The 257,573-nt window shown below is 40.0% G+C and overlaps 13 protein-coding genes and 1 long non-coding RNA gene across 24 annotated transcripts; 7 read left to right on the top strand and 7 right to left on the bottom strand.

Annotated features, from left to right (window-relative positions):
• Positions 1-16,106: 16,106 nt before the first annotated feature.
• On the bottom strand, positions 16,107-66,447 carry rerg (RAS-like, estrogen-regulated, growth inhibitor). Of its 2 annotated transcripts, none has more exons than XM_044343919.1 (5): positions 65,875-66,447; positions 52,781-52,934; positions 28,188-28,244; positions 20,142-20,215; positions 16,107-17,652 (listed from the first exon to the last, which is right to left on the bottom strand). In XM_044343919.1, exons 2-5 carry the CDS (start codon positions 52,839-52,841, stop codon positions 17,242-17,244), a joined length of 603 nt encoding a protein of 200 aa, XP_044199854.1. In that variant the 5' UTR covers positions 52,842-52,934; positions 65,875-66,447; the 3' UTR covers positions 16,107-17,241. The 2 variants fall into 2 exon arrangements, with proteins under 2 accessions (XP_044199854.1, XP_044199853.1); XM_044343918.1 differs by having other exon boundaries at positions 65,906-66,445.
• Positions 56,902-58,361, top strand: LOC122975466. The gene is made up of 3 exons (XM_044343917.1): positions 56,902-56,925; positions 57,383-58,032; positions 58,136-58,361. Exons 1-3 carry the CDS (start codon positions 56,923-56,925, stop codon positions 58,281-58,283), a joined length of 801 nt encoding a protein of 266 aa, XP_044199852.1. The 5' UTR covers positions 56,902-56,922; the 3' UTR covers positions 58,284-58,361.
• A 1,321-nt stretch (positions 66,448-67,768) lies between the features above and the next one.
• LOC122975462 (plexin-C1-like) lies at positions 67,769-78,319 on the top strand. 2 transcript variants are annotated; one of them, XM_044343911.1, is made up of 16 exons: positions 67,769-68,893; positions 69,531-69,653; positions 70,999-71,133; positions 71,224-71,321; positions 71,395-71,500; positions 71,589-71,754; positions 72,237-72,339; positions 72,640-72,715; positions 73,656-73,697; positions 73,802-73,935; positions 74,567-74,746; positions 76,328-76,457; positions 76,796-76,978; positions 77,062-77,229; positions 77,522-77,621; positions 77,984-78,319. In XM_044343911.1, exons 1-16 carry the CDS (start codon positions 67,880-67,882, stop codon positions 78,028-78,030), a joined length of 2,805 nt encoding a protein of 934 aa, XP_044199846.1. In that variant the 5' UTR covers positions 67,769-67,879; the 3' UTR covers positions 78,031-78,319. The 2 variants fall into 2 exon arrangements, with proteins under 2 accessions (XP_044199846.1, XP_044199847.1); XM_044343912.1 differs by having other exon boundaries at positions 76,328-76,436.
• A 749-nt stretch (positions 78,320-79,068) lies between these two features.
• On the top strand, positions 79,069-121,531 carry plxnc1 (plexin C1). 4 transcript variants are annotated; one of them, XM_044343909.1, is made up of 33 exons: positions 79,069-79,190; positions 81,227-81,608; positions 81,972-82,094; positions 84,789-84,923; positions 85,014-85,111; positions 85,185-85,290; positions 85,379-85,544; positions 86,133-86,235; positions 86,536-86,611; positions 87,483-87,524; positions 87,629-87,762; positions 88,425-88,604; positions 88,798-88,906; positions 89,207-89,346; positions 103,049-103,088; positions 103,173-103,340; positions 103,490-103,601; positions 103,754-103,855; positions 105,523-105,626; positions 105,709-105,750; positions 105,839-105,963; positions 107,387-107,585; positions 111,187-111,333; positions 115,118-115,286; positions 115,758-115,858; positions 117,477-117,552; positions 117,904-117,938; positions 118,072-118,167; positions 118,377-118,540; positions 118,687-118,834; positions 119,100-119,240; positions 119,330-119,404; positions 120,943-121,531. In XM_044343909.1, exons 1-33 carry the CDS (start codon positions 79,171-79,173, stop codon positions 121,045-121,047), a joined length of 3,963 nt encoding a protein of 1,320 aa, XP_044199844.1. In that variant the 5' UTR covers positions 79,069-79,170; the 3' UTR covers positions 121,048-121,531. The 4 variants fall into 4 exon arrangements, with proteins under 4 accessions (XP_044199844.1, XP_044199845.1, XP_044199842.1 ...); XM_044343910.1 differs by lacking the exon at positions 81,227-81,608 and having other exon boundaries at positions 79,078-79,190; XM_044343907.1 differs by lacking the exon at positions 79,069-79,190 and having other exon boundaries at positions 80,513-81,608.
• Positions 90,759-91,509, bottom strand: LOC122975469. The gene is made up of 3 exons (XR_006400678.1): positions 91,421-91,509; positions 91,038-91,170; positions 90,759-90,883 (listed from the first exon to the last, which is right to left on the bottom strand). It is a non-coding gene; the product is annotated as an uncharacterized LOC122975469 (long non-coding RNA).
• A 93-nt stretch (positions 121,532-121,624) lies between the features above and the next one.
• On the bottom strand, positions 121,625-128,960 carry cep83 (centrosomal protein 83). 2 transcript variants are annotated; one of them, XM_044343916.1, is made up of 16 exons: positions 128,854-128,960; positions 127,474-127,680; positions 127,221-127,371; positions 126,945-127,037; positions 126,459-126,590; positions 126,098-126,349; positions 125,798-125,929; positions 125,302-125,416; positions 124,709-124,853; positions 124,351-124,500; positions 123,965-124,040; positions 123,694-123,851; positions 123,422-123,551; positions 123,061-123,164; positions 122,626-122,815; positions 121,625-122,105 (listed from the first exon to the last, which is right to left on the bottom strand). In XM_044343916.1, exons 2-16 carry the CDS (start codon positions 127,671-127,673, stop codon positions 121,968-121,970), a joined length of 2,166 nt encoding a protein of 721 aa, XP_044199851.1. In that variant the 5' UTR covers positions 127,674-127,680; positions 128,854-128,960; the 3' UTR covers positions 121,625-121,967. The 2 variants fall into 2 exon arrangements, with proteins under 2 accessions (XP_044199851.1, XP_044199850.1); XM_044343915.1 differs by lacking the exon at positions 128,854-128,960 and adding an exon at positions 128,519-128,544.
• A 1,227-nt stretch (positions 128,961-130,187) lies between these two features.
• hcfc2 (host cell factor C2) lies at positions 130,188-136,904 on the bottom strand. 2 transcript variants are annotated; one of them, XM_044343913.1, is made up of 17 exons: positions 136,661-136,904; positions 135,484-135,632; positions 135,243-135,403; positions 134,806-135,008; positions 134,504-134,588; positions 134,281-134,384; positions 133,729-133,959; positions 133,409-133,618; positions 133,203-133,267; positions 132,672-132,792; positions 132,283-132,339; positions 132,134-132,189; positions 131,917-132,054; positions 131,545-131,742; positions 131,065-131,362; positions 130,894-130,960; positions 130,188-130,804 (listed from the first exon to the last, which is right to left on the bottom strand). In XM_044343913.1, exons 1-17 carry the CDS (start codon positions 136,824-136,826, stop codon positions 130,795-130,797), a joined length of 2,319 nt encoding a protein of 772 aa, XP_044199848.1. In that variant the 5' UTR covers positions 136,827-136,904; the 3' UTR covers positions 130,188-130,794. The 2 variants fall into 2 exon arrangements, with proteins under 2 accessions (XP_044199848.1, XP_044199849.1); XM_044343914.1 differs by having other exon boundaries at positions 131,917-132,051; positions 136,661-136,903.
• Positions 136,905-141,881: 4,977 nt separating this feature from the next.
• On the top strand, positions 141,882-153,101 carry elk3 (ETS transcription factor ELK3). The gene is made up of 5 exons (XM_044343047.1): positions 141,882-142,124; positions 145,526-145,761; positions 145,872-146,597; positions 148,005-148,127; positions 150,371-153,101. The coding sequence occupies exons 2-5, from the start codon at positions 145,555-145,557 to the stop codon at positions 150,458-150,460; spliced, it is 1,146 nt and encodes a 381-aa protein (XP_044198982.1). The 5' UTR covers positions 141,882-142,124; positions 145,526-145,554; the 3' UTR covers positions 150,461-153,101.
• Positions 153,102-154,699: 1,598 nt separating this feature from the next.
• cdk17 (cyclin-dependent kinase 17) lies at positions 154,700-194,697 on the bottom strand. 3 transcript variants are annotated; one of them, XM_044343049.1, is made up of 17 exons: positions 194,419-194,697; positions 174,743-174,887; positions 170,235-170,399; positions 164,933-165,066; positions 161,276-161,401; positions 160,857-160,913; positions 160,626-160,740; positions 160,243-160,337; positions 159,737-159,799; positions 159,393-159,516; positions 159,122-159,242; positions 158,112-158,209; positions 157,895-158,000; positions 157,534-157,576; positions 156,155-156,245; positions 155,930-156,007; positions 154,700-155,767 (listed from the first exon to the last, which is right to left on the bottom strand). In XM_044343049.1, the coding sequence occupies exons 2-17, from the start codon at positions 174,867-174,869 to the stop codon at positions 155,727-155,729; spliced, it is 1,584 nt and encodes a 527-aa protein (XP_044198984.1). In that variant the 5' UTR covers positions 174,870-174,887; positions 194,419-194,697; the 3' UTR covers positions 154,700-155,726. The 3 variants fall into 3 exon arrangements, with proteins under 3 accessions (XP_044198984.1, XP_044198985.1, XP_044198986.1); XM_044343050.1 differs by lacking the exon at positions 194,419-194,697 and adding an exon at positions 176,232-176,438; XM_044343051.1 differs by lacking the exon at positions 170,235-170,399.
• A 2,066-nt stretch (positions 194,698-196,763) lies between these two features.
• phyh (phytanoyl-CoA 2-hydroxylase) lies at positions 196,764-203,629 on the top strand. The gene is made up of 9 exons (XM_044343893.1): positions 196,764-196,913; positions 198,410-198,465; positions 198,985-199,095; positions 199,368-199,536; positions 199,753-199,834; positions 199,972-200,153; positions 200,256-200,405; positions 200,661-200,795; positions 202,728-203,629. Exons 1-9 carry the CDS (start codon positions 196,848-196,850, stop codon positions 202,779-202,781), a joined length of 1,005 nt encoding a protein of 334 aa, XP_044199828.1. The 5' UTR covers positions 196,764-196,847; the 3' UTR covers positions 202,782-203,629.
• A 4,917-nt stretch (positions 203,630-208,546) lies between these two features.
• ucmaa (upper zone of growth plate and cartilage matrix associated a) lies at positions 208,547-215,359 on the top strand. Its single transcript, XM_044343456.1, has 5 exons — positions 208,547-208,757; positions 210,201-210,260; positions 210,355-210,450; positions 212,925-213,023; positions 214,887-215,359. Exons 1-5 carry the CDS (start codon positions 208,700-208,702, stop codon positions 214,973-214,975), a joined length of 402 nt encoding a protein of 133 aa, XP_044199391.1. The 5' UTR covers positions 208,547-208,699; the 3' UTR covers positions 214,976-215,359.
• A 2,349-nt stretch (positions 215,360-217,708) lies between these two features.
• Positions 217,709-226,144, bottom strand: mcm10 (minichromosome maintenance 10 replication initiation factor). The gene is made up of 18 exons (XM_044344104.1): positions 225,726-226,144; positions 224,352-224,403; positions 223,969-224,265; positions 223,637-223,852; positions 223,340-223,477; positions 223,006-223,213; positions 222,728-222,893; positions 222,461-222,628; positions 221,150-221,266; positions 220,874-221,073; positions 220,524-220,618; positions 220,082-220,195; positions 219,324-219,809; positions 218,978-219,108; positions 218,696-218,809; positions 218,402-218,547; positions 218,096-218,138; positions 217,709-217,978 (listed from the first exon to the last, which is right to left on the bottom strand). Exons 2-18 carry the CDS (start codon positions 224,356-224,358, stop codon positions 217,898-217,900), a joined length of 2,727 nt encoding a protein of 908 aa, XP_044200039.1. The 5' UTR covers positions 224,359-224,403; positions 225,726-226,144; the 3' UTR covers positions 217,709-217,897.
• Positions 226,145-227,626: 1,482 nt separating this feature from the next.
• On the bottom strand, positions 227,627-235,654 carry optn (optineurin). Its single transcript, XM_044343804.1, has 13 exons — positions 235,519-235,654; positions 232,799-232,923; positions 232,342-232,541; positions 232,027-232,188; positions 231,722-231,906; positions 231,424-231,511; positions 231,068-231,183; positions 230,689-230,838; positions 230,479-230,563; positions 230,230-230,388; positions 229,956-230,098; positions 228,797-228,873; positions 227,627-228,663 (listed from the first exon to the last, which is right to left on the bottom strand). The coding sequence occupies exons 2-13, from the start codon at positions 232,917-232,919 to the stop codon at positions 228,551-228,553; spliced, it is 1,599 nt and encodes a 532-aa protein (XP_044199739.1). The 5' UTR covers positions 232,920-232,923; positions 235,519-235,654; the 3' UTR covers positions 227,627-228,550.
• Positions 235,655-238,497: 2,843 nt separating this feature from the next.
• On the top strand, positions 238,498-249,231 carry ccdc3a (coiled-coil domain containing 3a). Of its 2 annotated transcripts, XM_044344003.1 has the most exons (4): positions 238,498-238,706; positions 238,880-239,490; positions 239,887-240,064; positions 247,169-249,231. In XM_044344003.1, exons 2-4 carry the CDS (start codon positions 239,084-239,086, stop codon positions 247,472-247,474), a joined length of 891 nt encoding a protein of 296 aa, XP_044199938.1. In that variant the 5' UTR covers positions 238,498-238,706; positions 238,880-239,083; the 3' UTR covers positions 247,475-249,231. The 2 variants fall into 2 exon arrangements, with proteins under 2 accessions (XP_044199938.1, XP_044199937.1); XM_044344002.1 differs by having other exon boundaries at positions 238,498-239,490.
• Positions 249,232-257,573: the final 8,342 nt, after the last annotated feature.

The following is a 257,573-nucleotide window of genomic DNA, read 5'->3' on the forward strand; positions in this document are numbered from 1 at the left end:
TCACAGCTTCAGCTCCACTCAGACTTCCTCCCTGAATTTAATCAACTCCTAGATTTCCAAAGCCGCCAGCTGACGTCACAGACACTACAAGTTGTGCTCATTTCACAAAATTTGAGATTGAATTTCATCACTTCACCCCCATCTTTTTTTTATGAAATGATTTCTGTCAAATCTGATGTATTATTTTGAGAAAAGGCAATACTCTGCTATGTTTAACATTGTGATTATCTTTTGATTGTGACACAGTTGAGTCATTAGGCTCAACTGTGGGTGTGTTGAGCTAGAAAACTGAATTCAATATGCAGCCACAGAGACTTGCCATTTAAATACAGCTACTACTGCAAGGAAATCTAGTCCACTTTAAATGTGGCGTTTGTAAATGAGAGAAATACTGTCATTGCACGGGTTTAGTCGCCGATCTTTCAGTCCAGTGTGTCCCTTTCTCTCTGCTGAATGGTGGATGGTATTGTGTGGTACTTTAAGTGTATTAACGTTACTCTTCTGTATATTGGTGTAAATGTGGCATGAAAACCAACCCCTCTTGTGTGCCTCAGGTGTGTAAATTTGGTCGTCATGTGATCTTAATGTCTGGCTGCTTATTTGTGAGAAGTGTGATGCATCTCATGTGTTTCTGTAATTTATTAGTATCAATATTTTTTTGTTTTCTGTACATTTGTTCTTTTGTCTGAAAAATCAAGATTTCTGTTATTAAAGGTAACAACTTTTATTATACCTGGCTGTGCATTCCACTTTCATAAGTCATCCAATGAGCTCCACATGGCCAGATTTGAATGCTTTTCTCCATTTATGGTCACTGCAAGAGAGGTCCTGGCTATTACTCTACTTTTTAAAAGTCCTGTTTGAAATACGCAACTTTCAGAGTATGTAGTGATAATCTCAAAATCCCTTCATCTTGGATTACTACTGTATTTTATACCTCTTGGCATGAAGCTCAGGGTGCTAAAAGCTGACTGGCAACACAAGGCCACAGAGAAGAAAACCTGCTGGACTCCAGCGCCTCCTTTCATCCGCTTCCCACTTTACGTCAAGCTTTGAAATGAATTGTGTTAAGCACTAATGCTACAGAGGTAATATGAAACACATTCAGTCATGAATATGTCACTGCACACACGCTCACACTTTATTACTCTTCAAACAATAGCATCATCACTCAGATATTTCTTAGACTACTTCTCAGTCTGAATGTGCCTGTCAAACTGAAATGTTCACAGTTATTTCCAAAATGGCAAAAAATGACTTGTTTGGAACTGATGTGCTGTTCATGGAGATGATAGATATTCTTTTTTGCCATTAGTCAATTTTTTAAACATATTTTAACGCTGCATTAACTGATTTTTGGGTACTTGAGTGCAACACATCAAGCTGTAAGCGATAAACACAACGCTGACATTCAGTAATATTACCTTTTAAAGTTGATATGGTGAATGTGTTAGCAAACAGTTGCTTATTTACACATTCAGCAGATATAAAATTAGCATTCATTTAGAGATGTGTTAATGACCACCTGGTGATTATAATCCCATATTAACTCACCTTTCAGCTCTTCTGGTCTCCACTGACTCCTGAGAGATATATGTGGCTCTTTAGCTGTTTAATGCTCCAATATATTCACCAACTAGTTGCTAAGTTTGTCTGTCAGCCATTTGGGGCTTTGCAGGTGGGTTTATCAGAGTGTTTTTCATTGAAAACAGCTGCCTGCTGTTGCTGGAAAAGAGGTTGATGATAGAAGTAAGAGTGAAACAAAACAGTAAGGTTGTGGGCCATAAAATCAAAACAATGAGCTAAAAGATGGTAAAACGCTCTATAAAGCTGAGAGGAACTGCAGAGTTGGGTCATGATTCTCTATGGGTTTGTCAATGCGAGCATCCCCTTTCACATTACACATAGTAATTTTATCCATTGTTAATACGAAAATATTGATTAGTGCAGCTTTAAATGTGCAGTTTTTCTAGTATAAAAGAAAGTAAGTGGTGTTGGAATATTGCGAAAACAACAGCATCAGCCAGATAAATCAGGAAATCAGTAAAAAGGTCTAAGATATATAACCAAACCAAGTATTTTTAAAAGTTGGTCCCGATACCCTACATCCCTTTTCTAGAAGTGGTTGAACAGTCCATTGGAGGGGTTGCATGATGAACTAAAGAGCCAAAAAGACAATGCAAGTTTGATGCTGAAGGAGGATTTTCCACAACTTGGCAACCCAAAAGTCATTTTTATTAATGGCTTATAAATGATATATAAAGCCATGGCTAATAAAGCTGTTAATTAAAGCTAATAAACCCTTTATAAAGGCCAGCAAGTGGCACTTTTATAACAGATAAACTATTCTAATACAGATTACATACAATATACTTATAGTTTAAAGCTTAGTTAATAGTAAAATATGAAAAGCTCATTTATAAGAATCTGCTGTAAACATACTTAACCTGGAAAAAAAAAACAGGTCAGTGAATTAAAGCTCCACCAGTTCCTCATGTTTGCTTCCCCTCTGATTTATTCTTCTTCCAGTTGGTCTCTAAGAAATCACCCTAAGAACATAATGTGATGACAAGTAAAAATAAAAATACTGTTTTGTTAAGACTGAAAACATCACAGCATGTGCGGTACAGTATGTACTGCAGACCACCCTGACTACCTTCAACAGCAGTTGATTTACCCCCTGATGCAGAGTTAAAATACAACATTACATAACATTACATTATGCCTCCCCAGGAAATGGTCTTATCTTTAACTTCAATCAGTTTAATACAATTTCCTAGCACACATTCACCTCGTATATGTAAATTTAATCCCTGAAAGAGATTTAACACTCTTTCTGTATGGCATTAGAACTGAATATAAATATGCAGAAAAGGAATCTGGCCATATTGTCTTTCAAAACCTCAGATCAGTTGACCTCTGACCCTCTACGACACACTAAACCTTATAAACTTCCTCACAGTTTTTCCTGCAGTTCACATTTGTTTCCCAAACTGAGACATATGTTGCATACCAGACCCCTGGCTGCCTGATGGTAATCTGCTGCCAGTGTGATTTCTTGCATTCTCAAGGTGGAATGTCAAATCTCTCATCTGCCGCAGGTCTCTGCCTGCCTGCAGCTATGCGATAGTACATCTCTACAACACAGTGCTTTATAAATGTGTTCTGAAAAAAAGGAAAGTCATCAACACCCTTTTCCTGGTGGGGCTGTTCTGGATAGAAATCACAAGTGTGGAAGACTCCTTGAGTAAGGTAAAGGAATTAAACCAGTAGGGGGCATTGTGCTCCCAAACAAAACCCATCCTTCTTCATAGCCTTCCTCACATGGACAAGATATTTAATCTGTGTTCATTGTACACGTTTAGATTAAATGGAGAGGAAGTCATTACTGCTATAGTTCATCTGTAACACCAGTATGTCTGTTGTTTTGCCTGGAAACTAGAGAATGATTTACCCGCAGAAGCAAAGGTGGATGAATTCAACAAACAAGGCGGCACAAACAAATTTCACATGACTTAATTCCTTTTTTTCTTTTCTTTTTTTTTTTTTTTACCTCCATCATATCAGAGTTGTACTATTAATTACATTGACACCAAAAAGTGGGATTTTTACTTTGTTACAGTATTATAGTACTCAAAAACACACTGTGGTCCTGCCATTTCTTTCTCTTGCTGTTAATTTTGTGTTAAAAACAGCAGCACATAGGTAAATAAGACAGTTTTTGAGACATTTTGAGTGATTTGTGAACTGTAGTGATCTAAGTATGGTGCATGTTGCATGTTATTCTAATCAAATTGCAGATTTTCTTAGTAGCATTTTGACACATTAAAACTGCATTATGAAATTATATTATCTAAATTTATTTATTTATTTATCTTTTCTATTTAGTATGCTGGTCTGTTACACTGGCTGACTGTACTGACAATACTGTAGTTTCACAAACATTTCTCAATAAGATAGACTTTATTGTCCTGAAGGAAATTTGTCTTAAATACGTGAAGTATCTGCTGTTAAAAATAAAAATAACATAGTGCATACATATGGTACATATACAGACTGTCACCCATACAAATGCACACACACAGTCCCTACAGGACATGCACAGACTGCCATCAACCAACAAATTGCACACTGCCCATCATACCTGTAGTCATCATAATGGTGTACATAATATGTACAGTAAGAGCAAAGCAGCCTCATCAACATAGAGTCATCATAAAGTATACATGTGAGCAGCATTACAGGTGTTAGCCTCTGGCTAGCTTGGCATTTAGGGATTTGATGGACAGGGGGACAAAGGAGTTCTTAAAGTGGTTGAGCCTGTACTGGGGGACTCTGAAGCGTCTGCCTGAGGGAAGAAGCTGGTACTCAGGGTGGACAACATTGGTGGGGTCTTAAATAATTTTTTGGGCCTGCCTGATGATTGTTTCATCAAAGACAGTCTGGAGTGTAGGATGCTGCCTGATTCCCATGATTTTCATGGCTCTCTGTGTTAACAGTGTAATTTCGGCTTTCACACAGCACTGAGGTTGCCAAAGCAGGCTGAGATGTCATATTGCAGGATGCTCTCAGCTACAGCATGGTAGAAGAAGAGCAACACTATCTGGTTGACACCAAAGACCCTCAGCCTATGAAGGAAGTGTAGCTGCTGTTGGACCCTTGTGCAGACATTTTCTACCTATACACTCCATGTCAGTTTGATGTCGATGTGTATGCCCGGGTATCTGTAAGAGTCAACCTGGGCTATGTTCTGGTCATGGATAACCACTGTTGAGTGGTCTCCAATGGATTTAGGGTCAAACAGCATCTCCTCTGTTCTCTTGATGTTGAGGGTGAGGAAAAGTTCTCACACCACTGGACAAAGTTCTGCTTATATTTGTATACAACCGTATATAGTGTGTTGGACATGAGACCCAGGATAGCTATGTCATCAGAAAACTTTATAATTGTTAGCAGTGCTGCATGTGCATTCATTGGTGTACAGGGTGAACAGGACTGGGGAACTAACACACCCCTGGGGGGTGCCGGTGCTGATGGTCAGGGGCTTCAGACAGACTCCTGTTCACCCTGACCTGCTGGGTGCAGTTGGTCAGAAATGAGCGATACCATTTAATAGTGAAAGGTTTGGCATTTATCTGCTGCAATCTTTTCAGGAGGACATGCGGTTGCAGGACATTAAAGGCTGAGCTGAAGTCTATAAACAACAATCTAGCACAGGCTCTAGGATTGTCAAGGTGTTTAGTCACTGAGTGCACTATACTTTTGGTTGCATCATCAGTGCCTGGTGTTTGCAAACGGGTAGGGATCTAGCTGTGGGTCCACATACATCCAGCTGTAGTTTGCTCACCATGAGCTTCTCCATACACTTAATCACAACAGCGATTAGAGCAATAGGTCTAAAATCATTATTCTCCTGTGGACAGGTGTGATGATTGCCTTTTTCTTTTGTATTGTTACAGTGTGAGAATCTAGGGAAATCTCTGGAAAATGGGACACCAGGCGGGTGTCAATTGATCTGCACATGTTCTTAATAGAAAAGCAGAGATACCATCTGGACCTGTGGCCTTGTTGACAGTGATTTGCTTAAAGACCTTGTTGACAGGTCAATCTCTAGCCTGTCAACATCATCAATAGCAATATCATCTAGCACCATGTCGCACTCAGAAGAGAAATTGTAATTGTCAAACTGCTAATAAAAACTGTTTAGCTGATTAGCTTTATTCAGTTCATCTGTAACATGCAAAGATTTCTTTGTGGGTTTCATGTTGGTGGCTGTTTTCATCCAGTTCCAGTTTTTTTAGAGTTCATACTCTGGAGGTTTTCCTCTATGGTCCCCCTATGGCATTCCCTGGCTTCTTTGAGCCTCTGGTTCAACTCCTTTTGTACAGTTTTTAGTTGTAGGTGGTCACTGGTCTTAAATGCCTGTTTTTTCTGTTATAGTCCTTCACCTCCTTTGCGATGTAAGGTTAGTTGCTGGGGTTGACTTTTATTGTCTGTTTTGAGATCAGCGTCAACACAGAATTTTATATAATCTGTGGTAACTTCTGTGGCATTGGGCGGGTTCAACTCTCCAGAGAAGGTATCCCAGTCTGTGCATAAAAAGCGACCTTTCAGTGTTTCTATACTGCCATCTTTCCATGCATTGATAGATTTAACTAGGGGTTTATACTCTTTAAAGCTGTCTTGTATGTTGGGATCAGGTGAACAGTGTAATGGACAGAATTAGTCAGGTAACTATGGCTGTGTATGCATGTTTCATATCACCATAGCACTTGTCTAGAGTCCTATTGTTCCTTAAATTACATTTAATATGCTGTTCAAAACCTGGCAATGCAGTGTTTAAGCTGCTTCATCATGGACAAGGTCCCCCATGATGAAGATAAAGATTGATGACAAAGAACCAGGTTTTTAGATAAACTTGACCAGAAAAAGAATAATTAGAAATGTAACAACATTGACACTCTGAAGAACCCAATTTTCAGCAGCATCCAGGTGCTGAAAAAATCTCTTTGAACATTGTTTGCTTAGCACCAATCTGCAGTCAAAGTTAGTGACTAGCTGGTAAAGAAGACTGGACATCCAACAAGCCCAAGGCACAGATATTTTCCTTAGGAGTTGGTGGACACCAAACCAAATTATCAACCTTAAATTTGACAGGTGACCAGAAGCACAACTCTAAATCAATGCTAATGTTGCTCTGTGTCTGCTGCATGTTTAAACAGGCAACTTTTAGCTAACATATGCTCATCATACTAACAGGACAGTGTAGTGTCCTAACTAGAAAAAAGATTCATAAGACTTTGTCTTGATGTTGGTGGAACTTTAAGAACATTGAAATGACAATAATGCTGCAATATTCTGGACATCTTCTTTGTAACTTCCTACGACTAGCATGGCGCTTAACTTCAGGTGTGTTCTGACAGAAAGTGAAGCATATTTTCACCAATTTGAGCACTTGGCTATCTGTACAGTCTGTGATGATTTGCCCCTAACAGCCAATGTACCAACTGTACAGATGTTAGCTGTAAGCTAGCTAAAAATGGTTACACTAACAGTGTGTTTTTGTGTGGCAGCTCAGCTTCTGACAGATCTCAGAACTCTGCAGAACTCTCTCTTCTTTTTGCTCTCGTCTCTGCACATTTATGAAACAGATTCATACAGCCCTGCAATAAGCGCAAATTTGTCACTCTAATTGAAACATTTTCAACTTGTCAACACGTCCTCTCCTTAATTATTGTTAGCTGGATAATCTTGCTCAGGGAAATGTATAGGTACAATTACTGGATGCAGGAGGTATTCAGATGGATGTTGCTTAGCAACATTTTTTTTTCTAAGAGGATGGAACTAAATTCCTAAAATAAAATCAATTGAATTAAACTTTTTGTTGTTGAAACACAATAAAACACTCAAGGTTGTACTTTATTATTGTGACGCAGCTGCAGGTACAAGATCTGGCTGAAGGTCGTAGGCCATCAAGATAACAATTGGATTGTACAGTAGGATTGTGGGTAGTGTACTTTGGGAGTTTCAGAAGAACAGAGTTGTTCAGGCTCACTTTTAGATGCTATGAAAGCTTTTGTCGTTTTTTTCTCTGTGGTGTATTTCCCTCTGGAGACTAGGAATCATATTTTCTTGTGAAAGCTGATGTTTGAGACCACATTTCTCCCATTTTAGCTTCGCTACATTGGCTTCCTGTAAAATCTAGAATAGAATTTAAAATCCTTCTCCTAACTTACAAAGCCCTTAATGGTCAGGCACCATCATATCTTGAAGAGCTCATAATACCGTATTATCCCACTAGAACACTGCGCTCCCAGTATGCAGGCTTACTGGTGGTCCCTACAGTCTTTAAAAGTAGAATGGGAGGCAGAGCCTTCAGCTATCAGGCTCCTCTTCTATGGAACCATCTACCGGATTCAGTCCGGGGTGCAGACACCCTCTCTATGTTTAAGAGTAGGCTTAAAACTTTCCTTTTTGATAAAGCTTATAGTTAGGGCCGACCAGGCTCGCCTTGGATCAGCCCTTAGTTATGCTGCTATAGGCCTAGACTGCTTGGGGATTTCCCATGATGCACTGAGCTCCTCTCTCCTCCTCCTCCTCTCCATCTGTATGCATTCATGTAACATCAATGCATGTCACTAACTTTGCTTCTTCCCCAGAGTTTTTTGTGCTTTCTCATCTCACAGGAAAACCTGACCCCCGGGCCGAACCTTCGCGGTCCTTCACAGTCCTGATGACATCCTTCCCTGGCTGTTGCTGCTTGTGCTTGTTGGTGTTGTTGTTGTTGTTGTTGTTGTTGTGATTGTTTTTCTTCTGTCCCCCCTCCCCCTTTCCCTCTCTCTTTCTCTCTCTCAACCCAACCGGTCAAAGCAGATGGCCGCCTACCAAGAGCCGGGGTCTGCTTGAGGTTTCTACCCGTTAAAGGGGTCTATGTGAAAAGTGCCTTAAGATGACTTCTGTTGTGATATGGCGCTATATAAATAAAGATTGATTGATTGATTGATTGATTGATACTGCAGGTAAAAGTGTGTGACTATACAGCCCTCAGGAAAGGGAAGATTGATTTTAAAGAGTGTATTGGCACCTCTAAAGTTAACCTTCACTCTGTTTTATTCTGCTCAATTTATATGTCAGACCTTGAAGGTCTCAGCATGCATCAGAGTGTGTGTGTGTGTGTGTGTGTGTGTGTGTGTGTGTGTGTGTGTGTGTGTGTGCACAAATGTGTGGGTGGGTGCCTGTCAGTGTACTGTATCAGCACACTTGTGAGTGTGTGTGAGTGTGTGTGTGTGGTTTCCCCTCTCAGACCTGCCTACTGTACAACAACACCTTGGTCGCCATAGTGAGTATCTGTAAAACAAGGAAAGGGCTTGGTTGTCATGGAAACTGCAATGCTTCATAGAGCACAGAAGGATAGTACGAGATGGAGAGATGGAAATCCTTTACTTTGATTTCCACAGTTCATTTTCTTGTTTTTACAATGCATGTGATGTGTCCATGTTTATGGTCACTTCAATCAAGATTCAATCTTAGTGAAATTACATGTTCCACCTTTAATGTGATGTGTTACCTGTTTCAACGGGATGTCAGGGCAGGATATAATCAAGAGGGTGGTCACTCAAAAGTATAGAGCAATGGGCTTTCAGAGAGGGATAAAAGGATGAGGAGTGGGATTGTTTAAAGGGTCAGGTCACCCATCTCACAAAAAACACCCCCCCACCCCCAATATATCCAGCCATGAAGATAGCTTTGGTTTTATCTGCAGAGGTTCTGGCTGTTTTGCACACAGTGAATGGCATTGAAATTTTGTTTGTGGTGTTGAAGGTGCTGAAGATTTACTTTTGTCCTCAGGATAATCCACAGACCTCGGTTTTAACAGTTTTCATAGCCTATTTATATTCGAGGGAAAGTAGTTGAATGAAATGAATGAAAACTCTGCAGATGAATTCCATTCACCTCCATTTTATTGGCTTGGCAGCAGAAATCTCAGAGATGGATATCTCAAAATGTCAACACAAAAAAACCAAAACTATCTGCATGGCTAGGTGCAGCCATGGGTTAACAAGATAAATGTGTTGTTTTTTACAGTACTGCAGATGTGGATTTAAAAGGAGATTCTCCACAGCTCATGTTGTGTTTATCATGTGAAATACCTTATGCATATATTTAGGCAGCCACTTCTCTAACTATAAATATGAAAGGCTTGTGTACTGTTGTATTTGACATTTTAAACCTTAAATGGGTTGCAGTGAACTGCACACTACTTTATTGTTATTCCATAGCACTGTATATCAATTTTGGGGGGAAAATCCATGTAAAACAACATTCAGTGAGGTTTTGGTCATGGGGTTTTATCCGCTTGGTAGCAGGAATGTGTTCATAAAAATTTAATTTCAGCCTGTCTGAGTTTGAGACATACAGTATTGTGTGCAAAGTTGAGGGTGGCATCAAACGAAAGGACACGGAGTCTAAAAGAAGAAATGGTTCATCCTCTGGTGAGCATGAATGAGCTCAGTGAACTTAAATGGAAGTCTTCTGATTATAGTTTGCTATTTCCTATGTATAAGTAAACAGTTTGACCTCATGGTGGCACTACAGGAAATGTCAGGGGGTTAACAAAATCTTAAGAAATCATCTGTCTCAAATTTCCAATTTATTTTCTTATGATTTCCAAGAGGCTTCCGAGATAAAAAAAAAAGACGTAATGTGTTATTAAATTTAGGGAAAACAGGGACAGTGTCCAGTACACTTCCTATTAATTAATTAATAACAGTTAATTGTTAGGATGACAAGTCAGTGCACAGCATGTCAGCTGAACACACAAGAATGTGAAAATATGTCTACAGAAAAGTATAAAATTCAATATATATCAATAAACAAGTTTCAACTTAGGTGAAGGTTAGGTTAATGAAGCTTTTCTTTCAAGGAAATTCCTATTTTTCCCATAATAAGTCACAAAATCTCTTTGTTCTTTTTAGGAAACTTCTTTGGAAAACTTCAGATTCATAAAAAAAAAAGCGTTGCTAAATCATCCTTTGGGGACCATGAATAATCACAACAAATTTCATGTCACATTGATCACGATTGGTGAGCTCTCAGGACCAAATTGTTAGGCCTTGCTACTAACAATGCAAAAAAAATTTTGTTGAAAAATATTTCGACAAAATAGATGCTCTTTCAATTCATTAGTTTGTGTGTAAAAGCTTACAGAGTGATATGATATGATCTACTAATCATATCATATCTACTAACATCAGCTGAAGTTGATGACATGCTACATCTTCACAGACTGGATACTTCATAACATTTAAAAGGCACTGAATGATGGACTTGAGCAGATGATGTCTTTCTCCTTTCAAAACGGATGTACCGTGCAACGCTTTGGAAATAAACTCTTCAAGTTCAACTTAAACAGCTTGTCAGTGTATCACCAACCTGCTCAGGGAAGAAGTATGTGTTGTTTGTAAGGGATTGGACTGAAGAGGAGAGAAGAGCTGTGGAGAGTCGGGCTGTTTACAGAGGGAACGTTATCCCTCTCTGCAGGGCTTTCATTTCCTCTGCTATGAAACTCCAGTGCAGTGTTGTTTTTCCTCCTCTGCTTCATAATGGAACGTTTCATTAAGAGGATCTGAAGAAAGCATCAGATACCAAATAAGTTCATATATGAACATCAAAAATCACTTTTATTGACTTTCTGCAATTACTTTACCTGTATTTGTCTGCACAATCAATTATCCTCTACTGTGTTTTCATCTCTGTCATTCTCCCTGTCAGTCATAATGCTCTTGTGGTTATTTACATGAGTGTGCTGATATCACTGTGCAACTAATTTTCCCCATGATTGCATTTCTAAACAGGATGTATGGGTATATCAGCCTTTGCAAGGATACAGGAGTTATTTTCGCTCTAGAGACGTTGGTTTTCCTCTTGAGATATTAGAAGCATCAACAGAGAAATAGTTACGTGCTTTCAGAGAGTGCTGATTTTCCTCTGGTTGAGCCCAATGCAGCAGCATTGCAACAGCTACTAAATAGAACTTGAGGTGAGATTGTTGTTGTTTCCAAGGGCAAGAGTGAACTTTAAAACTTGACTGTTTTGACACAAAATCACAGCTTTGGATATTTTCTATTCTTTTATTTACTAGAAATAAAAACAGAACAAACAAGAACAGGCAGGAAAGAGCAGAGGTGGGAAAAGGTGAGAGGTAGAAAAAGTAGCACTCTCAGGTTTTGAAAAAAGACAAGACCTTTTGAAATTTGCCAAATTAGCCCTAAGTGTCTGCTTGATGCAAATGTTGTCTGCCTTAGCCCCAGGTGTACCCTCAGCACTTTGTATGTTACTGCGATATTTGGTCACATACTGTTCCCTATGCAAACCTTGAGGAGAAAATCAAAATGTTATTTTTAACCTGTCATCCGGCAGTGAGCTGCAGCTTCAAAAATAAATCTGTGATCGAGAATGATAAAATGCAAACATTTCAGGCAGACAGTAGATATCTGTGAGATCACTGAAATACATTTGAAAATGCTGCTGGATAACAGTAAGCATTAAAACAATTTGCATCTGACTCTGACTGAAACATCTGACCAGTTTTTTTTTTTCAGCCCCCCAAAAAATATGACTGCACATTATTGTCAACAGACCCACATGCCATCAGCTCTCCGAGTCTATTTAGAGCAAGAGGCTTCAGGGGATTTGATTGGATTTAACTGATTTTGACACCTACAAAATTTCTGGCCTTGCCGCCGTGATTTAGTTTCACCCAGTGTGGCATTCACACCCTCCTCTAGTCTGGAAGTGCCTTTTCCTCCTCCTGTTTCCACTCTCACTCTCCACCATTACTGTCTGACTGCCCTCTCCTTGTCTCTACACTGTACTGATGTAAAAGATGACAACCACAAGTTGAAGTCACACATTTTCATGTTCAGCGATGCCTGCGTCACAATGAGAACTGTGTGGGATCAATCCTCTGTGCTTCTTTCATTCATTCCCCTTCAAAGATTTCCTCAGACAGAACCCCCTCGCCCTTACCCTCACCCCCCACTGCCTTAATGGAGCACCTTTTGGTTTCTGTGCTTCCCCATTACAGCTGGCCTTTCCAACAAAGGTGCCATGTGTGTGCGTGTTTCTTCTGAGCGATATCGACAAGTGGGCCGACAGTGCCCTAAACTCCCAACCTCACTGGGAATCAACTTTCAGAGCATCGCAGCATGACAGGAAATTGAGGAGAGGATACAAACACCAGCTCAGCCATCAGCCCCCTCCCTTCTGGGGCATCTGAAACACTACTCTCTCCAATCACAGCAACACAGTGTGACTATTGAAGGCCATGCACATATTAGAGTTATATCCATCATCTATTTGTTCATGTGATCATTTAATAGAAAAACTTGATATTAAAGTTAGAATCCTTAAGATTTTTATGAAATCAACCCCCCCTTTTTGCAATTCAATGTATTCATATTCAGTAATTATCTCTCTATATAGTATAGAGGTGTTGCCTGGCCTGGGTTTTTGGGGCCGTAGCCCTGAAAATGTTTTCTTTAGCCAAGAATAATTCTCCACTTTGAGCTGGTTTGTCACTAAAGAAGACGGCACTGTTGTAATTTTGTATCTTCAGTGAACAGAATGGAGGCGAGACCAAATGGTTTACTGGAAAATACATGAAAATACTTGTCTTATTGGCTTACAGGTCTCTGTCAATTCTTCAATTGATGGGGTTACTATGCCAAATGCTAGCTCACACAGTCACTCAGTGTGAGGAAAAAATGGATATGGATATAAATGGAAGATTTTTTTTACCAGTAAACAGGTTGAAGCTGAAGCAGTGGCACAAACATCCTCTCATGCTGAGCCAGGAAAACAAGGTGTGTAAATGTCTGTATGAGTTCCAAGTTATGTGAACATGATATTAGCAGAGCATAAGGTATATAAAGCTAACATATTTTGCATTGCCCTGTAGCAAGCTTAACCATTAGCAATGATAGCTTAGCTGTGCCTCCCCTTGGCTTATGAAACAAAACAGGCCTAGTCTCATGTTGGTTAGCCAAAAAATTTGATACTTTATCGGCCTGGTAGTCCTTCAAACAGTGATAACACCAGAGGCAAGTTTTATGACCAATCCAACTTTTTTTCTGATCATGTCATACATTCACAGCTTAGTTACTAACGTTAGCTGAGCTGATAATGTTAGTCAGTTGTTGACTCACTCATGAGAGATGTCAGATTAAACAAATAAACACTGAATCTAAGTGATTTAGATGTGTCATACACACATCACTGTAGGTCAGTGTCAGGTCTCAGTGATAGAGGTCATGAAGACAACACAGTGATTTGTTTCTTTGCTTGTAATTGCAAATAAATTCACTCATTTCATTTAACCTTATGATTGTTTCCCTTCTTATATTGATTTGATTTTCTTGATTTTGCAACCAAATTATTAAAGTTTACTCAGTCACTTTGAGTAGTTAGCAGTTTTCAACTCTCATTCATGAAATTGCCATTGTATTGTGGATTTGGAGGATTTTTCATCATGTAGGCCTAGTAATAATGGTAGTACGTATCTGATATGACACTCGTTTTGGTTTGAGACATTCAAGTAGCTGGAATATTATTGTGCAGATTATATGGTTTCCAATCCAAACCCTTCCTTCCTTCTCCAATTTTCACATTTTTAAGCAATGTGTAGCCCTCGCCTTCAAGAAAAAAAAAGGAAACAGTCTATTTAGAACTATGTTTTCAAAGTTTTTTTGATGGAGAAGAATCTGGGCTCAGCTCCTGATGGTTAACAGTCCAGCCAACGCCCCTGAGTCCACCATTCCTGCACCGAATTTAGCCTACTTAAGCATGAGAGATTCACAGGAAATCAATGCAGCGTGTAGTCCAGTTCAATTTCATCAAATTAATAACAGCCTCACTGTTTACTGTTCAATCTCTTTACACTGTATCAGAGCTGTATTAAGTTATTGCTATTGCAAATCAACCACGATTAAAATCTTAAAGATTACAACTTTAAAGCTGCACTAATCAGTATTTTGTTCTAACAATGGGTAAATTGACTATGCGCAGGGTGAATGGTGTTGTTTGTAGTGACAAACTCACAGAAAATTATCACCCAACTCTGCAGTTCCCTTTAGCTCTATGGAGCATTTTAGCATCTTCCAGCTCATTGTTTTGGTTTAACGACCCACAACTTTACTGTCTTTGTTTTGTCTAACCATTCTCATTAACATTTTTTTCCAGCTACAACTGCTCTGAGCAAAAAAAGCTCTGATAAACCCACTGTACACTGCCTACTCAGCACAAAACAGCTGACATTGTTAGTAACTATGTGTTGACATTAGTGGAGTTATTTAAAAGCTAAACAACCAGACATTTTTCTCAGGGGTTGGTGGAGACCAAATCAGAGATACAAGGTAAATACTGAACTTATATTCATCAGGTGACTCCAAATGAATGCTAACAGTGGAATGAAGTGGAGGGACGACGGGAAATGAGGGAGACAGTCTTAGCAGTTGTATTAACCTGTAAGTCATAGATGAATGTTGTGTTTTCAGTTTTTTCCGCTGCTTGCGAGTGGCCATAAAAATCAACCAATGCTGCATTAATCATGACAAACTGATGAAATTGAGGAGGAATGTAGTCATCATATTTTTTGTGTCCACAGAGAGCTGCATTTCAGAGCTGCATTTCAATATTTTTAAGTCTGGATATTTCTGCTAATGCTGTTGAGAAAAGTGTGTGCTCTGAGTCATGTGGCTACACAACACATGCCTGGGTTGTTTGAAGGTGTATATAAATAATAATTATAATAATAAATAAAGGTTAGTTAGGAATTGTAGTTGACTAAAACTGAATCAAAAACATGTTTAAACACTGAGAATTCATCCTGAAGCATTGAAGAAACCTGGAATTGTCCTTTGCAGTCTCCAACTGGTTAGGACGAGGAGGAGCACTGTGGCTCTTTTCCATGGTTATTATGGGATTTTCGCCTCTAGTAATTATCTGCCAGATAGTATGGGCCACTCCTCTCTGCTTCACCCAAACTAAAGAAAGCAGTTTATGTTTTTGTGTCCTTTCCCCGAGTCAGCAATCTATTTGAAGTACCAGGGTGTATTTAGTTGGAGGTTTCCTTTTTTTAATACAGTGCGTTGTCAGAAGTGGGTAACCCTAGTTGAAGATGTAGTTTCCTTGGCTACTAAATGGGGAAGTAAGAAAAAGTTTGATTCAACATGTTTTAATTTCAGGCAATAGAAATGAAAAACTAAAAGGTGGCCAGAAGATAGTTGACTGCTGAAATAGTGAGCTGCAGGAGTACTCACCATTGAATCCATGCACTATTGTTGGTGACTGTAACATAATAGGGGAACTTTCCTGTATATGTATCAACTAAAGAAAACGGAATCATATGCAACGCTGCAAATACATTTCAGGAGTTGAATATGAAGTGGATGTTAAACAGCCACTGATCTTCCCATCTGGAGACTGTCACTATGTAAATGTGACATTTGATGGTCTGGCTGAAGGTGTCCAACTTTGCTAAGTGCTTTTGTTGATTTGATTTACAGTGATGTCGACCAAACATATACGCTCACCAAGAGAGAAACTGGTGGGATATATCAGTTTAATTACAAGTGCACAGCTGATTGTTTCGCTCAAAAGACAGGTCACATACATGAAGAAAAAACTGATATTACATTTCAGCAATTACAATGTCTTCCACTGTAGATGCTTTTGGGGTCTGTACATACCTAAGACACACCAGTGCTTAAGGGAATATACTATATTATACATACTATAGTTTACAGTTGACAGTATTAAAATTACAGCCAGGAATAACATCCCTGGAATGTGACATGTTAGGATGGACGGCAACTGCTTCCCTTCGTAGGTTTAGAGAAAACAGCCAGAAGGTTCTCCCATGAGCCTTGACATGGTGGACTTCCTGAACCTGTGCTTTGAATCTTGAGGAAAAGATCTTGAGCAAACATATCCTGGACAAACACAGGGAGTTACAGTCCACTGCAGCACATTTAATGTCAACATAACATAGCGGCCTTCATCACGAGGTTGGATCAACACTTTGAAGAACAGGCACTGACAGCTTCAGGGACTTCTCTAGGGTTGACATACTGCGGGAGAAGGACAGTGGATCTACTTTTATCTCATAGTGGTTCTCATGGTGATTCTCTTATTTTTCATTGACCACTGCTGAAAGAACAGTAACACATGTGGGCCAAAGAACATCACAATATCCCCCTACAGACAAGATACAGAGAGGAAACTACGGATCTTCGTCAATAAATGCTTATATTCTGTGCATGCTAAATGAGACAGCTTGCATGCATCATTTTCAGACTGCCCACTGGCTTATTTAATGACTTTAATAAAGTTTGATGAAAGGCTAAAAGAAAAAAACCTGACTGTATTACTGATTCAACATGAAAGACCTCATATCTTCTCAGTCTCTGTCCGGGATTATTTTGAACCTAATGAGCTCAAATGATTGGCTGAGAGGTCATCCGCTGAAGTGACAACTTCATTAACCTCTTCCAGAGGGAATATATTGCACTTGGGACCTTTTTAATGGAAAATGATCTGCAAAAAAGTAAATAATACATTCCACATCAAATCAGTCACATTTCGTCCCTTTCGGAGCCAATAATTGTTGGAAACATTTACATGAGAAACAGTTACACTTTTTATTTTTGTTCTTGTGTCATCAGACAGTAGCGTAGCTCTTTCCTAGCTACTGATCTTGGTCAGCATCTTGTTGATGGCCTGTTTGACATGTGTGGTGGAGCTGCGGCGTCGAGCTTTGCCCTGCATGGCTTTACGGCGCCTCACCTCACGGCAGAGCTCATGGAAGGCCTCGGCCACAGCCCCTCCCTCATCAGCACATGCTGAACACTCATAGAAGGCGCAAGCCATTTCAGCTGCAAGCCGCTCGCCCTCCTCTGTGCCAACCTGCCGGACATGGTCCAGATCGGACTTGTTGCCTACAAGGACCAGAGGGACATTCTTTGGCTTCTTTACTTCCTCTAAGAGACTCCGGAGTGGTGCCACCTCCTCAAAGCTTCCGCGATCAGTGATGTCATACACAATGATGAATCCGTCACCCCAACGCATATGACCCTCCTTCTGCGGGATGTCCTCCTGAGAAGAAGACAAAACATATGGTGATGAAACCACTAAGTCCAATTGTAACTCAAAGTTGAAGATTCCTAAAGGAATAGTTCATTATTTTAGGAAATCTGCTTATTCACTTTCCTGCCCAGAGTTAAATGAGTGATTGACACCACTCTCATAATTGTCTATTAAATAATAAACTACAGATAGCAGCTATTTAGCATAGCTTAACTTAGCATAAAGACTGGAAGCAGAGGAAAACTAGACTGACTCTGTCCAAAGATTTTTTTAAAATCAGCGCTTGTAAAGCTCATTAATTAACATGTTAAATGTTTCTTGAATTAGACCAAAAACTACATTGTAAAAACCACAAGTTTGTTGTTTTGCAGGGAGTAAAACATTTCTTGGCTGGATGTAGTGACTTCCTGGAATTACAAAGTTCTTTTTTTACAGATTACAAAAACAAGATATAACATTTAGTTATACAATTAGTGAGCTTTAGAGGTGCTGGTTGGCAGATTTTTTACCCTCGGACATAGCAAGACCAGCTGTTTCCCCTTGTTTCCAGTTTTTGTGTTAAACTAACCAACTGCTGACTGTAGCTTCATATTTACCGTACAAGTATGAAAGTGGTTTCAGTCTTCCAATGTTACTTTTTGGCAAGAAGGCAAATGATCCAAAATATCAAACTTTTTTTTAAATTTATTTTTTGACTCAAACCTTTTCAAACCAGATCATCTAAAAAAAATAATCCAACTGTTAAACTATAAACAAGGATTTTTCTTAGCTCTTTAATAGGTGACAGTTTGTTTTTTTGTGCATTTTTTGCATTTGAACATCAAAAATGTGTTTAGTCTTGGCTTATGTTCCCATATTTAACACATTACTTCATGGAGCAGCAGCACTTGAGTTCAACTGTTGCCTCAGAAAAGAAAACTTTTTCTCTCTGCTCTCTCCCACACCTGCTTAAGTCAGAAATGTAATTCTGCAGCCATCTGAGGAATATGAACAGTCAGGCATGTGCTCCTAATTTGATCATGTTGAAGCAGAAACAGCCGTCCAGTTGTAACAGCACTTAACTGGTCGTGTGGCAGCCTTTAAATCGTAACCTGACTGGAGGGAGGCATACAGATTCTGATCTCATAGTTATTGGTAGAGGAAGCTTCAAGAACATACTGCATTCCTCTGGAGGACAGATGAGGGAGTCTGACGGTTTGTATACCTGACCGACTTTTGAACCAGGAATTTATGAGCCATCATCAAGACACCACCTCCACAAATCATGAAAGAGTTAGCACAGTGCGTTTATGCAATCAGCGTTGTTTCCATCAATAGTAAGGAGAGGTCTAGGATACAGTGTAGCCATGTCTGGAAACATTAAAAACACATCGTAATGCCAGCTGAAAATAGACTACAATGTAATGAGAGAGAGATGACTTGGCTGAAGTGTCACAGGGGAAATCAGCCGCCAGCAGAACACCTACGCAGCACTGCAGCATATTTATCAGCCAGAGAACTTATACAAGCTCTCCCTCATGCCGAGGACCCTGCAATACTTTTGCCAGACTACAGGAAATGACCATCTTTAATTCGGTCTCATGCCCTTTCCTACACATTTTACAAACAAGTGTCCCAGAGTCAACATCTCAGAGAAAGTCAACAAGAGCAAGATGATACCTAAGCATTCTGAAGACACTGCATTAGAAAATAGTGAAACAGCTTTTTTATAAGAAGAATAAGAAGAATAAGAGTTTAAATCTCAATCTTCAATAATACTGAATGATTTAATGTAATTTAGTCTCATGTGTGTTCATTTCTAATTTTTTATTTTTCATCTCACCATCCCAGTGGTGTAAGAAAAATGACTGGGGGATCATGCAATACTTTATTAGTAAGATAAAAACAGACACAGATTTTTTTTTTGTTTTTTTTTTGAATGATGCACAAAGACAGAGAAGAGTTGGATATTTAAATACAAAACATTTAGGTTAGCCAGTTAATAAGTTCACCACATGATTTGATCAGATGAATAAATTTACCACTCTGTCAAAAATATTTTTTAAAATTCAGTAACTTCAGTAAATGCTGCTGGGAATTTGAGAGAACACGAAGATTTCTGTAATGCATTACGTTTGGTAATTTTCTTGCATATTTTGTGATATCACTAATGTCACTAATTACTTAAAGGGGAATACTGCCGATTTTACACGCTCAGTTTATTTGTCATGGTCAGTACTACTCAGCATATGAACACAGTTGTATACAGCCTTCTGTGGCTCTGGAGGAGCTTTTAAAGTCTCATCAAACAACCTTGATGAGTTCATCAGAGTTATCTCAGCTTGAGCTAAGACACTACATTTTTTAACACAAGTCTGTGTTACAATCTGGGGGGTATGGAGTTTAAAAGATGTTATTGTTTACCAGTCAGGGAGGGTTTAATAAAAGGTGCTATTAAGTTGCTATTGAGAATCTTTGACAGACAGATGAGTAGGAGAACATAGGGATAATTATCTCACCTGCCCTGCAGTGTCCAAAATCTCCATGGTGACTGCCTCATCGTCAATATTGGCTTGATGGCGATATGTGGATTCTATGAGACACAAAAGGCAACAAAACAGAGTTCATTTTAAAAAATTATGTTTAAAATGATTCATCATTTAAATATAGTGAGACATGACTCATAGCAGGGCAGTGAAATTCATTACAATGCATTTTTTTTATTTTAGTAAATTAGATGTCAGTATGAAGGCAGATGTTGTGGAAATGTGTGGACAATAGTCATCATTATTGAGTTGGTGAATTTAATTCCGCCCACTATCCTTGAGTGATTCAGAGCATTGGTTTGTACAGGAAGTAGGTGTCAGAGAAGTACAGAAGAGCATTTTCTAACAAACAAAACAGATAGCTGACTGTAGCTTGGCAAGAGTTTTGCTTTGAGTTTTGAGTCTGGAATTACTTGTTGTATAAATAATTTAACAGTTTTATTAGGGACATTTTACATAATCTATAATCCATAGTTTGACCTTAAATAAATAGGTACATTTTCCTCGAATACAATAACTTTAGCAAAACCTACTGGACTTTCACTTGTAATTTAGTATTTTTCAGATATACATATGCTTGACACTTACATAGGTTGTGAGAGATCTGAAAACTTCCCATCACCAATTATCAAAATGTACATGGAATGCTCTTTCCATGGAGCCATAAAAATACTTCTTTTTTAATTTATTCAGTCTTTCCCTCCTTTTGCACCTGGATCACATTTTGGTGTTAAGATTTATCTTTGCACTTTCAATATTGCTAGAATTGCTAAATGCTTGTCACATCTGCACAATGCTGCTGATGCTGCTCATGAGACCTGCATGAATGATGCATAGGCTTTCAGTGCAAGATTGACAGGCCTGAGAGCAAGCCACAGAAATGAAAAAATACCAAAATATTTAGCCTCTTAAATGTGATGATTTAATGCTTTTCTTTGTCAGACATGACAAAAAACTGAATATCTTTGTTTTTGGACTGTTGGACAGACAAAACAAGACATTTAAAGACATCAACTTGGAGTCATTTGACTGTTTTCTGACATTTTACTGACCAAGTCATTAATTGATTAATTGAGAAGATAATTGGCAAATTAACTGATAATGAAAATAATCATTAGTTGCAGCCCTACATGTCACTGTTTGTTGTTGATTGAGTCATGTGTATCCTTTGAAGTTCTGAATGTTCATATGTAACTGATGTCATATTTACATTGTTTTGTTCAACTATCAATACATTTGTGGCAGTTTTAAGCCAAAACCTCTGCTTTCCGTGTCTAATATATAAAATAACCATATTTTAGTTTGAGTAAATAATCCAACCGTTATATATATATATATAACCGTTAAAAGATAACGTAAAAAAATTGGTACTGGGTAACCTGGCTAAAATTTTGCCCAATTTAGTTGTTCAAAGTTAGGCAGAGTACCCCTGTCTGCAGCCAGACTGAATACACTTGGTCATTTCAGAAACCTATGAGTGGTGAAGACACCACTGATGTCCATGTTTTTATAGTCACTTGTTTAAGCATTTTCATGCCCAAAGCTCTCCTACAGATCAAAACAAGGACATACTCTGGCTTCTGCCTGGTTCAGACAGACACTATCTTTTGAGAAGAACATCATGTTTCCATTTCCCTTGGTTTCTTTTTAATGAAATTGTTATCTTGTACTTTGGAGCAAAATGCTTCAGTTTTCCAGCAGCTTGATGGACCTTTCTGTTTGCTCCTTCAATGACCTGAAATGACCTGAGCTTCACCTCTTGCTGATTTGAAAAGCAGGATAAGAGCTTCTTATTCCTGGCACAGGAACACAGGTGTGAACTATGACCGTGACCTCTCATTGCACCTCGGACAGCACAGGAGTTATCTGCCTAAATTGCCCCCTTGTAAAAAGCCCATCTGTGTAAACACCTCGTAGAGAGCTCTGAAGCCTTTGAAACCCTCCATATAAAGAGAGATTCTGCTGGACTTTGCAATTGCTTTCAGCTCATGACTCATGTTCTGCCTGCTCTGCTGACATTTCCTGATGCATGCTTCTTTTGTGAAGGGATCATATCAGAAAGCTTTGTTCTGTTCATAAGTATAGTAAGTCAAGAAATCAATATTACAAAAAAAATCACAAGACTTTACCCAAATGCACCTTGGGAGTCTTATCTTGTGTTTTTATGTTCACAGGCTTGTACCTTTGATTTTTGAAGAACTAAACAATGTATAACCCAGAATTTCATGCAGCCATGGAGGCGCTCCAACTGCTTGTCACCTAACATTGTCTATGTAGGAAATTAGTGGGACTTTAACTGCTGGAACCATAGATGTATTAAGGAGAACTGGATACTGTGTTCAAAGATGGTGCCCATTCATTCTTATGAAAGCTGCTTAGTGGCGCATGAAGCCAAAAAAGGCAGCTGTTCTTCCACCATGTTTCTGCGGGCTTCCTCACACTTCAGCATTTCCCGGCCCATGGAGCATGTGTGCTAGAGTCCTTCTCTCGCTCAGTCTGACTTCTCCTTGTTCACTTGAATGGGGATAAAATAATTAAATCATGCAGCTCTTTTAGACTTTCCAAATGTTATCAGACCAAATGGATCAAATTCTGATAATAAAATAAGTCATTTCGTGGGGGTTGTGACACTCAGAAAAATGTATCACCATTTTACAACCACTCCTTTTGCAATGATTGTATGTGGAGAAAAATGCTTTTTGGGTCAGTGTACATCACGTGTCAGACCCAGATGTTGTATTAAACAGTTTGGCTGGATTCTGAAGTGATGTAATCCTCACCCTTGTGGTGGCCATTTTGGAGGCCATTAGCTCTATGAACAGCTATCCATCTCAAGAAAACCTAAACCGACAATAACAATTTTTTGGCCACGTGGAGACAGCAGATCAAGCTATATACACAACATTATCACCTTTTAAACTGATACAGCAAACTTGTTAGCAGCCTATTTACGCAGCCAGGGCCTGAAGTAACATTAGCATTCCTTTGGAGGCATGTCTCTAATGAGAGTCCAATATTCACTCTCCTTTCAGCTCTTCTCTTGGTCTTCATTTACTCTGAAGAGAAACATCTGGCTCTTTACCAATTCAGTGCTCCACTATGTTCATTAGCTAGTTGCTAACTTTGTCTGTCTGCCATTTGGTGCTGAGCAAGCAGCAACCTCCAGGGCTGGAAAATGAAGCCAATGCAGAAGTGCCAAAAACTGCAGCTCCTTGAATGGCCACTTGAGGCTGGCTCCAAAAGCAAATCAGTCCCCATAGACCGCCACATTAAAATGCCCGACTTTACATAAGAAATACATGTTTACAGCCTGGTACAAAAAACGTTTTGGTCTCTATAGCTATAGCTATAGCTAATTTCCCCTTTCATGACAACTGTACGGGGAGTGAATTATTTTATAATTCACCCGTTTAAATGTTATTAAGCCGTAAAGTTATGCATAATTAAGGACGTGGCTGCTTTGAGCGGCAGGTGGCTTGTTTCTGCAACTAGGCTTCATTCAGCCTGCCTCAGCTCCACCTCTTTGCCCATTTTGGATTAGCCAGGAGTTAAGTGGAGTCAGGCACTGCCAAGATGGCGACGGTCAGAGACCAATCTTCAGAAACCAATGGGTGACGTCATGGTGGCTTCATCCATATTTTTTACAGCCTATGGTGCTGAGCAGCTGATGTTTTGTCAGTTTTTAGAGCTTTTTCTCTGGAAACAGCTGCCTGCTCTATGGAGAGCAGTGAAAGTGAATCAAACAATAAATCTAGGTGATAATTCTTTGTGGTCTTGTGTATCAACTTATTAAGTAGCTAGGAGCTAGCCTCTAGTAAGGAGACCATTCCTGTCTTGTTGCTGACTCATACAGCAACCTGTTAACTGCCAGGCACCCTTAGTTAAATGTAACACATACACTGTGAGAATGAAATTTAATTTTGATTTCTCCTTCTAAGTTTGTACTAAATACATGGAAGCCACATCAATCATGCCAATGTTAGCATAAATTTATTAGCTAAATGAAAATGCTGCATAACAGTTTATTCATGTTGACTGAGCCAACTTTTCCCAAGCAACAATAATACAGTATTTTGAAGTACAGGCATAGGGCAGCACATTATAAATAAAACTACTATAAACCTTTATTTTATTTTATTTTATTTGAAAAATCCTTAAATTTAATGGTCCAAATCGAACTCTCTAGTATTAACTCAGAGAAAATGGTAAACCTTTTTCCTCTCATGACTAAATTGCTAGACTGGAGATGTGGTACAGTGCAAGCTGTAGTCACAAATAGTTAAGTGATATGTTCACAAACTTAAATCCACAAACAATGATACTAAGGACCTGTCAAAAAGATGTTCTGATTCTCAGTGAAATGAGAGTTTAAAATAGCAGATCTGGAGCCTGCTGTTGCTCCAGTCCCTGCACGTCTACCCCGCTGTGTCCCAGGTGCGTTCACCTCTCCAGGGGAATAAACTGCATCCTGTGACGTAAATGAATGTCACAGAGAGCCAGAGGCGGAAGTAGTGTGGAGATTTATAGCTGTTTGGCTGGAGGCACGAGCAGCATCTCTGACGAGGAGAACCAGAGTCTCACATAGTGACCCGTGGGACAGCCTATTTCAGGAGCCATCACTCTATTGGTTGCAAACACCATCCAAACTGTCCATGTACACCCCTCTGTGTATTTGTTGTTAAATGCACTAACAGGGGTCAGGGCTGGGTTGATTTAACAAGCTACACCATTGTATCTAAAGATCTTGGCGAGAGACAAAAGCAGTAATTTTCCTGGCAGCAAGCAATTAATCCCTCATAACTCAAACCCCTCACTGCCTGAAGGCTGTTTTGGCAGAGGGCCGAAAGAGAAAGTGTCACGTTTGACTCCAAGTGTCAAAACTGGAAACAGAAGCCAGTTTGTGAATAGTTCACTAATGCTCCCTACTCTAAACCCCTCCAACATTCTGAAAAAAATGTTTCCTTTTACACTTTCTTTACAGTAAATTTACTTCCAAAGTATTCATACCAGAAATTCCCCCTGCATTATGCGATACACTGTTAATCACAGTTGCTATTGTGATGCCAAACCACAGTAGTAGTAGCTCAGAGTTAATTCTGTGAGCCAAAGGAGATTAGATCCTTTGTCTGGCTGGTGTGCAGGGACATAAATAACTATTGCAATATTACAGCCATCTGCATTCTGCACAGCTCCCATTTCCTATATAGTTACAGGGAATGAGATCCAACTGGTCATCTGGTGTTGTCTGGGGAATTTGTGCATATTTGCAGTGTCTGCTAACACCAGCCCAAAACATAGACATACAAAGACAGCAGATTATTTAGTAGAAATGACAAGCCTGTTATCCGCATTTCATGTCTTTATTGCATCATTTATGAGGAGGATTTTCAAAGTTAGCATAAAGCAGCCATTAGTCATGCTGCACTTTAGTGTTTCCACAATGTCTTCAGCTTTTGCCAGTGCCAAGGTTGTTACGAACACACACTCTCCAGATAGACCAGACATGCACAACATCAGATGGTGTCTATTCCACCTGTCAAGTAGTAGGACTCCAACAATGTGTGCATTCCAGTTTCTTTTTCATTCAACTTTTATCTGATGATGCTCTCATCCAGACTGATCTGGTTCAAGGACACTGCAGCAGTTTGCCTTCAATTTCTCAGCTTCTGCTTCTGCTTCCTCATGCTTTTTTCCCCCCAAAATTGTGTACTCGATTGAAAACTGTATAAATGTTTTCCAGGTGGCAGAGAGGCATCTATGTTTTTAGTTTGTTTTTTTCTGATAAGGAGCTCAGCAGTCTAGGGGGACCCTGTATAAGACCCAACTGCTGAGGCAGACCCAGGACATGCCAGAGCAAGGAATGGCGCTAACTGCAGCAGTTGACTTCATACATTCGTACCGCCTCTCTTTTTGAAGGTGTGCTAATCAGCTACATCAGCTGGCATGAGTCTTATGTTGGAATGAAATTCTACATAAACAAAACTCTCCATAGCACATGATTGTCTAGCCCTGCGCTTAAAGGACTTCATCTCCCAGCAGGCCTGAGAACGCCAGGTGTTCCTTATTGTAGAAAAGAAGATCTGAACTTGTTTGTGACCCTAATCCAGATAAATAGGTAGATAATGAATGGAGATAAATGGAGAGTTGTGCATTAGACACTGGAAGGCATATGGAGATGCTGTAATGATGTAATTGAAGTACCGACCTCGTTCTGGCAGTAATCCTGCGTTTCTAAGACCAGCACTCGGCACGCACACCCCCTACCTGTGTGATGTGCCCATAATAGGGTTTTAATAACGTGTCGACCACTTCATGGGTAATTTCAGTCGAGCAGTCTGATTGGTCACAGACACCCTCCAACAGTGCTGTTATTCCCATTATGCACCTCAAGCTGTGCTTTCTTGGTTGTGACGCCAACCCTTGTGGTAACCAAGGAAGCAGTTATCGTTCTTTTCTTGCTTTTTTCTTCTTTTTTTGTGCTGAGCCATTCACACTTCTTGGAGTTGTATAAAGCTGTTAAACACAGTAACAATACACCTCATAGCAAAAAAGGCGTCTAGGATATTACTGTTGTTCTGTATTTAAAGGGCAGTAAACAAAATAACTGAGAAGAAACAGTATGTTCTGTTCTAAAAATCATTCAATACCTCTAAATAAACGTGTTCTTGTTTTATCGCCCTAGAATCTAAAATATCCCAGCAACTTTGCGGCCGTATTGTGATGTGACACAAAGGGTATAATGGCTACAAGATTGCAATCATCATGTCGTTACATGAAGAGGTGATTGATTTTTACAAAAGGGAATATACACCCGAATGCATCTGTTTATGCTGGTAATAGGACTCTGCTGAGATGCTGCACCTGAAAACAGATGTGCTATTGTAGAGAGCACTGTGCGAGCGATCCAGACAGGCAGAGAAGCTGACATGTGAAGCCAGGAAATGAAAAGCACCTCACAGAGATGCGGCTCCTTTGTGCCTCATAATTACAGTGTTCGTGATTTTGCTCAAACTGCATCAGTTCATAAAAATAAATCTACTTTATGCACTGATGAGTGCAGAAAAAAAACCTCCTCTGCATTTAACATTGTTGCATCACTTTAAATTGTGCTTTTGAAATAACCAAAACTACATCATCTAATGAAATGCATAATTCATTACTTAATTTCTTAATAAAATTACTTTTGAGATTCCTTTTATTAGACCTTTTTTGATGCAATATTTACTGTACCTATTTTCCACACCTGCGTTCTTTCTTATTTATTTGCTGTCATTTTTTAAAAAATCTTGATACTGTGCCTTGTTTTTACATCTTTTATTATAGCCATTTTTTAAAAACTCTTGGAATGGGTATTTGTCTCTAAATCCTTAAAGGAAATATGCTTACTGACTTTCTTACCAAGTTACTGTAGATAAGAAACCTGATGTCTATAAACTAAATATGAACCTGCAGCCAGGAGAGGGAAACGGCTGGTCTGCCTCTGTTTGAAAGTTTTTAAAAAATCACCAACACCTCTAAAGCTCACTTATTAACTTGTTATATCTCATTTGTTTAAGTGTGAACATTTTGATTTGTGGTTTTATGGGTAGTTGTGTGCCCAGTTGTGTGGAACAATATAATCTACGTTGGCCCGGAGAAGAAACAGTTACAGCACAAACTGACATTTTTACACTTCGTTTTTTAAAAGGATTAAACAAACCAGATATAACATGTTAATTAGAGAGTGCAGAAGTGCCAGTAGGAAATTGGCCATGCAAGATGTGAATTATTCCTTTAACTGTGACTGGTATAGCAAAATAAAATAAAAAAATAAAAAAATTAACACATAAGTGGTAAGAGAAGGAAGTTTGGCACTAGAAGCCGTAGTGGTTTCGGCAGCAGTAGTGGTAAATACAGTTGTACTGGTAGTACTGTAGTTGTCATAGGATAGCAGCAGTAGTAATGGTGGTACCAGTGTAAGAGTAGTAATAACAGTCATAGTAGCAATAGAAACATGTGTTTTGCATAGAGATTTCTTACCAAGTGTTGGGTCGTATTCCCAGATGAAGCGTCTAGTCAGAAATCTCACCACCAAAGCTGCAGAGAGCAACAGAGAGGAATGTGTTCAGGGTATGAAAACAGAAAATTTATTATTCTTCATATTGTGTCTCAAGTGTGTATTTCCCTGCATGAAAAATAAAGTCGAAGTGCTTGACCATTGGTTCATAATAGTGCTGATTGTATCAGGCTCTAGTCCTAACATGTCTACTTAAATAGTTTATCAGCTGTGAGTAACCCACCAAGAGGCCAAAAGACACAAAAGTTAATACACTTCTCATCTAAATGCTAATAGCTATTTGAACAGCCTTCAGGATGAAACATGAGCTCTCCAAGTTCATCACCAGCTTCTTCTCTTCATGGGATAGTTAGCCTGCCCTTAACAGCACCAGCCTTCATCACAAATTAAAAAAACAACAACATCCCCATCAGGCCAGTGACTCACTCTCTTAATGGTTTACCATCAACAAGTAATCTGCTGCACGGAAATGTTGATCTCCTTCATCCAGACAGAATTAGGAGGCCATTACCTGTGTCTCACACAGAGCCACAAACCAAACCAGTGTGTGTACTGCCTGTCGGAGCAGTAGTCCCTGTAAACACTCATTTGAAATGTAGACTCCTGGACTGTGATGAAAGGGCTTTTGAAGGGATTCTGAAAGCTGAATAAAATCATTCTCCAATCAATATTTGACAATAACACTCCCTCTGTACCTTCTCCATGCCTGCTTATTAAAAAATGATCAGCCCCCGGTACTTCACAACTGAGCCCTTAATGTAATCCAATTAAAACAATAAGCGTCATACTCCCCCGCTTCACCCTCCAGGAAGTCCCTGCAGGAGGTGTGTGCCTGTGTTCTGCCTCTTCTGCAAGGAATTTGTGGCCATTTATCTGAACGCTTCAGTGTTTCTTTCAGTTAATAGATAGACATGATGCCACCGAGGCACCACTGAGAATCTCAGTCCTCTGGGTGAATGTATTCTCAAGTAGGAATAGAAAACACCCGAATATCTAAGGCTGCCTAATGTACATAAGCAAAACACATGCAGCTATTTCTTCATTTGTTAAATAATAAATGAATAAATAAAAAATACATATAAAGTAAATGTTAAAGAAATTGGCATTTTGGGAAATAGCTTGTTGCTTTCTTGCTATGAGACAGTTAAAAAGATTGATACCACTCTCATGTCTGTTTGTTTACTATGGAGCTACGTAGAGCTAGGAGGGGTTAGCTTAGCTTAGCATAAAGACTGGAAGCAGGGGGAAACAGCTAGCATGGCTCTGACCAAAGTTCAAAACTACGCCTACCAGCACATATAAAGCTCACTACTTAATATGTTGAATTTGTTTGTCTGTTATGCTTAGATAAGATCACAATTTCAGTTTGAATCATATATCTCACTTTAACTTCCCAAAAGGCAAATGGGACATAGTGCCATCTGCGAACACAACAACACTGTAGAAAAAAGTCCTTCCAGATCTTTACAGGAACCCTTTTTTTTGCTTTTTAAAAATTATTTGCTAACACCCAACCGATAAGCAAGTGTTCAGACTTTCATTCTGCTTCTCTGCAGGAGCCGTCATGTGCCTGAGTGACTTCCAATGGTCCTGAGTGGTCCACTTGAGTCTAGACGGGTATCTGTGTCTGCATGTCAACGTATTGTGCTGCTGCTTGTACAAGGGAGGCAATGGGGGAACAGCTTTGCTTTTGAACTGGAAAAAACATCCATCTTGGCCAGGCTTGTTTTCTGCTCATAATTAGCCGCGACAAGGAAGGGTTAAAAAAAAAAAAAAAGCTATTATGTCAACCAGAGTGTCTCTGCCACGTTTCATTATGCTCCTAAAGCACTCAAGTCCAGCCTTTGAGCTCAGGGCAGTGTTTGATGAAGACTGAAAGTCTGGTGCTCAAATGTTTCAATTAGTTATTTTGCAGACATGGAGTAGCTGTACGAGGCTGGATACGAGTCCTGTTTTGCTATTCAAAGCATTTCTTTAACTTCACAATGTTACATCAGTTTGTTCATTAGCATGAGCCTGGTGAACAGATTCAATGCGGCATGGAGGGACAGGCAGGTCTTTTGAAGCTCTTTTCATGTTACATTTACAGGTAGGGTACAAAATAGCTTTTGTTTTTCTTTGAAGTGGCCTGCTATAACCCTGTTTTGTTGGTCCTGTTCCTCCATAATGTACAGTCCCTTTCTTTTTAACACACTTAATGTGTTTTCAAGCAAAGGAAGAGTGTGTCATGCAACTTTCAATTATTCCCTGGAAGCACTGACAGCAGAACAGCAGCAGATAATTTGTCATGCTGTCGAGCTGGCAGACTGACATGCATGTTTCTTCTCCAAAGGCATTTACTTCTCTTGTTTAGCCCTGGATTTCCCACTGAGGGTATTTCGGAGTGTGTCTGCTACAGTGGCCTGGATTCCAGGTAGACAGAACAACCAATGGGGTGTGAAGTCCTTTTCCTCATTAGAGGTAACTATATCTCCTGCTTTTCACTGCCACTGGAAGAAATGTACACATGGAAGAGAGGAGCCTTTGTTAATGTGCGTCAATATGGACATTGTGGCCCAGATTCACTAAAGGTTTGCAGAGGGAATAATGTGCAGTGTATCACCGAACTGACCAGATCACAAAGGCAGGTGATTCACTAACTGTGTGCAATGAGAGAAAAGCTGATAATAGTACTGGTTTAAAAAATGAAGCGTCTTTGCACCTGTCATGGCCATGGGTATGACCGCTTTGTAAAAACATCCTAACTCACCACATTTGCTGATACTTTTGCAACTGCCCTGAATTAATGCAGCAGCAGCAGCATATCAACTCCTTTGAAATGTTGCATCAAGGCAAACAGGTTTTCCATTCTGTGAATTTAAGATCAGATTAGAGTGCTCCAGTAATAGACAGGCTTTGGAGTTCAAGGGAACCAAAACTGGAAAGTTTCAGATGAGGAAAAAAACACTGAGGTAGTGTACAGTGGGTTTATTAGCTTTTTTTTCTGAAAACATCTGGCATGGCCAAAACTACATAGAAGTGTGTAAAAAACAAGTACAAACTGTTTAAAAATGACCAAAATAAATACCTCATTGTACCAGAGGCAATATGACGCAGCAGTGCAACCTGGTGTTTTTTTTACATTGCATATTAAAATAAATCAATCAAATCAATGTGCATCCATGATCCTGTTTATTAAACTGACTGCATTATCACTTGACAAAACTCAATATGCATGCAGTGACCGAGACAGAGTTGGTGTATCAGGTAGACGTGTCGTGTCCATGCCTGGTCTATTTCAGCTGTTACAGTCTGACAGACTCTTAAAGGTCTTGAATGATCCCAGATTTGGATATGGCTTGACATTCCTGCATGTTTGTTGATAGAGTTTACTGTTTAGGTAGCTGAGGAGACTTTGACAAGCATGCTGCACTGACAGGCCTACTGGCACTAGCACCATGCACACAAGATACATTTCACCACCTGAAAACTGACAGAAAATATATTTTTTACACACTCTCATTTTGTCATCATACCCATTGGAGGAAGGATGTCACAGTCTCAAGCTGCAAGATGATTTACCACAACTTGATGCTTCCCACCAAATACTGCAGCTCAAGTCTGAGAGGAAAAACTGCTCTGATTTTATCAAATTCTCCTGCTCAGACTTCACAGGGCCGATTGAAAGAAGGGCGCTGAGTTTTCAGATTTACATCAAACACATCAGCGACGGGAGGTGTTTGCCAAAAGCTGCTTTTATCCAAAGTGACCTAATCATATTAGCAGCAGAATGTTGGACTAATTGCAAACAAAGCAAGAGCAATTAGCGGCGTCCGTGGCCCTGGTCTGAGCTGCTGCTGTGTTACTTATTGAACAGACTCTATTGATTTACACACAGCCGTCAAACGGACACCTGTGGCTCTTTGGTTCCCTTTGGCCGCAAAAACACCTCTTTACTGACTGACATAGAGCTCTCCCAGCACAGTGCAGCTGCAGTCAAGTTCTGTACCTATTGTGTCCATGTCACATCAGCTCATGTCATACAGGCCAACTGTGCCCATAAGAGTAGAGGAGAAATGGTTAGACTGGGTCTGACTGGAAATTCAGGCAGCAGAAGCAAAAAGGTTTTGAATGCTACATATGGTCAAAATTGAGTTTTCAGTCATATTTTTGATATCTGGTTTACTATATAAATGATTATGCCATGTAATTGCTATGAAAACATCCTTTTAAATTTGCTTTAACTCCAAAACTGAACTACCAGGCTGGTCTTATGAGGAACAACATCAAATTCTGTTATAGCTATGTATTTCTATATGGATATGATTGGAATGATAGTTAAATAATCTTGAACTTGTATTAACTACACTGTGGTTTAGTCATCTGCACTCTGTCACAGAGAAACACCAAACAGAACATCTAAAGCAAAGGAGCTATATCGTGAAAAAAACTAGCTGGTGAGATAGCCACGGTTAAAGCTAAATGTACTTATTAATTGTGCTCTAGCAGTTATCTGTAATTATATAACCCATCATTTATGAACTGACACCCTGGTGATTCAGTAGTTATTCTGCATTACTAAATGAGGCAGAAGCTAAATCCAGTGGTGACGAAGAAAAAATCTCCTGCTAAAGCTAATTAGCTTACCAGAGTGTCAGTAGCTGTCAACTTTTAACTCTAGAGGAATTCATGTGATTTGGTATGGTTAAGTTAGAATCAAATCATACTTTTATAGATAATAAATCAAAAATATATTCAGTTTATTGATGTCAATATCAATACTAATAGTAGTTGGACACCTAGCAAAACAAAGATACATCTAATTACTATAACATATAAACATTTTTTGGTAGATATTGCATTTTCCCCCCACATACATGAAGTTTATCCAAGGGCAGAGTGTGCAGTTTTTGCTTTTTTTAGGTGTGCAGCTTTTATGGCAATAAGCAAGCCATAAAAAGCCCTAAAAAGGCCTAAAATTAGAGTTAAATGAAGGCATTGCAACCTTGATCTATGTCACGCAGTTTGCCAGCCAGCCTGAAAACGTTACACCTCACTGCTTGTGTATTAACTGCTCTCTGACTTTGTAGGGCAGTGCTGATGGAAAGCACACTGTGTTTATTTCTGCACACATACATTTGATGCTTGACCAATATTTATACTGTACATGGACTGAATGTTCTGAGTGAGTTCATGAAGACCTTCATGTTTATTTCTATTCAGCTCTGGAGAGCTCAGAACAATTAAGAATGCAAGACCTGTAAATAATCAATCAGTGATAAGGTCTTTAGCAAAACGTAATAATATAAAAAATAATCAAGAAGAATGCAATTTAATAGTACACAGAATTCAATCTAATTTGGACTGATTATGGCTCTCAGCTGTGCTGACTAATGTCATCAGACCTGATGTAAATTTGCTTCTCTGCTGGCAGGAAACTGTTTTTCTCGTGTTTTTTTACGTGAATAGAAGAGAGGTGAATCATCAACCAGACGAGCTGTTTCTGGGGTTTTATTGCATTTCTGTCAGAAGAAATGCAGACGATCGCTGTTCTGCTGTTGTATTGGCAGACAAGGAGCTACAGTTTACACACAATGTGGCCCGAAAGGCTTGTAAAAGACATCAGAATAAGATGTTTAGAGGAATCCTCTATGATTAAATCCATGCAGTGAATATGTCCTGGAGCTTATTCTGTACACTGCAAAATTGTGCACCGTAAAAAGTCATTTAGCTTCCAAATTTAATGTTGTTAATACAACTGTTCCATTAAGTCGTTTCATATTTTGAGCCTATTTACCAGCTTAAATAACTGAAATGATTTTTTTTTGTTGTTGTAGGCTTAATCTTTAACCAATATCCTCACCACTTATTACTAGAGATGTTGAGAACAAACAGGCTTACAGATTGCACCACTTTGTGCTGTGGTAATGGATTTATGATTTCCAGCAAATCCTCTCAGCAGTTAGAAGAAAACGGAGAAAATTAGGACAATATTTTAGTCCTGCCAGCTTTACGGCTTTGCAGAGCCAGTTTTGTCGAAGCTCAAGCATTAATCTTGAACATCTATAGAGCATTTACACAAGGTGCTACTGGACCACATCACTTGTTTTTGTACGTGCTAGAGTGCAGCAATTTACAAGGAATGATTAATGTGTTTGCTGCCTCCAGAGTTCACATTTATTCAGTGACATTATTAATCTGTTGGAGCTCTCACATTCAGTACATTCTAATTTTTCATGATTTTATTTTCACATTTTCCCTTTGTATATAAATGATATCCAAGCTCAGTCAGCATAGAATTGAATGTAAATGTTAGTAATGTACTTTTGCTTCTGTGAAAGTGTACTCTGCATTATGTTGTGTGCACACATACACACACACACAGAGAGAGAGAGAGAGAGAGAGAGAGAGAGAGAGAGAGAGAGAGAGAGAGTAATGACGATGCTGATGCTCGAAACAGGCAGATAAATCAGCTACAAAAGCACCCAAACCACTTCCTGAACAGGAGGTCAGGCCACTGTTCCTAATCTCAGAGTTTTCCCAGAGTTCCTCTCACCACCCACCTCTCCCTGGGGCATGTCTGCCTCCCCAACCACTACTACACCAAGCATCTTAGGAACTCCTGTATAGACTTAAACCCTATTTCTCACTATAAGGAAATATATGTATGTCTATGGAACAGGGAGTGCTGGGAGTCCCTATGGTATCAGGGGAAATATTCAATCTGCCTCCACTGCCAAATATAAATGAGATCGAGTTAGACATCTCATCATCGTGTCCCTTTCCAGATCAGATTACAGCTTGCCAATTAGGCTCCATTCATTTTTATTCAAGGATTAACAAATGCCCTATAAGAAGGGATGTGGGAAGTCTAAAGTAAGCAGAGTAAGAATAACACACAAGGCAACAGTAAACATACCAATTCCCACAAGTGATGGCGTCACTGTCTGGGACAATTAGGAACAAATATTTTACCTTTTGTGAGCTGATGTTCAGAGATTGAGATCAACACTTGTGCTGAATAGTGAGGCGCAGCAGACGAAGCACAAAGTTCTTACAAAAACAAACTTTTTAGCACCATTTTAGGCTAAGAAAAATAGTAGAATGAGCAATGAAAAGAACATTTTGGTAGCAATGCATTTTGACTGAAGTGACGGTTTGTTAAAGCTCTCTCCAAAACAGCTATTTTCCAATCATAACTAAGCTACCATAGTCATGGCAGACCATGGTCAAGCTTTGGATGTCTCTGCATGCATTTTTAAAAAGCAATGTATCAAAGAGTGTTTATCCACTCAAACAATGTGAGCTGCAATCATTAGGATGCCCAGCTAACTAGTTTTCTACCTACAGTTGTGACAGAGTGTTATTTCCAAGGCAGTGGAGGATATCACTAACTAGTCTACATTAGCAGTTAGTTTGTGGGGCTACAGGTTACATTAATTAAAGCCAACTAGTTCACAATATACACTGTAGTATTTCCTCACTGTGTGGAAGCCGGTCCTGGATGCTACCAGAGTTTAGGTCCAACCTGGGGCCAGATGCATAAAACTCTGTGTTAGATTCATAACTAAAACTATGCACAAAGCCAGAAATATGCTACACATTCTTTTCAGATTTATAAGGCTGGGCGTACACATGGTTCTGTTTTATAAATCTCAATCACTGAGGAACTGGGTGCACGTGCACAAGGTGTATTTCCACTCCCACAATTAGCCATAAATGGATGAAGATACACCCTGAACCAGCTGTTTTCATATCAGTTCGCCACCTGCTCCACCAGTTTGTACACCTCTCAGTGAAACAAATAGGAAAGAAGAAGTGCTGTTTCACAGATTGTGTTGCACTAGTGAGGTTAACCAACACCCAGAACAGTTGTTATTATGTGTGTCCATTACACAAAGCTGTGCAGCTCTTTATAGCGTCCATATCATTAATGCATCACATGGATCTTTAACCATCATAAGCAGTGGTATCTCAGAAATGTAATCAATAATTAGTATGTAGCTCTTATATCTCTAAACTGCCTTTACAAGGTGTGTCACAACTAAGGATAAAATAAAAAGAATATTAACAGCTGTGTAAATTAAAAGATTGATTAAATTAATCACACAAAAGTAATTAATCTGTCTGAAATCCATTTTCCTCAAACATTAATTAATGTCAGTGGTAAATCTACTACTGTTATCCTTGTAAACTGCTGTACATCTATGTTTGAGAATGGAAAGCTCAGCAGGCTTAGCAGCAGTAACTAAGGGGGCTTAAAGAACAGCCAGCCATCAGCTTTCTGCTTTACTTTCTTTTGTTGTGAGTCATTGCCCTCCATGCTGCTTAGCTACACCCCGAGATATGATTATCATTTTGTGTATTTAAGAAACGCAACTCCATGAAGCTTTTTGACATCCACGCTGATCAGAGGATAACAGATGTGCGTAACATGTGTCCTTGGGGAACAATATCTATTCCCAAAATACACAACCAAGAAATCTCATTTTCTCTCTTGTGCTCCTGATCAGATTACAGCTGACCAATTAACAGCACAGGACTTATCACTTTTCGTCTTCTGTCAACTCATTAATGACCAAGGTTTGCAAATTCCTGGTTATTATACACCATTTAAATTAATGAGATGTGGGGCATAATAAGCGCAACTGCTCTTCTGAGAATAATAGGCCAGCTTTCCATTTTCTGCCATGGTTAATTAGTCACTGGCTATGGGATAATTAATAATTAGGCCTATTTTTTGTAAACAATTACATTACATATTTCCAGTGAGCAACCCTTGAGCTGTGAGGGTTTTGTATGGATGTATAATCCCCCAATTACCAGTTTCCATCAAATATTCCATCCCAGTATAAATAGACCAAATAAATGACCACTTGAGCTGAAGCATGATGTCGACATATATTAGAAAAGCAAATAGCTTTCTAAAACTTCAAAGAGTCATACAACACTATGCGTTGCCCTGGAGAAAACCAGCAGTGAAAATTAATACATCCCTCAGTGTGAGCAGTCTCCAGTCTGGTGCTGGCAGACAGCCTACCATTTAAATTTGCTGTGCAGTAAACACCCTTCCTGCGTCACATGATGGCATTTTGGCAGCTAGATTGGTTTTGCTGCCTCAAGCCAAGCCCTCATAATAAATCAAACTGCAATTAAACCATCAGACTTCGCAGTGTTTTAGTCTCTTGAGCTATTAAATTGTTTGCTCTATAAAAATCTAAAACTCTAATGAGGGATTTGCTGCAATCATGAGCATCATTATTTGATTCGCTAGTAATGTTGGTGAGACAGAAAGATCATCTTTGCATTTTGTTGACACATTGGTAGACAATTAAAAGAGCCCTATTACAGGAATTCAGATTGCCTTCTACATGAAGTATGATAAAATATGTGACAATAAATATTTTAATATTAACAATAGACAAAATTAATGTGAATGTGTAATGTGAAAAGTGTCACTCGCATTGATGTACCCACAGAAAATGATCACCCGACTCCCCTTATTTAAGCATCTTTCATCTCATTGATTTGGTATTATAGCCCAAAACTTTGCTGTTTTGGTTTACACTCACCACATTTTCTTCCCGTAGCAGGCAGCTGTTTTCAGCAAAAAAGATAAACCCATTGTACACAACCATCCCAGCACCAAATGACATAGTTAGCAACTAGCTAGTGAACATAGTGGAGCATTTAGCAGATAAGGAGCCAGATATTTCCCTCATGAATTGTTGGAGACCAAAATAGAGCTAAATGGAGAGTGAATGTTGGACCTACATTTGTCAAGGGGCCAAAAACCCACCTCCAAATGAGTGTTAATGTTGTATCTGTTTGCTAACACATTATCTGCCTGTCATGACAACTGTAACCAGCAAGTTTAGTCAACTATAGTGCTAGCAAATGTTAAAGTTGTTCTTCACTCAAAGATGAGTTTTTTTGTTCTTGTTACTTCACTTGGATGTTTGAGCTTCCCTGTGAAGAATGATGTATGTGCAGAGTTTGACACTAGATGACTGTTTTCATGTTCATCTAATGAAGAAGGAAAGTTTCTCTGTGCTCACTGAAAATCTGATTTTCAGGAGCGGGCTTACAAGCATAATTTGTAACATCACAACTAGTTTGGAAGCCAATCCTGGTCCAATATTCAATTTACACAAGTGTGATTGTGTTAATTTTTAATCAGCCTGTGACCCTGCCCTTTGTTTAGGAGATTGTTGGTCATTTGAATCCCTCAGGTTCTCCAGATGAAACTGTCCCTCCCCGACTTTTTAAGGAGGCTTTCCAGACTGTTGGACCATCTTTTCTCACAGTTATTAATAGCAGTCTGTCCTCTGGAGTGGTTCGTGTTCATTTTAAACATGCCGTTGTGCAACCTTTGTTAAAAAAACCTGGGCTGGATCCTACTGTTTTGGCAAATTTCAGGCCTATCTCTAAATTGCCTTTCCTTTCTAAAATCTTAGAAAAGGTTGTCTATTCTCAGCTCATGGACTTTTTAAATGAACAAAATATTCTATAGATTTTCCAATCCCGTTTTAAAACATTGCAAAGCACTGAATCAGCACTTTTAAGAGTTTTTAATGACATCTTTTTAGCTACTGACTCTGGTCACTGTGTTGTCCTTGTACTTTTAGATTTGACTGCAGCTTTTGATACAGTGGACCATGATATCCTGATTGCTCGTTTGGAGCAGTGGGTGGGCATCAGCGGCACAGCACTTGAATGGTCCAGGTCCTACCTGTCACATCGAACCTTCTGTGTTAGCCTTGATGACTCTGTGTCCTCCACTGCTCCCCTCTCATGTGGGGTACCACAGGGCTCTGTGCTTGGCCCTCTTTTATTTTCCCTCTCTCGACTCCCACTTGGTTCAATTCTCAGAAAACATGGCATTTCTTTTCATTGCTATGCGGATGACAGTCAGATCTATGTCCCCCTAAAAAAGTCAGACTCCTACAGTGTTAAGCCATTGCATGAGTGTTTACATGACATTAAAACCTGGATGTCTCTAAACTTCCTAAATTTTAATGAAAAAAACACAGAAGTCATGGTCTTTGGTGGCACTTCTATGACCCCCTGGTTGATCTGGGTTCTTTGGCACACTATCACAAGCCAACTGTGTACAATTTGGGGGTAAAAGTGGACACAGACCATAAATTTGACAGCCAGATTAAAGCTGTGGTGAAGTCAAGCTTTTTCCAGTTGAGGCAGCTGGTAAAAATTAAACCAGTCGTTCAGAGACAGCACTTTGAGACAGTAATCCACGCCTTTGTGAGCACTCGGCTGGATTACTGCAATGCACTTTATATGGGGGTTAGTGCGTCCACCATTGCTCGTCTTCAACTAGTGCAAAATGCTGCTGTACGTCTTTTAACTGGCACAAGCAAGTATGAGCACATTTCACCTATTTTAGCTTCACTCCACTGGCTGCCCATCCATTTTAGGATTCATTTTAAAATTATTTTATTTGCTTTTAAAGCCTTGAATGGCCTAGCCCCACCTTACCTCTCTGAGCTGCTGCACCCCTACACTCCCAGTTTCTCTCAGGTCAGCTGACCAGCTGCTCCTGACAGTGCCTAAAGCTAGGCTGAAGCTCAGAGGTGAACGAGCATTTACTGTTGCAGCTCCAAAACTGTGGAATGGATTGCTGCTGCACATTAGACAGGCCTCCTCACTGTCTCATTTTAAATCTCTTCTTAAAACCCACCTCTTCTCTCTGGCTTTTGACACCATGTAGTGTGTTGCACCTTGTGTGAGCAGTGCACTTTATTTATTTTATTTTATTTATTTTATTTGTTTTTATCCTATTTTATGTGATTTTATCTTATTTGATTTTATTTGTTTTTATCTTATTTGATTTGATTTTATCTTATTTTATTTTGTTTGTTTTTATCTTATTTTATTACTTTTATCCTTTTCTGTCCTTCATCGTTTTATTGTGTTCTGTTGTGCTATTTATTGTTTTTTTTTTCTTTTTTTCTTTTTATCTTCCTGTGCAGCACTTTGGAAACCTTGTGTTTGTTAAAATCGTGCTATATAAATAAAGTGGATTGGATTGGATTGAATGAGGGAGAAAAAGTAGATGCCATTTTAAGGAGTATTTTATATGTCTTAACACATGTCTTCAATTCTCTGAGAGTCTGTTGTGTCTTTACAAAAAGCAGCAGCACTCTGGACCATATAAATGTTTGAACAGACAGAGTAGACTGTGTCTTTGCTATAGACCGTATATAAAGATGGATGACGTGTCTCCACTTCCTGCCACTATGCAAAAACAAAGCAAAAATATCTTGTTTCCAGGAGTTGCCATCTTGCTTGTGTGACCAGAGCCATCCCGCCACCTGATGGAGATTTAAGAGCGGCTGTCATAGCTGTCAATCATGATGTCACACACTCATTTTATATTGTGAAATAACTAATTAAAAACAAACTTATCAGAAGAATGAGTACTTGAACATACCTCAGTGTGATAAGAATTACCTAAAGTGACAGAAAGAAACTTTGGGAAAAATGTATTTGACGTGTACTTTGATTTTTTAGTTTGACTCATGTATCATCCGCTAACATGGAGTGGGCGGGACATATAACCTGTACTGCAACCAGCTACCAGGGGGTGATCAAGATGTTTTGGCTTCCCTTTTGGGAAGCTGTCATGCCATCTATCTTTATATACAATGTCAATGTGTGGTAAGTCTTTCTCTAAATAAATGAAGGAGCTAATAGCATCATGTAATTTTCGGACAGGCCTTTTTTTCCTTTCTTTTTTGTTGGTGAAGGTTATAATATGTCAGTATTGTCTTTAAAGCTTGTTATGGTCGGACCAAAAATTCAGTTAATGCAGGTTTAATGAACACAATGTAAGAATTTGGTTTTGTTTGATATGGCTTTTCTAAAAAAAAGAAAAAAAAAAAGGCTCATTCTTTTTCAGTTTCAACACAAGGAACTACATCATATCTGTCCTTGATGCTGACTGGCACCCTCACAAAAGAAATTACTCTAATTTTTTCAAACAAATTAACTTCCAATATTTGAGGTTCCACTTCTTTGAATTAACTGACCAATGATAGTCCAGTATGAGAGGTCTTACATTCATTCATTAACTGCCCTGTGGTCCACTGAGAGTTTAACTAAACTAATGAAATTATTTCTGTCTTCAGAACAGCGCCTCTGGGAAATGACTATGTGACTATAGGGCAGACAAAATAATTTAACACCTCATGGAAAAAGACTTAATTCACACTTAATTTAACTAGTGTTACAAATGCTGCGACAAAGGTTGGATTCTAATTAGATCTGTCAGCTGTAAAAGGAGTTTGGCCAATAGCACTTTGACATGTGAGTTTTCAAACCAATATGAAACAGCTAGCAGAGCCTCAAAGAGACCATTTGCTAATTGATTAAGTCACTTCAAAGTTTTTTGTCCACCCTCTGTGTCACATCAGTCTGCCTTATATAATGCTTCAACTTTACAATACACCTTTGGTTGAATACACTTTGCCTTCGCACTATGAAGATGGATGTCTCTTTGTTTGAATACAACAAGTCCCTGTACGTGTCAAGTTCACTTTGAATGACAGTAAAGGTCAGACGAACTTCTCTTCACTCCACTTTGGACGAGCTCCATGAACACACAATGGCAAAGAGGGAGGCGGTTATTCCCCTCGGGGCCCTGCGGCTGAGTAAAATGGGACACCAGAGAGGCTTTGATTTCATGTCTCTGAAGATGCAAAGGACAGAAGCTCACATATGGGGGTTGAGGATGGGAAGGGAATTCATCCCTTTAATTTAATCTCTAACAATAGCACCGCAGCCCTATTCATCAAGAGCCATGTGTAAGGCAGATGAGGGCTGAGATGTTGTGGAAGCCACGCCTTAGAGTGTGATTACTAGTAGTATAGTATTACTGTGATTACACACATAAAGGTGAAGGAGCAGCTGAGAGAAAAGTACCCATTTTCACCACCTGGGTATTACAGCTTTAAATACAATGGCCTTGTCCATACTGCAGCTGATGTTAACAGTGTAGAGCTTTAAATGAAGCTTTCACGTGATTTCATCATTGTAAATCTTGAATGTTTTGTTGTAACCATAGCAACTAAACATCCTACTGTTCAGCCTTCCTACAATAACTAGTGGTCACAGTTAGGTTTAATCAAAAGGTCAAACTTTTTTTTCAGAAAATGTTGTAAAGTTGTGTAACAATCCAAACATTTTTAACCCAATGTCACAATGGAACAAACCTGAAAAACCAAGCCAAGGCTGAAAGTAAGTCTAGTTGAGGGCTGATAACGGTACAAAATCTTACTTTGTATCACTTTATCATCAAAAAAATAAAGAAATGTCATTGCCTGTGATTAATCTGAGGCAATAATCCTCCAAACTAAACAGAAAATAGGTAGTACATCATTGCTTCCCAAAACCTCACATATTTTAGTTGTAACACAAGTTGTAACTGCCTTCCAAACCTCATAGAACCATTTTAGAAATGATTAATATGATTGTTTTCTGGTCTGACACTGCTATGCTTAAAGTTCAGTAAATTGTGGGGACAAAATGAATTGGATAAGATAAAGGAAAGTTCAGTCTTTGGGTTAAAAAAAGGTCAAGAAAAGCTTTTGGTAATGGTTTAAAGAAACTAATGTTGACTGTTAGTAGGAAACAGGTAACTAACAGCGGCCTTTTGAGCCACCCCAAGATCTTCCCTAAAGCTGGGTTTATACTCGACACTAGGAGTTAATGGTGTAGGACTTGATCTACAGTTCAGCATTTGATTTTGTTTGGTGACAACAACACCACAACACCACAGCTAGATGCATGTATTGTATGTGATCAGGATATTTGTGCTTCAATTTTTTTTCCTACAGTAACTTTACTACAGTTTATACTTCTATCTTACTTTGTGATAGAGCAACAGCCGGCTACACACCTACTCATAGAACTGGAGTTACATCCACAGACAGTATGTCTATAGGTTGTTTTAGGCGTTTGAGCAGTGCTGTTGTTGTTTCTTCTGAGGACAGTCTCGATTGATCCTGATACATCAGTACAGTTTGTTGTAACTGAGTTTTCTTAACTGTGATAATCTGCCTTCTGTCACAAATATCAAAGAGGTTGTGTAAAGAAAATCAGAGGTCTAATAAATTGTTAACTCTTAACCTTATAATGTCTTCCAGAAGACACAAATGAATGTTTATAGAGAAATTCAAATTTGAAGATTTATTATTAAAAGGAAAGCAGAAAGTATTAAATAAACTGTTTCTTAAGGGTTTAATATAGGAAGATACAGTATTCAATAAATCAAATATCAGTGAAAGTGGCCTTGAATATACAACAATAACCTGAACCTGGGCTGATAATGCACCTTTAGAGGCAAAAAAGAAAATACTTAATGGATCCATCATGAAATTTTAAAAGTGCTGCTAATCTCTGGAGAGTGAGGTTGTTAAAAGCCGGGAGGGAAATAACCAGCGATGACTCACACGCTGGCCGAGGACAACGGCAGCAGTCAGAATATACTGAGTGGAGAATGGACAATATGTGGAGGCTGAGGAGAGTCGGAGGTGCGCTCTAAAAATAATTCAGCAGAAGAAATAAGCACGACCACTTGAGAAGCCCACCTTCCTGTGACACAATCATTTCCCTTTATGGGTCCGGTGCATCTTTGAGTGTGTGTAGGGAAGACGGACTAATTTGCAGATATTTATTCTGACAGGAGAAACAGAACATTGGTTACTAAGAACTTCGCTCCAGAAATATATCCCTTCTGGCAAAACCCAACATCAGTTAAACCAGTGTGAGTGTGTTTGTGGAGCGAAGGAGTGCCAGGTGAATAGAAACACAGCGGGGAGGTTTGGACTCTGAAGCAGGCAGATGGCCTTTAGAGAGCTCAAACAGATAAGTTGAACGGCAGAGACACCCTGTTCCTTTCTGAGGACAAAAGGAAGGTCCGGGCAGCAGATAATGCCTTCAGGAGAGGAAGAAGGAGAAAGAAAGACAAGCAGCGTGCAGGCACACCAAGGGACTTTAGGCTCTCTGACAATTTAACGAAGCCTTAGAGCTGCTCAGCTGCATTAACAGAGGGCCTGATTGTGTCTGATAATTTAAGTATTTGTTCACAGCTTGTTTTTGATAGCTTCCACAGGTACACTTTCCTACTGTATGAATACAAAGCAGGGTAGAACAAATTTAAATCTAATTCTAAATGAACAAAACACTGACATATTGGATATTGTGAACGTGTTAGCAAACAGTTGCCTGCTTACACATCCATCAGATACAGAGCAACATTAGCATTCATTTGGAATCGTGTTTCTGGTTACCTGACAGAGACAGTCTAAAATTCAGTCTCCTGTTACATCTATTTAAGTCTCCACACACTCCTGAATGAAATATCTGCCTCTTTAGTTGCTAACTTTGTCTGGAAGTAAGATTAATAAGAGTGGTGAGACTGAACCAAAATAGTAACATTTTGAGATGTGAAACCAAAACAATGAGCTGAAAGACGCTAAAACGCTCAGTAGTACTGAGTGGAAAAGCAGAGTCAGGTGATAATTCTGTGTGGGTTCATCTACTTTTTACATTACACATAGTAATTTGACCCATTCTAGATATGGATTATCACAGTTTGAATAAAATAAACCATTGATAATAATGAATCCAATGACAAGTGAAACAAATAGTGTTACAATCCTGTTAATGTCTTATTTCTGTGACACAGCTCACTATCTTCAATTAATGTATTGTGTGTTATATATTGTGTTAATGTCACATGTTCTGAGTTACCATACACTCACACACACACACACACACACACACACACACACATACACACACACATACAGCTGCAAGGGATTAGACAGAGGAGAAATGACTAGAACATTTTCATATGAACAGGAAACAAAGGCAGATCCATGCGGCGCAATTGTGGCTTTTACATGCAGACACAGTTGTGTTTCCATCACTTCAGAGGACATTACATTACACCTGCCTAACCCATACTTAAACCTTAACCTTAAAGTCTTCACCCTAAAACGTTATAAGGTCTTGCTCATTGTCCCCAGAAGAGAGAATTCCCAAAATGTGACTGTGTAAACAGAATTATGCCCCCACAACATGAGTAATACCTGGTACACACGCACATAGTAAGATACATGTAAAGGCTCAAAAATGGATGTCTTTGACATTTCTTTTTCTGCACCAGTTTACTAAATTATTCTTAGCTCAGGTGAAACCCATTGAACACTTGTGTGAAGAATACAGATCTTCTTTTTGTAAAACTCTTAAATAACTAACGATTTGTGTGTCTCACTTCAGCGGGTCCCTGTCTTGCCTAATCCCAACAAATTTCTTTCCCATCCCATCCTGAAAATATTTAACCAAAGCATTTTCCTCACTCTGTCCCAAAATCCAAAGCTTCCCTACAGCAACTCAAAATAACCCTGAAACTTTTAGCTCATTTCAATTCTGCTCCATTCCAACCCCAATGCACAGCAGCATAATTCATCTCCCACAGGAATCCTGCTCAATTTTGAAAATATAGTGTTCTTCATTTGTGCACCTGGCCCTGCTTGTGCTGCTACTGGGGCTTTCTTGACTTTTCACCCACATAGCAACAATGCCATGAGCTCTTAACACAAATTGTACAAATAAGCACAACTTAAAAGAATAAAGCCTTTACGTTTAGTCTTATGTAACACATTAAAGCACATAAAAGTCACTTAATGTTCTATACAGCAGCCACTCCCCTCACCTGAACATTCACATCACTCCAGCCGCTCTGAATGCCACTCGTGAACCTTTTCAGATCTCTTATCTAAAAGAGTAAAATCTACCTCCGACACACTGATTAGAGCACTTGTGCCTCAGCATAATGCATTTGATGAGTCATACCTCACCAGGTCCGGCATGCAGAATGTAATCAGGGAAGTCAAACAGCCAGCCAACTTCACAGGTGTGCGCTCTCTTGGATGTCAAAGGCCAAAGATGTACCTGGAAACCCGTGCAGCAGGATGAGCAACTGTCATTGTGCCTCTGAATCCTGTTAATTGCTTGGTGGCGCAGAGCAAGGAGCTGCGCACTGAAAACCCAATGGATGTCAAATCCCATCAATTATATAATTAATTGATAGTCCAGGCCTTTGATTTCCTTCAGCGGGCATCACAGGAAGTTGATTTTGGGAGCAGCATGATCACTGCAGCGGTGATTTAACTGTAAATGGTTGGTTGTGCCATCTTTCAGCAGGAAGCCTCCTTCAAAGTCATTATTATGAGCTCACAATGTAATATTGTCAAAACCATTTAGAGACATGCTGTCATCCTATACATTTCCTAGATAACAGTTATTTCCATGCAATTGTGTAACACTGGAAAGAATTAGACATTCATAATAAGTAAGTAATATTGTAAGCTCCTCAGCTAGAAAGAATGTAAGATTGTTTAATAATCGGAAACATTTTCATATTAATAAATTGCTTGCTCCTTTCTAACTGTCATGACACACCAGTGATTCATCAACAGTAAAAAATGCAAATAAAGAGCTACAAATGAAAAGTGAATGTAATGTGTTTTACAGCTGCAAGGGATTAGACAGAGGAGAAATGACTAGAACATTTTCATATGAACAGGAAACAAAGGCAGATCCAAGCGGCGCAACTGTGGCTTTCAGGGTGAAGGAACAGAATCTTGACTATTTTTGTCCACCAAGAACATGTTGTTTTGTTCTTTCGACAACACGTGTTGTCTGTGTTATAGTCCAACACAGTGACAGTCAGTATTTCGGCTGTCTGTCCAGTGTTGTATTTGTCTCTGTGGCTTCATCTCTCTTGCCTGTCCCCTGAATGACTGTTTACATCACGCTCCAGACTGACATGTACATTAGACTGATTCATGACCCTGTTTTGGGCGTTGGATGTGGTAAAGAGTAGTTTTTCTAAGGCCGACACATGTTGGCCCACTCCTTTGTTATTGTTCTGCTTTCTGGCCGTCAGATGCCCTGAGCAAAAGGGGGGGAGGGGGAAGCGAGATGTTCGAAGAGCGACGAGACAAGATGTTTTATGAGCTGGCGCGTCGCACCCTATAAAGTTAATTTCCCAAATGAACATCCAGCCATCTTTAAAAACACACCTCACTGCACTGTGTGAATGTGTGTGCACTGAGCGGGAAGCTCTGGGTCTGAAAAATGAGGCCAATGTGGAAGTGACTAAAATCTGCATTCTCTGGCTAGCAGGACTACAAAAATAAGTCAGATTGTATGGAAGTCTATGAGAAAATGGGTGAACTTCTCACTTGATTTATTACCCCAGTAAACAGTTTCCTAAAGAGTTTATGGTCTCCATCACTAGTTTCAGTTTATGAGTTAATTGTAATATTTTGGTCGCCTAAAAAAGTCATGTTTGAGGTTCAGTTGTAGCACGTTAAGCATGTTTTCGCTAGCCAAAATTAGCATTAGCATTAGCAATATCACAGTTAACCATAGACTGTAAATGCACTGTGCTAACCAAGCTAGCAGCTAGCAGCTAGTGTTAGGGTAAGCTCCACCCTCTTGTCCAAATATGGTCACTTCTGGCTCCAAAAAAACAAGATGGTGACAGTCAAAATGCCGAACTTGAAGCTTCAAAATGGGAGTCCACAAACCAATGGGCGACGTCATGGTGGCTATGTACTTTTTTTTTTTTTTAATGGTTTTTATGGTGTGCGTGTTCATGCTTTCACAGCAGTCAACAGCCAGATTTTATTCGCATTGTTTGATGAAATTTGATCAGGTAGAAATACCATTTGCTGCAATGTGAGTTTTTATTGGTAATTATTAGTTTGTATTTTTATGAAATTATAAGTGAAAATAGAAAATAGAAAAAATGATTCACAACAACATTTTGGAAAAAGTTTAGCTTTTCAGAAATTAAGTTTTAAGCTTAATTGGCTTTTTGTTCACTTGGAGGAGCGCAACATGGTGTGAACACAAAACATCTGATCACCTTAATGTATTACCAATGTTTTAGCAAACAGTTGGCTATTTATATGATACATCCAGCAGACAGACAACAGGAATCAGGTGTTTCTGGACACAGGATGTTCTACTGTGTTCACCAGCTAGTTGCTAACTTTGTCTGTCTGCCATTTGGTGCTGAACAGGTAGCGTACAGTGGGTTTTTAGAGCATTTTTGTGAAAACAGCTACAGTGGGAGCAAGCCAAAACTGAAAAGATGCAGGCCATGAAATCAAAACAACAAACATAAAGATGCTAAAATGCTCCATTGAGCTGAGGAGAATTGAAGAGTCACCTGATAATTCCTTGTAGGTAACTTAACATCAGCATTAACAAAATAGATTATTCTGTATGAACAATGTCAGAAAGTCTCAAATTAAGTTTTGATTAAACTGTCACTGTAAACAGCCAGAAGCTTACTTTGAAATACTCAAAGATGCTGAAAACAATAGGGGGAAAGTGACTCCAAGCTCAGATATTGATCTAATATCATGTTTTTCATCATATTTCTGTCAATAGTAGAGTCATATTAAATTATTTCACATGTCATCATGGGACAGAGTATTTGCTCATCTAACTCACTGACAACACTAAAAAACCCTGCCTGTATGTACTCAGCTTTATGGGATGAGGGGCTAAGTTGGAGGTACAGTAATTGGACGAATTTATCTTATTTCTCAACCCCGCTTTCCCTCCACTGAGTCAATAAACCAAAAAGCTGCAAAGTGCCAGAACAGCCACACTTGAGTTAATACACTCTGCTTTTTATTAGTGCTGGTTGGCTCTGCAGGAGTCCAGGTCAGACCATCACGAAGGGCTCTGCGACCCCCCCCCCCCACCTCACCCCCCCCCCCCCCCCCCCCCCCCCCCCCAACAATGCCAAGACCCCCAGCAGCTCTGCTCCCATTTTCTCCACAAAACAGCCTCTAGATTGACATGATTACTACAACAGCACAACTACACTGAAGTCCAACTAAAACAAGAGCCATTAGCATCAGACAAACACACACTTACACAGGCACTGCTATCATAAGTCAAGATGGAAATATCAGTGAATGGAAAACATCCATTTTGCCCCCAGTGCATTACAGTCTTGGTAACAGATGTGTTGTCGTTATCTACGAGACACTAAAAGAACATGGAGCTGCCTTTTAAATACACACCACAGTCCAACTGCAGCGAAAGTTAGGCTTGTGGTGATAAAGGACATAGGTCCTGCTCTGGAACAATCTATTGACAATCTATTGACTAAAGTTTGTTTTCAATTGCTTGTTTTGTCTGACCAGCAGTCCAAAACAGGGAGATATTGAATTTACAGTGATATAAAACAGAAAAATAAGCAAATCGTCCCAGCTGGATGCAGTGGATGTTTGACATTTTTTGTCCAATAAATAACTTAAACAATTCAATTAAATATCAAAATCATTGTCAATTAACTTTCTGTCAATTGCCTTATTGATTATTCCGAGACTGTATTGAAGATACAGTCTCGGAAGATCTCTGTATTAAGCTACAGAACAGACAGGCAGAATTTAGGGTGCCATTATTGCATTAATGCAATATTGTAAATTAGGCACAATACCCACTGAGTCAGAAATAACAGCACCATTTGCAGCTTTATTTGATTTGATTTGATTTGATTTGATTTTTTTTTTTTCATGGTAGAAATAAATCAACAGCAACCTTTTCATTAGCCTTATTTTCCATTGAAGTGAATCTTGGCTCACTCTGGAAAAATGTGTAGATTTTATTTTGAGCATTTATTTTTGTTTTTGATATTCCTTCAAATCCCTTCTTAAAGTCATAAACATTCCTGTTAGCATCAGCTGTACTTTCTGTTTCGGGATAATTAGCCAATGGTAGCATGCTAACACGCTAAACTAAAATTGCGTGACAGCCAAATAGAAAGAACCCTAGTGTCTTGCTCGACGGCACTTCAGTTGGGTGGCCTGGTTGAACTGTTTCAAACACAGTCTCTCTAAGTATTAAAACACTAGGCGTATAATCTCTTTAGCTGAGATGGAAGTACAGTTAATACAGATTTATGAACCACAAAAGAGTGCTCACTCCAACACGCCAGGTTCAAAACAACATCTCAAATCTGTTTAACATTAGTGTACATTTTTTCTCCTCTGTCATACTGTGCATGAAGTGGGAGGATAATTTACGGCCACAGTCCAGATGTTTGCCGATTGAGGAGAAGGCTGATTCATTAGCATCTGTGGGCTGCCACTAAAGGGCTATGTTTAGATGAGAGCTGTCCATTGTTGAAGGGATCACCGGGGCTACATGTAGCTTCAGATGTGACAACAATGACTACTGTCCTGCTGTGTGTCTGTTTCTGGGCATAAAAAAGAGCAAAGGGAGGCATGCGGGTTGACAGATGAGGTTCAGGCCACTGCAGAGCTACATGAATTAAATGTACATGTGAAAATAAAGTGTCCAAATGAAAAGGGAAGCAGGTTATTCAAGAGAGTTTTTTTCAGTGAGCAAATAATGAGTTTAGACCAGAACTAGGTTGAATAGAGGATGATAGATCAATTTTTAGCCACTAGCCACTAGCGTCGTGGCTCTAGGAATGGCAATATTGGTCTGTCTGTCAGTTGGTACCACACTTTGGTCCAGACTAAATCTTAACAGTTACACTCAGGATGAGCTGTAATACCTTTGGTGTTCCCTTAACTTTTCCTCTACTGCCCGTCACAAAGTTAAATTCTTTGATTTATGACCAATACTGCAAAACAAATTCATTCACATCAGCCTCAGCTGTACTTTGTGTTTAGGGCTAACGGTAAAAAAGTGAACATGATAAAGATTATACCTACTCATTGTAAACATGTTAACATGTTCATTGTGAGCATGCTATAGCAAACTGATGTTAGCATTTAACTTAAAGCTGAGGTGCTTTAATACAGCCTCACCAAGCCTTAGCATGGTTGTAGACTCTTATCTATTAAGATAAGACTTTAATGATCCCCAGAAGAAAAATTTGCACTTCACTATTACCACGTTGCATCCTCTCGTTAGGTATTTTTGTGATCCACATATGTCTATCATCTTCCCAGAATGATAAAATGCTTTACCCTGGTGACATCAATGTGTAAATCCAATGTTTCCACAGCTATGCTCTGCTCTACTTCTTCACTGGACATACATTGAGTCCCCCTGCGCTAGCTGTGGCAGTCTGTGGAAATGTTGGATTTTAACATTAGCTTTAATTCAGTTGATTTAAACATTTTAAAGTAGACTTAAGGACTGTGAGATCACAAAAACACTTTTGAAGGTAACCAATAAAAAAATTCACATTTTCACTTTTCCCCTGAGCTTTGAATAGGGAACACTATTTAACCGAATCATGGAATAACTTATGAAGCGCTGAGGTCACAAAGGGGGCTACACAACCGGCCATCCGCTTCTATATTTTGCAAGAAATCATCAGCAGTGTTTTTCAGTCTTGTTCCTGCTGCTGTGAAACTGAATGGGAGGTGAGCATGTTCTTGCAAGTTTTCAAATTCAATAATGATCACATAGAGGCCATTTTTAAAAGAAAATCAGCGGCTGACATAATGCCTGAAGCCTGAACAATAACCTAATCAACTATTTCCAGAATTTCAAATGAGAATATGAGGCTGGCAGCCACAGAGCAGGAAGTCACTGTAAAAACAGAGGAAAATAGAAGAGAGAAAAAAAGAAAGATGTGAAGGCTAGGGGCAGATGACAGCTTGTCTGATATAACTGACGGGTTTTTAGGGGACAAACTTGACTCAGAGTGGAGGTGATGGGCAGGGCTATGAATATGCTTCTCAGTTTAGGGAAAGAAGTTGCAGATTGGAGCTTCAAAGTCTGCAGTTCTCAAACAAGGTTTCAGACCTACATGTCAGACATCGTCAGCCGCACTGCCATGTTTTACATACTTTTCAGCACAGTACTTGCGTTGACCTCCACAGGCATCTTAACGGCCTTCTTTAACATGGAAGCGTGTTTTTGAACAGCTGATTGCTGTGCAGAAGCAATCTGTCTTGATTTGCAGCTGGCAGGAAACATATGGTCTATGTTATTGCGTTAGCTACTGGAGAAAACATACAGGGCGCCAGCTGAGCCCGAGCCCCTGCAGCTTATGGAAGAATGCTGAAATGAAATGATAATGACTCAACTGACTTATCTGTGGGAGTAAAAGTATTTAAGCCTGACTCAAAACAACCTCCTACTGTAATGTTAACTATGCAAACAAACTGAGTATGAGGAGAAATTATGGTGACCATAAAAATACTGATAGGAAGATGGAGGAAAAACATTAAACAGCAGAGTTCACGGTGAGACGTACAGTGGCAACATAAATGAGGCAGAGAGAGATAAAATACACACACCCTAAAACCTGCAGACACTCAGCCAGTCTTTTAAATGTCACCTGGAAATGTGTTTAAGATTAATCTAAGCTCCAAAACAAAGAGTAAAAAGCTGTTAAATAAGCCTGTTTCCAACCAAACACAACTTTCTTAAACTTCCTAGAACAAAAAATGAATGAAATAAGAAAAAGAGAACTTGAGAAAAACCTTTGTAAGAATCTGCATGTACACTGACAAACAGACACCGAGCAGCCTACCTGATTTGCCCACCCCCGCTCTGCCAAAGACGGCCAGCTTCACCTCCGGGCTTTTGGCCATGATTGCAGCTGCGGCCAGCAAAGCTCAGCGAGCCAGTCAGTGAGCTCTGAGGTCAACCATCCATCCTCTCATTCACACAGGAGGAAGCAGCGTCTGAGGAAACAAGGAGGGACAAGTTCATAAGCTACAAAGTACATTTCATCACTAACAACATGATTTATGTACTTTCATAAGATTTTTAATGCAGGATTTTGACTTTTACTAGACTAATATTCCTTTAGGATATTTGTGCTTTCAGCTCAGTAAATGTTTTTCTTTGTCCACCACAGTTTGTGAGTCATACAGTAATATCTTAGTGTCCTCCAGCAAGGCATTGTACTTTTTCAGTCCAGTCAGTCATAGCCTGACACTTCTGCTAATATAGTGCTATAGTACTAGTGCTTCTTTGTTTTACTGCACAGATATCATAAGGAGGTGGTCTGGGTGGGATGGGGTGGGGAGGACGGTGGGTGTTAAAGCTCCAGGTTCTGTTCAAATTTAACTCAAATTTTTAAAAAATTTACTGAACACTGGCAGAAGGAGGTGTGAATGTATGCTTGTTCCTATCCACTACTGTTGTGTGTTTGCATGTTATCAAATTAAACAGTTGGTGGCGCTAATTCTCAGTCTGGTCCTGTTAAACCATTGCAGAAGAAAAGCAACAAGATGACATAATTAAGAGCGCTAGTCAAACCTCAAATGATGGAAAGCCATGTGGGAAACCTGATGTAAACATGACACTTATGTTTGTTTCATGTAGTAATTTGAGGCATGTTACAGTCCCCTCATTGGTCTACACAGATCTGATGTTTTTGTCTTTTGAGTGGAAGCTTCAGTGACGTTTAAGTCACATGCGTCATTTATGACATCATTTATTTGGTAAAGTTTGTTTCCACATTTTCTTTTTATTGATACACCAGGTATTCCACCTCAGTAAAGGGTAAATTTCTTTTGCAATATTTAAACTTTTTTTAAAAAAATTTCTGCTAGTTCCACTATTTATAAGCGAAAAGATTAAAAAAAGATCAAAACTCATGGATGGAAATGCACTTCCCCTAACATAAAGCAAGTGCTGTGAGTGCCAAAAACTGACCCCAGAGAAGATTAATCATGCTTTAATTTCTATGAGAGAATGTTTTACAAGAGCAGAGATTGTAGGGAAAACAAATGCAATTTCGTCAGTGAACATTTTGCAGATACATACAGCATCAAAATGCTGCAACTTGGCAGATATATTTTCTTGAGATGGTAATAAAAAACATAATTCATGTAGCATTATATATCTAATTAAACATAGCTATGGTTGCAAATCTGTAATACATGTAATTTCTAGGAAGCAGGGTTGGATAGAGTGTGTGAGAGGTTGGTGAACAATTCAAAACAAATAAATAAATAACACAGCAATAGTTGGTGTTCCTGGCTAAGAGATGATGAGATTGTTCTACTCATGGAGCTGGATACACATGTGGGGAGCATGCACAAGTTGGTGTGTGGAACCAATTTTAGCAATTTTGGTAATGAAAGGCAGTAGCGCAATCCTGGCACAGCATGTCACAATCTAGAGAAAAGGATGGAACACAATGAGTACATTGTTCATGTGTTGAGACAGAATCAGTAAGAGGGCTTTTTTAGTAATAGACAAATAAATTCCTTTTTATCTCTGGGAGGTGCAGTCCCATAAATATAGACCTACATCACCTCAAATTAAACATATCTGTTGCAAATTTACATATGATGCAGAACTCACAAGGCTTTCAAGGGCAAATTATACCCATTTACTTTTGATTCTCAACTGAGAAAATTAAATTTCAGTCACTTTAGACGTAAATAGTATCTATAAAATTATTAATTAATAATAAAAGATTAATTATATAGACTGTTATTGATTTCAAGCGAATTGTAATTAAAAACTAACAAAAGTTTTTGTTTTATATATTGGAGATTTATCATAAAATGCATAAAAGCGGAACACTCATCATTGCACTGAACATCAGTTTGATAATTTTGTGACTTTTTTACATTTGTCATATTGTGATATATTGTATATCTTACATCTGTGCATCTGATATCAAAAAAATATTATTGCTAATATTTTGATACTGATATAAGTCCTAAAGTAATATGACATGTAATGAAGTCCAGCATGTTTTTTTTTTTTTCTATGGTCAAAATTCTTGTGTCTAAAGTGATTAATAAAGTCAGATTTCATTACATTTACATGTGCCAGTAATGTGGAGTATGGTGTGCATAAAAACACAAAAGAAAGTCCACTCATTTTGCTTTAACACAGTTTGAGTTGTGTGCAATGGTGCAGCGCTTTGAAATGCACAGCATGTTCCTCAAATTAAACTGTGCAGATGACACACACACATACACACACACAGACATTGTGTCATTATTCCTGCTGCTGTCTGTTGGAAACAGAGGTTTAATCAGCAGAAGGTGATGACCCTCTGACACCTTTGACTGTCCATCCATGGGAGAGAGGAAACAAAAGCACTGCATATCAATACATCTCAATTTTAAACACCACTAAGCAGTGTTTAGTGCAGAGACAGCAGTGTTAGCCCATGCATGCAGAGAGCTGAAATTGTCCATTCAAAAAGAAAACAGGGCTGCGGCCCTAAAACTTAAACAGCCAAGCACAGGTCCGTTTAATAAGAAAACAACCCACTGTGAAGTTATCTCAGAAGGTAATTGATTCTAAACTCCCACTGCAAAACACACTTTGTTTTTCTCCTGGCTGCTGCTCCAAACTTTAACCAAAAACAAGCAGACAACGATTAGAATCTAATTGAAATCTATAACTTAATGACTACAGAGGAATCCGGAGATACACTGACTTGAGGATGGTGTATTTCCAATTATCAGCAATGCTGACTGAGACAATACAACAACAAACACACAAGGCCGAGGCTTGGTGCAGCTGAAAAGTGAAAACCACAAGTGAAAGCATCACTTGTCTAATGAAACAATCCAGAATGTTGGGTTTTTTCATTTAAGTGAAATTTAGCGATGGTTGAATGCTTTGATTTGCAGTGTGTGTGATGCATTTCAGCTGCAAATGTATTCATGTATGGTTTTTATTACATTGTGCTGATCAGTGTCATTTTAATGCTGGAATTCAGCAGCAAAATGTATTATTTCTCTGCAGTTTTGGTTCTCTGCAGTTTTGGTTCATCTATTTCTTAAAGTCATCAAGACAATCTTGAAGAACTGATCGTCTGCTAACATTGTTATTGTCTGCATACAAATTGTGGGAAATGCTGTGCTGGTAATGTGACCCAAGGATAATATATACTGTACATAGATATAGAAAAGGACCTAGGATGGATCCTTGAGGAGCCCCAAAAGACACTGGGTGGACAAAAGATGTAGTTATAACACTTCCATACCCTTCTGTAACAGCTTCAGATTCAGTCTGTGAACATACAGTATACTGTACTTAATCATGAAAAACCTTGACATCTACTGCAGTTATAACATTTTAAACAGTCTTGCTGAGAGGCCGATTCATTTAATTAATTCAGTTTGACTCAGATGTACAACAATGGATCATCAGCATAAAAATATAAAAAGATGCTATGATGACAAATGTAAATACATGTAATGGACTGATTTTGCAAAAATGTACATGTTTGTGTTACTATCCATTTCCAATGAGGAACATCCTGGTTTAAACACTATAAAAAATGTTTTTGTGGTATTAAGTGCAATCATGTTCAACAAAGACAAAGGGCTTGTGTCTTTGAAGGTTGTATGAAGATGTGTGTTTGTGTTGGTGGTTTTCTTCCAACTGAATATCAGGAATCAGACAAGTTTGCAAAGTTGTAATAATTATAAATGTAAATACACATGTAATTGTTATTTTAGTGGTTGTAAAGCTGAAGTCAGCCAGTTGTTTGGAAGGTTCCATCAACCTTAATGACATCATGACGGTTCTAGAATCAAACACAACAGAAGCCTTAAGGATATTTGAGCCGCTTCATTTCTACATCTTCACCCTTCGAGTACAAACACAGAGAGAGTATCCAGTGTTTGAATATTTTGCAAGTTTTCAACAACAATGTTTGCCACAAGCTTCAACAGCTTTCAGACGGGCATGGTAAGTTGATTAAATGTCTTCATTTATCTGTATTCTAACACAAACAAATACTAAGTCTCATCTTTGAGGCAAGTAAATGACTGGTTACAATGTAAATATAAAGCACATTTTAATGCTTACTTTCATCATTTAAAAGGTTGAGTTCAGTTCTAACTAATAGTAAATGCCGAGCCCACTGACCTGTTGACCTTAGCAGGGAAATACACAGACATACACAGAACTATACAGAACTATAACTAGTCAGTAAGGAACATGGCACTTTTAAAATTAGTGGGAGTAAAGTGTATATAAATGACAATTATTATCAGGGTTATTAATTTTACACACAAGTACTTTGATTATTACATAGAAATAATATTTCTATATTTATTGCAAATGTTAAGCTTTAAGCTTTCTGGTAGTTTTTAAGGTTAAAATAACAGATGATCTAAACATGCATCCAAATATTCTCTCTTAGTATTGTAAAGGCAAGGATCCCCTCATGAAAGAGGTCACAGATGCCATGGCCAGACTCACAGTTACTGAGAACACACGTCCTCTTCCCACAGAGGATAGTGGTGTGGTGGCTATCACAGCAGCCATGGCACGGCTCATGATAAGTCCACTTCCCTCAAAAGTCCTGAAAGAGGGGAAATTTCACTTCCCATCGAGGCCCACCGAAAGCCCAATAGAGATGGTCATTGATGGTGAGCCCACTAGAGTCAGGAGAACTCTGGTTAAAGATGCTAGACTCTGGTGGGACAATGCACTGCAGTCTGCATCTGTAGGAAAGACACTGGAGGCCAAAGAGAAGGAGGCTCCTTGTATGGAGAGCCTTGCAACCACTTGCTCTATGGTTATTGAGGGAGAATCTGTCAGAATCCAGCAGATTCTGAGGATTGCACCGGAGACCCAAGTGAAGGAGACCTGCAGCCAGAAATCTACATGTATTCCCACCCAAAGCCCCAGCAGTGTTCAGCCACAGTCCACCAGAGTGAACCAGACTCTGACTGAAGATGCCAGAGTCTGGTGGAACACAGCCATGCTGCACCGGAAAAAGCCGGAGTTCCAAAAAAGGCCTTCGCATAAAAGGAAACGGGAGGCTGATGATCCAGCTGAAGGCAGAAGGTAGATGTTATATTATTTTCCTGTTCTGATTATTCTTTGTAAATGTTAAGATTCTAGAGATACAATTTTAAATTTCAACTTCAATTTCATCTTTATGCAAAAGTGCAGACAGACCTGCTAAGCAAAGGACCAGGAGAAAGGCTGACGGAAGTGGTGACCACACAAACAAAGATGATGCATCTTTGGTTTCCACGCCACAGCAGAGGAGTGGAGCACAAAGAAGAGACAGTTTTCAAATAATTCTTAGATGAATGAGTAAATGTAACCTTGTTGATGTTTCCTCAATGTGTATTCTTATCTCACTATTAAATATTTGTCTTTCTCTATCAGTTACACTTTCCAATGTGTCCACCTTTTAATGACACTTCTATTTAATAAATATGCCTCTTTTCAATTTAAAGATATGCAGAAAATGAACCACACTAAAATGAAACCAACTCACATAGTAACAGGAGCTCTTACTGGCCAGGGACAGAGGGGCCTTTCAGCCCTTATACAACATAACCTTGTTGCTGAAATGTACTGAAAAGAATCACTTTAATATAAGAAATTATCAGTTTGAAAGACCAATAATCAACATACATAGGCAGAGTTTGCTTTTATGAATAAATGTGTCCTTCATACAGGCCACACTTCCTTTACATACAGTATAACCCCATTTTTTTTTAGTATAACTGTATATTTTGCTGTGTCTTAATGATTATATCGGCTGTGACAAATTTAGTAAATACTTATGGTCAGGAGAATCTAAGCTCAAACGTCCACTTACTAGTTTTTTTTAACTGCTCCCAGAGATCAAGAATGAACATTAATGCTCAGATATTATTTGACTATTTTTCCTTTCCATGCAGTTCTTAATATGTGTCATAATATAAATACTTTGTTGCATCCTGAAACATTTGTACATGCCATGGATACTACTTTTTTGTTCCATTTTTGGAATTGCTTTTCCACTTTTGGAATGTCAGCTCTGTAGATCTGTTTCTGCCCTGTTTTGGCATGATACCGATTGTGTTGTTAGGCAATATAATAAAACACCAAATAAGTGATCGAGGGTGATAGAAAACTGGCTTCCACTAAAAACATTTCTGGCAGTCGTGAGAATCCTTCTATATCTTGCTTAAGTACATCTGCCCGGTCAGTGTATCTGTTTTGTAAATTCAATCGCACAAGAAAGTCTCTTCACTCATCCCTCTGTTAGTCTCTGTTGGGTGAAAGGAGACACAGCAAAGAAAGTTGGAAGGAGACTCAAAACAGATCACAAGTTCAGCAAACCTTGCCTGGTTAAATAAAGGCTGAAAAATGTGTGTCTGTCTGCATGTGTCAGTGCCAGAAACATGTTAGCCAACTTCACACTAGCTGAAGTTATAAAGTGGAAAATTTCCAATGCTTTCCTTCTTCATCTACTGCAGACACTCTCTCTCTCTTTCTCTTTCTCTCTCTCTCTCTCTCTCTCTCTCTCTCTCACAGACACACACACACACACACACACACACACACAGTCCGGGTTTAAGCTAACCTTTTCCCTTTTGTGCTGGCACACACGTCCATATATGGTGTGGCTGTGTGCCGTGTGGTGTGGCTCAAGTGGAGGTCGATCATCTGTCTCTCTGTCTCTCTCAGCTGGGGTCTTTATGACAGCCGTCAGCATGATTAAAGACTGTTGGGTTTTTTTTTCCATTATTAATGTGCCCTCCACACTTCCTTCCACCAACCAGAAAGCACAGTCAAAACAGTGCATTATGTAGTAATGGTGTGATGCTAATAACAGTTCCTTCTTTCCAGTTTAGTAAAGCAGTCCTCTAAGTTATGGTAAGAGTAGGGAAGGTCTGTGGTGTTAGGGTTAGGGTTAGAGGTATTTGTATGGAAGGTTTGAAGGGTTATGGCCTTTACGCACCGGGGGGGGGGTGTTTTTCTTGTGATTAATTTGCACGTCAACATATTTTTTTGAACTGTGTTTTTGTCATAAGTACTTTCACACAGAAGGAAAATATTACTCAGCGAAAAAGCGACATAAATTTTTATGGAACGAGGTTGGTTTTTCTGAGCTTTCACACCGCAAATAAAGGCATCAACCAATCATGTTGTGTGGAATGGACGTCATGTCACAACTCCCAATGACAATGGAGGATCTGTTGATTGTTTGTGTTTCCCATCACCCTGTATGGTATGACAAGGAACCCGAAGAGACTCCCTGGGTATTTTTTACACTCCAAGTCTCTGGACAGAGATGCTGAGTGCAGGACAGAGATCATTATCACTGGATGATGTTGAATCCATCATTTTACTGAAGAATGAGCTGTTGCAAATTATTTCGCAAATTTGCATTTGTGTTGCAAATTCGTATCGCTGCCAATATGAATAGTTTTGATGCAAAATAGTTCGCAGGTGAGTATTTCACATTTTCGTGTCATTTATTTGTCACATCTCTGGTGTGTAAAGGCCTTTAGGGTTAGAGATTACTAGGAAAGGTTTGAAGGGTTAGGGGTAGAGTCATTAATAGGAAGGTGTGAAGGGTTAGGGTTAGAGATATCGTAGGAAACATTTGAGGTGTTAAGATTAGGGTTGGGGGGTTAGAGATGTTTGTGGTGTGCCATTACATCCTCCAACCAGTGTTGATGAGACAGTGACACAGTCGTTTTCCATCTGAGAAGAATCAATCATCAAGCAAGCAGCATAGAGAAAGCCTAACCCTAACTTGGTGAGCTGTGCTATCTTTAAGTCCTCCAGAACCACCCTGAATATGGCCATCAAAGGGTTAGGATTATTAACTGCCACATATAGTAAATTTGAGAGGGTATTAAAAATCCCTGCCCAGAAATCTTCCAGCTGTGGACAGGACCAAAAGATATAGCTGTTGGTGCCTGGATATCACCTGCAACTTAAGCAATTCTCTTCTACTCCTGCAAAAGGTTTTGCCAATTTGCTGCTGGTCACATGAAGCCTATGAAGTACTCAAATTACTGAATATAGTATTTCATGCTTCATGCATACTGATGAGGAAAACTGCTACCTGCCAAGACATTTATGATATTCGTGAGCTCTGTTTTTTGTCCAACTGGATCTTAATGTGGTCTAAGGAAGGAGATGCAACTACGTAGATTGTCTTGTATAAAAGTAGATACTACCCTATGTTGCGGTGTGTCAATGTTCAAGGTATATAGATAAATACTTTATTTATCCCAAAGGGAGATTAATATGCCACAGCAGCCACCCGACATAAATCAAATCAAAATACAAAAACAGAGACAAAAAGGCAAAAGAAATAAATGCAATTAAAGGCTAAATTATATACACTCAAATGTAAAATATGAAAAAATGATGAATACAACAGATGTAAGTAGTAGTTCAAGTATTCTACTGTCCAGCATGGCCAATGTAATATATTCTGATATTAAGATGATTGAGACAGCACTCATGGCATTTTTTAGGCAACCTCATGTTAACAATTTTACACCCTGAGGATCATGTAATGTGAAAATAAAGGTCATTTTAAACATTTAAAAGCCTCAATAGAACTATGACTCTGAGCTTTGTGACACATACAGTATAACAACTGCTTGAAAACACAGCTTCACAACACAAGAAGAAAGAAAAATAGCTAGATCTGCTTGAAACTACAGTATTTTCATGCTTAGAAGTAAAAGGAGAAAATCCATGCTAGTGTTTTTGCAACATTTGCACAAAGCCAGCCATTATTGGTCAGACATCCATTATTTGGTCTCTTTGTGTATCACGCTGTAAACAGGAATATAAATGGAATAGTAGCAGCCCACATACACAGCTTGTTTATCTCTGTTCTGTTACAACATGTTTTTTTGAGATGTCTTACTGCCTTGATCCTTGCTTTTACGTTCTTTCTTTCTCTCTATCTGTTTAACTTTTCACACATATTACTACCAGCAGACATACACCACTGCTGTGTTCCCTCACTCTCCCACACAGCTACAGCAGCAGGAGCAGGGAAACACCAATGAGAGAGGAGGAAGAGGAACACACAGCAGTGTCTCCCTACACCGACATGGTCATTCTTGTGTTTTGCCATTTATGGCCTCCACCTACTCCACCCATCATCCTGACTTTCTCTCTCTCTCTCTGTCTCTCTCTCTCTCTCTCTCACACACACACACACACACACACACACACACTTCATTTAACAAAGTTACAGGATTAACAGTTCCAGTTAAGCTGCTCTTAAACTCAACTTTCTGCTTTGGAGTAGAGAACAACTGACTACTATACTAAAGCACTGACTAAATATTCAAGGCAAAACTAACTTACACCAGTGCTACTGTATCAAGAAAAAGAACTAACTACATTGTTATGGTAAATCACAAAGCTTCTGACTGCAGAAAAACGGTATAGCTACATCAGAGATCCAAGACAAACAACACTACTGCACACCAGTAGCAGGCCATGCATTTAAAGGTGCAGTCAAACATTTTGAAAAATACTGGCATGCATGTTTGCCACCTCTGCAAAGTCAAACAAGATGATCACTATCAACTTCATCTCTGTCCACCCAGTATAGAGGTAAACACGCCATGATGGGTTTAGCTGACCTTAGCACAAAGACTGGAATCAGGGGGAGGTTGCTTTATCAAAAGTGAGAAAAACACCTAGTATGTATATACATGTTGTATCTAGTCAGCTAGAAGGTTGATCAGTCTCCTGTTCAGTTGTGGGGTTTTGTCAGTAGAATCAACAGCAAACATGTAGTCACTGAGACCTGCGGTTGTTGGACAAGAAATACTTCCAACCCGTAACTGCTCCTAAAACTGCAATGCAGTAAATATTAATCTTCTCAGCTGACTCAGATTGCTGGGATGGCCCAGATGTGTATTTTCCAAAATGCTGGACTATAAACTAAGAAGTAGCCCTTCAATGAGGTCCCCCGTAAAGAACTAAGAGTGACGCATCCTTGTTCTGTAGTAGTTGTCTCTCTCGATCTCCCTCCCTACATTAAATGAATACTTCAACATTTATTCACTGTCTTGCAAAGAGTAAAATGAGAAGATCGATTCAACTCACATGTCTGAGAGTGGTATCAATCTTCTCATCAAACTCTCAGCAAAACAGTGAATAATCTTCCCAAGATGTATAACTACTTTGTAAAAAAAAACAACAACAAAAGAGTCAGACTATTTTAAACTTTCAAAGCAGCAGGTCTGGTCTGCAAAAAGAATGGAAAGTAAATGCACACCTACACATATGCTTCAGAATACCACACTCAAGACAAAAAGTACAAACTACATTGCTGCAATAACCCCAAATTACTAGTAGTAACAAAAGTGTTATGAAAGAGGCACAAGAAGCCAGGGCAAAAATTAGTAGCTACAGACTGAAAACAATAAGAAACAACAGCTCTAAGTTATAGTGTAAAGTACTGGTCCTGCTTTTCAGGCTGATGCCAAAAGGTACTAATGTGATTTCAGGATCTTTTCTGCTGTATCTTCAGATTTTGATTAATCACGATAAACTATTTTACATATGTCTAAATAGGTGAAGTGTCTCTGTGACTAAAACTTGTCTGTTACTGTTGGGAAAGAAAAAAAACTGACCTTTCATCCTGAAATACATGAGATTGACAGTCATATCACCAAAGTTTGAACCAATAATGGACCTGATCCCTTCTGTTTAGGATCCACAGCTTTGCTTTTTCTACTCATGAGCCTCTGCCCTATAGGGCCTCCATCCAAATTGTCAAACTGGGCACATGTATATTTTTTCCACTGTGTGCCCAGTTGGGTTTTGTGTCATTTTTACCCTGAGTAATGAATCTGGGTGGTGGTGCTGTGGTTGAGGAGGATTACAGACCTCTGAGCTCCAAACCATGGGAGGAGACCTGCTGCACCACAGGCTATACAAAGACACCAAACCACAGGCTTGTCATCAAAATACATATATTGAAATGGTGCACTGCCTCTGGAGGAAAACCAGTAAAACCAGTGGTGGAGAAAAGTAACAATGTCCTATTCAAACACAACTACTGACATTTCATTCAAGAGGAGTTAAGTATTTCAGTAGAATTACAGACTAATCCTCAAAAAATACACAACTAACTTTTACTAATTTTTTGTTACTTCCACCATTCATATCTGTAAAAATGATCTGGTTGGAAATAGGGTTTTTACTTTTAAAAAGAAATACTCTCCTTTCCTCTCAGTTCCTTTTGTAGCTGCTGCAAACACTGCTGGTGTTCAGTGGTGACAGTCTCTCTCAGACAGTCCTAATGCTGTTATACTGTTTGATCAAATATTTTCATCACAAGGACTCCTGTCTGAGAGGATTTTGTCTTTCTCTTCTGTTGTAGGGAAGAAAACTGAGAAACCTCTAATAAGAACAGCTATGTGAGTCATCAGTGGTGGAGGAAATCAAATCCTTTACTTAAGTAAAAGTTGAAATACCATAACGTAGAAAATATACAGGTACAGTACAAGTAGAAGTCCTCTGTTCAAAAAAGTAGAGAAGTATTAGCAGTAAAATGTACTTAAAGGTGCCTTGTGGAGTTCTAGTAAACAAACAAAAGTTATGTTTACATTCAGTGTTTCTTACCATAATAAAAACAATTCAGGGGCCCACTCTTAAAAACATTGATCCATAAAACTACTAGTGGTGAAAAACTCCACAGGGTACCTTTAAAGCAGCAAAAGTGAAAGTATTGATTATATGCATTGATGTGTAAACAGCATTTTAATGTTGTCACTGGTCAAAGAGGAGATCATTTTAACTAGTTATTGTTGTGTAGTTAGTCCATAAAAATGTAATAATAATCATATTTTTAAACTGATTGTGTATTTGTATGTAAAATCTTAAGCTGCAAAGTAACTAGTGCTGTCAGATAAATTGGTGGAATGAAAAATACAGTATTTCCTTCTGAAATGTAGTGCAGATGAAGTATAATGTAAGTAGCATAAAATGGAAAAATGCAAGGACAAATACCTCAGAATTACAGTATTGTGCTTAAATACAGTTCTTGAGTACACTGAGTCATCAACATTGCACATCACTGGAATACTTTATACGTCCTTGACTTTATCTTGATATGTCATCTAAGGGTTGCTGTAACTTGTTGTTTTTGAGGATATTCATTCAGTCGTCATTTCCTCCTCTTGCCAATTTCAAGTTAATGCAATAACACTGATTTAAAAAAAATCTTAACTTTTGCTGACATCCAACCCACAACCTTTTTCAGGATCCCTGAGAGTCCCAAAGACCCCAGTTTGGCAAGCACGTGTGTAGGATGTGCTGACCGACCCTAAACTCCATTGAGATGTGGGCTATTATGCAACATACAGAGCAGCTCATGAATGCCAATTGTGTCCTCAAACCCAAGAGGGGAAGGTGGAGGGAGATCAGGCAGCAAAGTAAGATGAAACTGCATATTCATGAAGACTGAAGTGGAGATACACTCCTGTGACTGCATTACAGAAAACTGTAGTATTTTGACACTGTGTGTTTTATCTTCAATTTGTTCCTATTTGATAATCTGGAATGTCTGGCTAGACAGATTTGTCCAACTTTTAAATGTTATAGTTATCTTACAAAAAGAGAAAATATGTTAGTGAGACACCATGATGTGACATAATTGAACATCAACCAAAATAAGCTCAATTTAAAATAACATGAATGCCAAAGACCAACCTGAGTAGAACTAGAAATAACCCATTATTTTATGTCATGAGACAGCTTTCTCTCAGAGGAATGTCTCTGAGTGTCAGCATGACCTTCCTTAAAGGTCTGACTCTACTGGTGAAATATCAAACCTCTTAGCCTGTCTGACCACAGATTTGATCATTTCCACACCTCAGTGTTGCAGTACTGTCTCCTGAAGGGACGCACCTCACATGAAAACACCGGCAGGAAGACTCACCAGCGACTGCTGAATGCAGTAATAATCTCCCAGTGATAAAACGCTGTTCAAGATGAGGGAAATAAAAACAAAGTTGGCAGGTCCGCTGATCAAAAATGATGCGTCTGACCTTCCCAGATGTAGATGTGGACGCCGCGCACCGCTGGATGGAGGTAGAGATAGAAAGCTGGATGGACGGATGGAAGGATGGATGGGTGGATGGATAGATGGAGGGATCCCGTCCGGACAGACCGAGCAGCAGCTCTGACTGGGATGAATGAATCCTTCAAGCGGAGGGTCAGAGGAAATATACGGAGCGGAGCTGCTGGAGTTCCCGACACTCTGCTGCCTCTGACCGGGCTGCTGCATGCCGTTGCATCTCCATACTGAGGGAAGACAGCGACCTCTAGAGGGTAAACGTGATAGTGCAGGCGCCGAGTTTATAAAGGGAAAATCCACACATTTAAACATCATTTTGCGTCTAATTATAATGGCCTAACTATGGCCAAAACAAAGCTACTCATGTAAACAGGTTACATTTTGGTAAATGGTGTTGAAGGGGCACTCCAGCGGTTTAGTCTTGTACTTCCATAAGGTCGAGAGACAGATTTAAAAAAGAATGGTCAAAATTGAAGAAGCAGACGCTGAGATATCCTGACTTATAATCAAGCTCCTAAGACACTGGATCCTACATTTTCCACGAATCACTGAAGTGCCCCTTTAATATGATTCTTTTTAGATTTTAAATCAAAAGCCTTTTAGGGTTGTTGTGTGAGTTCTTGCCCCAAAATGTGGTTTAAATTCTCGTCAAATAATTTGTTAATTCTTGCTATTAATGCTTGCTCCTTAACACCTTGCTATATATTTACTTCAGGCTGTTCCAGCTCTTCTTTGAGCTGTCATATGCCATTATGATGTCCGACTTATTAAAATATTATATTAAAATAAAAAAACTAACCAGGCACAGTAGTGCATATGTATTCTGTTGAATTCAAGTACTAAACATGACTTTAGAAAATGCTCCTGTGTATCGTTCTGCAGTGCATGGTCACACGACGTATTTGGTCGTTTACTTATTAAGACTTTTACGATTTCAACAAACAATACACTTGCATTCACCCATTTCGTCAACGACACGTTTGCTTCATGCCAGCTTCTAGCAGGCCAGAAGAAAGAAATTCACAAAGCGGACACTAGATGTCACTCAGATATCAACAGATATCTGTAGTAGTTTAGTTCCAACCTGCAGAAGGGTCGAGATGATGGGGTCTCAAAATAAGGAGTCAGCGGACAGACCTGTTGACCATGAGATAGAAAAAAAAAAGTTTTTGGGGCATTATACAGTTTAGTCCTTTATGTCAGGATTCTCTTTCTAAAATCAGCTGTACGCAACGTTTTACACTACACAATATGTCCAAAGTCCCATCTATTGACGGACGTGGGGAAAGGACATCCTTCATTGTTTTTTCTCTGAGTTTTGTGTAATTGAAATAGAATCGCTGTCCAAAAGAGGAGGTTTTCACTGGCTGGATGGGCATCATATAGGCTATGACATGTAAACCATTTTCAGATACCCAGGGATCGTTCTCATATGTGGATTGACCATAGAGCAGCACAATCCGAACTGCCTGCTGCCTTATTGAGAATCAATATTTATTCATGTAGTAGATGAATTTGTCCGGGAGCGCACACATAGCCCATCACTGCATGTAGAGGCTCCTGTATAGGCTTTGTTTGAAAACGTACAACAAGGAGGACAAATGCAGCCAAGTGAAAGCAGCAATGCTTCAAAATCATTATATCTATCTAATCTATCTAATTAAAATGTCTGATAGTTTTCGGTTTCGCTGGGCGCTCCCTCCCACTTTGAGCACTTCTCTCCTCAACATGCGCGCACTGCGCTTTTACGCACGACTCCAGTGACACTGTGGCGGAGTGCAGAGCGACTTGCAGACCGTCAAAGTATGAGCGTTTTGCTGCCACTGCTGCAAGAAGATGATCCTGCTGTCTGGTCTGATTATTATTCTCTTGGAAAAACCAGGTCGGTGCCTGGAGGAGGATGGAGATTTTATTTTTGATGGAGATGTCCGCCACTTCGCCGTGGCCAAAAACACCGTTTACGTCGCCACTGACGAGAAGCTGTACCAGCTGAACCACGACCTGACTCTGGTCCAGAGTCTGACCCAGAGAGGAATCTTGAAGGGAGATAAAGGGGCGGATGATCAGCACTTTTACCGGGTTTCTGAGAGGGATGAGTGGAACGCAACTTTTAGTGTCAACGTATTATTGCCGTTTGATGACAATGGCACTCTGATCACCTGCGGTGTGACCGACAACGGATGCGGCTACTGCGAGCTGCTGGACCTGTCAGACATCTCTAAGGTGCTGTACAGTGAACACGTCCTTGTGGGATCCGTGAAGCGCAGCAGCGCGTCCGTCACATTCCTGGTGGATGTGAAGAGATCAAGTCCTGAGACTTATATTCTGTCCGCCTTACAGCAAGACAAATCCACAACGATCAGCTGCTCCCTTCGTTCAGAGGCAGTGTATCTTCATAATACAAATAACAAGCAGACAGGAGGCATATTTTCCTATAATTCCGACTCCTCTACCCCTCTGTTCAGAACTAAAAGTTTCACTGAGTTTGTGGACGGATTTCAGATCAGTTCAATCATCTATCTTTTCTCCAACGTGCCTCAAGACGCAGAAGGCAGCAAAGTTCGTCTCATTTGGCTCGAAGTTAAAACGAACAAGGTCCAGACGGTGAAGTCACTGCGGGGTGCATCTCTCCATATCTCTGATAGTGGAGATAAAGGCAGCAGACTTCTGGCCTCCTCGGTGGTCCCGGGCGGGCTACCGGTGCTCTGGAGCGGCGTGTTCAGTGTGGACGGAGGACAAACCAACACCGAGCTGGTCATGTTTGACATCAGTCCGGATCTCACCCTGAGAACCGATGAGGATCCAGATTTCTACAGTGTTAATAAACTTGGCAACGACAGAAACGTTAAGGTTGGTCGCTGTATTGCAAAAAAAGTTTTCACCTGTTTGCATTGAACCTCTAAGACATACGTTAAGCATTAGAGGACAGACATTATAAACTTGGCAACAACAGAAACGTTAAAGTTGGTCGCTGTTTTGGAGGAAAAAAAGTTGTTTCACCTGTTTCAATTGAATCTCTAAGACATCAGTTAAACATTAGAGGAAGACACGAGTCCAATAGGATAGTCTGTAGACCAGTGTCAACATAATGAAAAAAGTTAATCTGGAATTTGACACACGTTAATATATTAGTAAAATAATCCATTTAATACAATAAAATAATTAAACAGTCACAGGAATCATTCTCCTGAATAACACGTATTTTACTTAAGTATGATTTTGAAGAAGCCTTTTACAGAATTTTGTTTCATTATGATATTTCTATTTTTACTTAAGTAAAGGATCTGAATAAGATTTAGCCTATAACACTATCAAAGCGCACACAGTAATTCTCATTGGTTTTATGTCTGAAAACAGTTGATGGGTCAAGTAATTTAAAGCTTTAAAAGTACTGACACTTGTTGTTTGCAACGTGAAAGCTCAACAGATCAGACATCTACAAATACCTGTTGGATTCATAACTGATACCAGTGTTTGTGTTTCTCAGCCAAAGACCCTGAAGCCAAAGAAGGTGCTCCTCAGACAGAACTACATGACCTCTGTGCTGGCAGTGAGACACAAGAGCTGGATGGTTTTCTTCGTTGGGACGGGAGATGGGCAGCTCATTAAGGTGTGTATTAACAGTGATATGCAGTCTATCCATTATTGAAACACTTTTACTATTGAGAGAAATGACTAATGATCAACAATTCAACAACACAGATGATGATCCTATTTTGTTCTACATACTGGTGTCAGAATAGGGGGGGCAACGAGACTTTTTGTCCTCACTTTTTCGTCTCCCAGAACTCAAATTTTTCATGAGACCCAAATCCTCTTCCGTATAATCAGAACACAGAGGACCGCGGCTGCCAGTTCAGACAAGTTTAAATAATTTGATCACCAAATGCAACATCAGCAAGCAGCACACGGACAGTTTGGTATTTTCCTGACCTTGAAATTTGCTTTGTGGTGCCAAGTGCTGCATAAACGGCGAACTGCCGGGATGAGACGCGCAAAGAAGCAGCGCAAAGCGATTTGTTGATGGTTTTATGGAAACTGGGTCTCAGACATCAGAACCACGTCTGTTTCTGGAGCAAAGTCACTCCGCTGTCACTTTGGTGATTTTATCAACAAGTGAAAACTAAATACTTGCTGTTAATGTGCTACAATAACGGATTAATGCTTGAAATATACATAATACTTTTCAATTAAACACCCAGAAAACAGAAAATAACGTGTAATGTGTTTAAAGCATCGGCATTGATCTATAAATGAATGAGGGTTCTTCTTCTTCTTACAGCATCTGCTGTCCACAGCTGCTTTATACTGAATGAAAAGCTTCTCCTTCAGTTCATTAAGTCCCTGCAGCAACTGAAGGCAGCAGGACTGATATGTTGTTAAATTCGCAGCCGCTGAGAAGTGCCGCGCCAGAGCGCAGTGCCGTTACGCACGGCCTGAACTGTGTTTACCTTCATTAAATCGGCCGAAAACGACACCAGGCTTAATCATACACTCCTCTACACACACCAAAAAAACTTGATATTCCGCGTCTTCAGACGTCGGGTTAGCAGGGCTAACCCGCTAACCCGCAGGATGGAATACATTCAGCATACACATGGACAGCAGAGTTGTGAATTATGATATAATAGTGGTGTGAGAAGAAGCTTTTATGTTTTTTTATATCGCTGTTCAACGCTGCAGGGGATGTGTGTTTGATTATCAAAATAAAAATTGTAGATTTAGAGTATCACTTAAATGCTGGTTGTCATAGTTTGTGGTTTGACCTCTACGAGTTGCCAAACCATATATGTTCCAAGATATGCAACACTACATCTATGGAGTCACCACCTGATTTTAGGTGAGGCAGGAAATGTTGCATCATCCACACTTCCTGTACAGATCTTGTTAGATGTACATTCTGTTTGTAGCTCAGTCTCTCAGAAACATAACCAAAGCTACATTCTTGCTGTCAGCTTGCTGTGGACAACAACTATCACACCACCTGTCCCAGGGTGCTCTACAGGTCCAATGATGACCGCAAAGTGTTTCCCAAAATACATCTGGATAAAGTGGATCATAAACATGTTTATATGGCATTTCAAAACCAGGTAGGTTTACTGTACATGTGTACTGTGGTGTAATGCCTTATGTTAAGCCATATTGTCACAATGTTGCTGAATGTTTGTGTTTTGTTGTAGATGAAGCGTGTACCTGTGTCAAAGTGCAGCACATACAAAACTCTGCAGGAATGTTGGTCTGCACAGGATCCACACTGTGTCTGGTGTGGCTCTAACAGGTCAGACACACATCTGCAGATGACATCTTCAAATAGTTATGAACTCTGTAATAATTTAATTTTCTCTTCCTAGTTGCACATTTGAAGATGAATGCCCAGATTCAGACTGGTTATCCATTCCTGATGATTACCAGCAGAGAATGGTTTCCTACAATGTTGTAAAGGACGGCACTGAGCAGGTACAGATCATGTTCAAGCTTTTATTTATAATAAGTTCATATTGTCATTTGTTTCTCTTTTAAACAATCACATCCTGACCTTTCTCAGATCACACTAAACATCCAGACACACGTGACTGTGGGTCAGAAGGCGACGTCTAATTTCGCCTGTCAAATCTCTGCAAGTTCCAATGAGTTTTGTAGCAGGGGAGGCCCTCCCCCACAGTTCCCACAATGCACCTGCATCCTCTCAAATAGTGTGCTTCCTGCTGAAGGTCAGTGACTTTTAAGTATAATATAAACAAAATAATACATGTAATATAATATGTCCATTTAATTCTGTAGCTGGAAGAAGTGGATAATATCAATAAAATCTCCTATTGTAATATATACATTATATTATAGTGATATAAAAACTGTGATAGTTTTTTTTTTAATAGTTATTGAGAGAGAGTATTTAACTTGATAAAATCTGTGTTTTGACTAATCCAGAATGAAAAACCTGACAACCATAAATTCAATAAATTAATTCAATGGTGCAAAAAAAGCAGCCCCACTCATTGATTTGCATCATAACCCAAAAAAGCACAAGACAGCTATAGATATTAAATTTAGAGCTGACTTGAAGAGAGGAAAAATCTCTGCTAGTTCACAAATTTGTGTTGTTTCACAATATGGTTTTACACATATAAACTTTGCTGAAAACTATTGCTGAAAACTACGACTAGTTTTTTGTTGTAATGTTTTGAAATAACAGGCCTGGCTGTCACAGTAAAGATTAGACTTGGGACGAATCAGTGGTCAGAACAACTGAAGCTAATGAAGTGCTCTGACATCAGAGGACCACCTACCTCTGTCTTGTAAGTTCACAAACATTTTCAAGAAATCAAAGACATTTAATGTGGACAAATAATACCTAATAATATAACTAACAGAAGATAGAGCTGAAAAAACTTATACTAATATGTGTTTGTACATACACACAACACATAATCATAATCATTAGACAAAAGCCATTTTTCCTGGTTGTGTTTCATCATCAGGAAGAGTATATTACTATCTCATGGTCTTGTGTTGTATCAAGTCATCATGGTTCATACTAGAGTGTTACATTGGTGTTGATCTCAATGGAGGTGGTAACATTTGTTTTCTCTATTCAGGTGTCAGCAGTGTATCGATGTCGGATGTGTCTGGAGCCAAAATGGCTGTTCCTGGGCAACTGCAGGAGTAAAGAATGTAAGAATACATGTATTCATCCTCTATACAAAGGCTTTTCCAGACATTATATATGTTCTACATGTATGTTACATTTCCATGTGCTACATTTGAGCATCAGTATATCACCACATTCATCTTGAGACATCTGTAAATTTGAAGATTATGAGTGATACTGATTAGATACCACTTCCTTAATATGCAGATATTTGTTTTTATTACCAGACAGAGAGATTGGCAGATGCCACATCATTTTACTTAATCCACTGTCCGCAATGTTTGAGTACATATTCATTATTCATCCACTGAATATATTGTTCAACAGACTGTCAGCTCGACTGTAATTCATGTTAGCTTCCTGTATACTGGAAACAAACAGAAACCATCACCAATAAGTTTATAGACAGAAGATTAGTTAGTTCAGTTATCATTTTCATAGTCAACCAACATTGTATTCTTAAAATATCAAATATTTATATGTTACATTATATGCTGCCCATGGCTTTGCTAATGCAAAGATTTACTTATTCTGTATAGATATCGTTGTTTAGCCTAGCCTAACATAGCCTAATGGCCTAGCGTAGAACAAAGGGGTAACAGGATGGCAACTTCACTTTGAGGATGTCTCATTTTAGCTACTTCTACATGTGTTAATCATACACATAAAACATGTGAATAAGACAGAATAGGAGTTTGACAAAGGTAGAAGAGCTGTTTCCCTCATTTCAAGTGTTTGCATCAAACTAACATGAGCTTAAACATACTACACATACATACTACACTCAGAGATTCAACTGATATCTCATCTCTTGGTACGACAGCAAATTAGTAAATTCCCCAAGATGTCCTTAATTCAACATTTTGGAAATAAATAGTTACATTTCTAAAGTTCAAATAGTACCTGAACCAGTACAGTGAATGTTAAACCTGCTGAATTTCTTCCTCTTACTTCCTTCTGCAGTACAGTGTTTGCCAAATGGTGGAGTCAGGAATGAACTTTTCTGTGAGTCTGAACTCTCTGAACATCACCCTCATTAACATTTTCTGAGGTTAAAGACATGACAAGGAGATAACACATTACAAACATTGTGCTTGTTTTACCACCAGAAGCCAGAGATCTCCTCCATCACTCCCAGTGTTGTGTCTTTCTACGGCAGAAACCACGCAGTGTTGTCAGGTCATAACCTCAGTGACGTGACCAGAGTGAGGATCCAGGCAGACATGGACTGCACTCCACGAGAGTGAGTCAGTTTAGAGGTTGAATTTATTTAGGTGTCTAAAATTAACGTTACTTGATAAATCACAGTTCAAAATGGCAGTTTCACCCACATTAATCATTAATATATTGTGCCTGAGTGACTGTCTAGGCAGTATTTATGAATGTGCAGGAGCTGGATTTGTGTTGTAAAACATGGTTCTGCTCCACACACAATGTACACAAAACCACATCCACTTATATTGTGATGTATACATGTTAATAACTCACAACTATAACTTCAGTTTGGTTATTAATTGTCAATAGAGCATATACTGATTTCGTCAGTCCGCAGTTTTTATCTTTAGCACAGTGTCACAGTCAAATTTGTGGCATTTCCCTATAAGGTAAAAACAGCCCTTTTACTTTTCAGCATCGTTGTTCAGACACATCCTCTGTCAACTCAAAACTAAAGCACAGTGTGCTTCTGCTTTAGAAGTTTTGGATCAATTTTGCATGTTTCCAATTATTATAGAACAATTAAAAGACTTCATAGACCTGCTTTTAAGCTGATTTTGCCATCTTTCTATCCTGACTGTATGTTAATGTTTTGTTGTTTGCTATATTAATGACATTCTCCATTTCTTTCTGTCTGTCATCCTGTGTTCTCTGGTCAGATCTCCTGTATGGAACAACACAGGTGTGAGTCTGACGTTCCACATTCCCAGTACTGATAGTAAAGGCGTGGTCAAAGTATGTGTTCTCCTCCCAGATGGCAGTTGCCATGGCAACTCTAAAATCACCTACAAGTCATTACCAGCCTGCACTGCCATTACACCAAACAGCAGCTGGATCAGGTATGAAAGGATTTATTAGTATTTTTATTATTATATTCCCAACACAAACATACAGACTTGATGGAAGAAGCTTTTCTGAGGATAAGACGAGACAGGTCAGATACAGTATTTCCTGCAGCTACGGCGCTGCAGAATACATTTCAAAACTATGATTAATATCAGATTTTCCTCCAAATTAAAGCTCAAAGTATAAACAGAACATCACAAACTGCTGATATAATTTATATTAGTGAAAGAGGATATGAGGAAGAATACTTTCTATGAATTTAGCATTTTGGCAATGTAATTAGCATGAACCTCTCTTCAGGTGATGTCTTTCCCACATTATTTTAAATGTGAAGTGTTTTGTGGGTTTTGTGCGTTTGGCACTCAGGTGTCATGTGCTGTCAGCTTAAAAATATTGAAACTATTAGAAAAGAAGTACTGAGCTGAATTGGAGGTTTTCAGTTCTCACACTGGAAAAAGAATGACTTCTCATGACGTCATTCAGACAAATTTAAAATGCCACATATAGCATGCTAATCTAATGAGTAGAATAGTGATTTTGAACAAACAAGACCAGACCATCATCACTGAGATCAGCTTCTGCAGCCCATTTCAAAGTGAAAGAGTCATTAGGTAAATGCTGGTTGATAGGATATGTCTAAATCATTGAAAAACACAATTATCTCCATATTATATATTTACTGTGATGATACCAAGTTATCATAACTAATTTGACACTTTTATTAGATATATTGAAATTACAAATGCTTCAGACAGCATTTCCAACACTAAAAACCTTCAAAGAGGTCAGTAAAACTTCCGTAGGCTATTTTGGGACGTATCCTTGGCGCTTTGTGACTGACTTCAATAGAAGTTGCTGAAACTGATTGAAGGAAACAATGTTAGTAACTGAGGAACAGTTACAAGTTGAGGGTCATCTGATGAGGAAAGAAAGCCACTTCCCAAAAGCAACGTCCTCCACCACAAGACTACTTCCCTCTTTAGTTGCAACAACTGAAAGTTCCATTTCTGCCTGTTGTTTCTGCCAAGCCACACCATTTTAAGACATTATACTCAAGCTACTTGGGAGCTTTATAACAATTCATGTACATATACGTAAAAATATGAATCATCCAAAAGTCATTGATTTCTCACCATTATATAATAATACAGAGGAAAAAGAATTTCCAATTTTATTCCTCTTAAGTTAATATTGTGGTTATTTTATGGTCTTCTTAGGCATTTACTCCAGTAAGAATCATTTTACAGTCTCCAACACAGTGACCAGAATGTCATTTCACTGCAAAACCCTGCATCACTGTATAACCCTGTATGTGACAAATAAAACCTTTGAACGGTGGTTTATCATCAATCATGGTTGTGATACCAATTCTGGCGGGAACTAGTGGAGATTAGACTTATACTCTTGGTTCCTTTTTATTTCAGTTAAAAATAATCAGGTCATATATAGGCAACCCGTATAAGATTTCTCAAGTTGCATCATATTAGGTTATCATGTTAAAAACAACTTTCTGTGGTATCATATGTGTATTAAAATGCCTTCCCTCCGCTTGGCTGCTACTCTCTGTCCTGTAGTGGACATAGGAAGATCCAAGTCACGGGATCCCTGCTAGAGTTTGTGGAAGGGGTCATACACAGCCACGCCCCGCAGGAAGTCAGGCTTCCTCAAAACAGAAACTCTCAGGTGGGTCCACAAGCATGCACAGTAAGTCATGCATTGCTGCATTACAGCACAATGTCACGTTATATCACAACATGCACCAAATTATAGTACATTTTGGACTGTATCATGTCAAATTATCCCGTCATGTTCTGTCATGTGTATGTATACTGTATGTAATGCTGCTTTATGTCATATAATAACATATTAATGTCATGTCATCTCTCTTGACATCACCTTCATGTCTTATATTTGTTACCATATGTTGTTGACATTGACTTATGTCACATTATGTCAATGTCACATTGATTGTATAATGTTACATAATGCTGACTCATTAGTTTACATAATGTCATATATATATTGCATTTTTTTTACTGCAGAATCTAACTTATGACACACCTGCAGCTGAAAATACTCAGGAGGTTTTTACCAGCGACGTATTTATGAAAGTTGCCAATGAAACTGTTACCTGCTCCACAAGCATCACCTACTATCCAGACCCCGAGTTTACTAGCTTCACATCCACAAGGACTGGGAACAATGAGCACATGATCAACATAGAGGTACAACATATTTCCAGCACACATGCACAAACATATGACGTCACTTCATAAAAGGCTAGCATTTGCCTCTGTTGTGCTTTTAGAAAACGGCAGACAAACTGAAGATGACTACGGCAGAGTTGTCAGTATGGGGCGTCCAGGAAGGAAAGCATTACTTCTGCAACATGAAAACCAAAGAAAACCATAACGAGATTGACGTTTTTATCTGTGAAATTCAAAGCACATCCAACACCAAGTTTCAACACTTGTTGGTAAGTCTTTCAAACAAACTGCAACAAGCTAAATATTACAATAAAGAATACAACCCAGACTTTATTGTGATTATAATTACTGAGGGTGGTTGGTCAAGGTAGCAGGAAATTAACGTATATCACAGCAAAGTCCTTAGAAGTATATTGATTTCAACATAATGGCTTTCAGATTGTGATGTTTCCTTTAAAATATTAATCATACATAGAGGAAACATTTTTTGACCCACTGCTCTGATGAGACTTCCTGCTGTAAAATTCATTTTTTAAATGCAGTGCCATCACTGTTTTCCAGATAAAGTATGGAGACAAGACAGTAAGACTAGGACCTCCGTCTTCTTCACATCAGGTGCTTCTGACGCTGTGTCTCCTGCTGATACCCTGTATTATTGTTGGTAAGTACACTACAGAGGGTTGACTGAAAGGGTTGAATGATTTTGGTCCAGTCAGTGACATTAATCTCTGATAGATATGATGACGTCTGTTTGATAGCATTTATTGCTTCATTGCTATCATGAAATTTGGTACAGATATTCATACGTCCATCAGGATGAATAGTAATAACTTTGATGATCCATTATTATCTTTTCCTCTAGCGCCATCATCAGGTCACAGTAAAAAAAAATCAATCCTAAATCACTCTGCCTTCAAAAACCCAGTAAGGTCAAACAGACCTTCTTCATTTCATCACTGTTTTATGAATGAAATTCTATTTGTCTTTCTGCTTGTTTTGATTCAGCTTGTGTTTGTCTTTCAGTGTTGGTGATTATCTGCTGGTGGAAAAAGAAGCGTAGTGCAAGATGAACAAGCTCTGATCATCCAACATTTTGCAACTCCAACATCAACATGGACATATAATACGCCATGTTTATTCTTAGTCTTCATTGATACTCATTTCTCCACCACACTCTTTAGTCTCAAAATGTGTATGTAGAGGGAAGCAACATTAACTATGCAGTAAGTGTGGTATAGTATTGGGCTTTTACAGTATCCTGCAACCACTTTCTATGTTTTAATATTTAACTCAGGTATAGTTTCTATCTCAGAGGCCACTTGAAGAATTAAAATGTATTTGTTTTATTATGTTCAGAGACTTTTCTGTACATTTTGCCTTTATTGAGTAGAGCATATCAGAGAGCTTTCTGGCAATCATATGATCAACGTCTGAAGCCATGTTAATAATATTTTTGCTTGGAGTCTCCTTCCTGGAGTCTCTGCTGTTTGCTTGGTAACCTCCTGGTAGTTGCTGCAATTGGCCAATAAATAGTCCAACAAATAATAAAACCACAACTTATCTATTGTGCATCATCAACAAGTTTGTGTAGCTGTCATACTGGAGGTGACAAACCTCTGTGGTGTCCTGTTCTGCTATTGCTACCCTCAGTGAGATTTACACTCACCTGTAGAAGGTGTTGAGTTGAGTCCAACAGCTTCATCCAGCAGCAGACCAATCTTGCCGAAAACACTGTGGTGCAGAACTTCTGCCCCAGTTGAGCCATAAACATTGATGTGAGACACGTTGTTTCTGCAAAACAAATTATACATCTGTTAATTACAGACTCCATTCTCCAACACCGGCAAATATGATTTAGGCCTATAAAACATAAAACACACTCAAGTTCGCTTTGCAATTAAACTGGAAAAAAGTTTATGAACACACGAATTTGGAATAATAATAATGAACAATATAGAAATTTCCACAAAAAAACACTAAACCTAAGAAGAATTAAAAAAAAAAAATTGACGACAGAAACATACGTGAAATAACAAGTGAAGAAATAAAAACTACGTCATAGATCAGAGAAATGTCGACCGCTCGAGGCTAGTAAACACCTTCCTCTCGTTAGCTAAACTAATTAACAAAAATGGAAAACGGAACATCAAACTACGACAAGAAAACAACAAGACTTCGCCTACATTAACTAGGAAATACATACTTTAACCATGAGAACTCACAAAATGGAGTAAGTAGAACATTAGCTGGATTTTTCCCATTGAAGAAAATAAGTCACAATGTTACTAATTGTTTTACAGTTAGCCTTTTTGTTTAAAAAAGTATAGACATAGAAATACATTTAGCTAACGTGCACACAGTAGCCTAAATGTTTCAATGCATAATCATTTATATTGTGACGATGTAATATTATTTTTCTTTCAATTATTTTCCTTTTTGTACTTTTTCTCTTCTCTATAATCAGTCAGGACTTTCTCTTCACACTCGGTTTGACCGTTTTTTCTTCACTACTCCTTTTGTCAGGTTTACAATGAAAATAGCTGAAACACCTAGAAGCCATATATCACACCTACACATGAAAAATTAATGTTACTGTTTATGAAGAAGTTGCTTTCTGCAATCATTCATTTGTCTCTTATCATTAATATAAAGGTGATATAAGGCAGTCTCATTCATATGAGTCAGTACAACTATTCTGAACTGGAGATGGGAAACGCTGCTGCTTTCATTTATTTTAAGACATATTTAATCACATTAAAATACCAAGTTATCTGTTAAAATACCAAATGGACTCCATGCGCCGATCGTCACTGTCAGTACAGTAGCCTACATGATTTCAACAAATAATACATTTGCATCCACCTGTTTCGTTAACAACGTATTTGCTGCATTCCAGCATCAACTAGAAGAAAGAAATTCACAAAGCGGACACTAGATGTCACTCAGATATCAACAGATATCTGTAGTAGTTTAGTTCCAACCTGCAGAAGGGTCGAGATGATGGGGACTCAAAATAAGGTGTCAGCGGACAGACCTGTTGGCCATGAGATAGAAAAAAAGTTTTAGGGCATTATACAGTTTAGTCCTTCATGTCAGGATTCCGTCTCTAAAATCAGCTGGACGAGACATTTTACACCAGACAATGTGTCCAAAGTCCCATCTGTTGAGGGACGTGGGGAAAGGGCCTTCACTGTTTTCCCCTGTTTTGTGTAATTGTAACAGAATCGCTGTTCAAAACGAGGCGTTTTCAAGGACTAGCTGGAGGGCATCATATAGGCTATGACATGCAAACCATTGTCAGATACTCAGGGATCGTTCTCATATGTGGATTGGTCATAGAGCAGCACAATCCGAACTGCCTGCTGCCTTACTGAGAATCAATATTTATTCACGATGTATAGACTTTGTTTGAAAACGTACAACAAGAAGGACAAATGCTGCAAAATCATTATATCTCAGAATGAAAATGTCTGATAGTTTTCGGTTTCGCTGGGCGCTCCCTCCCACTTTGAGCACTTCTCTCTTCAACAGGCGCGCACTGCGCTTTTACGCACGGCTCTAGTGACACTGTGGCGGAGTGCAGAGCGACTTGCAGACCGTCAAAGTATGAGCGTTTTGCTGCCACTGCTGCAAGAAGATGATCCTGCTGCCTGGTCTGATTTTTATTCTCTTGGGAAAACCAGGTCGGTGCCTGAAGGAGGATGGAGATTTTATTTTTGATGGAGATGTCCGCCACTTCGCCGTGTCCACCAACACCGTTTACGTCGCCACTGACGAGAAGCTGTACCAGCTGAACCACGACCTGACTCTGGTCCAGAGTCTGACCCAGAGAGGAATCTTGAAGGGAGGTAAAAGGGCGGATGATCAGCGCTTTTACCGGGTTTCCGAGAGGGATGAGTGGAACGCAACTTTTAGTGTCAACGTATTATTGCCGTTTGATGACAATGGCACTCTGATCACCTGCGGTGTGACCGACAACGGGTGCGGCTACTGCGAGCTGCTGGACCTGTCAGACATCTCTAAGGTGCTGTACAGTGAACACGTCCTTGTGGGACCCGTGAAGCGCAGCAGCGCGTCCGTCACATTCCTGGTGGATGTGAAGAGATCAAGTCCTGAGACTTATATTCTGTCCGCCTTACAGCAAGACAAATCCACAACGACCGGCTTCTCCCTTCATTCAGAGGCAGTGTATCTTTATAATACCAATAACAAGCAGACAGGAGGCATATTTACCTATATTTCCGACTTCTCTACCCCTCTGTTCAGAACTAAAGGTGTCGCGGAGTTTGTGGACGGATTTCAGATCAGTTCAATCATCTATCTTTTCTCCAACGTGCCTCAAGACGCAGGAGGCAGCAAAGTTCGTCTCATTTGGCTCGAAGTTAAAACGAACAAGGTCCAGACGATGAGGTCACTGCGGGGTGCGTCTCTCCATATCTCTGATAGTGGAGATAAAGACAGCAGACTTCTGGCCTCCTCGGTGGTCCCGGGCGGGCTACCGGTGCTCTGGAGCGGCGTGTTCAGTGTGGACGGAGGACAAACCAACACCGAGCTGGTCATGTTTGACATCAGTCCGGATCTCACCCTGAGAACCGATGAGGATCCAGATTTCTGCAACGCTGTTAATTGTGACAACAGAAACTTTAAGGTTGGTCGCTGTATTGCAAAAAAGTTTCACCTGCTTGCATTGAACCTCTAAGACGTACTTTAAGCATTAGAGGACAGACATTACCACATGTAAACTAACATAAATTAATAATAAAACATGGAGACAAACAGTAATTTCAAGGTGCAGCCATATCAGCCGCTGAAATCTTATCCGAGGAACTAAACCTTGCTGACTGAGGCTTAACCTATTACACAATCAAAGTCCGAAAACAATTGACAGGTGGAGTAATTTGATGCTTTAATTGTTTTGATGTTTGTTGTTTCCAGCCTGAAAGCTCAACAGATCAGACATCCACAAATACCTGTTGGATTCATAACTGATACCAGTGTTTGTGTTTCTCAGCCAAAGAACCTGAAGCCAAAGAAGGTGCTCCTCAGACAGAACTACATGACCTCTGTGCTGGCAGTGAGACACAAGAGCTGGATGGTTTTCTTCGTTGGGACGGGAGATGGGCAGCTCATTAAGGTGTGTATTAACAGTGATATGCAGTCTATCCATTATTGAAACACTTTTATTATTGAGAGAAATGACTAATGATCAACAATTCAACAACACAGATGATGATCCTATTTTGTTCTACATACTGGTGTCAGAATAGGGGGGCAACGAGACTTTTTGTCCTCACTTTTTCGTCTCCCAGAACTCAAATTTTTCATGAGACCCAAATCCTCTTCCGTATAATCAGAACACAGAGGACCGCGGCTGCCAGTTCAGACAAGTTTAAATAATTTGATCACCAAATGCAACATCAGCAAGCAGCACACGGACAGTTTGGTATTTTCCTGACCTTGAAATTTGCTTTGTGGTGCCAAGTGCTGCATAAACGGCGAACTGCCGGGAGGAGACGCGCAAAGAAGCAGCGCAAAGCGATTTGTTGATGTTTTTATGGAAACTGGGTCTCAGACATCAGAACCACGTCTGTTTCTGGAGCAAAGTCACTCCGCTGCCACTTTGGTGATTTTATCAGCAAGTGAAAACTAAATACTTGCTGTTAATGTGCTACAATAACGGATTAATGCTTGAAATATACATAATACTTTTCAAATAAAACACACAGAAAACAGAAAATACCGTTTAATGTGTTTAAAGCATCGGCATTGATCTATAAATGAATGAGGGTTCTTCTCCTTCTTACAGCATCTGCTGTCCACAGCTGCTTTACACTGAATGAAAAGCTTCCCCTTCAGTTCATTAAGTTCCTGCAGCAACTGAAGGCAGCAGGACTGATATGTTGTTAAATCCGCATGAACACCATTCTTCAAAAAGATATTCCCTCATTTTGATGTTTGTGGCGGAGAGCGCTGTTTAACATGTCAGTCCTGAATCTCCCATAGGTGTTCAGTCGGTCGCTCTGCTTATGTCCGCAGCCGCTGAGAAGTGCCGCGTCAGAGCGCAGTGCCGTTACGCACGGCCTGAACTGTGTTTACCTTCATTAAATCGGCCGAAAACGACACAAGGCTTCTGAGGAATAATCATACACACCTCTACACACACCAAAATAACTCGATATTCTGCGTCTTTAAACGTCGGGTTAGCAGGGCTCATCATAGCCTCTTTTACAACTTTCTTTTTAGCAAAAGTGGCGTCTCATGTTTTATTCTTGAAACACGCTATTATGTGACATTAATTACTAAATTATGTGACCATTACGAAGTGAGATACATTAGAGTTATGGCTGAAATAGCGTCGATCAGATCATAACTAAACTCATTCCGGCGCCGCTGGTTCTACGTATTAACCTGTAAAAATCTTAAATAAAGTAACTTTAAGTCACAGTGAGGAGAAAAGGTGATGTTTTCACCAGCTAACGACTCTTGTTACATTATGCACGTGATGTAAGATGCTGAAATGCTTCTGGTACATAATGTAATTTTGACCTCAAGCCAATCACTACTTTATAAGTGCAGGAGACGTTTTCAGTTTGAATTTTCAGTTTGAAAGTCAAACTCAAATCTTCAAATATAATTGCATCACTCCTTTCTTTATTTTCTCTGTAACTTCGACATCACATCATCGATCTGCCTTCTTTCCATCACCTTGATGAAATCATTAATATTCTGCAGAGCTTCTTTATACACGCTCACTCGCATGATTAAAGAGTTGAACATAAATGTGGAAAAGCGCCCAGTTTACTTTCACAAGTGTTAATAAAATCTCCATTTTTTGTGAAATTACATATATAATTGAGCAGGATATGGTAGGAAAAAAATTGCAAAAAACAATTCTAGAGGATCAGTCCATGTAGCTTTTTGTTGTTAAAGATCATGAACCAGATGGAAAACTGTTGGCTGTTCAGTGAAATAAAAGACTTACTGTGTCTACTAGTTAAACTTTTAAAATAAGCCATATTTGCATGTTCATTGACTCTTCAATGAGGGAGAAGGCAGAGATGTAATTTTAAGAAAGGAATTCAACACAAACTGAACCTTGTGTGTAAAAACCATATCAGACACATATTATAATTCAAAGCAACGTATTTTTACATATAACATATATTTTTTGATTTATTTATTTAACTTAATTTTATCAGACAAGACATTAAGAACAGTTTCTTATTTACAATGACAGCCTGTATATGTCTCTATATGTCTCAAGGGAGTCTTTAAATATTTGTTTTATCATCCAGTTTGAAGTTTACACATTCCAATTAAAGTAGGGTGTTCAGCCACATTTTGTTGAAGCAATTGCTGATGGAATACACTCAGCATACAAATGGACAGTAGAGAAGTGAAATATGATATAGTAGTGGTGTGAGATGAAGCTTTTATGTTTAGTTTCCAAATGTGAAAGTGTGTCACCTTTACTTGTCACCATATACAGCCTGGCCTGAACTGCTTTCCTCATGATGAAGAAAATTGAAATTTTATATCGCTGTTCAGGCCTGCAGGGGATGTGTGTTTGATTATCAAAATAAAGATTGTAGATTTAGAGTATCACTTAAATGCTGCTTGTCATAGTTAGTGGTTTGACCTCTAAGAGTTGCCAAATCATAGATGTTCCAAGATATGCAACACTACATTTATGGAGTCACCACAGGGTTTTAGGTGATGCAGGAAATGTTGCATCATCCACACTTCCTGTACAGATCTTGTTAGATGTACATTCTGTTTGTAGCTCAGTCTCTCAGAAACATAACCAAAGCTACATTCTTGTTGTCAGCTTGCTGTGGACAACAACTATCACACCACCTGTCCCAGGGTGCTCTACAGGTCCAATGATGACCGCAAAGTGTTTCCCAAAATACATCTGGATAAAGTGGATCATAAACATGTTTATATGGCATTTCAAAACCAGGTAGGTTTACTGTACATGTGTACTGTGGTGTAATGCCTTATGTTAAGTCATATTGTCACAATGTTGCTGAATGTTTGTGTTTTGTTGTAGATGAAGCGTGTACCTGTGTCAAAGTGCAGCACATACAAAACTCTGCAGGAATGTTGGTCTGCACAGGATCCACACTGTGTCTGGTGTGGCTCTAACAGGTCAGACACACATCTGCAGATGACATCTTCAAACAGTTATGAACTCTGTAATAATATTATTTTCTCTTCCTAGTTGCACATTTGAAGATGAATGCCCAGATTCAGACTGGTTATCCGTTCCTGATGATTACCAGCAGAAAATGGTTTCCTATAATGTTGTAAAGGACGGCACTGAGCAGGTACAGATCATGTTCAAGCTTTTATTTATAATAAGTTCTTATTGTCATTTGTTTCTCTTTTAAACAATCACATCCTGACCTTTCTCAGATCACACTAAACATCCAGACACACGTGACTGTGGGTCAGAAGGCGACGTCTAATTTCGCCTGTCAAATCTCTGCAAGTTCCAATGAGTTTTGTAGCAGGGGAGGCCCTCTCCCACAGTTCCCACAATGCACCTGCATCCTCTCAAATAGTGCGCTTCCTGCTGAAGGTCAGTGACTTTTAAGTATAATATAAACAGAATAATATATATAATATAATATGTCCATTTAATTGTGTGGCTTGCACCTTTACTACAAAGAGCACTGGGCTTTACTGCCTTAACTAAATTGATATTTGATTCTAGCTTCTTTTAATAAGAATATCTAGTGTAAATTAAAACAAACAAACTGATGAAGTGGATAATATAAAAAAAAAAATCTCCTATTGTAATATATACATGATATTATAGTGATATAAAAACTGTGATAGTTTTTTTTAAACTGTTATTGAGAGAGAGTATTTAACTTGATAAAATCTGTGTTTTGGCTAATCCAGGATGAAAAACCTGACAACCATAAATTCAATAAATTAATTCAATGGTGCAAAAAAAGCATCCCCACTCATTGATTTGCATCATTAGTCAAAAAAAAAGCACAAGACAGCTATAGATATTAAATTTAGAGCTGACTTGAAGAGATGAAAAAATCTCTGCTAGTTCACAAATTTGTGTTGTTTCACAATATGGTTTTATGCATATAAACACATGAATTGCTGAAAACTACGACTATTTTTTTGTTGTAATGTTTTGAAATAACAGGCCTGGCTGTCACAGTAAAGATTAGACTTGGGACGAATCAGTGGTCGGAACAACTGAAGCTAATGAAGTGCTCTGACATCAGAGGACCACCTACCTCTGTCTTGTAAGTTCACAAACATTTTCAAGAAATCAAAGATACTTAATGTGGACAAATAATACCTAATAATATAACTAACAGAAGATAGAGCTGAAAAAACATATACTAATATGTGTTTGTACATACACACAACACATAATCATAATCATTAGACAAAAGCCATTTTTCCTGGTTGTGTTTCATCATCAGGAAGAGTATATTACTATCTCATGGTCTTGTGTTGTATCAAGTCATCATGGTTCATACTAGAGTGTTACATTGGTGTTGATCTCAATGGAGGTGGTAACATTTGTTTTCTCTATTCAGGTGTCAGCAGTGTATCGATGTCGGATGTGTCTGGAGCCAAAATGGCTGTTCCTGGGCAACTGCAGGAGTAAAGAATGTAAGAATACATATATTCATCCTCTATACAAAGGCTTTTCCAGACATTATATATGTTCTACATGTATGTTACATTTCCATGTGCTGTAAATTTGAAGATTGTGAGTGATACTGATCAGATACCACTTCCTTAATATGCAGATATTTGTTTTTATTACCAGACAGAGAGATTGGCAGATGCCACGTCATTTTACTTAATCCACTGTCCACAATGTTTGAGTACATATTCATTTTTCATCCACTGAATATATTGTTCAACAGACTGTCAGCTCGACATCTGCCAGCAGCAAAGGCTCAACAAGCAGTTAGTAATTCATGTTAGCTTCCTGTATACTGGAAACAAACAGTAAATATTACCAATAAGTTGATTAACTTTTCCTGTATAGATATTTAGCCTAACATAGCCTTTGGCCTAGCGTAGAACAAAGGGGTAACAGGATGGCAACTTCACTTTGAGAATAGTCTGAGTTGCTGCATGGACCTCGCTGGGCCCAGCTGTTGTTAATCAGTAATTAGCAGAGCTAACTGCTCATTTATCCAAAATGTCTCATTTTAGCTACTTCTACATGTGTTAATCATACAACATGTAAATAAGACAGCATAGGAGTTTGACAAAGGTAGAAGAGCTGTTTCCCCTGTTTCAAGTGTTTGCATCAAACTAATGTAAGCTGAAACATATTCTGAATCTACATACTACACTCAGAGATCCAACTGATATCTCATCTCTTGGTACGACAGCAAATTAGTAAATTCCCCAAAATGTTCTTAATTCAACATTTGGGAAACAAATTGTTACATTTCTAAAGTTCAAATAGTACCTTAACAGTGAATGTTGAACCTACTGAATTTCTTCCTCTTACTTCCTTCTGCAGTACAGTGTTTGCCAAATGGTGGAGTCAGGAATGAACCCTTCTGTGAGTCTGAACTCTCTGAACATCACCCTCATTAACATTTTCTGAGGTTAAAGACATGACAAGGAGATAACACATTACAAACATTGTGCTTGTTTTACCATCAGAAGCCAGAGATCTCCTCCATCACTCCCAGTGTTGTGTCTTTCTACGGCAGAAACCACGCAGTGTTGTCAGGTCATAACCTCCGTGACGTGACCAGAGTGAGGATCCAGGCAGACATGGACTGCACTCCACGAGAGTGAGTCAGTTTAGTGGCTGTTTACGTTAACAAAACAATCCCATAACAGTAATTAAATTCATAATTCTAAAAAGACAATTCATTGAAGTAATGAAGCCAGAAACTGGACTTGAGATATGAACGAAAATGAACAATGAAAAAATGTACATAGATACATAGCAAATAACAGGTCATGCTGAAATTCGCTATTGTGCTTTTCATAAAAATAGTGTAATGAATACAAGTGCTAGGTAAAAGTCTGTATTTTCAATGTACAAACCCTACTAAAAATCATGTCCCCTGATAGAGACCTGATACTTAATGATAAATAATGTTGTATTTGCACCTTTACTACAAAGAGCACTGGACTTTACTGCCTTAACTAAATTGATATTTGATTCTAGCTTCTTTTAATAAGAATATCTAGTGTACATTTAAAAAAAAAACAACTGATGAAATGTTTTCTTTTTTAAAGGGGACATGTTATGCTTTTTGTGGTTTTCTTTTATTTAAATATTGTTTATATACTATATATGATGTCAGATATATATATTAAACATGGTCAGACTGCTCCTCTGCTTAGTTCTTATGTTGGTTTCTAGACCAGTTCCCTCTTAAAAAATGAGTCAAGATTTCAGTGAGACGAACTGGTTTCTCTCTCTCTCTCTCTCTCTCTCTCTCAGATCTCCTGTATTGAACAACACAGGTGTAAATCTGACGTTCCACATTCCCAGTACTGATAAAAAAGGTGCAGTCAAAGTATGTGTTGTCCTCCCAGATGGTAGTTGCCATGCCAATGCTGAAATCACCTACCGTTCCTTACCTTCCTGCACCGCCGTTACACCAAGCAGCAGCTGGATCAGGTATGAATGGATTTGTTTGTATTTTTATTATTATATGTAAAGATGAGTTCCAAACAACAACACCGTGATATGTGATCTCATCTAGATCGACCAACAAACTAAAACTACAAGCAGTAGCTACAAACTTACAAGTACTTGTGCAACTGAAGTATGTGTCAGAATGAAAATTCCTTTGCTGCTCTGTGTTGCTTAGTGGAAAGAGGAAGATCACACTCATGGGTTCCTACCTGGAATTTGTGGAAGGGGTCGTACATAGCCACGCCCTGCAGGAAGTCATTCTTCCCAGAAACAGCAACTCTCAGGTGGGTCTTTACACACACACACACACACACACACACACACACACACACAAATGCACAGTGAGTTATCATTAACCCATGTCAGTCATCTTGTATTGTTATGTAAAGTCCCATTATGTTACATTACATTGAGTCGTCATGTTAAATCATGCCATGTCGTCATTTATATTTTTGTTGAATACAAATAGTATCAGAAACAGGGTTTGATTTCATGAAAGTCTTATAATGTCATATAATGTGAAGTCACATTACATTGCTGTAGTTTACAATATACCGTGTCACCATGACTTTAATTTATTGCAGAATCTAACTTATGACACACCTGCAGCTGAAAATACTCAGGAGGTTTTTACCAGCAACGTATTTATGAAAGTTGCCAATGAAACTGTTAGCTGCTCCACAAGCATCACCTACTATCCAGACCCCGAGTTTACTAGCTTCACATCCACAAGGACTGGGAACAATGAGCACATGATCAACATAGAGGTACAACATATTTCCAGCACACATGCACAAACATATGACGTCACTTCATAAAAGGCTAGCATTTGCCTCTGTTGTGCTTTTAGAAAACGGCAGACAAACTGAAGATGACTACGGCAGAGTTGTCAGTATGGGGCGTCCAGGAAGGAAAGCCTTACTTCTGCAACATGAAAACCAAAGAAAACCATGACGAGATTGACGTTTTTATCTGTGAAATTCAAAGCACATCCAACACCAAGTTTCAGCACTTATTGGTAAGTCTTTCAAACAAACTGCAACAAGCTAAATATTACAATAAAGAATACAACACAGACTTTAGTGTGATTATATTTACTGTAGGTGGTTGGTCAAGGTAGCAGGAAATTAACGTATATCACAGCAAAGTCCTTAGAAGTATATTGATTTCAATATAATGGCCTTCAGATTGTGATGTTTCCTTTAAAGTATTAATCATACATAGAGGAAACATATTTTGACCCACTGCTCTGATGAGACTTCCTGCTGTAAAATTCATTTTTTAAATGCAGTGCCATCACTGTTTTCCAGATAAAGTATGGAGACAAGACAGTAAGACTAGGACCTCCGTCTTCTTCACATCAGGTGCTTCTGATGCTGTGTCTCCTGCTGATACCCTGTATTATTGTTGGTAAGTACACTACAGAGGGTTGACTGAAAGGGTTGAATGATTTTGGTCCAGTCAGTGACATTAATCTCTGATAGATATGATGACGTCTGTTTGATAGCATTTATTGCTTCATTGCTATCATGAAATTTGGTACAGATATTCATACGTCCATCAGGATGAATAGTAACAACTTTGATGATCCATTATTATCTTTTCCTCTAGTGCCATCATCAGGTCACAGTAAAAAAAAATCAGTCCTAAATCACTCTGCCTTCAAAAACCCAGTAAGGTCAAACAGACCTTCTTCATTTCATCACTGTTTTATGAATGAAATTCTATTTGTCTTTCTGCTTGGTTTGATTCAGCTTGTGTTTGTCTTTCAGTGTTGGTGATTATCTGCTGGTGGAAAAAGAAGCGTAGTGCAAGATGAACAAGCTCTGATCATCCAACATTTTGCAACTCCAACATCAAGATGGACATATAATATGCCATGTTTATTCTTAGTCTTCATTGATACTCATTTCTCCACCACACTCTGTAGTCTCAAAATGTATATATAGAGGGAAGCAACATTAACTATGCAGTAAGTGTGGTATAGTATTGGGCTTTTACAGTATCCTGCAACCACTTTCTATGTTTTAATATTTAACTCAGGTATAGTTTCTATCTCAGAGGCCACTTGAAGAATTAAAATGTATTTGTTTTATTATGTTCAGAGACTTTTGTGTACATTTTGCCTTTATTGAGTAGAGCATATCAGAGAGCTTTCTGGCAATCATATGATCAACGTCTGAAGCCATGTTAATAATATTTTTGCTTGGAGTCTCCTTCCTGGAGTCTCTGCTGTTTGCTTGGTAACCTCCTGGTAGTTGCTGCAATTGGTCAATAAATAGTCCAGCAAATAATAAAACCACAACTTATCTATTGTGCATCATCAACAAGTTTGTGTAGCTGTCATACTGGAGGTGACAAACCTCTGTGGTGTCCTGTTCTGCTATTGCTACCCTCAGTGAGATTTACACTCACCTGTAGAAGATGTTGAGTTGAGTCCAACAGCTTCATCCAGCAGCAGACCAATCTTGCCGAAAACACTGTGGTGCAGAACTTCTGCCCCAGTTGAGCCATAAACATTGAAGTGAGACACGTTAGACATGACTTTCTGCAAAACAAATTATAGATCTGTTAATTACAGACTCCATTCTCCAACACCGGCAAATATGATTTAGGCCCATAAAACATTATGGAAATTATCTGCGACTCAAGTTCACTTTGCAGTTAAACTGGAAAAAAGTTTATGAACACACGAATTTGGAATAATAATAATGAAAAATATAGAAATTTCCACAAAAAAACACTAAACCTAAGAAGAATTAAAAAAAAAAAAAAAAAAACTGACGACAGAAACATACGTGAAATAACAAGTGAAGAAATAAAAACTACGTCATAGATCAGAGAAATGTCGACTGCTCGAGGCTAGTAAACACCTGCCTCTCGTTAGCTAAACTAATTAACAAAAATGGAAAACGGAACATCAAACTACGACAAGAAAACAACAAGACTTCGCCTACATTAACTAGGAAATACATACTTGAACCATGAGAACTCACAAAATGGAGTAAGTAGAACATTAACCGGATTTTTCCCATTGAAGAAAATAAGTCACAATGTTACTAATTGTTTTACAGTTAGCCTTTTTGTTTAGAAAAAGTATAGACATAGAAATACATTTAGCTAACATGCACACAGTAGCCTGAATGTTTCAATGCATAATCATTTATATTGTGACGATGTAATATTATTTTTCTTTCAATTATTTTCCTTTTTGTACATTTTCTCTTCTCTATAATCAGTCAGAACTTTCTCTTCACACTCGGTTGGACCGTTTTTTCTTCACTACTCCTTTTGTCAGGTTTACAATGAAAACAGCTGAAACACCTAGAAGCCATATATCACACCTACACATGAAAAATTAATGTTAAAAAATGTATTAAATATTAAATCCAAAAATAGCTTACATTTAAGTTAAGGTTACTGTTAATGAAGAAGTTGCTTTCTGCAATCATGCATTTGTCTCTTATCATTAATATAAAGGTGATATAAGGCAGTCTCATTCATATGAGTCAGTACAACTATTCTGAACTGGAGATGGGAAACGCTGCTGCTTTCATTTATTTTAAGACATATTTAATCACTTTAAAATACCAAGTTATCTGTTAAAATACCAAACGGACTACATGCGCCGATCGTCACCGTCAGTACAGTAGCCTATATGATTTCAACAAATAATACATTTGCATCCACCTGTTTCGTTAACAATGTATTCGCTGCATTCCAGCATCAACTAGAAGAAAGAAATTCACAAAGCGGACACTAGATGTCACTCAGATATCAACAGATATCTGTAGTAGTTTAGTTCCAACCTGCAGAAGGGTCGAGATGATGGGGTCTCAAAATAAGATGTCAGCGGACAGAACTGTTGGCCATGAGATAGAAAAAAAGTTTTAGGGCATTATACAGTTTAGTCCTTCATGTCAGGATTCCGTCTCTAAAGTCAGCTGGACGAGACATTTTACACCAGACAATGTGTCCAAAGTCCCATCTGTTGAGGGACGTGAGGAAAGGGCCTTCACTGTTTTTTTTCCCTGTTTTGTGTAATTGTAACAGAATCGCTGTTCAAAACGGGGCACTTTCAAGGACTAGCTGGAGGGCATCATATAGGCTATGACATGCAAACCATTGTCAGATACTCAGGGACCGTTCTCATATGTGGATTGGTCATAGAGCAGCACAATCCGCACTGCCTGCTGCCTTACTGAGAATCAACATTTATTCACGATGTATAGACTTTGTTTGAAAACGTACAACAAGAAGGACAAATGCTGCAAAATCATTATATCTCAGAATGAAAATGTCTGATAGTTTTCGGTTTCGCTGGGCGCTCCCTCCCACTTTGAGCACTTCTCTCTTCAACAGGCGCGCACTGCGCTTTTACGCACGACTCCAGTGACACTGTGGCGGAGTGCAGAGCGACTTGCAGGCCGTCAAAGTATGAGCGTTTTGCTGCCACTGCTGCGAGAAGATGATCCTGCTGTTTGGTCTGATTTTTATTCTCTTGGGAAAACCAGGTCGGTGCCTGAAGGAGGATGGAGATTTTATTTTTGATGGAGATGTCCGCCACTTCGCCGTGTCCACCAACACCGTTTACGTCGCCACTGACGAGAAGCTGTACCAGCTGAACCACGACCTGACTCTGGTCCAGAGTCTGACCCAGAGAGGAATCTTGAAGGGAGATAAAGGGGCGGATGATCAGCACTTTTACCGGGTTTCTGAGAGGGATGAGTGGAACGCAACTTTTAGTGTCAACGTATTATTGCCGTTTGATGACAATGGCACTCTGATCACCTGCGGTGTGATTGACAACGGATGCGGCTACTGCGAGCTGCTGGACCTGTCAAACATCTCTAAGGTGCTGTACAGTGAACACGTCCTTGTGGGATCCGTGAAGCGCAGCAGCGCGTCCGTCACATTCCTGGTGGATGTGAAGAGATCAAGTCATGAGACTTATATTCTGTCCGCCTTACAGCAAAACAAATCCACAACGACCAGCTGCTCCTCTCGTTCAGGGGTAGTGTCTCTTTATAATACAAATAACAAGCAGACAGGAGACATATTTTCCTTTAATGCCGAAACCTCTACCCATGTGTTCAGTACTAAAAGTTTCGCGGAGTTTGTGGACGGATTTCAGATCAGTTCAATCATCTATCTTTTCTCCAACGTGCCTCAAGACGCAGGAGGCAGCAAAGTTCGTCTTATTTGGCTCGAAGGTAAAACGAACAAGGTCGAGACGATGAAGTCACTGCGGGGTGCGTCTCTCCATATCTCTGATAGTGGAGATAAAGACAGCAGACTTCTGGCCTCCTCGGTGGTCCCGGGCGGGCTACCGGTGCTCTGGAGCGGCGTGTTCAGTGTGGACGGAGGACAAACCAACACCGAGCTGGTCATGTTTGACATCAGTCCGGATCTCACCCTGAAAACCGATGAGGATCCAGACTTCTGCAACGCTGTTAATTGTGACAACAGAAACTTTAAGGTTGGTCGCTGTATTGCAAGAAAGTTTCACCTGCTTGCATTGAACCTCTAAGACGTACTTTAAGCATTAGAGGACAGACGATACCACTTGTAAATTAACATAAATGAATAATAAATCATGGAGACAAACAGTAATTTCAAGGTGCAGCCATATCAGCCGCTGGAAGCTTACTCGAGGAACTAAGCCTTGCTGACTGAGGCTTAACCTATTACATAATCAAAGTCCGAAAACAATTGACAGGTGGAGTAATTTGATGCTTTAATTGTTTTGATGTTTGTTGTTTCCAGCCTGAAAGCTCAACAGATCAGACATCCACAAATACCTGTTGGATTCATAACTGATACCAGTGTTTGTGTTTCTCAGCCAAAGACCCTGAAGCCAAAGAAGGTGCTCCTCAGACAGAACTACATGACCTCTGTGCTGGCAGTGAGACACAAGAGCTGGATGGTTTTCTTTGTTGGGACGGGAGATGGACAGCTCATTAAGGTGTGTAATAAAAAGTGTTACACATCTATTGCTAAAAACCTGTATAAAGGGCTCTCTCTTTCGTTCTATGCATTAACCCGTAGTCTCTCTATAAATTAACATTGTACTTCTTTCTTGGACAACATTGTATTTGATGAAAAAAGAAAGATTCTCAGTTGGAAATAACAGGCTCTGAAATGCTACCATAACTATGTGCAGAAGGCATTGGCAGGTTGACATTTCAATTTGTAACTCATAATCTTCAAAATCTTCCTAATTGGACCTGAAAAATAATGTCCAATTTATTGCATTACTCTTGATTGAACTGACCAACTTCCTGTCACCTCCCTCTTTATTTCCTCTATCACTTCTACATCACATCGTTCTTCCTTCCATCTCTTTGATAAAACAATTGACATTCTGTTGATATGCTTTATTCACCCTCATTCACATGATTAAAGAATCGAACATAAGTCGAGGAACACTCCACAGTAACCCTCTGCTAGACACAATAGGCTCTTTCATGCAGAGTTTATTTTCACAAGTGTTATTAAAACCCGTAAGTGTATTTCTTCCAGCTCTGCAGCTGAGGCCAAACAGAGACGAATGGCTTTTCTATTGATTCACTGGATATTTCATAGGAAAAAAAAATGTTACAAGAAGGGCCAACCAACCGATTGCATTTTGTTGTTAAAAATGAAAGCAAGATGCTGTTGGCTGTGGACAAGTTGAGGCCTATAATTAACTGGATCATACATACAAGCCAATGATCTATTTGTTGCTGTATTTTGCTGTGTGTAGTCATCATTAGACATAACCAAACCTAAATGATTTTATTTTCATTTTCTTAAATGGTGCACCAGTATAATCCACGGTCAAGTTAATCATGTAACTGTTACTTTAGCACACTAGCTTACAGTATGTGATGTTCTTATAGCTACAGTGTTTGGATGTGAAAGACAGGTTAACTAAACTGAAACGATATTGAATGAGGTGTATGCTCACATAAATAATAACAGCTAACAGTATGTCATAGTTCTGTGTAACATAATGCCAGGGATTCCCTGGTGCACCTCACATTAAAAGACAACACAAAATGGAAAAAAAAATTGAACAGATGGAAGGTTTTTGCTACAGACATGATCACACTGTGTGTAATATTACTTCTCAACACCTGCCTGTTACATCAAGGACCTGTTCTTCTCATGAAATCAAATCTGATGTGAAACCTCATGAGGTGGGAGGGACACCACTTGAGTTAATTTATCAGAATTCACACAGATCCCTCTGGAGCCACAAAAGGCTTTATACAACTTTTATCACATATGCAGTAGTACTCCGCAAGACATGTAAACACACTTTAATGTGTAAAACTAGCTTAGTTCCCCTTTTAAAATTATAGTCAATCAACAGTGGTGGGCATAACAGGCAAACAGATCCAGGTAAGAAGCAAGTCAAAAATGGCTACAATGCTACAGGCTGCCAAAAGTATTTATTGAGACTGATGAGGAAAAGAGGTTCAGCTGTGGAGACACGTGAGTGTTCAGGTGATCTCCACAGGAGGGGAACTCACTAAGGAGGTAAAATGAAGCATGACAGGACCTGAAAGAAATCCAGGACATAATCTAGTGAGCCTGACACTGAAGTGGGAGACAGAGCAGGCATCATGACATGTCTACTTAAATGTTCACCCTAATGCATGACAACTGCATCATATTTTGTGTATTTGTAAGTGGTACAGTGAGCCAACAAAGTGGTAGTGACATAATGTGGACATAGAAACAGAAACAGAAATACCAGCATGAAGTGTTCAACACACTTTTTCAATTCTCTCTGTGCTGGTGTGAGAGCAGGAACAGATTGTTCCCATTTAGACTAAAATGCATCAGTGGAATAAAGGTTTTCCTCAAGAACCCATCCTAATGGTTATGGTCATTAGCTTGTGGCTTGACCTCAAAGAGATGCCTCAACCACAGACATACTAGGAAATGCAACTCTACTTCTACTAGAATTACCACAGCTAACGATTACAGCAGGAAATAATGTTCCCTTTATTTTGTTTGGACAGGTGTTGTCTGATATAATCATTCATTATACTCTGATTTTAAGGAGTTTGTAAAGACACTTGCATGTGCAAATGTTTTTGGGAGACTGGACTTCTAGCTGCCAGAAGCAGTGATAATGTTATTTAGGGAAGAAATTATTTTATGGTTGAGCTAAATCTTAATTGAAAGAGCCATTTTTTTTTTCTGGCTAAATAATAGCAAGTGACGCTCACTGAAAGAAAGACGAGACAGGAACAATAAAGCTAATATTATGAAGCCTAGTAAAACCAACCTTTTAAGTTCAAACTAGTCATACAAGCTAACAGCTGGTTAGCCTGCTGCCCTTCCAACATAAATGCTACAGTCTTAAATGGATGAAAATAGATGAAAAACAATTTGTTGCCATTAACATCTGCAATATTTTGATCAGAGTAATTCTGTGGCTAACTTCCACACAAATAATATTTATTATCCACCCATTAAACCTCAACCTGTGATATCAACCATCAGAGCAGCTCAGTCTCTCAGAAACATAACCAAAGCTACATTCTTGTTGTCAGCTTGCTGTGGACAACAACTATCACATCACCTGTCCCAGGGTGCTCTACAGGGCCAGCGATGACCGCAAAGTGTTTCCCAAAATACATTTGGATGAAGTGGATCATAAACATGTTTATGTGGCATTTCAAAACCAGGTAGGTGCATTGCTTATGTATAGTTTGGAAGGCTGTGGTGAATACATTAAATCACAGTCATCACAGCTTTTTTTCTATGCCTTATGTTAAGTCATACTGTCACAATGTTGCTGAATGTTTGTGTTTTGTTGTAGATGAAGCGTGTACCTGTGTCAAAGTGCAGCACATACAAAACTCTGCAGGAATGTTGGTCTGCACAGGATCCACACTGTGTCTGGTGTGGCTCTAACAGGTCAGACACACATCTGCAGATGACATCTTCAAACAGTTATGAACCCTGTAATAATATTATTTTCTCTTCCTAGTTGCACATTTGAAGATGAATGCCCAGATTCAGACTGGTTATCCATTCCTGACAATTACCAGCAGAAAATGGTTTCCTACAATGTTGTAAAGGACGGCACTGAGCAGGTACAGATCATGTTCAAGCTTTTATTTATAATAAGTTCTTATTGTCATTTGTTTCTCTTTTAAACAATCACATCCTGACCTTTCTCAGATCACACTAAACATCCAGACACACGTGACTGTGGGTCAGAACGCAACGTCTAATTTCACCTGTCAAATCTCTACAAGTTCCAATGAGTTTTGTAGCTCACAGTTCCCACAATGCACCTGCATCCTCTCAAATAGTGCGCTTCCTGCTGAAGGTCAGTGACTTTTAAGTATAATATAAACAGAGTAATATATATAATATAATATGTCCATTTAATTCTGTAGCTGGAAGAAGTGGATAATATCAATAAAATCTCCTACTGTAATATATACATTATATTATAGTGATATAAAAACTGTGATAGTTTTTTTTTTAATTGTTATTGAGAGAGAGTATTTAACTTGATAAAATCTGTGTTTTGGCTAATCCAGAATGAAATACCTGACAACCATAAATTCAATAAATTAATTCAATGGTGCAAAAAAAGCAGCCCCACTCACTGATTTGCATCATTAGTCAAAAAAGCACAAGTATTAAAGTATTAGTATTAAATTTAGAGCTGACTTGAAGAGACAAAAAATCTCTGCTAGTTCACAAATTTGTGTTGTTTCACAATATTGTTTTATGCATATAAACATATGAATTGCTGAAAACTACGACTAGTTTTTTGTTGTAATGTTTTGAAATAACAGGCCTGGCTGTCACAGTAACGATTAGACTTGGGACGAATCAGTGGTCAGAACAACTGAAGCTAATGAAGTGCTCTGACATCAGAGGACCACCTACCTCTGTCTTGTAAGTTCACAAACATTTTCAAGAAATCAAAGACACTTAATGTGGACAAATAATACCTAATAATATAACTAACAGAAGATAGAGCTGAAAAAACTTATACTAATATGTGTTTGTACGTACACACAACACATAATCATAATCATTAGACAAAAGCCATTTTTCCTGGTTGTGTTTCATCATCAGGAAGAGTATATTACTATCTCATGGTCTTGTGTTGTATCAAGTCATCATGGTTCATACTAGAGTGTTACATCGGTGTTGATCTCAATGGAGGTGGTAACATTTGTTTTCTCTATTCAGGTGTCAGCAGTGTATTGATGTCGGATGTGTCTGGAGCCAAAATGGCTGTTCCTGGGCAACTGCAGGAGTAAAGAATGTAAGAATACATATATTCATCCTCTATACAAAGGCTTTTCCAGACATTATATATGTTCTACATGTATGTTACATTTCCATGTGCTACATTTGAGCATCAGTATATCACCACATTCATCTTGAGACATCTGTAAATTTGAAGATTGTGAGTGATACTGATTAGATACCACTTCCTTAATATGCAGATATTTGTTTTTATTACCAGACAGAGAGATTGGCAGATGCCACGTCATTTTACTTAATCCACTGTCCACAATGTTTGAGTACATATTCATTTTTCATCCACTGAATATATTGTTCAACAGACTGTCAGCTCGACATCTGCCAGCAGCAAAGGCTCAACAAGCAGTTAGTAATTCATGTTAGCTTCCTGTATACTGGAAACAAACAGTAAATATTACCAATAAGTTTATAGACAGAAGATTAGTTAGTTCAGTTATAATTTTCATAGTCAAACAACATTGTATTCTTAAAATATCAAATATTTATATGTTACATTATATGCTGCCCATGGCTTTGCTAATGCAAAGATTTACTTATTCTGTATAGATATCGTTGTTTAGCCTAGCCTAACATAGCCTAATGGCCTAGCGTAGAACAAAGGGGTAACAGGATGGCAACTTCACTTTGAGGATGTCTCATTTTAGCTACTTCTACATGTGTTAATCATACACATAAAACATGTGAATAAGACAGCATAGGAGTTTGACAAAGGTAGATGAGCTGTTTCCCTCATTTCAAGTGTTTGCATCAAACTAACATGAGCTTAAACATACTACACATACATACTACACTCAGAGATCCAACTGATATCTCATCTCTTGGTACAACGGCAAATTAGTAAATTCCCCAAAATGTCCTTAATTCAACATTTCGGAAATAAATAGTTACATTTCTAAAGTTCAAATAGTACCTGAACCAGTACAGTGAATGTTAAACCTACTGAATTTCTTCCTCTTACTTCCTTCTGCAGTACAGTGTTTGCCAAATGGTGGAGTCAGGGATGAACTTTTCTGTGAGTCTGAACTCTCTGAACATCACCCTCATTAACATTTTCTGAGGTTAAAGACATGACAAGGAGATAACACATTACAAACATTGTGCTTGTTTTACCACCAGAAGCCAGAGATCTCCTCCATCACTCCCAGCAACGTGTCTTTCTACGGCAGAAACCACGCAGTGTTGTCAGGTCATAACCTCAGTGACGTGACCAGAGTGAGGATCCAGGCAGACATGGACTGCACTCCACGAGAGTGAGTCAGTTTAGAGGTTGAATTTATTTAGGTGTCTAAAGTTAACGTTACTTGATAAATCACAGTTCAAAATGGCAGTTTCACCCACATTAATCATTAATATATTGTGCCTGAGTGACTGTCTAGGCAGTATTTATGAATGTGCAGGAGCTGGATTTGTGTTGTAAAACATGGTTCTGCTCCACACACAATGTACACAAAACCACATCCACTTATATTGTGATTTATACATGTTAATAACTCACAACTATAACTTCAGTTTGGTTATTAATTGTCAATAGAGCATATATTGATTTCGTCAGTCCGCAGTTTTTATCTTTAGCACAGTGTCACAGTCAAATTTGTGGCATTTCCCTATAAGGTAAAAACAGCCCTTTTACTTTTCAGCATCGTTGCTCAGACACATCCTCTGTCAACTCAAAACTAAAGCACAGTGTGCTTCTGCTTTAGGAGTTTTGGATCAATTTTGGATGTTTCCAATTATTATAGAACAATTAAAAGACTTCATAGACCTGCTTTTAAGCTGATTTTGCCATCTTTCTATCCTGACTGTATGTTAATGTTTTGTTGTTTGCTATATTAATGACATTCTCCATTTCTTTCTGTCTGTCATCCTGTGTTCTCTGGTCAGATCTCCTGTATGGAACAACACAGGTGTGAGTCTGACGTTCCACATTCCCAGTACTGATAGTAAAGGCGTGGTCAAAGTATGTGTTCTCCTCCCAGATGGTAGTTGCCATGGCAACTCTAAAATCACCTACAGGTCATTACCAGCCTGCACTGCCATTACACCAAACAGCAGCTGGATCAGGTATGAAAGGATTTATTAGTATTTTTATTATTATATTCCCAACACAAACATACAGACTTGATGGAAGAAGCTTTTCTGAGGATAAGACGAGACAGGTCAGATACAGTATTTCCTGCAGCTACGGCGCTGCAGAACACATTTCAAAACTATGATTAATATCAGATTTTCCTCCAAATTAAAGCTCAAAGTATAAACAGAACATCACAAACTGCTGATATAATTTATATTAGTGAAAGAGGATATGAGGAAGAATACTTTCTATGAATTTAGCATTTTGGCAATGTAATTAGCATGAACCTCTCTTTAGGTGATGTGAGGTTTTCAGTTCTCACACTGGAAAAAGAATGACTTCATGAAGAATGACGTCATTCAGACAAATTTAAAGTGCCACACATAGCATGCTAATCTAATGAGTAGAATAGTGATTTTGAACAAACAAGACCAGACCATCATCACTGAGATCAGCTTCTGCAGCCCATTTCAAAGTGAAAGAGTCATTAGGTAAATGCTGGTTGATAGGATATGTCTAAATCATTGAAAAGCACAATTATCTCCATATTATATATTTACTGTGATTATACCAAGTTATCATAACTAATTTGACACTTTTATTAGATATATTGAAAATACAAATGCTTCAGACAGCATTTCCAACACTAAAAACCTTCAAAGAGGTCAGTAAAACTTCCGTAGGCTATTTTGGGACGTATCCTTGGCGCTTTGTGACTGACTTCAGTAAAACTTGCTGAAACTGATTGAAGGAAACAATGTTAGTAGCTGAGGAGCAGTTACAAGTTGAGGGTCATCTGATGAGGAAAGAAAGCCAGTTCCCAAAAGCAACGTCTTTCACCACAAGACTACTTCCCTCTTAAGTTGCAACAACTGAAAGTTCCATTTCTGCCTGTTGTTTCTGCCAAGCCACACCATTTTAAGACATTATACTCAAGCTACTTGGGAGCTTTATAACAATTCATGTACATATACGTAAAAATATGAATCATCCAAAAATCATTGATTTCTCACCATTATATAATAATACAGAGGAAAAAGAATTTCCAATTTTATTCCTCTTAAGTTAATATTGTGGTTATTTTATGGTCTTCTTGGGCATTTACTCCAGTAAGAATCATTTTACAGTCTCCAACACAGTGACCAGAATGTCATTTCACTGCAAAACCCTGCATCACTGTATAACCCTGTATGTGACAAATAAAACCTTTGAACGGTGGTTTATCATCAATCATGGTTGTGATACCAATTCTGGCGGGAACTAGTGGAGATTAGACTTATACTCTTGGTTCCTTTTTATTTCAGTTAAAAATAATCAGGTCATATATAGGCAACCCGTATAAGATTTCTCAAGTTGCATCATATTAGGTTATCATGTTAAAAACAACTTTCTGTGGTATCATATGTGTATTAAAATGCCTTCCCTCCGCTTGGCTGCTACTCTCTGTCCTGTAGTGGACATAGGAAGATCCAAGTCACGGGATCCCTGCTAGAGTTTGTGGAAGGGGTCATACACAGCCACGCCCCGCAGAAAGTCAGGCTTCCTCAAAACAGAAACTCTCAGGTGGGTCCACAAGCATGCACAGTAAGTCATGCATTGCTGCATTACAGCACAATGTCACATTATATCACAACATGCACCAAATTATAGTACATTTTGGACTGTATCATGTCAAATTGTCCCGTCATGTTCTGTCATGTGTATGTATACTGTACGTAATGCTGCTTTATGTCATATAATAACATATTAATGTCATGTCATCGCTCCTGACATCACCTTCATGTCTTATATTTGTTACCATATGTTGTTGACATTGACTTATGTCACATTATGTTAATGTCACATTGATTGTATAATGTTACATAATGCTGACTCATTAGTTTACATAATGTCATATATATATTGCATTTTTTTTACTGCAGATTCTAACTTATGACACACCTGCAGCTGGAAAAAATCAGGAGGTTTTTAACAGCAACGTATTTATGAAAGTTGCCAATGAAACTGTTACCTGCTCCACAAGCATCACCTACTATCCAGACCCCGTGTTTACTAGCTTCACATCAACGAAAGTAGGGGGAACCGTCCGCATCACCATACAGGTAATTCATATTTTTCAGCTCACATGCACACACAGAGGACATGGGTGCATAAAAGGTCAGCATTTGCCTCTGTTGTCATTTCAGAAAAAGGCAGACAAACTGGAGCTGAGCAAAGCAGAGTTGTCAGTACGCGGCATCCAGGAGGAAAAATCTCACAAATGCTTTGTGGAATCCAAAAGCAAAAGTAACGAGACTGACTCCTTCATCTGTGTTATTAATAGCACATTAGACAACAATTTTCAGAAGTTGGAGGTAAATCTTTCAATCATACTACACCAAGCTTGACAATACTATAGAAAATTTTATAATGAAAATAGGTACAACAGTACAGTGTAAGTATTTGCAACCCACTGCTCTGTAACTTTAAATGCACTGTGGTTAATGTTTTGTTTTTTTTACAGATTACATATGGAGACAAAACAGTACCACTGACTCCAGTAGTGACTAACTCTACATTACGTATGTTCCTGCCGATGTTGATTGTACTACTGCTGATACCCTGCATTATTGTTGGTAAGGACATTGAGTAGGGTTGACTGATTTGACTCATTTTGGTCCACTACAAGGATTCAAAAGCACATACTGGTCAACACCTAACAGTAATGCCCATTTTCTCTTTTTTGTGTAAAACTGTATCGGTATGTCTGCTTGGTTTTGTCTTTCAGCTGTGGTGATCATTTACCGAAGCCAGCAGAAGAAGCTAACTATTAAGATGAACAGGCGCATGGAAAACCTGGAGATGGACATCAGGAATGACATCAGACAAGGTCAGTCACACATTTTCGTGATATATCCGTAGTATGATGCTAAGGAAAATCCTCACATTAAAGCGATCTTCCAGCACAGTGTGGAGCACTCCTCTGTAGACTTAAAATGTGGCTGGAAAAAGTTTTGGGGTTTTTTTGGGGGTTTTTTTATCATAACTTCCATAGAAGATTCTCAAACCACTCCTATTCAAAACATTTCCAACAATATCCAGCCCTTATGAAAGCCATTTTAATCCCCATTAAGAAGTAGTCAGGTTTTGAGGTCCTATTGATCATAATGATGGTTGGCCCACCACTTAAGTCCAGACTTAACTGTCTTGACAGTGATTAGATTGATAGCCATGAAAGTTTGTACAGACATTCATGGTCCCCAGAGAATGAAGCCTACCCATTTGGGTGATCCCCTGACTTTTCATCTAGCACTACCATGAGATTGACATTTTTGTTTTTTAGTTAAATGTAGCAACAATTATGTTTATTGTGTGGGGCTGAACATGGAATCCAAGTGCAGACTCAGACAGACTGGTGTGTTGGTTAACAAAGGGTTTTATTAACCAACACAAGGGTGTAAGTGGGAGGAAGAGCTGGCTGGAGGTTTGGGCTGAGGGCTTGCAGGTTTGTAGAGCTGAGCAATCGAAAATGGAGGTCAGACAGGCAGACAGGATAGACAAACTAGACACATAGAGACACAGAATTACTGGCAGGTCAGTTACTGGCAATAAGGTAAGCACAGCAAACAGGTAGAGTGTACTAGGCAAATATGGCTAGAAGCATGCCAACAGGACAAACTGAGACTAGGAACTTGTTTGGCAACGATCCGGCAAGGACAAGTAGACTGAGCAGGGTTTTTGTAGCAGGTAGTAATGACTAGATGCATGGCGGCTGTGCAGGTCTGCGACGAGCAGCATGTGTGGAGGGCGAGAGACACAGAGAACAGACACACCCACACCACACACACACAGACACACATAAACTGGGAGGAAGAGGGAAAACACCAGGACGACACAAGGGCTAGGCTGGGATCATGACAATGTTGCCATGAAATTTGGTACAAACATTTGTGTTCCTCAAAGGATGAACTGTACTAACCTTTCCCTTAACAAATGTTAGAATTCTAATACACTAAACTAACATAACATGGTGAAGATTTCCCACATTGAAGCCTGCTATAATCCACTGAACATCAAAACGACTCCTCAGTTGTACACATTCTACTTAATAAACTATTCAAACTTATCACACTAGCCCCTTTGTTTAACCACTTGACTGTCTATAGTTAGCTAAACCTCAACACATGCAGTTCCTGTTTTTGGCATGAAATGTGCCAAACTTGTTCCTTTTTCTGATGTCAAACTTGTCACACAAATACAGTAGATATTAAAGAAATAAATGTGATAAACACATACACATGCACAGCCTCACTTGTAATAATCAGCTCTGTGCCCATGGAGATGTAAGAAGATTTAGTGTTGCAGAGTCAGTACATATGTATTCACTTCTCTTTTTGGCAGCACACATTTATCCTACAGATGCATCGGTTTTTCACTACCTCTTTTCATTTGTGACCTGCAAACTCCAAACAGTTTTGCTGTTAATTATGTTTTCTTCAGCCATGACAGATGAGGTTTAGTGACACACAAACACCCTCAATCAACTGTCCCCCACAGGTTTTGTGGATCTGCAGACAGAGAAAGCTGACCTGATGGAAAACGTCGGGACGATTCCTTTCCTTGACTACAAGCACTTTGCCTCCAGAATATTTTTTCCTGAGGTAAAGTGAACCTACAAAGAAATACTGATATCTGACATCATAATCATTGCCAGATTAACAGTGGTCCCTTTTTGTTTCCCAGAGTGAAGCTTTGCTGACATCATGTATCAAAGACATTGGTCAGGTAATGTTTGACACCAGCTGCTGATGTTGTTTGTGTTGTGTTTGTAACTCTGTAAGTGACGATGTTGTTGTATCTTACCTGGGTCCAGGACACTGTGAAGGTTCAGCTTGACGAGTGCTGCCAGGCTTTGTCCAGGCTGATCCAGGACCAGGTCTTCCTAACATCCATGGTGCACGCCCTGGAGGAGCAGAAGACTTTCACCATCAAAGACAAGTCAGTCTGTGTTGCTTTACTGTTCAAAGTCTGTCTGCGTGACTGCATACAATGTGATTCAACAGATGTCAGAAGCGTGTGGTAAAATGCAGGCGTGACTCTGTTCTATTATGTGTCTGCTCTTCCCTCTCCCCTATTTGTTTTGTTCTGCTCTTCAACTTTGCAATTGTATTCCAGTGACGTAGGCAGGAATGCTTTTTTGGATGGACCAATACAAAAGTGGGTGGGCCATCTATTCCCAGAAAAACGGATTTATAAAAAGTTAGAAAAAGAAAAAAAAACAAAACTGAAAAATCCGCAATCATTTTATTTTGCAACGTTCTGCATCACAAAGGCAATAACACCAAACACTGCCTTTCCAACATGCTCAACCAACAGAGCATTAGTCTATAAGCTTGTACACAACAGTATGGACACAAAGCAGTCTTTTATAGCCTATCCACCCTAAAATACAGTATATTTACATAGGCAAGACTGGCTGCGCATTGGCTCTACAGCGCACAGCACTGTTATTAACAATTTTATGGCACAAAGTGGCAACTAAACATAAATCCAAACAGCAGAGAAGGTGTGAACTTAGACATAAATCACACATGTAACATATCCCTTTGTGCATTCATTATATCCTACAGCCATTGTTGCTTCATTATGGCGGTCAGTTCATGAATAACCAAGTCTGCACATTTTACAGAAAACTGCGTCCCACACTCTATCCCAGCCAAGAGAACTATCCATCCCACTTTGATGAGAAGCACCTTTATTTTCCATTCTTGACTGTGCAGGGAAATAGCTACAAATTTAGCAGTGAAAGTGGTTCGACAACTGCACATTAATCGGCAGTTGAACTCGCATCAGGCTGATCGAGAGAAAGCACCATACCACCAGGGAGCAAGCAGCCGGGCTAACCTCGTTGAGTCTGGCGGACTAAGGACTCGATGGAGGCTGTGGCGTTTCTTTTTCCTCTACTTTTTTTAAAATAACACTTTGTTTAGGCATTGGTGTAGCGTTAACATTACATCACCTGAAAAGCCAGCTAGCTAGTTGGCTGAAGGCAGCTCAGGAGGGTCTGCATGTCAGAACCAGTGCAAGCTGTTACATTCCAGAGACTTCCGACATCTTGTTTCAGTTATGTTTTAATGAGAAGACAAATTCAACACACATAAGAAGTCAACAATAAGTGAAGTTTATATTTATTTATTTCCTTAAATATTTTTTTTATATTTATTGTTAAAAGATTGATTTTGATCAAATTTGGCTAGGTCGGCCAGTGTTGTCCAGGCCCATTACTGTCTTCACGCCTGCTGCATTCAACTCTATTGTTATCTGCTGTTTTTTACTGTGGTCTATTATTTCTTTTTTTTATTGTCTGCCCCCATTCACTCTGTTACCTTCAGTTCAGGTGAATTCTCCTTTTCTGCTGCAGGTGTGCACTGGCATCTCTACTGACCATAGCTCTCCACAGCAACTTGTCGTACCTGACAGAGGTGATGGAGGATCTGCTGAAGGCTTTGATGCAGCAGAGGAGCAATGCTCAGCCCAAATTGCTGCTGCGACGCACCGAGTCCACAGTGGAGAAGCTGCTGACCAACTGGATGTCCATCTGCCTCTACGGCTTCCTCCGGGTGTGCTTCTTTTATGTCTTTTTTAGTCTTTGCATGGTAACTTGCAATATGCAATATGCAATATGTAAAAAATTTAGTTTAAAACATTCAAATATTGAAGAAAATTATCAACAGAATGTGAAGAAATACTAATAATAATTAATATAATAATAATAATAATAATGAGACCTTTCCCGACTTTCTCGGTTGCCTATAACAGCCTATGGACTGATTTCTATGTAAGGGACTTGGGACAGTTTTGCTGGGAAATTCCAAATGATGTGACATTTATGCACGTTCCCCAGTGCCTTGTCTCTCTCCCATCCCCTTACAGCAAAAACAGGGTGCAACACTAGCTACCATTAGCTTAGAAATAGAGTCTGCTAACGTCCGACCCAGAGCTGGCTTTCTTTCTATCGGACAGATAAGCTGAAATTTACTGCAACGCATGTATGATATATTGTGATATTGTGGTTTTAGCTGGCTAATGTTAGCACTAATGCTCACTCGCACTGACGGAGTGCAAGCGTGCGCGCGAGTAACAGGATGCTAACTGCGGCTCACTTAATGACCACCAGTGTCATGAATGAGAAGGAATTTCTGATTCTTACATATTGCACCTTTAAAGGAAAAGTTCAATCAGTTATTTTAGCCATGCAGCGTAGATCTATGGATGACATAGTCTGGTCCACACTGAAATATCTACTGGCTATTTGACTATTTGGATCAATTGTCATGAAATTATGTACAGACACTCATGGTCTCCAGATGATCATGTTCTGAATTTTGTGATCCCTTGACTTTTTTAGTTACAGGTGAAATGTTTAACAACTTTCTGATGGTTTGTCATGAAATTTGGCACAGACATCCATGTTCCCCTCAGGATAAATTATAATAATTTTGGTGATCCCATGACACTTTCTGTAGTGCCACCATCAGGTCAAATGTTTAATTTCCCCAAAACTTTGGTTTATATTAGCAATTTTTAGCATGCTAACATGCTAAACTAAGATAGTGAACATGGTAAACATACTTGCTAAACACCAGCATGTTAGCACAATTATGAGCATGTTAGTATGATGTTCTTAAGTGAAGCCTCACAGAGTTGCAAGCATGACTAGATTCTTAGTCTTGTTACTTTTGAGTCAGCTTTGCATTTGTTGAAATATTGGGTGTGTGTCAACACCGAGTGTGTGAAATTAACAGGAACATGTTCTGTGAGGCCAAGAAAAAATACAGTCGTTATGCATCAGAATCCAAGTGTTGAAACCAAAGTTTTCCCCAGTTTACATGATAAATAACTCCAGGGGCCATACGCATAAAACTCTATAGATTCATGATTAAAACTGCGTGTATGCACAAAGCCAGAAACATGCATATGCATTCTTTTCATCAGATTTATAAGGCTGTGCATACACATGGTTCTGTGTTCATCTCAGTCATTATGAAGCTGGGTCCACGGGCACAAGCCTCATTTCCACTATCACAATAATCCATAAATGGATGAAGACACGCCCTTAACCAGCTGTTTTCATATTACTGTCTGCTCCACCAGGCTCTACCCCTGTCAATGAAATAAATGGGAAAGAAGACGTGCAGTTTCATAGATTGCATTGAACTGGTGAGGTTCACCAACAGCTAGAACAGTCATTATAGCGTCCATATCATTAATTCATCACATGGATCTGTAATCGATTGTTGGCAGTGATATTTCAGGAATGTAATCAATAATTAGTTTGTAGCTCTCATATCTAAATAGACTTTACAAGGTGTGTCACAACTAAGGATAAAATAAAAAGAATATTAACAGCAAAATACAATGTTGTCCCCTATGTAAATTAAAAGAATGATAAAATTAATCACACAAAAATGATTAATCAATGTGCCAATTAATGCGACTTTGATTGGCATTTTACAGATTTCTGTGTAAACACCCAAAAAAAAATCACACAATCAGTGCAGCTCTTTGTCAACTGAAACAAACAATGTTTTACTAAAAGATTCCGTCTCAGCTTATATGTTATCTTCACCTCATCACTTAACCCTCAGGTCGCTATAGGAAAACACGTGGTCTGAAGAATGTGAGACGTGCACACATTCTCACAACACACTCTATGTGCAGGAAATGGCTAATGCAGGGTTTTTGTGTGTGCCCATCATTTATGCATCTGGCCCCAGGGATGCAAGAGGACTGTGTGTGGGCAATCCATTCCTGCTGTGCAGGAGCAAGGAATTAGTTTGGTGGCTGGTCTCTCTGGTAGTTACCAACAGTAACCTACAAAGTGTAGGTTTCACTTCAGCCATTTGATAAACCACACCTTGTCCTCTCTAAACTTCCTCTGTTCACATAACCTAATAACAGCTTCATCATTACCATAGTTACAGACTCTTTGCAACCATCGTGCAAGCAGATGAGTTATTTCAGACACTCATGGCATTCACAGTTCAGTCTTTTTACTCAACTCAGCTATCAGACGTACCATACATACCATATATAACAAAAGTGAGTACACCCCTGTCCAGTATCACTTAAATGTTAAAGGATTCAACATTTTTTCATCTTACAATAATTGTAGTGTTTTTTGGGTGGAGTGTAGGATACTTGATCTTATTTATAATTAAAAACAAACAGGTTAGATAGACTAAATTGAAAATACAAACCTCAAAGTACAACCTCAATGCAACAAAAGTGAGTACACCTGTGACTTCCAATTAAGATTAATTGCCTGAACACGTTTATAAAAGAACCTGTGACCACCACAACTTTCTCACTTTTGGCCTGAGTTGTGTCTAATGCAGCATGGCTCCGCATGGTAAGGAATTGCTTGAACAAGTAAGATGGGAAAGGGTACAAGATCATGCAAGTTTGTATACCCAAATACTGAATGAAAATATGACTACCAGTCTCAAGATGTTTGGCAGGAGAGGAATTTTCCAACATGACAGTGATCCCAAACACACTGCAAAAATCACATAAGAGTTTTTACAGAGGAAAAAAGTGAAAACTATGACGTGGCTAAGTACAGTATGTCCCCTAACTTCATTCAATCCAACAGAACACCTTTAGAGTATTTTAAAGTGGAAGGAAGAGCAAACAAAACCCCTCCAGCAAAGAGCAGCTGAAAAGAATCATCTATGAAGAATGACAGAACATCTCTCCACAGATTTGTGCAACGCTGGTATCATCCATGTCCATGAGGATCCAATCTGGCATACAAAATATTGAAAATAAAAGAATGGAGTCTCACTAATGAAGGGTGTGCTGACTTTTGATGCAGTTCATTCTTAAATATGGACCTTTCATTATGGTTTAATGAGTCCAACATTCTGTTTTTTTTTTATTAATTGGCTTAATTCTTCTTGGATTTTGTCTAAAAACAAGTAAAATTGTAAAGTTATATTGACAGAATTACTTAACATTTTAGTGATATTGACCAGAGGTGTACTCAGTTTTGTTATATACTGTACTGTATGCATATTCATTCTTGTTAATGAATTTGTCAGTGACAGTTATCAATACACAGGATCAAATGCAAATGTCCCACTTATCCACCACAGAAAGTTTCTGCACAGCATCAGTGCCTTGTTTGACCCACTGAGTTCCTGTTTCTGTTTTATACAGGAGAGTGTTGGCCAGCACCTGTTCCTGATGGTGAGCGCCCTCACGCAGCAGATTGCCAAAGGACCAGTGGACTGTGTGACAGAGAAGGCTCTGTACACACTCAGCGAGGACTGGCTGCTGTGGCAGGCTCAGGCCTTCAGCTCCCTGGTACACACACACACACACACACACACACACACACACACACACATACACACTCTTTCTTGCATGTCAGGGCATTTACACACTTGAGCGGATTACTTGATTCCAAACGAGATCTTTTTGTGTGTGGTGGTTTACTTACTTTACACAAATGGAAAAACTACCAAATTATGTATACTGTATGGCAGTGGTAGGCAAATCTGGCCTTTCAATGAAAATATTCGGCCACCGAAAAAGAGCACATTTTTCCCTTTTACAGATTGCATCCAATCATTTACATTTACCTCATATATCCACAGTAGATAACAATGTAAACACAAGGTTCATGTAAGTTCTCTTAGTGTAACACAGAAGAAGTCAAATCAGTATTAACATAAACTGCTGTCACTGTGTTTGCCCTCATTTACTAATGGGAATTATGACATCTGCCCTCAGATACAACCCTAAAACTGTTTTATAAATGTTATTCTTGAATGAAACAAAATAAATACACAAACAAAATATATTTAAAACATATTTAGTGATTCTCACGTTGCCTGTGCAATGCCGGCCCCCAGTGAGCAGGGCTCATAAAAACTGGCCCATGGTTGAACCTTATTGCTGACTCCTGCTGTATGCTGCATTTACATACTGTAAGTACTTTATGCCAGTAAGCCACATATTCTTGCAGATGTGTAAGATTCATTAACACTTCCCCATTCTTAGTTCTGTTTTTACTCTTTTGGTTTAGTACAAAACTGTGATTAATTTATAATAATTTATATAACTAAATACATGTATGTATATATGTGTATATATGTGTGTGTGTGTGTGTGTGTATATATATATATATATATATATACACACACACACAGTACTTCCATTAACCAACACACACAGTTTGTTATCAAAATGTATGCTAGGATATTACATTTCCATAATAATGGGTCAGATTGTTTGAAGGATCTTGATATTAAAAGGTGCCCAATATGTGTATGTGGAGGTTGTTTGTCACATTGAGAGTATGGCTGTTTGTTAATGGGGACTAACAAACACCCATAACATAAACCACAGCAGCTTTCTTAGTGCTCAGCATTTGGAACTGAACCACTTCCTCCACCATGTATTTCAAGGCCTTTTTAAAAAGCTTGATGTTGCTTTATTTACAGCATGTTGTCAGGTTATCTTGAACAAATCATTGTTCTGAAATGGTTCCTGAAATAGCTAACAAAAATATATATTTTCTCTATACCTATAATCGAATACCCATTTTTAATCTATGAACCTATCATGGCCTCTGTTTAGAACATAGTTTCAAGGAGAGATTTCTATCTCAGTCTACTGATATTTGCAAGCTCTCAAACAGGAAGACTGAAAATAACGGTGGAAGATTTCTGGTGACAGCTATGAGGGATGTGTTCAAGTATACTGACAGGAAACTAATATTATGCAAGACCTGAGTTGGTCAATAACATACCCCTAGTAAATGCAGATGCAAACATTAAGACAAGTTTTGCCATGCTAGCAGCATGTTGGTCGGTCAATTACTTTAATACAGACTGAAATATGTATATATATAAAACATATATTAACAACTTTTAGATGGATTACCATGAATTTTTGTAAGTCAAACTTTTCACTTATCCTGTGAAATATTTCAACATCTACTTCATGGTTTCCAGAAGATGAATCCTACTGACTTTGGTGGTTGAGGTTGACATTTGGAGTTTTTAGTGAAATGTCATGAATGTCAGGATGAATTGAAGTGTAATATGTTTGGTCATCCCTTAACATTTCCTCTATCACCATCATCAGGTCAAAATGTAAATTTTGCAGAACTAACAACATTCCCATCAGCCTCATGTGTTCTTTTTGTTATGATGAAATTAAGATGTGTTAGCATATAGCTCACTGTGCAAAAGGTCAACCTAAGAGAGCTGCTGACATGGCTATAGACTCTTAGCTTTGTTGACTGAATGCTTGCTCAACTACTGCTGCTCTTTCATTCCTACGACGTAAAAACAAGATGTGGTCAAATTTAAGTTATCAATATTACATGTCCACCTGATGTAGGAGCCAGTAGCCAGTAGCCACAAGGGTGAAGACACTGCATACTGTCTTTCATTTAGATAAATGTGCTGCCTCTTAAGAGAAACAGTGAAACACACCACATTTGGGCTGCGACAGACTCTGTTTAAGGAAGCAACTACTCACAGTCAGAATCTTGAGAAAAACTTTGAAGTCAAGGAAGTAGAGCATCTGAGCATATCAGATGAAACACAAAAATGTGCCCACATACTGCATGTACACATTTCCTTTGATCACACCTTAATTCTCAGAAATTTTGGGACATCAATAAAAAGAGTTGTGGAAAAAAAGAAACAACACTTCACATGTTAAGCTGACACAAGTGGATAGCAGATTTTAAGTAACAACATGTTAGAAAACAGCTGATTACAACATCCTTTAAATCGGTGGTTCCCAACCTATTTGGCCTGTGACCCCTTAAAATAAAGTAACGGCAATTTGTGATACATGGTCAACAGTTGCATATGTCTATATGAGTTATGAGTCCTAAAGAATAATATCATATAACAATTCACAAGAAGATAAGATTAGAAAAAATAAATTCAATTTTGTGTAGCAAATGTTTTTTTTCTGCTTTCCTATTCTTTTAATCATCTCACGACCCATTAGATTTATTTTTGGGGCGTCCGAACCCATGCAGGAAAATATGAGTTAGGGGCCAAGCATTAGTTTGCATCAGCACAGAGACCTCGAACATACACTTTAGCTATGTAATTAAATTCTGTCTATTTTCTTTGGTTTAGCAGCGAAGTTAATTGTAATAGTTTCTGTGGTCTGTAAATGATGACAACCAGAAATGAACCTGTGACATCAGTTTCATAAGACTAGGTCACATATGAGTAAAAGGCCATATTCAGTAGACCTGACTCATAGTCACGTGTGCTTCGCAACTTTTCTAGACAAGCTGAGTATTTAATGTTTGACAGTTAGCTTACCTACATGTGTTTATACTTTGACAAGACAAACTGCTGACATTTCATATGCACATATTTACAGTACATTTGATAACGTGAGTGTTCTGCACAAACCTAAAACATCTACAAACCTCAAACACTGATACAAAGATTAATGTGTTGAATTATCCCCAGTTCACTCTTTAAATGTGACACTTGACTGTTACAGCCTCAGTGCTCCGTGTTTCCTCTTCGTTTACATTTTCTCCTCTCTGCTGCTGCTGCTGCAGTGACCCAACCTATGAAGGTGTAATCTAATCTAACAAACTACCATCTCAATTTACTGCTTGTTTCCATCCATTAGAGGGTTCATGCATTAGCTACAAAACTGCAGGAAGGAAATAAGATGGAAACTAATGATATTTTAACTGGTGCAAAACTGCTGTGAAACCTTTCATTAACCAGACCTCCTTTCAAATATCTCTGCAGCTGCATTATACTTTCCAGTGAATGAAGGATGACAGGAGGAGAGACAACTAAATCATTTTTAATCTGTTGTCATCTGAAACAACTGATGCGGTTTGATTCAGTTACTGTTTACATGATGAGAAAACTGAGGTTAGCATTAGTGGTTATTCTAGTGGTTTTTGATGAGAATGCATGCAAGCTGTGTGCATGTGCAAGTAAAAGTTGTATTTACTACCCACACATGCACTCTAGCGTTGCATCTGCTGGCTGATTAATAACATAAACATCACATAAGAATTACTGTTGGTGCTGTAACTACACTATGTATCAGCTCTATACATGTTTCTGTGAATTGTCTACAGAAACTTAAGGTGCTATTTGCAGTGGGAAGCGACGGTGAAGTCAGCGAACCTCTGGAGGTCGACGCCCTCGACTGTGACACAGTAGAGCAGGTCAAAGAAAAAATCCTGTCTACCTTCAAAGCCAAGTTTGGTTTCCCTTACAACACCTCCGTCAGAGATGTTTGTATCGGTGAGAATAAGACCCGTGTCTTTCAATACTGAGATTATACTGCTGTCATGGAGGTTAATTCCATATACAAACTTATAAAAACATTTCTAACCTAATCATTAAGGTTTAATTGCTGTGCACTTTTCAAAGGATACGTCTTGTGATATTCTATATTCTAACAAGTAGTGCCTCTTCCTCTTTTTTGAGTAAGATTTTCTAAACACAGTGCCTAGCTGTTTTAGGAGATTGTTAAGCCTTTTTATAAAATGGAGCTATATATGTATATATATGTGTGTGTGCCCTGATTTTAAAGAGCTAAACTAGGTGAAACTAGGTTAAAAAAAAAAATTGAATTTATATGTTTAATGACTATGCATTCAAATTGACTAACAAACTGAAAGTAAAAGGTAAAGTTGCCATAAACTCATCTACATCTTCCAAGAAATACTCTTCAAGTTGTTTAACCATAATCTCTTCTTATCTTTCAACCAGAGTTTGAGAAGGACCAATCGTTTGTTCCTCTTGAGGAAGTGGATGCTAGCTCAGAGGTTATCGGGGAGGTGACAATGCTCAACACACTCAAGCACTATGAGGTGAGAGAAGGAATGGACACAATAAAAATGAAAAATGAAACAGAAAAATAATCTGTGTCAGTGTGGGAGAGTGCTGTTTAGCCCTGTTGCACTTACTCTCTCATACAAAAGCTCATCAGGTGTGTCTGTCTGGTCTGTGTGCTGGTTGCTCTATGTTGCAGCGTGGGCCAGTTGTATGTTTCATAGAGGATGCTACAGAAACACACCCACGAAAACCAACCACAGTCCCAGTCAAAACAAGGGCAGGGATGTAGGTTTGAACTTTTGTCAGTTGGCAGAACTCAGTGAGCCCTCAGTTCCCCTCCTCTCACTTTCAGTATTATTGTTGTTGTCTCCACTTACAGGAGAGGGGCATGCATAAAGGAACTTTCTGAAAGGTTTCGCATGTTAAATTCAAGAATAGAAAGGGGGTAAGAAAATGAAGTAAGAATTGGCTTGAAAGCAAAATATCTCCAGTAATATTTTGAGCAGACTAATTAGACCAAACAGAAAAAGGCTAAACTTGCTACACAGTTTCATTCGTTGGAATAGTAGCAAAATGTAGATGTTAATGTAATGACTTTAAAGAGGTGACACACACAAAAACCCACAGACCCTGGTGACCTGTGAGATGTTATATCTACAGAATGATGATGATCTGATGTCAGTGTAGCTTCCTCTGTACTGAGTACTTGTTCACTGCTGTTAGAGGACAAAATTTGACTGTGCTTTCCTTACTGTAAATTTTGCTGCCAAATAGATTCATCATTTCCTGTAGACAACAACAAAATCAAATTTGGACCAACTGAGTCAGTCTAGTCAAAGAGCATGGGAAGCTCTTATCCACTACAGTTTCACTTTCTCAGTAAGCCTGATAAGAAGGATGGATTTCTAAATAAAAAAGAAGATACATGCCAAGTGGAGATTTCAAACTAGCAGACAACAAGTGTATAGACATACAGGAGGAAGAGTGTTTTGTAATGGCTTCATAATGGGATCATGGAGTCTTTTTGTGTCATGTGTCTATTATCTATCAGAAAACCCTCAGGGTCCAGGATAGATACTGTAGACTCAAACGGATGAGTTGTATCATAGCCTGGTGGCCTGGACTGTGTTTGCAAACCTCACTGCACACCACTAGTCAAGAAATAACCACCATATACATAACTTCTGCCGTCTGGGGACATGTTTGTAACATCCGGGTGAAAACTGCAGTGGAAGTTGAAGAAACTCTACAATGTTTAGATTTATAAAACTTAAGGAAGTTCCTGAAAAGATGATGTCTCCTGAACATTTCCTTCCAACAGGAACACTTGGGACTGTATAGACCTTATCTAGGGGGATTTTGTGGGTAATTATATTTAGTTTTTGGTGTTTGTGTGAAAGGAAACCACAATGAAGGTTAGAATTGAAACCATGTCTGATGTTAATGTCAGGTCTTGATGCAAGACACTATATAGAGCTACATGTATTTTAGATTAATCACTTGAAGTTTCTGAAATGTAGAGATTCATTGCACCCTGTTAGTTATTTCATAGCAGTGTAATTTCTTTAAATCTTGGAACAAAGGATGTTAAATTAACCAAAGTGTCATTAACTTACCTCTCTGAGGTCTCTTGGTCTGTTTTTATGCCTGTAGGTGTCTGACGGAGCCACGATCAAAGTGCTTTCTAAAAAGACTCATCCTCCTCTCAGCCCACAGGGGAGTCTGAAGGGTAAGATCTGAAAAGAAACACACTGTCACACTGTCAGATGTCAAACTATTTCTTCAATTTCATCAACAGAAAGTAGTCCCAACTGTCTGATTGCTGACACAGCCATCACGCTAAAAATGTCCCCAACATCCTTTAAAAGTCTATTTGACATAAATGGGAGCTTTTAAGAATGAGAATTGATCTGGTGTTAAATAAAATGTTTTTGAGCTTTAAAATGTTTCTTTTTTTTAAAAAAAATTGTATATTGCAGCTTTAATAAACCTGCAACCACCAAATGCAAAAGAACAGAAAAGAGGAAGTTAATTGTTTCTGGTTCTTATCAATGTTTATTTCTGTTCTTTTTTCCACTAGATGATGAGAACTTCTCTGGAAAATACTTCCACTTGGTGAGAGACAGCTTAGGATATGAATTATCACATCATTTGATCCCCACACTTCTATGTGTGTATCACTGAGTGTTTAAGGCGTGCTTGGATTGAAGATGAATTAAAGTGATGGCCGACGTCTTCCTTTCTGCAGATTGATCCTGATGTAGACGAGAACCAAAGAAAGAACCAAGAGAAGAAGAAGTTCAAAGTGAAAGAAGTGTACCTCACCAAGCTGCTCTCCACAAAGGCAAGAGGAGCCATTTTATATCTTCCCACTCAAACCAGCACTAACGAAACCAAATTTGAACATGAAATATCTCTTTTGCTGTTCTCTCTCCGCTTTAACATTACTAATTCAACCTGTTTATCCAGTATATAAAAGCTTTTCTTTTTTCTGTTCTGAAATATAAACGACAGCAGAAAAAAAATGAGTCTACCTCGTTCTCTCTCTCTAAGGTGGCAGTGCATTCTTTTGTGGAGAACCTGTTCAGGTCTATCTGGGGGATGCCTCAAGGCAGAGCTCCGCATGCTGTCAAATACTTCTTCGACTTCCTGGACACTCAGGCAGACAACATGAAGATCACAGATCCAGATGTAATGCACATCTGGAAGACCAACAGGTACGACTGGGACGTGAAAAGCTCTGTGAACAGTGTGAAAAAGCTTTAACACACAAGTCAGAACAAATAAAATGTATGTAGAGATACTACTAGCATGGTGTCCAAATCTTAAAACCGCACCTGCTTTACTTTACTCTACTATGCAGTTTGCCTCTGCGCTTCTGGGTCAACATCCTGAAAAACCCTCAGTTTGTTTTTGACATGGAGAAGGCTCCACATTTGGACGGCTGCCTGTCCGTCATCGCTCAGGCCTTCATGGACTCCTTCTCCCTCAGTGAGACCCAGCTGGGGAAGGTAAAGTACAAAACAAGGGTCTTATAATTTATTATTACAGGAAGTCAGGTTTTCCTAGGCTGAGATGGAGTCTATTGTGAATGTCTACTCTAATGTGAAAGCAGCTGATCTAAACTTTAGAGACATTGCACATGGAGCCCTTGTCCTTAATCTGTGATCCAAGATGTTGTTTTGGTGACCTACAGTCAGAATATATGATGTTTAAATAATCATGTTTCATGTAGGAACATGTGAACATGATATCTTGAATATTACTGTGTTCCAGAACGCACCAACCAACAAGCTCCTGTATGCCAAAGACATTCCCAAGTACAAGCAGGAAGTGAAGGCTTACTACAAGCAGATCAAAGACCAGCCGCCAATCACCAGCAGAGAATTCAAGATCTTCCTGCAGGAGGAGTCAAAGGTAACGTCTATTTCAACACAAATTTTAAAGCAAAAGTGTTGCTGGGAAGACCAGCAGTGAATTGGATGACTGTGTGTTTTTCATTTCAGAAACATGAAAATGAATTCAATGAACCTGCGGCCCTCAGAGAACTCTTCAAATTCATACAGAGATACTTCACAGAGGTCAGTACTCCTCCTCACCTGAGCACCATTTATTCAAGACTAGCTCACATGTGTTTCATGGTTCTGTTGTGTTATAAGATTTTGGATTTTTTTTTTTAATGTAGAATTAAATTAATACAAAATATCAACATGAACTGACAAGTTCAAATGTTGTAAATGCCACATCTGCTTTTGTTAATTACAGATTGAGCATCAAGCTTTCTTTCAAAGTCCCGCAAAGTTGTGGGATTTGCAAGAGAGAGATGAAAAGAGGAATAGTCCAAATCTAAGTAGCGGAGGTTAAGGTGTCCTGACTTTTAGTCCCTAGTATGGGTGAAACTCCAAAAAAGCTGAATCCTACATTTCCCATAATGCAACTTGATAGTTTTTAGTTAGATACTCCCTGCCTGGTAAACTCCCAAATCATTTAAACTTCACACACTTGTTCTGCAGGCTCTCTGTTATATATTTGAAGTCTTGAGGCTAATCAGACATTATCAGGGTTATTTTTTCAAACTATAGAGAGCTCCCTGCAGAGCCGCAGTCTGTTTTTACAGGCAGAGGAATTCTTTGCACGTTGCATAAACTCACCTTCATGGGTAAAATCAGGATGTGGTTCAGTTAGTCACCTCTCATTAAAGCAGCTGTGGGTGTCTGCCAGCTGTTTAAGATGAACTATGACAGACTGTCAGTTATCTGTTTGACTGCCAGAGAAAACTTTCAGAATTTGTCACAAACAAGCAACATTACTCATACATGGGCTGAATTACAAAGTAAGCCTGTGGCGCTTTTTACTTTTCACACTGATAAGAAATCATCAGCTGTAGTATGGACACTACCTAATAGAGTGGCAAAGGAGGGAAAATCCAACTAAAGTTAATTGTCTAATTAACTTTTGTTGGATTTTAACACTTTTACGTGTTAAAATCCAACTTTTATGTGAGTCAGCATTATATTCATGACAATAAGTGGCATCAAAAGCTTCTGGAAGATACTAAAATATATCAGAAATGACTTCATACTGGTGGTTTCTGCTTCAAATACCGCATTTCATTTGAGGCCTCCCTGGTTAAGACCAGACACATTGTTGACAACAGTGGAAATTGTGAAACTGACACAGTCAGTCACATGTGACACCTGTAGAGGAAACGGCATTTTTGAACTGCTGATTTTCCCTTTGCTTGGTTAATCAGGCTGTTGTTTCCGGTTCTTATGCAGACGCTGAACCTGAATGCAGAAGGCTTTCATGAGGGAGTTTCACTTGTTGTCAATATTAATAACTGCGTTCTCAAAACAGGTTTCACTTTCTCATGAGAGGATCTGCATTGCCCATGCAGTAAACACACTTTAATGCTATTATCTCACCAAGCCGGAAGAATATTTCCATCTGGTTTCATCATAACCTGATAAACCTGAATCTATTCAATTTAAATGCATTTCAAGACACGAGTAGAAATGACACTTTGCTCCAGAATTTGCTTCTGTAAAAGATTTGTGACTTGGGGTAAAGTAAGAGTTTGAGACGCCTGACAAGATGTTTTTCTTTGCTTTTTCTACAGATCACAGAGAAGTTGAACCAGAATGGTGCCCCCTCTGAGCTGACAGAGCAACTACATCATGTCAAAAGTTTGTTTGATGGACTGAAGAGCTGCTCCTGGAGCTGAGCTGCCCGTCCTTCCACTTATAAATGAACTATAAAAGAAGTGGTGACAGGGGAGCACATATGAAGCGGTGGAGAAAGGACTGAGGAGAGCGCTTGGCCTTTAAATAAAAGTATCAGCCAGCATGTTCCCTCTCTCTGCGATTAAGATGGAGGTGATGGTACCAATCAATACTCACCACTGACAGGAGCTGCAAACCATGCCCATAATCATTTCATCAGTCACTGGAGAGCTTTGTTTCTTCTGAGGTGAAACGTTTGTAGAAAACTTTGAATTCAGGGAACTTTCTGGCATTCAAATAGTTAACTTCACTTCGAAAATAACGAAGTGATGCACTGTATGTGCATGTATGTGACACATCTGCTCGCTCGTCTTGTGTCTGATGGACTTAACTTAGTTCTACACTGCAGCTGTGCGGTGAAAATCAACCACTTCATTATTTTAGCGTGTGTGAGAAATTCAGCTTTTGTTTAGTCAAAACCACAGACATGTCAGAAAAAAGTTCATCATTGTTTCAATACAATTCAAGTAAAGGTTTGTGGAAATGACAACAGTCTGTATAAACATACGATTCACAGCCTGAAATGTCGTGAGCTTTTATATGAACTCTTCAATATAAATCATTTTTTCCAGAGTGGCTTCAGAATGAATGTGTGTAAACATACAAAAACATACAAAAATCAAACCCTGAGGAAGTCTCGTAATGGCCATCATGGTCAATTTTTTTTCAAAAAAGGTGCTGCAGCATTTCAAGTTCCCCGGCAACACAACAGTAGAGACGTGCAAAATCCATTTTCATTTAAACGCACCAATAAATAATGCTTCTATTTTTATAAAAAACACTGCTGGTGTCCTTGTTAGGACAAACAGGGAAGTGTCTCACTCTTAGTCAACTGAAAGTCTAATGTGAAGTCATGTGGATGTCAGAGGTCAGGCTGCGGAGTGGCGTCCCGGTCTCTCTGTACCAGAGACCCCAGTTCCTCCAGCTGCTGCTGCTGGGCGCTTTCCAGGTCCTCCAGCCTCCGACGCAACAGACACAGCTCCCTCTGATGCTGCTCCTCCTGCCAACACAGCAGGAGACAGACGATAAAACCACGGAAATATTACAACAGCATTATGCAAACATATTTAAGAAAACTCGTCAATAATGTCCCCTCCTACACACGTCACTGTCATCATGATCTAACCAGTCAACCTCTGCCATGTAAGTTTGTTGACAACATCTCATCTTCTTCATGATTCTCGTGATTTGCGACCGTTTCAGTTAGTGATTTGACATTTTAAGGGATGCCCTTCATCAACAGAGGAGGTGTGAACTTGTTGTATTCAGTTGTGGTTTTGCTTATGAGCGTGAGTGTGTGTGTGAAGCGGGTGTGAGTCTGAGCTTCCACTTCTCAAAAAATGTGTGGTTTATTCATTGAGTTCCACTCTATTTCCTGCTACTGCGAGTGTAGAGACTGCTGTGTGCCTCTTCTTGTTAAGGAATTTTTATTTGTTGCTGTTTTGGTCTCCCTTGAACTACTTTCTAAATGTTTTCATCCATCTACAGTACAGGCTGATAATATCTCAGTTCATGCTTACAGGTATGTTGGATAAAGGCCCCTCAGACCCGAGGAGGAGGAAGGGCGTGGGTGAGGAAGTTAGGAAGGCGGGGGCAACGCTGAAGGGGCCTTGGCCTCCTAGTAGGAGGCGCCGAAACTCGTTGTGTCGTCGCTGCAGCTCCTTCAACCTTCTGTTGAGTTGAGCTTGTTCCTCTGAGTGGGAAGTACGTCTGGACAGAGGAGAGAACATTTATTTAGCTTTTAGAATCAGACCCTAACTACAAGACTCACAGGCTTTAAAAGCAGACTTCTGATTGGGTCCCTTGAAGTTTCATTTTGTTAGCTCATCCTGCATTGATTGGTTGATATGTTTAACATTATAAAAGGACAAAAATATTCACTCTGTGAGCAAATTTCTTAAGGCAGGTCAACTTGACAGAGTTATTTCATTCATGAAATGAGACATTAGGATTACTTCTTGGCTGCAGCAGCTTCCAGTTCCAACTCTTCTATCTTGGCCTCCAGCAACTGGATTTTATCCTGCAGTCTCTTCTCTTTGTTCTCTGTCAGTGTTTTCCTCTGCACAACACACACACACACACACACACACACACACACACACACACACACACATACATATATAATTCTATAAGCAGCTTCCAGAAAGACAAATTCAAGTCACTTTTAAAACCATTTCAATGTATAACAGTATTTGTTATATGGACAAAATAAACAAAGAAATGATTATGTGTTAATGGAATCCACTTGTGAACTGATACATAGATAAAACAGAGATGATGCAGACTGTAATCTGGGAGTAAACCTGCAGCAGGTACCTTCTTCTGGGCAACCGCTGCCCTCTGCAGTTTCTCTTTGGCCTGAGAGTATTTCTGCTGCAGCTCGGCGTCTCGCTCCTGCAGCTTGTGTTTCTCCTCCAACCACTCAACACGGCGGTCCTCCACCAGCCTGGAAGGGGACAAAGATGCTCGGAAATATGTTGTTTGAGCCGCATAAAGTTTAACTGTTTAGTGCTTTTTTTTTTTTTTTTTTTTTTTTTTAAATGGGACTTGAGCTGCTAATTTACTAGAAGACAGGCCGGCAGACGTACCTCTCTGCCTCATGTTGGCTCCTCTCAGTCTGGGCTCGAGCCATCCTCAGCTCCTCCCTCACTCTGTCCAGTGTTTCTTTCAGGCGCTGGTTTGCCTCCATCAGGTCACTTTCAGACTGCGACACCGTGCCCAGCTGGACACCCAGCTCATGGTTCTGCTGTTTGGGTCGAACACAAAAAAAAAAAAATCACATTTATTTCAGCTAAACAAACATCCTTGCGTCTACTTTTTTTGGCAAATGAGACTTTGAGGTTGTGGGCGTTGACTTACCTGCTGAAGGTCAGCAATCTCTGCTTTCTGTCCCTCAAGTTCCTCAAGCTGTGAGCTTTGCTGCTGTAATTTGATTCTGAGACACAAGACAGTTTCATTAATGAGAGCAATGACTTCCCCAAAAGAATATAGAGATCAAATTATATTCCACAACACACAAAAGCTCCTTTTCTTGCCATTTATTTTATTATTTCCCCTTTTCATTCTGCACAAACAGCCTGACGTACTGTGTAGGGCCTATAATAGTAGAAAAATACTGCCATGTCATTGTTGTCTTTGCAGATGATATTACCAGCTCAGACTGCAAATGACACTGGCCGTAACCTCAATACCGATTTGTAACTGTCTGCGGTGTGTGGGGAGAAAAGGGAAGTTCTGCTGCTGACCTCAGGCTCTGCAGTTCTTTGCGAGCTGCCTCCTCGCCTTGTTGGGCATTACGGACACGTTCCTCCCACTCCTCTTTCTGGGAGTGGTCTGCAGCATCCTGCAGCGCCCTCTGCTGTTCCAGCGCTGCAAGACGGTTCTCCAACTCCAACCTGACGACATGAGAAACATCACGGAAAATGTTGTAAAGCGAAAAGTACACTTGCAGAAACGTCAGCAACATTTATTTCTGTTTTCCCATTTCCTTTAAAGAAAAAAAAAATTCCCTAATTGCACGCACACTAATATTAATCTCTTTCCTTTAAGCTTCCACCAGACAGATGATATCACTAACTGAAATGAAACAAAGTCGATTCTCACTTCTCCTCGTGCAAGGCTGCTGTTTTGCGGAACTCCTCGTCGCGGGCGGACTGCACCTTCCTGACCATCTCCCTCTCTTTCTCCACCAGCACTTCTTTGTGTCGCTCCACCGCCGCCTTTAACACCTCTACATCTGCCTGCAGACCTGAGACACACCAGATACCATGAGCATCAGAGAGCAAACAGGGTGATACTCACTCACTGTCAAAGTCAGTAGTAGACTGGATTCATTAATGGAGGCAAATTAAATGATACGCATGGGCTTTGATTCATGACGTGAGGGTCTGGACTAGTGGATTTGTTTTTAGTTAAATTATTCAGTTAAATAGTCACAGATAGAGAAGTAAACATCACTATAATAGGAAAATTCTGCTTCAATGTGGACACACTGTTATGAACAAACTTTCCTCCACATTTTACATGTTTACTTTTGGCCTTTCCAAGAGGAAAAATAAAGATGTAGAAAAAAGACAACATAAAAAAACTGAATGTAAAAAAATTAAAGGAGGTTGAGAGGAGAGAGAGAAAAACTGAAGCAGAGATGAAAATGAGGAAAATCAACCGCTGAGTGTGTGAGTGAGAAAGATCCATACCGTCAATCTGCCCCTGCAGTGTGTCTCTCTCCCTCTCCACCTCCCCTTTAGACCGGGCGCACTCCAGTTTGACGCTGGCCACCTCCAGTTTATGTGAGTGCTTCAGGCTTTCAATCTGAGAACCATAAGAGCAAGAAATTAAATCCAACATTCAGCCGCTGTGACTGACATCTGCTGGACACTCGTTAAAATGTCTCATTCTTCCAGGATTTTTTTTTTTGAGCACTTCAAATCTTAGCATTCTACTTTTCTTGCAGCTGTGTGTGATTTACAGGTGTATATTAGTTCAGACATTTGTGAGAATGAAACCGTTTCAGTAGCGTCAGTAGTTTCTCTATGAATGAGCACCTGCTATAACTGTCTTTTCTACATACATACAGCACATAAGTTAAATTAAAATTTGCTGTTTCTACTCAGCTTTTTCCAGAGGAGTGTTCAGTGATGACAAGTAAGAATTAAACGGACGTCTCAGAGGGGGACACAGAGAGGGGCGTACCTGGCAGGTGAGGGAGTTGACCTCTCTCTCAGCTTTGTGCAGTCGTCCGGTGAGCTGGCTGTTCTGCTCGTGGTTGAGATTAAGCTCGCTCTCCATCCGCTCCAGCTGGAGACGCAGTGAGTGACGCTCCGCCTGCAAAACCAACATCCAGTTAGATCGGACAAACCTCAGCTTCATAAACACTTGACCGTTAACCAACAAAATGGTCAAATTTACAACCAAGGACATCAAAAAACAATAGTTTTGTCAATTTAATCCTGAGTCCAACTCCAGGCAAATGCAAACATGATGGCGTCTCACCTCCAGCGACTTCACTGCAGCCTGAGACTCTGTGAGCTGTCGGATCTGAATGCGCTGGACGTTCTCGGCCTGCTGGCCTGAGTTTTCTTTCTGCGCTCGGAGCTCAGCCACCTCTGCCTCCAGGCCCTTCAGCCGCAGGTGGAGCTGAGCTTTTTCCCTCAGCAGAGCCTCCACTCGTTTCCCATCACGCAGCGGGTCCGAACCCTGGTACTGAGCCATCAGGTCCTCCTTATCCTTCTCCAGATGACAGATCTGACAACAGGGAGGACAAAAAGGATATTACAGATCTTATTTTTAAATTAGTATTTACTTTACATCATTCATTTAACCAGCGTGACACGGGCTTTTTCAAAACACACACCTCCGCCTCATAGCGTATCCTCCGCTCCTCCAGTATACGAACATGTTCTTCCCTCTGGTGGTCAAACTGGGACTTGAGGAAGGTGTACTCATATCGCAGCTTGTTGTACTCTGACCTGTATTTCTCTGTCTCCTGCAAAGAACCACAAGCACACACGATAGCCACAAATCAGTGAAAGGAGAGAAGGAGCACTCAAGCAGAATAAAATGGAAATTAGCTATTCCCTTGAGAGCAGAGACGTCTACATGATTTTCAAAAAAGGCAATCAATGCAAATCTCTTCACTGTTGTTATGGACTTAACAGTCACAGCTGCTAACACCAAATTTAAAGGAGGTATTAAAGGACAACACCAGCATTTTCCTCCTTCAGTAGAAGCAAGTTTCAATGCTGCTATAAACAGATGTTAAAAGCCTTTGTTTCACACCAGACAGAGCTGGTGTCAGACATTAGTGACTTGTGATACAGAAACAAACAGACAGACTGACCTCCTCCAGCTTGTTGAAGCGCTCCCTGACCGGAGCCTCCATCTCCTGCTGCACCTGAGCTCTGAGCAACTCCAGCCGCTGAGGGGTCATCACCTGGTCAACACACACACACACACAAACATATTATCATACTTCAAATTCGGGTGAAAATCTCTCAGCCACATCAGAAACAAATGTACCTAAATTTCATAATGCTGGGGGAAAAAAGCAGTGCAATTATATCATTCCTGCTAGTTTAAGCATGTGTGATTTCCTCCCTTCTCAGGCTTGGTTTACCTGCAGCCGAAGCTCCTCCAGCTCCCTGGTTTTGTCCAGCAGTTCTCCTCGCAGCTCAGCCAACAGCAGCTGCAGTTTCTCCTGCTGAGCCTGTCTGTCGCTGAGCAGGCGCTTTAGTTCGCCCTGCGCCCGGGTGAACTCATCCTGCAAGCTGCAAAAGCAATACCATGGCTGACACTGACACCGTACAACTAAAATTACAATCTCCTCACACTCAAACTTAAATATTAAATCAGATTAGAGGTGTACCTACCTGGCATGTTCAGCCTTTAGAGTCCGGTAGTTGGTCCTGTGGTTTTCACACTTCATCCTCTCATCGATTAGCATCTTCTGCAGCTCCATCTCTGCTCCCCCCAACCCGGCAGACAACCCTAGCATGGCTGCAGACTTCCCCATACCGGGCTCCAGGTTTGGGATGAGAGGAGCCGACTGTCCGAGGGCAGAGGAGGTCATCTCACCTCTACAGGAGGACATCCAGAGACAGGAGGAGATAAAGTAATGCTGGGTAAACCAAGCAAAGGATTTGCTGTGTCTGTATCCCAAAAAATAAAGCACAAAAGAGATCTTCACCAAGCCTTTAACAGTAATGTGGCTGTGACAAAAACCGCCTGTAGTCAAGTGCTGTATGGTGCTTTCAGAGAACAAAAATTAGGTCTGGTTTTGTTGTCAGTAACCATGGTGGCTTTGAGGAGAGTCCCAAAGCCACTCATTAAAACCACAACCTCTTCGCAGTCAAGACAAGTCTCTCAATCAATCTCAAGTGATTAGTTAGCTCCACTTCCTGGCTGCTGGGTCTGCTGTGGGTCCGTAGAGTCTGGGGGAAGTGTGATTGTAACTATCAAACCACTTTAGCCACTGAATATCAAGCATCGTATCAATCTGTAATGTCACCCAATCAGAATAAATTATCACAGCAATGAACTTCCCTAATGCCAGCATCACAACATATATTGAAGTTACAGGCTAATTCAAAAATCCGGAAATATAGCTGTGTCGATGTCATGAATCAAAACCCGACTATTTAACTTTTTGATGCAGTATTCGGGGTTTGTTAACATCAAGTTCCCCTCAAATCACCCAAACTGGAAACGCATTTCAGATTGTGGGTCAACAGTTGTGATTAACATTTATGCCATCCTTAGACTGGCTGTCGGTTGACAATAATTCAGGAGTTAACACTGACGTCTCAAAATGTTTCAGAAGCGTCAAATGCTTTTGAGTTGTTTTCAAATGTCGCGCTCTGTGTCCCCCGGCTCAAAATGCTAGCAAGTTAGCTAGCTAGCTAGCTAGCTACTAACCGTGCGTCCATTGTCGGACACTCGTAGCTGGACGCTCCTCTCGAGTATTTTCCCAACAAGTCATGGCATTACTATCAAGCGGTCGTCGACAGGTTTCAGACAAATGTGGCAAAGCAAGTGCAAAAAATTCAAAGTATATTCGGCGACTTAACGCGACTAGCTATATTTAGCGACAATTTACCAAGCTAACTAGCATTAGCTGCTTGACTTTAGCACGTCTTACTTTAGCGTTATGTAGCTACACCTCAGCCAACGAACTACGAACCCATAAAGTATTGTTAAACAACATTATGCACTTTACAGATTTGGGCAGTTGATTTCCGAAATCCACTTACCTCGCGTTGAACTGTTTTCTTGCAGCCCTTCTGTCTGCTTTACTAGCCACCGCTAGCTAGCTAATCTGTAAACTACAAACTGTGGAATCATGGGAATAATTTCCCGAAGTGCATTTCTTGCGTTACGGGACACCTTCACAATGAACACTTTAATAATAACCATATTTTTGCTGTACATATTGACATTACCACACACTTTATAACTGCACATTACTAACTTATATATAAATTATATGAGCCTAAACCTGTGGCTTTCTACATATTGACTGTTAGGTATATCAGTACTACAGATTGTCCATTTTTACCAACCGTGGCAAAGTGAGAAAATCCATATATTTCACTGATTTTTTTTTTATTGCAGTAAGTCTGAAAATAGAGTTTTATCATCCAAAAACCAGCATACCCAGCTCCCGTCGCACAGGAAGACTTCAACTGAGCAGATGCACACCTGACAAGACCCCCGAGACTGACCTGCATCTGCCTCATGAAGCACGATGTGCCTGGAGAAACTACACATATACACTGTATATGTATGCATTTATGGTTTCTACATCATAGTGAGGCATGTGGAGTGTCCATTCACTACTGTGAAAATTAATTATCTCTTTGGCACAATAAAGGTTTTTGGAGTGCTTATGCTCATGCCAATTCCCCCTCTGAATCCTGCTACTTTGCTCTTGCGATGAGCACATTTCCAAACAGGGATTGCTAAAAAAAAGTTTAACTTTACCATTACTAAAGTTCAAGGGAAATAATGAGTCTGCAGCTTGATCAAATGCAGAATGTAAAACATAAGCAATATTCTCCATGCGCAATTCCTGCAGCAGACGTTCACCAGGATTGTTTGCAGAACAAATATTCATCAAATTTTCCTCAGCCTGAAGATAACTCTTATTTTCAACAGAAAATATGTAGTGTATCAATAAAAGACAGAGGGAAATTATCTACTACAGATGAGAGCACAGGCATGAAATCTTGTTTTACCAAGAAATCGAGGAGAGAACAAAGTACAGTACTGGTCTCAATGATCTGACGTCAGAAATGATGGAGAAGGAGGGAGAAGAGAAGAATGCTTCTTGTAGATTAAATGGTGAGCAGTTTGAATCAGAGATGACACATAAAATCTTTTCAGACAACATGAGTGGTGTATGTCATACCTTTAAGTAGTGTTGTGCTCTTGTTTAGTTGGACTCAGCAACAATTGTGGATTTACAACTGAGTTATTTTGTTACTTTAAACTATTTAACTTGTAAACAAGCGGACTGATTAGGAACCTAAAGTGAGATGAGTGATCTGATGATAATGATAATAAAAAAAATTGAGAAAATCATGAATCAAATGTAATGCAGTTTTGTAATGGATACAGAGGATACTTGCAGTAACAGATAGCTGGTGCACAGTGACCAAACACAACATTAACAAAGATCTTGAACCAAATCTGAATCATAGAAAATAATCTTAAAACAACACTAACATTCCACTGGATAGATTAGTGATATTTCATATCCTCACTGAGTCGATAGGATTATAAAGTGATCCGCGCTAAAAAAAAAAAAAAAAAGATTTTCTTTTCTGATGTACATTAGCGCTGAAAATGTGTTTCCATCTGTGTTTCATTCAAAACGAGAACATATAAAAGCATCAGCAGGTGGAAAACTAAGTAAGGCACCTCCGACCTTAAAGAGTTTGACATCTCTAATCATACTTACAGTTTGGTCGACATATTATTTCTTAACAAAACATCTGTGTAACTAAAAATAGCCAAGTGATCAAACATGCTGTGAAAATGTTTATATATTGTATGTACAAGGGAGTAATTAAATACATATAAAAATAAATTAACAAAACTATTAAAGAAATATACAGCGTCTGACTGGCATACACTGCCAACGTCCTGAGTGCAGTCTTTTTCCAAAACACAAAGGCAATGGTTGAACTTTTTCAGCTGGAGCTGCAAGAAAGAAAAAAAAGAGACAATTCAATAGAAATGAAACGAGAATAGAGACGAGAAAAAGAACAGTGAGAGTTCAACTAGTCTACCTGTCAGCAGCGTCCTGGTCGGCCTCAGCGCTGTCTGCCTTGGATGAAGTTCGCATTTTACTGGGATCTAAAAAAAAAAAAAGAAGACAGAAACAGAAAGTTGAATCAAGTTAGCATCTGGTGACAAATCAGATGTTAACGTGGGGAAATTTAATTTCCTCATCAGTCCACCTTGAATCCAGCGGATCTGCGTGGCGGGGCCGTAGCCCTGTTCGTTCTTGGCGGCGATGCGGAAGACGACGGCCGGCCGGTTGGAGGCGGAGCAGTCGATCTGGGCGTTGTAAAGGTGCGTGGAGCTGACCGAGCAAGACGTCTTGGTGCCGCGGTAGATCCGGATGAAGGCCATTTGACCCGGACGCTCTGAGCTGGTGGAGCGGCTCTTCTTCACTGCCATGTACATGGAATACTCCAGGATGCGGCCTGATGGAGAGGGGGGAGCCTCCCACGTGATGTGGACCGAATCGTTGGCCTACGCAGAAAGACGAGTGAGTGGGAAATGATGAAGAGGGGGCGTTTCTATGACATAAAACCGCTCTTTCTTAATTAATCAACAGCTTTTTTTTCAGTCTGATACACATGCACTGCAACCCTGAACTTGCAACTGGCAGGAAACCTTCACCGTAGTTTATATGAGAAAAGAGCTTGTGTCACCTTGGTGATTTTGACAGCAGAGGGCGCTCCAGGGAAGCCTGGTTGGCAGGTCTTGAACTCGCTGACTGGGCTGAAGTCTCCCTGGCCGAAGCAGTTGAAGCCTGCAACTCTGAATCTGTAGGTCTGACCTGGAGCCAGCTCCCGCTTCTCTCTGCCCTGGTAGTCCTGAGGCACTGGCAGCTTCCTCTGGGGGAAGGGCTGATGGGAAAGGAAAGAGTGGACAGAAGATGAGTGGGTGAGAGTATTCATGTTTGCGGTATCAGAGAGGGTTCAATGGCATCTTTATGACATCCAAATGAAAACACTCTATCAAGTGCCAGTAAAACGAGTCTGTGCCATCATTCTGAATGAACCTGTGATGGTTTTGTTTACCTCTTTAGTATTCGGAGGCCGGCTGCTGACGCCTGTAGTCGCCTGGTCGTTATCAGCTGGCAGAAAGTAGTGGCTGACCTCAGAGAAGAGCGTTTTGAATACGCCGACATCACACCACACTGCTTTGTCTGGACTCTGCTGGACGTGGAGATAAACAGTTTACAGTCTCAGTTCGGAGCGAAAGAACAAACAGTTACTGAGCAGAAGCGTGTCTGACCTCATCTGTGTGGGCGTAGAAATCTGTTGTCTTGTCAGCTGTAGCAGATTGTTTGTCTGTCAAAAGGAAAAAGAACATCTCATATCAACCGTTTAAAAATCCTCGACATGCTGCGCTCTGGTCGGTCGCTGACGTTCGAGCGTCGTTACCTGACGGGTGCTGAGTTGAGCTGCTGACCTCTGTTGATGATGTCTCCTGTCGAGCAGCTGCAATAAAAAAAAACACACAGATTGACAGTGAGGAAGTTGAGAAACTGCAGTGAAAGAGACGCTGAAGTGAGAAGACAAGACTGTTGAAAACTAGTTTGATGGAGGCAACTCAGATTAAACAGCTGGAGCTAAAGGTTCTTCTCACATTTGAGAAGCTGGAACATGCAAATATTTGGCATTTTTGCTTGACAAATGATAATCATTTCGTCATTTCAGCTCTACTTCCAAGCTCCCCTGTTCTTCCTTTTTTTGTGTGTGTGTGTGTGTGTTGTTTTCTGAGGGCAGCATGTTGGAGCATTCAGCCTCCAGAACACGGTGCAATGACTTACCGCAGCGTTTTGTGTCGGAGTTGTCCTCCGTCTCTCTCCCACCGTTCCTCCCTCTGTCTGCTCGGGTTTCCGCTGAGCCGCTGGACGATTTCGCTGGAGTTTCCTGTTGCATCGAAGCATTCTGAAATTCAGAGAGAGAATTAAAAGCGCAAGAATTAATTGCTTTAAATAGGAGCAAGGCACAAACAAAACAGTGCATAATAAAAGGTCTGAGCAATATTAGCCTATTTTTATGTTAAACACAAGTGTCTCTTCATCTAACTGAATCGTTATTGACGGCAGGTTTTCAGGTTTGGTGTCTGCATCTCTGTCCTGTTTCGAACTGCATCAGTCTCACATGAACAAATGAACCAAACTAATGTAGAAAACACATGAGAGTCGTGTGTTTGAATGTCTAAATGTGTTCAGTGTGAATGCAGCAGACATCACTGTAGTTGGTCGGTTCAATATATCTGGTGTTAAAACAGGCCCGTTTGTACACATACTAAGCTTTGTTTAAGGATTTAAGCGTGTTGAGTGAGCCACATCTACCTGAGCTGATGTGTTCTCTTCTTTTTTAGTGTTGCCTTCACTTTGAGGTTGAACGGTCTGCACACCTGAGAAAAGACAGATAAACAACATTTCACTGAAATGCCAAAAAACATTCATATAGATTTTACTATCCTCTATTTTCTCTTTCTATTCCTATTTCCTCGCTGTGCTCCTGACAGAATAAATATTTGCCCTCAGCTGTGCACCTGCAGGATCTTTATCCTTCCCCTCCTGTCCATCTGCTCCGCTTGGATCGACTGGTTTGGCTGGTGGACTGCTGGCTGCCGAGCTGGGAGGACGCACGGGCTGAATCTGAAGGATGTAGCAGTCTGCCGCTGCCAGAGGGCGCCACGCCACATGGAGCATGCTGACTGTGGATTTGATGAGCAACACCGCCTCTGGGGTGGCTGGTCGATCTGCGAGCGGAGCACAGGAAATTGTATCGGGTAACCGTGTTTGCTTTTTGTTTTGTTTTTCCCGACGCTGACGTCAGCTGCTCTGTCGCTCTTAAACCTTGTTTCCTCACCTGTCTCCAGGTACCAGAGGTCCTTGCAGCAGACCTGGTAGTTCCAGCTCTTGCGGTATCCGTCGCGGCCGCTCCAAATATAAAGCCTGGATCCGACGGTGGTGGCGCAGTGGCCAGCCCTGGCTCTGGGCCTGCAGGCATACTGGTCGTCACTCTGCGGTCCCTGGCTCTGCAGCTGGGACTCAATATCATCCTGCTGATCTGGGCCCAGGTTCTGCCAGGTCATAGTGTCTGTGACAGGAAAACAAGGGAGGGGAACTTTCAATTTCATATTGAAAAAAAAAAAGAGTTTCATAATCTCTCTACATTTCACCAAAAGCAGCCTAGTGGTGTTAAAGTCTGGGGTTAAATTTTGCACAAACTGGACCAATTAAGCTGCTGTCCAGGACTTTCAACCTTAGAAATGAAGACTTATTTATTCCCATCAGAAGATTCAGTATAAAATCAGTCAAATCTTGGCAATTTCTAAAACCTTTCACAGCCTAGGAATTATAAATTTCATTTTTTTCATATGTGTGTGAGTGTTGGGTGTTTTTAGTGAGAAGTACTGACCTAAGTTGAGCACACTTAAGGAGTTTGTGCAGATCCACTCGGTTCCTAAAGCATTAGGTTTGTCTGACTCTGGAACAGGAATCCAGCCACCGAAAACATACATCCTGCAGACAGAAGGACATACTGTCGTTTGCCGAGGATAGTCTAGTCAGGTGAGGTGTCGTGTACAAACTGCACGTTTGCTTTAACAGAGATTCAACACTAACGATAAAGGGTCCCTTACTTGTTTTCAATGACACCGGCAGAGTGAAGGCTTCTGGGTACTGGTGTGGAACCCCTTGTTTCAGGCACTGACCAAACCATTGTGTCTGGAGAAGGATATATTCATGTTAAATATATATATACACACACAAACAATACATTATATACAATTTAGAAGTGCTGACATACAAATAAACCTATCACAGCTTTGAACCTGAGGTAGCATCTGATGGTCACTTTAAGCTTTCAATTTTCCTTTCTCACATCTGCATTTGCAATTTATTTATATTAGTCTCTCTAAAAAAACAAACAAAGATGTCTTACCAAGGTCAAGCTGCCAGAGGTCATCTAACCGACATCCATGCATCCCTCCAAAGATGTAAAGCTTCGGAGAGCCGAGGCCAGTGTAGGCTACCGAGGTGTGGGACTCTCGCGCTGGGGGACCACCACCTTTTGTCTCCGGGATGCTCCAGCCTCTCACCCCCGACACTGACTGCAACTCCAACTCATACAAGTCACCCATGTACCTGAGATGGTAAAAAGTCAAACTAATTTACGCTGCTGTCTCTTGGACAGACTGAAGGTTATATCTTTAATTGCAAATTGACTATTGCAGAGCATTTGCACTGATTGTTAGAAGCCAAGTTTCATAAGTAATATTTTAAACACTAGAAAAGTACATGGCTCACATTAGAAACAAGTAAAACTCTGAAAAGCACAGCATAGACAAACTTGTGTGTATGCATCTGTTTGTACAGTACCGTGGGACATTGCCATTGGGGTCCTCGCTATCATTGGCCAGCCCTCCAAAAAGGTAACACTTGTTAGCCACAAGAGTGAGGCTGTGTCCAATCCGAGGGCAGGGAGGCAAGCCATTCCTGGGTGCTCTGGGCTTCAGCTTCTTCCACAGCCAGCGACTAGCCTGAGTGACACGGGATCAAAGATTAGATTTAAAGTTCAGCAATGTTAAGAGTCACCACTAAAGAAACGTGGCGGCTTTACCTGAAGTTCATACAGGCTGTTGGTGTATTTGCCAAACTCCACCATGCCACCAAAGACCAGTATTCGAGTGCCTTCGCAGACGAAGCCATGGGCAGCACAGCCCGGTGGGATGTCGCCCCTCACAGCAGGCAGAAACCACTGCTTTGAGACTGGAAGAATGAGCAAATATCAGTCATTACATTCAACAAAACACGCTAGTGAGCGCTGCCTCAGACACTTTACAGCCCACACCTGAAACTGACTGTTACAAACAGAGTTGTTATTGCAGCAGCCCGGTAAATATCACCCCAAACATCACTGAACAAGACTCTACAAAACAACTTAGTGACCTTTACTACACAGTGCCCTCCAGCACACACCATTTATACAGTGAACGTGTTTTTCTTCTTGTTCCTACAGTTGGATGTTTGAGCTTCACTGTGCAGAATGATGTATGTGCAGAGTTTGACACTAGAAGGCTGTTTTCACATTTATCTGCTAAAAGTGGAAAGTTTCTCTGTGCTCATTGAAAACATCATTTTAAGGGGAAGACCCACGAGCATAACTTATGACATCACAAATAGTTTGGAGCCAGTCCTGGTCCACTATACAAGCTTGCAGTGCACAAACACTGAGAATAGACTTTACAGTAAGAGACACATTGTGTCCAGCAGTTTAACTGAAATATATTGGTAAATTTATAGACTGCAATTAAGAGGGAGAAGGAGTAGAAGCGATTTTAAGAAGATAACATCTTTTTTGTGGAAAAGCATATCAGAGACACATTATTATTCAAAGTAGAGTGTTTTATATGCATCTTAAACATGTCTGGAGGGGATCTTTCACAAATTAACACCTGAATTATAAACATCAGCTTCCATCAGGTAATACTTAAATTATAACTACAAAATCAACTGTACAACTTTATGAAACTCTCATGGAGGTTCAACTCCGTTTCAGTTGCTGCCAGGTTGAGCAAACAGTTGGCACAACGCCCTCACTTATTAGTCATCTTTTGCAAAACATGACACATATCGACACAGCTGGAGGGCTAAATAAGCATGAAATAAGTAGTTGCTGCAGCAGGCTGACCAGCTGAAGTGAAGCTATCAATAACAAATCAATAACCGTGATGTTCTGCATGCTAAAAACATTAGCCGCTAACCTGGCCACTAGCGTCCAGCTAACGTTAGCTCACCAGTGTTGTAAACATGGAGGTCCTCCGCTATCCCTTCGTTTCCGCCCCCGAACACAATGATCAACTCCCGGATCGCCGCTGCTCGGTGTCCGTGTCTAGACCGCGGTATCACTCCGGTAACTGAATGGACTTTTCTCCATTGCGGCTCCTCGACACAGGTGCCCATTTTCCCGTCAGAGGAGCCTGAAATTTGGCGCTGTTGACGTTTCAAAGACGAGGGCGGGACAAAAGCTCAGACGTCTCACTCTGCCACGTTTTTCAAGTATGAAAATTTAAAGGACCAGTGTGTAATATTTAGTGGCATCTAGCGGAACGGACTTGGCAGAAATGGAATATAGTACTCATAAATATGTTTTAATCAGTGTTTAATCACCTGAAAATAAGGATCGTTGTGTTTTTGTTACCTTAGAATGAGCACTTTATGTCTACATAGGGAGCGGGTCCTCTTGCATGAAGGCCTTGTTGCACTGCCATGTTTCTACAGTAGCCATGAAAGGACAAACCAAACACTGGGTCTGGAGAGGGCTTTTGATGTTTTTCGAGAGTTTCGCGAAAAAGTTTAGGTTCCCCTAAACACTAGAAGGGGAGGGTGAGGAGAGGGTTATTCAGTTGGTTGCAATCTGCAACCTCTACACTAGATGCCACTTTCTCCTACACACTGGTCCTTTAAACATCCCCTCCAGACATGTTTTTTAAGATGTATCAACTTTGACTAATAATGTGTGTCTGATATGGGTTTTCCACAAAAAAAAGTTTAATTATTTTGTTAAAATCCTTAACATGATATCTACTCCTTCTCCCTCATTAAAAATTCAAGATTCTACATTTCATCTCAGAAGTTTTCCTGCTGGACACAAAGACGTCTCCTACTTCACTGTAAAGTCACATCTCAGTCTATGTGCACTAGAGGCTTCAAGGTTCCACATCACACTTGTATAAATTGAATAATGGACCAGGATTGGCTCCAAACTGTGATGCCCGCCACTTTAAAATGGGATTTTCAGTGATCACAGAGAAACTTTCTACTTTCAGCAGATTAATGTGAAAATAGTCTTCTAGTGCACATACATCATTCCGCACAGTTCAAACATCCAGCTGTAGGAACAAGAAGAAAAACATATTTTGACTGGAGGGGGGAACAAAAAAGGGTGTCTGCAGACAAAGCCAAATGTACCAAAGCCAGAAAGTGCAATATAAATAATAATAATAGTAATACAATGAATATGTCCTTGTATCATTAATATGATTATGCACAGACAGATGTCAGTAGATATGCACTGTAACTTGTACTGATCTTGTTAATCTCTCGTTCTCTCTGTCTGGAGTTTGACATTGTCTTTTTTTCTATGGATGATAGATTTATTTTGTTATCATTTCTATAACGATTTTGAGATATTAAAGTAAGGAAACTGATTTCTGGGTGAGTGTATTTCTGCTTATACCATATTTATTTAAAAACTTCAATATCTAGAAATTATAGGCGTGTAAAGTCAATCTAAATTTCTTAGCAACAAATTAGATTAAAAAGCATATAACATTTTGAATAAGACAAACAAACCCATAATCCTATTTGATTATTAGATTATAATAATTTATAGTCAATCCTATAGGATTATAAATGATCAAAATCCTACAGGAGTATAAAATGTTGGAACAATAGGTCCTTTTGGACTTTTATAAAACTTAATCCAGGACAACCTTATAGGATTTTTGTAGCGTTAATCATATATAAATCCTATAGGATTGGTTCCATCATGTAGAATTTTTGATTGGAAATTCCTTTTGGAAACCTCTGGGACTTTTTGACTAGGGTGATGTGATAGAAAGTACATAGTATATCATTAAAACTGACATTTACTCCTTCTCCCTCATTAAAAATTCCAGAGTCTATGAATATGCAAATACATTTTATTTCAAAAGTTTAACTGGTGGACACAAGTTGTCTCCTACTTCACTGTAAAGTCCAGTCTCAGTGCACTTAAGGGAAATTAAGACTATGGGAAAGGACAGAGAACTCTTTGTCCACTCACCAGTGTTGTTTTTATCAGTCTGTTATTGAGAGTCTTCTGAGCTTTTCTTTTATCTGCTGGTTTCACAGCCTCACAGTAAAAGACAGAAACAGCCTGAAAAGCATTGTTAAAATCTGTTCAAAGGTCACCTGAGTGAAACAAAGAGATTTGAATTCTTTTTGCAACCAACAAATCCTCCAGTATCTTGGCTTCTTCTGGACATGTTCTTGCAAGTGAATTTTCTCTGTTGCCATCAAGGCGTCTTTATGTTGTAAAACTCATCACTCTAAATCCTTCATTCTCTCTGCACATCCACCACTAAATGCTCCACAGGTCTTACCACTGTCATTGTTGGAGAATGCTTTACTTGATCTTTTTGTTGTTTTTATCCGGCTTATTTATCCATCTTATTTATGGATTTTTATTGCACATACAGCTCCCTGGTGTCTTTTATTCCTTTTGTGTGATGCATATTGTATTGTTCATTTGTTTGTATGTTTTTCAGCTGTGTGTACAACAAGCTGCTCAAAACAAATTGCCTCTAGTGGGATTAATAACACTGTTTGAATTGTACCTGTTCATGTTTCTTAATACTGCGATTTGCTGTTCAAGAGAACAGCTGAAGGTGTTATAAAAGATATGATTACACTGTGTATGTGTGTTACTATTTTACACAAATCATGATGAATTGTTCCGGTTTTGTACTGCAACTCTGCAACATCAGCAGACTCATCAGCTTAGGTTAAAGGAAGTTAAGCATTATATTAGCATATAAAAAGGAAGATACAGAAAATAAATTGTTGGAGACAGGGAGAGACGTGTTATCTGGGGGGTCAGTTTTGCAGGTTGGCTCCTCAACAGGAGAACTGAAAACAGTCATGATGTTTTCTATGAAGTCTGTACTTGACAAATTAGGAGAAGAACTGAAACGCCCACCTATACTGTATGAAAAAAACGTCATCTTGTGTGTTGCACTGTGAAACGCTCCTTCTTGTACAAGAAAATAAATTCTGTTAAACTTTGATACTTCGGCTCCGGTCTCTATTGTTTTAAAGGTTATTATGAAGACATTCTTTTGACAGAAGGGACCATTTTACATGTAAAGTTAAGTTTACTTGTACTAAAGTAAAAAAAAAATAACCCTGATAATGGAAAATACATATTAATAACAAAAAGCTTGTATAAGTATTCGGTTTGGCAAATGAAGACATTTACCAGACAGAAGTCTAACAAAATATACTATTGAGTTGCATTGTGGGAAATGTAGGACCCTTACTGGGGACTAAAAAGTGTAATATTTTGGCCTTTGCATAGATTTCTTTTTTACTCTTTTTTAACTCTATGAAAGTGCAATACTAAATCACTGGACTACCTCTTTAAAAATACCATGTTTACAAGATGTTAGATGTTGCCATGGTGATAAGCACAAATATAGTGCAAAGTCAGTTGAAACAGCTGCCTGACAGTCAAAGTACGAAGACACTTCTGCGTTATTGGATTATCAGTATTGCTGTTTTCGTCAAGAGCACAAGTATCAAGAATGGATATCATGTAAACATTCTGGTTACACATCTTGTGGTGACAATACTGGAGGTCCACAGTGATTCAAGAACAGCCAATTATATCTGTTTACTGAAATATATATCCATATCAACACTATGGAATAGTGTTATTAATATCTATGTAAAACTTTGGGATTCAATAATTCCATCACTAATATAACCAATGTTGACTTCTGCCAGGTCAATAGACAGGACAGCTGATTTTGCCTTCATGCCCTGTTGAGTGTTGGATGATTCTTTCTCCAGGGTTCCCTTCATTCACATCATTTTCTATTCAAATGGCAATTTTAGACAAAGCATGCCACTTTATGTTGGGTTCATGTCTCAAACATAGGCAATCTTAGGGAGCTCCTTTCGTGCTGTCTGCTGTTCTCCACTGATTAAAACTAGAATATTAAATCAACTGCACGAGGTATTTCTAGCTGATGCATTTTTTAAAAAAAATCTTGCAGCCAATTACACGTTTTGAGTGTTATAAGAACATAAGTACCTAAATCCAGCACGAGGAGTCTACAGAGCTCCCAAAATCCTGAGAGAGTAGCTTAAAACATAAGTAGTCAATATAATAAGATAAGATAAAAAAAACATGTTCGTAAAACATATTCATCATCAATATTCACCATCTTGTTCGCACAAGATAAGGTCGCATGGTGTGGCCGCAAGTTATTATCTGGCTTGCACAAGTTCATATCTTGTGTGCAGGATCAGTCTTGTGCGCACAGCCTATATTAGTCTTATAATCTTATGCTCACATGATCCTCAAGATGAACAGAATGGGTCTAATATGTTTGCGCATAAATAAATAGGCTATTGTATTATGGGACTTTGGAGACTCCTTAATAGGCTGTAAGAGCCAGAGAAGGGAAAAAATCAATGAAATACACACAGAACAAGAACTGATAAATAGCTAATCGAACTAAGCACAAGGCGACATATAGCCCTACCTGTAGGCTATATATATACAGTTTTATTCAATGAATTTAATGTTATTGAATTAATTAAACGAAAACAGATCTGTGCATTTTCCTGGCTGCTGCATTTACCGAAATCAAAGGTTGTGCAACATTTTTAAGTTACAGAACTTGACCTTGTGTGTGCGTTAGTGTGTGGGTGTGTGTGTGGGTGTGTGTGTGGGTGTGTATGTGGGTGGGTGTGCGTGCGTGTGTGAGAGAGAGAGAGAGCGTGCGTGCGTGCGTGTGTGTGTGTGTGTGTGTGTGTGTGTGTGTGTGTGTGTGTGTGTGTGTGTGTGCGTGTGTGTGTGTGTGTGTATAGGAACAGGAACCCCTCCCGGTGAGCAGGAAGAGGGTGCATGACGTCAGATGTCAGTTGGCTCAGCGCTGAGTGTAGTCGGAATTACACTATTTGTCTGAGTGTGTGTGTGTGTGTGTGTGTGTGTGTGTGTGTGTGTGTGTGTGTGTGTGTGTGTGTGTGTGTGTGTGTGTATGTGTGTGTGTGTGTGAGAGAGAGAGAGAGAGAGAGAGAGAGAGTAAAGGTCTGTGGTCTGTGTGTGTGCGCGCGCGCGGGGGAGAGGTAAAGGGAGGAGGTGTGTTTATGGGAAATAGAGATTTTGTGTATGTGTGTGTGTGTGTGTGTGTGTGTGTGTGTGTGTGTGTGTGTGTGTGTGTGTGTGTGTGTGTGTGTGTGTGTGTGTGTGCTTACACAGACGGGAATAGCCTACTGCGCCAGAGGAAGTGCGCCGGTTCTCCGTCTGCGCGTCCCGACTTCCTGCTCTGAGGCAGGAGAGAGAAAAGCTGCGGATCCGCTTTCAGACAGCAGCAGCAGCAGCGCAGCAGCATGGAGCCCCAACACAACACACACACCCCACTTTAAGACACAAACACACACATAACGCACGGGCAGACGGACAGAAGAGCAGCGGCCGTCCACAGCTGGGTAGGCGCATGTTTCCTTCTATCTATAACTTTCTGGAGTTATGTATGCGCACCCGTGCGTAACAGAGAGGAAAAAAGAGAACTTGTATTAGGTTTTGTTGTATTTGCTGAAACCTGATCAGGTCCAGATATTCATTGTCAACTTGAAAACTACATTAAAGCCGCGCGTAAAGTGTTAAACCTGTGCGTAAAAAGCGTTAAAGCTGTGCGCAAATGGTGTTCAAGCTATACATTAGACACTCTCAATTTGGTTGGGCTTCATTTGGAAATAAATAGACAAGAAAAAGAGGTTAGTGTACCAGCTGCTGTGGAAAAAATCAGCCGTGGCTCCTTTAAAATCTAGTAGTAGACTTTCTGGTTTGTCTGGACCTCGCAGACTAATTGCCATGCGCTTCCGGATTGAAGCTGGCAGCAGACAACATCTTGAAAATGAGTCACTGGTGCAAAACAAAGAACCATTTGAGTTCCAACAGAAGCCCCCCTCCTTCCCCATACATACACACACATACTTCCAAAAATAAGAAATAACTAGCCCAGAGTAAATGGATGAAAAGTCTTATGCAGCTTTTTAGTTTGATGTGTTGAGAGCGTGTATCTGATACATTCACCTATAGAGAAGGAGTGAGTTGTGTATGGGTCGCATAATAGTTTGTAAACTTACACTCATGCATGGAGAGGGGGAGTTGACAGGCTTTGACACAGGTTCAGCGCACAGGACTGCGTTCATTCTGAAAATCCATAAATCAACATTTCCTGCTGCTTTGTTTCTCTGCAGTCCTGACGTCACCGAGACAACATAGATCAAAAAGAGTCTGACATCAAGACATAGATGCATTCTCCATATGTTGTTGGGGATTTTTGTGTGTGTGTGTGTGTGCGCGCGCGCGTGGGTGCGTGCGTGTGTGTGTGTGTGTGTGTGTGTGTGTGTGTGTGTGTGTGTGTGTGTGTGTGTGTGTGTGTGTGTGACAAAGACAGTTTCTGCATCCGTATTATTAACAATAACAAATCTTCATACGAATAAGGACGCATACACTGTGTGTGTTTGCATTTCTCTGTGCATGCACATGTGTGTGTGGTTCACTGTGACAGGAAGTCCTACCGTCCACAGAGGGAAGGTCTTACTCCGGGGAAAGACGCCCCTCATGCTGAATGACAGGAAGTCCTGGTTTAGACAGACAGACAGCACCGCAGTTCTTCCATCACTTAACACACACACACACCCATGCAGGAAAAAGGAAGAGTGGATATGCATGTGTGTGTGTGTTTGTGCTTTCATGGTGGTGGGGCATTGTGTGCACCAGATGCACTTTCCCCTCTTTGCTGGAGGGTTTCTTTTTAGGCAAGAAAGAAAGAAAGAAAGAGAGAAAGAAAGAAAGAAAGAAAGAAAGAAAGAAAGAAAGAAAGAAAGAAAGAAAGAAAGAAAGAAAAAAGACAGAAAGAAAGAAAGAAAGAAAGAAAGAAAGAAAGAAAGAAAGTTTTTTATTGAATTAGAGGGTGATTATTCTGAACCACATGTTGTTGTTACTGAAGTAGGTAAACTAACCATCACTTCTGGTGGTGATGTTGGAGGTCCTCGCCTCCGATGTTTCTCCACGTTGGAGGCAAATGTGGTTGCCATGGGGATTTCTGATGCAGCTGCAAAGCCTCAACTGTCATATTGTCATGGTTGCAAATTGAATCTCGTCATAAACAGTCATTTGTTGTTTTTGGTCTGGCAGTAAGTAGTTTTATACTTCCTGCCAATAAGGCGCCACAGAGTTGAATTTATTCGAGAGAAAGAGGAAAAGCAAGGGAGACAGACAGGCAGACGCTCACAGACAGTCGGTGGTTTCCAGGTAAACACGTCAGTCAGGCCCGTGCTTGTCTTGGCACAAGGTCACTGGCCACATCCTGCTTTATCACCATGGTAACCAACCAACGTTCGGCCCTCTCCCACTCTTTTTCTATGTCACAGAAGAGAGACACTATGGAAACATACCGTAAATCTGAAGTAACACAAACTAAAATGGCCTAAATTAGATTCTGAAAAGTATAATCAGCTCTGCAAAAAAAAAAAATCTTGACTGTTAGCAGGCAAAAAAACAAAAAAAAGTAACCATAATATATATACAGATGAGTTAATTGAAGGAACTATTACTATTGGGCCAGCACATACTACTCCAATGCAAGCCACTAATTCACTCAGTTTGTCACTCGTCTGTATGTAAAACCTGTTTATTATAATATTTAAATGGACTAAGGGGGTGAAGTAACCATGAGCATCAATGGTGGCTTCACTCAAGCTTTTATTTACTACTACTACTGTCTTGTTTTGGAGGGCAGCCAAGGTCTGCGAATCCATGAGACAAAAGAGTATGTGTTTATGTGTGTGAGATATAAATTTGTGGGGGTTGTGGGGGCATGGTCACCGCTGACGTGCTTGTGGCTTTCAGTGCAGTTTGCATCAGAGGAAAGATCACCATGCACATTTGTGTTGACGTTAACTGTTGCTCCTCCTTTCCGCCAACCTAGCCTCCTTCTGTCTTCCTTCCTTCTTGTCTCCCTTGGTGTCTGAGTCCCTTAACAGTATGAGAATGTCTGAAATGATTTATTTATTATTTTGAATAAATAAAACATTATTTTATTTCACTTTATATGATCTTTCACTTATATATTCTCCTAGAACAGTTTCCTAGACAGAAACAATTGCATCATTTTACAATGGATCAAATGGCTATGTGTAATGCAAAAGGTGTCTCTTGTACTGACAAACCAACCCAACGGAGAATTATCACCCAACTCTGCAGTTCCCCTCAGCTCTATGGAGCATTTTAGCGTCTTTTAGCTCATTGTTTTGGTTTTATGGACTGAACTCTGTTGCTTTAGTCTCACAACCCTACTTACCCCAACTTCCAGCAGCTGTTTTCAGGAAAAAGCTCTAAAAGCCCACTGTGTGCTATTTGCCCAGCACCAACCAGACAGACAGAAACATGACTCTAAACAAATGCTCCATGTCTGCTCGGTATGTAAATCGGCAATCGTTTGCTAACATGTTAGCCATAACAACTGCCGCTTTAAAGCTATTTTTCTCCAAATGAGAACCATACTGTATATACTTCAAATCAACCACAATTATTGTGATCTCCCTCCTTAAAGAGGATGAACATGTTAAACATTTCTTTTCTTCCACCATCAGTTCTCACCAGAAACTCAGTTTCTTCTGGAGGAACAGTGCTCTCCTGCTGAGTCGTGTCATAAACCAATTCACCCAGTTTCCCTCCAAATTTGACTGTGAGAGCAGAAGCAATTAGAGGTTGACTATCTCTGTAATGGTCTCGTTTCCACAAAATTGATGTTCAAATGACTTTGTGTATGGCGGCTGAATTGGTTTTATTAAGTCTTCATTCTCTCTGACCTCTGCAGATCACCTGTGTCTCTGGTGTCATCCCATCATGGAGAGCTCCATCACACTCTGGCAGTTCCTGCTGCAGCTGCTGCTCGACCACAGCCACAAACATCTCATATGCTGGACGTCCAACGATGGTGAGTTCAAGCTGCTCAAGTCAGAGGAGGTGGCAAAGCTGTGGGGGCTGCGCAAGAACAAGACCAACATGAACTATGACAAGCTGAGCAGAGCGCTGCGCTATTACTACGACAAGGTACGCAACACATACACCTTCAGGACGATTGCAATAAAATGCTAAAAATATAAAGAAAATTTAAGTAAATTGGTGTGAAGTAGGAAAATCAATTCTTGTTTCCTCTGTAGAACATCATCAAGAAGGTCATCGGCCAGAAGTTCGTCTACAAGTTTGTGTCATTCCCTGAGATTCTGAAGATGGACCCTGCAGTGGTGGAGTCAGGACGGAGTAGCGAGGAAAGTGGAGGTCCGACATCAGAGGCTGAGGCTGAAGACGAGGGTGGAGGTGGGAGAAACCAGTACCTCCACTCCGGCATGTACTCCTCTTTCACCGTCAGCTCCCTGCATCACTCCTTAGACCCTCATCGGCCGATCAAGACGGAGCCCAGATCCGATCGCCATGACGACAGCTCCTCTGTCATCCGATTCATAACCAACCGTGGCCACTCCTCCCTCCCCTCCACTCCACCCCCATCCTCCACTGAGACCTCGTATTCCTCCAGGCCATCTCCTCGGCAGGCCCGCTCTTCCTCTTGTTCCTCCTCCCCGCCACAAAGCCCCGCCCACACGCTGTGGAGGGGACGGGGTCCTGGGGCAGAGACTGATGACTCAGAGCAGAGCGCTCAACCTCTAAACCTGTCGTCAGGTCAGAGGGAAAGAGAGAGGTCACAGAGTACAACCACTCCAGAAAGGAGAGGATTAGCCAATAGTGCGCCTTCAAAAACCAGGAAACCTAAAGGTCTAGAAATCGCCGCTCCCTCCCTCCTCTTGACAGGAAGTGACCTTGTTTCCATTGCCCTCAACAGCCCGGCACTGCCGTCAGGGTCCCTGACTCCTGCCTTCCTCACTGCACAGGTACAACCTGACACATAACACATGTATTAATGCAATTTCACATGCATTGTCCCTCTGTAAATACAGTAGGTTTTAGGTGAGGAAAGAGAAGAAGAGTAAGGGGCAGAATAGGAGAAAAAGACTGAGAAGAAGGAGGAGTCTGTGGACCAAGAAAGTTAAACTTGTAGACAGGGAGGAGATGGAAAGAGGTGAGCGGAAAGAGGGGAGGAGGCGAGGGAGGGAGGAGGTTCATAAGTGAAGCCATATGTTCCTGAAGCTCCTGATTCACTGGCAACAACACACTGACCAAACCAGGACAGTCTGACTACACTGAGGCATTCAGCCGACGCTCTTATCCAGACTGAGCAATCATACGGTGCTGCGTCTGCTGACGGAAAATATTTGTGTATGCTTAAACATCACTCAACACTTGGTATGATAAAGTGTTTGCATGGAGCACCTCAGCTGTAAGGTGAAGTATTTACAGCCACTTATCCAACTCAAGAATTTTCCAAAATGCAGAACTTTTAGAGTTTTGCCCCATTTTTCTACAGGACAGATGTGGTTCCGATTTTGGTTTCAGGGTTAGCCCCTGCAACTATCCCTGTTGAAAAGTCCACCTGAAACCAGTTTTTAGTGGTTGTTGGGCTTTTTGGTATTTTGCTAATGAAGCTGTGAGCTTAATCTGGTGGCCAACCAGCCAAAAAACCACTAACACAAACAATAACGCCATAAATTGGTCTTGAGGAAGTAGGAGCTTAGTAGAGCTGAACGTGACTTCCTGGTCCATGGAAACAAATCATAAGCCAGTTTTTCATCACCAAGTTTAAATTCTATTACTTTATTAGAGAGCTAATGGTAGATGACAGGAAATGAGGGGTAGAGAGATGGCAGATGACATGTAACAAAGACCCCCAGATGGACACGAGCCAGTGGCCATGGCACATGGTTAGCACCCCAAGCCCTGTAGTCTATCAGTATGCCTCAAGAAAACGTTTTTAAAGATTTCCATGCCAAGCAAAACTAAACATATACCATTCAGTTAAGCATTGCTGAAAGAAGCTCAAAAAATGGTTCCTGGTGGAACAGAGCCTTATGTTCTCATGACAGAATAGAGGAAAAACTATTTTTTTAAGTTTAATATAAAGATACAGCAGAGGGAAGAAAATAGATGTCATGAAATATGTATAAGTGGAGTTTCCTGACCTAATGAGAGTCAGTCTGTCTGGTAGATGCAAGTTCACTAGAGGGCAGACTTGGCTTTGAGCTCTTGACTGAAACAACACACCATCTGGCTGAGACTGAATCACATGACAATTTCACCGCAGACTATGAATGGCTCCCCGGACTTATTGCCAAAATAAACACTAGTGTTTCATCTTGGTGTATTTATCCTCTGACATTTCATTTTGGGTTTTGTTTATGCAGACTCCGTCTGGTCTGTTGCTCACTCCCAGTCCTCTGCTTTCCAACATCCACTTCTGGTCCAACCTGAGTCCAGTGGGACCCCTCAGCCCCGCCCAACTGCAGAGCCACACCCCCCTCTTCCAGGTACCACACGCAAACATTTGGTATAACTGTCACTAAAAAAGTCCCCGCCAGGGTACGCTTGAAACACACTAGGTCATATGAATTGTTGTCCAAATACATCTAAAGGTGAAAAGTGTTCAAATAAGGATAAAACTTTTCCTCCAAAGCAGTAATGGTGTCATACAAAGTGCCGGAAGTAGTTGTGTGAAGAATAAAAAAAAGAGCATGTCAGTTTTGGAAAGTTACAAAAATTGTTGAATACAGACCCCAAAAAACATCAGAAACGTGTGTGTGGAGGAGGTTTCAGATGCTGTTTGACGATCCAGCAAGCACTTCGTCTGAAGCATACTGATGCCTTAACTCTTCTGTTACACCTTTCCAGAGCAGTTTTTAAGTCTTTTGGTCCAAGTCAAGTCTCAAGTCTTTGAGATGTAACTAGCAAGTCAAAAAGCAAGTATTTAGGCTTAGTATGCAGATTATAATGAAGCACAATGGCCAAAATAGAACCAAATACTTATTTTTTTAATGGAAACAATGTAGAGTTTTAATCTCAACATATGGCTACTTGGTCACATTAAAACAAGGATCAGTGCTATAAACTATAAACTTCTACTTTGTATATATAAGTGTGTTCTAAAAAAGCTCTAATGGTTTCCGTTTGGACAGTGCTGTGTAAGCGCAGCAGACAGCTGTCCATTCACTCTGTCATGTATCAGCGTATCAGCCTCACAGAGAAAACAGTGGCCTACTTTGGTGGTGATGGATGATAAATCTGAATCTGCCTGTAAACTATCTCCATTTACATCAGCTCCCTCCCTCATAACTACAGGGTCTTTATAGTCATTTCACACCACAGATTTACCTCCCCAATTTTTTATTATTTTTTCACTCAGTTGTGTGTGTGATGTTCGTGTATGTGCGATTTCACCGTGTGCCCGGGTTTCAAAATAAGCTACAGATGTTTCCGCTCTGGTGTGGACAAGAAGAGGGGGCGACTTCCTGTTGGTGAGGGGAAAGAGGGAGGGCTGGTTGGTCAGGAGCCCCTCCCACAAACACACACACACAAAACCCAAAATAAACCATTTATCTTGTAATGACCAGCTCTTTGGTCCCCAGAGTACAGGTACATTTTTAAAGTCCTCACAATGTAACATAAACAAGAACACTTTTTCCTCCCATGATACACCAGCAGTCAGACTACAAAGACATGATGTGATGTCACCTCACCTTTCCTCATCTTATTGCACAAGTGCTTCTGAGAAAGCATTAGCTAACCTTAACATTATGGTTAACATCATTGATCTGACATCGCTAGTGATGTATTGGTTGTGTGACTAATATATATGACTCAATATTGATTTATCACTTCTCAATAAACCAATATACTCTATGTTTTTTGTATGCCACCACAAAAAAAAAAAAAAACAAACACAAAAACAAACTTAATTCTCTTTAAAGCCCCCATGTGAAAACAGTCCCAAAATATTGGTATTTTATGGAGAGTAAGACATATTTTGTCAAAAACTTTCAGGATCTATATTATTCTAGTATTTATCCTTTTATTTCTTATGACAATATAGTATGGGCAAGCACATACAACTCACCGGCCACTTTATTAGGTACACCTGTGCAATCTAATGCAATCCAGTACAACAGCTCTGTTATAAATTCTACATTTATGAAGCTTATACATTTCCAGTTTTTGTACTGTCAGAAAGGTGATAATTCTACTTTATATTTATTTATTTGAGGTTGTAATGGGTGGTGGTGGTGTACTGGAGAGCATTATATTGAATGGTGTTCATAATATTTTTGTTCACTCCTTTGCATACGTGAGGGGGGCAAAATATTAGTAACACTGTAAGAAGATATTAGGCAAGCATATCCAGCTGTCTTCACTTTCAGTGTTGGGTGGGTTCTTTTTACAAGCCATCAGGGTTTTTTTTCATCCCACCTGTGCCTTTTCGTTCTTGTATATTTCTTTTCTTTTCTTGTCTTTTATCATATGTACAAATAAAGAATATAGAAAAATGTTGCAAAACATGGGTTGAATACAGAATGAAATATGACACATCTCACAGGATTTACCCACAAAAACAGCACAAAGGAAGATTACCAGAAATATTACTCAGTCACCAAGCCAACTTGCCAAGTCTTCATGACCCTGATTTGGAAAAATCCCAAATTTCTCTGAGAAATGTATGTTTGTATGTCTGAGTCTTAGCTGGGTGATTTCTACCTCTAACTGTAATGTCTCCCTGCAGTTCCCCACCTTGCTGAATGGACACATCCCAGTGCCTTTGCCCAATGTGGACGCTCCTTCTCCTTTGCTGCTCTCCTCAAGCTCCCACTAGTCCTGATAACACCTGGAGCCCTAAGAACGACCTGGGCCGAACCAGACTGAAATAGGCCAGATAAGGACTAAGCCAATCAGCCTTAAACTCTGTTGATGGACCACACAGGGAATGGGACTGAGCCCAATAACACTTTGATCTGAAACCTGTTCCTTTACATTTATAATATGAAGAAACAGGAGCTTCACTCTGAAGCTTTGCTCTCCGAGAAGAGTATTTGCATTTGACATTTCATTCTGTTTACTACAGTTCAGCTGATATCATTTCCCGTGTTCTTCACATTTGTGTTTGGTGATTTCTTCTATTCAGGGAGTAAAAGCCTCTGTGACAAACATTTAGACTATCATGGCACACTAAAAGTTTAAACCTAAACTAAGATGGAAAAGAAAGATGAATCCATGGATGTAAGATTTGTGTCTTGTAAATTGACCTGGTTAAAAAGGAAAAAAAAAGATTGATTAAGTTCTTTCAGCAGTAGAGGCTCTTGAAGATCCCTCTGATAGGAATCTCCATCATATCACCAGCGGGAAACACTGAGTGATGATCAAACCACTCATTACTTTTTTCATCTCATTTCATTTCTCATCTCATTCCACTTGGTGCAAATCTCAGTGATACAGACTGGGTGCAATTTTATGAATGTTATTGCTATTTTCCCCCGTGCCCTGACTAATCTCAATACCCACACCTCTCAGACAAACAAAAGAGACCTGGGGAAATCTATGTCAGAAATGATGAGACCTCACTTAGCCAGACAGCTTTACAAGTTTAATATAGAATGGCAGACACTTCACCTGTGGACTCCACCACAGCTTCTTTAATTAAAGAAAAATGAGAGAAACAATAAAAGGTGAACATTTTGTAAAGGCTGAATATTCACTAAGTTAAAACATTGCAGGTTGTGATACATTTTGCTTTTCACAAGCGAATGGGAAACTTTCTTGTACTAAATTCTTTCTTTTACTAAATTCAAAACACTTACAGGTGTTGATGTTACAGTGGTTCTTGGTCTGGTATGACCGGTAGCGTACTAATGTTAGCAAACTTTAATTAGATACTGCTGTGAGACTGACACTACTAAGTTAGTTCACTGACTTTGTGACTGTTCTCCACTTGTGCTACTGTCAAAATAGGTCTTAGCATTTATCATTATCTAATGTGGCAGCTGTTCAGCTAAAGTTATGTAGTCTTGTTTTTAAGTATAAGAAAATAACCCTGGGGTTATCTCAAATTTGGCATGAGAATTTAAATTTATAACAGATAGCCTTGAGGGTGGAGTTTGAAAGACATGGGCGTTTACCAGGCGAGGACGGTTTAACGAATGACGTTACTTAGTTGCATTATGGGAAATGTAGGATTCAGCGTTTTTGGAGCTTGAGTCATACATGGAACTAAAAGTCAGGAAATCTCAGTGTCTGATGCATCAGTTTTGATCATTCAATGGTCAAGGCTTTCTCTTGTGAATACTTAATGAAAGTGCAATGCTAAATCTTGTGACTGCCCCTTTAAAATGGGACCATAGCTGGATAATTTGATGCTACAGGCTTCACAGGGCAGTAAAGTAACCTTGACATGACATATAACAAGTAAAGTGTGACTATATTTTTTTCTGCACTAATTTTCCCAGGCCATGACTCCTAATGTGCACAATTTTGGTTTATCAAAATATTCAATTGACTGCTGTCTCATTTACCAACCTGAAACCAATCTGTCATGAAAAAACATGACATGAGATTAAAATGACATGGCAAGTCTCTCAGGATCATTTTCATGATAACCTGATATAAATTTGTCCAAATCTGGATTGTTTGAGTGGGATGTGTGGCCTCATGAGATAATTCCCTCACTGACTCCTGGCAGAGCACCTGCTAGCCGGAGCGCCAAAACGCTCTGGAAGTCTTCTGTAATGCTTCAACAATTGTACTTGACGCTGTGAACTTTTTTTTTTTTTTCACCTGTATAGTTTCATGCTTTTTCAAAAATGCACTGTAGCCTTGTACCAGCTGTGCCTTGTATAATGTAAGTAAACTTATTAAGCTTTAAACCAGGTTTCAATAGACATTCCAGGTCAAAATTGCACAAAAGCTTTTTTTTTTCTTCTTTTTTTGTAAAACGACTCCAGGTTATTTTTATAGAGAAATTAATGGAAGTGTATTCTCAATGATTTGCTTGTGTTTTGCTGTTTCGTTGAGAGAAATGTTACTGTTTTTTGGAATAAAATGAGCATTGAATGCTATTACCATGTTCTCTTAGTGTGTGTAAGCATCACACTGTATACTCAGAATCACTATATATACACTACAAGGACTTCTGTAGTTTGTAGTTGTAGTTTCCTATGATTTCTGTGGCGCTACTTGAAAACAAGACATTTTAGAATTACTACATTCATTTTAGTTGGCAATACAAACACATTCCCGTTGAAAGAATGACTGCAGCACACACTGTTTATGAAACAGATTAAATTTACTTTCGATGGTTATGAGAAATAAATAGTTCCAGTAAAAAGAGTCACACACCAACTGTTCACCGGCAGCTCAGTGTTTCAGAGAGGTCGAGTTCACAACACAGCAGGCCTTCCATGCATCAGGCACACGCACACACACATACGCGTTCAGACATGTTCACATAAATTCAGGTCATTCATACTTTTGAAAAAGTACAGTTTTACAATGATAAATATTTAGCTGTTGTAGAAATCTCCTTTCATGCATGTTACTGCTGTTCATGTAAAAAATAAAATAAAATAAAATAAAATAAACATGGTTTGCAGTAAATAGTGAGACAATCCTACATCTGCGTGTGTGATTAAGTTTCAGTGAACCATCCACACAAGCTGATAGAGAATGTGTGAAATACATTAGGAGGGGAGGAAAAAAAGTTGCCTCATTTTAAAGCTACCTAGGGACAAATCATAGGGCAATGGGTCAATGTAATACAGGATAACTACCATTAATATAATGACTTTTTTCCTGTGAACACAATACTTGTGACATTATTTGAAATGTAAACAGTTTTACAGTGTTAATTCTGTTGTGATAGTTTGTATTGAGCTTTAATTGAAAAATAGTTTGATCCACTTTGACAGGAAACGTTCTGTTCAAGTTTTTAATCACAACTAATGATGAGAAATACAGTACGTTTAAAGGATTATTACACTATTTGCTGCAAACGATGATCAAGTTAAAGTCTATAAACTTAATGGTCTCTGTTATTAATGCGTGTGTCAAGTATAAGTAGTGCTAACCGCACTTTTCTTTCATATTTTACCCAATCAGTGTGTTGAAACTGAGAACTCTAGTCTTTCTCAGCCAAACAGTAACCAGATAAATCTTTGTTACTTGAATTTTTCAGAAAGACTTTGTAAAAGAGCTGCAGTAACAGGAAAAAACCTCTCAGATCTTGTCAAATTCTTACATGTTCAACCTGTGATGCATTCCTGGTGTCATTGAGTGGAGATCTTCACACTTTACACTCAGTCTTTTTGTGCTACTGTGAGTGTACGAATTGGTCTTTCTGCCTCTTCAATGATTGATTTCTCCCTGTATGACTGTTGAATGTTGGAGCAACATAATAATAAATTCAAATATGACACTAACTGTTAATATTTTAGATTAATAAAACACTTTATGTTGTTAAGTAGCTGCTGCAAATATCTTCATACATCTACTTTTGTCAAGTTGTCTGCAGGAATAAGAAAAACACACATTGACACTAAATCACACCAGGAATGCACGCCAGTAGACATGTTACAAGTGTTTAAGTGATTTGAGGAGATCATCCATTTGCTTCAGTAAACATGCAGTTAAAAGTGAGACTTCTCAACCGGCTTCATCTGTAGCATCACTGTCAGTTGCAAACAACACAGCGGGCAGTTAAATCTAAAATTTCAATTTGAAATCTTTTTTTTTTTCTTCTTCTTCTTCTTGTGTACAAACGCTTGAGAGAGCAGTGGTCCAACGCCGAGTGGAAATTCTGCCTTTGAACACCTTTGAAGGGCGGAGACGGACACTGCACCACCTCCACCGATCCCCCTCCCCAACCCCCGACCCCCACTGTCCCACCCCCCTTTCTGAAAAACATGCCACAATGACACTGTTGTTTCACAAGGAGAGGTCAAAGGTCACAGACACAGAGAATACATCTTAATACTGTTGGGTAAACTCAGCCATGTCGAGGCTGGGGTCCCTGATTCCAAAAAAAAAAAACACACTGAAGTGCAAGTTAAAAAACAGAGTTACTGCAGTGAGATCTCCAAATGCACACAGAGCGAGAAAGTGTAGCTTGCATTTCTTTTTTTTTTTTAAAGCAGTGAAGTCCTGGCAGTTGTGAGAGGGGTTTTAGGGAAGGCTTGCTGGCTTCCTGTGGGACGTCACATGACTTCCTGTTCAGCTTCTTCTGTGCTTCCCGCTCGTTTGCCTCCCCACCTCCTCCTCAGTTTTGGTCCCGTTGCTATGCCAGAATGGAACAGAAAAGAACTGAAAGTTTCATGTTCTTCTAGTTTGATTGGACAGCCCCCCCCCCCCACCCCGACGGCAGCGGGGCCTCTAGAAGAAGTGTCCATCTGAAATGTTTCGGAAAAATGACCAGAGGGAATCCAGAGAAACCGTTTTCTCCCCAAAGAAAGACCGTTTATCCTCCCAGTCCCTCTAAACCTGGAAATGTCGTAGAGTTCAGTCACGGAAGCTCGAAGAAAAACAAAACATAAATTCCAAATATATATGTATATATAGATATACATATTTATAAAAAAAAAAAATCTGAAGGAACTGAAGCGTTCGGTCTCCAAGCACGACAACAAGAACAACAACTTGGGTCACAGCGTTGACATCAACATCAGTGGGATTCTAACTCAAACGAAGCCGGAGAATTGTAGTCAGAAGAAAAACAAAAGTCACCTTACTGACTGGTCAACTGTGCGTGGCGTCTCGAGTTCACGTAATGTACACACACGCACGCACGCACGCACACACACACACACACACACGGTGTGTTAAATACAGACAGTAGTAGTTTAGCAGCAAAAAATTCTACCCCTCCCTCCCACTCCCAAATAAATAAAACACAGTCTCCAAATAGATTCAAACCCAGAGTCACTCGCTCAGAGGGGTGTGTGTGTGCGTGTTAATGAGTGTGTGTGTGTGTGTGTGTGTGTGTGTGTAGGTAAAGTGGGGGTCACTCCGAGGGTAGATGGGCTCATGCGAGAGACGTTGGTCGGGGTGGGGAGTGATGATGAAGTTGGGCAGTGGACCGTCTTCTTCATCAAACACTAGAAGAGCATGCTCTGCCTCCTGTTGATCTTGCCGTTACCTGGAAGGAAAATACAATACAAATAATGACCTCTGCTTTATGATATCATTTATAAATCATTACATTAAAACCCTCTATCAACCTCATACTTCCTGCTGTCTGATTCAAGTCATTTTCATGATCTAACAAGTGCTGAAGCGTCTGTGTGTGTTCACCGCCCACCTGACTCTGGGTACGATGAGTTCCTGTAGCCGGGGTCTCTCTGCAGCTGCACCTCCTTTAATGTGAATATTGATACACCTGCAACACAGAGGAGAGCTTCAGTCTGCAGCAAGACATCAAGGCATAGAAAGCTACAAACCTCCCACGAAAGCTCAGAGATGTCAGTTTTATTCAGCTGTGTGTGTGTGTGTGTGTGTGTGTGTGTGTGTGTGTGTTCTCGCTCACTTTCAGGCAGTGTATGAACTCTCATCCCGAGCTGCCTGAAGTAGGACTGTTTCATCGCCTCCTCGGCTGAGATCCTCTTCTTGGATTCGTACTGTGGAGGCAGAAACAGGAAAAATCAAACATCCTGTGATATTCTGTATTGTCCTTGTCTGCACTCCCAGTAAGGGTTACGGTGGTGATAGTATTATGCCCCCTGCTGTCTGCAACCGGTACTAACGTCAGAGCAGCGGTGGCAGGACGCTTTAGCTTTTCATTTCTCACATTTTTAATAATTACGGGAAGAAACATATAATTACTGTCATTATTATTGTTACAATGTTGAGCTGACAATTTCCAGGTAGCAATCATAGAGCATCAAATGATTAGAATGTTAGCGTGTTTATTAAAAACGTCTAATAAAAAGAGCATAAAAGCTCAAGAGAGAAAAGAAAAAGTTCCCAAAGATTGAGTCAAAATAAACTACAGCGTGTGTGTTCATCATAATGCAGGAACATGTCAGTGCAACACTGTGGCTCACTGATGAGTTTTTAACAGTTTTTGGACGACAATGGAGCTCTATGTCACAGAGGAATAAGCTACATCAGCTACTCAATGGTCTTTTTATGGGATTTGTTCACAATAAGAAGAATATAGAATATGAGCAGACTAATCCTCTAATATAATAATATAATATATTGTAACTGATGATTTAGTGAATTGTATTAATGAACATGTATTAAAAATTGTGACCTTCAGGAAAAATAAATCAATGTATAAATATTCACTTTATAAAAGTCTCTTAAGTTGTACCCACTTGCTTTATTAGTAGTTAATGAGTCATTGACTAATAGTTTATGGCTCAGACATTAATAAGAATGTTTCAGGTAGTATAAAGTCTCTCTGGCTGGTGTGTGTCCTCCTCCAACATGACACTGTTAGACAGCTCCAACCTCTGAGCACTAAACATTTACAACTGCAATCTCTATGTGACTGTGATTATGAAGTTATGATTGTTTTGTTGAGCATTTTTTAATATTTGCAACCACATTATTACCCAACAGAAATGATAAACAGGAGCCAGAGGGGATTTTTCACAAATGTTGCAGCACAAAAGTTGTTTTTATTAATGGTTTAAAACTGATTTATAAAGCACTAGTGTTTCACTGGGCCTTATTAGAAAGTGGTATCACAATGAAAAGTGCATAATTCCAAGTAAATGACTGTATCAGTATGATTCTTCTCATTAATAAGGAACACATTTGCAATTTTTCATACAAGTGTAATGTGTAACAAAAAAAACAAAAAAAAAAAAGAAGAGAAAATAAAAACAGCAGGTGCTAAATAAGCTACATAAATGAGAGAAGTGCATTCTGGGTAGTATTAGGGAAGTAATCACTCACTCTGAGGAAAGACAACAGCAGCTCGATGCCTTCGCCGTCCAGCCTAGAGGAGACAAAAGGAAGAGCAATGGTTTACAGTCAGCGGCCTGATGGGAATGTGGTGGCTCATAGGAAGGAAGGAAGAGGACAGTCATCTCTGAAATGTTCAGCAGGATTTCCTGCCCATGGTAAACACACGCCATCACACATACACACACACACACACTCTCACACACACACACACACACACACACACACAGATGCATACCATTGCTGCATACATGCAAAAAAACAGAGAAAAAATAGATTTGTGTGCATAAAACTTATATGTACACATCAGAGCGTGCAGGGCCACACACACAGTTCATACACACCACAGTACCTGGGAGCGTGGTTGATGAACGGCTGTGGTTTATATTTGGGGAAGTTGTAGGATTTGAACTCTTCGATGGAGGAGATTCCCGGCCAGTTCTCCTCCGTCGGTGTGCCTGAAGTCACATAGTCACAGCCGATCAGCACATGTCGACGTGTTAAACGGGGTTAAACGGGTTTTCACACATGTGTTATTGTGACGATCTGGCCTGATTGGAGTCACTCACCCAGTAACCTGAAGATGAGGTGGAGCTCGTCCTCCACTGTGGAGCCGGGGAACAGCGGCCGACCTGCAGCCATCTCATAGAATATACAGCCAACGCCCCTGCAGACACACACAAACACACGATATTTACATGAGTAGCAGCAGGAGAAACCATTAATGGCTGTACAGCTGAGGTTAGTGCTCACTTTTCCATCTTATATTTAAAAAAATGATCATTATATTAACTGCTTAGTCTACAAGATGTCTATAAAAAGTCAAAAATAAACACAAATGTCCATCACTAGGTACTATTCTTATATATCATATACTGTAGATACGATATGAAACAGATAGTTAATCCTCAAATGTCAGAGGCTGTAGCACATAAATGTTGTGTATTTTTTACTTGATAGATTTACATTATTTGATTATCATCTTGTAAGTTTCTTTTACAAACTGTATATGAAGTCACACAACCCATTACATAACATTTCTGATGAGGTTCCCCTAAATAAGTGTTTTTAACAGTTGTGACCAAGAAATGTACTGTATTGTACACTGTACTGTGTACATGTTCTTATATTTTACAGTTGAAAAACTACTCTGTATTCTCTTTCTACTACTGTCACTATAAGGAATCTTTTGCATTTCTGTACTTCAATTTCCTGTCATTTATCAACTGACATAAACACAACACTGATATACAGTATATGCAATGAGCTAATATTGGCCTTTATTTTGATCTAGCTGATTCATCAGTCGGGCTCGATTTTCAATCTCAATGTTTAAGGTGAGAAGTCTTTAAAATACATAGTAATGACAAGTTGAACATTTACAATTCCATGAGAACTTCATGTGCTGAAGAAGATGGTGCGCTACGATCAAAAGCTCCAGAACAGATTGTTTTGCTGATAATCAAAATTTGTATGTATTATTTTTAGTTGGACTCACTGACTGATGGACTAATCATGTCTGTACTAAGCAGTGGTGTTGATTAAAGAAGTATTAGTAGTATTATTGTGAGGCTCGTACCACATGTCGATTTGTGTTGAATACTCTGAAGAACCCAGAAGAACATCAGGAGGCCGGTACCACAGAGTCACCACCTCGTTTGAATAGGTTTTAGTCGGGACAGACTTGGCTCTCGCGAGACCTGGAAACCCACCAAAGACATAAAGACACATTAGGATTCTGAACAGAGCACAGCTGGAAATTACCAGATGCTTTTTCATAAAAAAGGATGCAAGGATGACAGAAATACTCCTGCTCCTCTTCTCTCCACAGCCATGAAGGTTCCTTTTACCAAAATCAGCCAGTTTGAGCTCTCCTCTCTCATTGATGAGGAGGTTCTGGGGCTTCAGGTCCCTGTGGAGAACTTTCCTCTTGTGACAATACGACAGCCCTCGCAAAATCTGGAACAGGAAGACCTGGAAAAATATGTCATGTTATTAGAATCTGAGCCAGTAACATAAAGGTGCCAAGATTTGCTCCTGGCAAAATACTGAGCGATCTCATTTCATATCAATGACATCATATTTAACAGAAAAGAGCAAAAAAAAAACAAGCACATGGGGTTAAGTAGGGTGTGCAAAACTGAAATAACAAGGTAAAGAGAGCAGAGATCATCAGTAATAGTTAGAGTGTCACCTTCACATTGTGCATGCTCATGATGTTTCCACAGTCATCCATGTACTGCTTCAGATCCTTATCCTACAGGAAGAGACGATCCATCAGACAGGAAGTAGGAACAATGACACAGTTTTATGATTCTCCTCCTTGTCTCTTTATCTTAATAAGCTCTGCTGTTTCTCACCTCCAACTGATGCATCAAATGTTCCCTCATATCTACGTTAAGGATAATTTCAGCATGATTCTGATCGTTTCCTACATTCCCTTCCTGTTTTTGACGTCACCGTAGATCACTTTCCAGTGCTTTTATCTTGTGAAAACATTTGCTCCCATGCTGTTCCCGAATTTGTAAAACAATGACTTTCTCCTAAATGGTAAAAGCCTGATAACCTGATATCATTGAACAACACAACTTGGCCTCTGATCCGATGTGACGGGTTCACCTTTATATGCGGTAGTTGTCCTAACTGATGTGAGAATACCTTTTATTGCAGCGTACATGTGTACGAACAGCAGACTCTTACCAGGTATTCAAACACAAGCGTGAGGCTCTTGTCGGTGTGGACGATGTCGTGTAACGTCACGATGTTGGCGTGTTTGAGGTCCTTCAGTAACGACACTACAGAGACAGACACAGGCAGACAGAAAAATACATTTCACACCTTTTAATGAGACACCTGCAGTGTGTTGGGATTGCAGCCAAAGTCTCAAAAGCGGATACCTATCTCTAAATCTTGATGAGTAAAAGCAAAACTATCTGCATGGTTTGATATCACATGAGTTTATTGGCAAAATATGTGTCTTTGGTTATTTTGGTGAACTGATCCTTTGGACAGTGGACTAAAAAGGGGACAACATACTGATAAAACCTCGTTCTGTTGGTGAAAAGTGTAAAATGACGGCTTACCTTCTCTGATGGCGGTGCACGGCGCTCCCTCTTCGTGCTCCAGCCGGATCTCCTTCAACGCCACCAGGTTGTCCGTCAGCTTACTGCGTCCTTTAAATACTGTGGCGTAGGTTCCCTGAATGCGACACACAATGTTGGTTCAATATTACTGACTCAACACAAGTTGAGGTGTCAACAACACATATTTCTTTCATTGCGGGTGAGTCAGATGGAATTTCAGGCCTTTCTCACCTCTCCCAGCTTGTCGAGCTTTATGTATGTCTCCAACTTCCCGAAACCGATCTCCGACTGAGGAAAACAGAGGAAAAAGTTAGAATTAAGCATTAGTTAGGTTGCAGGTCCACTAATACTTTGGATTCAATGACTTTATTTGGCTTTGGTGTCATTGTTGGCGAGCTTTTGATATACATAAATCTTCTTGTCAGTGATAATCTGCGACAAAGCTGCAAATCATCACATAACAGCTGAGTGTTATGATCTAATTTGATTGGCTAAAGGCAAGAGGTGAGTGCTTGTGAGTCCAGATTAATACATCCTAGGCTCACACCGGGCCAGTTGCCATGGTAACTGGCACAGAGGGAGTCTGCAAAGCAATAAAGATAGCACACACAGAGGCACAGACACACACACACACACACACACACACTTACCAGTGAGGCTCGGCGGGAGCGGCGGCTGAGCGGCTGGTCGAAGGGCGGGCTGCTGAGCTGCAGCTTCTCCAGGTAGCCGTCGGGAATTCGGATGTCGGCGGGCAGCGATAAGCGCTTGTTGAGGTCCTAAAAAACACAAAAACATACAGACACAAAATGTTTAGATAGTGCTTTAAGTTTAGTTTGGGTTTTGACATTCTTGTGGTGATGTTTTTAAAGATATTTCAGATTGGAAGTTTTAATTTCCAGGTGACAAATTTTACCCTCAAAACAGGGTACAGATTTGTTTTAAGAGCCAAAAAAGGTCGATAGCAAGATTCAATTCTTGATACGCATATTTAAACTTCAGCATATGTTGTTAAGTTAACCACATGAGCCTTGAGCACTTGAGAAAATAATATACCGCTACTTCCCCTGTGTCTCTATAGTGTGAGGCACGTTTCAGCAGCAAGCAGCAAAGACAATGTAGGCTACTGAGTCCATCCACCCACACACACACACATACACACATAGACACACAGAGACAGACAACACACACACACACACACACACACACACACACACACACACACACACACACACACACACACACACACAGTGTCTGAAATAACTCCCTCTCATCTCCTCCTACTCCCAGAGAGAGAAGACTGAGATCAGGTCGTTCACCATCTTATGGAGGGTAAAAATAAGAGCCGAAGCGTGACAGCGGCTGAACGTCAAAACATGAGCAGAAATCAGATTGTAATTGTGAAACTGACAAACAGCCAGAATACAAAAAAACCCCCCCACCTATGGCCATGTTTATTGATGTTTACAGATCATATTCTCAGTCTGTATTCAGCGATGTTACTGGGCTCATATCTTACAGTAGATGACTGATGTTATCTATTCTGAGATCAGAATAAGTCCACATCTGACAAAACGCTGATTGATGTGAGAAAAACAAGTGCGAGTGGAGTAAAAATACAACGCGAGAAGACGTCACGTCTGTGTTTCGCACAGTTAAAGTTATCATACGTGCTTTTAAGTTTAGCCTCTCCGAAAATACCATCCTCTCTGATCTTACCCTAGCTCATGACAGCGCTGCTCGGACGAGCTGCCAGAGTTATCACACCTGAGACTTCTAATAAAAGCTCTGTATCTTGATGATGAGAATTATTACATAACGTGACTCTGTACAGCTTTCTGTCTGATGTAAAATGCTGTCTCAAAACTCTTTCATGTCAGTGTCCAACACGTTTTTCTTCTTAGCATTTCCTCTATTTTTATTAAGAGTTATCTTTGTCACGTAACTGGGAATAAGGCTAAATACCATTTGACATTTCTCTTTACTATTGTCATAATCATACCTGACTTTTGGTACAGACACCAAAACATTACTGTTTTCCAGTACTTTCTTTGAGGAATATGTTTTGCTATCCTTTTATCATTTTATACAAGATGCTAAAAGTCTCATAGTGTCTAAACACAAGCAGATGTATAATAACTTCTAAAATGGGCAAAAAATATGTTTTAAATCAATTATTTGATCATAGAAATGGCAAACAAGAATATAAATAAAAATATATATATAAATTGGCACTAGCTTTCGGTGCTTTTGGTACAATTTTTGATACTTGTTACAGACACATCTTGGCTGCTACCAAAAATGTTCCATTATGGAAATGGAGCCCTCGCTGTGATGTGAAGTACTATTAAAGTGATGTTGAGTTTCATATTTAAAGTTTTAGAATTATGAATAATTCGCTGGGCTTACACTACACTGTGCATAGTGAAGAAAACTGACAGCACAGTTGTTGCATTGTTACACTGGGTGATAGGGTCGGGCCCATAGGTGATGCCATCGTCCACTAAGTTTCATCACATCCATCACGATGTTTCACTGTGGACATGGTCATATGCCAATTCTGTAGACATCGCCCAACCCCACTGGGTGTATGTATTTGTAAAGCAGTGTGGATTTTTAATATACATATCAAGCCATGTCCAGTGGATTGTTCACTTGGTTAACAGTTTGACACTATGCATCTGAAATTGTTCACCAGATTATCACACCAGCTGATGAGGTAAAAATAACCAAACTGTTTTACCACTGAGAAGTACAACGGATGTTTCAGCCTATCAATACTTCCATTTATGTTTTATGATTTTATGTTTGTATACTGTTAGTGTGACAGTGTTGAGATTCTTCTCCAGTTTGTAAGTGGATAACCTTGAAGCATGGAGGCATCACACGAGTGACAAATTGAAAGCTGATGTTTGGTAATAAGAGTCAGTAAGCGAGCGCATACTGTGCCCTTAACTTCCTTTCTGACACAAAAGAGTTTCATTAAAACCTCCAGCAGCATCAAAAAAAACCACAAGAAGAGCAGCTCTATGCTCATGTAACTTATGCTTGTGTGTGTGTGTGTGTGTGTGTGTGTGTGTGTGTGTGTGTGCAGCGGGTCAACTGATTTTCACCACATCCTTGAGTTCCTCTTGTTTCCTGCACCTACAAATGAGACAAACAATCCAAACGAGCGAAAAATAGGTCAGGGTGTGTGTGTGTGTGTGTATGAGACTGAACTGCACTTAGTGATGTTGTCAAGGTGGGTTCTGTCATACACACTCCTTTGCCAGCAGGGGGCAGGAAGTGTCCAGGCTGAGACGATCATCCGTGAAACATCCCCTCAGGTTCATCATTTATAAAGATGAAGATGATTTATTGAGGACACGTCTGAATGCAAAGCAGTGTAAACCCACATAAAGCCAAAATTTAGTGTGATTTTATTAGCGGAACGGAGGTTTGCCACCTTTTTCAGCTTATATAAGCACTGGTGTGAAATGAATGCTGGCTTGGAGCAAAAATATCTCATACAAAAACCACTGTGAAAGTAGAAACGAGCAGGCAGAAGAATCCCCTGATGATCATGAGGACTTTTCTCATTTGTCCTCTTCGCATTTCATTTGCTGCGCTTGTGTAAGTGACTGTTTCTACTGTTTCCTGAAGGCCACTGAAGCCAATTCATCATCCTGAACCCAGTGAGTATTTAAAAAGCTTCTTCTGGTTGCTGAAAACTGAACAGCTTTTAGTTAGAATAAGTAAAAATATGACTGTGCCGTATTTCCAGCAGCACTAAAAATAATTAAAAGCCAAAGATTAGTTTGCATTTTATTTGAAGAGGGTAGAAAGTGAAATTTAAATAGAACTAATGTACCAATGTTGAGCAGGTGTTTAAATGATTTTGTATGGCAGAAATTCATTATGTGCATCCTTGCAAGAAGAACAAAGGAGACCCCTATCCCAGAATGCTCTCTGTCTGGTTGGCTGAGGTGGTCTACATGTAGAACATCACTGTGGTTATGACACAGATTATCACGCTGTGTCTCTCCGCTGCTGTGGTCCTTAGGGAGCAGGGCTGCTATCAGTATCATGACACCCCAGGCACCGAGAGCCCATTAGGAGACGAAGACCCCTCCCAACCTCCTCCCGACTTAGATCTCCCAAGAGGCCGAGATGGAGAGGGGAGGAGGAGGAGGAGGAGGAGGAGGTGAAGAGCAGATCAGTAGGAGAGGAGAGGGGGTGAAGGGTGGAATGTAGACTCGCCTTGTAAGCCGTTTATGTAGGTGTTGTGAAGTGTGTGCATATGTTTGTGTGTGTATATGAGGGCGTCTCACCTCCATGGAGATTCGCCGGTGGACTCGGTTCCTCAGACAGACGCCGGTTGGAGACTGAACCTCGTCCGAAGACGTTCCTGACGCCTGGTCGCTCTCCCCGTCTGAACCCATCTTCAGGTTCTCATGCACGATGTCTGACGGAGAAGACGAATCAACAAATACATTAAATTACACAGAAACACATGTTAGTAGACATGATATTGGATAGATCAGATGGAAGTTGTCCCTTTATTACAAATCAGGTCTAGTCTGTTCAATATGATGGATAGGTTGCAGTTTAAAGAGACGAACAAAATCGATGCAGCAGAACCAGAGATATCGACTGCATGCATTCTTCTTCTTTGTCAAAAACCTGGCACCTACATTACCCACAATTACACTCGACTGCCAATGGTTCAGTTGGACATTCAGGTATGTTACGATAGCGGCCAATGTAGCCTCGAGCAGTTAGGCTCAAGCGGAGTTGAGGAGTGAGCTACAGAGGTCTAGGAAGCTCACTTCTCTCTCACTCCACACCCCCAGTTTTGAGACAGACACTGGTGTGTAAAATTGGAGGAGTTCCCCTTTAATAGTCTGGTCTATAAAAGCAGAAAAGAGTTAAAAATGCCATAAAATTTTCCCAGAACCATTGAGAATGTCTTAAAATCTTAAAAACCAACAGTCCAAACCAAAAGATATTGAATTTACAATCCTATAAAACAGAGAAAAGCAGCAAATCTCCACATTTAAGAAGCTGCAACCAGCAAACATTTGAACTTTTTTACTTTATAAATTTGTTAAAACAATGAACTCATTATCAGCAGTGCTGCTGATTAATTAATGAATTGATTACATTTTCCTTATCAACTACTTGACTAATCATTTAAGCTCTAGAATGGACTGACATTACACTGGTTGTCAACCTGGAATGATTTCAAGATATTGTGAGCAGATGTCACAACCATACAGAAGTATTCAGTTGTGAATATATTATTAGTTTTAGTCAGTGGATCTCAAACTGTGGGTGCAGAGCCGTTGCAAGGGAGGCGCACATAACCAGGGTCAAAAACGTCCGGTGACACTTAAGTTAACACACATCAGATGACATTTTGTCACTAATACACGAATAACCGCTGCGCTGCGCTGCATTAATTGCTGGAGCCGAGCCCTCGTTAATGTTATTAGTTCCACCTGTGCTTTGACAAGTCTAAATGTCTGCAGGGAAAAAAAAGACCTGGGAGGCTTATTCATTTGGAAACAATAAAGTAACACGGCTATTTGAATGCTGGAAGGCAATCAGGATTCAGCTTATTAGGATTTATTCAGACAGCAAAAAGAGTTTTGACACTTAAGAAAGGAAAAACCGGTGGTCCTCATCAGGCAAACACGTCAGCGTCTACATCAATAAGTCAAAGTCTATCAAACTCTCAAGTTCGCTGACAATATAGCAGGTGAGCTTCGTGTTTTTTTTTTATCTTTATTAGGCAAAGTTTAACACGCATTTTTCATTCTCACAATAGAAATGAATGAGAAACATGCAGTTCATGTTCTTTATAATGTTATTGTTATTAATCTGAAATTTATGTGTAATATTTTTGGCTTCCAATGATGCTGTTTAACAGAAAAAGTTTGGGAACCGTTGCTGCTGTAATAGAAGAAGCTGTAGTTGTGAAAGGAGTAGTGATAATGTATTTATAGTACTTTACATTGTACTTTAAATTGAATATAGGATAGAAATATCAGCTTCTCTGTGCTTTAAAAAGACCTAAAATAAGCATCTCTAACTTTACACAGACCCCTCCTCCTCTGTCGTCTCCTCTCAGACCCTTGTAACCCCCGAGGCCAAAGATTAAACACTATTACTTGCAACTGGCACCACTTCCTCCAGGGCAGTAAAACTACCACCACTACCATAGCACAGCAGGAGCAAATGCACTAATGTACAAACCACATGCATCCCCCCCACCCCCCCCCACCCCCCACCCCCCAACACACACACACACACACACACACACACACACACACACACAGTTAATGAGTAGCCATGGCTGAGCAGCTCTCTGTCATCAGTGTGTCAGCGCCTCCAACCATGCAGTCTGTCATCAAATGTGAAGGCACAGAGCGGAGAAGCGGGACGAGAAGGAAATCTTTATAAGGTTTCTGTAGATGGAGATTAACTGTGTGTATTTTTTTTCCAAACATGATAATCCTGATTATGTCTCTAAACATCACATTAAAGATGATTAATCACAAGCATCGGTCTAGATGTCAAGAAACAATCGCAGCACTTTCTCACTTTAACATACGTCTTTTCTTCTCGAGGTCAATGTTTTCTTTACGAAATTCACTTCATAAAGTCCTACTTTATTACTCTGCGGTGCAGCCACAAGCCAAAGGCACACTTTGCCCCAGAATGTGAACCTGTCTGTGGTCATCTAGTTAAAAGTCTGCTCAGATTATAGGAAATTCGGGTTCTACTTTTAGAAACTCAAATGTTTTTAGGATTTTCCTCTTGGGCTGACCCCCCTTCTATTCCACTCGGTTTGTCGCTGTTTACCCAAAGATGGTTGATGTGAGGTTTCTCTGCTGCTTCTCCATTTGAACTTTGGGTTTGGTCACAGTGGAACAACTTAATGCACCACAGCGGCTCTCTGAATGGAATAGAGACACCTTTAACATAGAAATAATTATATGGTTATAAATATTGATTATAGCTGCTTTAACCGTGTATATTTCTGTTACACATAACTGTCAAAAAGGATGCTGCAATTCTTTATTTGATCATCACGTAAAGTATTTAGGTTCTCAGCAGCTATGAAAAATGTTATTAGAGTATTAGTGAGTATTATGAATGAGCCTGCATGTGCACGAGCAGATGGATGGAGAACAGGTGAGATTTATCAGTGTTTACTGCATAAAGGTGAGTGCATAATGTTTGTACAGACAGCTCTGACCCATGCATTTGATAAATGAGGCCCTATGATATTAAAACCCTCCAGAAACTTCTTCCTCTTCTAACCCAGTTACTTTCTCTTTATAAAACACTTTTTCAAACAACTCATTCATCCACACGTTCCTTCTTTGAAAGCTTCCAAATGATCTCTCTTCCCTTTTTTTTTTGTCACTTCTGTCTCTCATTCACATGTTTCTTGCCCCACTTCAAAAACCCAACCGATTCCTTTCGCTTCTCACTTCTCCGTTTCACTCAACACACGTCTCTTTTACTCCTACTTTACTGTCTCTCGTGCAAGGTTTTGGTAGGCAGCGGCCCATCTGACACATTCCTCCATTACCTGCACTTTTCTAACTTGTGAGCTCCTCCAAAATGATCTCATCTGTCCTACTTTCTTTTCCTTTCAACCTCCTTTCACTTTCACATACATCTCCTTTATCTTCTGCTATCGTATGTCTTCCCTCGCCCACTCCAAAAACTCTCAAAATCTTCCTCTCACAATAATATTTTCACTTTCTCCGGAGTTACATTCCTTCACTTCCAGCCAAACCTGTCTGTAAAGCCCCAAAAATCTGTTTTCAAATGTTCCTCCTTCATTCTTTTCCTTTTTGTTTTAGCACCTCTCGGATCTTCTCTTGTCTCACTTTTTCCCCCCTTTCTCAAAAAATCTTTAAAGATGTAATTCTCCACCCTATTTTTGATCTTTCTTTCCTCTACATCCTTCCTACACTTCCCTCCTCATGTAGAAACATTCCTGAGTCTCCTTGATCTTTTTCTCTCCCTACTACTCATCACTCCTCATCTTCCTTCTCTCGCCTGTCTTTGGGCAGCTTTGCTAATAAGCACACGTAGTACTGAAGCAATATGTGGTACACTGATGTCCTACTTAACTGTCCTGTTTTTAGATCCAAGTTCCTCTATCTAGGCCAGGGTCCAGTGCGAGGCTCAACAGGTCCTCCACAGTATCAGCCATGGACAAAAAAATTAGCTTAGAGAAGCAGCGATCATCATGTCATTGCCAATAAAAAGCCCAAAGAGTGTACGATTTCAAACAAGTGTGAAGATGAACAGATTGTTTGCACAGATGCTGTTATTACTGCCTGGCCATGTAGAAGAAAATCAGTCTCTGTGTAGCACAAGTGATTCTAGAGTTGTTGAAGGTTTAAGGCAGCATTTGTCTGGTAGAGTGAAGTGGAACTTATCAAACAGGCTGTGATAATGAATCTGGACTGACTGTCAGTTTAATCAATGTTAAACAGACAGTATTCACCAGTGAATACAGTGACTGAGCAATCTGAAAACACTAAAATATGAAGTTTAAACCAATTAAACAGTTTGCACTTCCAAGATCTCTGCATTTTTTTTTATTATTGTTTTTTTATATACTGTATTGAGTTTCCTTTTTTTTTTTTTGACTCATAACCATCTTTGTTGAAGGTGTACATGTGCAGAACAGCGATCTTCAAAACCACTGTTTTCCACCTCTGGCTATTTATTTGTTACTTACACAAACATGATGAATAAGCATATTAAAAGGTTTTTTGTTCATTTTATACATCATCTTGAACTCACCACCGCTACTACTACCCGAAACCTGAAAAAAAAGACTTTGATGTGTAAAATCGGCGGCGTTCCCCTTTAACAGACAGGATAGGGGTTCTGGGGCGCAACCATATGCATATGGTTAAAGATTTTAATAAGGCGCAGCAACTTATGTTTTCACCAACAGCATGTTTTCATTGCAATCAGCCAGGCTGTTGGTCAAAACAAACTGCAAGCTTTAACTGTAACCGTGTGCTCTAGACCTCATCCCCTCCAGATCCCGCCAAATTTTTTTTTCCCCCTCCTCTTTAGGTTTTGCTTGAGTAAAAAAAAAAAGCCTGGAGACTGTTAGATTTCGATACCCACAACACTTTCGTCCTCTGTGTCATTCCGTCCTGTGAATCATCTCATCATCACCCTCCGGACTGTCCTGACCCCCAGCTTGAAATCTGTTGCTGCTTTGAATCATCTCAACACGGTCTCCCTTCCGACCCTCGGGATGAGACACACGGCTACGGATCAACTGTGATTAACCAGTTCACACAGGAAACGGCGTCATGTTTGACTGAATCCCCCATCCAGCTGTCACATGGGTGAAAATAGCCCTGCTGAGGGACGAATAGAGAAGCTGCCTCATGTGGAAGACACCCATTCACTCTGCCAAGATCGCGTTTGAGAATGTTAGGGAAAGAGGACGGAAATCTCAGGACCATGACACGTTTCCTGTTTGTTCCCAGATGCCATCTGCTCTCCCACTACTCACTTCCTTCCGTGTGTGTGTGTGTGTGTGTGTGTGTGTAAGTATGCGAACATGTGCGTGTGTCTCACCCAGACGACTGCCGTTGCGCGGCATTGCCATGAAGGACCCCAGGGTGCCACCGATGACGCTGTGCGGCCGGCGGAGAGGGGGCTTCTTGAAGGAGCCGGTGTACTGGTGCAGGAAGGAGTGCATGCTGTGGGAGGTGGGCGGGCGGCCGTTCCTCATGAAGGGCTCTGAAACACGAGAAGATCTGTCAGAATTTCTGCTTTCCTTAAAATCAACAGAGACTTTGCATCACAAATGTCTCAGAACCCACATCAGGCACCAACATGGTGAGACACTGAATATCAGCTCTCATCTTCTTCAACCTCTCGCAGCGTGTTCTTCATTAGAAATGCACGCTGTGTGGCCGAGCTTTGTTTAAACCAACAGAACTTTACTTCAAATCCAGGTCCTGATGTTTCCAGAAATACTAAACATCCAGCTCAATTATGGAGAAATATGTGTAAATAAGTGATGTAATGTTGCAATAACTAACTCAATATGAGCGGAATAAGACGTTTTTTTCCAACTTTTGTAATACTCAAGAAAGAAACTGAATAACTTAAGGGAAACACCGGAGCTGAAGTGACTTATGTCAAAAGAAAACCTGAAATGAACACATCGCCTGACAAATATGGCCTAACAGCACAAGAATTAAGAAATGTGGATGCAGTACTAGAAGATTAATAGCTGATAAGTTATTATGTTACTCTAAGTAATTAAGACATGAGCCACACACATGAGCCAGTAATAAATTTCCAATCCTAGTTGACAAGGGAACCCTTTGAGCAAATATTACAACCTCTCCCTGTGCGCAAAGTGGCTGCCAGAGTCCAGCAACACCCATACGAAAAGGTCAGAAATGATCCCATGGTGATAGATCTGCATCAGGCTGGCCAAGTCCCTACAGAGTAGATATACATGTGTGTATGTGGTGACGGGTAATAAGCCTTTCTGCCACATGCCAACTTCACTTTAAACTCTGAGCTGACAGACATCGCTGTGTTCACACATGTCAACCCAACATATGAACTTTATGCTGCCTTCAGGTGCCTGTCAGCCTTATCGGAACTAGAAGCCAATCACGCTTGAATCGTACAAAGGAGGTGAATACTGTATATCAGGGTTAGTTGGGATTTTCATTACATTTCTGGACGGAGTACAGAAACCCTGCCAGCAACTGAAAAGCACAAAATAATAAAGAATTTCTTATTGAGTTTGAAAGTTCATTCATAGTTTGCAGATTTCCTTTCACGATTATTTTCAAGACAGGATGACTCTGACCTTTGACCTCTGTTACTACTGACTGCTTCTAGTGTTAGCTAATCTGGGAACTAAAGTTTATTCTACTTCTTCTTTCGGCTGTTCTCGTTAGGGGTTGCCACAGCAGTTTCCATCTCTTCCTGTCCTCTGCGTCTTCTTCTGTCTCACCAACCACCTGCTTGTTTTCCCTCACCATATCCATAAACCTTCTCTTTGGCCTTCCTCTCATCCTCTTGCCTAGCAGCTCCATCTTCACCATCCTTCTCCCAATATAACCATCATCTCTCCTCCACACATGTCCAAACTGTCTCAATCTCGCCTCCAAACCGTCCAACGTGAGCTGTCCCTCTAATATATTCATTCCTAATCCTGTCCATCCTCGTCACTACCGATGAAAATCTTAGCACCTTCAACTCTACCACCTCCAGTTCCACCTCCTGTCTTTTCGTCAGCGCCACCGCCTCCTAGCCATCCAACATCACTGGTCTCACTATCGTCTTGTAAACCTTCCCTTTCACTCTTGCTGGTACTCTTCTGTTGCAGATCACTCCCGACACTCTTCTCCTCCCTGCATGCACTCTCTTCTTCACCTCTCTTCCCGTTACTTTGAACAGTTCACCCCAAGTATTTAATCTCATGCACCTTTGCCACCTCTATTCCTTGCATCCTCACACACATGTATTCCGTCTTGCTCCTAATGACTTTCATTCCTCTTCTCTCCAGTGCATACCTCCACCTCTCCAGGTTCTCCTCAACCTGCTCCCGACTCTCACTATAGATCACAATGTCATCTGCAAACATCATAGTCCCACAGACTCCTGCCTGATCTCGTCCGTCAACCTGTCCATCACCATTGCAAACCAGAAAGGAGTCGATCCTTGATGTAATCTCACCTCCACCTTGAACACATCCTGCACTGCTCTTACACTCTTACATCAGTGCAGGTAGTCTTGCTTTTAATTTGACAAGTTTACATTATTAATTTCTAATTGACATTGTGGGTGTATGTGATGTGCTGTTGTGTGTAGCTTTGTATTTTGTATGGTGTGTTCTGTGTGTTTTTTTTGCTTTGTAATGTTTGTTGTTGTGCTGTTGTATGTTTTGACTGTGGGGGACTACAGATGCAAATTAGCTTCGAGCTAACTCCGGTGTAGTGCATCTTTAATGTTGCACAAAGTGCACATTGTCCCAATCAATAAATCAAATCTACAATCTACTTCTGCCACTCCTGACTTCCTCATACAATATCATACCTCCTCTCTCAGCACCCTGTCATATGCCTTCTCTAGATCCGCAAAAACACAATGCAACTCCTTTTGACCTTCCCTATACTTCCCCATCAACGTTCTCAAAGCAAACATTGTATCTCTAGTGCTCTTTACTGGTGTGAAATCATACTGCTGCTCAGTAATCATCTCTCAACCTAGCTTCCACTACTTTTTCCCATAACTTCATGCTGTGGCTGATCAACCACAGCTCTGCACATCACCCTTATATCCTTGAAAATGGGTACCAGTACACTTCTTCTCCACTCCTCAGACATCCTCTCACTTTTCAAGATTGTGTTAAACAATCTAGTTTAGTACTCCACCGCCATCTCTCCTAAACATCTCCATGCCTCTGCTGGTACGTTATCTGGACCAACCGCATTTCCACTCTTCATCTGCCCTCACTTGCTCCTTGCTAATCCTCCACACTTCCTGATTCACTATCCCCACATCATCTAACTTTATCTCTCTCTTATTTTCTTCATTCATCAGCTCCTCAAAGTACTCCTTCCACCTTCTCAACACACTCTCCTTACTAGTCGGCACCTTTCCGTTTCTATCCTGCATCACCCTAACCTGCTGCACATCCTTCCCAGCTCAGTCCCTCTGTCTGTCCCTCTCTGAAGTCCACACAACAGTCCTCCTTCTTCAGCTTCCACCAGCCGATCCTTGGCTCTGCCTTCATTCTCTTCCTCTTCTTGGTCTCCATCCTACAAACCACCATCTGACGACACCTAGCAATGTTCTCCCCTGCTACCACCTATATCCAAGCCAGTATGGAAATCCGATTTATGATCTGCATGTTTGATTTGGCATAGGTTTCACACCAGACGCCCTTCCTGACGCAATCCTCCTCATTCATCCAGGGCTTGGAACCGGCACTAAGAACGTGCTGGCTCGTGCATCCCCAGTGGCCGAGGTTGAAGTTTATTCTACAGCTGTATTTATTATGAGTCACTCTGAATAGAGAACGTCAGTCAAATGATTGAAACGTTGTGTAAAAGATGGATGTGTGCGTCCATTTATTCTGGCAGCTGTCAATCACAAGTGCCAGCCAATCACTTTCATGTGTCTATCAAACCGACGGCTCATAGGAGACGCGCTGTACTGTGGTGCCAAAACTGGCAGAGTGTTATATAACAAAGAGAAGTCAAGGAGAGGGTATTTGCCTATATACTACCTGTGTGTGTGCTCGAGTAGCTCCTCTGCTCTTACTCCAGTTACATAATTTTATAGAGAGCTACTCAGTGGAAGTTCTTTACAGCTGGTACTGACACACACACACACACACACACACATACTGTGTTCTTACTCTCCATCAACTTCAGTGCTTCATAATTTAAATACCCCTGAGAGCTACTGAGATACTGAAAGCTCTTTATGTGTGTGTAGTTTTATATGCCTGCTGATGGATGTGTACAGGAAGATATTAAATCAGATGCTTGATGTTTCCTGTCCTAGTGGAACTGTTCCAGCGATGCTCTACAAACATTTTAAAACTGTTTTACAGTGTTACACAGATTTTTTAAATTATTTTTTAGAATAAATTGTAGCTTTTATAAGAGATTTTTCACATATTTTAAACCGTTTTGTTTTTTTTCCATTAATTGGAACTCTCTTACACAGGATTTCTGACAGATGTCGACCAGATTTTTAAAATTTATTGCAGTTTTTATAAAGGATTTTTTAAACAGATTTTTAAATGGAATTGTAGTTTTTTTAAGGGATTTTTCTACAGATTTTAAACAGATGTTTTATCAACTGTATATATCAGCAGATTGCTACAAAATGATGTTAATCACTGGAGCTCAGAAAATCCTCCAGTAATAGAAAATGAGGAGAAGAGTGAAGAGCTGGTTATACACCAGAGTCCCTTAGTAAAAAAAAAAATTTTTTAAAAATTCGATTTCATAGATTTTTTTATCTCATATATTTACAGATTTTTTTGTGAAGAACAATAAAATAATGAATCCTGATCTTTTCAGACTGATACAGATACTGACCATTGTCCTTGGTGCCGCCGTCCTCGATAGTCATCTGCTCGGCCAGTTCGGACAGAGACTCATCGATGGTCTGACTTGAGCGGAGTGTTAACGACAGACGCTTCTTAATCCTCTTCATCTTTTCCATGGCAGGGCAGTGCACGGCCTGCAGGACACACACAAACACACAGAGGTCAACAATGATTCACCACAAAAATTCAAGCTCACACAACATTCAGAGTGGGGGCTGAGGGTACCTGAGCACCTGCCCCTTTGCCCCTTGATGTCTAAGGCTTTTTTTTTGGTTTTTGGTATTTTTGTGAAGGCCTGCTCATGGCCCTTATCAAGAAGAACATTTAACAATTAATAATAGGGTTGTGCAATATGACAATATATATCATTTCATATTCTGCTCTACTGTTTGCTTCGTTGTGTCGCAAATCAGACTCTTCACAGCAATACTTTTTGTCATTTGGACTGAGGTTGGACCGACAGTCATCGACCACTGAGCCTTAAAAACATTGTGTTTTAAAAATTCACAACGGACTACAAATGGAAACCAGAATGTTTCTGGTACCAAAATCATGTCCCGTTGTCTACAGATTCTGCATTCATATGCAGATATCCGTTTATAGAGATTAAAGGGAAACTTTGGGATTTTTTAACCTGGACCCTATTTTCCCATCACTTTGTGTCTAAGTGGCTGATGGGGATAACAGTGTCTGACAACATTATGGAAAGGACCATACAGAGAAATAACATGTTGGTTTTTTTTCACTTGATCCGGTCTGTTTGTTATTGTGTCTAAACAAGTCTCACTAGAGAAGAAGTCTTGTTCTGAAATCTCGCAAGAGTTGAGTTGTTGTCTAAATCAGCTGAATATTCAGCCATAGAGTTGGAGAGAGGAGTGCTGGGAGGAGTTTTTTGTGTCGGAGTACAGAAAGCATATCTTAGTATTATTAAAATGACAAAAGCTTTACTCTTGTGAGAGTTACAATAGAGAACAATCTTACAATATTCAATAAAGAGCGAATCATAGTCCCCCTCTGATTTCATCAGGCAGGGGACTATGATTTACTATGATGATTAGTTGTAAAATTCCATGTTTCATTCTATTTGAATATGTATTGCTGTACTTCAACAGGTTATGCTGTAAATTATGTTGTGTTTGGTGTTTTAACATCTTGTTGCCCCTTTTTAACTTTGAACACCTGCCCCTCTAAAGGTCTCCACTTGGCCCTGGTGTGTGTGTGTGTGTGTGTGTGTGTGTGTGTGTGTGTGTGTGTGTGTGAGCAGCGTGGGAGATTCCAAAGGCCCCCGTACAGTCCCAAATATCTCAACTCATGAATAACGTAAAGCTGCTTTTAATCCGATATTCAGTCACTCTGCAAATGCTTGAACAGCACATGAATAAACCATGAACGACGCATGAATAAAGGATGAATATCACAGACTTGAATACAGCTGTTTCACTCACACACTCACATTGAAACAGAGAGAGATTAATGACCTCTAACTGAAGGAGTCACATCAGTCAGCAGATACACACACTCGCTCGCTCACGTCTACGAGCACATGCTAGTGTTGTTCCAGACGAGTGTGTTTGTGTTGAAGCAGCAAGTCGTCCAGGTCACAGGAAACACCTTGCTCAAGCTCCCTAATGCCAGTCCCTGCTCATTGTGTTGCTGTGTTAACGCCCCGCGCGAGTGTAATGTATGTGTGTGTGTGTGTGTGTGTGAGAGGAAGGGGCACGCTGGGTGAGCGGAGGAAATGCAGTGAGGAAGCAGCAGCAGGAATGCCCCGCCCGTCCCGCCCCGACCCTTGGCGGAAAGCGAGCTGACCCCTGCCGTCACCGTTGCTTTCTTTCTCTCTTCCTCCTTCTCTCTTTCAGTTTCTCTCTCTCTGCCTCTCTGTCTCTCAAGGTCATTAGCTCCCCTCGTACTCATGAGACACCATCTGCCTATCTGCTAACACACGCCCCTCCGGCGATTTGTCATTCATGACGCCGGCGCGGCGAGAATCACTTCATCAATCAGTGTCGGGGCATGCGACCGCAATCTCACACTAACACACTATCACAACCTGTCCGTCTCATTCTGTTCAACGGAAACTACAAACGCTTTACTTACAGCTGTGTGTGTGTGTGTGTGTGTATGAGAGGTGACATGACCTGAATTTCCTCTCAGCTGGCTGCAGTTGGTCTAATTAAAGCCCGACAGGCTACCGAAGATGAATTTATTAATTAAAAGATTTCATTTCATGAATATTAATTATACTGTTTGCCATATTGTCAACTGCTGTTTCCGCAGCCAATAACGAACCGTCAAGCTCGTCTAGACACGTCTGCAGCTCCATGACAACACATCAGCACACTCCATCTGCTAAATAAGACCCTATGATGTTGAGGTTGAAAGCTCCGGTACAAGTGAGCGGTGTAAGTGGACCTTGAGTTGAGAGTGAATTGTCAACAGAGCTGCTTTTCACAATGTTGCTTTTCTACTAATATTTAAGTTGAGCTGGTGACTGATTAAACTTTCTGTCACAGAACACACATTTATAACAAAATATTGATATAAAATGATGAAATTAAATCCAAAAGTTCTTCATATTGAGAAACAGAATGATGGAAATGTCTGTTTTTGGCTCTTCCAGTGAATTTAAATATCTGAAAAATAATCCAAAACTGACAAAAAATGGTCCTAAAATACAACCAGAGATGTTAAAGGTTTGGTTCAGAGTTCTATCTTGCAACACAGACACAACTGCTATATGTATTCTGAAAGTTATCTCCATTCTGGCTGCAATATCCCTGTAAGGCAAACTATTAGAAATGGCAGACAAAATCTTCATTCCTCCTTCCAAACTATAATCAGATCCTATTCTCTAAAGATCCCTTCCAGACTTGAAATCATGAGTACAAACAGACAATCTGCATTAGCGAAGAGGAACAACTGACACGAGCTCACTGCAAAGACATATCTGCATAAAAACACCACTAACTCCTCAAAAAAAAAGCAGAAATCATGACTAAATGTGTTATCGACTTATTTCAAAATCTTAGTATTTTTCCAAACACTTGTCACTCTCCCCGCTTCATAAAGTGTGTGTGCGCTGCGCCGTCCAGTAACCTGTGTGTGATTAGCCCACTTTTGAAGGGGAAGTGTGTCATGCTGGCTCTGGTGGCTGTATCGGCATGCAGATCTGATGACGCCACACACGCATGTGCACACACACACACACACACGCACACGCACACACATAGAGCTATCAGACAAGTAATAGGAAAAAAAAGGAGAATAAAGGCAGCTCATAAAAATCAAAACACATATATAAAAACCACTGAATTGGAGAAACACTCTCACACAAACACATTCGCTCACACACACACACACACACACACACACACACACACACACATACACACACACACATACACTGTCTGTAAGATAAGCACCCTTTGTCTCCCTTACAGAGGAGTGTAACAGAGCTGGGTTTTATCTCTGCAGCAATCCAAAACAAAGAGACTCATGTGATGTGTGTGTGTGTGTGCGTGTATTGAGCATCTGGCACACATGAATGATGTGTGTGTGTGTGTGTGTGTGTGTGTGTGTGTGTGTGTGTGTGTGTGTGGGGAATTCAACATGAAAAGCGCGAGCAATCTGCCAACGACTGAGAGACACAGAGAGGGAACTGAGCCCCGCCGCTCGCTTTTTCATCATCAGCATCTCAAGAAATTCTCTTACACACACACATTTTGACCCACATTCCCAACAACCCCCACTCCATCACTCCTCTGCGCCCTCCTGGATGCCTCCCAAGTGCATTGTGGGTAGTCTGGAGGAGGAGACTTCAAAGGGCAAAACCCATGGGGAGAGACAACGGACGACGAGGCCTAATTACTGAGCTAATGATTACACACGCAGCCACCTTCCTACCTCCGTCCCTCGTCTTCCTTCCTCTCTCTTTCCCCTCTTCTTCTACTTTTTTTTTTTTTTTTTTTTCACTCTCCTTTTCCCACTCCAATATCAGAATGAGGTAATGAAATGGAAAATGTGGCTTTATGTTCGATCTCGGAGATGTGGGTGAAAGTGTGAATGCGAAGAGGAGGAGGAACAGTGGGAGGAGGAAGAAGGAGAGGAAGAAGAAGAAGAAGAAGAACAGGGAGAGAAGAAACGGGAGAGAGAAAGTGAGTTTATTTCAGTGAACGGAGCCATAATGGAGTCTTTGTGTTTGGTTAAGAGCCATGAAATCACCCGAGTGACTGCAGGCATGTACAGTACCGCTGAAAGAGAGCGAGGGAGTCGGGGGGGGGGGGGGGGGGGGGGGCGATCTGGTTGCAGGAGCTAGATTTAGTGTTTGAGGTGGATTCAAAGCATTCACTTTTTGCAGGTGACCAATGGAGTGTGATTGTTCCCTGAATCCAAACTTCTAAAAACTGATCATCAAGCTGTGAGCCTGAAATTCAGCCTCATGTGAAGTGCCGAGTACTGAACCTCAATATGTTCTGAGTACAGACCACAATGTGTCTGCAGCATCAACTATGGAAATGTTTTACATATTGAAAGTTGCAACTAGCGATTATTTTTCTCTACTGATTAATCTGATGATTAGTTGATTAGTCGTTTGGTCTATAAAATGTCCAAAAAAATGGCGATAGATGTGGATCACAGTTTCCCAAAACCTAGTGTGACGTCCTCAAACGTCTTCTTTTGTCCCGACTGACAGGTTCCCAAATATATTAGAGACAAAAACCAGAAACTATTCACATTTAAGAAGGTGGAATCGAGTAGAAAGTATTCAAAATGATTAATTGATTGATTTTCTGTTGATCAACTGATTAATCGTTGTTGCTCTAAAAGTTTGTACCAAATGCTTTGTTTGTATCCTTGTAAGAGACGTCTGGTCGGAGACGATGCATGACTTCTAGTGTTTTTTATTGAATTTTGTCACCACACATGTTTATTCCTAAATGTAAAAGGTCATCAGCTGTCTGTTGCTGAAGTCCAGCTCTGACTGAATACTGGTTGTCTAAATTCAACTGTGTGTATTTCCCCAAATATGACACAGATATGAAATGTGCATTGTCTGAGTTAAACCGCTTTGTACAGGAAGCAGAATCTGGCGTTACAATTTGGTGTCATATTAAAAATAAATCATAAGAAAAAAAATGATAAAAACTGTATTTAAAGAGACAGTTCAAACTTTTTAAAAAAAAATATTTCCCTGCACAGGATCCTTACTCTCAGCTACTATATCAGCACTAATGCGACCATCAATAAGTGATTCACACTGAAACAAGCAGAACCTTGAATCCTTGAAGAGACAGAGAGTTCAGAGTGAACAGTTGCTGGCGCTGCTGTCTTCTCAAAGGAAAAAAAAAAAAAAAAACAGCAGTAAGTGTTTTTAATAACACCGTTCAAAATAAACCCACTCATATATCACAACCACTTAAAAAAACGGATAGATGGAACCATCACTTTCTTTTTGGAGAGCGGATATGAGAGAGCTCGAAGGGAAAATGATCTCACTTGTCAAAGAAATCTATTCATTAACTTTTATTTGTGTCTCGTTCTTCTTGTTCTTTTTGCTTACTGAGTCATATTTCCCTCTGAGTTTATGTGTCTGATCAGTTAAAAGACACCAGATATTTTTTTGGACCTGGTCTTGTTTTTCTCCTTTTCGACAAGATGTATTGCTTGTGTTCAAAATGTAGTATTTATTATAATATATATCTGCAACACCTACACACACTCTTTTTTTTTGCAATTGCAACATTAACACCTCTAATAAAGTGGGAGTTTCTGATCCCTAAATACTTGTTTGTTGCTTTAGACTTGTTTATATTATAGAGTTGCTCATGTTACTAATTTCAGCTCACTGCTTACCAACTCTGAGGCTTCATCTCCACCTGTGTGACACTGTAACAAGAAGGAGATGTGAGTTTTCCACAGGCTCATGTATCTTCTACCTGGAGTCATAAATCTAACACCTGACAGAAAACAATGGTTGCCAATACAGTGATGTCAGCAGTCTGAAGTATGAAAAATCACCAATAACAGCACAGTCAGCCAGAGAGAGAGAGAGAGAGAGAGAGAGAGAGAGAGAGAGAGAGAGAGAGAGAGAGAGAGAGAGAGAGAGAGAGAGCAGTACCTGCTGTAGTTTATGCTTGACTTTACATTTGTGAAACAAGTGAAAGATGCTGTAGAACAACAAAAAGCTGCGACGATTAGTTGATTAATCAGTTAGTTGATCAACAGAAAATTAATCGGTAACTATTTTAATAATCGATTCATCGTTTTTTTTAAAAGGAAAAATACCCAAAATCTGCTGGTTGCAGCTTGTGAAATGTGTCATCATGTGTCATCTAGACCTATAATAGTAAACAGATGATCTTTGGATTTTGGACGGTTGATCAGACAAAACATGACGTTTGAAGACATCACCTTGGGCTTTAAGAAATAATAACATGTTTCACTCTATTCTGATATTTTATTATTATTGGAGGAGATAATCAGCAGATTAATTGATATGAAAATAATTGTTAGTTGCAGCCCTACACTCTTCCACTTCAATATGACCTGAACGCAGCATGTAAACAAGACATATTGTGAACAATGCCAACAGTGATGTGTTATTAAAACCGAAATATGACAGCTGTTCAACCACAGCTCTTTAAAGATATGTCTAACTGAAGCACTCTCAATAATGTGAAATTATAAAAGCCTAAATGACTGAATTTGAAAGTTAGAAGACTGGTTATATCCTGTTTTTCTAATTGTCAAAAAAATCCCATGAAAAGACCAAAACCAGTAATGAATTGATCTCACTAGTAAGTATTGTTTGTGGAGGGAAAAACCAATTTCTCGCTGTGACAACAAAGACTACCAACCAGCCAAAGCCTGATTTACCACAGCTTGTTCCTCTGTGCCATAGACCTCCATTGTTGTCCAAAAACAATTAAAACCACATCAGTGAGTCACACTGTCGCACCGGCTGACATGTTCCTGTGTAAATACTAACTAGTGCACCAAATGCCTATCAATCTGTGGTTGAAACTAGTCCCTACCAAAAAGGAATATTTACCCCTCTTCCAGTCACGCACTACAGTGCCCAGCTGTTTCGGGAAATAAATGAGCCTTTCTTTAAAAAATGAAACTAAATATTTGTGACGCTGTTTCTTTGAAAGATTGACACTTCCTCGGGAAAGAACTGGCTTGAGTCTGAGACACACAGACTACAGACTGGGTAGGGAAGTCAGAAAGTACAGGCTATGGCATTGTTGTTTCTGGACTTTCTGTGGGATTTGTTGACGATAAGAAAATGTAGAATAATACCAGCCTTATCTTTTAAATCATCATGAAGGCCACAACCATCTACAGTCATCCCCCCGCCCTTTGGCAGCGGATAACGTTAGCTTGATTTTGTCACAGTTCCAAACCTCGTCTGACTCTTCGGCTCAGCTCCACACTAGACAACCTGCTCATCATCACTACCTTATAACAAATAACTTTCACAACACTTCTTCTTTGCAAACTGTGTCCTGTAAACGTGGCTCACTCTCTACTCGTGGCCCACACACGCACACCACAGAACGGAGACGGCAGCTTTTGTCTGAAACAGTGACAAACGTGAGAATCAAAGCATTTTTACATGAAACGCTAATGTGCGGCTGAAAAAAAAAGCTCGAAGGTGAAACGTGAACTCGCACAGGTGCTCACTTTTTGATTTCTCCTTATTTGCCAACGTCTCTTCGTAGGACCGGAGGGGAACATAAAGTCTGCGCTGCCTCGGGCCCGCTTACATCACTCCTATCATAGAGATCACAGCAGCACACACACACACACACACACCCAAACACCAGGGAGTTTCCCCTCTTATTGCCAGTATACATTATCCTACATGATGTACACCGCTACAAAGACTTCAAAGACAAGGAGCAGTGAAAGGGTGTCCCCTCCCTGAAGCCTACAGGCTGGATGAATCCCTGCATCTGATATCTTTGACAAGCACAACTGTGAAACCTGCTTAAATAAACAATTTCTGGACAATTTCACAATGACTGTACTGTAGCGTCCGCTGACTCTTTGCATTTTAGCGCTCTAGATGCTTTTCCCAGCTCCAAACACGGATGGAGATTGACATTTTTCCAGCGGATAAAGATAATACGCAGGAATATTTTCCGCGTTGATGTCCCGTGAATATCTAGATTGTGTGTTTTGGAGGCTGTCACACACTCAATGAGAAAATATTATCAAAAATGATTTGACATGGAAAACCAACATATTCTGAATACTAACCCAAAAATATCTTCAGTCTCACTGCTAAACTATTAGCGCTGTCATCTGCCCTTCAAAACAGTTGAACCCTACCGAGTACAGTCACAAGCGTGTGTTTGTGCGGCTATGAGAACACACACACACACACACACACACACACACAAACAGAGTATCAGTGCTGCTGCCCGGTGCAGTGGGCGCTTTCCACTGAAAGACCCTTTGTTTGTTTGAGAGAAAACTAAAAAGGAGCTTCAGCATGACTGACCCGGAGGGATGAGCTGAAATAACCCTGTATGTGTGTGTCTGTAATCGCACAAAAGGCTGCAATGTTAATATTAATAGGAAATTACCGATGACCATAAGTGGAAAAATGTCTTGGGGGGGGGGGGGGGGGGTAATAAAAAAAGATGGAATAAGAGAAGAGGAACAAGGGAAGACAGTTTCATGAGTTTTCACATGAGAGATTTAAAGAGAAGTGAGACTAAAGTGCTTACTGATTACTTAAAAAGAGTATCATAGACACCAGAGTCATCCTTTTGTCCACTTGTGTCATTAAACACTTCATTATGTTGAGTGACTGTAAGCTACCAGCAGGACTGAAAGTGAAAAAAAAGAACTGCAATCTGTTATACTATGCTGTTTAATATGTCAGTATTCTATAGGAATCAGTGCTAAAACATACACTACATCTGCTAGAAAGAAAGACTTCAGTCATGGTGCTTTGTCAGGAAACAGCAGATTAGAACCTTCAGGTTGGGAGCGAGTAACTGCAAGGTCCAGATATTATAGCCATTATAAAAAATAAAAATATTTGAATTAAAGATCCCCTCCAGACATGTTTTAAGACATATAAAAATACTCTGCTCTAATTTGTGTCAGATATCCTCATAAAAGTGCAATTACTTCCTTAAAAATCCTTAAAATTACATCCACCCCTCCCTCATTAAAATGTTTGTGCACTGGAGGCTTCAAGTTTCTACATCACACTTGTGTAAGTTGCATATTGAACCACAATTGGCTCCAAAATTGTTGTGATGTCACAAATCATGCTCATAGGTACACACCTTAAACTGTGATTTTAGGAAATTTAGAGAAACTTCCACTTTCAATGGATAAATATGAAAACAGTCTTCTAGTGTTAAACTCTGCACACTCATCATTCTGCACAGTGAAGCTCAGACATCCCACTGTAGGAGCGAGAAGAAAAAGTGGATTTTTGACAGGAGGGAGACTTTAAGTAGCAGAAACTATTTCCTGTTTTTAGAAGAACTGACAGTAGTGGGTGTTTTGGAGACTGTACAGCTAAAAAAAAAAAAATCACTGCACAGAGAATGAACACACGGTCGCTCACATGAAAGTGTTCATTAGCGAAACGTCTTCTCGAATTTTGTTTACGCTGAAATCACTCGACGTTCCGAAACATTACATGCTAAACTGTTATCGTGTGAGACAAACAATCAATCAAGGAGAGACGTAAACAAAAACATGATGCGGGAATAGAGAGAAAAACAATGTGGAGGAGAGGAGAAAGGACACGGATCTTTAATGGGAGAGATGGAAGGAATGAAGATAAAGATGGAGGAGAGGAAGGGCGAGCTGGAGGGAAGATGTTATTTTTAGGTATGAAGGCTGCAGTGTCTCCCAGCTGAATACACACACATACACACACACGCACACACACACACACACGAACAGATGTAAACACAGCACGTGGTGAACCATTACCCCGTCGCTCTCTTGCCACATGACAAACACAAAGCCCACAGGCTGCAAAACATACAGGGAACTCAGCTGACACACACACACACACACACACACACACACACACACAGGTTTGACTGCACGCCCAGACACCCCAGTGTCATCTGTTTGCTGCGAGAGGAGGGTGAGGTTAAAAAAAAGCCAACACACTGTGTATGTATCGATGTGTGTGTGTGTGTGTGTGTTTGCATGAGGGGGGGGGGGGGGGGTTAGCTTGAGGTCAAGCCAAAGGCAATACGCTCTATCTTCCAATTACGAAACAGAGATCGTCTGCAGGATGGATGATCCTCTTATCAGTTGTTCACGACGGCATTGTAATCAATCCCACACACACACACACACACACACACACACTTGTTAGGAGCCGAGGCTCTCAGCAGCAGGTAGACTATAGTGCAAGCTAGGTTAGCTGTGCTTTGTATGCTTCTCTATGTATTTTGTGTGTGTGTGTGTGTGTGTGTGTGTGTGTTTGTGTTTGTGTGTCAATGCTCAAATGTTTGTTTTGTCCACAACAGTCAACAACCCAAAGATATTTCATTTACTATCATAAAAGACTGAAGAAACCAGAAAATATTCACATTTGAGAAGCTTGAAATGACTCAAAGCAACTAATCGATTTGTCAAAATAGTTGCCGATTAATTTAATAGTTGGCGACTGATTGATAAATCAAGTAATCGTTGGGACTCTAAAGATGTCAGTGTTGTGTTTACCACTTGCTGTGTTGCTTCCAAGTGGACAAAAAAAAAAAAGTTTCTGAAAATTACAACCTTGTGAAAAGTCTACTGGCCTCGCTTTATCAAAATGTTGTTTTTCCTTTACACTACAACAACAGGCAGATTCAGTGAGGAGCGTAAGTCCACATTTATTCAAGGTGATGTTACATGACTATCACTCATCAGCTACACGGTCGTCTGATCTAGTAGTCGAGTATTGTGTGATCAGGTTGCCAGGTTACGTGCTTTTTGACCAGCGTTCAGGTCGGTCAGCGCTGTTGTTCCCTTTTGCTTTTTAAACTATGTTGTTTGTGTATAAACAAGTGACTTGCGGTAATTAACTGTGTGCGTAGCTGCGTGGTGTTGTGTCTAACTGGTTTTGTGTATATATGGCGTTTTATTCAGGCTGACAGTGAGACATAAACACGTAAATACACACATTCTGCAGCTTATTCAAGCATATTGAAGACTTGGCCTTGAAAAAAATAACAATCCTTTTGTGGCAGTAAAAGTCATAGTGTATGTATTATAACCACTGATACATTGGTGTTATATTTATATATTTTGTAAGGAAAAAGATGACCTCCTGCTGTTAACCCTGTCTTTGTTTCTCCAGTCGCTGCTCCTGCACACGTATACAATGTCTCCCCGCGGAGTGTTTGTGAAATCAACACCCTCCTCTTGTCTGTCTCTTACATAACGCTCATCTGTCCCAGTGCATCCACACCAGACTAACAAGGGTTAATGAGAAGCTTCCGGTCTGTAGGACACGGACACGCAAACACACATACACATACACACACACACACACACACGCACACACAGCTGGATGAATATGATGTACAAGAATGTGTGTTTTCCTGTCTGGATGTTTGGTTGGTAAATCCAAACACACAGCTGGAGATGGCACATTCCAGTGGAGAGAGATGGGAAACTGTATAAGCTGAAGATGACACACACACACACACACACACACACACACACACACACACACACACACACACACACACACACACACGCACACACACACACACGCTATGCTACCAATTGAGTATATTATGCAAATGACGTTGTACTGAAATAGAAAGAGTGAAAGGAAAACAAAGGTCTCAGTATAAACTTTCACGCTTACTAAAAGAAGAACTTCATTAACATTGTGAAACTTTGCAACAAGAAACTATAAATATATCTTTAAGTCTCAGACATCCTCTTGTTTAAATAACTGAAATGTTTGCAGAATTTGCTGCAAAGCGTTGGATGTTTACTGAATATTTTTACATTTGTGTCTTGACTAAAAAAATCCCCTGAATGCAACATGTTCAGCTGAACAAATTTCAAAAGCTGCGTGGAAAAGCAAACAGTTGACAGTTGTGTTCATCTATACGCTAAACTGTCAACTGCAGCTTTAAAATCCTCGACAGTCACATGATAGCGACAGCGGCTACACACCCGACAACACACGAAACAAAACAAAGCTCAACCACACAGAGATTTCTAAGAACGACAGGTCGTCTTACACAAATAGATCAGAGCTTCACCCTCCTCCCTCCCTCTGTTATCACCTCTCCTCCTCTTCCTTTTTCTGTTTTATGGGTTTCCTTCATGCATCCTCTTTCTCAAACCCCACCATCTCCATTCACCCCCCCCCCCCCCTCCCCCTCCCTCCCTGAGGCCTTTGGGAACAGGTGTTGGGGGGTCCCTGAGGTGCCATTTTTGTGTGTATTTGTATGTGTGTGTGTGTGTGTGTGTGTGTGTGTGTGTGTGCTGCTCACATCATCCAATAGAGGCCTGGGCTTTTTCCTGTCTTTGTGCCGAGCCAGGTCCCGGCCCAGCGTTTCCCATAAGTTCATTACATCACACATAGAATATCTTTGTGTGGACTTCAGGTGTTTTAACTTAGTTAAAACAGACTGAGTTCATGTAAACAGAAAGAATTAAATGATCACTTCCAGCATGGTTTGTATGTCAATCACACACAATTTCTTTATTGCATATGGCTTGACATTTGTCAATATTTCCATAGAGATAGAAAAACATTTTTGGATATCTTACTATGAGAAATATAAACATGATTCTCTACAACACTCTATATCAATTTAACAAAAGAAGGGAAGTTTTCCGTACAGCAGCTGTCCTGCAAGAACTTTGCCTGAATAAAATAGTCCAAAACTGGCAAAAGTTTGATGTAAATGAGAATCTATATGATCAATGAATAAGTGGAAATGATAACAAATGTGATGCTAACTTTCAGTGTTGACAGTTTTCAATACTCTGTGCTACAGACACATTTCAGTCAGTACAAAAAGGTTTTGAGGTCTTATATCTAAACCAAGGAACGAATGGGTTCTACTCATTGCCTTTAAATACTGAAAAGAATAGCCCCACAATTTGGGAAATACATATAATACAAATATTCACTTTCCTGCTGAAAGTTAGAAGATTGAAACCATTCTTATGTCTGTGGGCTAAATATGAAGCTACAGCTAGCAGCCAGTTAGCTTAGCTTAGCACAAAGACTAAAAACAGAGAAAATGATGGTTGTAGCTCGCCCTAGTTAAAAGATTCCCCGAAACGTTACATGAAATCTTTTAGGGTGTCACCAACTATGGTTAGTTCACCTTGAATTCACATATATTGGTCTGTGGATGTGCTCTCTATCTCTATATCTTAAACACTTAAGGACTTTCTCTACTCCTCTTCATCTTCCCCTGCAGCCACCAATAAAGAAACATGATGGGACGAATTTTCCATTTCTCGCCTGACTGGAGCTCTGCAGCGTTCACGAGGAAGCACTGTTTGCTCTTTACTAGTTTTATCTAGTTTCTATCTTTGATGCCATCTGCTCACAGCTACGGTGCACTTTCCAGAGACGTCCCGTCAAGCGAACCCTCTCGTACTGAGTGGTTTTTCTGTTTTTGTCATATCAGACTGTCTGTTCTTAATCTGTTCAGTCACGGCAGCTATCACTGCTCATGCACAAGTGTTGCTTTAATCAGATTAGATCAGATTATTATGCTGTGAGCGTGTACGAACGTGCGTGGAGATACTGACCTCGAACTGATCTGACCTTTCAGATAATGATGAATGAGACGCTTACTGGTGCTAATACGGTGAAGAACTTCTGAAATATAAAACCAGAAGAGTCTGGTGGGGGGGGGGGGGGGGGACCTGTGATGACTACAACCACATCCTTAATAGAATTCATTAGAAACGGGTTCATTAAGAGGCGACAGGGCCCGGCTGTGTTTTTTTTTCTCTGGGTTGTCCAATTTTCCTGACTTTCCCGTGAACCCCACGATGCACTTTGCTGGCACTGATTGCAGATAACGCCTGTCTGTGAGGCAATGATTAACCCGCCGAGAAGAGAAGGGCATAATTAGAGATTCCTCGTCGAGATTAAAAAGGAAACATAGACTGGAATTTAAAGTTAGAGGAGACAGCGGGGTGAGAGACGCAGTTGGAAAAAGTACGTCTCGAAATCCAAGAGCTCGTAGGTTCCGTCCCAATGAGAGCCGAACAACGTCCTCTAAAAACTAGATCTGACTGTGAATTGAGCAGATTGAATTAAACTGCAGTTAGGGTAGTAATATTGTTATCATTACGTGAGACGGGTTGAAAAATGTTTTTAGAGAAGTGGGCAGATGGTGAGAGTTGTGTAGGACGAGATGTACTGAACAGCAGAGTGTCAACTACAGCTGACTCTCAGCACGAACACTGTGCCTTATTTGTATGTTGGTGTGTGTGTGTGTGTGTGTGTACATTCTTGTATTATGATCTTGTAATTAGAGCTGAAGCGATTACTCATCGTACAGAATATGTATTGGTATGTATTTATTTTCAAAGCAAAAAATGGCAAAAACTCTGAATAACTGAGTAAAAAATAAATTAAGATTATAGATTAGTGGAGAAAGAATGAAAATAATCGTTAGTTGCAGTCCTACTTGGATCATGAGAAACATTTTGAATTTGATATCTCAGGAGTGACAAACCTCTCAGGAATGTGAGGCCTATATTTCTTCAACCAGTGAGTTTAGGGGTTTTGGATTCAGTGACGGGTCATTTGGGTTCATTAGGTGATGTTAAGTGATCAGATCATCACTATGAGAAACACAAGATTTGAATTTTTAAAGATCTATATTTTTATTCTGGGGCTCTACTGGGATATTTTTTGCATGATTTGCAGTTAAAAAAACAACTCTTTATTGACCCCTCAGTTCAGCCTCTGTTTGAAACAGAAGGTTTCAGCTCCTGTCTCTTTAAGGCCCCGCTCTGTTCTGATTGGTCAGCACTGGCACGCTACAAAAACGATCAATATAAGTCAGATTTTGCTTCTCCCCCCCCATTCTTTACTCGAAATATAAACTACATAAAATGCATCCGATCCAAAACATGCAAGTGGACAACATGAACAACAGATGAGACAATCTGAACAACAAAGGCTACAGAACAGACGGTCATTTGAGGGCACTAGCGAACAATCTGGTGTCAGTTCGATGGGGAAGTTGAGGGAACTGGCTTCTGACTTTCAGGGAGCATTTTTATATATGTTGACCTCAAGTTTTGGAACTTTGAGCAAGTTTTAGACAGACATTCAACATGACAACAGAATATAAATGACAGAAAATCACAAAAAAGCATGAAATTCCTTCATCATGTGTAATTTCTTCTGGTGTTATTTTAGAACGGAAAAAACAAGGTCGAAAAATCTCGACTCATTCTGCACAGAGACACAAATAACAGACTTGCGAGTTGCTTTCTGTGGTCAGACCCTCACTAGTGTGTGTGTGTGTGTGATGAATATTTCAACTCACTTTATGAATGAGCTGCAAGCCAGTTTATTTTAATGTGACCTCTGTGTGTGTGAGTGTGTGTGTGTGAGTATAATCCCCTTCTGCTGCTGCTCTAACAATGCCACCGCTTAATCTCCAGATTATGAGCCAATCACACTCACCAAACTCAACCCTTCATACACACACACACATCTGGCAAAGCATGATGGGATTTAACCAGGCAATTGGACAAGGCGTGATGCCAAAACACACAGGAATAATGATAGACAGAGCGTGTGTGTGTGTGTGAGAGAACAAAGACAAGCTAACACACTGGGTCTGGGCGATGAAAAGATAGCGACAGACACTTCTTCAATAGCAATAAGAAAATTGTTCCATAGAACGTTTGATAGTTTCACTGAAATGCTTTAAATGCAAACCAGCATGAAAGCAGGTAACGAATACGCAAAGTTCAGTTGCACGAACAAACCTCAAGCGTGCTCCCTCCCTGACTCATAAACAGCCTGTCATATCCCTTGATAATGGAGCACGCCACGAGTGACAAGCAAACAGCCAATCATTTAAGAGGTGTGTTGTTCGGTTGCACCATCGACATGCGACACAACAACAGAAACAGCGTGGAGTGCAGACGGTGAAGAAACTGTTGATAAAAAAAGGATCAGCTGGTCAGTATGACTGGTTTTTAGTTGATCAATAATTATCAATATCGACTGAAATGAAACATTTTATCGTGATACATTTTTCAGTCCTATAACACACTCACCCGTTCTCTTTTCCACTGACACACACACACACACAAACAGACACACGCTGTCATCCTACAAGACCAAACATCCCTTCTAACACCCAAACACATTCATACACACACACACACACACAAGTAGGGTGACAGAAGTGTTTGATGCTATATGACCTACATTTTTCACTTTTTAGAGCTAGACAGAAGCTGTGTGTGTGTGTTTGCATGTGTGTGCGTGTGTGTGTGAAGCTCCTGCATATTAAAACAGCACTACAAACACACACAGAAAGAGAGAATGAACTCACAGCACTCCACATTCTTTGCATGGCTCACATAACTTTTCTTATGAGAGAGTGTGTGTGTGTGTGTGTGTATGTGTGTGTGTGTGTGTGTGTGTGTGTGTGTTCATGCTACTCCAAGCCCACACTAACTGTATTCATTCTGAAGCCCTTGAATTAGTCAGACCCCTAAAAAACCCAATAATTACTACTTCACCTACATGATGTCCACCCTGTGGCAGTGCACTGCTGAGAAGATGTTTCCCATCAGCCCCAGGGGCCGTCAGCACGTCCTCCTCTCAGATTTTGTTACGCTCTGTCGCTTTATATGTACGTTTATATGTTCGGTGCTTTCTCTGTTCTTCCTCAGGTGAAACCTTGTCAGGTGAAACAGAGCCGACGTTTTTCACCCACACAGCAGAAAACCAGAAAAAGATCTTCATGAGGCAAAAAAAAAATTCTGCACACACACACACACATGTACACACACACACACACACACACAGAAAAACATGGATGTAAATACACAAACACACACCAGAATACATGATCACAAATACACACAAATAAAACAGAGATCTAAAAAAAAAGAACATAAAAACACGACATACAGACTCACAAACGCACACAGACCGAATGATATAAAATGAAACACAATGAAAGATACATGAGTGCACACACACACACACACACATACACAAGAGCACACAAAAAGACAACCACCATGAGGTGTGAGAACATAGAAATGCACACACACACACACACACACATATGTACACCTCTCTGATCAATAAAACATTGCACAAGTCGGAGTTATATAAACGGGAGAGAGAGAGAAAGGGAGAGATGGCAAGCTGCTGGCCTGGTTGTCAATAGCAACAGTGTTTTAGAGGCTGATATTCAGCAGGTGCAGTCAGCTTTGCTGCAAAGCATGGTGGGATATCATGCTTTGTGCCACACATGATGGTATATCATCAGTCTGGATGCAGCTATATTTTATGCAGTTTAATACTTATAACGTTACGCTAGAACAAGCAGCGGTGTAGAGAACATTTCTATTGACAGAAAGCTGTTTGCCTCACAATACTGTAGTGTCATCAACTGCATTTCACAACAGGCGCTCCGGCGATTTAATATTGCACTTCCATAAAGTTGGAGGACTCACGAGACACTGATTTTTTTTAAAAAAAAAAAGCAGCAGAGGCCAACATTTCATCACATTTAGTCCCTAGTATCAGTTAGGTTCCAAAAAACGAGGGAGCCTACACTTCCCACAATGCAACTTGACAGCGGCTCTCTATTAGACTTTCCACTCCCCCAGTTTGAAACACAAGCTTTCTGTTGAACACTGGATAGTCACAAAATCAAGTCAAGATAACCCCTGATGACATCATCAGGGTTGTTCCCAGACTGTGGAAAGCTCCTCCGGAGCCACAGAGGACGTTACAGCGTGCTAACGGTTTTTACAGCCTGAGTCTGATGTGGAAAATGTGTGGAATGCCCCTTTAACAGGAAATGAAGAAATAGCTGAATTTGGACGGCAACCCAAACTGTCCATCTTTCTAACAAGTAAATACTTGTTTCAAACCAGTCACTGGACACCCGCTGGACTTCCATCACATGACGACGCTTTAACTGTTCAAACTGAAACCAATCACAAGTCTGAAAGTTTGTCTCTGCTGCGAGACACTTTGCTGGATGTATCCTCATCTATCAATCCCAGGAAAAATGGTGATAAAGAGTGAATGTGTGTATATGTTTGAGCTTCCATGTTCCTGCTCTATGCGACATAATGCAGAGACTGATCGATACGAGCGCTGCTATACGGCTCACAGACAGGGGGAAGGGGCTGTCAGGGTAATTACTTTGTCCTCTGGGGGTGTATCACTCTCAAAGCCAACAGCCTAGATCTGAATGTGGGTCAATACACACACACACACACATACACAAATGAGTGGCCAGTTGTTCCAGATGAAGGACAGTGGAAGTAAATCCAGGTCAGGAACAGGAAGTGGAAAAACATTTCTGTGTGTTACTTGGAGGTGATTTAGAGGCAGGATGCGCACCATTATCTCATTTATATTTATTCATTTGACACTTTTGTCCAAGCAACACACAAAAAAGTGATGTTTCCTACTTTATCCAAGTAGTAAACAACACTTTTTTTTCCAGAGAGAGATAGATAGAGAAGGATGGGAGGTGAGTAAGTGTACTCTTGGTCTTCAGAGCAGCTTAATGCAACTGGCAAATATCAAGAATCATTTAAAAGTCAAAGTTGTTTTCAGCCAATTAAATTGCCAAACACAAACATTTCAAACAAGGGCATTCCAACAGGCCAAAGGATGTCTCCATGCCGATGTGAGGAAATGTCTACTACAGCTGGTTCTTCCATTTCTCCCAGTATGACTTGAACACAGCACAAGCAGGACTTAAGGCACTTCCATCAGCAGTAAAGCAGATGTTCACAGATTGATATTATGAGTCATATTAGGAAAAGGAAACATCTACTGTTTTCGAAAGATACAACTACAGTCACTGTTTTCTGGAAGGCACAGATGCTTCATGTAATCATATATGCATAATTCCACTCTGAAAAATAACACTTGGCTGCTTTAAATCTGAGAGAAAATTCTCAATACATTGATAAAATGAAAATCAGTGCTTGCACACAAACATGACGGATGTGATGAATGTGAACAATATTGCTATAATAGTGATATGAGGTCTTACAGTATGTTTATGGTATTTTTGGTATTTTCTTATTTTTTCTATAATGTTTCTCTATAATGTACCATTGGTTTCCTGGCACTGAGGGGAAGCCAACTGGCTGCCAATACATACGTTATGTAAACAAACCAAAATATCTGCACCCCAAATAACAAAATAAGAGGTTTTATGTTTAAAGGAGCAAACACAACACTAATAATCTTGAAGGGTAAAACGTAAGGCAGTTGTAAAATATGACATAAAGCGAGAATCTGGCAGCATTATTCTTACAGTTGGCGTTTCCTCTGTGTTGTTATTTCCACACAGCACTGTTCAGCTCTCGTCCTTCGCGACCGCACAAAATGTAACGTCACGGAGTCCATTATCGGACAGGCGACGCGTTCCTCTACAACTGACATTAGCGCAAAATTACCTGAAAATGGTGAATTCCGTCGTTTCAAGCCGACTCTCCGGAGCTGCCAGGCCCGGATACCCTCCTCCGATTTATCCGCACACTGAAGTAGCCTTAAAAACACAGCTCCGTCTGTGTTTGGTTTCCGACAGAGAAAGAAATATCCACAGAAACACGCAGAGAGATGCGAAGGGTGTGTGAAGAAGGAGGGCAGCAGACCGAACCCCCAAAAATGTCGTTTGTGAGGCGGTGAAAGCAGTTTAAAGACGCTGGAGGAGGAGATCTGCTGTCGACACAGGAGACGGGAAGCCAATTTTTTTGCCTAGGATGGCGATGTTATGACCCGCCCTACTCTGTCTGTGATTGGCTAGTACTCGTTGCCTTCGTTTGGTTGGGTTGGTTAGGTTTAAACATGAGGAATGTGATTGGTTAGGATTAGGGTAAGAATATTAGGGTAAGCCAATCAAAGACAGAGTAGGGCGGGTCATGACTTCGCCATCCTAGGAAATCAAAATATGGCAGACGGGAGGGGTTGTTGCGTTCAAAATAAAAGCATTTGATCTCTATTACAACATCAAAAAATAAAAGCATGTGTTTCTACTGCTTCCGGTCACAGTATTTAAAATAAAAGCGATTAAAATAACTCATTTCATAATGTTTAACATTATAAAGACAGACACATACATACATCTGCCTACATACATTCTCAGAGTGCTTTTTTGTCATATTTAAACATATGACGTATGTTGTATTTTCTTGGTTTGTTTTGATGTATCTTATTTATTTTAATTATTATGGACAGACCCAGACTTGTATATAATCTGCTGAGGGGGCTGTGAAGTAATGTTGATATATTGATATATTTATCACAGATGTACAGAGTTTTAATTCATTTTATTAGCTGAGCGGTGAGCAGGGTCATGCATGGTCCAATGAAGCACAGAGGTTCTGATTGATGTTGTTAGTACAGTGAATAAACTGCTGAGTGTATTGTATTATTGATTTGATTCATGTTTTTCTGTCATTCTTGCCATGTCAGAGCTGCCGTCTTGACCTCTGCACACCCACATCTCCAAAGGCAGTGGTTCTCAAAGTGGGGTCCAGAGACCCCCAGGAGTCCTTGAGGTGATTCCAGGGGTCCCCAGCAAAAAGGGGAATAATTTATTTTCACTATAATTACATCCATAATCAACACAATGACAGAATGTATGACTATTTTGGTCACATGCTTCATAAATTTTCTGTCATAAAAGATCTAAAAGCAAAAATCTTATCAGATGGGGGTTCGTGGTCTAATTTGTGTCAATTTAGGGGTCCTTGACGTGAAAAAGTTTGAGAACCACTGCCCAAAGGGACCACAATGGAAATAAGCCTTTCGGCTTTATTGTGTTATCCTCACTCAAATGAAATTTATCAATCATTCAATCAATCAATCAATCAATATCTAATTTAATATGAAAGTACATTTAGTTCCACTCCAATGCTAGGCAACTCTAGTCAGCTGGAAGGCAGACAGGAAACTCATTCTCTACATATACAAAATAAATAGTCAAGCAAACAAGTGTTTTCAGGGCGACAGGTGAACATTAATAGGCGTGAAAAGAGAAATTAACAGCTTAGACAATAGCCAATAAGTTTATTATTGATTTTGTGGCGCCACCTGCTGGATAAAAACTGCAGGAACAGAATTTTAATATTACACAAAAATATTATTGAACATTGATAATACAAATTGTGCGTAAATCTGAATAAATACAATTATCTAAATAATTTGAATAAACTTAATTATAGCAATAAAATATTGAATTTTCCTTTAAGTATTTCCTCCTAATAATTTTGATGTGTAAAGGGTCAGTTCACCTAAAACAGAAAAAACAACAACATATTTTCTCATTTAGGTCTGCATGGAGATATTTTGGGTATTATTTTAGCAGGTTTCTAACATGTCTGCTGCCAACCAACAAAGGAAGGTGAATGGAAATTAATTTATTCTGCTCAAATGAAGAAGAAATACTGTTTTGGGGTTGTTGTTTTTTTTGTTTTTTTTTTTTTTTACTAAGTTAACGTCAACATCTTTTTCCAGAAACTGTCCCATGCACTTTTTTGTTGGGACTATCTCTTCAGTATAGTGTGGATACAACAGGTTTTTGTTGTGATGTGGGCATAAATTTACCTTTTAACATACTGTGGTGTTCATGTCTCCTGTGCTACAGGTATTTAAATCCTAAGCTAGTTTTACTAGATCTTTCTGCACAATAGAAGACTACTGTGAATGAAACATACTGGATGATATAGGCGCTTTCCTCAGAATAGTCGGGCTGTACAGACCTGTATGAAACTGACAGTGGAAAGGGGGTGTGTGTTATCATCACTGTAACATTACCCTTTGCCCCAGTCAGGGATAGTTTTCCGTGTTTACCGGGATCACCGGATCACTAACTGACTGGAAAATGTCACGGGCTGCGGAGAGACTCAGACTGCTGATCAATCATCTTGATCGACCACCCGCTGTGATCGTATCCTTTTATTCCGCTATTTTCCGCTATGTTATAACAGCTCTGCCTGACAGAGCGGAACAGGCTGATCCGGTAGCCGTATGCTGCACACTGAGCGGTGGGCAGCTCGGCTGTGCCAGGCCGGGGTCTCGCGGTGGACAACAGGCCTCCTGGAGGACAGATAGAGAGATATAATGTAGGCGAGTAAATAGGTTTATAAATGCGTAATTAATGAATTTCTTCTAGCACTCAAAAGTACGGAAGTGGAGAACGGCCGTGCTTGCAATTATGTTTTTTAATGCCGTTATCTCGAGAAAACAAAAGGTCGATATTCAAAGAGCTTTATTGGCATGAAAAAAACATGTTGTTGCTAAAGCAGTTTACAGAAGATTCACATATGTGACATATTACATATACAGTACATATTAGATACACAGCTGTCACATGTGCAGCTTCTGTATTATACTGATGGAGCCCATTCTTTGATTGCTATACAGTACAATACAGTAACGAGATCAATTAACCTGTTATCACGAGAAAACGAGCTTTGTTATGTCGAGATAACGGTAATAAAGTAATAATTGCAAGCACGGATGTTCTCGGCTTCCATACGATTTGAAAGACTATTAATAACCAGTAAATTAATTAAATCAGAACACTTTCTGTGTTTTGCTTTTCTCTTTTCGTGCTGTTTTTTCATGCAGCATTAATGCAGGTTTAACAAAGTTGAGTTGATGTTGATCCTACACATGAACAAAGTAGCCTATCAGTGATGAAAAGTAACTGAGTACATTCACTCATGCATGGTACTTATATTATTGGATTATTATCATTATTGATGCATGAACATGTAAGGAGCTGCTAATGTTGTAGATGGTACTTGACGTACTACAGTATTTGGTAGTTCAATGTATAACAGTGCATCATTTTATAAGAAGATTATATGTTTTGTATGTAAAATCTTGTGTAAAGTGATGACGGTAACTAGATGTCAGAAAAATATAGCACAGTAAAGTATTTCCCTCTGAAATGTAGTGGAAAATGAAAAATACTAATATTTTATATAATAGTCTGAAAGGGGCTATAATGAGCATAACAAGTGTTTTTATTTTGGATACTTTAAATACATTGTGTTGCTAATACTTCTGTATGTTAACTTAAGCAAAATTTTGATTGCAGGACTTTTACTTGTAATAGAGTATTTTTACAGTTGGGTGTTGGGATACAGTTTTACTTAAACAGACCACTGTAAACCAAAGTGCACCTTGGGAAAAGTGTAAAAAAAAAAAAAAAAGTGTAGATATATTGTAAATGGGCTTATTAAGGCTACTTGTTGGATTTTGGGAGAAATGTAAGGGAGTAATGCATCTCAGAGTTTAGTTCTGGCCATGTATCAATCCCACGCAAAAATCTTAAAGAGAGTCGTGATTGGATTTTTTACCAAACTTGTGGAAATTGTACATTTCACTCAGCATATTTACTGCTTCCTGCCTTCCTCCTTGACTTAACTCCTTCAGGCGGCTGCACCAACTTCTGCCCAAACCTTCACCTACAGTCACCCACACAAGCTGAGGTAAGCTTCAGCTAAAACCTTCAGTTTTAGTTGATTTTGTAACTCCAATAGATTTTTGCAGCCTCAACAGTTGCCTCAGTCTAAAGGTTTTCTTATGCACAATTATGCAATCGGTGTTAGTCATTCCCCCTTTGACACAGTTTCTCCAGTGCTGCCTTCAGTCACGTCCCATAATGACCTACTTTCCTGCACTCTACTGTATGTGTGCATCTGTGTATTAGCAGCTGGTGGTGCATTCAGTTTCATTTATTCAGAGGACAACAACAAAACAAGCCTACCTTTAAGGTTGTTTAAAAGTTCCAGAAAAAGTCTCATATGTCCTTCCTGTTATCACCACCAGGTGGTAGTGACTGTTTTTTTCTTACTCATCAGCTTGAATTTACTGTAAATCCAAAGTGACTTGAATGCAACATTCACAAGCACACGATCTATCAATAATTTCCTGTCTACAATAGCTTTTCTTTCCAACTAACAATGAAAGTAGATAACATGGTGATATTGTTGTGTGTTTTCTGGTAGATACACTTTTGATAACGACCTGCTGACCCCAGAACAGCGACACTTCTATGAGGAAAATGGCTTCATTCTCATCAAGAATCTGGTGTCTGAGGAGGACATTGACATGTTTAGGTGAGATCAGTAACTTTGACAACTGCAAAGATTTTTTTCGTTTACCCCAGCGTATAAACATAAAAACACACTGTTTGTAACTGAGATTCAGAAATTCCATACTACTATTTTTGTATCTTTGTGTCAAAGTTACTCTTAAAAAGTAAACCTATGACTCCACAGTGCAACAATGAACTTTTGTAAAAACCTGCAGATAGACTACTTTTATATATTGCTACACAAAGTGCCTTACAATTGTGAGATGCTGAATGGGCTCCATGTTCGTTCTTCAGGAAGGAGTTTGAACGGATCTGTCGCCAGGAAGTGAAGGTTCCTGGTCTGGTGGTGATGAGGGATGTGGCGATCGTTAAGTCAGAGTTTGTTCCAGATCAGAAAGCGGTCTCCAAACTCCAGGACTTCCAGGAGGATCCTGAACTATTCCGGTACTGCTCCTTACCGCAGGTACAACAAGACACACAAGTCACTTATTTTACTCTGTGGGCTTCAAACTTTTTTTTTCCAAACCTTCTATCAGTTTATTTTCAAAGTTAGTATCAAAAACATAGAGATGAATAAAATTCTACAAACAAAACCTGATGTCATCAAGAGATTTGTATCTGCAAAGCTACTTAAGTATGAAATGATTTAAGCCTGAACACTGAACTGATTCTATGTCAGATCCTGAAGTATGTGGAGTGTTTTACTGGACCCAATATCATGGCCATGCACACCATGCTGATCAACAAACCTCCTGATGCAGGTATGAAGCGATTACAAAGAACAAGACAAAGATTCCCCACATATTTGAAAAGAAAAAACGCCACACACAACAGTGTTTCTTTAGTTTTTTTAAACCAGGTTCAGCTGTTATGAGATTTCTGTCTCCTGCTGTTTCAGGTAAGAAGACGTCCCGTCACCCGATGCATCAGGATCTGCATTACTTCCCGTTCCGACCAGCCGACCGGATTGTCTGCTCTTGGACAGCGATGGAGAAAGTGACCAGGCAGAACGGCTGCCTGGTCGTGCTGCCGGGAACACACACCAGCACGCTGCAGGAGCACGACTACCCTGAGTGGGAGGTACAAACACACAGTCAAGAAAATCTACAGGAAACATGATTACACTTGCAATGAGTTACACACACACACAAGCACTGCCTCTGCACTGTGTGTGTCCTTCAGGGTGGGGTGAACAAGATGTACCACGGAATACGTGGATACAACCCGCAGCACCCCAGGGTGCACCTAGAGATGGAGAAGGGTGACACGGTCTTCTTCCACCCGCTGCTGATCCACGGCTCTGGCATGAACCAGACAAAGGGCTTCCGCAAGGTACTACATTACCCATAATCCACCCAGTGTCCCGATATTTTTTGAAGCAAACTTGCTGAAAACTCAGAAGAAAATAGAAAGATTGAAACGATTAGAAATAGAATTATTAAAACCAATAACACTTTGATTCAAGATTTAAAGTAGCTTCTCTGGTTAGAAGAACTCACCAAAGTGGCTGAATATGAAAAGGCTTCATGTTGAGGAGAGTCACTCTCACCTAAACTGTGTGTGTGTGTGTGTGTGTGTGTGTTTCAGGCTATCTCCTGCCACTATGCAGGCGCTGACTGTTATTACATCAACGTGAAGGGAACCACGCAGGAAAATATCGAGAAGGAGGTGCAGGAGATCGCAGCCAGGAAGTACGCTATCGGCAGTGAAATTGCCTTCCAGGTGAGACATTTAAAATTCACATCTCATTCATCTTTTTAAACATTCTCTATTACAGTTACCGTAACAACATGGATGACATGGAAAAGGTTTTAAGTGTGTGATACTGTTTGGTTAAGTTTTGATTTTTGTATAAGTGTACACTCAATCATACACGACTGGATGTACAATAATTATGAGAATGAACAGCATGTAAGTTGTTGATATTTGGCTTGTAGTTTCTAAATGTGTCCGTTCTTGCAGGAGTACACTTTAAGCCTAGAATCAGAGGCTACAGATAGATGGAGGTGGCTGATAAAATGGAACTGTTGGCATGACAGTGAGCACTGATGACTCACAAAAGTCATATGCTTTACTATTTTTATAGCAGTTCCCGTAAAATAGATTTATAAAAATGAATGCAAGCATGCACAGTGTTGATATTTGCTGTCTAATCTCGAATCACTCCCTGTAGGAATGTACTTTAAAGCTTAGTGCGATGAGAGAGCAGAGAGCAGCAATAACAAACTGAACCCTTAAAGTTGTGTTGGATACAAAATTAGACACAGGTTTAGCTGTTAGATGTAATCATCTATGTGTGGGCTAAGTAGTCGCTACCCTGGCAGCCACCTCAGAATCTGTATATGGTGCCATTTTACTCATTTTGCAGGGTACACTCTGCTCCCAGTGATCCACCTGATGTTCACCAACATCTTAAGGAGATAATGTACATGTTCGTGATGTACACCAATGTGAAAATGAGTCATCTTTGTAGCTGAACAGATATTTATGAAGGGGTAAAATTGCAGTGGCATGTTATAACTAATGTCTGGCAGCACTAATAACATCACCAGTTTATACAGTATTTTGTTATTGTTTACAAGCAGGAGATACAGTTTGTGAGGAGGAGTGTAATAAAATATCCCATTATATGTCCCTGTCATGAGCTACATTTACTTTGTGGTCAGCCTTCGCAAAGAAACAAGCATATTGTAGTTGCGAGCCTGGAGCCTAATTCAGCAGAAACACAGCAGCATGTGACTTCAGTGTTGATACAAGCCATTATCATACATAGAACTGAAATCAAGCAAAGCAAGACTCTCATAATAATGAATCTTTAGAACACAATTAAAAGTAATTTGGCTAACTTGGTAATTGGCTAACTTATCACATTCGATGAGCAAATGTAAACAGTGAAAAAACATAGCATGAAGTGTCATGTTTTGCCAATTTGCATTAATATGCAATATGTGATTTTGTTGAAACCTTTTAAACTCCTTCATTTTTAAAGGTCATGTTCATATTAATACTTACCATGTGACATGGAAGTAATTGTTGCATCAAAAAAATTATTTTACTGAAACACTTGTGAGTAATAATTAGAAAGAAAAGTAAGACATTAAAGGTGCACTCCCAGTGATTTTACACATGAAGTTCAGTTTACTTGTCACGAGGAGTCCTACTCACTTGCCTGTGAAAACAGTTTTATAACATCTTACACGGCTCTGGAGAGAGTTTTCCAAAATTTGAAAAATTAACCCTGATGATGTCATCAGGGTTATTTTTCAATTTATCTTTAGACTTAAAACTTAACAGAAAGCCAGAATTACAAAGTGGTGGTGTTGCAGGATTTGAAAGAAGTGGGCATTTATAAGGCATAGGGAGTCTAAAGAAAGATGTTATTGCGTTGCATTATGGGAAATGTAGGATGCAGTGTTTCTGGAACTTGAACTTGAATATCTAGGCCTCTGCTGCTTCTATTTCGACCATTCCTTTTTAAAATGTGTTTCTTGCAAGTTTATGAAAGTGAAATACTAAATTGCTGGAATATCTGTTTAATGCAAATTACATGAAAAGCACTGAAACCATTAGTTCTAATATTTGGCTACTGCAGACAAGAAAATCCATACAGTTTGTTTTTGGTGAACTGACCCTTTAACTCTTTTGCTCCTGCAGGATACCTGGGCTGTCCGAGGTCGCCTGGTGCAAGGAGAGAGGATTTCACTGTGAGGTCACCATGGACGTGCTTAAATCTACGTCTACATCACTGCTAATCCCTGAGCTGAAATGAGAGCAGATTGATATAGTTGCTGGGTATGAAGCAACAGGTCTTTTACATTAGCATAGAAAACATTTTAGGCTTCCTTTTAATTGAAGCTGAGTACAGAAAAAAAAGATCTTGTCATCTAATTGTTTGTATCCTACAATTTCTAATTTTCTTTCGTAGTGGAAGAATGTAATCTCTAGATTACTGGGAGCTGGGCTGTGTCTTGCAGGATATATCAAAGAAGAGGAAAATGTCTGCAGAGATGAGCAAGTAGTAGTATTTTAGAAATATAATATAGAGCGTGTTGTTCTCACCAACAACATAAAGACAGGAACTGTTATTTAACTAGAAAACATCAGTTATCTCACCTCCTGCTACTTGCTTTACAGTATTTTACAGGGCAAAATGCAGTTGAAATAACACCAAAACCTTAACAGAAAGGGATGTTAGCCGCACAGATAGACAGGCTTGAAAAAGATGATTTGTGGCATGTTAATTAGGACAAAAATGAGTATTTTTATAGAGTGAGTGAGTGAGAGAGAGAGAGAGGCAGAGTGAGAAGAGAGATTTTAATGAAAGTGATATTTAAGCAGAAATGTAGAAATCACCTGGGTTGACTGTGGTACTTGTCAATAAACACTAACAGAGGCCTTGAGCTTATATTGCCTTATAAATTTGTCAAAGTGTTAATTTTCTTGTGTCTGTTGATATGATTTTAACTGTTTGATGATGAGTGAATGGATGCTGTTTTAGGATCTTGTTCTGATCAGTTTAATAGCAATAAACTCAGAAATGACTTGTATAATAATGACACTTTTGTTTTTCATTTCCTTTCAACCTTCAGACACAGAAACATACACACATGCATTATCAGTGTTTAGATGTGTTTATTTACTGCTTAACTTATCTGATGAATCTTTGTTCACTTTGTATGTCAAAGTTCACTTTGTATGTCAAAGCACTAATGATGCTGTGTGAAAGGTGAGAATGTACAATTATGTAATCAGAGGGAATAATCCAAAAACAGGAGGGATTATGGGTAGAAAGAATATCTTGGAAAGCTGAACAAAATGTCACAACAGAGAAGGGTGTACATAAAAGTGTTAGACTCAGATTTGTTTTGGATCGACAACCAACAGATTGGCAGGAAATAGAATGCTGTCTCATAAACAAGCTGCTTGTCAGTCATGTGACTTCTGTTTCAACCATAATTAGCCTAGAATTGGACAAAATCAAGCTAAACAAACCAAAATGAAACTCGGAAGTTATCATTAGTTTCTCAGCCTCGGTCAGCTGACTTTGCCTTCCACACATGGCACAATATTTTACGATGGCTTTGGCTGAGTTTCCACATTTTTCAGTGTGCAAAACTCCGAATGCCAAGAACCAAACTGACTCTAAACTTTTAAACAGAAAATACTGTCCTTATAAAGAAAGTGCAAACACTAAATCACGTGCAGAGTCCTGAGAATCCAGACACCTCATATTGGCACAACTTTCAGTACTTAACATGTGTTTGCAAGCATTTCTCCATATTTTAACATTTCCCTGGAGAGCAGCAGCATAATTACTTTTTACTTCATCACCACTGGAATACATGTCAAAAGTAGGCAGCAGTGGAAATAGAAAAGGCAATATGTGTCAATATGTAGCAACGTACTGAGTAATTGTTACAATAGTACAATACAATAGTGTAAACTGTTTACAGTATTACTTAGCTTACTATGTTTTAGATGATTAAACTTACAAGTGATTGGAATATCTAAAGTTTGGTGTTTCAATGGACCTCTGCATAAATTCCAATTTTCCCCTCATTATTATTTGTATGATCTTGAGGAAATGGCCACTGCAGACTGTTTTGTTAAATATTAGTTCCTGTTTGACAGCCTTATTGTCAAATGATCATTTTATTTTAAAATGCTACAATGATTCAAAATCAGTGATAAACATATGAATTGCTGTGACACTCTAATAAACCTTCTGTGTGATGTATTACATAGAATTACATATTATATATATCTATATAGCATTTTTTGTGAAGAGTTTTGAAAATTGAAAATCTGTTGTGAAAATTGAGCCAAGAAATTATAAAATACTGGATGTTGCAACAGTAACGTTGTTGGTTTCAGAGGGTTCCATCTGTTTTCAGATGGAGGTCCGGGCTATTTCCTGGCTCCCCGCACTGGAACCCTCCAAAAAAAACACTTAATCCAGCAGTGTGTCTGTGGGTGTATTGAAACGATGTCTTTGTTCAAATCCAGAGGGAAGCTCAGCTCTTACATTCATGCAGAAATACAGGAAGTTCATTCACATGCAGCAGAGGCTTTATTACTACAGATGAAGGTGGTAAACCGCTGCTCCTTTGTTGAAGTGCACACGTACAGCACATACACTCATGCACGTAGAAACATGTGATACATACACTCACTGCAAGTACACACACAAACACAAATCCTGTATATTGATGCTCAAATGAACAGAGACACACTTAAAAACTGATCAAAATAAGCTTCAGCTGAAGCAGTCATGGGGACAGAAATGCACACACAGCAAATAGTTTCTTTCTTTCTCTCTCTCTCTCTCTCTCTCACACACACACACACAGTGACACACATCTAACTTCAGGCATTCACTGCAAAATCTTTCCCAGACTGCAGATCTGCTGTCATTTTTCTAAGCTAAGTTGCGAGTCATCACTCTGCCCAGTTTCCTTCAGAGGAAACTGTAACACATTTCAGATTTCATTACATCTCACACAAAGGACAAACCAGCAGCAACTGAGGATCTTTGCATCTCTCATTTCAGGCAAAACTCGTCATATAGTTCAGTAGTTTGCAGAATGTTGTAGAATTAAACACAGGTTAGTGGAATAAAGTATGTATGCTAAACCCTGAGATCATTCATACCAGTAACGATAATTAATGGGTCCAGTACAGCGACAAGATGTTCATACCTGCACACACTATGCCTGCAAGGTAAATATACACCATTCAGTATATAGAGACAAGTAACAATGCACAATAGAATATGTTGTAAAGCCAATAAAAGGTATCCCTGAGCCCAGCAGTTTGTTAAATTCTATATTATCTAATAGTGCTTTAGGTTGGGAGTATTTTGCAACACCTTTACATTATAAATGAGGTCACAAAGTTTGCAGGGCAGGGTTTTTTATTTCTTATTTGTCTTTTCAGGGGATTTAGGATTGATTTTGAGTCTTCAAACTGTAAACTGACCTACTTACCTCACTTTGTACCAGCTCAAGCTTCATGAACTTTGGCCAGCAAACTCAGTTATGCTCTTTATACAGAAAATACACAAAACACTGTGCTTCTCTACAAATATAACATGGAAAGCTGTATGAACCTGATCTAACAAAAGGGCCATTGACCTCCTGGATGATAAGTGATTGGCTGGTGGTGAGAGATGTGCTTTCATTTGTGTCAACGCGTTTGCAAAAATTACACATCATATGTGTCATGATTTCAACAAATGTTAGCAAAGTGATGCATCTGAAAGCTGCTTTCCAGCATTCAAAATGACACTGAGTGACCTCGGAGGAGTCACAGATATTACATAACAACATTTTAGAATGCCCTTGTCGCCTTGTCGCTGAGAAACAACTTAAATTTAAGTAATAAAGTGTGGTGTGATTACTGTAGTCACAAAAGCAGCAGATCAGCCTGTTACTTCAGGTTATATTCCATCCTGTTCCCTTTTCACTCTCACAGAATTAGAAACAGAAGCACAAAGTCTTCATTTCTAACAATACTTGCTTGTGATCAGGAACATGATTCCAGAGAACTATTGGACAAAAGCAGAATTCAGAAATCCAGGATAATTGAAAAAGTGAGGCTTGAAACATAGTGAGTATTGCCTAAAGGAAATCCACATTATGCACAATTCCTGCTGTGCTAATTGACAGGTGTTTTACAGAATTCACAAACTGTCAGATGTCTGTACACCAAACACCTAGAGATACAACTGGGCCTGGAAATCCTGAAACTAGAAAGGGAAGTGATTTCAATGCACACTGTAAGCATGACTGTAACATAATGTATTAATCATTGTTGTTCTCTCTCCCAAGCTCAAAGCTGACAAGTGACGACTGCAAAATAAAAAGGTCAAAAGACATTGTAGTGTCCTCCCAGTTTCATGAATGTACAGTACACTATATAGTTATGTGAAATGAGACTATAATTTGGGAAGATTATACAATTATGAAACCTAACAACAAACTGTGTGCTATCAATTCCAAATAAAATATATGTACACAGGGAAGAATGACATACACTGTCCTTTATTAGTAAGGGATAGGCCTCATCAGCATTTCTAATCGTCTCAAGATGTGCAATTATATATGTATGTATGTATTCATCAAACCCCTGACAGCAATATGAACAGTAGGCCTAACAGTAAAAATGACTATCACATGAATAATTATAAAAATGATAATGGTTACAATTAAAATAACAGTGGATCTCCTTAACTGAATGGCAATGTATCTCACCCCCAGGTGAGTGCTAATGTTTCTCTGTCTGCTGGATGTGTAAATAGGCAACTGTTTGCTAACAAGTTCGCAACATCAGCTTTACACATTAAGGTGATATGTTGCACTTGAGGATGGTTGGTAGTGTGAGTGAGAAGCATTGATTTTTTAGAATAGAAAAATGTATTCAGCCTGGCCACCAAAAAGGAGAAACAAAATCAATTTCATTAGGTTCATCATCTGCAGATAATTAGTGGAAAAAACAGTCCACAAAACACTGGCCGTCCTCTATTTTTCCTGGAGAGGGTAAAACAGATCAACCGGTTTGCTGTCCTCCAAAACCTTTCAAACCCTGTCACCTGCTATCTGTGGCCAATCAGGGAGGGTCTCTGGAATAAGTGCCACTTTAACCCAGGTGACATTAATCTCCCCTCGTTTGGAGTAAAATGGTATTCAATTGTATTGTGACAAAAAATATTAATCTAATTTACCCCTTCAAGAGGCACAATAAAAAATACATGTTGTCAATAATCAAGTAAACATTACCTTCTTTTGAACTGACTAACATTACAGCAGGAAAAAATACTCACAAAGACATTTTAAAGGGGAAGTGCACTCCTTTTTCTTGAAGGGTCAAGAAGGTCAGGGAATTAAAGTCCCATTGCCGAAAACCTGTGTGAGCAAAAAGACTAAACACAAGTGAATAAGCCTTTCTCAAACATCACAACTTCATGGTTGATATAAATGTTGATCGGATGAGTGAGAGGAATGTGCACTTTCCTCTTTGCATACATACCAACACTGACTCAATTACATATTTGAAATGGAGAAAGAAGGCTGTGTGACATGATAATATGTCAATGTTTACAAAATAAATAAAAAAAACACTATTAATGCTGGTTTAAGTACAGCATTTCATCATTAGAACAAAGCAAATTTATCATTGTAACAAGAGATAAGTGCAACAAAGAGGCCTCATGTCAAGGTACTTTTTTTAAACAATTTCCTAACATCAAGGATTTCTGGATATCACCGTTCAAATCTTTTTAACTTGGTACCGTTTGGGGGCCGCCAATATGAAAGTATACAGTGATTGATTTTTGAAATCAGTCACCAAAGCCTGGTTCCTATTCCGCTTTCCTCTTGCTTCATTTCACTTCACGCCATCATTCCTCCTCCTCCTTGCTTTCTTCTTCTTTTCCCTTGGGCCATTGAAATTCCAGTAGCTCTCTCCTCCCTGAGACCTTCTGTCCCTCTTCCTCCTCCCACTCCTTTCCTCCTTCTTTGCCTTTCCCACCTTACTCCCTTCCCTCTCTCATCTTACTCTCCTCTCTCAGTTCATTTGAGGTAGGTGTGCTGTTTAGTCCAGTGGAGTTCTTCCTTTCCTCTCTCAAGATGTCCTGGACCCGAGTCATCGTGCTCTCTTTGCTCACCACCCTCCTCATCCTCACCAGTGAGTACCTTGCTTGGGTGTGGAGGAAGGGGAGAAGGATGGGGGTTATTTCTGGGTACAACCTTAAGTGAGATAAAGATAGAGAAGATTAAATAGGTTTGAGGGTATTAAGCACTGATATGTGCTGTCATCCTTTAATATTGGGAAGAATATTTTATAAATCTAGTAGTATTTTGCTGCCTTACAGATGACCTTAGACCTGTTCATAATTGTCATAATTGAGTTTACTTGTAATTTCCTCATTTATTTTTAAATTTTAGTTTATTAATTTAACATATGTTGTTTGTGCAGTCTCATCTGGGAGCTGATTGGGGTCAGTGTGAATCAAATTGTAAAAGTTGGTGTTTTCCGAAACAACTGTTGTTTGTTGCACTGCATGTACAACTGAGTTAAATGGTCATATTTGCATTAAGTTTTAAGTTACATTTTCTGGGATATGTACGGGAACATGAGGAAAGTAAGTACAGTATGTTTGCTGCAAATTTGCTAAGGAATGTCCAGTAGTCTTCCAGAGAATCTTAAACTCACAAGCTCAGTTTTCACTACAAGATACAAGTCTTGAGTACATCTGCTAATGATCAACTAATATCGACAGCTATGGACCTGACTAATCAGTGAATTATCGAGTGTGACATAGATAGTGATAATAATAAGCAAGACCAATCTGAATTGGCATACCACAGAGGATAAAGTGAAATTTGGTAGCTGGCTTTGCAAAGCTAGACATCCTGTGATTTGTAGTAATTAAGAAAAATTATGGCTGTGGCTATAGTAATCTTGTTTTAATTTGACCAAGCTTTTTCCATTACCACACCCAGACTGTGGAACAGATTGCCCCTAGCTATCAGATCTTCCCCATCTGTTGCCACTTTTAAATCCCAGCTAAAGACCCACCTTTGTACAGTTGTTTTTCATTAATTATTACAGTAGTGATCATTTTAATTTTGTCTTTTAAACTTATTTATCTATTTATTTTTGTTTTAATTTAAATGTATTTTAAATTTCTCTGTAAAGCATTTTGGTCAACATTTGTTGTTTTTCTAATGTGTTCTATAAATAAACTTGACTTGACATCAATCATTTGTAAAGCGACAATTGTGGCCCTCACAACCTTCCATATATTTATGACAACATAGGTCCTCTGTGAGATGGGACTAAGTCTCTGAATTTTCAGCTATCACATATTTTTTGTCTCGCTTCTTTTGTTTTTTCTTTTGTTTCTCTTGTCTCATACTCAAGACATGATTTCTAACTGTTAGCATTTAGCAGTATCTTGTAGAGGATGGTTTGTGAGTCTTTTTTTGCTTGGATAATTTAATCAAAATGTCATGATGAAGTTTGGTGTCACTTCTTTAGATACATCTTCCTTATCAACGGGATAAAGAGACAAGAGCAAACTTTGAAGTAAAGACAAGAAATCATTATTTCTCCTTTTGTTCTCAGTTTCCACCGCGGTAAAAAGTGCAGCCGTACGGGACAACTCAAAAGCAGCTGATCCTAAAGGTGATAGGTGCCCAACGTTTTTAACAATTTCACATTACTTTTGTTTCACATATACTCCATATGTAATCTTCATCTTCTGACATCTGACCTTTAGGGGCAGCACGGCAGGTGTTCATGCCTGAGTCGGAGGCCTCTAACTTCTTCAAACGCCGCAGTCGGCGCTCAGTCCAATACTATGCAGAGCTCCAAGGTAAGTTGTCCAGTATGAATGGAAGGGTTTCCTGTCATCTCTGCTGGCAGAAAACCAGCAGTATGAGTGAAGAGTTTGGTTTGTGGATTGGAGATGAGGGGATGAGTGTTTATTTATATTTGGGGTTATGTGAGCTTGATTCACCCCAACCGTGCCGAGTGATTTATGAAGCCACACTGAGTTAAATATGTCAGGCTTGGCCTCCTGTATAGAGCTTGTGTATGTGTGTGTGAGGGAACGTTGGGTTTAGTGGTTTGTAGTAGGACTCTAAGAATGATATGGTTTGAGGTTTTAACTGCACGTTTTGAAAGTGCAACAGAGAAAGAGAGACAGAGAGGACTGAAAACTGAAGCAGGTGTTGTTCTATAGAACGGCCTTTAAATGCGAGTCTGAGAGATACACACACACGAGCTGGAGGCTGCAGAAGGAGTCACAGGGTAGTATGGAGCAGGCTCTCTCTCTGTTTCTCGGTACAATAAGCTCATTCTTCCACTGCCAGCATCTGTATGATATACAATGCCAAAAACACCTCAAACCAAGTGAACAAACACTTAAATGCAAATTGTTTCAGGACAATCCTGCAAACATATATCATTACATTGTTATGTCCAAAATAGTTCTTCGATAAGTAAATGCAGGATTTATGCTTTATCTGACATGGAAGCATGAAAATGGCTTGCTGACTACTGTGATTTTCATCATTTCACCACCAGGTCCCTGTTAATTAATCTGTTTTCTGTCAGAAAATGCTGGAAGGCTTATCAGAGAAGTCCTTGCGTGCCACTGAACATACCTCCAGAGACAGACTATGGGTCATTTGCTGCCCATCAGAACACCAAATGGGGCCTGGGCTCTGAACAAACAGGCCCACATTCTTAGAAAAAAATAAAACACTTAGAAAAAGGTTGATTATGTCCCTTGCCCACCTGGTTCCTGAGAACCTGAGGGGACAGTTTTGAGTTTGTGTGTATAACAGATTGACTTGTTTTTTGCAACTTAAGTGATGCAAAAGAAGTTGAGGTAGGAATACAAGGCTCAGGGGCTCCATATTCACAAATTAGCATAGTTATAGCCTCAGTCTGGACTCTCTATCGCCAACCATAGCTCATTTGGGTTCATAGAACCTTTTTAATACAATTTAGCAAAACAGAATGCCTCTTGTAGAGACACATAAATCAGATATATGCAATATCTCCAACAGATGTTGAACGATTACATAACCTGTTCAGAGTGAGTTCAGTGCACTTGTCTTTTTTCAGATATGTTTTTCCCGTCATATCTCTTTCTAATGAGGTCAAGGAAAGGTAGGGAAAGAAAAAAAGGATGTAATTCTTCACACACCCCTGAAACAAGACTAGGCCTTCTGCTAACAATTTAGGATACTGTAATGAGAAAATAAACTTATTTAGACTTTTTTTTCGGATTCTGTGACTGAGATTATTGAGAACTTTTTCAAACTCTAAACACAGCAGCTTTGTGCAGCTTAAACAACCATTCAAGAAAATCAGAAAGAAATTGGAAGAAACTGGGACCTGTTTACGGGGAAACATGTGAGGTTTGTGTGTGAGGGTGCAGGAATTAAAGTTACGACGTGAGCCATATATTCTACAGCTAAGCTCCAAATAACTGGCCCATTTGGACGGAAAATACGTTTGCAGAGTAGATGCAAGTCTGCGTGTTTATATAAATGCTGTGATGTAATCCCTACAGCTTTTTGTTGTTAAATGTGAGACTTTAAGAAAAACACAGACTGAATAGTAATGTCTAATGTATACAGAAGCTGCCCTGTGCCCGCATGGGTGGGGATGTTTGGTTTTGTGCAATGAAGGAGCAAGAGGTAGGTGTAGGTGTTACCACAAATTTTCCAATACATTACAGTAAGTAGTATGGGTTTCCCTCATTTATTTGTTTTAACACCTCACTAGACCTATACCCTATGTATAGATATGAAACCTTGGTTGTAATTATCAATGTTTTATTTAAAACATTTATCAGATTTTGGAGTCAATTTTACCCCGTGTTGGTTCTGGTGTTAAGGTTGTCCAATAATCTAATGGTTCAGCAGATGTTACATCACTGAGAATCCCATTGATGAAGTCATCATTCGATGTCTGATTCAAATTTACATACCAACAATTTATCGGATTGAAGTGCTATATTTCGATCATTAAATATCTTGATTTTTTAAGAGCGTGCCTGAAAACAACTACATCTAGAGAAAAAGTTGTCAAGTTTGCAGTGGTGTCATTTTGCAGTTCAGTCAGGTGTTCATGACAAATGGCAACAAAGAGCTGAGCTCCATAATCTTAATTTGTGTGCGTGAAAAGTAAGAGGAAAGAAGAGTTTAAAGTTTAATGGTGTTTTAGGAAAGAACAGAAGTGGCTCCACCTGCTTCTTTAGTATCACAAATGAGTGTATACAGACAAAATGATTGGCTTACCCTTCAGCTCTCCTTTCCCTCCTTCTCTCCACAGCTGAGCAGAGGGTGAGGATGTCAAACAATGAGCACAGGAGGGAGCACAATGAGGAGCAAAGACACGAGTTTGAGAACTACGTTGAGGAGGAGCGTGATGGTAAGACCTGGACCTAACTGCTTTCGGTTCTATGTTAAAATCCCCCTCCAGTCAAAAATGTGTTTTTCTTTTTGTCACCTGACAGTGATGTTTGAGCTTCACTATGCAGTAGGATGCTTGTGCCAAGTATGACGGTAGAGAACTTTTCTTAAATTAATTTGCTGAAGGAGGAAAGATTCTCTGAGCTCACCGAAAATGTGACTTTAAGGTGTGTACTTACAAGCATGATTTGTGACATCACAACTAGTTTCAAAGAAGAAGAAGCCAATCGAGGTCCAGTATGCAACTTACACAAGTGTGATGTTGAAACTTGTAGTCTCCAGTGCACATACACTGAAAATGGACTTTTCAGTGAAGTAGGAGACATTTTATGTCCAGCAGTTAAACTGTTAAAATTAACTATGTTTACAGGAAGGAGTAGATGCCATTTTAAGAATTTTTAACTAGTTAATTAAACTGTAATAACCTATATCAGACACCAATTATTATTCAAAGTAGTGTGTTTTTATGTATCTTGAGAGTTCATCTTTAAATGTTTTCTTCTAGACTCATGTGTTCCTTTGAATTGAGGGCAGAATCACTGAATTGCTTCAATGACAAGATGGCAGAGAGACAAAACAGAAATTGGTTCCAAACTCTGTGAAATAATAGACAAATAATCCTCCATCGATCACTTATTTTCCACAGGGAGCTGAAGAAGACTTAACATTGAGTGTTTCTCAAAATCACTGTGCTCAGAGTCACTGAATGAAATACAAAGATGACGCAGAGACTTTGTATTGGCAACTTTGTATCATGTCTTGTCGTGAGGGCTAACCTTTGTTGATCCTTGCAGAAAACCTGTGATTTATTTGATTGTCAGCTGTAACGAGAGGCCTCACAAGAGAAAACACATTGAGGGAAGACAGAGCTTTAGTTTTTGGATCTTGAATGAACGTCTTGGCACCCACGAGCTGTTGAGCCAGAGCAGCATGCCTGAGACTCCACACCATTTCAAAGTGTCCATTTGTGGCCAAACCCAAGCTGACAATCTTCCCTGCGGTTGTCTGTCCGGTGTGATATAGTTGCAGTAACAACAGTTTCTAAACTAAGAACTGCTCATCATAAAGTTGTGATTGGGTTTTATATGTCGGATTTACAGTATTTTGGGTGGTTTGGGTCAATGAGCTGCTAGAAAAAGATCTTGACCATAACACATCTTTTTCTGAAACTGACTCATTGGTCAATTTACATCAAGACATAAATGTAAGAACCTACATTTTTGTCCCTGGATTTAATTGTCACTTTCACTCCATGTGTGTAAAATGGGGAAAAAACAACAAAAAAAACCCCTCTGTGTGTTAGCATAAATGATCTATTTTTTTCTTTCTACATATTTGCAGTTGGTCATTGAGATGTTAGAGAAGAAACAAACTGTATTAATTGGTTGAATTAATTAAATTAATGTTAATACTGGATCGAAATGTAACTGCCAGTGCCAGTGGCTTGGCAGCCATTTTGTCATTAGCTAGTTCGCTGACACACCTGTAGTTGTTTTCACCAAGTTGGAGACATCACAGCCATCAGAAAGTCTTATCTCCTCTGACATGGAATTATAACTATGTGACTGATATGAACATTTTTTACTACTTGGCTGTTTGTAATCATGGTCTGTACAATATGATGAGTACACAGCATTGCTAACACTATAGCGTACACTTAGCTAAATGCTAACACACTAACACTATTACCCAATACTATATTTTGTCATGGTCAAGCCAATAAAGCTAGTTGAACTGAATTGGACTGACAGATATTTTATCAAGAATTGGTTGTTCATGGTTTTGATTACATTTTACTTAATTTAACTTTTTAAATCCACAGAGCAAAATGAGAGATCGAGGGAGACGACTGAGCAGATGCGAGAGTATCACTACGACGGTCTCTATCCTCGCCATCACTGGTTCCACTGAGCGTGCTCTGTCACATGGAGGGACATGCTAACGTTACAACGCCTCTTATTTGAGCAGTACATTAATACTGTCATCACCTTTCCCCTGTGCCAAAGGTGATTTTGGTTAGCAATTATTAGCAAGTGCTAAAAGTCATCTCTGTATTTTTTTCTTCCCACTTTGTACTGTAAGCTTATCTTTATAATAAATGGAGGCTATATATATTTTGCATGCTTGTTTCTACTGCCTTTTACATGTACATAAAAGCTATATGTTAATATTAGTCTGAGCCGTTAGCAGCAATAAATCTTTTACATTCAGAATTTAATTCTTTTTGCCGGAGAGGGGAGAGAAACTGACTTCATGTATTTAAGTCAAAATGTCAAATAAACATAAGTTTCCTGATTCGCAGACCACTGATGTGTTTTAGCTCCATCTGGTATTTGGAGTATTTAAAGGGAGGAAGGCAGTGTGGAATAAAGGAGAAGATGAGGTGAGCTGCAAAAGTCATCATGAATTCCACATTCCAGAGTGGAAATATTAGACACAAACTAGGCAAAGGAGAAAGGAGGTTAAAGGGTGGGGGGGGGGGGGGGGCAGCAACAGGATAAGGAGCTCAAATTAAACCCTATGAAATGATGTGGCATGGCGCTCTGTGCTTGCTAATCACACAGCTTCAGATCCAAAAACCTTATTTTGTCTCTATACTATGATTCCACCTCAGAATTTCCCTGTTCATGGCCATATGTGGATTGGCTCAAGAGACTTGAGCGAGCGCCACCTGGCCACAAATCATCACTCCAGCACATGGAGTGTGTTAAAGAGGATGTTTGTCCTGACACTGGAGACTGGTTCAGTCCCCTTGAACCAAATTCCCTTCAGCTAGAAAAATACAGAACAGTGATGGCCTCGTTAGAAGTGGTAATATTTCCATAATCTCTATATAATAAGTAATCATAAATCATCTGTAATGTTCTGCTAGAAATGTGTACTTTAGTGGTATAACAGCAGCCTGTCTCTACATATTTCCATATTCCATTTAATCAAATGTGGTTAGCTGTGGAGCAAATAAATACCTTGAAGGTGTGATCATTCCACTGCATAGGTGTCTATTATGATCACTATACTCCTTTTGTCAATACTCAACCTGCTTTGAATATGCTTTGCATTTCATGGATGTAGAAATAACCATCTCTTCTCTGATGCATTTCTGCCTGTAAGACTGCTGAACTTTGATGAAAGATTTTGACAACAGGAATAAATCCTGAGATTCTAAAAAAAAAAAAATAAAGCAAAAAAAAAAACAACCTGCACTTAACATATGTTTAGATTGCTGAAACTTTTTCTGCTCTCAGGTTACTATCCAGTCATGGATGTGACATTGTCTACGTGAAGAATCAATAATCACAACCTGCAGTGAATTGAAAAAAATGATCAAGTTTATCATGAGTGTTTTTTTTTGTTTAAGGCTGGATTCTTCCCTTTAAGGTGTTCACTTAACAAAGTGCAGGAGGTAGAATGGCAAGTCGCTATAAAAGTAAACAACTCATCAATAGCATAAAAAAAAGCTACGTGCCTTTAATCAAATGTAATTTTTTCACATAGCTAAATTGTGACATCATGTTTGGATTTAATGTTGAACACATCTCATCTTCTTACTGTTAATTAGTGGTGCTCTCTTCTGTCAGCAGTGGTGCAGACAGACCACAGCTCATCCTACCACCACCCAGTTGTTCCAGTTATTCCAAAGAAACCAGAAACAAATCACATGCTGCACAGCAGAAAAGACATAGTAGGACCAAGAATTCCACACATTTTTTATTTCCGGAGTTTGTGAGGAATGTTTACTATGAGGAACGCATTGTTTTTCATACTGCAAATGTAAGGTTTGCAGTATGAAAGGTTTACTTTTTTAAAACTTATTTTACATATAAAGGATAGGTTCACAATTTTTCAAGTCTGTCCTAAAACAATTGTCAGGTCCCCAAGTGAACACTGACCTGTTTTCCTTGCTGTAATCATTTCTCCTGTTCATACTGGCCACTAAGAGATCTCTTCATAATGTATTTACAATGTAAGTGATGGGGGACAAAATCCACAGTCCTCCTTCTGTGCAAAAATGTATTTAAAAGTTTATTTGAAGCCAATATGAGGATTCAAGTGAGTCACATCAAGTAGATATCTTTCAATGTAACAGTCTTTTTAGTGCCAAAGTCATTCTTTTTGTTACTTTACTTCCACCTTCCACCACAGCTCAACAGGGAAACACTGTCCGAGGAAACAGAGGAATTTTTTTTTTTTTACTAAAGACTGTAAGTGGGGAAAATATCCACTTTATGAGCATTCAGAGAGGATCTTCTAATAGTCAGTATGAAGAGGAGGAATTATTAGAGCATGCAAAACTGTTTCAATGTTCATTTGGGCTCCTGATGATTGATTTAACACAGACTTGAAAAACAACAAACCTACCCCTTAAGCTCATCTCTAAATAGATCAACCAATCATTACTGTTCAGTCACAAAACATATAAAGTGACCTAATGTTGATATTTTAAGAAGAAACATGATGTTAATGTTTGCTATCATACTATTAACCTGATTTCTATGTGTGTGTATATATATATATATATATATATATATATATATTTTTTTTTTTTTTTTCCCCCCCCCCCCCCCCAGATCTGCAGCAAACTCCTGTTCACTCAGGTGTTTTATAGAGTCAAGCAGAACAGAAACACAGACATTTCCCATGAAATGTTACAAATTATTACTTTAATCAGCGTAATTCCAGCATAGCCAATATAATCAGACATTCAAGTATCCATAATCAATAACAAAAACAATATCTACATTTAAAAACATAATTCATAGTGTAACGGTGACCAGCTGTGTGCAGTTGCGACTGATGAAGGCATCGTCAAGGCTGAGGAAGATGAAGGTGCTTTTACTTGCTGTGGAGGAACTTGCCGTGCTCCTCTCCTCGAGGCTGCAGAAGCTCTCCGCCGATCTTTGGTCCTGTTTTCTCCTGCGATAAAACAAAAAGAGAAACATCCTCTCAGTTGTCTTTCACTACGAAAGTGTAAAATGTGGAAAAAAAATGTCTTCAGTGAGAAGAAAACTATGCAACAGAAAGAAATTTTACCTTCAGCATCCCGTCACGCTCCCATTTAAACAGACCACAGTTACTGAAAAGATAAAAGAACATGAATTATTACAGCAGAAGAGAAAGACATGAAAGAAAAAAATCTACATACTTCTTTGTACACTGACAAAGCATGACCTGACCTGACCTATTTGTAAAATTAATATTCTTCAACTTCCATATAGAATTAATCAAATTCTTTAATCCTTTCTGCCTAAAACATGCATAATTATTTCGATATATTCTATGATCACAGGGGAGCCTTGAAACAGATGACAAGAGCAAGAGAGACAGTCTGAGTCTTACCTGCAGTGTTTGTTTGGCAGTCTGTCTAGAGCGATGGCTCTCTGTCCACAGGGACATTTGAAGAAACGTTTTACGGCGTCGTGCCACCTCAGATTATGATTCTCCTCCACACAACGATCCGCCGGCTTAAAGTAAGTGTAATTACACTGGAAGCAAGGGAACATGGGAAATAACAGCTTACTTTTCAAACTTTTGAGAGACAGTCGGGGGCTACAAACCATCTCCACAATGCTATTATTTATTTTATTAGTTATTTTATCCCAAATAGGGGTAAATTTAGGTTGCAAGTTGTACCTTTTTACAGCTGACGGCACGACACTTCATCTCCCTGATGCCCTTCATCTTCTCCTCCATCTGCTCCTTCTTCACCAGAGCATCAAAGTAGCGCTCCTGCAGCTGGTACTCCGCCTGAGAGAGATGAGATTTAGAAAACAACTTCTTTAACTCGCACACATAACTATGCTTGAAATGATTTGCAGAAAACAAGGAGGAAATCAGATCAGACTTATATCTACTGTCGGTCGAGAAAAACAAGTTTATCAGTGTGTTGCCAGTATGTTGTGTCACTTGTCATACCGCCTGTAGTACGATTCCGTGGCGAGATTTGGCGTTGAGGATCTTCTGAAACTCCTCCGACTGGATGTAGCGGAGTTGATCTCTCTTCTTCTTCTGAGCCGGCTCCTCATCCTCGTTACTGGACGATTCTCCTGCACAGGTGAGTCAAAGGACAGGTGATAAAAATGTTTTAAATTTAAATTTAAATTTAAATACAAAAAGAGTATGTTGTCATTTAATTATAAGAAGTAAAAACGATAGCAGCAAAAGAAAAATGCCTCAAAATAGGAAAAAAACACTGCAAAATATTGAATTCTAAAAAAAGATAATCAGAAGATTAAAGTCTGAATGAAGTGTGTGTGTGTACCGTTTGGTGAGGTCAGATTCTTCTCCACCCGGGTGACGATCTCACTGTCGTTACACCTCTTCCTCTTCACAGCGTTGGGGTCTTCTTTTTTAAGCCCCGCCCCTTTGGCTCTCAGCTTCTTCAGAGCAGCCAGCTTGGCAGCTGATAGGCTGAGAGCGCTGCGAGCGGGTGCTGAAGGTGGGCTGTTGTCAAAGAACAGGATGTCTTCACCCTCTGAGAAGCCTCGGCCCAGGGTGGGGGTGTTGGGAGCTGCGGGGCTTTGGGTGGCCTTGGGGACCTCAGAAGCGGCTTTCGGGGATATCAGACCCGAGCCCGGTAAGGATGATCCAGGTCTGGCCCCAGCTGAGCTCTGCAGCATCTTCTTCTGGATCTCCCCCGCCCTCTGCCGACGGCTCTCCAGAAGCTCTCGCTGCCTCTGTTTCTGCTGCTTCAGCAGGTCGGACGCTGAGATTGACTGAACTGAAGCTCCAGCTGCAGCTTTGGCGGCTGAGGATGGAAAACAGGTGATTTAAGACAGAAAAAAAAACAAAAAACTTGTACACTTGATTGTGAGGCACAAAATTTGAGAACAAGTGGCTATTTTTAGACTTTATAAAAGGTATTTCAATAAAGGTTTTGATTGTTTAATTTTCAAAATGAGTGTTTTTGATGCAGTGACTTAATCCACAACTCTTTAACTGAACAATGGTTTGATATTGAAGCTTAACTCTAAACCAGCAGAGCACTCAAAGGCGATGACATATTACCACGTTCTTTACCTGATTGGCTGTCCTGAGCCAGGTGTCTCTTGAGCTGCAGAGCTCCAGGTGTTGGCACTGACATCAAGCCCTTGAATTCATCTGAACAACCTGAAACCTCACCGGACTGCATGACTAAAAAAAGAAGAAGAAAAAAAAAAAAACACACAATGAAACCAAATCAGAAAAAACAGAGCTTTTTGCTTCTTTTGCAGCTAATGGTTCAGTGTTTTCTCTCTTCAGTCATTAAAAAATCAAACTGTAACATGTGCACAACTTAGTTAATTGGAGGTCATGCATTTCAAACAGCTAGAAAAAAGTAGATAAAAGCATGTTATGAGAAAGTGGGTTCCGCAAAACACATCCTTGATGTTTCACAGTTAAGATTACAGTGAGGAAAAAAAGAATATATCAAAGTTGTATAAAGTACATCTGAGTTGACAAAGAGACAACCAGTCCTTACCCAGCCTCTTGGCCTGACTGACGTGCTGAGCCGAGCCTTTCACAAACAGCTTATCCAGAGTTTTCTGTACGGGTTTGTTCGGTTTGGCTGCCGTTCTGCAACACACACACACACACACACAAAGTGTCTCTTTTTGATACAGCTACTAAGAGTTTATTGTCATTTTTAGATCCTATACATAGGTGCTTTCATTATTATCATCTAACTAATAATTATTCATTGAAAACTATAAAAAGATTTGTGAATCAAGATGACTTAAGTATTTCTCACTGACTGACTGACTGACCTGGATTTTTCTCAGAAACATTTGCAAGGCAAAGAAAAACACATTTGCAAGAACTTGCACTCACAGCGATGCGGCGCAGGCAGGTGAGGACACGCCGCCGTAGTAGAAACCGTCCTGACACAGACGTTCCCTCAGGCCGCCGCCACCCTTCCCCTTCACCTTGTTGGGAGCTTTTCCGGAGTACGATGACTGCAGCTCGGCCCTCTTCGAGCTCATCTTTTTATACTGGGCTTTGACGTGATACTGGCAGAACTGGCACTCGTACTGCAGGAGGGAATAGGGATTTACAAACGGAACTCAAAACGCGGGGGTAACATGTAGCAGGAGAGGATGGACTCACCAAGTTAACGATCTGAGAGCAAGGGTCTCCGTTCTTCTTCATGGCCTTGCAGGTGCCGTAGTCCTGAGCTTCACCCAACAGCAGCACCTTCTGTGGGTGATCCACCGTCAGGCTGACCTGCACATGTTCAACACGTAGGGGTGTTAACAAGTGATGATCAACTAAAACATGATGTATATATAAAATAAACACTTTTCATTCATGCTTTATTTATTCAAATGTCTTATATTTACAGCTGAGAGCCGTTTGTGACTGTTACACTTCTTATTGTATTTGTTTTATAGATTTATATTGTTGTTGTTACAGCTTCTCCGGTGTGGGAATTTGCTTATTTTCTCTGTTTTATATCATTATAAATTGAGTATCTTTAGGTTTTACAGTTTGGTCGATAAAACAATACAAAATTACAATACTGCTGCATATAATGATTATTTTCATCTATTTATTATTTTATAGACAAAGTGTTTAATCAAGACAATCATTTGCAGATTAATCAACGATGAAAATAACTGTTTGTGCGATAGTTCTAAAAGATATTTTTAACAGAAAATATATTGTAATACTGTTGCAAAATATGCCCTCCATGTGTGGTAAGTGTGTGTGTGTGTGTGTGCGCGCGTGTGTGTAGTTGTGAACAGCTTTCCTTGGCCTTCCTCACCACATCCGTCTCTTAACATTTCGGTTTGTCGTGCGATGCTGACACCAGCAACCCAACAGTCTGTTCTCTGCTTTAATTGGCAAACACTTCAGCTGCCAAACCAGTTAATGAGCAAAATAAAATAAAAAAAAATCAAGTGTTCAATAAAACATAAAAAAAGCAAGGTTATCACTTTACTGCTCGTAAAAACTGTTCATTTTCAAGACTAATGAGCCGACAGTGACACGCAATTTACTCCTAACCCAGACAGGAAGAAATGTCACCTGGTTTAGAAACTTTAATCACTGCAGTCTTCTAATTTCTACACATAGAGGTGGTGAGGTCTAAAAAATAAAAAGAACAACTGCAGTGATTTTACTGGTGCTTAAATCTGCAGTGCATGAAAGAAATTGAGATTAATCATTGCAAATTAAATTAGTTTCATCCCGATTTAGTTTCTGACAGGCAACTAGCTTTTCATTCTTCCTCTCCTGGATCTATTTTTTCTACTTCTTCTTCATTGCATGACTAGAGGCAGTTAAAGGGACCTGAGGATGAAGGTTCTGGAGGCTGTTTTAGTGCAAACTTAAGCTTTTATCTCACACATTAATAAAGTGGCAAACTATACTAGTGATTAACTGGACGTTAAGATTGGGTGCAGACTGTGTGCTCACCCCGTCATATCCGTCTTTCTGTTTCATGGGGTTCGGGTTGAGCAGTCCGATGACGGTGCCCGGCTCGGTCTTCCAGTGCTCTTTGTGGACTTCCCCAAACAAGAGGAGTGACACAAACACTTCCAGGTTATGGAGGTCGTTCAGCTTCCAGATGCTGAAGGTTTTGCCCTGCAAGGTGGAAGTAGTTAGTCGGCACAGTGTTTTCATTTTACGATCTGGGTAGTCAGTGATGCAGGGAACCATCAACGATCAAGAGCATAGACTTACACTGCTGCTACTTTGTGGCGTGGCTTTGCTGACCAGCACGGCGAAGGTCACCCAGTCGACGTCCTCCAGCTTCTCCCGAGTCAAACGCTCCGGCACCTGCGACAGACGGATCAGACGGCGGTCCGCCATCTTGCGGTCCATATCGCAGGAGGAAACTCGTGGTTTTCTGAAACAAGAAAAAGTCCAGATTCAGACTGGAACGCTTGACGGAAAAACCTGGATTTGTGTGTGTGTGTGTGTGTCAAATTCAGGATTTTTCGGTATTTCAGTGTCCTGACCTGAGCCGCAGCCCGGAGTATCTCTCAACAGCCACGTCTTTAGGAAGAGGAGGAAGAGAAGCGGGTTTAGGCTGTCCTGTTGATACAGCTGGACCCGGTCTGTTCTGAGAGGCTGGAGGGGAACGCAGAGGATTGGTGACCTTGCTGGTGCTCTCTACTGGCTGGAAGGAGCTGCCGATCTTTATCTCCACCAGTGGTCCTCTGTCTTCTGATGAGTAAACAGTGACGAAAATACTCTCAGATAAATGTACATGAAGCATTTTAAACATATGTAATGGGCTACAGAGCTATTTCAGGAATTCTTGTTTGTGTAAATATTCGGTGCAAGTTATACCTGGTGAAGTGCTGGGTTTGGGTTGGTGAGCTACTCTTGGTTTGGATTTGAAGGAGTCAGCGATGTTCAGCTGAGCGGAGAAGTCAGAGGACTCCTGGAGCTTCAGGTTTCCTCCTCTGACTGGAGTGGATGAAGATGCTGTGCGAGTAAGTCAAAGGAAGCAGAGGCACATAACTTTTTTATTGCATTTATGTGCAGCTATTTCACTGTGTCTTTAGCTATTGCTTCTGCACTTTATCTGCAAAATAAAATAGGAAAAGTGGCCACTTCTGCAGGCCAAGCAGGTAAAAGTTTTACCTGCTTGTGTCTTGGTCTTCTGTATGGTAGCAGCTGGTTTAGCCTGGGTCACTTTGGAAATGGGCTTTTGGGGAGGTTTTGGTTTGGGGGTCGTTGGTTTGGGACCAGCAGAGCTCCCTGCAGTCCTGATAGTGGAGGATGAGGTGGGAACCGTCTGGCTCGCCTCCAGCTGCTGCTGCAACCTCTGCATCTGCTCCTGCATCCGCCTCAACTCCTCTGAAGACATGAGGATCCGATCGTGAACAAGACCCAACAAGCAACTTTTAACTGAGCTAAATTACAGTTTACATCAACTAGAAGTAGATTGAAAGTGAAACTGCTGCAGCACAAACCTTGTAAATCTTCCTTGGACCTGTTAAGGCTCTCAGAGGCTTCTCCTCCGCTTTCTTTTCCTTTAGCAGAGTCTCTCTCTTCATTTTCAATGTCATCTACATCTCCAAAGAGTTCTAACAACGCCTCTTCTGGCTCCACATCCTGTCCTTCCTCCTCGACGCCCTCTTTGTACTCTTCCTCATCATCGTTGTCAAACAGGTCATCCAAGTCGTCTGCCTGCTGCTGACCTTCCTGTTCCTCTCCGACGCCCTCGCTCTCAGCCAGCAGTGACGTCAAAATGTCCAGATCATCCTCACCTGGACAGAGAAGACATGACTTATGTCTTGAGCTACTAATAAAGTTGTATTCTTGAGTGTTTTAAATCCAATACTACTGTACTTACTGTCCATTTTTGAGATGTTAACAGTAAGGCTGATTTCAGATGACCTGGTGACCTACAGAAAGGCAGACGGACACTTATTGTAAATGACACTTGAGAATAAATGAGAGCTAGTATAGTAAAATTAATTGTAGCTCTACATGCCTCTCCTGCTTTCTCTCTAGAAAAAAGAAACAAATAAATCTTTGAAATATAATTCAATACTTCAAATTTCACCAAACTATTCAAGACAGTTTAGCTGACACACAATTAAGGTTAAATAGTTTGAAAAGCACAGTCACATCTTGCTTCATAAGTGAAGAGTATTTGCAAGTACATCAGGTTTTTGACTCAAAATGTACAGATGATGGTCAAAAGACGAGGTTAAAAAGGGACATATTGGACCGACTGATGATGGAGGGAAAAAAAACAAGACTGAACGGCAGATTTTTAGTTGTAATGGCTGATTTAACACTTGGCCAAAGGACAGCCATTGAAAACGGGCCTTTTGGCGAAAAGTGGAACATTTACAGTGATCTCATATTGCATAATGTTGAATCATGGCTGAGTGATGTGATGTTCACCAGTACCTAGTACTTAGTATTTTCTTCGTTACGTCCCCAAATTTTTGTTCAGATCTGTTCTAGACATGGTACTTGTAGTTTACAGAACATATACTTAGTTTCATATTAAACTGTGCATTTTCCCCATATTTCACATACTTGGCTTTATATTATCCCAACGCTCTGATGCCATTTGAAATGTGGATAAGTGTATCTTCTTGCACTAATAACAAAAATCTAATTCTTATGTTCTCTACATGAGCAAGGATTTAATTACACTACATTACACTATATTAAATGGCATACTATTGTAAATTATTGACTATAGATTAAGCAAAAAATGACACTGTACTTGTATTAACTTTCTGAGGAATTGCTTTCACCACATAAAAATGTGCTGCAACATTTATTTTATATCTAGCTTGGTTTCATCATTGTTACACCACTGCCTTTTGAAAGCACAGAGCATAGTGACAAAAACCTGTGGTGATACGTTATTTTCCTGCATGGCAGCACTATACCGGCTGTGTATAATGCCCTGCAAACAGTGTCTGTCCAGCACTAAAAAGCTGTGCAGGCAAATCTTATGATCAATCTATTTGAAAGAGATAAGTTCAGTATTAGATTCAGGTTTAGCCTTAGAAAACCCTTTGACTTGGTTCAACAAGCCCATTTAATTTTTAAAAAGAGTTAGAGAGACACAGTTCAACGTCTAACATGGTAAACAATAAAGTCACACATGCTAAAATGTTCTTCGTGAATGACCTAATTAAACCATTAAGTACCATATACTGTATTTAGTTATGTTTAAGTTAATATCTGACAGCCAACTTACCCCGGGATGTAAAGAAACAACTTCGCGTCCTTTACCAGCTTTAATGCAGCTTTGACTGATTTTTACAGTCACGTCCAACACGTCAATATATTGCTTGTATGCCAGTAATTAACACTACACGTAGCTATATAGAAAAATTTCAGTTATATTTGATAAAAATGCCACATTAGGCACATATTTACAAACCTCACACAGAGTAGGGCGAGGGAGAAAATCCAAACTGGCGCTAAACGAAGGACCCTGTTGTGTTGTCAGGGTTACTGCCAGGTGCCTGACGATTTGCCTGACTGGAAAAAGAGGTTTCTGCGTCGTAGACAAGCTTCTCGGCCCATGTCTAACGACTACCCTGCATTAAGGTAAACACTCATATATGTTAAAACGAATAAAGCAATGCGAATTACTCTTGATAGTGTGTTTGTTGCAATATTTGTTAATGGGGTACTCAGACATCTAAAGGGCGTGTCTGTAAACGAGGGAAAACTTTGCCCTGGGATTTAAAGGTGCAGTGTGTAGAATTTAGTGGCATTAAAGATGTCCTGTAACTTACGGTTTCTAAACCGTCTCTGGTGGCACCTAGCGGAACAGAATTGGCAAAAGTGGAGCATGATACTCAAACATACTCAAGTATGTTTTCATTAGTGTATAATCACCGGGCAATAAGAAATGTTGTGTTTTCGTTAGTTTAGAATGAGCCCTTTATATCTACAGAGGGAGCGGGTCCCCCAAAAACAGCAGCATGCGCATGGAATGCAAATCACAAGTTCAAGTCAAATTGCTTTTTAACGGACATCTGCACATACTTGGGAAAATTTTTAGGACAATCTGCTCTCAACCAATTAATGAATAAATATAACAGTTTTTGTATGAAAAAAACAAAAAGTGTGTTGTACAGTGAAACTTTGAAATGTATGTGAAGTTTTTGAAGTCAGGTCCAGGATTTGTGTTTCATATGCATGTTGCTGTTTTAGCCGCCCAACCCCGGAACTATTTTTGGCCAGGGACACAATGTCACCATCCAAACAGTGTTAGTTCGGACATCCAGCTGATGGCCAGGTAATGTCCAGGATGGCAAGTTTTTTTTCCCAGGACAGCAAAGTCATGCCCTGCCCTACTCTGCCTCTGAATGGCTAGTACTTGTTTCTTTTGTTGGTTGAGTTGGTTAAGTTTAGGCAAGAGGAATGAGAGTGGTAAGGGTTAGGATAAGAATATCAGGGTAAGCCAATCAGAGGCAGAACAGGACAGCTTTAAATGTAAAGTATTCTGCATTCAGAGTTCATTTTACTTTAAGCACAAGGACTGAAGTTTAAATTGCAAGTTCTGTATGTGACGGATGACTTCTGTTAGTCCTGAAACCGTATTGAAATGAACTAAAACCAGCAGCTCCCTAGAAGTTGATTGATCCAAGTCTCATAGTTTGCTTTGAGGAGGTTTAGCAGCAATAATAGGTATTTGCAATTTGTCTGTAGAATTTTGCAGCATTTTCAAATTACTCTGATGAATAACCATGTGAAAATTCTTGGTGGGAGGGTAATATGGCAGGCATAGTTTTTTCCCCTGATACCACCACCAGGGGCCGCCAAGTCAGACATTTTAAAATCCTTCACATAGGGGCTTTAATCAACTGAGAATGCCAATTTCTTTACAACTACTGTAACACCAACATACTAACAAGTTTTCAGGTCCTTTTTATTTTTTGCACACTGATTGTTACAGAGCTCCATAGTGGTACAGGTGGTTTAAAAACCCACAGAGTGCTTTTAAGGCAAAAGGATGTAATATACAAGGAAATTGGACATCACTATGTTCAGGTTCAATTTGGGATACTTTCATTGGTTTGAACTGAAATGTTTTTCAAATACTTAGAAGGATATTTTTTATATTACAGTGAGTAAAAGCAGACAGAAATTTGTAAATAATTTTATTTGCCTACACAGAATTACAACATGGAATCTATAGAGTACAGAATACGCTTGGTGTTGGAGCCTCCAGCACATACATAGAGTATACAAACACTGTTAATGACATCACAACAGTGATGATTGTTGATTAACAAGTTAAATATATTATGTTCCTATTCTGCTTATAATCTGGTATCATATGCAGAGTCAAAATAAAAAATATATCTTCATATTAAAGTTCCTATGTGGTGCACACCCCTTTTTCTACCAATATCAACAACTCAATCATGAAAATCCTAAAATATCCTTTCCAAGCAAAAAATAGAAGGAATTTCTTTCAATTACACAAAGAACTAATTTTTTAAAAAAAGCCTTCAGCAACCAAATACTTGGTACACAAATTCAACTTACAAAGGCTCAGCTTTGGTTGATTATATTATGTGCATATATGACTGGCAGACAGCGCCAACCTGAAATCTTATCAAAATTTCTGCTTTGATATTCCAGACTTTTTCCTTGCAGAATTTCTTCTACATCTAGTTTTTAGTCATCACAGCAACAAAAAAGGAAATGTGCCAGATGACATGGAGCTAAAAACTACAGAAGATGTGTCATACAATGTATTTCTACACTATTTCAAATCTTCAAGCAATTTCTCAATTTACAACGAACTAAAAATGGCCAGTTCTTTTCAGACTTATTTCCAGATTTACTTCTCATGTGTTGGATCCCTTGATACAGCTTCTACTCCTTCTACTTCATTTCTACCCAAAACAAAGTGTTCCCTTCCTAGAATGAATGTTACTGAGTTTTTCAGGGATCTATGGAGTCTCGTGACAGGGATCAGAGAAGATGTAAGGGTCAAAGCAGAGGAAGACTTAGATTAAAGTGCTAATGTAGCTGCTGTGAATGCTTATAATGATGAGTCTAGTTGATGCAGTCCATGATGTGGATCTGCAGGGAGTCCAGGTCTGGCAGGATCTCGTTGCACTTTGGACAAGCGTGTTCAGGAATACTCCCCTGATGCTGCCAGTCAGTGCCTGAAAAACAGAAACACAGTATGTTACATTCCAGTTAGACTGAACTATGCTCTCAGGCCAGCACTTCCTCCCAGACTGTTGTATAAGATCTATGCTTAGGGGGAAAAAAAAAAAAAAAAAAAGCAGCCCGTACCTCTCCCAACCACAGCCGCACCACCTCCGTGTGGACTTCCTCCCACATGTCTCCTCTGCATCTCGTTCAGTGACCGCCTGTGGAGAAAGACAGACCGCGTCAGGATATTGTACAAATGTTTCACTTCACAGTAAACTTGTAAAATGTTTTTCAAGTCTGTTCCCAATGGCATGCATTACTGTCTGCCCAAGAGTCTTTGTGGTGGTGCCACTCAGAGTCGCCACAGTCAAATTCTACACACTTCAAGGGTTTCAGGGTGCTTTCGAACTCTGGTGAAAAGTAAACAACCTGACCAAACCGACCCGGATTGGCTGGAAAAGTCGGTCTCTGTCCAGTTCCAAACATTCTGTGATAGTAGATGTCTGATTTTAGCGTAAATTCAATAGCTAAACTACTGTTAAATCCTTCTGCTGATTGTGAACTGTCAAGAAAACGATCTTCTAAGCCATCTGTGTAAGCAACATACGGTATATATTTACACAAAATCATTGGGTAACCATGGTAACACACATGTGCGTGGATATTACCTGACACATCAGAAAGTGAAAAGGAGATACACCAGGTGTGCTGTGTTTGTGTCCTACCTCATGTATTTTAGCAACTGCTTAATCAAACATGATTGAAGCATAGCGATGACACAGCAATTATCACCCCATAATTTTACAGTACAAGATGCCTCTGTTGACCTTTTTCTACATGTTCCTTACTATTAATGATACACCAGTCCAGTTATAGTCTTGACTATCTAATGATGCTTATGATCAGTTACTTCTTTGTGAGCTGAAATTAAACTGAAACGCATAAGGCATCGCTGTGATTCGATCCAAATTTGCTCAGAGTTTTATCTCCCCCACATGGATCCACATGGCAATGATGATGCAGGATGACATCACCAAAACTGTTATGAATATGAATAAATAAATAAATAATCTGTTGGTCTGTATATTGATTGATTGATTGAATTGTTTATTTAAGTGTCCTGCACCGTTCTGGTGTCCAGCCCATATGGGCTTACAAGACACTATAACTTTAAATTTACTCCTCTTGGTTTGTTTGTAAAAAGCCAGTGTAAACACGAACCGGACAAGAACTTCATCCAGACCAAATTAACCAAACCACACTTGTGAAATTGGCTTTCGTCCTCTATTTCATTCCGTACCGGCCCAGTGAGTCCATCTCCTCCTGCAACTGGGTGTTCTGCTTCTTTACAAACTCCAGCTGAGCAGCCAGACGCTCCCTCTCTTCATGGAGTTTCTCCCTTGCCGCCCGCTCTGCGTAGAAGTCTGAGGAGTAGACCTCCGCCTGCAGAGAGAAGACGACAAAAAGCGTGACGGCCACCGTGAAGCTCCTGTGCATCTTTATGTAACACTGGTCCATTGGTTGTAATGAAAATACAACAAAGTACTTAAGTGAAAATAATTTCACACACTGACCTGAGCCTGGAAGACAGATATGGTCTCCAGTTCCTTCTCCTTCTGGAAGATCTCCTGCTTCATGGAATCAATCCGCTCCTGTTTAGCAGCCAAGGCTTCTTCAGCGGTAGTCAGCCGCACCTGCAGCTCATCCATCACCTCCTTCTCCACCAGCTGAGCCTGCAGGACCAGATGACAACAGTCAAACACGCCTGGCTCAGATTTCTCAACAGTTAGGTCTTCATTTACTATAAATATAAAAAAAGTTACCTCTCTCTTCTTCCTCTCCTCTTTGAGCTCATTGTAGTCTTCAAACAGCTTGGTGTAGGCATCCTTCAGTTGGGCCAAGTTGTTCCTGTGAGGAAGGGGATTACCAGTGACTCACCGTCCACATATAGACTAATCATTGCTGGGAAATGAACTCTGATGGGGGTTTCCGATGCAAATCATGTGCCATATACATATCTGTAAATGTCTGACCTCTCCTCCCCAGCCTTCTTCTGCTCTATCAGGCTCTGGGCCTGCATGCTGTCCAACTGCAGCTTCAGCCGGTCGTTCTCCGTCTGAACGGCCTGTTTCTCCACCAGCTGAGCCTTCAGAGTCACCACGTCCTGCTCCACCTCCCGACATCTGGACACAAGAGGAAAAAACAGAATATGAACAGATGAAGAAGAAGCACATGAATATCAGATAAAAGAGGAAACATCTGCATAATTTTTGGGAATGTTTCTTTTAGAGATCCTCAGATCTCCTTATGGTGTTTTTATCAGATCAGGAATGAAAATCTTACTAAAGCCTGTTTTTTTTTTTTTTAACCAGATGGTTTGCAGGTTGAGATTTGACTGTGTGTTTGTCTAACCTGTCCTGCAGGTTCTTCTTCATGCCTTCTGCTTCATCCAGCTTGCTCTGGGCCTGCTGCAGCTCTTTGAACAGCGTCATCATCTGAGACTTCAGATTCTCTACCTCAGACGCCGCCTGAAATATTCACACAATCACACACGAACATTACAATGAGGAAGATAAGCAATTCCAACTTTGTTATCAGTTTTCAGAGAAGATCAATCACAGTAATGATAAAGTTGCTTGTGAGTAAATCCGAACCGGTGGTCTAAGGATAGAAGGTTTCATATGCTTTACAGATTGAAGCCATTTGAGGCAAGTGTGTGATTTGGGGCTATAAATGTGATTTAATTGACTTAAACACTGAGTAAATACCTTCTCCTTCTTCTCAGAATCCTCCTTGGTCTCTGTAGTCTGTGTTGATTCCTCTATGTTACTCTTCCTCTCCTCCAGTTCTCTAATCCTGTTGGATAATAATGAGAGGAAAATGTGACAGATTTTACAAGATAAGATTAGATAAGAGCCATAAATCAAAAAAACTGCATGAAAATGATTAAAACAGGAACACAGCCTATGTCTCCTGATGCTATAAACTTCTCTGGATTCTGACAGTAGATCATGACAATCTTTCTCAATTAAGAGTGAACTGTTCCTCTAAGTGCTGGTCTTCTACCTGGCAGCAGAAGCCCGCAGCTCAACCTGCAGCCGCTCCACCTGCTGCGTCTCGTTCCTCAGGGACTGGAGGAGCTGGCTAACCGTCATCTCCTCGCTGTCCAGCCGGGACGCCGTCATGCTCAGGTCGGGACGTCTGTAGCGATTGGAACCGCACACGTCATTCACACCGTCAACGCCTCCATCCTGAGAAGACATTACACTTCACCCAGTTAGATGCATGATTTTCCAAGTCTTTAAAAAATATGAATAAGATATGAAGTGTATTTTTTTTTATGTGTTTGTGTTTTATGTGTTGCTCCTCACCGACACCTTGATGACCTCGATGAAGGAGTCGTCATTCGAGTCCTGGTCCGCCTTCAGCTGCAGCTCAGAGTTCATGGCCACCAAGTCGTTCTTCTCTGCCTGCAGGCGAGCCACGAGGGCACGCAGGGCTTCCAGCTCTGCGCTCTGATTGGATGCTGCTGCCTGGAGATGACATCACTCACGTTGAATATTGACCAGTTAAAAATGTTGAGATCATGAGTCCTCAATGGTAGCTACAGCCCTGCACACACGGTGCTATCAGAAAATACATCACATCATGCAGGACAAGAAGCAGGATCAGGGTTACTCCCTCACCTGTGAGCCCCCCTGAGCTCCTCCTGACCCCTCCAGCTTCTTGCTCAGCGCCTGGTTTTGGAGGGTCAGTGCCTCCATGCCGCGCCGTGCCTCCTCCAGCCTGCTCTCCAGAAAGTCCCGCTCCTCCCGCTGTTTCTCCCGCCACGCAGTCAGACCCTCAAAACGCTCCTTCATTGTCAGGTTGGTCTGACGCAGGGCCTCTGGGAGAGACGCAGAGAGAGGATTTGAATGAATTATTTACATTTAATATCGTACAAGACAAATTACTGAAATGTCAGTAATACTGGAATGTTCCAGGCACCATGTTCATCTTTGGACCACCAAAATCATCCAGGATTCACTCTGTAACTCCACTCTGACGCAAAGTCCACTGACCTTTAACTGTGACAGTGTGGCCAGTCCCATACTAAGGAGGACTGGACTCCTCCTCAACCTTCCTCTGAACACCTCCTCTCACCTTTCAGATCTCGGTTCTCCTGGATGAGGATGTTCATCTGCAGCAGAGTTTCCTCCAGCGTGCCAGGCTGACCGGGAGAGCAAGAGATGTCACCGTTCATCACGTGGCCTCCAGATGTCATGATGCTAACGGGAAGAAAAATAGATCTTTTAAGTGCTTTGAATACAGATATAACATTGCCAATAACACAGTGACTATCATGTTCATTACAATTTAGTACAATAGCAGAAAAGACATTACAAGTGACTTCCTTTTAGCTCTTGTTTCATCTTGTCTGTGATGTAGACATTAATAAGATTTTTCTACAGTGTGAAGAAACAGGATTGTTGATGGCGGTTTATCCAGCTAAGAAGATTTTTTTGTTTTTATGTTCAACATGGGATGGGTATAGTCATAAATAAAGCTGAGGGCAGCACGGTGGCTCAGTGTTTAGCCCTGAGTTTGAACCTCAGCCGTCCCAAGTCGCTTCTTTGCGGAGTCTGCATGTTCTCCCTGTGTTTACGTGGGTTGCAGCTATTAATACATGAGAATTATTAGTGTAGACCCCCCCATTTTAATCATATTTTACCATGTTGAAAATCAATGCATCGGTCTATTCACTCTGCCCTCTTTTAAGAGCGCTGCATTATCAAATCCATTCTGCTTGCTTATTGAAAGAATGCCCAAATCACTGAAATTCCATGACACTCTTCAGTGCTACCTTGTACCCCGGCAGATTATCACATAGCACACACACACATACACATAGGAGCGCACTGCTAACGTTAGATAGGAAGAACGGAAACATGACAGGAAAGAGGAAAGTAAGATGGCAAATGAGACTAAAAGAGAAGGAGAGAAAGAAAGGGATGAAATGTAGAGAAGAAGGAACAAGTGAAGTAAGGAAGGAATTAAAGGGATGAATGGGGTTAATGAAGAAAACAATGAGGGAGGAACCAAGCCAGGGAGGAGCTATAGCTGTTACTGCAGTGCCACCAGCACATGATACAACTGGACACCTGATAATTGTGTGAGATTATGAAATTTATTGAATAAAAAACAGCAAAAAGCATCAACCTCCTTCAGTCATCGATGGCGATCAATTGTGTCACATTCATTTTAATATTTCATGAGATTTTGGGTTCTTTGTGTTGGATTTTAAGTTATTTGCTATTTGAAATGTTAGCAAATATGTATTTTTAGCCAAAAAAAGTACATACAGGGCCCTGTGCCTGCTAACTTGATCAATTTGCTCACACACACACTCCAAAAAACCTATAACACTTATGAATTCAAGACTATTGCTTTTCATGACAGGTGGCAAATGGTTGTTACATGAATGCATTTTGTCATGAAATGTTGCCCTAAATATTCATGTGGAGTGTTTCTAGGTAGCAGTGTTAATGTGGGTGTAAACAAAGCCACCAAGATAACTGTCTAACTAGCTGATTCTTCATAGTAGTAGAAATGATTGGAAGATGGACGTAGTTTATTGGAGAATGACTACAGGTGTCCTACTCATTGATTTGATAACATCAAATCATTTAATTTAACAGAAATTGCAGTTGCGTGCAAGCAGAAAGAGTTCACCTACACAACGAGCGGTTGTTATTAAAGGTGGCTCTGAATGAGTCATCAAATCAGTTTCTGTACTTTCAGTTTTTTTGATATCTTCAAATATGTGATCTGCGGCCAACCACTTCCTCTGGAAGAAATTACGAAATGTACCCATAATTTTCTCATGTTAGTATAGCATATAGATAAAAGTATCGAACCACCTGTTGAAAGGCACCAGAATAGAGGAAAATGACATCTACTTTGTTATATACATTCAGAGGGAGGACTACCAGATGCCTGTTAAAAGTGCCCCACCCACATGCTTCCTACGCCCATGAAGGTACTTCTTCATCTTCCTCAGAAAGATGTGTCAGACTCTCTGTTAGAAATGTTGTACTTAGGTAAATAATCTGTTGGAAATTTGAGAATGTGATTTCTTTTACAGACACTGAGATATAATGTTTACTTGACCTGCATATAGTCTTTGGAATAATCATATCCACAACAATCCCAAATCTTTATTTTATCTAATTTTATGGCAAATCAGTATTAGATATATTATAGGACGTTAATATAAAATTCAGTTGCCATTATTTCTCCGTCTCATTGTCTTAACTTGTGTGTTTTGTTGTCAGAATGATACATAGAAATCAGCTGTTTGCTGACATCATCTAGTGACTCAGGGCCTCGGCATGAAGCAGCGGAGCAGGAGCACACAGCCTGTAAAACGCAATTATCTAATCAGCAGGTCACATGATAATTACATTACGTTAACATAATAACGCAGTATGCTTTTATAAAGACTGTGGTCCGCCTCTGCCCTCACACGATATTTTATTCTCAAGTAAAGAACTACATTTTGCTTTCAGTTTCATATAGTGCTGATATCATTGTATGTGGCTCAATTTGATAATAAGTGAGTGACAGCAGAGCGATAAGTGCCACTTTAACATGCTCACAGACTACTACAGACACACTGTCTCCCTGTATACATGTTTAGAGTACATTTTTTGGTATTGTTTTTAGTAAAATGTTACTTTCGTTTTCTTCACCTGGGCCTGTCCAGTGTGCGACTCTTGGTAAACAGAAAAGTTAACCAGCGACGTACACAACACAAATGCGGTTTAATGTGAGCCAAACTGCGTCACATCAAATATTAAAATAGTTTAAATATTTGAACTCACCTACTGTCAACTCCGGAACTAAACACAGTCTGAATATTCGCTTCAAAAACACATACAAACACTCGGCCGGAAGGCAAAATGTGCCGATCGACCCTCTGCTGCTGCGGCTGCTGTTGGTTTATAGCTGCGTCAAGGGACGTTACGTACAGAAGAAGAGCACTTCCGCTCAGTGTTATCAATGTTATCAAATTAAAATCACTTTGACGATATCAACATTTTAGAGCTCCTGAAAACTCTCTCTCTCTCGCTCTGGTGTCATTGAGCCGAGGAGGAGGGGTCAACTTTGAATGCTGTGTTTACAAACACCAACTGACAAATCCTGCATATTATAGCTTTAAAATAGGACTCTGTGGGTGTGGTTTGATCAGATTTGACTGACAGTGACCCGCCATATAAGTAAACAACCCCACAATTGTCATCAGATTCAGATTCAAATGTTATTAAATCCTGTTTGGTACGCAACATCAAATTTTTCCAGCTGAACCCCAATCAATGCAATTTATCCAATAGGCCCCAGAAATAATAAATTATATAGTTTACAGTATGTGTTAAAACAATTTGAAAATGGGTCGCTAACAGACAATACACAGAAACAGCAACAATGAAACAGAAAAGAGAAATCAAAGGTAAAACACACAACTTGGGTCCGATACAATGTGGCCGATAATTTGCAACACATTTTTAAAATAATTTTTTCAAACAGCCTACACCATCTGATTATTTCATTAGGCACACTGATTGTTAGCGTTTAAATTCACTTCTCTAGTCAACAAAGAGACAAAAAAAAACCCAAACAAAACAAAACAAAAATGCTGTACATGCTGCGCACTGTATTACGCTGCAGATCAGCTGTGTCTGTGGGAATATGGAAGTTTAATGGTTGAGAAAATGTAGTGCCCAAAAGAAAGAAAAGAAATATTGCTTAGCTCCCGTGTTAGTAATTCTGCCTGCTTCTCCAAACTGGTGGGGAGATGTTACAGACCATCATCTTCTGCAGGTGATACATGGACTATGAACAAGTACTTCATACAACCCCACTTCAAAAAATGCGAACTAGCCCTTTAAAGTTTACGCTTTTATTTTGAAGGCTTATTTGGTGTACTTCCTGTTTACTTTGGCCTAAATGCCGCCAACTCGACGCAGCTGTGATTTTACAGAGGTTTCAATTTCCATGAAGTGGCGTTGCTGAGCAGAGAACGGACGTGAGAAAAACTGCGGCTGCGTATCAACAGATCCTGGGCTGACGGCTCCATCCGCATGTGTTACGCACCAGTAAAGGCCAGACAGCCCTCAGCTGACAGCGGGAATCCCCTGCAGGAGTCACCTTGCAGCTTGTCAGGAGAGGAAAGAGGAGATTCTCAAACGCGAAAACAACAACAAAAACCCAGCAAGTTTACCATAGGCCTACTAGATTATTAATTGAACAGAACACCGTTTGCTTTCGACCCTATTATATAGTAGCTCATTAAGGCAAATGTGAAATATTAAGCCTTACTTATTTATTTCCAATAGGCTGTTATATAATTAATTTATATAACATTTATTTGATCTATTCCTCCTTTATTCACTTTAGTTGCTATTCTAATTAGTGTCCGCTAGATTGCAGTGCTGTCAAAGCAAAAATCCAAATCACCACCTAAAAGTTTGGTAAGGCTGTGGTTAAATGACAGTACATGGCCAGCAATAACATCTTAAATAAGATCCTAGTGACAGCTTGTCCTCAGTAAATCATGATCTATGTGCATTCTTTTGTAATCAAAGTTTTTATTATGCAACTATACAAACATAATAACACACAGGACCAGTTACTACAGTAAATCAATGAATCATAAGAAACAGAACAAACAGAAGAAAACAAACAAACTAGATCTGGACAAACAGAATTAGCTATAAAGTACAGTAAAAACAACAACAACAAACAAACAGTAAACTGTGGACAAGTGAAAAATAGAAGATAACAGGCACTGTGTATCAACATGTTGGGTAGCATATTTCCCTTAAAAGCCAAACAAATTGTAGGAATATTTACTTCCTGTTAAGGTTCCTTCTTTTGTATAAATCAGAAACTTAGACCAAACCTCACAAAACCTTCCTTGGTAATTATTAGTCCTTGTGATTAGAGCTTCAAAAGAGGCAATGCTGAGCCAAGCTGTGTGCTGCAGACTATAATAGAGAGTATACTGTATGTACATAGTATCAGCTGATGGATTGATACCAAGCAGTCATCAACTGTGAAATTTATCCAGATTAGTCACTTGAAACCCTGGCACCTTCCACAGTCCTTCTTGAAGAGGTCCCAACCAAACACTGGGACCTCTTCAAGAACTGAAAACCCCCTCAAGACCACCAGGGGGCCTCAAAGTCTCTCAAGAAACAATCCCCCCACATCTCCACCCCACCCCCACCCCAACACACACACACACACACACACACACACACACACACACTTCCAACTAATTCTGTGGTGAAACCATAGTCAAACCCTGTAAAGCTCCCTGCAAACACCCATGGATTAAGTATCCCAGATACCTATTCAAGTCCATCTCAGAGACCTCTATAACTCAAACAATGTCCCCTGCAGACCCTGGAACTCCCTTAAAATTCCCCCAGGAATCCCCAAACCCCTCCTGCAGTACCCTTAAACCTCCTCAAGCACCCTATCAGAACCTCCTAAAAGAAACCCTGGAGAACTTCCTCTGAATATGTTCTCCCATATCAGAAACCACTTTACTGCGGGACTGATTGATTTTTCCCCTTTATAGTCCTCTGGATGTTTTCAATGCTACGTGGGATAAACTGATTTTATAATAGCAAATCTCACAAGAATTGCATCCAACGCCAGCGTCTCTGAGTTTTAGTTCTATTACAACTTTTTAATCCTTTAAACATAAAAGAAAAAACACTTAAAAAAAGTAATGTTTGAGGTTTGCCAGAACAGCTATTAATAGGCTATTAATATTTATTTATCTTAAATTAGGTTTTATGTTCAAAATCTTAATATCCATCAATTTTATCAACGTCATCAGCTTTTTTTTTTAAATAGCACTTAAATGCACTGACCGGCCCACATGGAAAGCTCACGTCGGAGCTTCGCAGCAGTCCTTAAACGCAGCATCGGTGCGCTCTGGTGAAGCCTCTCGCTCCCACAGCAGACGGATGAGATGGAAACACTGTGGAGACAGCAACAGGTTGGAGTTGTTGAAGTTTCTGCAAAATGATCTCATTGTTTTATTTTCTCCTAAAAGTTTGGAAAAGCGAGAAGGTCTGAGTCTGTGCAAGATTTGGGCAGTAGTGTGAAAAGTTACTTTTCTCTGTTTTTTTTTTTTTGTTTTGTTTTGTTTGTGCTTTTGGTGAAGTACAGCATCCTTAAGCGTTCAGGTGACCATCACAAGTGTTTACTTCTCACACATGCTGAACTCACTTCAAACGACTTGGATGCACTGAACAGACTGAGCTGCATAAAACAGTGAATTTTGAACAAAAGATAATTTTGAATTTTTTTGTCAGTGAAGCATCAGCACAGCGTTTATAAACTGCTTAAAGGATTTTTTTCGGGCTCTTCGGGATGTTTTCCACGGCTCTCCTCTTTGCAGCGCTCGGCGTTTTGGCGCATCTGGACACTTTTACGCACGGCTGCCAGCTGCCCTCCGAGTGGCGGCCGCTGAGCGAGGGCTGCCGGGCGGAGCTGGCGGAGATCATCGTGTACGCCCGGGTCCTGGCGATCCACCGCGAGCCCCTGGGCGGCGGGGCGGGCAGCCTGTATAACTCGCTGCCCTTCGGGTTCGGGTACGGGTACGAGGGCGCCGAGGAAGGGCTGCTGTACTCTGCGGAGGTGGAACTGCAGTGCGATCAGGCCTGGGGAAGCATGCTGGAGGTGCCAGCAGGATCCAGGCTCAATCTAACCGGACTGGGTTACCTGTCCTGCCAGTCCCACACCGTGATGGAGAACTATTCCTACTTCTTCTTCCTCAGGTGAGGTGCAATGACTGGACACAATTCCCCAAGCAGTTCCCACAGACATTTAGACTCTAAATACTGATTCAAACTGTTCTTGCAATTAGGCTGCAACAGTCCAGAAATAAGTTTTATTGTTGCCCATAAATCTCTTTGCCAGACAGAAAGTGCATTTTGGAAGTTTGCACATTTAACTTGCATTCCAATAATTCTTGAGTCTTTTCACTGTTTGTGTTGGAACAAACTGTGATTTACCGTCAACATTGTAAAATAATTAAGAAGACTTTAAGTATTTCCATCAAGTTAGACTTGAAAATGTGTACATTTTTACTTCCCTACATCTGTTGACGTCTAGAAACTCACAGCAACCTTAGATTTCTCCTCACAGCTCCTCTTCTTCATCTCCTCCTGCAGGATGGATGAGAACTACAACCTCCTCCCCCATGGCGTCAACTTCCAGGACGCCATCTTCCCTGACACGGCTGAGATCAGACGCACTTTCTCCAGCCTCTTCCAGTTCTCCAACTGCACCCAAGGGAGCCAGCCGTTCCACACTTTCAGCCCCGAGTGGGACACTCAGGAGGACAGCAGGGTAGGGCATCACAGTCATGTTGTTGAAGCCACACATACCATGTCATGTCTGATACAATGCAATGCACAAACCATTCGAATGTCTAAATCTAAGTAGACTTCTTTAACATTGAGGGCTGCCATTCAGTTTAAGTTTATAGTTGTAGTAGTAATGCTCACTGTTTCTTTAAAATCGAAAACAGCCCAAACAGGTTGCCCATTCCTCTCTGAAGTTTATAATTGCCACTTTTTCAGTCAGGTCAGTTTTTTTTGGTGTTTGCAGGTCATATAAACAAACCTGACACCATCTCGTTACCATGGAGATAACAGATTAACAGTCCAGATGAACAGCAGGAAGCAGGGAAGTGTGGGGGGGGGGGGGGACTAACAGGTATTGTTTGGGTTTCAACCATTGACATTCTCACTGCTGGCTGGACCTGAATCCACTGAGGGGGTAAAAATGAGAATGTGAGGGAAGTGTGTGTTGGAAGAAAAATTAAGCAGCAGAGCAAGGCCTTGGTTTGTGTGTATGTGTGTGTGTGTGTGTGTGTGTATGTGTGAACACTTAATCCTGACTTGAGTTGTGACTCCGCTGACAGGAATGTGGTGAGGATCAGTAGGAACACAGTTTAACTACCCTCTCGCACTGTGCAGAGCTACACACACACACACACACACACACACACACACACACACACAAATCGTCACACCGGATTGATCCTCAGAAGGATAAAAGATACAAGAAAAAAAACTACTCACACACATCCACACAGAAGAATTGATTCTACTCTTAATAGATTCCCAGCATGTGATAGGTCCCATGTGATCATGTGTCAGCCAGTTGGAGATCAAAGCAATTACTGATTGGTCGAGGTCCGTCCGTCTGGCTCCTCGGGTTGACAGGACGCTGGCCGTCCCAGGCTCAAAGGTCAAATAGCAGAGAACCACATCTTTTGACAGATAGCAGTTTGAAAGTGTGTCACTCTGTAGCTTCAGTCCATATCAGTCTAAAGCAACGTACCCTGCTGACCAGAGATAAGCTGAACCCTGTCGACAGAGGGAGGAAGGCCGGCTGCTGTGATTCAGGCATGTATTATCACACCTCCTCTGACTAGACAAGCAGGTCACACTTTAAACAAGACAGAACACAGTGGCTGGGGAGGGAGAGACACTCGGAAGCCCCTGCTTTGGGGGTTTGCCCCACATTTCAAGAGACTGACGTTGAGTAGATTTTGAATTGGTAGCTTGCATCAACGCTAAAAATACATTCAGAAAACTTTCAACGGCTTTTATGTGAACTTGTCTGTGCCATAATATCAAATTATGTGCATTTTTAGCCCACTTTTTCAGAATATTTCATAAATCTTGTCACTTAAAAATGGATGTATTCGTGTTTATTTGTGTCTTTGTATACTTGTCTTGACTGCTGTGAGACTTGACTTACTTGAAACTTGATTCCTTAAAGACCTGACTTGAAACTTGGAAGCAAAACCATTAAAATCTTAATTCTTGAGCTGGTAAAACACTGAAACAATAAAAATGAATAAGACAGCAACAGACAGGCCTGTACATTGAAGGGACTTGGTTTCAGCTCTGTAAAGAATAAAGACAGTATGAACACGAAATGAAAATGAAAATGTTGTGTCAATTTGATGGTCAGTGTTCAGAGACCTGAAAGACTTGTTGAGTGTTGATTTGGGACTTGAGACTTGATTTGGACTCATCACAAAGGAATTTCGACTTGAATTGTCTCAGATGATTTGGACTTGTCTTAAATGTCTTGAGACTTGACTTGGATTTGCCCTAAAAGACTTGAAAACAATTGAAAAAGATTTGTATTGAGTAGCATTATTACAGTCATCTCAGACTCTAATTCTGATGAAGATGGATTGATGTTGCACCTTGGTCCTGACTGATCCTCACACTGCCTGCAGCATTCATAAAGGATGGCATGACCGACTGTTTCCCAGATTGATTTACAGCATTTTCTTATTATCAACAGTCAAACCTGCTCAGATATAGCATGAAAAGTGCAGGAGGTGGTGACACCCTCCTCTCCTTTTCTCTCTGGGTTTGACTCCAGGGTCTAATGTATGAGGTCATAGGTTATTTAGGCAGGGGTTAAAGACACCGCTCATTTAGAGGACGAGCACTCGCATGTAGAGGTTGTGACCTTCAGGCGAGGTGGGACGCCAAACAGGTGTTTTGCTCCGGGAAGTATGTGATGGAAGGACCTACTTTGCTCCTCTTTATGTCTCTCCTTACAGATCCATGTTCTCTTGCTCCTTGCCTTTCGAATTTGAGAGAGAAAAAATTTGAGGAAAAACAAAGAAATCAAAAACAACAAGGAGGAGCCTTTTTCTAATTTCGCTATCTTGAATTCTTGAGTTTTGTCCAAAGGATCTTCAAAGTGCCTCCCTGGCTGCATCACTATCTTAATGCTTTGAGGTTTCAAGACATCCTTCAGCTGGAATCAGAACATAAAACAGCCCTAAAACGCTGTTTGCTTCTGGTTTCAACCTCGTGGGAACCAGACGCCCCTCCAGGAGGAGAGACAAGAGACTTCCTCCACTTCTCTGCCAAAACCTTCAATTAGCTTTTGTTCAGAGGCTCCTCTTACCAGTAGCACTCAAAGCAGCTTTTACCACGGGCCAGAGGTAGAGACAGCTGTAAGCCCGCTGTTCATCTCTTTAATACACATTTCTTTTTTACTGATAGTCTGCGTCTTTTTCAAGATCTTTTTCGGGCACTTAGCTATTTATTTGAGGGGATGACATTTGAGACGAGTAAGATATAATTGGATGGGAAAGTAGAGACAAATTCCACGAATACTCCTTAATTAGCACATTTACATGTTTACATGCACTCTAATGATTTTATTATAACTACAGTAAGGAAACACCCGCTGTAACTGTCATGTAAACACCTTGAAACAAGTTTGCTGACTCTCATAAACATTTTATGTGGACTCTCAGAGGGATAAAAGGAGGACAACACAGTCTGCCAGTTCCACTCAGTGCTTAAATACTAAAGCTCATGATGAATACAGTGTTTGACTCTGTGTGTGTGTGTGAGTGTGTGTGTGTGCATGTGTGTGTGTGTGTGTGTGTGTGTGTGTGTGTTAGGGAAATAAAGGAGAAAAGTGTGGAAATTAATGAAAAGTGCCTCTTTGTGTTTTCCGCTTTCTCCGTCTCGCCTTTGTTTGTTTTTTTCTCTCTCTCTCTCTCCGTCTCCTTTTTCTTCTTTTTATCTCTTCATCTCTCACTTTCTCTTTTCTTTTTGTCTCTCTTTTATAACCTCACCTCCCTACACACACAAAGCAAAATAAAACCTCAGGAAGAAGAGGAGAAACCCTGGCTTGTCTCTTTGACGTCAATAGTGAATCTCTAAAGACACTAAATGAGTGTGTGTGCGTGTGCGTGTGTGTGTGTGTGTGTGCGCGCGTGTGGGAGTAGTTGGGGGGCACAATGAGTTTCTATATCAAGTTAGAAGAAGAAATCCAGTCAGGCATTAATGCTCAGATATAACGCTCAGTCTGCAGAAATAAACGAACAGTATAGGTCAGGTTGGACAAACACAAAGACGCCCCTCACTTCCTTCTCCCCTTTCACTCTCTCTTCCTTTTAACGGTGTCAGTTTTCTTCATTTTATTCTCTTTTCATGGACGTCCATGGTCATAGTGAAAGAACTGTCACAATTGTGACAGGGGTTTATGGATTGTAACCCTACTATAATATCCTTCTCTATGTAATTGTAGACAGGCTGTTCTTGCTGACACAGTCTGATCACGTCCTGCATTGACATTCTCAGTCACCTGACGAAGAGTTGCTCTTCTGTTTTTCCTCTCATATCGCACTAATGCACGAGCATGAAGCTCATCAAATGTGTGCTGTCAACCACGATTTCTGACCATATTTACTGATGTCTTTCCCATAGATGTAATGCAGATGTCAAACACTAGGCAGTTGATCAGTCTTTGTGACTGAAGCTCCTGCCATCTGTTGCCCCAACAATGAACCCTCTTTCAAAGTCACTTAGATCTTTTCCTCTTGCCATCTTGACACAAAATCAGAATCAACTGGGCCTGCTCAGCATTTTAATACATGCCACAGAACATGATTGGATGTTAATTGCTTAATTGTACCATGCAGTGCACCTGTGTGGAAGCATCTGCATTCGTTATATTTCTCAACTCATTTTTAAGAACCATGGCGAGAGCGGTGAGAATGAATCAAAACAGTCAAAACAGCCGCTCATAAAACCAAAAAATGAGCTGAAAGTCGCTAAAACAGAGGGAGCTAAGTGAATGGAAAAGTCGGATCATCTGTGGGTTCTTTACTATGAGCGACAACTTTCACATTACATATAGTCATTTCCATTCCATTGTTAAAGTAAAAATATAGATTAGTGCAGCTTTAAATGCATTTTAGTAGATTTCAAATACTTATTTTTTTACAGTGTGCAGCCTTGATACAGAGTATTTGTCAGAGGATACACTGTGTCTGTTTTTCTTTCTGTCTTACTGCCTTGTAAATTTTTGTACATTTGAAATTGAGTGCATTTTGCACATGCATGTGTGTGCCTTCACATGTCCTCTAAATACTGTTTATACAGATGATGCTTAACAGCAGGCAGGTAACACTCGGATGTTTTGACAGGTGCTGTGTGTTTGTGTGTGCATGTGCGCCCCACTGAGAGCCTTCCTATGAGCATGGACAGGGGTTCAAACTGTAACAAAAAAAGTATCAACATTATGTAATGTGGATCTTACTTTTTTGGGGAGATGAATAGGAAGAAAAGAAAAAGACGTCCCTTAAAGGGTTTGTTCATATTATATCCATATTATATAATAATATATTTTCTTTCTTATCTCTAGCTCTATCTATCTATTCAGAGATGGTTTTGATTTTAGTTGACTAGATTTTGAGATATTTATTTCTGAGATTTATGCTTCTACCCTCACAAAATGGAGATGAATGAAATTTTGTTTGTAGTACTCACAGCATTGAAATTTAGCATTTAAAACACTTCGTCAGTAGGCGGTCGTCCCTTGACCTAGTGGTCTAAGGCACATACCATGTATTTGCAATGTGTTTGCAAATGCAACCTCTCTCTCTGTATAGTGTATTTAGACTATTTTTTCTGTATAAAAGAGTTCCAAAGTATTGATTAGCTGTAATTTTGGTGGACTAACCCTATTAAAATGAAATGTATACAGTATAGTCAATATTAGGACAAATACAAACACTTTCTGTAAACTTTGGAAACATGAAAAACCTTTTGTGCTTTCAGAACTTTTCAAAAGTGAGAGTTTTTGTTAATTATTAAATCTATATTACAATTTACAATTTAATGATGGATTTGTGAACATTTCTGGGGATAATCTCAGATCTCCGTCCTCCTGCATTGATCTTGGAATATCCTAATTTAGGCAGCACTGTGGAGCCTTTAGCTAAGCATCAGTTACTGAATGTGATGAGCTGAGTCACCAGTTAATTGAGGAACTTCCCCAAGCTTTAAAGGAATATCTAGACGTGTCGGGAAATACACTTATTCACTTTCTTGCAGATGTTTGTACAGTAAATATGGAGCTAGGGCCAGGAGCCGATTAGCTTAGCTTAGCATAAAAACTGGATATAGAGGGAAACAGCTATCCTGGCTCACGGTCACTGCACCAGTAGGAAACAACAACAACACTGAACTTCCTATAAAACCACAGCTTGTTTTTACATTTCAGCTTGTGTAAAGATTAAACAAATGAGATAGGTGGATATGTTTCAACTTTGCACTTAGCCATGCTATCATTTTTCCACCTGTTTCCAGTCTTTATGCTAAGCTAACCAAATGCTTCCGGGCTCTACTGAGCTCTGTACTCAACACACACACACATGAGTGATATCTATCTTTTCATGTAACTCTTGCCAAGAAAGCAAAAAAGCAAACTTCCTAAAATGTTGGACTATTACTTTAATATCTTAAGAAAATCTAAAGCTGGTGCCAAGACACATGTTAGAAAATGTGACAATAGCTACTGATACAAAACATTTTTGTGGAAAAACTCTGAGCCTAGAATTATTGTGTGTTAGTTTGGTGTTGGATCTGAAGTGGACTCATCTGTAGCCATGCGAGGCTGGTGTGAACAGGCCACAGTGAGTTTTCTTTAGACAGTATGTGAATGTGTTTGTGTTCATCATTGCTAAGTGGGGCTACTGTAGTCTGCAAGTGCACTTAGGTCACAGTGTAGAGCTCTCTGTGTGTCTGTATGAAGTGCCGTAGAGATCAGTCTGTTTCAAAGCAAAGCAAATAATCACAGAAGTTCAAACACTGACTCACATACAGAATACACTGTGTCAACACAATTTATGGGGATACTGGTGCTGTGGACTCAAGCTACTGGGACACAAGTTACCACTGACCATAAAAAGTGTGTGCAAAAAGGGTGATGGTACTGTATGTGAAAAACGGTGTGAAGCTGAAAGATTTTCCTTGGTTTGTATATGTTCCTTTGACACTGAGTCACACATGAACACACACAAACACACACACACTCCCCACTGGGACTACGAGAGCACTCACCCCTATTAACCCTGCTGGTTCAGGTCAGCTCTGGTCCGCCAATGAGATGGAAAATTAGGGCCCCTGAAACATCAAAGTACGTGATCCTCACGATGTCAGGGAGGGATTGGGGGGGGGTCTGTGGGGTGATACATTTATGTTGCCTAGACACACGTGCATGAACCCATAACAGCACAGCATATATCATCCTCTTGTTTTTTTGAACCGGGTGTTGGGAGCATTGTGGTTAAATTTAAACGACGAGGGTCAGGAGCTCCAATTTATTTCCTCATCCTCCATGCTTCCAAGTGTGTTAGGTTTTTCAGAGGAGGATAAACATGAGCAAGGGAACAATAACAGCACTGGGGAGATCAAAAGACCAAAGTTTTTTTCCATTTTCTCTGAGAGGCTGCTGGGAAAATCACATCACCAGTGCTCCCACACTATACACAACCAGCTGACGAGATGGCAACTGGTGGGTTAAAGCAGTTTGGTTAGCCTGTTGAGAAAACAAACAACCTTTCTGTATGGTAACTTTACTGCACCACTTTCCCTCTCCTCTTCCCTCCAGCTGCTGTGTTCTTCAGTGCAGGCGGCGCTGTTCGAGGAGGAGGAGCGAGGCCGCAAGCTGCGGGAGCGCCTGACCGCGGCGGAAAGGAGAAACCGGCAGCTGAAGGAACGCGTTCGCAAGGTGAAGCGTTCCCTGAGGAACGCCCGCAAGGCCACGCGCAAGGCCGAGCAGGAGGCGCAGGAGCTGCGAGAGAAGCTGAAGGCTGCAGAGCGCAGAGCGGGGCATCACATCAACGCCATAACGCAGGAGGAGCCTCCACCCGCGCGTTACACGAGCAAAGCAATACGCAAGCGCATGCAACTTTAACTAATCTCATCCACCCTCAACCTGCCAACCACCTGGACAGAAAGCTGGCTGTGGAGAGTGAGAGACTGCTGGGCGGTCTCTATGCAAGGGACAAACAAATATCAACTGCCACATATATGAGTAAACACTCTGTTAAAGTATCAATCTATATAGTTTTCTTGTAAATAAACTACAGTACTCTTTCTCTCTTCTGCACCCCTGATAGCTATAACACAACATTGAGGGTCAGGATAATTCCTGGTCATCTGACAAAAGAACAAAACAGGTTTCCTGAAAGAGAATCAAACATTTATTTTCCTCAATGATTCCCCTTGCAGGTGGAGCAGTGCTTTAGCTCTGCTGCCTTCTACAACTGGATTCAGACCAAAGACTACAATTGAGACAGACAGCTGCTGCTCACTGCTCTTCTCAAGCCGTGATCGCATACAGCAGGATAGAGTGTTTCTCTGCTCCAACACAAAGCATGGCAGGAGCTTAATGGTGTAAAGAGTGGCGTGTTATTGTGGTTGCCATTTGGCTGTATGATTGAGTAAAGAAATAAACAATAGCTCTGCTTATGCTGGTGCAAGACGATAAGAGCTAAGAATTTAGTTAAAGGGACACGTCATCTATTTAAGATGTGAAGGACAATTTACTAGTCACAGGGAGTATTACTCAGCATGTGAAACCAGTAATATAATGTCTTCTGTGGCTCTGGAGAAGCTGTGCCGAGTCTCAGAAATGTACTCATCTGGGTTTTCTCAGACTTCAAATTTTTAACATAAAGCCTGAACCGGGGACGTTGAGTTTGAAAGATGTCGGTGTTTACCAGGCAGGGATGTTCTGACGAAAGATGCTATTGAGTTGCATTCTGGGAAGTGTAGGATATTAGGATAGGTGTTTGGAGGTTGATCCAAGCCAGGGACAAAAAATCAAGATATCTTGACCTCTGGTGATTCAATTTTGACCATTCTTTTTTTTATATCTGGTTCTTGCAAGTTGCCTAACATTATAGAAGTGACATATTCATTGGGATACCCCTTTAAACAGCCCTTTAAAGGTGTACTCCAGCGATTTAGAATGTCACTTTCATAAAGTTAGGGTTATTGTGAGAGACAGATTAAAAAAACAATGGTCAAAATCGAAGCAGCAGCAGCGGTGGAGATATCTTGATTTTTAGTCCTTACTATGAGTTACACTCCAAACAACCCAATCCTACACTTCCCATAATGCAACTTGGTACCCTTCCCACCTGGAAAATTCCCATATTTTTTCAAACTTGACCAACCTCAGTTTTTAACACAAGCTTTCTGTTTTAAATTTGAAGTCTCAAGCCGATAACTACAATGACATCATAATTTTTTTTCAGACTTTCAGACAAACTGAATTTACCGATTACACTACAGAAGTAATATTCAAATTGTAGTGCTGTTTTTTAATCTTTATTTTTTTTCCCGCTTTTTTACACATAGCGTATGACAATCTTCTGCAACCAAACAATGAAAACTCCTAAAAAAAGATACTTTTTTTCTGACCACAGCCTAATGGAGCAATAATAAGAGACATTACATTTAATTTTAACAATGCTGTGATTAATCAACTTTTCTTTCAAATGACAGTTTGAGCAGAGAGCAGGGTGACTGAGATTCTGGGATGTTTGAGAAGAGAAAGTTCATTTATTAGACTGTTGTTGCCACAGTGATGATGAAACATCAGCTTGTATGTGAATGTTTTTGTATGAATGTTTTTCTGCATATAAAATTGAATTTGGATAAACATCAGTGTGAACGTGACAATGTTTTGAAGTAGATTATGAACATCTGGATCACTGGAATACAAGAAAATAAATAGACACACATAAACACACACACTGGTTCAGCTAAGCTGTCCAGCATCACGCAGCGAGTGTAAAGAGAGGTTAAGGTCAGAAGGAGACACTGTACGTGTAGTATTTGGGGAGAGAAAGTGTGTATGTGTGTGTGTGTGTGTGTATGTGTGTCTGGTCCATCAAGTGAATGGAATGTGTTTGTGTGGGCAGCAGTGTTCTGAACAGCGGGGCGTCGCTGAAATATTCCTCTAATTCAGCCTGGAAAACCGAAAGCCCTGGAGGGAAGCGAGCAACCGTCACATCATGAGACCACAGTGACCGCAAGGAAAACACATCACCAAAACACGACAAAACGAGAGGCAGCGTGGATGCGGAGAAAGAGAAATGTGTTCATCAAAAGCTGAATTGCTGTTTCTGTCCAGTGGGAGAAATCAAACGCTGTGAGATGATGAGGCGAGGATAGAGCAGGGACGCTAAACAATAAATGAATACAAACATCTCACTCCTGTTTTTCCATTCTGACAGTTTCCTTTTTGTAGGTGTGCCAGACCTTCATCTTTTTGGTCTATACTTAGCATGCAAGTCACACAGGTGCAGGAGTACACTTTAAACGTTTGCTAACCCTGCAGCAGCCAATCAGGAGCTGAGAAGAATTGATTTTCTGTGGAAATGTTGCTGCAGAGCACAGAATCATTGAGAGACATGCAGTAACTGTGGTGACAAGTTGTAACAATTTTCTTAACGACTAAATTATTTAAAAGATTTAAGCCGCCATGTGTAGAATTTTTAAGCAATGATAACATCTTTCAAATCACTCTGATGGGATAACTTTTTCATTTGCAGAAAAATTTGATTATCCAAGTAAAAAGTGGTGCGGTCTATGTGTCACTTTGGGGCCTACTTCATAAAAGTGATTTGCAAGCACGGTTTACACACAGATTGCAAATGGTGACAGCATAATATTTCACTAATGATTGTCGGTCATAAATTGTGAGTCTTGCTGAGCTCCAGCATGCTCATTTGTGGGTTGAAAGTATTTTGTCTATTTTGGTAAGTGAAACATGGAAAATTTAATCTGAGAGGAAATTAAATGTGCAAATTGCTGCCTGCACGTTGGGAATTTGGTGAGATGCTATCAGATCTGTTAAAGGACCATCAGTCCAGTATGTGCTTACAACTTACATTACCGACAGCCATTTCCCAATTAATGCAAGTAGTGCTGTAATTATTAAATTAGTTTTCCTTCCCTTCTAGGGGCACTTTGGTTCTCTTTCTTTTAAGTACACTATCGAAATCAATTTGCAGAGACTTGAATTTGCTCAACTTAGCTACTGCATCATACTGGAAAACACGTCTGCACTGGTTTTCTTTAAAGGTACTTGGGTTTTGTGAGTTATTGAGAAATTCTAAACATCAGGTCAGAAACACTTACATCAATTAATTGACCATTCAAAGTAAATGTTTATACAGTTAGACAGAAATAGTTTGCTGGAAAAGGCTCTGCTTTTTGAGTCAGCTGTAAAAGAGCAGGTCCTTGTTGCTGTTTGGATTTTGCTGGCAGAACCAATCCCCCCTAAAAAGCGTACTCTACAAATTTAGCATTGCACTGCTATAACATAGAGTGATGGACAGTTTAAAAAGTGTCATAACTGATGCAGCAGAACCAGAGAAATCATCAACGCAACTCAAAAGCTGACAGTCACTTCTTTCTAACTCCACACCCATTTTTTAAACTAGTCTTCGACCCAAACAGCAACCTCCAGGGCTGAAAAATGAAGCCAATGCAGAAGTGCCAAAAACCTGCATTCTATCTAATGGCCATCAAGGGGCAACTACACCGGCTGCAAAAAGAAGTCCAATTGTATGGAAGTCTATGAGAATATGACCCTAATTCTCTCTTGATTCATTACCTCAGTAAACTGTTTCCTAATGAGTTTATGGTCTCAATCGCTAGTTTCAAGTCTTCTTAAATACAGCATGATGTTCATTTTGTAAATTATGGCCCCATTTAGAGTAAAACAGACAATAAAGCAGCATATGCTTTAGGGTGTGGCTACGTTGTGATTGAGAAGTTGCTACCACGGCGACAACGTTGCTTAAGTAATGTAACCATTGCGCATAGACGTAGCTGCTGCTATTCACAGTGTGTTTTCAGTTCACTAAAGTTAATTGTAACATTGTGGTCGCCTAAAAACAGTCGTGTTCGGCATTTGGTTGTAATAGAAGACCCATCAATGAGTTGGATGTTCAGTTTTTCCGGTGAGTACATTTTGTTTTTATGGTTTTAGGCCTGTTTTTCACTAGTGAAAATTAGCATTAGCATTAGCATTATCACTGTTAACCATAGATTGTAAATGCACTGTGCTAACCAATCTAGCAGCTAGCACTATATTCAGCGCCACCCTCTCGTCCAAATATGGTCACTTCTGGCTCCAAAAATCAAACATGGCGACGGCCAAATCCAAGATGGTGATGGTCAAATCGCTACACTCGCTACGGCTTCGAAATGGCAGTTCACAAACCAATGGGTGACATCATGGTGACTACGTCCATATTTTTTTTTATAGTCTATGCTTCAGCCCCATCTGACGCTGACTCAAGTGACATCACTTGAGGCATTTTTTTTTATCATATTTTGAAAAGCTCCCTCTGTTGCCTTAAAATACTTTTGTCATATATACAGTAGCACTCTCCAAGATAAAACTTTGAGGGTGCTGCAGCAGCAAACAGCTTTGACATTTGTCTAATTATAATGGCCACATTGTACACCTGTATGAATATGATTGCATGTTACTGGTTGGCTGGTAGCCATACAGTTCACCAATGAGCATGAATGAAGCAGCTGATACCAGTCAGCTAATGTTAATGTGACTTTTAATGCTGCACCTGAATTAATCCTATGTTTCATTTGTATGCTTGTCCACCCAGCTCCAATTAACTTTTAGGTGGTTTTAGAGCACACTTTGTTTTCATCTTTATTATAAGCTGCTCAGTTTGCAGTGTTCCAAATTCCTCAATCACACTTAATCAGACAGTTGTGACTTGACAAAAATGCCACCTTTTTTAAAGAACAAATTGTTGCAGGGCTGACATGTATGATAAGCAGTTGTATGAATTGTATGGTATTGTATGGTATTTAATTATTGTCTCTAATCTATACAGACAGGTCATAACTCTGTTGAGTGTTGAGTGAGCAGCTTGTAATTTTGGCTTAACATGTTGCTGACAACACAGCATGACTTAGATAGCTAGTAAACTAGCATGTTGCTGCACCATGGACACCTTGCTTGTTTTCACTGCCACCTGCCAGAATACAAGCCCCAACTGTTTTTATCTGCTCTTTATTTTTTTTAGGAGAAGCTGTTGATATTTCTGTAACTTTCAAATAAACTGTGTTTAGAGGTCATTGCTGGTATAACTGCAGTGCTGAAAGTATAGTTTAGCTTTTGGGCACAGTGGAGGGTAACATCATGTCACCCTCCTGCTGTTTGCATTCAGAACTGTCTGTCCAAATGATACGGCTGCTCGTTGCTCACGTCAAATTCCACAGCATGCAAAGATCCCACCTCCATTTCCTGAGAGACTGAGTGTTATCTCTCTGTTTCAGATGATCTGCCCGTAATTAGTTTTTTTAACAAATATACCGCATATGCTGCTTAGTAAAGAACAAAACAACACGTCTCTGCAGGAGAGAGAGAGAGGAGACGAGGAGAGGAGGAAACCCTGCAGCGGGAGAGGGGCTGAAGAAGAGAGGGGTAACTGGGGGACGGTGAAGCCCTGAATTAAAGATGAGGAGAAATCAGTTTAAGAGGCAGAGGGATCAGTGACTCCGAGCACACTTACAGCTTGACAGCCAACGTCAACAAGCACTGTTTGTGTGCGTGTGAAAATGCTGGGAAATTTTGATTTAACAGAAATTCAATTCTGCTGGCTTGCTGTGTGTGTGTGTGTGTGTGTGTGTGTGTGTGTGTGTGTGTGTGTATGTGTATGGGGAATAAGTGTCAAACGGATGTGAAATACTTTGATTTCACAATTTTCATTTCAGTGTGTGCGTGTCAGAGGGATGAATAATTTTGAATGAGCTGATGCATTGCATTTGATGTGTGTGTGTGTGTGTGAGTGTGTTCCTCTGTACTGAACCAAGCTAGAAAGACAGTCGGGAGGAAAATCTCCAACTGAGATGGAGGGAAAAACAGAGGAAGTGTGATGACTTGAATCACAGGAAGCCCCAACAGACCAAACTCTGCTAATAAAGGACCAATATTAACGGTGATGAGCATACACAAACCTTCAAACTAACTTATGCTCGGCGGGGAATACTCAACATCATTTAAAGCTTATTCCCTTCAGCACTAGAAACTGTGGCGAGAACATACAGGGGCAGGAAGGAACCTGAAATGTTTCTGTCCCATCTGCAACATATTACCGTCACACCTCAACAGATTATCCCACTTTCTCTTAAGGTGTGTTCAGATATAATACACAAATATACAAAAGCATACAAAATCAAAAACACTCACAGTGGGGGCGTCCTGGTGCCCTTGGGGGTTGAAAAGCAAAGAAACAAACGCATATTTGTTGTAGGCAGCAGAAAATGAGGTGAAGCTGTGACTACTGAGTTGAAAATGTTTCAGTTTTTGCAAGAAATTTATATGACACAGTAAAACAAATAGACTTTGGGATTCCCACCAAGCAGCTGATACTTTTGGTTATCCTAAGCCACAAGACAAAAAGGAGAGGGTCTGGCGGAAAATGAATGAAATAGCTGGATTGACTGGTTTTGACTCAGTTTCCAGCCAAACAATTCAAGATTACTATAATTAGCTGTAGCCAAACATACTCCAGAATACAAAAACAGATTTTGATAATAAAATGTTATTAAAAGAAGATGAAAATGTGTTTTGTGTTCCATCTGAATACAGCCTGTGTTATAAACTTGTTCATTTTGATGTAACACAGTTCAGTACATTCAGATCCAATGTATAAGTGGTAGAGACACTTCTTCATCTGAACAACATGTAACTTCTCCCACCAGCTTAATGCAAGTCAATGCAACCACAAAACATCTTGCCACAATTATAAATTGAGCAGGATTTTTTGTGATGTGTTCTGGTCTCAGCAGATAATTTAACATCTTCCAACATGTTTCTCATGTTTGATTTTTTGACCCACTTAAATCGAGACTATGTAACTTTTGCTTAACAGTCAAAGCTGTAGCCACGGGGGCCAGTTACGTGATAATGATAATAGTAAAAGTCAGCAAACTAACTCAATAACCTCCGTAACACAGCAGCATCTATCTTAAGTTGACAAATATTAGCTGACATTAGCCACAATTAGCTACTGGTCATACCAGACCAAGTAGGCAAATCCCTGAGTGTAATGACTTGACCAAGGTTGCATTTTATTGCTTTTGAATTCAACTTTTCAGTTGTGCAAGGGAGAATGTGTTACTCCTCCTTTGAAAAGCTACACCACTGTTTCCCAAACTTAGGGTTGCAACCCAGAATGGGTCACGGACATGTTTTTATTTATTGAGTAAAATGCATAACAATTCTATGATATGTGAATTCATTTTCCTAATTAAAATAGAAGAGGAGCATTCTTTTTTGCTATGCTGGTCTGTTCAGCTCAGGGCTGTTAACCCCCCCATCTCCACCACCTTCTAGTGATCCTGGATATGAAAATGTGTTGGCGCCCTATAGCGTAGGCTGGAATGATGTAATGTTGAGTGTGATTTCTGTGATTTCCTCACTCTCAATCATGTGCATGATGTGGAAACTAAGTACAAGGAGGAGTTTATGAACGTTGGCTTCACCACAGCCATTCAAAATGCAGAGGAGAGAGCTCAATGTGTTTTATGTGGAGAAGTGCTCAGTAATGAGAGCTTAATGAACAATTGGATAGATATCTCACAGCATCAGGGCTAGTCCAAAGAATTTTTCCTGTACAAAGAAGAGACTTTAAGGCAACAGTTTGACAGCGGAAAAGTCAGTCATGTTTGTTTGTAGAATTTGAATTGTTTGTTTCGTGTGTCTGTAAGTTGCACTGGTTAGTTGCTGACTCATTGAATTGATTAGTATGTATGTTGCTAGCTAGCTAATGTTACTTGTCAGTGTTAGCTTGTTAGATTGATCACGTTATCTTGCTAACCAAGCCTGCAAATTGGAGATTAAATAAAGTTAGCTAGCTGGCCATGAAGTTGTTTACTTTTTAATGTCACTTTTCACAAGGTTCTCCCATTTACCAAACTGGCTCCGTGTCGCGGTGACAGCCAACGCCACACAACAGTCACATGTGACATTCCATCCTCGACTCGCAGGCTTGCCCCTAATGTGGATTAGGCAGCAAAGTGCATTTATTCAACATTGTTTAGACGGTGGAAGAGTCAGTAATGTGTGTTAAGTTTGCATTGGTTAAGTGTGTATGTGTGCTAGTTTCCATGCTGGTCAAATGTCAAAAAATCAGTGTGTGTGTGAGAGAGAGAGAGAGAGAAAGAGAGAGAGACTAATGTGGTGATGATTTTTAATGATAATATCCTCTCTCTCATCTATCAGGCATTCAAAGGGCACAGAGCAGCACTGGAGATATCATATCAAGTCAGCCTCCACATTGCCAAGGCAAAGAAGCCCCATTCCATTGAGGAGCAGCTGATAAAACCGTGTTTAAAAAAATATGTGTGTCTCTCTCTCTTGGTGTGAGGAAGCAGTGTACAAAGTTAAGTCTGTCCCACTCTCAAATAACACTGTTGCCAACCAGAATCAAGGACATGGCAGCGGACATTCATAGTCAGTTACAGAGGAAATATTGGAAGACAAAATATTTTCACTGCAGCTAGATGAGTCTGTTGATGTTGCTGGGATTCCCCAGTTAATGGTTTTTGCCAGATACATCAGTGGTAAGGATATCAAGGAGTTCCTGTTGTGTGACTGGCTGCACACAACAGCAACAGGAGATAAATTTCAGAGTTGTGGACACAAATTTGAAAGACTTCAAATTGGAATTGATAAACTGTATTGGAATTTGCACTGATGGAACCAGGAGCATGATTGGGTGCAGGTGTGGTTTTGTGGCTCATGTTCGTGGAGTGGTCCCAAATGTGAAGCTGACACATTATATCATCCACAGGAAAGCTTTGGCCAGCAAAGCATTACAGCATGACCTAGGAGAGGTTTTTAATACAGTTGTGAGTGTAGTGAAGCTAATCAAAACATGACAATTACAATCCAGGTTCTTCACAGAGCTATGCAGGGAAATGGGGGCAGAGAATGAGCATCTGCTCTTTCACTGTGAGCTGAGATGGCTCTCAAGGGGAAGAGTTCTGCGGAGAGTGTGGGAGCTGAGAGAAGAGGTCATGGCCTACCTCAAGAATGAAGACCCTAACCTTGCCAAGCATTTTTAAGGACAAGCGTGGGCTGGCAAGATTTGCCTACCTCGTGGACATTTTCAGTAAGCTCAACACACTGAATACAAGGAAAGGAGAACAGCATTTTGGAGCTGGAGGATGGAATTCAAGGATTCACTGCACACCTGGGTCTGTGGCAGTCCCAGCTGGCTGCAGGAGAACTGGCAATGTTTCCTGTTCTCTCTGCCTACCAAGAGAACACGGGTGTTCCCCTGAGTTACTCTGTGAAGCATGAACATAGTTGAGCACATGTCTGACCTACAGGAGAACTTTAAGCGGTACTTCCCTGACTCACAGGGATCTGTGCATTTGTTTGGGACAATTTACAGCCATGGATTCGGTGTGTTGATGAGTGTTTATGACAGCAGGATGGTGCATGTAGGATCACCTCAAAATAAACTACAGTGTGTCTGTTAGTGGTAATGAAGGAACATGTCACCCAGTGCAACAGTGTGACTGACTGATGTGGTTTTGGACAGCAATGAAGCTTGAAGAATAAGCTTTGACTACACAGGCAATACTTGTTAGTAGGATCAACTGTTGGTTTTAGGCTTTTCATGTGATTTGATGACAGCAAGTAAAAAGTAAACTATACCAGACTTTGAACCCCTTAAAATGAATCAGTTGTGGTGCTGGAGCAATCTTTGGAATGACATTTCGAAACAGCTGCCACAGAAAAACACCGGTCAGTGGCCTCTTCCTTTGTTTTCAAAGCTGTTGTGTTTTTATCTGAACTCTTACTGAACTCTTAGCTGCAAGTAAGCAATTATTAAGTTGGTGATACTGGAGTATAAACTAAAAGAGAATCTGTTCAAGTTGAATTTTTATAAGGGGAAATAACATCTGTAGACAGTGTGTTTTTAATGGTTTTACCCTTATAATGTCCC

This window comes from Thunnus albacares, chromosome 23, assembly GCF_914725855.1.
Source record: "Thunnus albacares chromosome 23, fThuAlb1.1, whole genome shotgun sequence".
Lineage (NCBI taxonomy): Eukaryota > Metazoa > Chordata > Actinopteri > Scombriformes > Scombridae > Thunnus > Thunnus albacares.

Coding starts and splice junctions, on each gene's coding strand:
- rerg (XM_044343919.1), bottom strand. CDS start 52,841: ATGGCCAAAAGCCCGGAGGTGAAGCTGGCCGTCTTTGGCAGAGCGGGG. Junction 28,245..52,780: donor AGCGGGGGTGGGCAAATCAG/GTAGGCTGCTCG, acceptor TGCTCTCTGCAG/CTTTGGTGGTGAGATTTCTG. Junction 20,216..28,187: donor GGAATACGACCCAACACTTG/GTAAGAAATCTC, acceptor TGTGTCTCATAG/AATCCACATATCGCCATCAA.
- LOC122975466 (XM_044343917.1), top strand. Junction 58,033..58,135: donor GATCCAGCTGAAGGCAGAAG/GTAGATGTTATA, acceptor TTTATGCAAAAG/TGCAGACAGACCTGCTAAGC.
- LOC122975462 (XM_044343911.1), top strand. CDS start 67,880: ATGATCCTGCTGTCTGGTCTGATTATTATTCTCTTGGAAAAACCAGGT. Junction 71,755..72,236: donor TAGTGTGCTTCCTGCTGAAG/GTCAGTGACTTT, acceptor TTGAAATAACAG/GCCTGGCTGTCACAGTAAAG. Junction 73,698..73,801: donor AGTCAGGAATGAACTTTTCT/GTGAGTCTGAAC, acceptor TTTTACCACCAG/AAGCCAGAGATCTCCTCCAT.
- plxnc1 (XM_044343907.1), top strand. CDS start 80,598: ATGATCCTGCTGCCTGGTCTGATTTTTATTCTCTTGGGAAAACCAGGT. Junction 81,609..81,971: donor GTGACAACAGAAACTTTAAG/GTTGGTCGCTGT, acceptor TGTGTTTCTCAG/CCAAAGAACCTGAAGCCAAA. Junction 88,907..89,206: donor CCAGAAACAGCAACTCTCAG/GTGGGTCTTTAC, acceptor AATTTATTGCAG/AATCTAACTTATGACACACC.
- cep83 (XM_044343915.1), bottom strand. Junction 125,930..126,097: donor CTGCAGTGAAGTCGCTGGAG/GTGAGACGCCAT, acceptor TTGGTTTTGCAG/GCGGAGCGTCACTCACTGCG. Junction 123,552..123,693: donor AGCCAACATGAGGCAGAGAG/GTACGTCTGCCG, acceptor GTCCCCTTCCAG/GCTGGTGGAGGACCGCCGTG.
- hcfc2 (XM_044343913.1), bottom strand. CDS start 136,826: ATGGGCACCTGTGTCGAGGAGCCGCAATGGAGAAAAGTCCATTCAGTT. Junction 134,589..134,805: donor CCTCTGGCAGCTTGACCTTG/GTAAGACATCTT, acceptor ATCCTTCTCCAG/ACACAATGGTTTGGTCAGTG. Junction 132,793..133,202: donor AAGAGAACACATCAGCTCAG/GTAGATGTGGCT, acceptor TCTGAATTTCAG/AATGCTTCGATGCAACAGGA.
- elk3 (XM_044343047.1), top strand. CDS start 145,555: ATGGAGAGCTCCATCACACTCTGGCAGTTCCTGCTGCAGCTGCTGCTC. Junction 146,598..148,004: donor CTGCCTTCCTCACTGCACAG/GTACAACCTGAC, acceptor TTGTTTATGCAG/ACTCCGTCTGGTCTGTTGCT. Junction 148,128..150,370: donor GCCACACCCCCCTCTTCCAG/GTACCACACGCA, acceptor GTCTCCCTGCAG/TTCCCCACCTTGCTGAATGG.
- cdk17 (XM_044343049.1), bottom strand. CDS start 174,869: ATGGAAAAGATGAAGAGGATTAAGAAGCGTCTGTCGTTAACACTCCGC. Junction 159,517..159,736: donor TGAGCATGCACAATGTGAAG/GTGACACTCTAA, acceptor ATATTTTTCCAG/GTCTTCCTGTTCCAGATTTT. Junction 158,001..158,111: donor CCTCATCTTCAGGTTACTGG/GTGAGTGACTCC, acceptor ATGTGACTTCAG/GCACACCGACGGAGGAGAAC.
- phyh (XM_044343893.1), top strand. CDS start 196,848: ATGTCACGGGCTGCGGAGAGACTCAGACTGCTGATCAATCATCTTGAT. Junction 199,835..199,971: donor CAACAAACCTCCTGATGCAG/GTATGAAGCGAT, acceptor CTGCTGTTTCAG/GTAAGAAGACGTCCCGTCAC. Junction 200,796..202,727: donor GCAGTGAAATTGCCTTCCAG/GTGAGACATTTA, acceptor TTGCTCCTGCAG/GATACCTGGGCTGTCCGAGG.
- ucmaa (XM_044343456.1), top strand. CDS start 208,700: ATGTCCTGGACCCGAGTCATCGTGCTCTCTTTGCTCACCACCCTCCTC. Junction 208,758..210,200: donor CACCCTCCTCATCCTCACCA/GTGAGTACCTTG, acceptor TTTTGTTCTCAG/TTTCCACCGCGGTAAAAAGT. Junction 210,451..212,924: donor ATACTATGCAGAGCTCCAAG/GTAAGTTGTCCA, acceptor TTCTCTCCACAG/CTGAGCAGAGGGTGAGGATG.
- mcm10 (XM_044344104.1), bottom strand. Junction 220,619..220,873: donor CCTGCCTGCGCCGCATCGCT/GTGAGTGCAAGT, acceptor TGTGTGTTGCAG/AACGGCAGCCAAACCGAACA. Junction 219,109..219,323: donor GAATCTGACCTCACCAAACG/GTACACACACAC, acceptor TCACCTGTGCAG/GAGAATCGTCCAGTAACGAG.
- optn (XM_044343804.1), bottom strand. CDS start 232,919: ATGACATCTGGAGGCCACGTGATGAACGGTGACATCTCTTGCTCTCCC. Junction 231,512..231,721: donor CTGCGGGCTTCTGCTGCCAG/GTAGAAGACCAG, acceptor ATTATCCAACAG/GATTAGAGAACTGGAGGAGA. Junction 228,874..229,955: donor GAGATGGACTCACTGGGCCG/GTACGGAATGAA, acceptor CTTTCTCCACAG/GCGGTCACTGAACGAGATGC.
- ccdc3a (XM_044344002.1), top strand. CDS start 239,084: ATGTTTTCCACGGCTCTCCTCTTTGCAGCGCTCGGCGTTTTGGCGCAT. Junction 239,491..239,886: donor TCCTACTTCTTCTTCCTCAG/GTGAGGTGCAAT, acceptor CTCCTCCTGCAG/GATGGATGAGAACTACAACC. Junction 240,065..247,168: donor ACACTCAGGAGGACAGCAGG/GTAGGGCATCAC, acceptor TCTTCCCTCCAG/CTGCTGTGTTCTTCAGTGCA.